At 45.8% G+C, this 288,358-nt stretch overlaps 2 protein-coding genes and 1 long non-coding RNA gene across 11 annotated transcripts; 1 reads left to right on the forward strand and 2 right to left on the reverse strand.

Annotated features, from left to right (window-relative positions):
- Positions 1–4,563: 4,563 nt before the first annotated feature.
- On the forward strand, positions 4,564–122,509 carry ARID5B (AT-rich interaction domain 5B). 4 transcript variants are annotated; one of them, XM_051801031.1, is made up of 10 exons: positions 4,564–4,685; positions 4,874–5,134; positions 17,433–17,658; positions 51,141–51,371; positions 83,958–84,070; positions 90,010–90,220; positions 92,540–92,592; positions 99,674–99,771; positions 112,084–112,282; positions 116,210–122,507. In XM_051801031.1, exons 1-10 carry the CDS (start codon positions 4,665–4,667, stop codon positions 118,358–118,360), a joined length of 3,564 nt encoding a protein of 1,187 aa, XP_051656991.1. In that variant the 5' UTR covers positions 4,564–4,664; the 3' UTR covers positions 118,361–122,507. The 4 variants fall into 4 exon arrangements, with proteins under 4 accessions (XP_051656991.1, XP_051656992.1, XP_051656990.1 ...); XM_051801032.1 differs by lacking the exon at positions 4,874–5,134 and having other exon boundaries at positions 4,602–4,685; XM_051801030.1 differs by lacking the exon at positions 4,564–4,685 and having other exon boundaries at positions 4,740–5,134.
- LOC127477137 (uncharacterized) lies at positions 92,539–112,075 on the reverse strand. The gene is made up of 3 exons (XR_007906867.1): positions 109,735–112,075; positions 96,143–98,925; positions 92,539–93,441 (listed from the first exon to the last, which is right to left on the reverse strand). It is a non-coding gene; the product is annotated as an uncharacterized LOC127477137 (long non-coding RNA).
- A 19,738-nt stretch (positions 122,510–142,247) lies between the features above and the next one.
- RTKN2 (rhotekin 2) lies at positions 142,248–187,501 on the reverse strand. 6 transcript variants are annotated; one of them, XM_051801040.1, is made up of 14 exons: positions 187,024–187,501; positions 178,313–178,377; positions 177,966–178,141; positions 171,387–171,586; positions 169,342–169,400; positions 166,023–166,076; positions 164,985–165,102; positions 163,363–163,563; positions 158,620–158,714; positions 157,031–157,137; positions 155,886–156,017; positions 149,371–149,536; positions 146,991–147,098; positions 142,248–145,235 (listed from the first exon to the last, which is right to left on the reverse strand). In XM_051801040.1, exons 4-14 carry the CDS (start codon positions 171,545–171,547, stop codon positions 144,685–144,687), a joined length of 1,752 nt encoding a protein of 583 aa, XP_051657000.1. In that variant the 5' UTR covers positions 171,548–171,586; positions 177,966–178,141; positions 178,313–178,377; positions 187,024–187,501; the 3' UTR covers positions 142,248–144,684. The 6 variants fall into 6 exon arrangements, with proteins under 6 accessions (XP_051657000.1, XP_051656999.1, XP_051656998.1 ...); XM_051801039.1 differs by having other exon boundaries at positions 187,010–187,501; XM_051801038.1 differs by lacking the exon at positions 187,024–187,501 and adding an exon at positions 178,477–179,662.
- Positions 187,502–288,358: the final 100,857 nt, after the last annotated feature.

Consider the following 288,358-nt stretch of genomic DNA (forward strand, 5'->3'; position numbering starts at 1 on the left):
GGGTTAAGCAAATATTTTTGGGGCTACCAAAGCATTGGCTCTTCCCATCCCATGGCTTCACTCCTTGTTATGGGTCTCGTAATACTCTACAACCATTTGGGCATCTTCCTAGTTTCTGCATGTGGAGGTGATCTGTCCTAACACAGTCACTTTTTGATCTCTTGATATTCAGTGATGATAATTTTCCTTAAGCAGCCTGATCCAGGAGCCCTAGGGCAGTGGGGTGCTTATTCCAGGCGAGCTCCTAGCAGTGCTACAGGGGAGTTAAAAACACGATGCCAGGGTGACAAAAAGAAGTGCAAGGTAAATAAAAATAACTCCAAATGCACATAGGAATTGAAGGCTGGGTTTTGAAAGCTGATCTTGTGTAGGGTTTTCTGCTCAGTTCGGTCACTGATTTGGGCTGGTGGATCTTCTGACGGGAAGATAAACGCTCTGACTCCTGGTATTATTAATCCTTTGAACTGGTGATTCACACATCTGATCTAAAGGGCTTCCAAAGTGAGAGACTGATCCCAAAACCTGCTAGAGTGAACGCAAGGCCTCATGGCAGTTTCACAGGGCTGTGCATCCCATCCCATGTGCTGAGTGGGAGCAGGGGCTGGCGTCACCCTCACAGCCTCACTGTGACTCCATCTCCCACCCTGGACACTCCCTGTAAAACTCCTCTGTGTCTTAAAAGGCTGGAAGGGAAAAGCTCTGAGTAGAAAATCACCAAGTGAAGTGGAGCACCCCCCAGCACTGCTGGCTGCCCACCCCCCCCCCCCTCCCCCGTGCAAGCACAGCCCCCTCGCAGCGTGGGTCAGGCTGCATTCCCTTCTAAGCACAAAGCCGGGCTTGAAGACTCCAATTGCTTCCTGTCTCCCAACATGCCTGACCACAACTATTTTTAATTGTAAGGCACAAAAATAAAGTTATTTAATAAATTAACGCTTCAAATGCTTTTTTGATTTCAACTTTGGTTGTTTATTAGGACCAGTCTTATTTTGGCTTCTATGCAGTCATTTCCAGCTACCACTCTGTTTGATCCCCCTCTTATTTCCTTTGTAATCTACTGATCTTCTGTTGTTATCATTGCTGTGTTTTATGGTTTTACATTACTTTATTGACTCAGTATACTGTAGGCTGCCTTTTTTTTTTTCCTCCCTCCACTGAAAATAGCCTTTTATGAGAAGCTTAAGCAAAAGCCTGGAATGTCCAAAGGAAAGCGCAGAAACATTACAACATTTTGCACATTTCTTTTGGCCAGAGAAAGTTAGAAAATATTCATATGAAGAAACCTATCCAGTGCCTGCAGGAAAAAATCCAGCATTTGATAATATGTGGAATTTCAATTTCTGCTATAAACAGGCTCTGTATTATTTTTATTTATTATTTTGAAGTATAAAGAGTTTTTCAGGGGGAGAAGGCTCCTCTACAGTTGATGTCAGAGCAACGATGAGTACACATACCCTCACTGCTGGGAATATGTACTCTTCCATGCTGCCACAACCTCTGTTGCTATCCCATTCCAAATGCTACCAATTAGAAAGCAGGATGCTGATGGTCCTGCCATCCAGCAGCACTGGATGAAGCGACACCAAGGGCTGGAGCTGTGGGGACAGAGGGTAAACTCTCCTTTTGCTCATGCTGTGCCCCCTCCCCTGCCCCACAGATACTGAGCTCCTCTAGAACTGGCAGTTAGGTGGCGTCCTGGAGGAGCTCAATGCATGGACTGGTGGCTTGGGTCATCCTGCATAACCCCTGCCTCCCAGTGTCCTTCATGGATAAGCGATCCCTGCTGAGAGGACCAAAACATGCCCTTGCCTGGTTATTCAGCCTCACCACCTTCTTAATAGTGGTTATAACACCATGGCTTGGAGGGAGGCTTGGGGCAAGACTGTGGCTGGTGGGAAGAATTGGGCTCTGCAACTCTAAGAGCCACGAGTGATTCTCTGTGCAGTGGGTGGGAGCTCAGGGTCAGCACCGAAGCTGCCAGCAATGCCTGGGCCCCAGCTGCTGGCATAGAAGCAGAGGGATTTGGGCACAGAGGTGGGTAGTTCTCTTTGATTTGATTATATATTGTGAGAAAGGAGCAGCCCTACCTGCCTGAGACAAAGAAAACGAATTAACAAATAAAAACCTGTTTGTGCCCAATATATTGTCACAATCGTTTGAGGACGGTTTTATCTGTGTGAGAATATAACCCTGTTATATTCTGTTCTGCCAGTTTTGCCCATCCAAGCCGAGCTTATGCAAGGTGGAAGTCCAAGCACTGGTACCCACTGGCTCCGTGCCTGCCCCATCCAGCATCTCAGCTCTGGCCTTTTCACCCCTGTACAGCCAAGAGACTGTGAGGCCACAGACCAGACAGGCACTCGGCGTATTCCAGAAGGATACAGGACAGGAAAGATGAAACCTCCAAAAACTGGAAGGATTTGGTAATTCCTCCAGGGGAACCAGTAGAAAAGCAGCCTCCTTCTGGAGAAGCACCCAGCCTCCCAGTGGAGCCTGCAACAGCTGCCCAGCCAGACCCCAGCGCAGAGGCTGTCGGGATGAATTCCTCACCTGTGCGATGCCAGTGCAAACCTTGCCCAAATTCCTATGTTGCTCTGTTCCTGCTGCCCGGGGCCAAGTGACCCTTGGCCCACACCTCACACAGGTTGCTTCTTGTTCCTGGTCACCGAACATCACACCAGGGCTAACAGTGGGGTGGCCCCTCGTGCCCAGCAGGATTTGTGCACCAACCGTCCCCAACAGCCCTTCACTGTCCCACACCACTGCTCTGCTCTACTGGTCCCACTGTCCTGCACTGCTGTCCCCCTGTTACCCCACTGCTGTTCCCACTGTCCCTCTGTCCCACTGTTCTGGCTGTGCTGCTGTTCCCACACCGGTATTCCCACTGTCCTGCTGTACGCACTATTCCTACTGTTCTGCTATTCCCGCTGTCCCGCTGTCCCCGCACCTCTGTCCCCACTTTCTCGTCATCCTCACTATTCCCGCACCGCTGTTCCCGCTGTCCCGCTATCCCCGCTGTTCCCGTACCGCCGCCCGCCTCACAGCCGCCCGCCAGGGGGCGCCCCCGCGGCGCCGCCGCCCGCACTTGTTGCTGCCCCCCGCGGCGCGCGCTGTGTCGTGATGCACGCGGCGCTGACGTCACCGCCGGCGTCATTATTAACGATCTCATTCATCTGTTTATTTATTTGCTCGTCTGTTTATTTGCCTGATTAATTATTTGTTTGCTTCCCTTTCACTGCGCCCCGCTGGGGCTGCTCCGAGCGTGTGCCGGCCCTCCCTCTTCCCCCCCCCCCGCGGTACCCTCCCGGGATCAGCGCTCGCGGAGGGAGCTCCGGACGGGAACGAGCCAAAAAAATGGGGAGAAAGTGCCACTGCTGAGGCACGAGGCGTGGGGAGGGGGGGATCGGTCCCCGCTTCGCAGCGCTTTCCTCCAGCCCCAGGGTGCCGAGGTTGGCTGCCGGGGGAAAACGGCGATTAGGACAAGGTTCCCCCCGAGTCCGGGAATGGGCGGAGGGTGCTCCGCGGGGGCGGAGGGGCCGCGCAGCCCTGCGGCCGCAGCGGCATCTACCTGCGAGGCTGCGGCTCCCTGGGCCCCGATGGGAACTTTCCGCGCCCGACGCTGCGGGCGGACCTTGCGCCGGTGCGGAGTCCGGAGCGGAGCCTGCCCCGCTCCCCGCGGCTGATGCTCCTGGCGGCGGCCGGAGCTGCCCGCGCAGGGACCGCGGAGGCTGCGCGAGATGCGCAAAGCCCGCGGCTCTCCCGACGTGCGGTGTGGCCGCGGGGGGCGGGCGGGGCGCAGGTAAAGGGGCCGCCCTGCCCGCTGCCCCGGCCCCTCCGCGTCCGCCCCGGCACGTCCCGCTGCGCGCCCACCCATCGCAGCCGCCGCGCTCCCCCTCCCCCGGCTGCACTGCCTGTTCCGGCCGAGCCGCGTCCCTCCGCGCAGCGCCATGAATATTGATGTGTTTATATAATCGATAACCCACTTTCCATCCTTTCCCGGGGAAACAGCGATAAATAAATTAGGGACGCGCGCCGCCCGCCCGCCCCTCAGCGGGCAGCCGCCGGGAGGAGGGGGGGGGGGCGGGAGGGGTGGCAGCCCCCGCTGTCCGCCCTGCGGTGCCGGGCGGTGGGATCGGGTCGGGGCTCGGAGCGGGCGGTGGGAGCGCAGCGGGCCCCGCCGGGCGCGCGCGGACGAGCAGCGCCCCTCGCGCCGCAGGAAATGGTCTTTATATTAGACATATACGGGCAGGTCCTGTCAGATCCGCAGCGCGCCCGACCGCCCTTTCGGCCCCCCAAAAATCGCCGGGCTCCCGTAGCGCCCCCGCCGCCGTCCCGCCGCCTCCGCGCCACCCCCCCGGGGCCCGCCGCCGCCCCGCGGCATTTTTGCCGGGCCGTGCCGGGCGTCGGGGGGCCGGCCGGCGTCAGGTGGCGCCGGTGGCGGGACGCGGCGGGGCGTCGGCGGGGCGGTGGGGCGGCGGGCAGGCGGGGGGGGAGGCGTCGCCGCGCGCGGTGGGGCGGGGGGCGGTGGCGGCGGCGGGGCGGCGCGGGGGCGGCGGCGGCGGGGGGCGGCGGGCGGCGGGGCCGGCTTCGCCCTGCCAGGACCTGCCGGGCTCCATTCACGCCAACAAGTTTGGGAGAATGTTGAGTTCAATCGCGCCGGAGCCGCGATGGAGCGCAGCGCACTGCAGGTACCGCGCCGCCCCGCGCCCCCGCCCCGCCCCGCGCCCCCCGCCGCCGCGGAGCCCCCTCCCTCCCTCCCGCGCTCCCCTCCCGCCGCCCTCCTCCTCCTCCTCCTCCTGCCCCTGCGCGGCGCGGCGCGGCGCGGCGCGGCGCGGAGCCGGCGCTGATGCCGCTGCCGTGTTGTTGTTCCCCGCAGTGGGTCGGCGCCCCGTGCGGCTCGCACGGCCCCTACGTCTTCTACAGGGCGTTCCGCTTCCAGCGCCGCGGCGGCGGCCGGGCGCGGGTCCTCTCCCTCGGCGACTTCTTCTTCGTGCGGTGCCGCGCGGAGGAGCCCGCCTGCATCGCGGAGCTGCAGCTGCTCTGGGAGGAGCGCACCAGCCGGCAACTTCTCTCCAGCGCCAAACTTTATTTTCTCCCCGAGGACACCCCCCAGGGCAGGACCAGTGACCATGGCGAGGTGGTAAACGCGGCGCCGGCCCCCTCCCCTTTCACCCCCCCGCGCACGTCCCCACCTGCATGTCCGGGCTTAGCTCCCCCCTTCCCTCCCGTTTGCTCCCCCCACCCGCGCCCCCCTCCCCGCCGTGCGTGGCGGGGCAGCGCGGAGGGGCCGCGCCGTCGGGGCGCACCGGTGCGCGCTGCCCGGGAACTTGTGCGGGCGGAGGGAAGGCGGGAGGGGGTCGCGGTGCGGGGCGCCCCCGGCCCGACGGGCAGTGGAGGGTGTGCGGGGCTCGCCTTGTCCTTCTCCCGCATCGTTAACCAAAAAAAAAACAAAAAAAAATCCGAAAAATCCAAAAGACGCAGAAAAGCGGGGAGAAAAACACGTCGGGGTGATTTCGATATTGTTCGAGGCTTTTTTTAAGTATTCGATATGTTTAAGAGGGCGGAAATTACGAAATGGAGGCAGGGGGAGATCAAACGCTCTCGAGCTGGCAGGGACGTGTTGAATAAAGTGATAAATGACAGGTATGGGAATAATGCATTCAAATAACTTGCAGATATGCCTGGGTGTATTTCGGAGCCGCCGCGCTCCCGGCGCAAACGCGCTGCGCGCCGGCACCTCCGCCCGCGGCCGCGCAACCCGGGATGGGGCCGCGCAGCCCCGCACCGCCCCGCCCCAGCCCCGAACCCTTCCGTTATCTGCTTCTTTAATTCATTGCTTCGGCGGTCCCCGGTCTGGGGCGGGGGATGGAGAGGGTCCCCGAGAGGGGCTGGAGATCAGGCAGGAGGGGGATGAGATGTTTTGGGGTAACTTGTGTTGTGGATGCCGGGGGAGTGTGGGTTCGAAGGGGGGCTCTCCGCAGGAGCTGTTTTCGGAGGCACGCGTGGCTGTAGGTGTCGGCGTAGCCCTGTCCCCGCACACATGCGTACGCGGCTGAAACGCGTTTCAGAGCCACCTTCACTTGCTACCACCTCTTCACTTTAATTTTCTGTGCGTGCCGCTGAGATAAGGGAGCCTTTTCCTAAGAATCAGGGAGATGACAGTGAGCAATGGATGCTCTGAAATTGCCCGTGGTGACTATTTAAAACTGTGCCTCTGTGTGTCTCGTGTGTGTGTAAAATGAAAGATATTTGGAAGGGGGGGTGGGGAAAGGGACACAAATCATTTTAATACGCCTTAATGATCAGCTCATGTTACTGTGGTAGGAACATCAGAGAAAATTAATCCTACCATTACGAGTAAAACACTGCTCTGGTACGAGAGTTCTCAGCTGCATGTACCCTCCTAATAATACGCACAATTTTATTTATTTTTACATGCAAACACGGCTAGTAATTAGCCGTGTGATTATACTTGTGCATTTCATTGGGGCTTTAACTGATGTCATTCTGCATTATTCAACCATATGAAAACAATTTTCAATTAAGATAATGGCACACCTTGAAATTATGCAAATGCCAGCCGTATTGTGTAGAATAATTATGACAAATGCAAAGCAGGTAAAAAGTTTCCTAATGCAGTTGTGTTTTACACCCTGGTGATGTCATTTCCCCTCTGGCCTAAGTTAGTCATTCATTAGCAGAGTAGCAGCAGCAGCAGCAACAGCAACAGCTCTGAGTGATACTTCTCTGGCAGGGAGCCTACAGAAACCGGCACTGAGAGCCAGGGCCTAGAGAGGGCAACATAACACTCCCATTAAGAAATGTACTTTGTTTTCACTTACTCCATTAACTTGTTTATAGACATCAGAATGGTTTTTTATGATCGATTTTTAATAGTTTGGAACGATCCGAGCTGTGCTTGGGGATGTGTGGGTGGACAGGAGACAAAAGGCTGGGTGCTGGCTGGGGCTGTGCAGGGTCCTGGCTGGGGGTGACCAGCCTCATCAGGGCACAGGGTGGCTGTTCCCCCTGACCACCCCAAGGTCCTGATCCCTTAGGTAAATGACACCCACATCTGTCCCCAAAGGGGCGTCAGGGCCACTCTGGGGTCGCAAGGCTTCCTAACTCCAGGCTGAGCTCTGTCTGCGGGAGGAGATGCAGTTGGTGGGTCAGAGGCGGCTTGTAGCCATCAGGGTAGACTTTATTCGTGGTGTGGGACTGCTGATGGGGTAAAACACCTTATCTTGCATTCAAGGAACGAAGTGAGACGGTGCTTATACGTGCATTGCAAATCTGCAGTGTCCGAGGCAAAGGGTGAGAGGGGCGCTCGCTGTCCGTGGATTTGTCGGCGAGGGGAACGAGAGGTTGAATCGCGGGCTTGCGATGGAGCCCACAGGAGGTTTAGGCACAGTCACTGGCAGCTACCTGCGCTAGAGGCATGATTAATAGAAGCAGCTGGCTGCCTGCTCTCTGTAATAGCAGCACTGACACTATGACAGTATTCAGCTAGTGGCTGTGAGGAGGGAGGAGAAGCGAGGAGGTATGTAATGCTTCTGTTAGTCAGAAATTTCTGATGGCGTGTTTTATCTGATTGCCAAATGTTTGAGCTAATCAGCAATAAGCGTAAATATAAGTCTTTTTATAGCTAGCTGAATTCATCATCCAGATTTAAATATAACCCTGACTGCTGCTAAAACCGGATGTTTCCACGCACTGAGGCCCAGACCCAGGGAAGGTTCAAGCCCAGATGTGCCTCTGCTGCAGTACCTCTCCCTACACCTGAGGCTCAGCATCCCCATCACCTCCGTGGAGAAACTCCTGTTCACCCCCAGGAGCTGGCCAGAGGTTGCTTCCCAGGGAGTCTCAGTGGATGGTGAATGTGGGATGGGGCTGGTCACATGCAGCAGTAGAAGTGCTCCTGGCCCTGATGCTCATCACATCCCAAAGATATGCCTGCTCCCAGGCATGGAGAGCCTGGCAGCAGCTCTGGCATCATGCTTGGGCCAGGGGTCTTGCTGCGCAGGAGCAGCGGAGACATCTTTGTAAGAGCAACGGTGCCTTTGGGAGCACTGTTAGGTGAGGTAGAAGAGGTTTGTGCTGCTTCGGTGAAAACTTCATTGCTGCTTTTAAGACACAGGGGCCTGAGTGTGCTGCCTCCCACCTTGCCATCCAGCCCAAACACTTCAGCACTCTGGTCAAAGAGGTGAGGAAGAAGTGGCTCTCCTCTGTTCCTGGAAAGCCATTGCCAAACTGGAGAAAAGTATCTTTTTCTGGAGGAAATCACCACCTTGCCCCTATTTTCTTGTCCACTCCTGGTCCAGCACAGTTCCCTGTGTCACCTCCAGCATAGGCTGGGAAAACCTGTGTGATGGAAGGTGTCTCACACAGGGTTCGAAGGAGAATGCTTGGGGGGATGTGAAGATCCTGAGGGAGTTGGCCCTAAGAGCACACTGTTGCACTTGACCAGTTTTGCAGGGTGAGTGTGGAAAGCAGCCCCCCAGCTCTTTTGGCACCTGACTGGGAGAAGTACGTGCCGGCCGAGAAAACCCTTGTCTGGTCCCCTTGCTCAGTGCCCTGGTCCTGTGGCAGTCAGGGAGCACAAGGTGGGCTCAGCCCCCAAGTCCTCCAGCCCACAGGGTCTTGACCAAACCCTCCTCCAGCTCATTTATTCCTCTGTGCTCCAAGGGGTAGCGTGGAGCTGTGGAATGACTGACCTTTGCAGAAGCAGTTCTAGAGCAGAATGCTTGTTAGTGCCATGTGTTTTCATGTTTTTAAAGGTGTTGGCATTAATTAGACTAGGCTTAAAAATATATCTCAAAACTGGTACTCATTAAATCCAGAGATGGTATTTGATGTGATGCATACAATTCCTAAAGAAACCCAAACAACCAACTAATTCACTTTGCATGGTCTGACATTCCCTACATTGCCCTGCATTGTGGTGAATGGTGCTTCCACTGAGGCTGGACTGTCAGTGGGGATCTGCCTTTGGTTCATTCATCAACAGTGAAGTTTACTACGAACTCATGTTGATTTCGTCTCTTCTCCCGAACTGGGGATCTGATGCAATGCTTTTCGCCTTGCAAATAATCCTTACTCATGCAAGTAATTTACATGAGTAAGCGTTGCTCATACGGAGGAGAGGAGAGAGCTAGTTTCCTGTAATTATTTCCCTAGCAGTATTTTGCATTTTCAGACTAATTGGGGGAAAGGGAAAAAAAAGAAGTCACTCCATAAATGTACGTCACTTTATAATTTCAGGAGAGATTCTTCAAGAAAGTTAAGGGAGGCAGTGGTTTTTTTCTCCCTTCATTTCGGGACAGATGTTCACAGCATCCCTCGAAAGCCTGATTTGTTTTGGAGGGGTTCTCCACGTGCAGAGGTCCTGCCCCAGTGCAGAAATGTAGCATAGGCTGACCTGAGCGTGGTGTCTTACACCCGCAGTGCTTTATTGCCACCCCCCTTCAAAAATGTGCTACTCCCTTTGCGCAGTAATAGATCTATTTTTATTTTTTTAAAAGACGTAGGAATCTGTACGCTCTTATTTGAAATGAGAACAGTCCTGTTTTAGTCTCCACAGTGTGTGCCTTATGCTCGTATCTGTCAACACTGGTAATGGCAACACGTTTCAAACATGCAGATTATGATTATTAAAGGGTGCTTTAAAAATCATGCTAATAGCATCAATCTCCAATGTACACTTGCTCAAATTAATTCAGCTTTGTAAATCAGGCGCACTGTAATAGCAGTGTTAGAGGAATGGCATTTGTCATAAAATATCATGGTTTTGGTAATTGCATATCCACTCTGTATATTTTTATCTCTCTTGCCACCAGTAGCATATGCTGGCAAAGGAAGGAGAGGGCAATGATATTACTCAGAGAAGCCACATGTTGCTAGCCATTAGCCAGCAATCTGGCATATCTGGTCATTTAAGGCAGATTTCCTTTTTTAAAATCTTTTTTTTTTTTTCCTATTCCCTCCCCTTCCCAGTGCATTCAGACTGTAAAATACACCCACTGCTCTCCAGAGTTGCTTTTCCCAGTCTGATCAGTGGCACTAAACATTAAACTCTTGTCTTTGGAGAAGAATGGGCCTCACATGGTACACCCTCAAGCATGTTGAGATACTGTGCAGGCTGGAAAATAAAAATGTTCTAATTGTGTCTTTTAAATAAGCATAGGAGTGAATTAATTAGACTATATTTTGTCTTTAGTTGCTTAGTTACACAATAGTATTCCTAAGCGCAAGTAAGATAAATTGGCTCTTTTTGTGCTGCTTGTCCCTTAATCATAATTACTGTATTGCTCAGGAGAGTAACGCATACATAGATTTTGCATTTTTAATAATATTCAAACAATATGCGAATGATATAGAAAGTATGTTCTGATTCAAGCTCTCGCATGCTTTTATTCGGGAAGAAGTTCTACTGCTATGGGAGCAGTATTTGCATTAGTTGCTCAGAGATGTAGTTCTGGGAAATACATAATTGAAATATTCTTGCAATGCTTGTTCTGGCCCTTTCATTCGCATTCAAAATAACAATGCCTTAAGTCTCTGAACAGTCATCCACTCTTGATTTAAGAGCGTTTTTCTTTGTGTGTGTGTGTGTGTGTGCATATGCAGTGTGGGTTCACACCCAGCGTTAACCCTGCAGAGCCAAGGCACTCGTGTGATTCATGGTGTCGTATCAAGTTGAGCTTTTTATTTGTAGCTAAAATGCAGTCAGAAGGTCAGATGAACATCGGCATTTTATGGCATTAATCCAGTGACCTTAATGCTTGGCAGGCGTCCATGTTTCTGTGCAAAGGTGCCAGGGTTATAGATAATAAAAGAGTTTGTTTTCATTTTCTGGGTATTTTAATCTTTCTTTGCAGAGCGTAGCCTCGGGTTTGGGGGGCTTGGGGCTACTCCCGGGGGCCAAAACTTTAATGTCTTGCTGGGTTGTTGAACGTTTGCTGCTAATGATGGGCAGATTGATACAGATACTGAACAATGGAAGGTTCTGGCAAGAAACCCCCTAGACATGCTCAGTGGATGTATGTGAAAATTGGCTCCATTGTTCTGCTGTATGAAAAGCAAGTAAATTATTTACAGATATTTGCTAATTAAAGCACATATTGTTTTACCAGCACAATAGAACACAATATAACTAAAGACAAAAGAATAAGCTTGCATAATTTAAACCTGCTAATGCCATGTACTCCTTGTTAAGAAAAATATAATTATGTAATCTACGAGGAAAGCTTTTCGTACTGTAACTGTAGTAGGCAAAATTAGGAATGAATTGCTTGTCAACTTGCCTAAACTAAAACAGCTCCTCAAGATCTGTGAGCTATCTGATGGGGAAACATTTTGACTGAAGCCTATTTTCTCTTTGGTCAGGACTTCTATCTACAATGACAGATATAAATTCAATTTGAACCTCTGCTTGGGAGTGGGAGGAGGGAGAAAAAAACCCACCCCAGACAAAAAGGAGGAGGCTCACAGTAGAAATGTCATGTCTGGCTGCTCACAGCCATCCCTCTGTGCACTCCATCTCCACCCCACTTCTGGCCCAGATGTACCAGTGTCCCACAGAGCATCCTATAAAGACATGGTGCTGCTCTGCCCGAGGTCATTTGGCATGTCTCGCTTTGGAATTACGGAATCACATGGAAAAAGCTGCTTGCTAGTACAAGAGAAAGTGAAAACCATAGGATTTCTCATGCTTCATTCATGTCCTTTATCTTGGTCTCTTCTCTTGGTTTTGGACCCTGGCAGAAGGGATGAACACATCAGTGTGAGTTTCAGACAGCTCTGTGCAGCTGTGCTTAGGCTGGGGAAATACCTGTCACCTGAATTTAACAAGATTATTATAGCCCTTTAAAGTAATTAGCAGAGGATTAACAGATGAAAGGTTCTGCCTTGGCCTCTTTAAAATTCTCCCGTGTGCCAGGTAAATTCCTGATCTGTGCCTGTTTCCGTTCTCAAAGCTTTCCCCATAGGTGGAGAGTAGTGGTCTCTGTAGGTCTCTGCACACAGCCACCCCAGCAGTCAGGTGCACTCCACAGATCCTTTGGGATCCTTGCTTCCAGCAAAACCTTTCTTAGGGTGCTGCAGATGTGGGGACTGGGGCACAGCTCTGCCAGACAGGAACCTGGTTCAGTGATCCTGTTCTGCAGGTGGGACCACAGGGAAACCTCATAAGAGTCTCCAGTGCTTGGCACAGGCAGGGGCAGCTTGCTTTCCCCCCAACCCTGCTTTGAGTGCCTCATTTGGTTGCCATCTCCTTGTGCATCCCCTAGCCCAGGGCAGACAGAGGTGTCCCAAAGGATCTGTGAAGTGCACCTGACTGCTGGGATCTGGGCTTGCCATGTAATAGGGGACTGTATGGCAGTGTTCCTTGCAGGGAGGCTGAACAGGGAACATCCCAGAGCCAGACCTTTTTTACAACACAGCCACAGTTTTTCTGCTAGTTTGTGATCCTGCAGTCTTAAAGCCCCCCATGTGTATTCCCAGTACACAGCAGGCAGCAGGGAGACAGGACCTTCTTATGCTAGAGAAAGTCTCTGAGAGCAAAGCAGTCCTGTACAAATGCCCTTTTAGGGCTGGCTATGGTAACTGAAGGAAGTGCTGCTTGTAGGGGATGACTGGAGACTTGAGTTCAGGTTCCTGAGTGACTTCTGGTGAGTGGGCTAGGGCTGAATTGACATGACCTGGTTTCTCCTGCTGTCCCAGAGCCCTGGTAGCATCTGTATGGCAGAGAAAAGCTCTGGACTAAAGGCTTTGCAGTCAGGGCTTTTTGGTTTTACTGTGCTTTCAAGTAAGGGTTGTGGTACTTCCCTCAAACCCCCAGGTAAATGCGTTGCTGTGGGAGAGGTGCTTACTGGCAACAAGCCCCCTCCTTCCCTTCTCCATGCCTGCAACATGACCTTCCACTCCTCAAAGGGATCTAGAGCAGGAAACCAGATTCCTGAGGTGAGAACTGCGTTGTTACACAAAGTATGGGAAGGTCCGTTTCACCTAAATCGCAAAAAACTAAAAAATCCATGGGATGTAAAAAGACCCCCTAGAATAAGACAGGCCTTTATGGCCAAATGAAATATGCAGTTCTATTATCCCTGGTGAATGCAGTCCGTAAGAGTCACACTGTATTTTTTACTCCTGTGGATGAATGTGTTTTCATCAGCAATGTACTCGGTTGTAAAATATGCATCCCCAACTATCTACTGTGCTAAAGATTTCATGAAAAAGGCTTGAAGATGTTTTCTAATGCAAATCATACTGATCAGATAAATGACACGCAGTGTCTCCTGTAATTATCAGCAAGAGTTTTTACAGTACGTCTCCTGTTTTTCTCTAGGCCACGTATTTGATGTTAGGAGACAGCCAAGCAGGTGTTCGACTCGCTCGTGCCCTCCAGAATTCCTTAAATGACCTCTGGAAGCACTGGAGTGAAAACAGTCTCAGCATGTCAAAATTTTGAGATATCTCAGTTGCTGTAATTCTTTTAAGGCTGCCTGGACGTCTCTAAAATATAAATCTTTCCTAGTTATTGGCAATGAGTGAGGAGTTGTGACGTACCATATGCGAGCGTGCAGTCAAGATGTACGACCTCCCTGTGCTGCCCTGTGACTCCCGGCCTCGTAAGAGTTAATATTTCTTCTAAAAAATAATTATCTGTTTTAAACTATTATAACTACCTGACCTCTTTCCCTGAATGTAAGTATTTCAACCATCTGCTGAGTCAGGCAATATAGCATTCTGTGCTTTTGGGAGGCTGTGATGGTTGCTTAGACAACAGTGACATAATATTTAAGCATAATGGCTCTCGAGAAGATGCTGTCCCCTTCTCCCTGGATGAACTTCTCTGGAAATGCAAATCCAATATGCTCTTAAAAAAAAACAAGAGAGGGATGAAAAGGGTTTGTGTCACCATCTTTCTTAACCATCTCCCCACATCCCACTTGAGAGGTGAAAGTATTGTACTTCTCTTAGAATCTTGTAAGATGTGCTAAAATTACAGGCTGAGTAGATACCCGTTTTAGAGAAGCAGAAAAAAAATGCCTCTTTCAGTAGTCAGTGCTTATTTCAAGACTTATACAACATTGTGTCTGGGAACGTTGGTCCATTGGACCACTGACCGTTGATTGGTCAGTGTCCATTAAGGTCCATCCGAGATAGATCTGATTCCTGAGCTGGGCTGAAATCTGTGCCAGTTGTTTTCTCATCCTGCTGTAGCAGGAAAAAACGGTAATTAAAGACTTAACCGTGCAATGGAGATCTTATAAACATATCACTTCAGAGCATAGCTAATACACGATGAGTTGATTTTTGTATATATATATATATATATATATATATATATATATATGTGCTCTCTAAGCCATGTGGGTGGTTTTTCATGTTTACACAGAGATATAATTATGAATGACATGAAGGTTATACAGCAGATTTCTTTAATCTTCTAAAGGTTTGTTAGTCATGTGTCACCGTGTACCTGGTTTTTATTTATTCAACATCTGTATTCTCTGGAAGGGCTGTGGCAGTAGGTGCACAGTGGTTGATACAGAATGGCTGCGGGGGCTCCTCTGGCTGGCAGAGCCCTGCAAGGTTCCAGAGCAGCTTTTGTTGTGACACAGGGCTTAACCAAAAAGGAGAGGAACCCTTTTGTCACCTGCTGCTCAAAAAATACGTAATGAAAATAAAAACCACAGTAGTTTAGGTCTGAGTGCTTGGAAAGGTTGCTTAGGAATGTGCGAAAGCTTGACAAGGCACATTGAAATTCCAGAGCTGGTGAAGTAGCTGGGTGACCTCTTGTTTGGGTGGCAGAGGGACAGGTGACCTCTTGTGTTAGCAGACTACCAAGATAAGGGGAAGACAGCCCCTCTGGAGCTACCTGGGGCTTGGGCTCCTCAGAAAGCAGGAGCTGTGGCCACCTACCATGCCTTGCTGGGTGGCAGTGTTTGTATGATGAGGTGTCAAGGTGGAATTGTCTCTGGAGATGCGGCTCCTCACTGGTGAGATCCGTATTGGCAGCGGCGCTCGGAGGAGGACTGCGGTCTGACTTGTGACCTCTGTGGTGTTTGAGGAGTTGGGAAGGACAACTCTTGTTCTCTCTGAATTGGGCCAAAAATGAGCAGAGAGAGGGAGAGAGCAGGTGTGTTCAGTCCCGCTGTAGGACGGACGGGGAGACCCAAGGCAGGCCCTGAAATGCACTGGGTAATTTTTCCATTTCCTGGGTAAAAGTGAACTTGGCTGTGTTTCCCTGGTGCAGCCGGGGTGATCCCTGGTGGTACAAGGGGTGAACAGGGATTTGGGGACCAGCTGGTTCCCCCTCCATGGCAGCCCGGGCAGAGCCAGTGAGTGCACCAACATCGCTTCACCCTTGTTACAGTAGGGTGTTGTCTTGTTTTTTTTTTAATTCCTTTTTTTTCTTCCTGTGTACACATCATGTGCATGTGTGCGAAGGTTGTATTCTCGAAAACAAGTTTATTCATTGATGATGTAACAGTGATTGTACTTTTCTTTTGGTTAATAAATTGTCTGCTCAACTTACTTTGTATGCCAGCCAAAATTAGTCATACCAGTTCTTGGAAAGGATATGAAGAAACTAGTAATTGAAATCATAATCATTTGATCATGAGAGCTATTTGGAAAATAATATTTTAACTAAAAACATGTCTGATCTCCAAGTCAGGATTTTTTTTTAAACTGCTGCTAAATAGATTTCTCTAGTGTGGAGTATTAGAAATTGTGTAGTAGCTGGTGATGGTATTCAACACCCTAAAAGAGGACTTCATCCAGAAATTGCCGAGACTGTCTGCAGGCAGTCTGATATTTATATATATGTATTATTTTTTTCCATCCTGACATTTAATAATCACCATGTAATAGCTATAAAATGCATAGCAACTACAGCTTTTTTATTTCAAGTGGATGGTGTAATGAAATTGGGTGAAACCATCCATTGAAATTGTGCTTTGTAGTACCCAGTGCTTGTTTACAAAGTATTGACGTTTGTCATAAACAGAGATTTAAAGCATCACTGTTATTGTTTGTTGTTTGGTGGAAGCTGTGCAGCGATAAAGGAAAAGATTTTATTACAAGCTTGCTTAGCATAGAAGCATGCTGTTCATTTCTGACCAAATATTTGTTATTGCACTAAATGTAATGAAGGTGCCTGCTTATAAAACAGTTTTGTATTATATAAGGGAGAGTGGAATATCAGATCTGGTTTTTTTACTAGAGATATTTCAGTATTGTGTGCAACTTGTCACAATAAAGCTTTTTTTTTTTTTCTTTTCCATTGAGCAGTATTTTATTTCCTGAGGAATGTGTTCAGTGGACAAAAAAAACACACAGAGAGAATCAATCATGCTTTCCTCTTTGTTTAATAACGCAAAGAATTTCTCTCCCCTTTGCAAATACTTTTGTTTATTTGAGAGAAGAATTGGATTCTGGTTTATTTATTTCAAGAACCTGTAACCTTATTCAGTGCTAGAAATGCGTGGTGTGCAAGGTGTAGTGTGCAGCCAGCTCCTGTTACAACATAAATTATTTCTGCTGTTTTAACCAAAAAATCTGGAGTGTATCTTGCTGGGTATGTATGTTTGTTTGGTTTTTTTGTGAGGCTTTCTTGATCCCTTGCTCACTGGAGTCAGCTGTAAAACATCCTGCTTATTCATCATGACTGAGAGGAGTTGATTGTTTCCTGGAAGGTTAAAATCCAGCAATTAGGGCTGTTTTATTTGAGTATATGTTCTGGAGGCTAAACTAAGTTTAAGTGCTTTTCTTAGACTGTATGTTTTAGACGGGAAAAAAATTACGGTTCTGATCTTGAAAAAGGTTTTAAGAAACATGAGAATGTGCAAGTTTCTTTTGGTGGGAAGCACATAACATTTATGTAGTATTTCTTTTGGGATTACATCACAGTTTTATTTAATTTTAAGGACAAAAGTTAAATTCAATATTTGTATTTAAGCCAAGGGAAAATGTACCATAAACACAGGAATTTTCTGGTGAGTCAGAGTTCCAAGAATCTGAGATTTACTTAGTCCATTTATTTCAGGACTAGCTATAACCATTAGTCATCCAGCCATGAATTTTTACATTTGCAGCTAATTGCACCTAAAAAACAAACTTTCCCTCAGGGCTTTGGGTTATACAGGATGTGATTTGGCAACCTGCATTCCAAATGCCTTTTAGGATCATTGCCCTGGTCCTCGAAATTGTCTTTAGATCATGTATATTTGCTTCCAGTAAACAACTAATATTTCCACTTTAGATGGCAAGAGGAATAAATTAAGTACTAGCTATTCTGTAACACAGAAAAATTACTCAGCAGCAAGATATGCTTTTCCAGGAGTCAGTGTGGGGCGGTGTTACGGGTTTGTCAGTCCTCGTGGAGCCCAGAGTGACATGTTGTGTTCTCATTTCACTGCCTCTTGCAGGATGAAGTTATTGCTGTTTCAGAAAAAGTTACTGTGAAACTTGAGGATTTGGCAAAATGGGCACAGTCCGATTTCTCCAAGTGGAAGTGTGGTTTCCGGGCTGAGCCGGTCCAGCCGATGGATGTGGGGAAGAATGGGCAGAAAGAGGCCTTGACAAGATACAGACAATCCACACTCAACAGCGGCTTGAACTTCAAAGACATCCTGAAGGAGAAGGCTGACCTCGGTGAGTATCCCTTACTTTCTCCTGTGGGGAGGGGCCTGTGGGTGAAAGTCTTTTGAAGACAGATGAGCCGATCCTGCCATGCCATCCCCGATTCCCAAGGTACGTCAGAGCCTGGGGCGGAGGTGTGGCGATGGGATACCTGTGTGGGATGGGTGGTGGTGGTGAGCTCATCGCAGACTCCTTCGAGACTGGCATGGGGTAACTCTGTGATACCTGTCTGCTCCCTAGACATGTCCCCAAGCACTATGGCTCAGACCCTGAAGATGTGCACACAAATAATTGTCACAGGCTCTCCCCGAGGCTCTGAAGTCTGGGGATCAGATCAGAGCCGTGCACTGTGGAGAGAGGAGGCTGGTACGTCTTCTCAAGGCCTCCTACAACAGGCAGGGGCGAGCAAAGGCCTTTTACTTTTCCTGTCCCATCTTCTGGAAGCTCAGAGATGCTCCTGATGCTTGCCCTGCTCCTGTACGGTTGGCTCTGTGTCTTGTTCAGTAGGGAGGTGGCCCTTCTATGGCGTTTCCTTGTCAGCTTTATCTTACTACACAACATAGGGCTCTGCAAGCACCCCACTGTTGTCTCCTGTAGTTTCTTTCCCTGTCTGTTTTTTTGGGATGGGAAACAGTAGCTCTGCTACTTTGGATGGTTGCAGACAGGCTTGCAGCTCTGGGGCTCCTTTGGTGCGCAGACACTCATACCTCTAAAATCTGTGGTGGGATCCAAGGTCCAAGGGAGATGGATCGATCCTTTGTTGGTAAAAATGCCTGTTTGTGGTATTAGGCCCCTGGATGCATAACAGCTGCCAGAGATGGCACTTCGAAGTGCGTACCAGGGACATTTCTTTCTTGTGCCAAGCTTTTAACAAATGTTCCATGTTTGAAACAAGTTTAGGCTGTAATTTGTGGAAAGGTAAGAAATTAAAAGCTAAGGCTGATGCATTTGAGGAAATGGTTTTGTACCTTCATGAACAGGAGGTGCAGAGCCAAGTTCAGTTTTGTAGTGTCACGACTGTGTTGGCATTGAGACCCAAGTTACATGAAGCTGAAGATCTGTCTTGGAGGATTTATCTTCTGCATCTCATTTTTCTGATCTTATCAAATGGTGAAGTGATTTTGTCAATGTCACGTTTCACCATTAGATATGTAGGTTGGGAGATTAAAGTACAATTGAAAGTTGATCTTATTTTTCATTACATGTCCAGGAATCAAAAAATAATCCATGCAATTCTTTATCTTTTCCTTTGCTTTTCTGTGTGGTTTCTTCTGGTTCATAATTACGTGCAGTAATTTTCTCTTGCTATTGCCCTGGTATGTTCTTTACACACTACATTTATTTGCATTTGTTTGTTGTGTCAGAAGAATCTTAATGTTTTTCAGACAGAACTTTTGTGTGCTAGTGTTTTCTTGTTTTTGTTTTCAACAAACAAAAAAACCCTTGTGGTAAGTTACGAAATTGCTATTATCTACTCTAGGAGCCAAAGAAAATTATCTTTAAGCCTAAAGCTTATAGTTGCATGTTAAGCCTTTCAAAGTATGGGTTATACTGAAAATGTTTATGGAATGTGAACTGTACGGTATAATTTTGATAACCCCACATTCTGATGTTGCTCATTTTCAGTTGGTGGCTCTGGCTTTATTGTTGGGTTGTGCTTTTTCAGTAGAAAACAGAATTTTGGCTAATGTTTGATTATGATTGCCTTTATCTTTATAATGACCGGTTGATGAGAAGTGAAGCCAAAGGTTCAAGGAGACATAAAGCTGACCAGATATGTTGATATAGACAATTGATCTAGCCTTTTAAAGGCAGTAAAAGAAATTTCTTAAATTTAGTAGTGAGATGATTTTTTAACTATTTGAAAGACCCAAGAATTTAAGCGTATTTTGCTTCCTGGATCTGACAAGAATTCAAAAGAATGGTGATCTTCAAAGCTTGTGAAGCAGCTTGGTTTGGTTGTGTCCTGTAGGCAACCCATGAGCTCTGGTGTTTGTCTCAACTGTGAGACGGAGGTTTAACACCCACCAGATGAAGATTTACTTCTCTCATTCTGGTTGGTCAAGGTTGACATTGTGCTTTGGGAATCGTCATCTCCCAAGCTGTAGGCATGGGCAGCAGCACAATGTGCAGTGTCCAAGGCACAGGGATTTGGGCTGCTGGTGTTGTCTCTTCCCTGCTGTCAGAAAGGCAGGTTTACTGCGCGTTACGACGTGTGCCCGCAGACCTTTTCCAGTACTCAGCATCTTGCCAGTGGAGCAGCACTCAGCTGCAGTGTGATCAAAAGATTTATTAGCAATAACTTTTGCAGCAGGTCTCCAGCACAATCAGATGGGGTAGTTTTTCTCATACTGTGAGGGAGCACAGTGCACTGTCGTGCAAAGGTCCCTCTGGTGATGCTCATGTTTAACCCTGGCTGTAGATGAGGAAGTTGCTGAACCAGGTGTTGAAAAGGCCTAGAAAAACAACGTGATCTCCTGGACCCATTTTTTCCTATGAAACGACATGTTTCCATTACAGAAAAATCCCATAGAAGTGAGTAGATTCTGCAGTTTTTCCTGCTAGATGTTTTTGAATCGAGCTCTAGAAGGTAGTAGGAAATTATATCCCTACCGAAGAGCTCAAAAAAACTTTACAGAAGAAACAAAATTATTTTTCACACACTGTCCAGGAGTGGGGAATAGTGAAATAACTCGGATGAAATGAAAACATGGCCAATGCAGAACCAGAAAAGTGTCACTGTGCAAACATACTTAATTAAACACGCTGCTGGGAGCAGGGCAGCTCCAAACAATAACCAGGCAAAGTGAGGCATCGTGAGCAGTGTATGCCCTGTGCCATGCGCTCTGTGGCACTTGCTGAGCCAAAACTAAGGCAGCCCTTGGTTAATCCACAACCTGGAGAAACCATGCACCTATAATTGAAAGTTGACCCTAATTCAAATGAGGTAGTTCTGTCCCCTTTTTTGTTCTCTCTTTTATCTCTTTTTCTTTTCTCTTTTGTTTCTCTTTCTCACTCTTTTCTCTTTTTTTCCCTTCTTTCTTCTTTTCTCTTTGCCTCTCTTTTCTTCAGAAACTGTGGAGTTTTTTTCTGTAAAATGCCATTGTTTTTATCCCTAGTGAATTATGCAGAACTTTTCCTTAGGACTGTATTAAATAAAAGATCTTGCAATGGCATTTTTTTGTATGAGCTTCAAGATTTCAACCTGAAAAATGATTTTTGAGAATTATTTCTTTCTGCCTGTTGAGATATTTATGTTATACATTCTATCCCTTTCTACAAATATGTCAATATTGAATGCTAGCAGTTTATGTCTTAAGACTATAGCTTTCTGAATATTTCTTTCAAATGTTGAGAAAAATAAAGAGTAACAACAATGCAGCATATAAAAATAGAGTTGCTCAGGAATGTATTATTCATAATGAACATGAGAACCTGTTTTTCCAGAAGAATTGGTCTGATAAAATCATTCAGTACTAAGGCCGCTAGTTATTTATTTTTGTCTTTAGAATTATTTAGGGGATTTTTCTTTGTAATAAATGGACTTGTATATCCATATTTGGTAAACCAGTGGGAAAGCACCAAATGAGGAATTATTTCATTTTACAAAATTTCTAGCAACTAAGCAATGTAAACACTATCGGTTAAATATGGCAAAGTTGCATATTTGTATTCCTTGGGCTATAGTTAAAAAAAAAAATTCAAATTATTTTATATAACACTACTTCTTACAGACTTCCTTTAAGTGAAGTATGAAAGCTGCAGTGTAAGCTTTATTGGCCTATAAATATGTCATTATAGTTGGACTACATTTATATGCTTTGGATTGTTGTTTAAGCCAAGAAAATATGTCTCTACAGGTTGACTTTTTATTGAAACCCTTTGAGGCATACAACAGAATGTATTTTAGGCCAAGGTTATTAAAACAGCATTTTCATTTTTGCAGCAGACTCATTGTCAATTATGCTGCCACAAACTGTCTGTGGATAGGCAGTTATGAATGGTTTCATCTCTAAATGTGTCTTTAGAAAAAGAAATAAAAGATAGAAAAGTCAGAGCTGAAATTGAGAGAAGAGACTGAGAGAAAAATGACTGAATTTAGTGCTCACCAGCTCTGGTGGTTTGGGTTAGGCTGGGCTGCGGTGCTGCCTGGGCGTAGCCAAGGAACAAGTGGTCCCTGTGCCTGAGGTGGGAGCTGCTGCCCTGGCTAGGAGTCTGCATCCGTCTGGTTCTGTCCTGACAGGAGTCTAGATTTGGTTCCCAAGCTGGCATTGACACTCTTTTCACCCATTTTTTATGGCTGTCATGCCAAAATGGACAGTTTGAGGTTGCTGTGCATCAGGCACTCCTGTTCCTGCACTGGCAGTGTTAGTAATGGGGATAAGCAAGTTCTGGTGCTTACTGAAGGGGTTTTGCTGCAGTTATTTCTTGTTTGTTTGTGTCCACTGGGGGGAAACATCAATAAAATTTAGCAGCCAGTCCTGTCCTGTCTTTCATTTCCCACAGTCGTGTGTTTGAGGGTATAGAATCTGGATCTTTGTTCCCTGTGAAATCCATGGAAATCAACTACTGCTTCTAGCTGAGGTGTATATTCTAGCAGTCACCTTTTTCTAGTCCCTAGGTGGCTTTCCAGCAGTTGTTTCCTGCTTCTCTTGAAGTAGCTCTTTTGTACTCTCCAGCAGAGCTTGCTGGGCAGGGCTGGATGCTGCAGGACTGGGTCACCCTCCCATTTCCTTCTCCATACCAGTCTTACAATTTGCATATCATCACTTGGAAGATCACAGCTCCTCGTTGGATCTTGTGTTGCTGTAGAAATGGTCTGATCCACGGCAGATTGCAGTGAGTTTGGAAGGACCAGCAGAGCAGGGATGAGCTGTCCTGCAGGAAGGTGCCAACCCCATGGCTGCCAGCAAGCACTGGGCTGCTGGATAGCCCTTCTGACTTCACTTGCCAGTGGCCTTGAAGCAGGCATGGCTTCTCCAGATGAAGGTTCCCCAGTCATAATGTAGTTAAACTGTGATATTATCGAAACTGATAATCTGCAGCTGTAGTGTGCTCAGACACTTGCGGTGACTTCTGGTCTGACGCCGACTCTCCTTTCACATTGTTTGTCGCGTGCTGCTCAGTTCAGGCTCGCCTGGCTTAACTTGATGCAATAATTTTCTGACCAACTGATTGTTAGCTATTCAGCGTACAGCCCACTTTGGATACTTTGTGCCTAAGTCATGCCTCTACCTCTTCCCCTCCCCTTCTCCCCTGTCTGTACTCTTTGCCTCTTCCTTGTGCCTTCCTGTCCCCATTGCCCTAGCTGAATGCCATTTTGATCTTGATAAAGCTTCTTTAAGTGTCCCATTATCCCATTTTCCCTTCTCTGCCCTTTGTTCACCATATGTTGTTTTTTGTCTTGTGGGTCAGAGTGACCTCTCTAACTCATTTTAACCAGCCCAGTTGATACAGTTCTTTTGCCATAGATGAGGCTATTACATGATTTGTCTGTTGTGCTCTATGGAGCCTGAATGGAGAAGGATGGCTCCCTTGGGAAAAAAAGACTGTGGCCTGGCTCTTTCTTCTGTGTTTGTGCAGCTTCTGGCACATGCCAGCACTGTTGCAGCAGGACGAGAGCACCAGCAGGCTGTGGAGCAGGGAGGTCTGTTGGGATGGCTGTTCAGAGAGGTCATGGAGCAGGAAGACTTCATTTGGTTCAATATCTTCTTTTGATTTAATTACTGCTTACCTTTGGTGTTAACATGTTTGGGATCAGAGATAACCTGAGGTGCTGAGCAGACAGACAATTTTGTCTGGCCTTGCCTAAAGAGGGCAAGATAAATATTTGTTTTAATATCTGTCAGCCAGTTGGTTTAACAAATACTTGTTGGCTTGTTGGCTTCAGTTGCTGTCTGCCTTTTAAATGGTTAAAGGGGATGCTGTTGTTAAGTCCAGTGTACCCCCAGTAATTTGGTCCTGGAGGTGAGCCTTTCTCCAGTAGCATTTTGGGGCTCCCCCTCCTCACTTACCCTTCTCTCCTGAGCCACTGCTGCTCTCCTTTGCACCTTCCTCCACCTACTTGGGAGGAGATTGGTGGGGTCCTTCCAAGGTTGTCTGTAAGACACCTGGTCCTTCCTGAGGCCACATGTTTGCTTGAGCAATGCTGAGATGATTTAAGTGCTGTTAATTTCTTCCTTTCCCTGGGGAGAGCCTACTTCATTACAAAGGAAGCATATGGGGGTGACAAAACATTTTAATATGCAGCACTGACTATGGAAGCCTTTCATTCACCACTGGATTGTGTTGAACCTCATCTATTTGTGGCTCTTGAAAGGAGTTTTAACACCACACATCTCAAACTTCAAGCGTGCCTTATCAAAGAGATAAAATTTGGATTTCTTATCAAACTTTGACCTGCCTTTGAGCCTTTGTAAAAGAAGATGGAAGTATCACCCCTGGAAATTGAAGATGTGGGTATTTTGTTCTTTGAAATATAGAAGGTATACCAAGAAATGTAAACAAAATCCTAGGTAACTTTTCTCTAGGTAACCCCTAAATCACAGTACCTGTTCCCCACCCCCATGGTTCCTGCAGCAGGAACAAGCTTATATGATTATCAGAATTGTGCTGATAGTAGTTGTCACTGTGTCAGCATTTTCAATTATGTATTGGTATGACAGGGCACTTTGTCGTTGGTGTAGAGCACAGCCATTTGCAATTGCAGTTCTGGTCTATTCAGAAACATCGGAGAAGGAATCACTACTGCACAACTAGAGGAGGAAGAGTTAAATTTTATTGCCGGTGAAACTGGAGGGAACTGCCCCATGTTCTCTTAAAGCAGAAGTTGCAGCAGTTTGCGCCATCAATAAGAGTTTTGTTACAGCCTCTGGCTGAAACAGGGTAGCCTACATAATTACAAAATAAGTAGATAAAAAATAAGGACCATTCACAGACAGTGTCAAAGCAGCCAGTGTGGGACAGTGTCCCTTTAAAAATGTTTGATGGCTTTTTTTATTTTTGTCTGTTTTTAGCACCGAGATTGACCTTGCCAGGCTGTGTAATAACCCACATGTGTCTGCTCTCCAGGATTTTTTCCCTTCTAGTCACTGTTGGATCTTGCATTTAATTCTTACTGACCATGAGTTTTTGTTCCAGTAACTGGAAACGTGTGCCTTCTGCTGCAGCGCTGCTGTGCTCTGAGCCTGACTTTATCTCAAGGGCTGCCTTCTTTTTTTTTTTTTTTTCTTTTTTTAATTTTTGGGTTTAGAGGGTGCTGTTTTCCTCTCCAGCCTTCCCTCTAGTTTCCGTCCCTGCCCATATTGTTTCTGGGTCCCAGGGGGATCCAGTTTGGGACTTCTATTGTTTTGTGTCCCTGCACTTCCCTTGCCCAGTGCCATGGAGGGAGGTGATCAGTGGTCTCCTCTGTGTGACGTGGTTGCTGGTTAGAGCTGTTGATCCTCTTAGATTATCAATGCCTTTTTCCTGCATTGTATCCTTTCCACACAAGCAGCCAGAAATTGTCTGAATACCGAGATCTGTAAACCAAGCACCTATATAACATTTTGGTATAGTTGGGTGGGCCCCAAGGACATCCTCTTTTTCCTGCTTGGCTGCTTTCCTGTGTTGTAATTCTGCTGGAGCCCAGGACTTGGAGTCCTGCAGTCATCTTTGACTCCAAATGCTCTGTTAATCAAGTCTTCACAGCAGCCCATGAATCAGGCAGAATTGTGACCTGTGCTGCCGTGCTGAGATGCTCAGCTGTGGGTGCTGTTGATACTATGGCCAGATCTGGGTGTCATTTCCCTTCTGGGGGGGGGAAGGAGAAAAGCCAGACTCAATTTATTCACCACCTCCCTTCCAAGTTGCTCTTCTTGAGTTGCTCTTTGTTACTCCCATGCCCAGAAAGATGACTTGCCTTTTGTTTACAGGCAGAGTATGATGTGCTTGGCCTGTCATTGTCTGTTTTCCTAAGTATTTTAGTTCACTTCTGGCTGGTGTGTTGCAGAAAGGCCAGTACTTGTTCTCTGAGATACAATATTCATCTTCTTATAGATGACTCGTCTTGTGCCATGGGAGCTTGCCAGAGGGAGCATCCTTTGTGCATCTGAAATTGAAGGAGGAGACTCGCTTTTTCTTCCCTTTCTCTTCTTTTTGCAAAATTGTTTGGTAGGACAGAGGCACACAGGAGCAAAAGCTGGGCTACCCCCAAGATGTTTGGGGCTGTAATGCCAGTGAAGGGCCATGTCAGCATTTCTGGGCACCTCAGAAACAGGAGGTGGTGGGCCCTCAGCTTGCCAAGGTGGAATTTTGCTGGGCAAGCAAGGGAAGGTGGGAGATGAAACACTAGAAAGAAAAGGAAGGTGCTGGGCAAGATTGTGGAGAGAGGCTTGGCTCCAGCAGCTGAGTGGACAGTAGCAAATCTGCCTTCCCCGCATGGGCAGCCCAGGGATCTCCCCTAGCGTTGCATGTCACCTTCGTGAGCACCAAGAGCTGCTGTGTGGGTAACCAGGAGAAGACTGTGGTTCTGGAATCCTTCCTTTGTTTTCTGAGTTTTAGGACTCTTGGTGTCAATATTCTGACTGCTTAATCTCTTTTGGTTAATATGGGTCATGCTTGCCTTTTCTGGCATGGTGGTCCTTGTGTGATGAGAACACTGGGAGATGAGGGTGTTTGGGAAGGGTTAAACTTAGTGTGTGTATAAATTGGATTGCAGTTTGTGGGAGTGGGTGATAGAGAAAGCGTATATTTAAAAGCTGTAACAGCATGAATTGTAACTTGCTGGGTAGGTTTTGTATTGGAGAACATAGTGGCATAACCTTTATTTACTTCATTTAGTAAAATCTGTACCATGTAAAATAAGTTCCTCCTAAATTTTACTGCCAATAATTATTTGCTTGTAAAAATGAATCCTCAGCACTGTAAACCTTCAGGTTGGATCTGTCTTGCTCTGATACATTGTGAAGGGCAAATAGTTAATGGCATAAAGAAGCTTTTGTTAGTGATAGATGATGTGTATGATTTTAGCAGGAGTATATTTTAGCAGCTTGTGAAAAATCAAGGTGAATTTTTACATCTATGCACTGCTGCATAATTGATATATGTAGAAGCTGAAATTCAAAATAAGCTTCTAGAAGAGCACACATATGATTTTCCTAAACATTTAAATATATGTATCACACCCTCATTTTAAGATGCCGGTTAATGACTTTATGAGCCTGTTGGCAGCCAGAGCATTACATGTGGTTTGAGAAATGTGTTTGGATATGCTTGGTAAGCAGTATTGTTCTGACAGTGTACTAAAGGCCATCTTCAATTTGACTGTGCTCTACTTTGTTATGCTGTGAAAGAAAAAGATAATTCAGCAGAGCATTGTGCTGTCGGCTGGAGACGCCACACTTCAGAATACAAATATTACTAGGGATAAATGAATCATTAAAAGAACAGTAGCATAAAATATCTGATGAATGAACTCCAGGAGTCTGTGCTGGAATAAATTTAGCATTCATGGACGGTACCATAATATGTGAAATAATAGTATCAGTTCTACATTCAGATGCCAAAAACATTTATGGACCCAGAATAATTGTGAATTACAAGGCTATAAATACATAGAGGGGATTTGGTGATATCATAATAAACCATGAGAAATTCGCTAGACTGGTTTCTAATGTTACCAGAACCTTGAGATATATTTACAACCTTGTTCACACTCCTGCAGTTTTAGGGGGCAATTCTCCTCTCACAACATGGTTGTCATTCCCATTAGTGCCAAGGGGAGTTATGCATGTGTGTCATGAGTGGAATAGATCCCCACACAATTCAAGGATCCTATAGCAAACTGAATATCTAATTTAAGAAAAAGGTGGGAAACATTCCCTCTCGTCCTCCTTCAAGTTCCCTCACGTCCTGTTCTGCTCCTATGAACGAGGCTAGCAAAGGGAAAATAGGTAAAGGATGACAAGGTAGCTGCTGTGTTCCTGAACATTTTATCCACAGCTGCATCATTTTTTTCACTTTTTATTACTGAGAAACAAAACAACCAAAGCCCAGATGTTCTGGTCCCATGTTTCTTTAAAGTGCAGGCTAATGCATTTTAAAAGCCTGTTGTAAATACCCGGGAAACGCTGGGATCGCCAACCTGTCCTCCAAAAGGAGGCTTCACTGTTGTGATACCAGATCCATGCCTGATAAGAACCGTTAATTAGGAACTGGGGCTGAACCTGACAGGATATCCAAGAGCATGTTCAGCTTTCAGCATGTCCCACATCACCTGTTTGTAATTAATTCTGGTGTCCCCTGCCTTCCTGAGCTGGGGTGGTGACAGAGCCTCTGCAGGTACTTTGCGTCGTTTCACACATCTCAATATTAGATATTAGGGTTAGATGGGTTACAAGCCCCAGTACTGCAGGACCCCTTCCCCTCCCAGCATCTCCCCCAGCCAGCTGTGTGGTGTTACTGGCCTCATCCTTCTTGTAAGTCATTGGCAAAATATGCATGTTCAGTGTGGTGCGCAGAGCAAGTCAGCTCAGTAATTCCACATTCCTCAGTGTTGCAGGAGGTCTCTTGACTGAGCAAGCTTCAGTCTTTCTGCTCATCCCTCTCCTGACTGTACATCCAGGCCTGCCAGGGGGGCATTTGTGGTATTTACAGTGGGAAGGGTCTGTGGCTTGGTTGACGTCCCTCCACGTGATTGCAGTTTTAGTTCTTGTGTCTTGGTGGACTAACATTCTGATATCAGCAGATAAATCACATCCTTGAGATACATCTTGGGCCTTCCATCCTTGTCAGCTGATGAAGCAAAGAGAAGATAGTTACAGGACCAAAAAAATAACAACAGTGAAGTGGTCATCAGCAAGAGGGGGGTCCTTGGCAGCCTTGTAGGTGATTTGTAGGCTTTAGTGTGTGTCAGTGATAGGTCCTCACCCATTTAGTCACTGAGCCTCAATTTGCTTTGATCACTGCCTGTTTATGTTATTGTCTTTCTCTCTTGAATCCATGCATGTTTTTGCTATGGCAAGGTCATGGGATTATTGATTATTTGTTTTAGTTAATTACTAGTGGCTTGATATTCTTAGCAATATCTATGTGAGGTCTCGTGGCAAACCCAGCAGACAAGGTATAATGTAATCTTAATGCATGTTTTTCTCTTTAATTATTTTCAAACCACTGTCTCCACTTTTCTTTCACACTGAGTATTTGCAAATTAAAAGCTTTGTGGGCTGAAAATTAAATGATAAGTTACTATAAAAATCTATTTCAAGAATCTCGAATGTTTTGGCTCCGTCTTTAGTTTTTTTACTCCCTGAATGACCCTTAGTTGTGACAGTGTTTGTCACTATAGATTTCTAGTTTTGTTGCCCAGAGAAAATAGCTGAAAAAGTCCTTTTACAATTGTGTTTTTAATCCTCTGTTCATAAAATTCCTCTGATACATAAAAATGTGGCCCTGTAAGTTCTGTGGTACAGTAAAAAAAACCCCAACCCAAATAATTTTGGCAGTTCAAACACAGAAACTAAAAATAATGTAATCTGCAGTGTGAACATAGTTTCATATTTATACTAGCATCTGGCCTCAGGAATTGAATACTCCATTCTTTAAATAGCTTCACTCTGGCTCTTGAATGCTTTGTGACTAGAGCATTACCCTACAGTCATACACCTTGTTTACATATTTCTGTTAAAAGGCAAAAGAACTTACAGTACTTCAAAACATCGGTACAAGCTCCCTCCTCCCCTCTCACCCTGGAAAAGAGAAGTTAAAAAATAAAAAATGAAAGAGTAGTCTGAAAGTGCATTTTAAATTTAGTTCTCTGTTTGCTGCTGGGTACGTATTTTACTGTCATTTGTATGAAAAACTGGGAGAAAAATTTTCCAAAGAAAATGTGTGCCATTCCAGATGCCTAACAGTAGTCAAACACAAATTTATGTACACTTCAGTTGTGTGTTTGTTTTTAATCTGGCAAATGTCTTTGTCTTTAAAAACACTTTGCCTAGAGACAGTGGGTCTTTTTTTGTTACCCATATAGAAATAAGGAGGAGGTCCCCGCGAAGGAAAAATATCAGAATAATGTAATAAAAAGGTCACCACTATAAACAGGTGGCTAATGATTAGCTTCTTGCAATCTTTAGGGACAAAGTATCTTTTTATAGTTTTATGGTCCTTGCCCAGCCCGACTTCAGGAGGAGTTGCATTTTCAGAATTATATATTTGAAACTTCAGCTAAGCTTCACAAATTTAGTAGATCCCTATTTAGTGTCTGTTGGTGAACATAAGTCCAACCTAATATTCTTACCTGCTATTTCTTCATTCACATGTCTTGAGGTGAACCTAGGAGCAGAAGAGAAAATATCCCGTTTTTAAACCTTAATCCAGAATCCATTCGTATGAGTCACTAAAACAAAATCATAGTGGTTTGGCTAAAAAAGGCTTCGTGTCCGAAGGGAACGTTCCTTAAAGTGCTGGCGCATTTCCCACAGTGTTTCTTGAATGTGTTTTATATGTTGTCTTTGTGCTATTGTAAAACATCAAAGATTAGATGCTGCAGTTTTGTGTGTGGGAGGCTGCTGGTGTGTCAGTGGACTGGTCAGCTTGAACGAGGGCAGGGGGCTTCTCCCCTGAGAGGAGCTCAGCCCCCTCGGCTGCCTGTGCTGCTCCTCCCATGGAGCAGCCTTCCAGCTCAGGTAGGGAGAGCGTTCCCCTTTCTTGTGGTAACTCTTCAGTGCTGTACCACGGGCTTAGGCTTGCTGCTGTGGAGCTCAGCAACAAACCCTGCAGCAGTGTGAGTGCCAGGGAAATAAGGCCCCGTCTGCCTCGGTGAAAAACTTACAGAATGAGTTGTTTTGTTTTTCCTACCCAGCTATTACAGCCTTCAACAGGAAAGAGCCTCTGGGATAATCATCCCACTTGGGTTTTGGGTGGTCAGTGCTTATTTCTGTAGACTTCAGACTGGCCTGGTACGTGTGAGAAGGTCAGTGCAGAGGCCATACTCCACCATGACCTCCAGCTTTGATCTCCTTGTGATGGAGAGAGAAAGAGGTGGTACGAAACTGGATAGGAGCAGGTGTGAGGATGGCTGGAGATAGCATTAAGGTCTGCTTCTTTACCTTACCACTTTGCTTTTTTTGGTGGGTGGCTCAAGTTTTTTTGTTAGCCTTCCCTGCAGGGAAGGTTGGTGTTCACTTTTTACTTTATTTTTCAGACCTGGGCCTTCCAACTCATAATGAATGTGAATAGTGCAGGATTTAGCCTTTGGTGATTTCAGATACCATGTGATTCCAAGGCACAAAACATGTGATTTATTGGGTAAAGCCTGTTTAATATCTTAAAAGCATAGAGTAGGAGATCAGATGTGAGCATAGCAGCCTTAAAGTATATTCCCTGACAACATCCTTAGGAATGTTTGGGTCTATATGAAATATACAGGAAATGAGGCCAATTTTGTCCCTGCTATTTTGATGGCAGGGCATGCAGGAGAGACGGAGAAAGTGTGGTCAGGAATTCATATGTTTGATAACATGAGCCCAGCATATTTGCTGAAATGGAATATGAGCATTTTTCACCCTCTGCAGCAGAAACTATTGGCAGTTTCTTTGCCTCTCAGAGAGACTTTTAAGGGATCAGACATATCGGCAAATCCGTGTAAGTTAACATGAAAAGTCATTCCCTTGTCTCTGGCCAGTTGTGTATAGTGTTTGCACAAAGCAGCACCTCTTTGCCATTTCTGGTGTCTTGGGGAAGCACACACAGCTGATTCTTAAGAACCAGAGATTAAGAAAGGCTACTATCCTCCATCAGACCCTTTTTCCTTCGTCACCTTGTAGCCAAAGTCAGTCTAACAGTAAGAAAAGGCTTATATACATTTACTATGAGAGTACTTGTTAAGTGTTGTTTCTAGAACAGGAGGCTTTCATGAACAGTGAAGCAGGAAAGCAGTTGCCAGAAGGACCTGTAATTATTTCTGATCATGCTAATGTCTGACCACTGTCTTCTGCCACACAAATAAAATTTTCTTTTTTCCCAAGAATGTCAGACTGCTTAATATATGACTGGTTTTCTTAAAGAAGCACTTAACTTTCTACTTTTTAGGAAAACAATGCAATTAAAGTTCTTATTTGAAGAATAAGAATTTGAAGAATAATTGTTCTTATTCCAACAGTAGTTGGAAATTTTTATTGTCCAGGCTGTAAAAATCCATATTGAGTGTGTTTGTCTGAAAGAATCATTTATACCTTCCTGGGCATGTGGCAAATTTCCTACTTAAAGTCATGTAACATTTCTTGAGCAACAGGTATTTTTAGTGGGGCATGTAACAAAAGTTTTGTAAATGTTTGGTTGAGAGAAACTCAGAAAATGTGCGGTGGTTGAGTTTTCTCTTGTTTTTCCATTGGTTTCATCACTTATGTTTCTTATGGTTGTAGCATCTCCAGCTGGAGCACAAGCTCTCAGGAAACAGGAGCCCTTGGGCCCAGTCCCACAATGTACTGAGTGTCACAAGTGGTACAAGGAATGCCCTAAGCTCAGTGTGGCTGGCAGGGCACTTCATCACTGAAGGTTATCAAGACATGACAGAATGGGATGGTGATCATAGATAAAATGGGACTGCAGTTTCCATCTGGGTGCTCCTTTTCCTTCAGAGTGTGTCTGTGTGGACTGCATGTAGGACAGTTTTGTGCGTGCCTCCTTTGCCCCAGCTATCCATAAGAATTTCTTGCCATCTCCATTTCTCAGTCAGTTCACTAGCCAGGTTGCCCAAGCCAAAATAGGACAAGGCTCCTAGGAGGTGTAGCTGTGTACTGTGCATTCTTCTTTACCTGATAAAGTGACTCCAGTTTCATACCAATGACTGATGACTCCAAAGCCAGGAAGCCCTCTTTGAACGGAGAGACCAGATTTATACCAGAGTGGATCCTCAGTTTCATTTGATGCTATAACTTCAGCCAAAATCTGTCTTCAGGGTGGCTTCAAGCTTTCCCTTTTTAATTAGTTTACCTACATAGAAGAAATGCAGTTGCACATAGTAGACTTGACTTTTCCTTTCACGGATCAAAATGTTGAGGTGACAATCACTGCTAGGCACTCTGAAGCTCAGGCCATCCTGCCACAGTGTCTCGAAGTTAATGTACTGGTGTATCATTCTGTGTTGCTGCCTGAGTGCTGTGTAAGTCCCATGGAGCTTATAGACCCAGTGCAGCATTGCTCTGGGGATGTGCTCTTCCAGTGTCAGGAATCCACAGAGCAGCAAAGAAGAGCAGCTTCTCCAGTACTGTTGCTAGACTTGACTGCGAGGTTGGGAGTTTGGGAGAGCATTATTTCAGTCACTGTTTAACTGACAAAGTCACACTGAAGACTTTACTGTGGTGCATGCTGGCTTTAGTGAGAAAAGATTGGTTATTTGCCCTTCTCCTTCTCCAGATTTTACCATTCCTTCCTGTTTTTCAAACGCTCTGATACTGCAGGCTTGAATTGCGGGAGGGCTGTGGTGTCCCCCAGGCTTGTCCTCATGCTGGTGCAGGAGGAGGCAGCCCATGGACCAGGAACAAAATGCTTGGCGTCTCTCAGAAATTCCCATCTCACTTGCATCTGGTATAAATGCACCCTGCGGTTTATTGAGTTGCTTGTCATGAACGCTGTGGTTACTGTGCAGTAACTATACTTTTGCATATTCTGTTCTTCCTGGGCATTGTAGGAATTAGTGCATCAGTTGAGTACTGATGAGACTGATTAGATGAGAGTGAAATGGTATGGGTCATTAAACAAACAAACAACTCCACTTTCATTTTACTGAAAGTACCTATAAATCTCATCAATTTTCTTCTTTACAGCTAGATGACCGAGGATCTGTGTGAAAGAGCAAGCTGTTAGCTTAGGCAACTCAGATTGCTTTAAGCGGCTGTGAACTAGTTTTATTGTGCTACCAGTCTATTTCATTTCCAGAAAGTGAAAGTTTGAAGTAGGTCCCGAATCTGATTTCTCACATGTGAGATCATTTTGCTACCCATGACCTAGAAACCAACAATGAATGTGTAAATTACAGACAAGAAGAAAATTCTGAATTGACTGTAAGGTGAATAGAAGTTGAATAATTCCCTGAACTTCAACAGTGAAAAGAAGAAAAGATCACTGAATTCTAAAACAGACTTCAATATAGACAAAGAAAATGTTATTTTAGTATAGATTAAACTTATGACTAAGATATAGAGGGATTATTGTGTCTGTTTCAAATGTAATTTCATGCCTGAGAATTTACATTGAAGGCAAACTGGTCTGGATCACATTAGCAAAGGCCCTGTTTTGCTGTCAGTTTAATTAAATGGAAACTGCTGGCAAGGAGACCTGGGTAGGTTTATAGAAGCAATACTATTTTGTATGTTGGAGCAGGAAACTGTTAGGTCTTCCAGTTTGAAAGGGACACAGAAATGAAACCTGTGATTCATTCTTTACAAACTCCTAGCTAGTATACAATGACCTTAGCGATAAATTCGCTGCAATTACATGTTATATGAGGTGGGCTTTACAATAGCTGCAGACTTCATGGTTATGAAAACCATGACCTTTGACAGGGAGGTTAGAACATGAAGTTTTTCCAAACAGTGCCTAGGTCTTCAAAAGTATTTGCATTTCCTTCCCCGTTTCAGGCGAGTCAATTGACAAGATGTGTGGTGGGTGTTCTGTTTGCTCGACGCGAGATTGTTGTCAGGCAGGAACCCCCCAACACAAAAAAGCCCGCCCTTCAGGAACATTGATTTATCTGTTAACTGTGGCTGGCATGCTGCCTTTTGGCTTTGATTTCAGAGAGAAGCATATTTGGTTACTTTAATAGGCAAAAGCACTGAACCTGACTTGTAGGGGAAAAAATTGTTTTCTTTCCCTTTTTCAGTTCTGTTTATCGTATCCTGACGTTCTGTATCGTAATCATGCAACAGTTCCAAGTTGAAGTAAAGAAAAGTAGAACTGGATGTCAGGCTCCATCAACCTCATTATTTCAGAGCCAGCTTTTCTGGGTGACTCAGTGGGACTGCAAATGCATGTTTATGCCAGTTAATAGCCACCCTGTGACACCAACTCAGGTGATATCAAATGCCTTTTTGTTCTTGAGAATTGTTCACATCACCTATTTATATCTCTTCTTTTTATTTATATTTGTTTTTGTCTTAAAAATTTTTGCTGAGCTGGAGTTGACTTGCCTCTTCCCCCCAGATCTGTTTGTTCATCTTTTTTGCTTCTTTCAGATATACTGAAATGGAAGGGGTTTTTTTTAACTTTATTCTTTGACAAAAGAAAGTCAGGTCTTACCTATTTTCAGCTACTTCTCCAGTTTATGATGTCACAGTGTGCGAGAGTAAAACTTGGGAATTTGAGAAAGTAAGGTTTTAAGTGGTGTTACAATAATTTATTCTGTATGTATATACAAACAGATGATTACATAGACATGTGTAGATGACTATATAGTCATCTCAGGTGAAACTACACATATCTGTGTGTGTATACATGCAACTGTATGTGCTGCTGAGCTCTGGTACCCATAAAGCATTTGGCCAAAGGAGTGTATTTATGAAAGTCTTAACATTCTTCACATAAGTATCAAAAGTAATAAAATACTTTGTTTGAGACCTACAAAGATCAGAAGAGAAAGAAGGGAGAAAAAGAGCTTTAAAAAAACCCCTGTAATAGCAGCAAGAAAAACAGAACAAGGAGATTATCAGGAGACCTCTGTCCCTGTGAATGCAGTGGTTTTTTTGAGTGAAGCTATAGGAGGAGGAATCCATGTTTTAATATTAACTTCAGTCGTGCTGTAGCCCAGTGCCTCCAGTGAGCACGAAGCTCTGCATGACTGGAAGGTAGGTGGAGATGAGATTTGGAGAACAGTTGTGTGTAACTGCAGGTAAGGGGAGGGAAGAAACTCTTGAGCCACCACCAGTGCTTTTACCTCTCCCAGTAACACAATGCAGCCCATCCCAAAGCACTTTGTGGTGTTTTCCTGCGCTGTGAGGAGGCCACATGTGCTCATCTCTGCTCTGTCCTCTGCCTCAGCTGGGTGACGATCTGCCAGGGCTCAGCTCCCAATGGCAGTTGCTTGGCAGTAATTAAAACTAAACCAACAAGCAGCAAACTCTCTTCACATCCAGGGTCTGTCCATCAAAGCTGACCCCCAGCTCTCATTTATAGGTCCTGGGGGTAGAAAAACAGCAAGAAATGATCAGTTAGTTTTGGTCCTGGCTGTGATGAGGTAAGAAGTGCAGAGAGATAGGGGAGGAGCTAGAAAATTATTTTGTGTGAATAAGCAGCAAAATATCCAACAGGCTGCAACAAAAAGTGCTCAGTTGGCTTTGCTTCCACAGCAGGGAGGGACTTCAGTTGTCTCTTCCAGCCTGACTCCCTGTTACCCTAGTCTCAATGGCTGCAGTGGAGACCCATCCTTTGCACTACGGAGTTGCAGGATTCCTCAGTGGAGCCCTGCCAGTTGTGTTGGAAAGCTGTAAGGAAGCAGAATCTTTCTGAAGGAGGTGCCTTTCAAGGCAACCAGGAAGGAGAAAAGGCTTTCCCAGTTGTGGTGGTGGTAAGGCTCAAAGCTGGTAAAAAATTTCAGTCTTGAGAAAGCAAAATGAAATTCTTTAGCAGCTAGTTTATTTTAGTTTCTCTTTTCTTGTTCTGCTTCGTGACAGAACTTCAAATAATTATGTTGATTTATGATTACAGGTATTTTAAAGCTGTAGTATGCTGAAACAAGGCAATGCCAGCTTATTGTTTCTGGCCCTATCCAATTATACAATTGAGTTTAGGCATGTAATAATGTTACAACAGAAATATCCATCATGATGGATTGAATTTCATGAAGTACAACATGAGAATATTTATAGCTCCATTCTTAAAGCCACTTTTGAGTCAGAATATGCCTCCCTCGCATTTAAAAAAAAGGAGAAAATCTGGAACTTTTTTCAGTCCAGCCCCAAACCCACCACAACCCATTGCCTATGTGGGAAGATTGATAGTAAGCAGAAAATGATAGAATACCATAATTATTTCTGCTAGAAAATGAGGATCCAGCATTTTTTGTACAGTAACACAAAAGTCATTATTTGGCTATGCCACTGTAATGAAACAATAAAGATCATACTTAATTTAAGTATCATCTCCAAAGAGACTTCTTGCTTTCCCTCTACCATTTTAACTGTTAAAACTAAATTGCTGGTCTAGTTTCCCGGTGTTTTTTAGGGAGCGGAATGGGCAAAGCCTCCCCTCCTCCCAGCTCTGTTTAAGTGTAGACCTTTGGCATTCCAGAAATCTGACCTTGTTTGTAGGGAATGGCTCATTTTTCTATAATGTAATATGAAGCACTCTTGTGTTTTGATTCCATGAACTAGAGAGTTTAATGTTCCAGCTTGCCATGATAAGGATACGATCTGGTTGAGATAGAAACACTAAAGGAAATTAGCTATTGTACTATTCTTTAACATATTGTTTGCCTAGCAGTTTCATTTAGAATCATTTGGAATAATCTTGGAGTACCTTTTTTAAAGGATTCTTTTTTTTTTCTTTTTTTTTTTTTTGTTGTTGTTGTTGTTGGCCCGGATAAAAAGTGGGGCTTTAAGATATTTCTCCTAAAATAAATGTGAGGCCGCCTCATTTATAGTCAGCATGCCTTGATTACTTGCAGACATGCTGGAAATTTACATGCGCTTTTCTCCATTATAAAACACTGATCTGTTCAGATCATTAGCTCCCTCGTGACTAGAGTTTGGCAGCAAGCCAAGGCAGGCTAAATCTGTAGCTGTAAATCGTGAGTTGAAATAGCAGAAAGTGGATTTGTAACTTAAAAAGTGTAAACAGTTTGGAAAATGAAGTAATTTTAGAGTATGATTGATTGCCTTAAAATTGCACTTTAAATTAGCCCAGGGTCTCCGCTGCAGATATAGGCACTAACTGCTCATTATATATTTTCACTTTTCTTTGGAACAATAGCATTGTTGGTAGGCTTTGAAACAATGTATGCTTCTCCTGGAGTGACCTTTGAGGAAATGAATAGTTTTATTGTGTGTCCATTACTTTGCCTGAAACAACATTTTTGAGTTATTAATTTGCTGTGGTCTATAAATAAAAGAATCAAAATGCAAAGCAGCTGTATTATGTTGCATATAGTTCATCAAACTCGTGCTTAAACACCACCGTTTGAGATTGATAATGCACTGTATAAATAATTTTTTTCCCCTCTGAAAAATAAGTAATGTTTTTTGTAGCCTGTAATTCCTGGAGATCGGTCCTTGAATTCCATACAAGCAAAAATTATTATTATTAGCACAAACAATTGTTGAATGTTCTGGGGGACTGGAACAGTGCATTCACCTTTTCAAGGACCCTTTTTCACTTAATTGTGTAGTTGAGAGTTAGAAATGCTGACAGGGTATCTGGAATAAGAAAAGTGGGAGCTGTGTGATCAGTACTGTTATTCTCTCATCTCCATGTGGATCCCATGTGTGTTGGTGCTCTCAGCACCTCTCTGGAATAGGAGCAATCCCTGCAGCACCCTGGTTGAGAGGAATAAGTGGAGGGTAATCCATAAGGCTTTTGAAGGAAGAAGCATGTGCCAGGTAATATCTGGTGTCTTGTAAGCTCTGGCTCTTTGCAGATGGTGGCTGAAACCATTTGCTGCCCTTTCCCAAAGAGATATAAAACCCATCGATAATGTTCCTGCCTGCCCGGGCAGTGTGATATCTGAAGTCACAAAGGTCTCTGGTGGAACAGCACCACCTCAGTGTAACTTCGTGGGTGTAGGCACGTAACTTACATGTATGTACTAAGCATATTCATTGTGTGCAGCCAGGACTACTGCCTGCTGCCCTCGCATGCTCCGACCGTGCTAGAAATTTGGAATGTAAAGCTATTAAACTGACATTAGCAGTGGTTACTAGTCACAGTAAACAGTTGTGACTGCTTGAAGAGAATATATAATAAAAACCCTTGCAGTTTTGTATCAGAGTGTGTTTCTCATCTCTCTCCTTGTCCTAGATTTGGTGTCTACCATTCGGTAGAAACGTGGCTCTGTTTCGTCATTATTCTGGAAACTCCTTTCCCAGAGAGTATTTTTTCCCAGTGTTATCACCCCTCCTTGATATTCTTTCCTTTCTCCCTCGACGTTTGAAATGAAGATTTTGTACTTCTGAAAGAGGTATGGCTGAGAGGTCTGAGCACAGGCCTGGGAGCCAGGACCTGCTGAGTCCTGAGCTCAGTGACTCATTCAGTGGCCTTAAGCAAGTCAGAACATCTCCTATGAGATTATTTCGTATGTAAAACAAGGGAAATAATACTTATCTATCTACCTGCCTCATAGGAATACCCTGAGGACTAATTAGCGGCCATTAAGTGCTTTGAAATAGACAGTGCTATCTATTATTAGAGCAGGTTCCAGACTAGTAGATAGTGTGTTAGGATTGTTTTCTACTTGGGAGCCTTCCTCTCTGCTGGGTGTGGGACTGAAGCCTATCGGGAGCAGAGCATGAGCCGCCTGGTGTTTTCTGGCTCTGGTGGGCCCTTCCTGTTCAGATTTGCTGGAGTCTTGTCGCTCTCACTCAAAACTTGGAAAGAGAGTTTGCCTAGAGAAAAGAGTGGGAGGATACTTGCTTGTTCTCCTCAGCTCATAGGCATAGCTTGTCCTGAAATCCTTTCTCGCCCTGCCTCCACCTGAGGCCTTTTCAGATAATTCAGGTAGCCCAGCTTCTCTGCTTTTCCAGGAATGGATTCCTGGTCTTGCAGAGGAGGAAGAGAAATCCAGTGGTTCTCAGGAGGAGTGTGGGGCTGGGCTGGTAGGTTCCCATCGCAGGAAGCCCTTTCTTATTCAAAAGACCATTCCTCTTTCCTGAGGAGCAAATGCTTCTTTTCTTTCCCTTCACTGGATAACAGACTCCTCTGAAAGTCCTTAGAAGGCAAAATCTAATTTTGTGTATAGGATACTAAACTCTGCAGGTATGTGTCTGCTGAAGTCTGGGACTCTTTTCATCATCATAACAAGGAGGGTTTTCATCTGACCGGCAGCTCCTTTTGTTCTTGGTGCATCTTTTCTCACCATATACTTTTGTACCTCTCTTAGAGATGCCATAATAATCTAGTTCAAAGGACCCAGCCTTGTTCTCACTGAAGCCCACAAGGCTGGTCTTTCTACCAGTGAGACTAGGACTCAGTCCAAATTCACTGGAGAGAAGCTTTATTTCTCTCCATTTGCTCCTCACACGTCTCACAGGCCATGAGTAATTTGCAGCGAGACGGGAAAGCCTGTGTGAAATTTTCCAAGGGAATTTTCTCCATTTTAATAACGTTAATGAAATTGCTTAACACTTCATCGGCTTTTTCAGCGTATGTTGCTGGGATTTTGATGCATTCTGCTTTTTTCTTCAGTACCAGAAGATGCTTACCTTAGAAATTGGACTGGGGGCTCGTATGAGCATTTGGACCCACAATTGAACCTCAGTGCCACAGAAACCTTTTTGGCACAGGTATTGGTAGATACCATTTTGAGGAGGCTCTCTGCACCTCCTCTTGTGCCTGCAGGAAGGGGTAGGAATCAGGAGCGATTGTCCCACAAGCTTTCACATGCCTGTGACTAATTCTTTTTCCACAGAAATGAGGCTGTGCCACGGAAAGACCTGGCGATACAACCTTGGTCACACAGGGAGGCCCTGGCATTGCTGAACTTCAGCACAGTTGGTTTGTTCATCTTATCCTGCATATCACTCTGTTTTTGGTCCGTGTATCCTAGGCAGGGGAGTATGCTAGCTCCCTTTTCCTTTAGAGCTCCTTCCTATTCCTCCTTTTCAGTTTGAGTCTACTTTGTTGTGATGCAGGATAGGATTAAATGGGCAGCCACAGACTTACTCATATACCCGTAACAGCTTTTAAAGCTACATTTGGTTTGTTTTTCAGAGCAACAGTTTGGGGGTTATTTGGTGCAACATGAGAAGTTGAGTTAGGAGATGAGAGTTCCCAAGTGTCTGGAGGAGTGTGGTGCAGGGCAGGTGGGTCAGTGGCCTGGTTTTGGCAACTCCCATGTGGCCTTTCTTTGTGATAGTCTTCATACTGAGTTTCATCTTGGGAAGGAGGAGAACCTGAGTTAAGTTCTATTGGGGAACAACTGTGTGCTACATTGGGATGAGATAGAGGACAGCAAATTCTTGGAAAAATATATATGACACTGGCATTTTTGTTTGTGTTTTTTTTTTTTTAAGAAATGGCATCGTGCTAATTCTAATTCTTCACCACTCCAGGATTTAAGCGTTATTACACTGCAGATGATAGCACAAGTTTATCTGTAAAATTCTTTAACTGTGGTTTTTATTTCCCAGCTTGACTTCTTTTTCTCTTCTTGTCTTTGATTGGCTTCCAAAAAAGTTATTAACATGTTGCGAAACAAATACAAGGGGCCACTGAAGCTTATTAAAAATGGTTTCTTTTGTTCATATCTGGCAGTTGACAAATTGTCTTGTGCTCTATCTTATCTGCTCCCGTGTGAAAGGTTACATGAGAAAATGGCTGCAAATAAATTGCTATTGAATGTTGTTGAAGACTAAGCATACAAGCTTCTCTATTAAGGACCTCTTTTAAAGCTCTCTATTCAGACTCCCCCCTGCATGTCTCTCTAACACTTGTCTGTTATATTATGTTTGGCACAGAAGGAAACATTAAATAGAAAAGCAACGTCTGACTGTGTTTCTAGACCCTATTATCCCTCTGTCAAATGTCCACATGAGAAGGGTACAATTTTTGTCCATATTGATGATAATTTTTGAAGGTTTTACTAACTGTCTTCAGAGTGAAATGCTAGAAACAAGTGAAATTGAAAAGCATATTTTTGCAGCTTTGGAAATCTTAACTTAGTGTAATGAGGCACACTCAGTAAAATGTAATTATTCTCACTTCTCCATGTGTCAAAGAAATCAGCAGTATGGTTAGGGAGCACAGGGTTACAGTGAGCTTGTTATTTTTATACAGAGCCAGATACTGCTTGTGTGTAGTAAATTGTAAATAGTAGATAATGCAGTTTTTATGTGTACTAAATACCCTGCCAGAATTAACGGGGTTGTTACTTCATTAAGGGTTTCAAAGAGGGCATAAACGTCAAAAGCAGAGCTCAACTGTTTAAATCACTGGACCATTTCCACCCTCCACCCCTCGTGTCACAGCTCTGGGACCGGCAGCTTCTGCCGTTGCTATTTCAAGGAGGGCGCAGTTCCTCTGAATTTTCAGAATGATAGTGAAAGAGCTTCGTGTGAGACACCAAAATAAGGCTTTTGACTCATACTTTTGGGTGCAATGGAAAATGAAGACGGTTGATTCTGCTGCATGGAAGAGGTGGTGAAACAGTCCCTTATAAGTAAAGCTGCATTTGCTTCTCATTTGTCTTTGAATGGTGTGTGGAGCTGAAAGAGAAATGACAGAAGACCTAGTTACTCTGATATTAAGCCCAGAAGCTCAGTTTAACTCTCATTGACTTTCCACTTCTTTTCAGTTTTTCATGCCTTAGAATTTTCCCACACAAGTATGGATTTGTCATGGGCCTCTTCAGCACAGAAGGCAAATAACAAACCACAAATTTAAAATTCATCCATCCAGAGTATATCTTGAGAAAAAAACAGTTCCTGAGCGGTGGATTGGGGAAGCTGTTATGTCTTTGAGCTCGTTGTTCCAGCGGTTCATTATCATCGCTGTACAAATGTGTGCCCCTTTCTTACCAGGGGCTCTAGTTGCATGTTTCTCTGCAAGAGTGGAGTTTTTCATCGTCCAGTATTTTCTCTGTACAGTGCTACACTTCAGAAAGGGAGACCAAGACACATAATCATAGAAGTAGTAATAATGATACAGATAATGAGAAGGTGCTGTAGGGTAAGTTATTGGATGTGACCCCCCCCCACAAAGGTGCTGTAGAGAATGTGTAACTTCAGCCTCAGCAGCAGTGGAAGTACTTGTGTTTGTAGCATAACCCCCTTGCTCAAGTATCTGCAAGATCAGGCTTTATGTGTAAGTACTGAAGCGTAGTTCAGTGGTATGTTGGATGGTGTTCAGAGATTGCTGAAAACTGTGCATTAAATAGCACTTTGAATTGCAAAGTGCTGGTTCAGTTTTGTCTGTGAGAATGATAACACTTATTATCTGATTGTTCCCTGTGCAAATCTCACCTCAGGAAAAATTAAATTATGTTTGAATTCAGCTAAAGCAAAGTATATCATTATTTCCTTTCGTTATTAAAAGGGATTTTTACTGTTTGTTTGTTAAAACTGAAGCAGCTGCCATGTTAGAGCCTTAGATGATTTAAAAGCAAATACAGAGGCAGAGCCATTTACAGTACAATTGGCTTGTTTAATGTAATTTAATTCCTCTTCATGGCTTCGTCATATTACCAAATTATGTTTTCAGCTCCCCTCCCCTTTTTAATTCTTTCTTCTTTTTGTTATCAGCAGAATTGAAGCTGCTTATCAGTAACCACGACAACCAGGATAAATACTTGTTTTAAAGCTGATGCACATTCAACCTGAATGGTCCACATGACCCAGAACATTCAAGAGGACAGGCAGCATGTGCTCCCTTCTACAATCAATCTCCCCCTTCCCCCCATCTCCATCTGCTTTAGAAAGCTAATAGGGCAGTTTCAAAACCTTTTATATCAGAGTGGTTTTCTGTAGCCATCCGAGGCTGTTTGGACATGGGCTGGCCCACGCTTCTGACCTCAGGAGTAAGGAAAGAAGGAAATTTTGGGAGGCAGGGAGTCAATTTCACAGCCCAGCACTGAACTTGGCCACATCCCCGTCATCATCTTGCTTTCCTCGTGCTCCTCCAGCCATCATCACGGCAGTCACCTGCGTCTAGCAGGAGGATGCTGCTCTGAAAACCCTTCCTGAAGGGAAAGGATAATCCCAGCTGGGCAGCAGCTAAATAAAATGAAGGAGTGACTGGAATCGTGCAGGACAGGGGAAACGGTTGTGGTAGGAGAGAAGCCTCAACACGGACCAGCCTGGTCTGTCCCCTGTCTCTGGGGGAGGCAGGCAGGCTGGCTGGGGTGGCCAGAGACAGTCACTTCTCTTCCAGGGAAACTTAGGGATCTCTCACTTGCCCAGAAATCCCCCAACAAGAATTTCTGCTCTCTGCCTTGCTCTCTTAAGTTGCTTGATGCTGTAGAATAAATCCTTTAAGCTCTCTCTGTCTCAGTTTCTCTCTCTGTGTAATGGGGATAATAATTTTTACTCATCTCCATAAAGCAGTTTGAGGCCTGTGGATGGAAGGGTTATATAAAAGCTGGAAATGACGATTGTCAGTCACTCTTTTTTTGAGTCTAGAAACACCTCATAAGGTTTATGAGGCACTTCCTAAAGCACAGGAGGATCTTGGGAGCGCAGGGTTGGAGCTGCAGTTATGAGGAGCTGAATATAAGATTAGAGTTTGAAAAAGGATGTGGAATGCCTGGTTGGAAACTTTTTCAGTATTAAATTTCTTTCGTCTTTTTCAAAAATTGGATTTATGATTTGAATTTAAAGTGATTTAGTGAAATAAATATTATAGAAGTTTTGATTATGCAGACATACTTGTCAGTCATCTGTCAACATACCTGGTTCTGTCCCTGTTAAGTAGGAGTAGAACAACTCAGATCCAAATAACTGAGTGTAAAATGTTCTTCAACCATGTGCTTTAAGTACATTTTAGACTGTGCTGTCTTTTTTTTTTTAATGACTGTATTGCTGTTCGGTTGAACAGTAGTTTCAATCTCCAGTAGATTTGTAAGTATTCTCTTTCTTTCAAATGTTAAACTAATCTTAGGAATTCTTTGAACGGCTGATGCTCTGCTGGCACTGTGACAGAAAAAAGAGAGCTGGGGAAGTGGCACAAAATTCTGAGAATTAGCTCTGTCTCCTCCTTGAAAGGGGAGAAATATCTGACACATGCAGAAAGACTGCACATTTTATTCTCAGTATTGGCAGAAATGGCTTTTGCCTTTTGATCAATTTAAAAGCAAAATCAAGCAGGCAAATGTCCATGTCAGAATTACAGGCAACTTGTTAACATCATCATTATCTGGTAAACATAAATGTAATCACTGTGTTCCCTATCCTGCAACACGTTGCCTTTGTTCTTGATTGCATTAGCATTCAAATAGAGGGGGGTTCTCAAAGCAAGGATGAGTAGAACGGGTCCTAAGCGGTATCCCTGTTGTGTCAATAATTCACCCAAATTTATTTAAACCCAAACCCACAGATTTCCTGTCCCATCTCATGTGGTTAAATCATTACTGTATTTGCATTTATCTGTGAGAGAAATACAATTCTTAGATTAATATTTTTCGGTCTTGTGATTAATTAGCCAGCTGAGGCACATCAAGTGGCTTTACTAGAGTGAATAAACACCGTGGGAATGAAAAGGCATAGTGGATTGGAAGAGCTATGTCTGAGAAGTCTTCCCTAACCACTGGAGAAGAAAGTGGATTGGTGTGCTGAAGCATGCACTGTGATGATGATGCAGCTACCTGAGCTCCTCAGCCGTTGCTCCTCTTTCAGAGCAGCCTGGTGCAAAGGGACATGGATTCCTACTGCGGTTCTTAGCCTTGTGTCTGCACAAAGAATTGAGTGTGAGAAGTGGTCAAGCAGGGAGCCAGGCAGAATTCTCGAGACCATGAAGGTTATTTCACTGGGAGAGCTATGCTTTCTTGCGTGGGAGTACCCAGAAGTGTAGGTGATGATTGTTGTTGCTTCTTGGCCGGCTGCAGTTATCTGGGTGATTTGGAGGTGTTTGGCAGATTATAGCTGGATTGGGATATGGCAAGGTGTTCTCATTGCATAATTCCTCTTAAAGATTTTGAGGTCATAAAGACCCAGTTTCTTTTTCCTCCTTGTGGTTACTCTTTCATTGTTCTGCCATTTGCATTGCTTTTGGACTTTTTGAGAGGTTCAGGGTTTTTAGGTGGTTGTGTGGTAAGTTTGTTTCTGTCTGCTGGAAACTGGTATTTCCCTTTGGAATTGTATCAGAATGGGCAGCTCTGATCTGTGCAGAGCCTGTCTGACCTGCAGTCGTTGGTTTTGTAGGGTCTTTGCCTCATCTACACCTGTGTTTCTTTGCCAAAGGAGTAGAATGAGAGATCTTAAGAGCTGGAAGAGCCAAAGGCCGTTGTTACAGATGAGATCAACCTCTTTTATTTTGATGGCAAACGTATCAGCTGTGAGGAGATATTTTAGCACACATTTGGAGCACCATTTCAGCATAGAGCAGACTGCTTTGTCACTTAGGTGGAATTCATTTCACTCACTTAATTTGATCTTCAAATAAAGCTTTTAGACTAAACCAGTTGTCATTGATGGGGTAGTAGTAGCTCCAGAGAATGAGTTGATCCATGTCTTAGAAGACAGTGGGTTGAAAGGAGATCTCTGACTACAGAGGGATCTGCACAACTGTTGTAGATTAAAATTGTGTTATTAGATTAGATGAGTCCCATCTTGTGTGCTCCACTGGATTGCTGGGGCTCTTGTGAGGGCAGTGACACCTGAACAATGCACTGCAATAGTCAGGAGACGCTCCGTGTTGGGAGTCACAACCATATTCATTCAACACGGCTCACCTTGCCATTCCCAATCCCTCCAGACATCCAGATGTATCCTCCATTACCTCTGTGTCTGCGGCGTATTGATGGCGTGGTCAAAGCCATGCATACAAGCAATGATAAACTAATTATGATGTGTGAATCCTTTGGGAGACCCCCTTAGTAACTGAGGGCAATGGAAGGAGGCAGAGCAGTGAGGGCACTGTGCGGCAGAGGAGCCTGACAGACAGAGCCTGCAACTTCCTTCATTTTAGCTCTGTATTCCAAATAACTCCCTTGCTCGATTTGCTACCCACACACCAAAGCATTGTCCCATTTTATCTGGTTCCCCTGATACTTCCATTGCTTATCTTATGAAGATCTGTGTCAACATTTATCAAAACAAATGGCAAGCCTGGGACCTTTTAAGTAGTTTTTTTAGTTAATAAAACCAATCTTCTACTTCTGTTATGTTAAAAGTACATTATCTTTTTATTACAAACTCTCTACAGCTCTGTCTGTTTTCCTTCTTGGCAATTTCATGACTGCTCCAGTTGATTGCTGTATGGAGAGTTACAAAATCATTAAGGGTGGGGTTTTACCAGCTGACTTACAGTACAAGCCATTTCTCAAAATAACCACAACAGTGCAATACTGATGTGTAATTTACGTCACAGTATGTTTTTATGAAATAGTTTGTGGCTTATTCATTTAGATTTAGAACTGAATATCTCTTCTCTCGCTTTTTAATCAAGCTTGCTTTTTTTTTTTTTTTTTTTAACTTTTTAATATTTTCCACTCCAAGGCTTGGCTTGCCTCCAACTTACCAGCTACAGTGAGGAGGAAAAAATGATTTTTTTTTCTCTTTTCCCTGCAGTTTAACTGCAAGTGTGTTTTCCCCTTTGATGTATACATTTGTGTTAACTGCCTCAGAAGAGATGGTAGATTTGTGGTAGAATATATTGCACAAAGGTAGAGCAGAGAATTGATAAAAGAGATGCAAAAGTTTGGAATTTCAAACCATACCAAGCAAGTGAGGCTCCTGCTCTAGTACATTTCCTGTATAATGTCTTGCAATTAGAACAGGAAATCATTGAATTACTGTAAAAAGAAAAAGAACACTTTAACTGAAATATACCTTCCAAGAAATTATATGTACAATTTTTTTTTCTTGAATTTTTTTTTCCTTTCCAATTACCAGGTTGGTAATGACAGTAACAGATGTACAGACCCTTATCTGTATCCTTGTTCTGCTTGTGTTTTCTGGGGGTGGGGAAATCGTTTTTACAAATACAAAAAATGAATGGACAGAAAATGGGAAAAGCCTAATTGCAAAAAATATTCTGTGTCACAACAGAGTAGCAATTAAATTGAAACTTCAATATAATTATCAATAACAGTCGAGCCTGGAAGGGTGCCAGGCGCATAAAGTTGGTGCTCAGCCTTTATGTGGTTGCTAGGAGCACAGTGAAAAGTATAAAGCTTAGAGAAAGGAATGTCTAATATAATAAAGTAACAGAAGGTAGCATAAATCATTGTGAGAGCAGTTCATATTGACATTATTTTACTTAAATTGGGTCGAAACTAGACATTTAGTCTTACAAGAGGCACAAATTCATATTTCTTCTGCAGGAATAACTCTGTGCTTTCTGGGAAGAAGTGGAGTGTGCTTTCCTAGCACCAGCCTCGTACATATTTGGAATCTTTTAAGCAAAAATCTTTAAATGTTTGTTTCTGTTGGCATCCAAATGCATTTGCACTAATACGATTAAAAGAACTAAAGGGCAAAATACTTGGCAGCTTTTGCAGTTGAGGTAATTAGGTACAGGAAGGAACATGCATAGTTTTTCCATCAAGCTCTATAAAATCCTGGTGTGAAGGTCTTTTTAAAGAAAAAAATGCTTACTGATGTTGAGGGTAGATTATAGCAGTTAGCAATAACATTATAGGCTGATGTTTCTGAAACGAACAAAAAGAGTGTTACAGTTTTGTATTTCTCTTGTCTCTCCATAAATATTTCTGGCTCTAGATGGATTTGTTAGGAATTCATGCTCTTAGCAGGCTTTATTTTTTTTTTCTTTTGGGGCATTTAATTGTCTTACCTTACATATTAAAAATGGTTGTGCTGATTTGAAAAGTCAGTTCTTGCATAGATTCATTGTGTTTGGCATTTCATGCGTCTCTTACTTACAAAGACAACTTGAAGAACATGTAATCCAACATAAATGCCAGGCTGTGCCAAATCCCAGCTCTCTTTACCCCTCACAAAGGGAACTGTTGGATTACATCTATGCATATATAGGCAGTGCTCGGAAGGCAGGGTTGGAACCTTGCTTCCTAATTACAGTTTCTCTGTTTTCAGCCTGAAATATAAAAATAAATGAAAAATTGACATTGGAGGGGGTTATTAAACCACACAATTATGCCATAAGCATGGGATTAGAGTAATTTCAGTTGAGCTTTACAAGCAGCATACTGTAGGTATTATCTTTTACCGTGTTCTGTCTGTTGAAGCTAAAATGAGATTCAGAAATACAGCATCTCCATTCCCTAATATCTCAGTTAAATATTTTTAGAAATTACGTTGTTTTTCCTAATTTTATAGGAATGTGATCCACATTTTGAGCTCTGCTTCTCCTAAGAGTTTACTAAACTCTTTCTGATCATATCTATGAAAAATACTCGGCAATGTTCACTAAGCCCACCATTAAATGGCACGTGTTAGGTTTTGCTGGAAGGAAAAAATAGTTCTTCTTTGGGCTTTTATTTTATTAGGGATTGGTCTACTTTGATTTCTCTTTTTTCATGTGGGCGTGGTTGAGGAATAAAGTCTTTGTTCCAGGAACACTCTATTTGCCTTTCACTAAACAAATCTTCGGTTTATTCAGCCTTTGTTCATTCTTAGATGTATTTATTGAACTGGAGTGAAAAAAAAGAAAAAAACTGCATCATAAAGTACTCATTGGAGTTGCACAAGCATGTATAAAAGTGATCCTGTAAAAAATTACTTGATTTTAATTTATGCCAGGGGTTTGAGTTAAGTCGTCAGTTGTCAGGGGTACAAAGTTTGTGTGATTCTGTGCAGGGACTTACAGCACATTTGTCTAGAAACTAATGGTTTACTACAAAGGCACGTGGGACATACATTTATATACACCCTGTTTAAAAAGCTGACCACATCCTGGCATAAGAAAAGTGCTGTCAGATCAACAGATTCAGCTCACTGCTATCTACACAAAGGTATAAAGTAGTAATAACTGTCAGGCAGGCGTACGTGAAACTCTCGAAGGAGCTGAGGGACGGAACATGAGCTTGTTAATTCCTAGAACAGTTTTCCTGATCTGATTTTTAGAGTTTCCTAATAAAGAAGAGACAGCCTTATTCCCAGGAGCAGTGGGAATCATGCCGTTGTGTAGGCTTATGGGATACTTGTTGAAACGAAGAAAAGCATGACCACATCCTTATTGACCAGAAGAGGGTTTAGGACCATAAATTTTATTTTCCTAGAAAAGTAATCTCAGTGCTGTTTACCAAAATGTATTACTCATACTCTTTTTTTCTTTTTTTTTTTACACGAATTGTTTTATCTCCCCACCTACATCAGAATGGTGGGGAGAGTTCTGAGTTTTTAAAAGTGATGACTTTCAGGAGCTGTGCTTGTAAAAACAGTACTTCGCAAGTGCGTCTGCCGTGTTGATTTTTTTTTTTTTGGTCATTGCATTTGTCTGCAGTGATGACATTCTAGGTGATATATCTGCTTCCAGAGACTTCTTAAAATTTAGCCTTTTATGTGTCAACATTTCCATTGCCTCACACGAATCTAGATGAGTTGTGCCATCGTATTTAGTTGGGGAGAACTGATCTGACATTTCTCTCAGTGTCTGAAGTGATTTTTACTTTAAGGGTAAGAATGATGATTTCAGGATTGGTAATGGGATTAAATAGTAGACCTTTTGTCTCTGGAAGAAGAAATAGCTTAGTTATTCAGTTATCAGAGTACAGCAGAAAAGGTAAAGTGAATGCTCTTACTTTGTCTTTATTGGCATACTTAGAAAGACATGCTCTGAGGAGATAAATGAACATAAAAAGAAGTGCTGTTAAATACTGGCTTGCATACCTGCAAATGAGAAATTTCTCATGTTTACATCTGTGGTTGGGTTTTTTTGCTCTTGAGTTTCCTGCTGGTTATCGTATGATGACACTTGATTGCGATATTACAAAATCTGCTGCCTTTACCCATAATGTCATCTAAAACCTGGAGGAATGGAAAGGTCTGAGCTCTAGATTGCTTTACATTTTGAGCCCACATTTCAGCAGTACCAGCTGTTCTAAAATTCATTTGCTCGTTATGCTCTGTAGGTGTTTTATTGAGTCCTGCTGCATTTGCAGTTAATGCGAGGAAAGTTACTTCCACCTGTTACCGTTTAGCAACAATGACCAGGTCAGACCAGCCCACCTCCCTGGCCAAGGGGCCCCTTGGTAGTACCAGTGCCAGGTACTTCAAAGCAGAGTTAATAGCTGTATGCTCTGGGGCTTGTATATTATTATTTTTAAAAGATGTTAGCTGCTGTAAACATGAGTGCAGTAAAGCTGTGTGGGGAACCAAGTGAAAATGACAGATAATATTTCTATCGAAGCAGCCAAGTTGGCAAAGTATGGAGAATGCTTTCATTCAGGCCCTTGGCCAGCTTTGGCAGAGCAGTGTTTTCTTGCTCATCCAGGTAGTCCTTGTGAGTAAGCATGGGAGAACTGAACAGAAAGCTAGAAATTAAGCTGTTTTAATAAACTTTCTTTAAGCTTCTATTTTTAACCTTTAAATTTCTATATTTAACCTTTCTTTCCAAACTGTACTATAAAAGATAGGCCTTGAGAAAAGACTGAACTGTGGGCTGTGCATTTTCTGAGATACTTGAGGTTTTTATTTTTCTGACATACTAAGAGGTTTTTCTTTTTCCTGTTTTTCCAGGTGAGGATGACGAAGATTCAAACCTGCTGATTCTCAGCTACCCCCAGTACTGTCGATACCGTTCCATGTTAAAGCGCATTCAGGACAAACCCTCCTCAATACTAACAGACCAGTTTGTTTTAGCCCTTGGAGGCATTGCAGTAACAAGCAAGAACCCCCAAATCTTCTATTGTCGGGATACATTTGATCACCCCACCCTAATAGAAAATGAAAGTATATGTGATGAGTTTGGTAAGTCATGTTACAACTATTTTCTACGTCTCTCGAGTAAAGACGTGTCTTTTTAAGTGTCCACTGGTTTCCAGAGGGAAGATGTGATTCCTTTGAAGTGAACCAATGCTATTTGTGATTGAAATGTTAAATACCAAATGTGCTCTTTCCTCTTTGAGACTTAAGGCTTCTAGCCACCGGTGATCTCAGTATTGCAACTTCAGTTTATCACAAACAAAGATATGTTACGTAAGTAGAGGATGTAGCACAGTTACTTGGTATGAGTGAAAGGATACCTTGTCTGGGTTTGAAATTCACCTACCTTAACAATTCACCTATAGCCTATGTCTTTCCAGAAGCTTTACAAAGTGTGTTGGGGTTTTTTAAAAGTCATTATTGGTGCAATATGTTAAAAAATGCAAAATAGGAGAGAGTCCCTGTGCATCCAGTCGCTGTTGCAGAGCACTCACTAGCCGTGCTTACGCTCCCAGGGCCCTGCACAAATATCGGCTGTAGCTGGTGTGTTTCAGAGAGAACTGCAAGATTTGACACCTCATAGCAGCCAGGTGATTTCACACGTTTTGTTTTTGGTGTCAGATTGACCCAAGGACAGCGGATGTGCTGCGAATGTGTGGCAGAATGCACCTCGTGTAGACAGCCCAGGTAACTCCAGTGATGGATGCAGGGTAGTTTCGTTAGCAGTGTACCCAGGCTGGGAAATGAAGTTTTATTACCCATATCACCAGATGGATGAGCACTGCAGCTAGTGCTAGAAAAGTCTGTGTGCACAATGATGGGTACACCACTATGTGAGACCCCTACATCTCTGCAAGGAAGCTCTTGTGGTCTCTTAGAGGGCAAATTTCTGGTTATGCGTTTATGATGAGAATGAGAGGGAAGGGCTTCAGTGATTCCTGTGATGGGAGAGTCCTCTCTCTGTTTTTCCAAACTCAAGCATGCTGGCTATGAGCTTGGTACCCAGTTCAGGCCTTGTTGTCTTGGCAGAGAAGAACTGACCCAACCTGTGGCATTGGGGCATTTTGTACGATGGTGCTCCTGTGCTGCTCTACTACTCCATTCCCAACAGGCAGATGAGAACCTTCCTCACATGGTGTTGCCACTGGAGCACATGACTGTTGGGAGTAGTTTTAGTTTTGTGCTGTCAAGCTTTTTCAGGATCAGGCCCAAACTGTCAAGTCTGCTCACACTCACACAAAACATTACAGGCTTTGAATGAACTATGAATAAAAGTGTTGGTTGCTCTTAGGGGGTGGGGGCGGTGAAAAAAATGAATGAAATGCCCTGGAAGTTTGGTCCAATAAACACAATAGTATCATGTTGATTTTTATTTACTCTGAGCTCCAGCTTAGAATATAAAGTTCAGTTTTAATTGACTCTCCTTTTTATATGGGAAAGGTTATTTTAGGCTTGAAGGCGTTTGATGAGTCTACCATCTGCTTTCTGTGGAGTATTTTATTCAGGGTCATTCCTTGATTACAGGTTTGTTGAAATAGTTGGATCCATAATGTAAGTGTATCATGGATTATTAGTAATAGATGAATCAAAGAGATGTGGAGTGATGCAGAAACTATGCTTAGTGAACCATAGCAAGTGCTTTGTTCAGTGTCTGAAAGCAAACTATGCCATTCTCTTGACCTTTGCAAGGCAATTATCTCATTATCAAACCAGAGCTACAGACACCTTAGCCATAGAAATGAATAATATGTATTTAAAATTTAGTTTGGTTTAAGAAGCAGATTTTTTTAAATCCCTATTAAAAACAAAAAACAAAACCAAACCAAAAAAAACCCACAAAACTACTGTTTCAAAGTATTTGTTGTGAAAATAATGATGTGGTAAAACTTGTAAACCCTGCTGTGTTAGGAAGAAAAAACTGACCAATGTGTGGTTCCCTATCTATATAGCAAAATGTACGGTGTCAATTATACTACCTTTGTTGAAGACAACAGGCAAAATACTATTTTATCCATTTCATTGCTGGCAGGACAATAAAATGTACCACACTTTGTTATACAAACAGTTTACATTGATACCATGTAGATTGATGTCACGTGTGGAAAGCGATGACTGGTAAGGCTAAACAGAGGCAGGGTGGGACAGTAGATAAATGGATTGCTCTAAGGCACTGGTATTTATCAGTCAAATCTGAGGGGATACCAGATTACAGAAGTGTGACTAAAATTCTGAAAAGGTATCTGTAAGGAGTTCCAGTACACATTTAATTTGAAGGTTATTTTTTACCTTAGAGATGAAAGAAGGCTGCAGAAGGAACAAGATAGGAGTGTGTGTTTCATCATTACCTGAAATTTTCCCAACTCTAAAGTGAATACAGAATTTAGGAAGTACAGTCTATTGATGTCTTTATGTGGGAAGCACTGGTTTCTGATATGGATGCCAGGTCTTCTTCAGAAACCTTGCTGCTGGGGAAAGTGTTACACGTTCTCTGGATGTTGGAGTACTGTGCAATAGATACAGCATGTCACAAGTGAGATACCAGAAACACCTTTACAGAGAGCCCCAGCTGTTGTCCTTGTTAGGCAGTTTTCATAGAGAGAAATACTTTTCCAGGAAATAGTCTCTTTACTTTCATTATAGATTTATAACAAAAACCATTTTGTTCTGACTTCTTCTCATACTTCCCTGCCTATTTTTCCCTCTTCTGTAGGGTTTAACAAAAAAAAAAAAGGGCAGGAAATGAGGAAGAAAAATTAAGTTTTGTTGACAATAAATAATGCTGTTTTGGTGTGGGACTTTTTAAAGTAGAAGGTGTATGTAGATGCTGTCTGTAAACTCCCACAGATACGGCTGGAAGAGATGCTACGATGCTTTGGGCATTCCCAGGTGGATGTTCTCTGTGTTTCCATAGAACTTCCATAAGGCTCAAGCTGTGCTAAGCTTCCCCTCCAGCTTCAGCTTGGGCTACCACAGCCAGTGCTGCTGCTGGCACCACATCTGCCTGTGCCAACCTGTGTCCTGCCTGTGCACTGCTGTATGGCACATGCCCAAGGGGTTTGGCCAGGAATATTCAGGACCAATTTTCTTGCACAGTCCTTTTCTGATTCTCCTTTGCCTTGCTTCAGAGTGCCACCATTTCCCATCTAGGGGGCTGCTGGAGCTGAGGAAACAGCTCAGCAGCTGGAAGGCTCAAACATTTGCATCCATCTCATTGTAGCCTGCCAGGGAAGGACTTGCTTTCCATTTACAGAGGAAAGACTGCTGTGAGTGGGAAGCCTCTTGCTCCCATTCTTGTTAATACAACTACTGATTAATCTAACTGCCTTGGAGGGTTTCCCTCCAGAATGCAAATAGGCTCAAAGGCTTGCTTCTGTTCAGAAAGCAGAAGACATAAACCATGCTTGGATGTCTCGATGGCCCAAGTTCCTGGCTATGACCGCAGTCAGAGTGTACATGTGTTCCCCTCCTGAAAGAAGAGCAATTAGAGGTCCTCACTAGCATGAAGCAGTCCAGGTGGATAATGAAATGAACATGAACAATGAAAACAAATAATTTATTTCTCTTCAGCTCAAGACATTTTTCAAAATCCTTTGCATTTATCAGCTGCTTGGGTTACTGTTACTGAATAACTTTTGTAAATGCATATAATTTACTGGCATCTGCTGTGTGGTCATACATGCTGCAAGAGAGAAGGAATGAAAAAACAAGGTTCCTAATAATTTTCATTACAGACCAAAGAGCTCTAGCTGGAGGCAAAGCTGCCTGTGAGTGTTCAGAAGGTCTGTCTGAAGGTCACTGGGCATTAAATCAGTGTGCACTTGTTGCTAGAGCAGCACATTAGAAAGTGCTTTATGTTTGCTTGTCTGAGGAAGGTGACTTGTCCTACCTGGCTTGTGCCAGCTCCGTGGTATGGAGTGGCTTCCAGGGCACATTGACGAGTGTGGATCCTTCGTGATCCAGCTGTGGGCTGTGTTGCCAAATGCATGTGGGCCCTACAAAAACACAGATGTGTCTGTCAGCCCAACCTCCACTTCCTTCAGGCCTGGGGACTCACAGGGCAGCGGGAACAGGCGTGCAGCTTAGAATCAGGAAGTTCAGGTGCTTGGGTGATGATGGATTTCTATGGCTCCATCAGCTTCACCAGGTGCAAATCTCTCACAGAGGGATTTATCATGGGGCTTTGCTAGATAAATATTATAAATCCTACCTGCTAAAGATGAACCAGAAGTCTGTCTTTCGTTTTGTGAGCATGGGGTTGCTTTTTCTATAAACAGGAGTGTGAGAGAAAACTAAATACAATCGTTTCCTCTCGATTTTTAAAATCTATGTGATAAGTTTTGAATCATTATTTTTACAGCATACTGGGTCCAGTATGCCATTAAACAAGCTGTTTGGTCTCTGGGGTACTGTAAACATATGCTCACCCCCCAAAGAAGGTTAAAAGTTTTGATTTTACATATAAAGGCCAATTTTTTATAAAAAAATTCATACCAAAAAGGTGAGAGAATGAGAGAACTACATCCTGCTGTGGTATTAATATATTTTTTTTCCTCTGAAAAATTAAACCTTCATTTTACCATATCACGAGCAATGCAACAGGAATTTCTCATTGAAAAAAAACTGTGTGTAAAAGGGCATTGCAGTCCCCACTTACCTCCTCTCCCTAGCCCAAACTCAATGATATATTACTTGCTAGGGGAAAATTAATCTACATTAAAAACAAAGCAAACCTCCAAACCTTCAATAAGTCATCTGTCCCTGTAAAACAATGAAGAAAGCAGTTTCTCTCACTTCCAGAACTGGCAAGGAGTGGTTAGGAATGAGGGGTGACTTACCAGTTCTCCCATGCACTGGTGTTTCTGAGCCAACGATTTCAGAAGGACTTACTTCTGTCTTGTCACTGACCAGGGAAGCCATGGCAGGACAGCGCCATGAAGGAGAAAGGACTCTTTAGGGATAGGTCATGTACCAGAAAAATTGTGTGGGATGAAAGCTGATGACTTCAGGGTATAGAATGGTACCATTAGTCCTGGTATAGCTGAAATTTGGTCTGTCTTCTCATTATGCATCTCAGTTTACAGAAGTTTGTGACTCACAGATAAAATCAGTTGTTTAGGGGAAAAACAGAACAAAATAAAACCTTGGCAGGGAATGAGACTTAAAAAAAAAAAAGACAAAAGAATGTTTCCAGTCTAAATAAAATACAGTTTTCTTGTTGGTGACTTTATTTGTGTGAGTCAAAGACTCAAAGTTGGCTTTTCTTTTTAAACTAGCTCTAGTACAAAATTTGTACTTACGCTTGTATGGGTGTTTTTTTAATGCTTTTCAGCTGATATGAAGTATCACCACTATTGCTATTGACTGTTTTGGCTACCTGCAGGATAATTTATATCAGTGAAATTCAGAAAAACAGAAGTTTCCATATAGATGCTTCGGGCTTCTTTGTTTTAATACAGATGTGATGTTAGAGTGGGATTGATGTTAGTGCTTCTCTGCACAGACTGTAATGTTTAAAGCATTTAGAAATGCAATAGGAAGAGTAAGGAGACTTTTTATTAGCGTGGATACTGGGACCTCCTTAGATGGAGCTTTACGGTGGCATCTCCAGCAGTCTGAAAAATATGCAAATCTTTTCCAAGGTCCTGGGCAGGGTGGCTTAGCTAAATATTTCAAATTTTAGGTCTCTCAAAACAAAAACAGGACATAGCTGAAGGGGAAGTAATGATTAATGCATAATAGTGCTATATACAATATAGATAAATGTACATTTCCTCTTGCCTCCCAAATCACCTCTGCAAATGTGCAAACATAAGCTTTTAGCTTGAAAAAGCAAATCTGAAATGTTCTGGATTCTGGTCAGACCTCTTTCTTATTTTGATAATTCAACTGTGAAGCAAGATATTAATGATCCCCAGATGTTGTTTATAATGATTGATTTTTCAGTTATGAAAAAATACTTGCAGTTTTTTTAAACAATAGATATTTTCTAATGTGCTCTGCAGCATTTGAATAAAATGTCTGAAGGCAGAACTGTTTATATGCCCAACATAATTGCTTCTGTTAAGTGATTTCTTCATTCTTAACATTTTTAGCTCTAATTGCTTTTTCCCCATACATCTAAAAATAAATATTTGCAAGTTTTGCATTCTGTCACTCATTGAAATGCATAAAATATTTGTATACTCAAAGCAAAAAGGCACTGATAAGGGGTCACATTCTGCCTTACTTAGTGGCGTAAATGCAACATAACTCAATCCACTTCTGTGGCTGTTACTCAAGATTTTCACCAGTTAACCAAAGACAGAATCTCACCCAATGTTAACAGCAAGCTAAGTGAACATGAGTAAAGTGTAGTAAAGTAAGATAAAATACCTTCCTGTCTGCAAGAACTTCAATAGAAACAAATGCTGTTAGCTTCTACTCTTTTTTTTAAGTGCATTTTCACTAGCAACCACAGTTGTAACCAGGATAAATATTAAGATAGATTATTTTTCACTTTATAATCAGAACTCCTTTATGAAGGACACTGATTAATTTGTGTTGCATGTTCCTGCTGCCCTGAGGAAGGCAGCAGATGCTGAGTGGAGGACCAGGCGCTGCGTGTGGCTGTGACCCGGCTGCTTGAGGAGGCATCAGGGCTGTGAACCGTGGGGTGTCCAGGATGGCCTGGGCGGGGACAGCTTTAGGGTTCTCACGGGAGGGGAGGTGAGATGTCCTCACTGTTACGAGGGCCCATGGCACTGCTGAGAGCCTGGGTGTGCCCACTTCTCGCTGGCACTTTTAACTGCTTTTTAATTTTTAACTTGTTGACTGTGTGATGGTGTTGTGGGGTTTACGTGTTTTACCAGCCAGAGTTTGGCAGAGAATCGAATATACAGTTCCAGCAAACAAAGGGTTTGCAAGTGAGCTGCTCTTCTGTGCCTGATAAATGTAACTCATCGCGTGTCTTTTGTCATCTCTTACGCACACATCTGTTTTATGGGTGTCCATGCAATAAATGATTGTAGATATAAATTACTAACTCCTCCTGTATAAGATTTCCACTCGATGGTTAGTTTTGCAATTCAGCTGTCAGAATCACTTGTGATTATAGAGAAAAGTAACCTAAGCTACGTTCATGGTGCACGTGAGCCATGACCATCATAGATGTTCTCATGTCTGGAGCCATCGATTTTACAGTATGTGTTCCCCTGGTTTTGGTGCTTCCCTTGGACCACCAGGCCTGCCCAGACTCCTGAGCTGTCTCAGAATTTTCAGTCCACCAGCATCCCAAACCTGGCAAGCAGCATCCTTGAGGTTCCAGGGCTCAGCAGTGGCAGCAAGCATGGGAGACCTTCGTGTCCAGGGAAGGGCCCCCATTCCCGTATAATGGAAAAGTGGTTTATGTCAGAATATGGTCACATTCTTCTGATTAAACCCACTCAAAAAAGACAACATTGTAATATTTTCCAATGACTGTTTATCACGAATTACGTCAGCCTTAGTTTAAATTGCTATTATTTCTCCTTAATGCTTCTTGGTGCCTGCATAATTTACAGCATTGGCATCTGCGGGACTATGAAATAACCTTTCACAACCACCATACAATAGTAAAGAACATGAAGTTTTTGTTGTTAATTATTATGGGACTCCTTTAACTTTTTTACAAAGTGACATAAAATATTGTTGAGGTATTTATGGTTAAAGCTACTTTTACGTGGATCTATTTTGCTTCTGGCTAGTTCTTAACTAAAGCAGTCATTTGTGGTTATTATGCCTAGGGAGATATTATGTCAGAACTGGTTTAAGAGTATTATTATGTATCACATGTCATATATTACATGTCAGCACTTGAGGCTGTCTTTCAATAAAAACAAATGTAATTTTAGTTAATGGTCTTTTAGGTATAGGCCATTTGTAAACTTACCTGAATTCATTTGAAGGTACACTAAAAAGCTTTGTTCTCTGGGAGCGCACTTGGGTAATTTCATTTTGGCTTCAGAAGGAATTTCCAAAATATTAATCATTATTTCAATCAGAGGGTTCTGCCTCTAAAAAGCAAATAGTTTCCCAATAGCGAGGTTAATGTACACATTTTAAGGAGCTGTAACTGTTACTCATTACTTTGTTTACTTTTCCCCCTTCGGAGCTCACGAGTGGGAGGTTCCCCACTGGTCAGGCTGATAGGAGTATCCCAGGCAACTAAGGCACCTAATGATGATACTTCACTGTGCCGCTTAAATGAATAGTTTATACCTTCTAGATAATCCGTGGGTGAAGTGGAGGCAGGTTGGGGGGAGAAATTAAAGGTTGCAGGAGAGTTTTAGGTTTCCTTGAAGTTTCATTTCAAACTTGGAAAATGCAAACAAAGCAAACTTCAAATTAATGTGTCATTCCCCTTGGTTCCAAATTCTGTGCATATTTTCCAGCACTTACTTATTTAAAGCAAGAAATGAAGCATATAGGATGTGCCAGAAAGTTTACACAAAGAATGAAAACACATAAATGACTCACGTGAACTTTTTCTGTTGTTTCTTTTTTTTCTTAATGCATAATTATTTCACTACTAGTAGGAAAAGAAAAAAAAAGACATGATTACATGATTTCTCTCTCTTCCCCCCACCCCCAAATCTGTGTTTGAGCACCATAAAAATGATCAAAGCCTCTATTTGTCTCTAGTTGCATTTTTCTCCATGGGACTGCTGGTTTTGGTGACTTTATTGTAAGGAACTGAAACCCTGCTGGGCAAAAAAAAATCAGTTTCTGTCCCCCTGTAAATGCACAGACTGAAGATGTGAAGGTGCAAACATGAAACTAAAATAGCAAGCAAAGAGCAGGGTGAGCATTTCGTATGTTGCTAGGGTGAAATTTAATAAGGGGAACATAAAATGGAGTTAAACTTGCCTGGATGCCGTGAGATTTTTTAATATTAGGCAGCATGCTTGATTTCCCTGGAAATGAGTGAGCAATCTGAATTTAGAGTTGTTTGGCAGGGGGAGGGGGTGTTTCGTTCTCTTTTTCAATCAAAGGCATTTCACAACCCGATTGCATGTGAAAGGGGAATCTATCCTTACGTAAGAATGTAACAAACTTTTCCGTTTAATGAATGAATATTCGGTATTTCGGGAGCCCATAAAAGATGGTAAAAGAGGGAGACAGAGCTGACCTCGTAGAGATTTTAATGAAGATTGAAGTTAGTAGTGAAAAGGTCAAAGTGCCATTTGTTGAGCCCCTGCTCCTGGCATGGTTTCAAAGCTCGCAGTGCTGACTGGGGGGCTGTGATGTGTGTTAATGAACAGTTGTGGCACTTAACTGAGATCATGGGTTGGTCACATGAATATATATAAAAGATATGAGTGAACATTTTTCCCCCTTTTTGTGGCTGTTGGAAGGACTAAACAATTAAAAGAAATGTTTGAAATGTTTGAACACCACATTAAGTCCCCTAGTCTGTAAGGAAAATGAGCTGTGAATAATAGAATACTGCTCTAGTTAAATATAGTTATTCAAAATTGTTTTTAGCTACAGATGTTATGCCATTTTAGAAACTTAGACTAAATAATGTCAGCTCTTGTTTGCTTTTTTAGTACGTTATTCATTTATTGGGAGATTCAAAATTTAAAACAGCTGGGAAAGGGTTTGGTGTTCACTAAGAAATCTTTAAAATGTGTACATTTCAGACTTACTCTTACAGTGCCGTTTAGACATGACTGAATTGTATATTATAGTTATAAAGTTCTGTAAACATGCTCTGCCATGTAGATGACAGGAAAACGTGAAATGGGAAAATGAGATAATTGTGGAGCCAAATTTCATGTATTACAGACTTGATAAAACAGCAAATGGCTTTCTCAATTTAAATAATTTGTAACTTTCCAGGAACGTGCATGGATGTTATGAACAGTATGTCTAAAATAGCAGCAGAAAATAATGTTCATTCTCCTTTAATTCCCCCTTTGATGTTTATGTCAAAACGAAGGAGTTAATTTATCTAAGAGTTTCACTGCATGAGTTGGACTGTACAAAACCAATCATGTAGAAATAATAGACTACCATTGGAAGTGCTGTACTATTGCAGTTTTAATAGCTCTTCAGTTCTGCTCAACAATTAGTCCATACATTTTATAGCTGTGTCTTTAAGAAACTGGCACACTCAGCAAAATCACAGTAATTGGGAGATGATGCAATGTGGAGAGAAATCAGAGTAAGAAAATTAATTGAAAATAGTGTTTTGTTCAGGTTTGGGTTTGTTTTAAAATTTTAAACACTGCAGTAGTAATTGCTGATGGGTGAGACTTCTGCAGAATTTAAATTCCACGTGGCCAGATTTTTGTGAATTTGCTTTTAAATCAAATTGCGAAAGAGGCAAAATAGGTCATTAAAATTCTTGCTATAGTTTTCTCTCTCTGAAATCAAGTGAGGTTGTTAAGGGGGATCCAGAGGAGGGCTTTTTCTCTTTATTGACATGAGTTCTGTTTAACTAAGTTCTCATTGCCTGTCAGCATCTTCATAAACCTAATCAGACAGATCACAGACAATATGTGAATTAGTTTGTCATTTACACAAACAGCTTAAAAGACCTCAGCAATCCCTTTTTGCTTGTACCCACTGGAGATAGTACCGAGGCTTTACAGTGTGAACATCCATCTTCCCAGTGATAGCCAGTGGTGCTGGTAGTTTCTTGCTAGGACTTTGTTTTTATACATAAGTACTGAAATTAAGGCAAATTAAAAAAAAAAAAAGTGGTGGTTTGTTGGTTTTTTGGGGTTTTTTTGTAGGTTTATCATTGGCAATTACAACCTCGCAGTGGTTTTTTAATTGCTCTATTGTCCATTATGGGCCAAAGGTGAGTGAAGCGGTGATAATTTACATTTCAGCTGAAGTTTGGGCCTTGTTATTAGATACAGGTGTATCTTGGGCTTTTAGTGATCAGACAAGCATTTCTGTGTGCCTCAGGGCAGCTGTGTTGGTCTTAATGCCATAAATTACTTGAAGGTAATGATAGATGACCAATTGACTAGAGTAGGAGAGCAAACCTGATTCTTGGACTAATAAATAGGGGAATAGAGAGAAGTAGTAGAGAGGTGTTACTGCTGCTGCATCTAATGCTAGAGGAAATCATTATCAACCCCCTAAGAGCTAACGTTTTTGGTAAGTCAGTCAAATGATGATGGCTTTCTGCAAAAAGGGCTTCATGGAATTTCATGGAATAACTGCACTGCTAATACTCAAATGTATTATTCTGAACTATGAGGTACAGAGGAACATGGAAGAGCAGGAAGAGTTTATTAGAGAGATTTTTCCCCTGCTTTCAACTTCGTGCCCCATTCTGATGTCTGTGCTTTGCACATTGTATTGAAATACTGGAGAGGGTTAAGGAAGGACCCAGAAAGCAATTCGTGGTACAGAAAACCTGCTTTTAAGTGGAAGACTAAAGAATGTCAATCTGTTTAGTGCAGAGAGGGGAAGACTGAGAAGGGGCCCAGTCACAGTCTGTTAGTACTTCCATAAGGAGAAGACCTATGACAGTAGAGGTCTCTGTAATTTGGCAGACAGACACATAGCAGGACCCTGTGCTTCAAAGTGGAGGCAGATAAATTAATGCTGAAACTAAGGCACAATTATCTAGCAGCGAGGGTTAATTAACCATGGGAACAACTTAGCTAGGAGCATAGGTTCTTTTTTGCTTGAATCCTTTAAATCAAGAGTGATTTCCAAAAGACATGATCCTTACTCAAGGAAGTCTTCATCTAGTAGTCATTCTGTTGTATAGGTAGTATCTGCAGAAGGTAAACAAGACACTAATATCCTACTAATTCCTTCTGGCCTTAAAAACTGTTAACTGTGTTAATATATGTAATTTGTTGCATCTGGGCCAGTAAAGGCTACTTCGTGCTTGGATATTGTGTCCATTATACAATAAAAGAAACCCTCCAGAAAACTTGCTTGCAGTCTTACTTAGACAAGGCAGAGCTTTGCATCTGCTCTGTGGACTGGAGACTGAGGAACTGGAGTGCTAGGAGGAAGCTGGTGTGCTAGGAGCTAAATATCATTGTCTTCACTGATACAAGGTGGTGTCTGTTGATGCCCCACGTCCCCTTGGTTCTCCTTACCCGTCTCCATCCACCATGAGCACTTCCCTGTCTCAGAGCACTGACTGGGCAGCGCGTTCCTCTGCTCTGGTCTCTTGAGGGCTGGTCAGTCCCTTGCCCATTCTCTGTTGGGAAGATCAGCTCAGGGAGAATTTTAGGTCAATTTTAGGCCATTTTCAGTAACTTCTACGAAGGGCTGTGTGCTCAGGTGAAGTATGGAAAATGTAACTGAGTAGCATCTCATTTAAAAGCGCAACAGCATAATGCAGGATCATCTACAGATTTACATTACCGACTCCATGAGTCTTCCCTGATGTCCTTCACAGACATCTCCAGTCACCTTACCTTTCTGTGTAATAGCTTTAAAGAGCATGTTAATTTAAAAGCAGGTGTTAGCAACAAGTGAATAGTAGAAGAGAATGAATTTACTTGAAATCAGCAGTTTCAGGCCACAGAAAGAGTAAGAGAATATGTGAAAAGGCTAATGGTGATCATCCTGCTAACACGGGTGACATTCACAGACACTGCTGCTGCTTCAGCAGAGATCCTGTGCGACCTTCCAGCTCTGTCATCTCCCTCCCGTGTTTCACTCTGGGTTTGCAACTGTAGTAGAAGTTAAACTCCCAGTGGAAAAACAGCTCTTTGGTGTGGGGTGGCACGTTCACTTTAAGTAGGTGCTGATGATTCTACTTTTCACTTCGTTGATTAAATAAGTCCCTTCATCTTCAAATCTTACAAACCTCAGCCGAACTTTGCTGAGTTGGGCCTGTGTCCCATTACATGCTTTCACAGAGGTAGAGCACAAGGTTGAAAAATGGAAAGGATTATTCCCAGGATCTTGAGCAGCTCTTAGCTCAGAATACCAGGTACAAAATTAGCATTATAGATGTCCTCATTCTTTTATAGAATCCCGATTTTGCAATGAACCATAATTGTTCAACTGATTTACCAAAAAATTATGATTCTTCAGGGGATTTTTTTGTGCTGGTTGTTTTGAAAGGCAGCCTGTAATTAAGATGAATACATGTACATTGTGAATGTTTAGTTATGGTAGAGATAGGTTTACTATAAAACAAACCCCCCCCTAAAAATTATCTAGCTGCAAATCCTTGCAGTTGCTTAGTTTAGAAGTTTAAGTCAATTTATGGAAGTCTGTGTTTACTGTCTTTAGAGCTTGATCATGACATTGGAATGTATTTTGGAAAAAAAGACCCTATAAAATGAAATCCACATTTATGGGTAAGGAGCACAGAGCACTTAGGATCAGCAGTGAGACTACAGTATCTCTTTGAAGTGTAGCGAAGAGGAGTATTTGCTGCTGCCATGTTGGGTTTAGAAGGTAGTGAATTGATACGCTTGGTATGTTCTAACACTGTAACAGCAGCTGGACCCAATGCCATAAATTTCATGAAAATGTGGACTGTGATATCCTAATGACAGCAGTCAAAAGATAAAACTAGATCTGAAGTACTTAATTTAAAATAAAACTTTATTATGAAGTCAGGTCTCCTAAGGTGCTGCTTTTTGCTGCGCTGCATGTGAGTAATCTGGGTGACTCATCTAGCCTCTGACATACTGCAGCCATCAACATTCCCAGCCACGAGTGTTGCCCTTCATAAAGGAAATATCCTATTTTTGGTATGACAATGTCCTCAGTTTTAAAGAATTTTCCTCTTTTAAAGTGCTCAGACAATTAATGCCTCATGCATGTATTCAACAATAGTTGCCTAGCAACCATCAGAAATATTCGGGAGAGCAAAGGAAGCCGAGATGAATGAGCAGTAACATCAGCTCCCATTTCAGGTGAGCTGGAGAAGGCATCAGGACTGCGCTGCCTGGGTCCAAGCACGTAGATCCGTGAAAATCAAACGGTCCCTAAGTAGCAAAAACGAGCTCCAACTGGCACATCAGCCACACGCAGAGATGAGTTGGGTTGTGCAGCCAGAAGCGCTTGCAGGAGGCTGCAGCTGGTTGGGCTTTTGCAGTTTCAGAAGCCTAGACCAAAACAATGTAACAATGGTTAAAGTAAATTATAGAAGGTCAACAAACACTTCTTGATGGCTGAGGGAAGTTTTGCCACCTTGTTGTATGTTCCACCTGCAGTTAGAGAATAAATGACGTTCCTGTTTCCTTTGATAGAAGTGTTTGGGCAGGATCTGAGCTCCAGGAAAACCCCTTACACGGGGCTTGGCTCCAGTCCTTCTCTTGGCATTGCCACCTGGTTCCCACTTATTCTCATATTGCATTTTAATTCTAGTATAACTTTTACCTCAGAGGAGATTTTTCTCACTCTAGAGAGTCAAGTTCTTGATGCCTTTTTTAGCACTGGAAGATGCTAATGAATGGAATGGAAATCTTTTCCACAATAACAGCCCACAGCCACTATATGCCTGTTTGGATTTTGGTCTTTTATCCTTTTTTTTTTAAATTCTTTTTTCATCAGAAAGGTTGAAATGAAATGCTCAGTCTAGGATTGGAAGGACTGAATTTTATCATCTCTGTCACATCAGAGCTAGTGTGGCCATGTCCTGTGCCTGTCCTTCTCTCTGGATGAGGTTTGGTGCTGCTCCACAGTCTCCCCAGTGGCTATCCCATTGCAGCAGCTCAGGACTTTGGGACCCACAGTTCAGTGGGACACACTGTCTTGTCGAAACCATTTGAGATGGTTATATATACTTCTGCAGTTTTAATCTGTAGAAGTATAGTCAGTTGGTTTCTTTTCATTAGACACATAAAAATTAAAGTGCCTGATAGTTGCCTGTTAGTGCTGCTCAGAACATTTTTGACTGCCTGCCCGTTTTTGAAGAAAGTTATGAAATTCTGACATTCTCCTGTTGGATAGAAAAACCAGATTTATAATCATCTCTACTTCAAAGGTAAAGGTTAAGAACAAGATTAGGATCTCCTTTCCACTCATGTAAATCCACAGGAGTCAATTACTTTGAATTGACAGTGATGTGATTTAGATCAGAATCTGGCATTAAAGCCTTTTGGGGTTTGCTCTTATACCCATCGACTTTCAGTGCCACTTGACTGCTGACTCTTTGCTTTTGGTATGTGGTGGTGGTATTTGCATGTGGAAGTACCTCAGGGGGCCCCACATAAAATATTGGTTCACTAACTTTAGTGGGATTTTTTAGATTAGATGTTAAAATGTTGAAATCAAAATATGTAGGGGGTGGTCGGTAAGTATCAGTCACACAATGGTAATCAGAATAATGCGATTTTTGAGGTCGATATCTCATGACTTAGCTGAAAAAAAAATCCCTTATGTATCTTGGAGGTCTGAGGCTTTTACTCTTTTTGATTATAACAGGCATTTATTTCTGGCCTTGATGGCTGATGAGATATCAAACTTAAAATATGCCATGATCCTATAGTCTGGTAGTGCTTTCTGGCACTGGTCAGTGACTAAATATAGCTAGTTTTGAACCGCTGTGATAAACCTGGAAGTAATGTTCAGCAGAAAATTCTCAGACAATTCCATAGACAAATGTGGAATATGAAATTACTTTTCTGGATCGCATCTGGTTTGTACTGTATATGTTTTTTTGCCCCATCTCTCTCATTCCCAAGTTTTCCAACTGCTATCCTACAAATGTTTTGTGGTACAAATAAATCTTAACTAAGGCATGTCAGTGGTTCATGTTGGTTCATGCTAAAGCAACAAATAACGTAAAGGGGTTTTAAACCCCAGCTATTTCATGCATTCCTTTTGGCTTTGTAAACCATTTTGCTTTGTTTTTATGAAAAGAAGGTGTATTTAAAAAAAAAAAAAAGCATGCATTTCTAAAAATCACTGATTGTCTTCTAACTGGCATAGTCCAGAAACATGCAGATTCTTGCATTGTATTATGGGATTAGTGGTATTCATCTGTCATGCATAATGTGACGGTGATAGTCAGGGAAGGAAAAGAACCTTTTTGAAAGGATTGTGATTTTTTGTTTGGGTTTTTTTTTAATGATTTATCCACATACTTGGGGTTTTTTTCTCTTTTTTTTTTTTCCTATTTTAAACTTCTACCAGGCTATCTTTAATTTCAAGATGGTGTCTTTGCTAGAAAGATAATCAAATGTAATGTCTTCCACAACCTCTTCATATGCATGACTGCATAAAGCTTGTGTAACAGTTTATTATTATAAAATTAGTATAGCATAGCATAGAGCAAACTGGGCCCCTGGCCAGATGAACTAGACAATGAATAGTTATATAAGGTTTTGAAGCACATGTATTAGAACACAAGCACCCTGTATTTTCTTCTCAATTGTCTGCTGTTTGTTAATGTTTCCCTTTCAATGTGATTGCATCTCAATTTAATACCACTTGCCATTTCAGGGTTTACTGTGCCAGCGCTCACATAGTTACATCCCCTCTGTGCTGCAAAGCCTGCATGTATATTAAAACTGAACTAGGCATGGTCGGCTAATGGGTACTTTGAGAGATATGCACTTATAGAATTAAGTGATGTATGTAATTGTTAATTTTGTGTTAACAAGTTTGAAAAATGTGTTTCACCAATAATTGTAATGCTCCATTCTTTGCAAAGTGTGACATTTTAATTCTTGTTGAACAGTTTCCTACCTCTGCTCTATGTTTCATGGCAGGGTATTATTTTGCAATCAGGATAAAAGCATTATTTATTAAAGTTCTAAAATATTACATTACTGGAAGTTTTAAACTGCAGATCAATCTTCTCTTTCATAAAAGCATTTCATTGATTTTATTTTTTTTAATTGGTCTTTGAGTTTAAACTGAAGTTCCGCATTATGGATTGCATATGATTCCAGAAGCAGAGGGATGTTTTAGTGGAGACTTGATGCTGCTTTAAGAGCAACGAGACGTACCTGTCACAGAACTGTGGGAAAGGCTTGCGTTTGGCATATGCAGCTTTGGGACTGTCAGATCCCAGCCTACTGCATTTTTGGCACAGGGAGGCCATTGACTTGGGCTGTGGGAAACCTACATTCAGCACTATCGGTCCTTGTGTCTTTTTCTGCGCCTCCAAAGGAACTTCTGTTAGAGACTTCATGTCTTTGGGAGTCAATTAACAACTCCTCCTTGCTTTCAGTGGGGTGGGACAGCCTTTCCGTGGGGAGAGGCTGCTCAGTAGCTACTGGCTGTAGTAGCCTAGGTGTCCCTTGGTGGAAGAGTGACACTTTCACCTGCCTTGGGGATGCTGGATTTATTTGCTTTCTATGTGTCTTCCAAACAGCCCAGAAGTCTGAATTCCCCTACTACCTCTTGCTTCAGTCCTCCTATTTTTCAGTTCCTCGCCTTTTGCCCCCTCCTCGCCACACGGTCCCATCCCCATCCTGGTTCCTCTTTGTTATACCAGGGTGATGCCAGTTCTCCCGTGGCAGCTCTTGGTGGTTCACTCAGGCTGTTGCAGTTGTGAGACCAAAGCCTGCCTATTATTCCCTTTTGTGGTAAATAAATTAATTCTTCGATCCCTCATAGGCCTAACTACAGAACTGCACAAAGTAAGGCTCACATTCCTCTTCCAGCTAACAGGGGTTTATGTCATTTGGATGTTCTGTGTCATCCCATCAGTGGAATCTGACCTCATGCAGCCTTACTGGTTGCCAGCCAGTGAGGGAAGGCAGTTGAGAAGGGAGGACCATTGCCATCCCCCACTGGACAGGAGCGCCTCTGTCTAGCATTTGCATTCCCAGTAAAGCAAGATTTTCTTATTTCCTGGTAAGGGCAGGATGGGAGGAGCATAATAGGCTCAAAACACAATAAAAATAGCAAAGGAAACAAACAGTTTGTGCCTAATTTGAAACCAACTGATCTCCATGGTGATTGCAACAAATCTGCTGTGTTCGACTGTTTAGTGAAGACAAAGGTTAGAAATAAGACTTCACCAGCCATGCTGGACTGTTTGAATGAACACTAGAGTAGGAGTGTTGGTACCTTCCCAATGATGGAGTGAAGGTGCCAAGGGGAATTCCACAAATAACCTTATTGAAACTCCAGGGGTTTCAAGTGTCTTCCTTCATCATGCATCTTCAGAAAAATCAGCTCGTACAAATTTTCTAGGATTTTTACTTTCAACAGTACTGTTCTGTGGAAAAGAGTCCATAGCACTGTGGCTTCAGACAAAAATAGCGTGGCAGAAGACCTTTAAAAACCAGGCACTAAGCTGGAAACCTTAGGTAAATAATAGGACTAATATAGTTGTCACAGTAAATAATAGGACCATAGCTCCTCTAAAACTCTTGATTGGCATTGTTTCAGAGTAAATCCTTATGTGAAATAGAAGCCAGAGATAAAATTTCAGTCTCAATTTGAGACAGAGGAAGAGGAGACTGCATTAATCCTTACTAAAGAAGAAATTCCTGTTCATGGTAGTCTGAGATACTGTCGTGTGATGAGTCAGAAAGTTTTTATTGTTCACATCTTCAGGGTTCAGGGCTGCTGAGTTTTGGCATGTGGAATGGGCGAAAAGCATTTGTGGATCAACCCATCTCCTTTTGCTGAGGCCATTGGCAACAGAAAGCTTCCTATTTGCAGTAAGGGTGTTTGAGTTTCTATTTTTAAAAAAGAATTTTAGAGGGGAGATTATACTTTTGAAATCCTTAGTCGTAATGAAAAGATCTTGAGAGGCAGCTGATGAAGACATTCAGAGTGTTACACTACATCAAGATTTAGAGTTTCTTGAGTAAATATTGACCAATTTGACCTTTGCTTTTCCTCAGTCAATATTTATCTCTTGGGACAATGAATCTTCATATTCACCTTAGATGAAGTCCAAATCTACTTAATAGTATACTTGGAAATCCAGGAGAGGTGATGATTTATCTTGGTACTACTTTTATCTGTTTAAAATTACATATACAGAGGGTTTGGCCACTCATGTCACTTTGTCAGGTTTCCTAAACAAGGCAGCTGCAGGTCATGGCTGATGGGGAGGCTTCTAGGAAAAACTTAAATCCATCAGCAGGCAGAGTGGGTCAGTCTGGGAGTGGAACAATCTCTTTATTGGAAATGAGGATGAGGATTCCTGTACAGTGTCAGAGCCCTTCCAAATACTGTCAGGAGGAGGGGACTCATCACGATTAGTCAATAAAATTCTTTCTGTGTATTTTATGAAGTAAAGAAAAGAAGTTTTTGAGGTTTCTGACCCTACCACAGTCTTCCAGCAGCCTAAACCCGAAGAGCACAACATCAGGTGTTGTGCAGAAGGCACTGCCCAAGAGACCTGTCTGCAGACAAAGGGGACAGTGGCTTGCCAGGGGTCCCACGCTGCCCCTGAGATATGGATTTGGGAGCAGGTGAGCCCTGACACAGCTCTGTGATGCTGGGCACAGTGGCCAGTTGCGTCCCTAATGTAGTTTGCTTTAGTAGGTCAATATAAAGTTATTCCCCAGCCCCTGCCCCCAGCCACTTGCCTTGTTATGTCCCTCTGGCAGGGGAGCCAGGGTTGGAAACCCCGTAGGCTTCCTGTGGCTTGAGAGCCAGGATTCAGAGCAAATAGTGTGGCCCCGACCAAGCCCTGTCAAAGAGGACCGTACTCCCCCCTTTATTATTTCAGGACTGTATTACCCCCTTTATTATTTCAGTAGCAATTGCAGTATTTGGAGGCCCTGGCTTAGGTGGAAGCTGAGACACAGCCTTCCCCTGGAGAGCAGGGTTGCTGGGGCAGCACGTGTGGCTGGAGCTACTGGGTTATGATTCCTGCACAGGCAGTCCTGGCACCTCCCTGCTGCATCCTTGCCTGGATGCACCATGTCACCCTTCAGTGTCCCACAGCATCCCTGCCTGCTGCTGTCAGAAGCCTCTTCTTACCAATAGGGGCAACACTTTGGGGTAGAAAGTGCAGTTACTGTGCTTGTGAGAGTTACTACTCTCGTGAGAGTGAGAGCAACTGGAAAGTGCTGCTCAGGCGGTGGAGAAAGGTGGAGCCTTACAAATATCTGCTTATGCAAATCAAATCATTTGTCTTCTGAAATGTTCATTTTGCCTTCTCCCTGATTATATTTTCTGAATTGCCATATGTACTTCTTGTGATATTTCAGTCTTGTCAAATTAAGAAGTGAAAGCCTTATAATTAACATATATACCAAATAAAGTTATGTTTATCATTTTTACAGTTTAATCAGTCAATAATATCATATGTGGCCTGTGAGATTTTAAAAAAAAAACAGTCTAACCTGTTTTTGTAACCCTATAACTATCAAAGGTATTTGTCTGGGGAGAAGGCATTGAGAAAGAAGAGAATTTTAAAATTGCACAATTACAGTTAAAAAAACAGGGCAGGCAACGTCATGCATTTCTGAAGAGCACACTGTTTAATTTTATAGTATAACAGTATTTTAAGAATGCTGACGGTACACAGGAAAGCAGTGAATAATTCTCAAACCCTGATGTGTTCAAAATGCTAAGACTTAATTAGCTACGGATTTCTCTTAGGAAGAACAAGACATTTGGAAAAAAAAAAATAGCCAGCTGAAGCAGTAGTGATTTATCAAAGCAGTATTCAAATATAATAAAGATTTGGCATCCTTACTTAGGATGGGCTGGAAAATATATTTGTTTTCATGTACCTTTTCTTTTTTTTCCTGATGTGCCTGATTGACTTGTTTTAATACCGGTGTTATTTACATTTCAGGGATGGGCCTCTATTATGCAGGAAATTGTCCAAACCCCTACAGCTGTATTTTAAATTGAAATGATATTTTTTTATGAAGTGATTGTGCAGACTTAATTTAGTAATCTATTATTAAATATATAGTTTCAGGCTGTATAAAGTCTTTATATAGAATGAAAATGGGCACATATGAAGATCTAGGCTATATATACACCTGGTTCTGTATATTAAATCTTTTACATATGTTGTCCATTTTCAGGAACAAATAAACTGCTGCTTTTGAAAACTCAGCTTCTCTTCCATATTAGGGAATACTGCAGACTCCCTATGTTCCTTAGCTTCAGTATAATGCTAAATCAGTTTGTACATTAGTCTATTTTTAGTTATGAATGAACTTTATGGAGTGCAGCGCGCAGAGTGATTTCAGAGATTCTCGCTCATAAAACCCGTGTGTCATGCGCCGCAATTACAGCTGTAAACATTATGCAAGCTCTGGGCTTCCAGGGGCCCGAGCCCTGAAATTTCCAGGAGGGAAAAGCACACACCCCTCTCACCCTTCTCTACAAAATATTGACACGAATAGTAAATCTCGTGGCATGAAATCGGGTTAAATTGTGTGACCTTGGCTGCGGCGGGTGGGCTGCCTGGCGTGGCAGCAGGGGGACACTAGAGGGCAACTGAGAGTTTGCTTTAAACCAGCCAAGCTGGAGATGGTTTTAATATCAACTAAGTGTTTAAACTCGGTGAGGATTTATTTTCCTGTCTGCAGATTTCACATATGTAACCTCGGAGTTTCCATTGACAGCAAATAATAATCCGACTGAAGTTCTTCTAGGGGGAGAATGCAGCGGGAGCAGGTCCGAAGCCTGCTTTTGCCCAAATAAGGCTTTTTTTGCAGACCCCATGTGTTAGATAATGATCAACTGACAGTCGGTCATGAGTTAATAATGCTGGATGCTGAAATATGCATACCATGTGGTATACAACAGTTCTGCGGGGAGAGACAAACACGGCTATAATTAGACATCTGAAACACAAGGAAGTGTGTAAATTGTTTAATAGTCCTCCACTTAATTCACTCAGATAATTTCCTAAGAACCAGTATTGACTACGAAAGAATATTGCACAACTGACTGCATATTTAGTGTAAACCCTGCCCTGCTCAGATAAATTTATGGATGCAGCTCGGTTTTATTTGGATTTTTCTGAGTGCTAGAGATTTACTGGGGCTGTAATGCAGAGATGGGCTCAGTTTTGTTTGTGTTGATGTTTGGGAAGATTACACTGAGTCCATGGGGTTTGGACTCATTTAAACTGGGCACATGATCTTACAATCAGGGCTTTTAAACCACCATTTTTTTGGTGTGTTTTGGGAGCTATACAGATTCCCTTTCTACTTGTACACAACCTGACAGAATTACCACAGTTCCACCGCTGGTTTTCACTGGTGAATAAGTGCAGATCCCTCAGCAGTACTGGGCAGTGTCACCTCTGCACCCCAGCATTAAAGCCCCGTGCCAGGTGTATGCAGGTCTCCCAGGGTACAGAGGCTTCGTGCCAAGCTATCTGTGGAAGAAGAGTTATTCTTGAACCTCTGAACTATTCCTGTGTGCACTGTGATGGGGGGCCTGGCAAGCCAAGTGCTGTTGGTGAAGTTGGTGATGACCCAGAGATTTGAATGAAGCGGGGCTTAGCTTGTGGCTGCTGTTCCTGCCTCCACCTAATGCCTTGTGTAGTCCTCGTTGTGGTGGAAGCTGAATGTAGGCATCAAAGGGGGGAGCTTACTCTGTAGTTTCTGCTTGTCACTTTACTAATATCTTCATGCAGGTTGATTATGCCTAACAAATTTTGATTACTTCACAGTGCAATGATCAAGTGCAAAGGGAAAAAAGTGAAAAAAAATTCTTATATAATCAGTTACAAATCAGAAATGCAAGAGATTATTTAAAGAATATATTTGTAGTTTTCACATTGTGCACAACTCAATGATCGTTCCTTCTTACCTGCCGTTGTCATTCTTGAAAGCAAGGTCTTGGAAAGCTGTCCATTTTATCCTTCTGGCATGAATTTCTGCCTGTTTGTATTCATGCACGATGTCCATCAGTCAATTAGCTCATCTCATCCGTCTATCTGTGTGGATACCACTGGTTGCATATCTATTGTATTTCCGAGGTATGTAGGTCACGTCTCCATTGGGTACTGCTGACTCTGCTAGACAGCAATTACACAAACGCTGGCTTTTACTGGAGAGAAAAAGAAACATTACTAGGAAAGTCGCCTTAAGATTTGCCTTTTATTTTCTAAAGCCCTCTAATGGGAAGTCTACCTTGAGTGTTCTGATGAGTTTTGATCAGACAGGCTGACTTCCATGGGTTTGCTGTGCATTTTCATTTCTTGCTACCCTGCTTGCACTGCTTTTGTCTTGGCTATTACATAATCTATTAGAGCCTGTTCACTTTCCTTTCGTTGCTTGCTTGCCTTTTTTTTTTTTTTTTAACCCTGACTATTCTGAGAAGTCAGTCCCGCACTTCTTGAGTATTTCTGTGACCTTCCTACAGAAACTGAAGCCTCTGTCTGCTGGGTGCCGCTTTCCAGGAGGTGACCTTTGGGGATGGAGGGCTTCGAGGCTGGAGATTGACTGCAGATTTCTGAGGGAGAGGGAAATTTGACGAACCTCTGTCTGATCCTGTGATTCTGCCCAAGCACATGGTGTTTCATGATGAGATAGGACGATTTCTTTGTTCGGGGCTTGAATGCTTCTTTCCCACTAGTGACAGAGAGAGCCATGCTGGCTTGGTTGTGTGGCTCCATGCTTAACAGGCTTAGCCTCAAAGGTGTGAATAGCCCCAGTGAGGTCATCAGAGGTCTTTCCATGTTCCGGGTCTTTACGAGTTAGGCATGTACTTTGCTCAATCAAGGCTGCAGCTCTTCATGTTCCTTGTCCTGCATAGCTCAGTATTTCACTGTATTTGATCCTATACTCACGCAGTTTCTCACCAGAAGAACCATGGAGTCATCTAATCTGGTATGAACCCCAAGCAGTGGCTCATCAGCCAAAATTGCTGGCCAATGCTTTCATCCAATTCACCACCTTTTTTTCTGAAGGAGAAGGGAAACAGCTGTTTGAGTGAGGAGCACAGCCAGACAGCTGGACGCCTGGTCCGTGCATCCCGCCAGGCTGCTGAGCCCCCCACAGCGCCTGGGCTCTCCTGGCAGTAGCACGGGACACCCAGCCCCACTCTGATAACTTGACCTTCAAGACCCTCGAATTGCATGTGTTTCTTCCTGCCCTGTGCACACCAGCTTGTGTCTGGCTCAGGCTTTTCCTGAAGGGTCTTGAGAAAGCTGGTCATAGGCACGCCTCCATATTCTGCCGTGAGACCACCTATGGGGACTGCAGTGCCTAGGCACGCCTGGTTATGCCTCCTCCCTTCTGAGTGCCAGCTTTTTCTTACCTTTGAGGCACTCATATTACTTAGTGAAGTCACTTCTCAGTCATTTTTGCTCAAACCCAGCACAGCTTAAGTTGTTCAGACCTCCTTGAAGGCAGACACCCCATTGGCAATGGCATCTTCCTATCAGGGTGTGTTGAATTTCCAGTGGGGAGTGGCCTGTGAAGTGTCACTCTTGGCTTGGACAGTGGCACCTGTAATCCTTGCTCGCAGGTTTCATGCTGGAGCAGTACTGAGGAGCATTGTGTGTTTCTGGTCCGTTTTTCTTTCTGACTCATTTGTATGAGTCAGTCTTAGCATTGTGCCAGTCCTTGTGTCAGTGTGAATGTTACTGTCAGGGACTTTATATTTATTTCACTGATAAAAATTTGTAATACTAGCAAGGCCAGGAGCGACCCCTGTGGAATCCCACCAGAAGTCTTTTCATTTGATAGAAATTCCCCACTGATGCCTGCTTTTAGCTCTGTCATTTAGCCAGCTATTAATCCATTCAATATATGCTTGAATAAAATCATGTAGCGCTGTTTTTTAATCAAAGAGTTATTTAGTATTAAATCAGCTGTCATACTGAATGAAGGTATGTTCCATGTGTGCAGCTAGTTTCTCTAACCAAGCTTGTAGTTTCAAAGTGTAAAATAAGGTGCTTTGTTTGTTTTTCTTTTCTGTTGTTTTAAGATCTGGTTTCTGTAAAACCAAGTGAATTGACTGGCTTTAATTATATTCTTTTGCAAGCATATCATCTGGCTTCTTTGCAAATATGGAACAAATATTTACCAAACACCTCTGCCTCTTTTTGAATCATTAGTAACAATCCTGTCATCTGTAGCCAGTAATAGGCCTACACTGGATTTTTTTATTATTATTATTTTAATTTGCTCTAAGGTCTACTTGCATGTCACATATTTGTCAAGCATAGATTTTTCTCTGAAGTCTTCAACTTCCCTTTTCAATTTACCGCACTTCATAATTTCCAACACATGTATAGATTTTGTCCAAAAAAAAAAAAAATAAAACGCAGCAACTTCTTTCCATTTTCTTTTAAAACCCACATTAGTCAGCAGGACATAACAAAGCCCAGATCAAGAAAAAGTCTTAACTTCCAGTCATGCTGAAATGAAGAAAAAGAAACTTCCAGCCTCCTCCTGAATCTTGTCCCCATCTTCCAAAAAGAAACATTCAGGTTTTTTGCAAAATTGGCCAACCTGATATTTGCAGTTCCTCTAACTTTTCTATTAAAAGCAATGCTAGTCTGAACTGTAATCCATGAAAAATACTACCATTTTGCTTTTTTTCAGAGATTGTCTGGTCAGGAGGGGGGTCAAAACAACAGTCTGCAGCAAGTCATGTGTCTCCACATTAATCCACACAAGGAAGTGTCTGTTTCACTTATTTCCAAATGAGGAATGTTTTCCTTAGAGAGGTAGCAAATTGATTTTCCCCACATGGAGCATGGGATATCTCATTTCCAAAACAAAACTTTCAGAAATGGCTACACAAGTCCGCTCTTTCTCCATGTGTGTTAGAAAGCAGCATGGTTCCTTAATGTTCCCTGTAAGATTGTTCACTGCTGTGCTCTGGGGTTTCCAGGTCAGGTCTGGCAAGTTCAGTTACAGAGAAGGGAATAAACAAATGTTTACATTTAGAAAAAATGAGTAAAAATAATTTTAATATTGAGATTGTTCTATGTGCAGCTTGAGTAAGCAAGAGGTGTGTGTGTTTGCAGAGAGGCTGTGTGACGTCCACAGCTCAATGAGAGCTTGAGCTGTTGGTAGATGCTCATCACTGACTTCTGTAGGTGTACTTAGGATCTTAATGAGAGCTTCCCCAAATTCAGTTGATATTGTTGTTTCCTAAACAAAGGTCTGGGGTTTTTTTTAGTGTAGTCTGATCTTTTGCTTTATTTTTCAGCCACTTCAATTTCTGACCCTTGGATGCAGTATTAGGTTAGTTACAACTCACTTCTCTTCACCAGCTCAGCTCAGCATGCCTGGGTGATAAATGCCCCAGGCTCTCCTTCTCGGACCCTGTTACCAGGAGGCAAAAGTTTTTAAATAAACTTTGAGGGGTGGAAGGAAAATAAATGAAATGTAAGATCCTGAACTCAGAATGCAGAAAAGGGTATGAGGTGAAGGAGAGAAAATAAAGAGATGGAGGTGACAAGGAAATCAAGGAAGCAGCTGGGACTCCAGAAAGTATGCGAGATTAAGTAATCTTTGAACAGTTTTTGAGACAGAGCTTAAATATAGCAATATACTTTCCTTAACTTTCAGATATTGCAGAATACCAGAAGCCCCCTAGAGGGGTGAGTGTTAAAGCCATTAAACCTGTTAACTTTCTATTCATTACATTTTAAAAGGTGTAACATGTAACCATGATTTTCAGCCAAGAGCTAACTTTTGCCAGGCTGCTTTAGGGATGTCCTCAGCAACCAGCTATTTGCCACCTGCTAGCAGGCATGGTCAGTTCATGGATTTTGTGGAGATCTGGAACCATTCTTCTCACCTTGACTTTGATGGCCAGGCACCTCTGTATGCCACTTCCAGCTTCTATTTGGCACCTGCATTGTGAATAGCTCTGTGATCTGACACATCCTGCCATTTCCACCTGCCTAAGAGGGAAGGTCTCCTAGTCTGTTCTGTATGTACTAATGGTTTTGCAGCTTAGGGCCAAGGATTCTGGTGTCACAGCTTTTGTGCATGTGTGTGAAAGCTGGAAGGCATATGAAGGACTGGCACAGTGCAAAAAGATTCTATGAGGAGACATTCTGCAAGGTGTTCTTCAGGGAGGAGAGGCTGTTGATGCATTTAGCAGGTGTGCTGCAGCTTTGCCTCATGCGAGCGCACGTCTCCTCTGAACCCAGCACCACAGCACATCCCTGTTTATCAACTCCTTGCAACTTCCAGTGCTCCACCTTAATCCTGGTTTGTGATTGCTTCCCTCTGGTACACTCCCACCTCTGTGTTTAGAGCTCACCTGACTCTGTGAGCCCACCCTCAGTGTAGACCCAGATCTTCTGCTGGCTCTTCTTTGTTGATGGCCCTGGACATTTTTACAAGCTCGGTTGATTTTTTTTTTTCTTGTATTGGTTTTTGCAGTTGGCAGAAATGCTGTTGTTCTTCCTTCAGCTTTCCACAGGACAGAAACATGATCACAGAAAACAACAGGCAGCCAGAATCTGGTTGGCACTGCAAGTTGTAAGTGCATTAGCAATGCTTAGCAGCTATCCTGGTACAGTCCTCAGCAAAACACAGCAATGGTCTTCCTTTCCTTTTTTTTTTTCTCTTTCTCTCTCTCTTTTTTTCTTCTCCTACTTTTGAAGTGTTTCTGAGAAACTGGAATATCAGCAAGACAAAATCAAAAGTCATATCAGGAAATGGTCACACAGGTCAGAGAGGCTTGAAACGGAAAGAACTTTGATCATGAGCATCACAGTTGCTTAGATGTGCTTTAGAGTAAGAAATGTGGAGCAGGCAATTAAAAGGTACATGTTTTAGGCATGAGTACAGTACTGTTTACTTACATGGTTTGTTGAGCAGCCAACAAGGTCCAAGGTTATTTTGGGCTCAGCATGAGTAAGTGATCCAGGTATGACAAATGAGGTAATGCATTCCAGGCTCATTAAAAACTCTTGGCTACACCACTGATTTTGACAGAGTGCCAACATAGCTTGACCTCAGCTGTGTGAAGGCCACTATTTTTTTTAACACCCTCCCTATAACAACACATCTTTTGCATTAGCCAAAATATATGCTCCAGTGTTATTGTGAGGGTTGAACTCACTGGAGTTCCAGTGATAATCAGACTCCTAAAAAATAGATAGTTTTACTGTAACTGACCTGCTAAAGTCAGGTACCCCAAACCCACAGTCATTGTCTCTTGACTTATTTGTGCCTCTAGTACGTGGCATTCTTGGCATGGATGTGGCTCAAGGGAGGTTGACTTGATAACAGGGTAAGCCCAGTAATCACTTCCCCACCCTGGGGATGCAGGAAAAGAAGGTGGCAGGTGGAGGTGCTCTCTTCTTCTGGCAGCCTATGCTTTTCCACCATAGGTAGTGTTTAATCATGGCTGACCTTGGCAGCTCACATTTTTGGGTACTTCTCTTTCACCTGCGTAGGACTTGACTTCCTTGGGTTAGACCCAGAGCCAGGAGTTGTTGTAGGTGGTGAGATTTAGAAATGCTCCTCTTTCCCATGTGAGAGTTGAATAACTGAGGGTGGTAGTGACAGGAGAGCAGTGGCCACAACCTTATAAGTTTTCAGAGTAAGTGGGCAGGGTGGTTGCTGCCTTCTGCTCTTTCTGGCCTGTCCTGATCACCTAAAATATCCTGATGTTTGCACAGAGTGATGTGAGTGTTGGAGGGGAAGATGTAATTTTTGAGCAATGATGCTGTTTCGTGGCTTCATGAACAGAGAGGACATCTAGCTTTGAGGAAACATCTAGCTAGTTTGAGCAGATTAACCATGAGCTCCTCTCTTTTCTGTGTGCCTCTCTTACTCTGGGAGTCAGAGCTGCTGAGCTGAGCTTCTCTGCGATTCCTGGTCTTTATTTCTGTGCAGAGATGCCTCTGGACTGTCCTTGTTTGATTGCTGTAGTCTGTAGGCAGCTCACAAGAACAGGCTTTGGGAGCACCAGGACAGCTTCTTACTAGAGTACGTTTTAGTCAGCAAAGATATGCCAATCTACGTGTACAGATAATCTAACTCCTTGTGCTGTGCATGACATGGGCTTTGCATTAACCTCTCAGGAGTGACAGTTTGTAGTAAAAACACGTAGAGTATTGCTGGTGCTTTGGCACTACGGGGTTGTAGCCATGATCTGTGGACTCCTGGACTCAAGTAGAGTTACCTTGTACTGTGTATTTTGCAGTAGCTGTGTTTTACCTGGTCGTACCTGAAATGTTTGCCAGGACTCAGCAGGTGAAATGGCTTTCCCGGCTGGGCTCTAGATTGCTGTAGCACAGGGAAGGCAATGTCTTATGCTTTGCTTGGTTCTAAGTGAACATGCCCTTTGTGGTGACTAGCAAATTTGGGATGAGCTGTGATCCCGAGAAGAGGCTCCTTGAGTCAGCAAAACTTCAGTGTACAGGACAGCTCTGCTATGCTAGTACTGATCCTTTTAATCACACCTGAGTAGAGGCAAAACAAGTTCCCAGCAGCCCATCAGGGGTCCCAGTAGATGTTTCAGTGGCTGAGTTTTCCCCTCTTTCAGATACAATAGGAAGCAAAAAGAAGGAAACAAGGGTGGAAAACACCACACCTTGGCAAAAGGCAAACATGTTGTCAAATGCACAGGAAAGGAAGTTTTTTAACTGGTACTGTCCTGTGTCTCTCATACTCCTGTTACAGGCACTCAGACTGAAGAGGTGGCAAATAAATGCAAACTTTCTTCTGTACTTATGTATTCATTTTGTACTTTAATTTGCTTTGCTTATGTTCTCACCTTCTGGAAATGTGCAAGTTATCAGGTCTCACTGCCACAAATGCTTTCAGAAAATGATTTTGAAAACCATATGCACAAACATGTGAAGAAATTGAATCGTTTCAGATATTCTCAGGTAGTCATGCCAGAAGTCTTTCTCCACCAGAAAACAGAAAAATAACATAGGATACTCACTTAGCAGTCTAGTAAATACTAAGCATACAATGTCATCATGAAAACTGACTGAGACTAAGCCACAACATGTGTGTAAAATTGCTTCAAAATAATTATGAATAACAAATTCAAGACATTTGCAGTGTGCTCATGAATATGTCAGAAATTAAACAAAAAAAATGACAAAATTGAAACACGTATGTGACTTGTAAATGATTTCTTCAGTCCTAGTCATATTTTCTAGAGAACAAAATGGATGTCACTGAAATGCAATAATCTTCAAATAATGCATTTATTTATAATGATTTAGGGAGCAAATATTAATAGCTTAGTTTCAAGTGTGACTGGAACTATGTCAAATGTTTTCTTCTACAGAGTAGATACTAGATGCAAGGACCTTCTCTTCTGGTATTAATTCCTATTGCTGCTTTCTTGTTAATTGTGTGTCAGATCTGGAAGGGCTTCAGGTGATTTAAAGTCATACCATGGGGCATGTGGGATGGTCCTCGTGTGTGCTGCGCAGACCTTCCCTACTGCAGCTCCTGAGCCATGGGGAGAATGCAAATACCCCATTTCATAGTGGGTTTGTGCCAGTTCTGCTGTAGAAGGCTCCAATTCAAACAGTGTTTATATGCAAGCTCAATATACCTGGAATTTAGAAACAAATGCCTTCTTGCTTTTAAAGCTGTTAGCAAAACATTAGCAGTGCTTTATAGTGTGATACAGAGTAGAGTGCCAAAACTCAGGATAACAGGTATGTTTGGAAAACATTGAGCCTTGAACTAGTTTCTTTATTCATTAAAGAGAAAGAAAAGAAAGAAAGAAAGAAAGGACAAGTAATTGATATGCAAGTATATTTGATGTTTGCTCAGCCACATCCCGCTTCTGCCATGTGTTGGGCCAGACCTGGGGATCCATTCATTCGAAGGTCGATCTTTCAACATTGTGGGCCGGGGTGTAGGAAACTCAGGGAACGTTACTGTTCTCTTCAGTATCTGCTTAAAGAAGATGCAACTGCTGGCACAGACGGTGGTTCGGGATCTGTCCATCCCATCCAGGTCATGTGCCAAAAAACAAACAGGCACCAGGAATACACCAAAGGCTGAGCGGGGTTTATGAATAAGGCTGGGTGGCGTGGCCGGGGCTGGCAGTCTGGCAGCTGACGCTGGATCCTCGGAGCTCATCCCACGCTCCCGCAGAGCCGCTCATCTCTGTTTATATGAGTAATAGAGTGGCTGGGGGAGGGGACTTGGAAGCACAGAGCAAATACTCTGAGTGTTCATTTTGTGTAAGGCTGACATCCACACCAAGTCGAGACTCCCAGCGACGTAGTGTGCAGTCACATGCTGTAGCATTCATGAGTACAGATATAAATCAGGCAGATGTTTGTCGACTGGAATGGGTAATAATTTCTTTCTCTCTTTGTTTGATTTTGCATGTTAGCCTCAGATGACAATTTCAGAATTGCTTTCTGCAGTACTTTTCAATAAGCAGAATGTGCTTCGCTGGAGATAGATGGAGATATTTCTAAAGGGAGATAAACTTATTTTTAGATAGACACAAATATGGACTTACACCCATATGCACTTACATATATATATATATATATATACACACACACACACACATATATATATTATTTTTTTTTACTATGTGCCTGTGTTGGAGGAAGAAAAAGGATGTGACTTTTGATTTTAAACCTGCAGCTTTTCTCTTTCTCTGAACAGACCAAATATGAGAGTGTTACTCAAACTATAAAATCAAATTAGCACCCTGTATTGTGTTTGCAAACTAATTAAAATGTAAAATGTCCCGAAACCACTGGCTTGCTGTGTGACAAATGTAAGATTAAAAACAATTAGAAGACACTCAAGAGGTTTGTGATGTTTAGATTTCTGACATTGTTCTAATCATCCCTTTAAGTAATGAAAACAATGGTTACCTAGAAATTAAAGGTTTAAAGAAAATTATCTTATTCAGTACAGTCATTAGTTAATGATTGTTTATCATTTTAAATGTTGCCATAGTAGTCAGAGGCTGATTTTTAAATCTGAAAGCAGAGAGGACACATAATAATGAGCAAACATCTGCTTCATCTCTTATTTCTATATATGATCATAATTTATATTGTAATACTACTATTGAAAGATGAGTGTGATATTTTTTATGATGATCCATATCCCATTCTTTATATGTCTCAGCACAGTTAGGATTTAGTCACTGTGTTATTTCAGAGCTGTTTTATCTTAAGAATTGGACAAAACTGAAAGTGATTCATGTTAATTTGTATGTGTGGTATGTAACCCTTATGAAACAATCAATCACTTATTTCAGTACTTGTCAACTTCCAGAACTAGTTGTTAAGGGGTTTTTTGATCCATTTCAGGACTCAGGAGTAATTTTTTTTTTTTCTTAAACTTTTTCAGAAGAACTTTGACAAGAATGACAGGATATATAAACATTTCTTGGAGCTGTGAGGAATTTCAATATTTCAGAACGTTTCCAAAGCCAGATGTTTCCCAAAGTTGGAAATAGTAGTTAGTACTCTTGCTTGAAGATTAGAGATAATAAAGGCAGCAGGGTGATTAATGCAAGGTTACCCATTAATATTCAATTTTGTTCTTTTTTGTACCATGGAGGAATATTTGTGCTTTCTCTCCGAGTCCTTCGGAGACCAGTGTTTGACTTTATATTAATTAGCTATGTGAAAGTAGAATAGATTAGCTTTGGGGGATATTCTATAGAAATGTATAGTGTGTCAAGATGTAACCCATGGAGGATGGGAATCTTGTAATAAGCATTTACTGTAGACAGATGTATACATTTCTGTGACTGATTGTAGTGGAATTATTTATTATGCTTTCAGCTGTTAAGAATCCAGGATAAGACAATGTGCTCAAATTGTTCTCCATTAATTTTCAGCGCCAAATCTTAAAGGCAGACCGCGCAAAAAGAAGCCATGCCCACAGAGAAGAGATTCATTAAATGGCATTAAGGATTCCAACAATAATTCTGAAAGCAAAGCTGTTGCCAAGGTAAATCACTTAATAATACTCTTTTCAGTGCACTCTCCTTTTTTAGGTACAACCCTGCCTTTGTTTCCCAGCGTGCTGTTTCAAATTTAGAGTGTCACTTATTTTCTTGGGGATGATAAATGTAATTTTTTCAATAGTTTTATTTTTCACTTAATCATGCCTGTGTTCAAAATTACCAACAACTATAGTCACCTAACAACCTAATGCTATCAGCTTGTTGGTAACTGGTAATGCTTAAGCTTTCTTGGCATCTAGTGTTAGTTTTCACATTCTGTGACACACAAACATAGTTTGTGACATTATCTTTGAATTAAAAATAAACCTGGGAGCAGCTCACTGTGTTACAATGTACTTCTAAATATAAGTTTGAAGATAAACAGACTATGAAACAAGAGCTGCTTCGGTAATGGTTTCTAAGAAGCACACACAAGCGACATTACCCTGATGTTGAGATCTTGACATTTTTAAATTGGAAAAAAAAAATAAAAAAGATAAAGGCAGAAACTCAGTACAAAAGCTTAAAAAAAAAATCTGGGCTGTTTCCTTAGTACTTAGTGCTGAGCTGCGTGTTCCAGGGTTTGTTGAATAGTGCATGCTCTTACAGAGTCTTCTGTATGTGCTTAGCTCATACTGCAAGTAAAAATTGGATCATTGATTTGTGTTTATACACTTAATCTTTTAGATATTTATGGTTTTGTGTCTTTTCCTTAAAATATTTTAAAATGAAGCTTCTGTAGTGTAAATTGCATCCTATTTTCTATGTTGTCTGAGTGGTTTTAAATAGGAATTTGGTTTTCTCTTAAAAAAAAAGGCAACACAAATGGCTCCTTTCAAGATGATTTAATTTGAAACTCTGAGATGCAAAGATGGAAAATTACTTAGAGCACTACTTGATTTTTATCTGAGGCAGAACTTTGTCACTCTGAGCTAGACAGCTGCAGAGGTTTGCATATACTGAATTTTTACGCCAACTCCTGCCAAATCTGTTTCAATAAATTAGATGGATGTGTATCTGAAAAACGTTTCCATTGTTGTGACCATCTCTTTAGGAAATACAGTGAATGTATAGACCCATTTGCGTTGGTATTGTTGTACACAGTGAATGTCCTGGGAGATTAGGAGGTTAAAGAGGTCAAGTGGAAGTGTTCTGCTCTCAGTTTCTCATAGGAAGGCAAATTAAATTCCACCTCCTCCTCCCCCCTAGGAGTTCAGTTAAAATTGTGCTTTCTGTTGATGACGATAAAAGAGGCTGAAGTTCATGATGAAGCTCTGCCCTTAAGTCACTGTTTCTCTTCCTGTTGTGCCCTATTGTGCTCAGTTGGAGTCTGTACTATCGTATTAGACAGGCATGGTAAGAGATGATGGAGCCTGGTGTGTTGAGTTGCGGGGTCCTGCCAGATACTATAGTTTGTCTGAATGTTTTCTCTGTGAAAGAACATGTAAAATTGGCAGTGTGAAAATGTCTCAATTTGCCTCAAGTCCCCTTCCCCCAAGACATTTTTCATGTTGAAATATTACCAGTGAACTGCGGCGTGGACCGTCTTGTCAAAGCACCCTGGACTGTAGCACAAGTAGTTCTGCCTCTTCAGCACCTGATATATAGGTACTAGATAATTAAAAACTACAGTAACACTTCATACCAAATTGTTTATCCTCTCTGTTTATATTTGGGTTCACCCGACTAGTCAGATGGGAGGATATTTCAGATCAGAAGTAATTCCGCCTATTTATCTAGTCATACTGTGCTCATCATTGTGCAGATATTAATAACATTAATTATCTTGGCCAGCTTAATTTCATTATAAATAACAGACATGCTCATGATATAATGTTCTTGCATGTAGTCACGCTGACTTCACTGTGGCTCTTCACATCCATCTGTGTCTCAGGGCTGTGGATATACTTTTATAAGAGGAGGACAGCGAATCAAACCCTCTACAGCAGTTGTACTGCACTTCACACAGACCCTGCCTCTGGGTTACTGGGGAAGGAGGGGAAGTGTATTTGGGGAAGGGGGGTGAACAGAGACCCACCTACTGTCTTCTCATTGTTGGGAACAGTTGGGATGTTAAGTCATCATCTGAAGCTCCATGTTGGACTCTTCTGTTTATTATCCTCCTGTCAGTGCTCCATCTCCAACTAATGCTGACAATGGGTCCGTGGAGAGCAGGGTTGGACACTGCTGGTGTAAACAGGACAAATCCGCTTGTGTCAGACGCTGAAGCGTTTTGGCCGTGGTCCTGGCCATACTCCTGTTCCAGCTGAAATCCCTTTAGAGCAGAAGTTGTGCTGCTTGCATTCTCAGATCATGTCCCTCAGTGTCTGACAGCAGCCTCACTTCCCAGTGGCAGGGCAACATCTCTGACAGAGTCGCAGTGGCTCTATGGTTTGAGTCAGGAAACAACGGAAGTGGCATTCTGAATTCTGTGGATTTAAGCCTGTCAAGACCAATTCAAGCTGCACGGTTGTAATGACTTGCTGAATTTCACGTTCTCAGCTGCCAGTGACTAGAAAGCTTTGTACATCCTTACAACATAGTTCTCATTAGGCGTGTTTGCCCTGAACCATCAGCAGATTGTTTTGTAGGATTTTACAGTTACCTGACATGGAAAAGCATCTGGTTGGGTAGGAGCAGCTCTGAGTTAGTTCCACTGTAGGTGGCTTGTTAAAAATAGAGTGATAGCGGGACAGTCAATGTGGTCCTGGACCTGCAGGTGCTGCCAGGGAAAGCGGGTCTTTCATGTACCACTTCTTGTTAGTCACTGCATCCATTTCAGTACTTCTGGGGAAGATCCCAGGGGAGTGTCCTCCTAGGCTGGGAAGAGAATACAAGACCGTCTACTCAGGCAGGATCAGCTCTCCTGGAGAAGGATATATCAAGCTCTTCTCACAAAACATTCCCAGGACTTTGGAGGCTTTTGTACTTCACTCCTTCACGTGTCATCAGTGCTGGACAGGCTTTTGGGACTTGCAGACTCCAACGTGACCCTCATTGTGCCTCCCAAAGAGTGTTCCCATTCAAAGTGTGCAGAAATGCATTCTAAGGCTTTTTAAAACTGGCTGATCTGACCATTTTGAAGAACTGAAAGGATTAACTTGTTAAACATGGAAGTTTTCCCCAAATGAATCTACTCATTTCGTCTCCTAGTGCAAATGCTGAAGTAAATCTCTCGCTTCATTTGGACAGCAAGATCTAGGAGATTAGTTTAAAAGTCGCCAGGATATGCTTTTCCTGTGGCCATAGGTGGCCTGGAATGCTCTCAGACGTGGAGATTTATTCTGAGCGCCTCAGCCATTATCTGATTGAAACTGTAAAATGCAGGTAGTGGTCTGTGTTGTGTGTGACCTCTGGCAGGAGAAGACAAACACACAGGTGTACCCTTGAGTGTTCACTGGTCATTTAGTCATGGATGATCCGCCTCTGAGGGAACACATGGCCGGAGGTGGTCACATGTTCCAGAGCCCATCTCTGGACACCCCCAGAGATGCAGCACTGGGCCTCAAACACCAAGTGGATGAAGCACTGCAGCCTTCATCAACGCTTCATTGAACCTGACACTGCTTGGAGTCCATCCATTGCATTTTGGCACCTCTGACTTCCACAGGTGCTTTGACCTCACTTCTCTGTAGACAGGAGAGAGGGAGTTTGTGTGTACCAGAGGTTTTTCTCACTACTGGTGGGTTTCTTAATATTATTTAATTTGTTTCCCTTCATCCCTTGTCATTAGTTTGCTTGCACAGCAGTGAGCTTGGATTTCAGTTTGTGTTCGTGCCCAGGTTGTCTTTGCAAACGTAGTTCTGAGTTGTCCAGTTTGAAGAAGAAAATCCAAGCAAGCAGGTAACAAAACTGAATAAATGTTCCCAGGTCCAGTGAATTTGTTCCAAATTTACAGCTCAAGTTGAAAATCCTAGAGTTGTTGAAGTCATGAGTTCATATTGGGAGTGCTAACCAGTCTTTGGAGAAGCATTGAAACTTATGACAATGTAATCTAAACTTTATAAGAGGAAGCTGTTAAATAATTTTTGTGAGGAGCCAAAGTAAAAAAGTCAAGGGATTACAACTCTGACCTGAACAGTGGATGAGGAAATCCAAAGTTCATTTAAAAGGATAAAAATCCCGTTAGCTCCATTGAGTTTTGGATGAAACCCAGGGTCTTTACAGAAGTTTAATCAACAAGCATATCTATTGCTAAAAGGCAAAGCATGGTGTCTCGTACCATAGGAAGACAGTATCTTTTTTAACCATGCTGCTGGAGAATATCAAGCAGTACAGTGGACATATTGCAGCAGCAAGTGATCAGGAAAAATCCCATAAGAAGTCCATTTCCCAGTCCCTGCTGCATTGCCTGGGAGGAGTGAGCCTGTACCCTGCAGTGACCAACATAGAGGTTTTTCAGCAGCATCAACTACCATGGAAGACTGTGACCACTTGTCCTGTCTGGTTGGGAGCTACCACTGCTTTGTCCACCATCTGCGGAAAACTATGGAGGTGGATAACCTCAAGTCAGAGCTTTCTGCAAAGTTAATGTCTAGTGGAGTATAAAGATGTTGCTTTCCCTGAACCTGAAATGCAGGGTAGCTTTATTAAGATGAAATGAGTGTATCATGGTCTTTCCAATGATATGTTTGTTGTTTGTTTACAAGCACATATGTAATGCTTTACACAGCAGTTGCTTCCAAAATGTCAAAAGTGCCTAGGAAGCACCTGATTTAGAACTGACAGTTCTGAAGGAGAGTCCATTGGTTGCTTGAGCGAGAACTCCTGCTTTCCTGTGCAGCAAGACACCCTGCTGTCCTCAGCTGTCCTCCTAAAATACGAAATACTGGCTCTTACAGTCTCCCTGCTCCCTCTGGGAGCACAAAGGATGTGTCTTGGATGGGGTATGGAACTGCCAGAAGGCCCCTGACAGTGCTCAAAAGCCTTGAAGGGGCAGTGCAAATCCACTATCTTGTATTAGAGGACTTCCAGTATTTCACTGGAAATGTATTGATTGCATGGTCCCAATGTCTTGATCACGCAGAGCTTTTACACATCAGTTTGCAAGATTGCTCTTTTTATTTTTTTTGTATACACACATCAAGTGAATGCTTGACTTATAATTTGCTTGATTCAGTGAGAGGATTATCTTCAGGAGGGACTGCAGGATTAAGGCAGTCTCACTGGATATTTTTCTCCATATTTGAATACTGATAAGAGGTAAAGTGGTTCCAATTTGTTGATTTCCTGACTGGCATACATCTGCTGGGCAGGCCAGTGGGAAACCTGAAGCTCTGGGACTCGTGTGCTTTGGGGCTCCCGGTGTCTACCAGGACAGGCTCCAGCTATCAGCCTTTCCCTTCTGCTAAAGACTTAGGGCTGTGCTCAAGTTTAAGCTGATGCCCCAATCCACGTGACTTGAGTCCATGCTACAGCAGAACCTCCGCTCGTGTGCTGAGAGCTCTGCCTGGGTAAGGCTTGCTAAGGTTTGCATCTGTTTTGGTGGGCCAAAGGAGAGAAAAATGTGTCGTTTCAGAGCTGGCTGCTGAGCATTCCTGGAAGGGGCTGAGCACCCTCAGCTCCAAGGGTTGTCTATGGGAGTTGACGATACTCAGTGTCAATCCTGGAACGAAGTTTATTATTAGACTTGCTAATGGCAAGTGTATGTGAGAGATGGAAGCTGTCTGTGACATAGCAATGTATAGTCATAAAAATGCAGATCTGGAGAGCATTACCAATGAGTTATAATGATTTAAAGATGTGGCTATTTAAAAATGTTGTGACTAAGATTCAGAACAAGACATTTAGCTCTATAAATAGCTTCCTTTGTTTCCCCTCAAAGACAGTCACATGGTTTGGCCTTCATTTTTTCAACAATTCATTCTGCTAGGAGAGGGTATTTATTCCTTAAGTGAAAATTAAAGTTTACCCAGATCTGATATGACATCTTTTCTTTTCCCAGGTAAAATGTGAGGCTAAGTCAGCTTTGCCCAAACCCAAGAGTAACAACAGCAACAACAACTGTAAGAAAGGCTCAAGTGAGGATAAATCAAAGATTGCCGTAGGTGAAGAATGCAGAGCTGATGAGCAGGCTTTCCTTGTGGCTCTTTATAAATACATGAAAGAAAGGAAAACACCAATTGAACGAATACCCTATTTAGGTTTTAAGCAGAGTAAGTATCCTTTTTCTCACTTTCTTGTTGACATTTTAGAATGGTTTGGCTTCTCTGGAGAAAGTATTTGCACACGTCGCCTATTTTAAAGCCTTACGGTTGGGGGGGACCATATTTATATCTACACGTTTTCCAGTCCAGGCATTTCACTGTCTTATGCCTAGATTTGCATCTCTTCCTTCTGGGGTAGTTGCTGCCGGATATTTATAGGTTTAAATCCGCTGATTATGACTAGAAATAGGCATGTTGAAAACTCTATAGTTTTCTGTTTTGTAAATCTGCAGCGTCTGTAATGCCTTTCTTCTGAGTTAATAATATGACGTATCTTTATTGTGCCCAGATGTTCTTTATGAAAGGACAAATATTAAAGGAAGATATTTAAAGGTGGTCAAGAAAGGCACAAAAGGGATCATATTCTTAAACCCCAGAATGTGTTTATAGTTAATAAATTACTGACTTTGGAGAATATAAAACCAGACTGTATCTGTTTAATACAGAATGCAGTGTTTAGAATTGCTTTGACGTGTACAGTTTGTAGTGCCACAATCTGTAAAACAATTGTAGGTGGAGAAGATACAGTTGTAACCCAATTTTGCATAAATATTGCGGCACAATGTAGATCTTTCACAGTTTCCAACAAAAGCTGTAAATGGGGGTATTTTTCCTCCTTATCTATAGATTGAATGGTACTTTATTTCCTTAAAGGGAAAACGCCATGGATTGAAATATTATTTACTCTAATTTATCTCCAGATTAAAACCATGTGTTATTTTGATGAAGAATGTCAAACCTGTATGTTTTACATAACAATTTACATACCTAATAGCAATTGGCACTGATTGCAACAGGCCTCCAGCAGCCATTATAAACTTATATAACTCCAAATGATTACAGTGTTTGTCTGAAAACTGGCTGCTTGAAATGGAAGTAAAATTAATGTACTATGAACAACCTCGTTGCATTATGCATTGATTCAGATTAAATCAAGGCCTAAGCAAAGCTCTCAATAGCTTTGAAACAGTACAAGGTTCAATGAGGCTTTCAGAACGTTTTGTGTTGAAGAAATGATTTCTTTCCCCCCCCTCCCCATTTTATTCTGCACTCCCTCAAGAATGGAGACAGGGTGAGCTTGAAAGACAAGCTAAAGTATTATTTCTAAAATTCCCCACCGAGGTTAGGACCCTCTGCTAACATTTAGCTGAAATATACTGAGACTTGCCTGACATTCATTATAAATTAGGGGCCTGATCCAGCAAATACTTAAATACCAAGAGTAAGTATACTGAGAAGAGCAGAAATGTTTGCAGGATGGGGCTCTGTATTTGTCCAGCAAGACTTGTGCAAACATTGCCAATATAAATAGCTTAGTGGAAAGAGACAGTGTGTACTCTGCAACAGAGCATCCCCCCGTGGAGAAAGAGATCCCATCCTCCGTGGTCCACAGCATTATTGCTGACCTGGAGTATTTGCGGCGTGTCCGTGGGGAATCAGTGTTTGTTGGTGGAATCACGCATACACCTTTCATAGGGCTGACATCAATTTTTCTTGTAACAATTAAAAAAAATAAAAATAAAAATAAAATAAAATAAAAGTGAGACACCAGCAGCAAGCAGTGACCCCACAGACAGGATGAAAAGCACACTGGGGGAGGGGAGTTCTGCAGGAAGTAACAACTGTCTCCCAACACATCTTTTGAACTGAGTTGCCTCTGTGCCTCCGACCCCACAGCCATGGGCAAGGCACAACAAGCCACAGCATAATTATTATGGTAATGCTCATTTGTGCTCCATCTGGGTTCATTCACACGGGACCCGTTAGAACGCAGCTTATTGTTCATTGATTATGGAGACCATTATCTGGAGCCGCAGTAAATATTGGATATTGTTGTCTAATCGATAGGCTTTCTCTGTGAGCCAGTGTGTGGCTCATGCTTCCTTGCTAATGAAATCAGTATTAAACAAATAATTAAAAGCAACATTCTTCCCAATGAGTAACTTTTATTAGCAAGGTTGTGGAAACATGCTACAGTCATTATACTGTGCCTCTTATCAGCAAAGTCAAATGAGCCCATTACCTTTGTCTTAGTGTATTTTTCCAGTCCTGTTAAGGAATCTATAAGTGTGTTCTCTTATATGTAATTAAAAATATATATAGTATGGGCTAATATTTACTCTTCAGATTATGTAAATACCTCTTTTGAAAATGTTTCACGGGAGCTTTTTTTTTTTCTCTATTTTTTTTTAACTGTTTAATTTACATTTCTTTGAAATATGTTGGCTAATGCAATGCTTATCTAAATACTTATTGTCCCTCTAACAGTTAACCTTTGGACTATGTTTCAAGCTGCTCAAAAACTGGGAGGATATGAAACAGTAAGTGTTTAAGTAACTTAAATGAAATAATTGTGCAATCTAACTTTTCCCTGTTAGAAAAAAAAATGTAAAAGCAAACAATCATTTGCTGCATTTTAGGCTAGCTGTACACATTGTGGGTTTACTGGACCATTTTTGGAAACAGTCCCAATTAGTTCCAGGTTTGGCAAAATTGTAAACTTGTCGTAAAAACTACAAGTGGAAAACATATGTAACTCTTCCCTGTCAAGGAAATTAGTTAGGTCTGTAATTTTTTCCCATGTTGAGAAAGGGCTATTATTGTACAACAAGCCAAGATTGCATAAAAGAAATTTCACTTGGCAACATCCCTGACATCTGTTCATGTCTAATATGGGAAATGTATTAAAGGCTTTCAAAAGTAATCAGCATTGTCCATTTAGGAAGAGTATGCTGCAGAATCTCCTCTTATTCCAAGTGTAAAAGATCTTTATTAGACTAGGACCAGTACTACATAAACAGGAAGTTATCAAAGAAATTCAGAAAAGTCTCTGACACTTTTTATCAGTTAACCATATCTGACAAGAGCAGTTTATTTTTAGCTTACAGGAAAATTTGATGGCCACGGATTTTACAGCATGTATTTTGAACCAATAAAATATTAGAGCAACAAACTTAGATTAAAATCTTGAAATGAGAAGAAAGAGGTGCATTAATGTGGCATATCGAGATGACATCTGTAATGAAAAAACAATTGACATAGGAAGATGTCGTCATTGGAAATATTTTCTTTGCACGCAATGATCAGATTAAGTTGTTCAGTTCCTGCCGCAGTTGGATGAAAGAAATTATTTTTGCTTTGTTTACGAAGTAATCTGGGACATATCAGTGCTGTAGAGAAATGACAAGAAGAAATGCACTGTCAAGAAACTGAAAGTCATTAGAACCAAAATGCAAAACTCACTGTTTTCCTTCCATACAATAAAGCACATTGTTCCGTACATCAGCAGCCCGGGCCGGTTAGCATGGGTGTGCCTGGGATTTTGTGAAACATGAAATATAACATTCTTAAAAAAAATATATGCTTGATTTGGCTTTTATTGTTCTTCTTCTGTCTTTCATTAATCAGCACATACCATGCTGATGTACAGGGGTGTGTGTAGGTGTGCTCATGGGTATGTATGAATGAATAGCTGCCATAGATAGATCGTTACAGCAATTAGCAGAATTGCCATGAGTTGTAAAGTGCAAGGAAAATGAGGGCTAAAATCTTGAATTTGATGCAGAGCACTAGGGAAGGCCAGGAGGGAGATTAAAAGGCAAGTGGTGTGACCGGGGTGCTCGTCCAGAGAGACGAGCGATTTTCACAGCAATGTTTCGGGTCTGCATGAAGGGATGAAGTATAGAAGCAGGGATGCCAAAGTAGTGGCTTGCTGGAGAGACCTGAGTTTTAGTGGCAGCAGGAGAGGGATGAATTTAGGGATGCGGGAGCAGGTGAACCCCTGTGCCTGGGGAAGAGCAGGAATAGGATGGAGAGTTTGTGAACACAAGGCCAGGGCCAGAGAACCGGGTCTGCCAACGAAAGCAGAAATGTGTGATAATATCATCCAGAGTAGCTTCAGTCTATCCTTGTCTCAGACCTTCTGTCCTTTTCTCAGAGACAGATATTCTCTGTTGTTTAGGGACATTTGTCACCTTTGATGAAAATGTACCAGTGGTGCTTATTCTTCAGAGTAAACTAAGCAATTGCTTGCTGGTCAGTAAAGGCAAGGCAAGCATAGCTCATGCCCTCTGACATATCTGTGAGCCCAGCCTTGTTTGGAGAGTGACTCTGGCTGAAAGGATGGGCCCGATCCTGTTTTTATGATGTGAGTGGCATCTGTGCTCTTGGCGGGTGAGCTGAAGTTGGGAGGACTGCTGTGATGCAATTTTAAGTTGTGAATGGAGCATGAGGTTTCCTGACCTCATTCTCATCTGTTAACAGTCTCATCCTCAATATGGATCTGCCTTTGCTTTGAATTTCCTATTAAATTGATAGCTGTTGCAATACTTTGACCTGTGCACAGTCTTTTTTTTATTATATTATGGCCAGTTGATATTCATTGAGTTTGCCAAGCTGCATTCATTTGTATATATTTTATCATGGTGAGCACTGCTGAGAGGCTTTTGTGTTTGATTTGTGTTTCATTTTTCACAATGGCTGGGGTGACATGTACCTCAGTATCAGTTCTAGCATCTTAGGCAGGTCTACTTAGATGCAGAAATTTCAAGTGAGTGCTGTAATTCAGTAATGACCAGAATCCACTGCTCACACACAGTACTACTATCTGTCAGTGAGGAGAAGTCATGTGCAGAGCAAAGGCTTTCTGAAACCTGCCCTGATTAATGCACATTTATCTCTATGGACCCTTCCATCTGGCTTGAACAAACCCTTTGTCCGTTATAAGGGCTTCACCATCTTTAACTTGTTTTAAAATGTCACAGGTTTCTGGTTTGTGCATCGAGATAGAAATAGGTCTTTTCTCTTAGAAGTATTGTAAAGAAAAGAATATTTAGAAGTAGATATTTGACTTTGGCATGTGACAGTCATTTTGTGAACAGGAAACAGATAAAACATGGGTTAAAATGACATACGGAAACTTAGAGTGGTTAGATGACTAGTTTTTTACTAGTAAGAGTAGAAACCTTCCCAGTTAAAGCAGTTGCAAACTTTATATCCTTGTGTTTGACAGAACAATGATAGTCTGCCCATTTTAAGTTTTATCCATTGCCCTGTCCACCTTGTCCATATATAGATGTTTCAGTGGGGTTTAAAAAACATTTTTGAGAAACAAGCAGAGGTGATGCGCGGTGTTTTCCAGCTTCTGCACAGATTCACAGAACAGTGCGAGACCTTTGAGTCCAGTCCTGTTTCGATAAGGATCTAACAGTGACTGAGAACAGCCAGGACCTGGTTTTGAGATGTGGAGATGTAACAACTTTCTTAGCCATCTGTCTGACTTTCCTTTATTGTCCTGTGTCAGGGGCCTGAACGGATCCAGTGAGACTTGACAGAGAGCATTACCTTTGCATATGGGATATACATGCAGGATATCTAATAGTGTCAACTCATGATTGTGTGCCATAAAGGGTTCTCCAGTCAGAGTACTCATAAGAGTAATTTCTCCCCCTTTTGATTACTAATTCTTAGTTAGTTGTCATCTTTAACTGTGTAATACCACACTCCCTTGTACTTCTTGTTGGACATAATACAGGCTTAATAAAAATAGCAACCTGTACAAATTAGTTTAAGTCCTTAAGAGATGAAACTGTCTCTTCGGAGTAGGTGGAATCATGTTTCTCTTAAACAAAGATATGTGAAACGAACATCTTTGTTACTAATAATAGGAGAGTGCATTGGAAAGCTCTCTCTATAGCAGATCTTCACAGTAGGAATGGTTTAAAATGTCTCCAGATCACTGGGTGAAATACAAAACGTTCAAAGGGGCTCAGCTGCAGTGGCATTTAACAGCCATTGCCTGGAATTCTGTCATCCTAAGTGAAGTGAGTGAAAGGTGCAGATATTCATAGATGGGAAACTTCCAGGACTTACCTGAAGAGTTGTCCTTGGCAAGTCATGAAGTAGCATTTTTTCTTTTGAGCCAACATAAAAGAAGTGCCTTGGCATGTTTGCAGAAGGCTGTGCTACTGAATGGACTCTACCTGGAGATGTCTTAGAAAGATAAAGGGTAGAAAGAAAATTAGGTGGAGCTTAACCTTTAGTGTGTAGCAGCTTAGATTTTGCCAAAGGTCAGTGGGATCCCATTTAGCTGCTGCCTCCTGGAAGCAACAATAAAGTGCTTTAGTTTTTAAAAATTAATGATTGACACACACCACAGTCCTGTGTCTGGGCAGACCGAAGAAACTGATATATCAGTGGAATGCAAAGCTACCTGAGTTTGTTTCATACAGAGCTAATACCCAGAGCTCTGTTTCGAAGAGAACTGTGAAGATCACGTACCATGACCAGAAAATTCCTTATTGTGTTTGCAGTGGGAAAAGCAAGAATCCTTTCAGGGGGAAGGGATCTGGGAACAGTGCTGAAGACCTTAAGCCTCCAGTTTTTGCTGGTTGGGAAAGATGTCACAGGAGTTTTCAAAGATGCTGACTTCCACTGGGCCCAACTCTAGGATTGTGAAGCCGTAGGTTGGAGCAAATTGCAGGAGGGCTCTGCAAAGCAGACTACTTTAAAACTAAAGCCAGCATTGGAATAGGAAGCTGTCAGAGATGGCAATTGCACTGGCCTGTGCAATTGCCTTGATTAATAGGTCAGCTTGGAGCATCCTGCACTTCTAGAAACATGGCAGGCACTGGGAGGGATGTATATACTGGTTAGGAGTAGGGAAGAACAAATTGGAAAACTAATACAGCAAAGGCAGAGAATTTTGGTAGGAACCAGAACTGTAACCAAAGCATTGCAGAGCATTACCCTCCTCAAAAAGTTCTTGGTCACTGAGGTGTCTGGGAGGAACTGGTATGAGAAAGGAAAGCAGTCCTCAATTTGGATGTGGTCAGTATGGGCATCCAGCTTGAGCAGAGCTGCCCTGTATGACAGCAGTGAAGTTTCCTCAGTGCAGCATTTTGTTCAGATTAAGGGTGTAATTAATCAGTTCCTTTAGTCCTTTGAAGTTTATTAAGCATAAAAAATAAACTTTCCAGAGCAGGAGAAAATTCAACCCCAGGCGTTGTTAGAATAACAATTGTTTCAGGAAATGTCAAATTTAAACTTAGCTCTGTATGTAGGAGGGCACAGCTCTGCTAATTGCCAAGCAGCTCTAGTCCATTGGAGAGGTAGAATTGGATAAAGCTGGGCAAATGTTTGTGAAAATACTGTTATTCTAAGCAGCACAGAGGAAAGAGGCACCAAAAATGATCATGGGATTTCAAAGAGATTCCCTTTTCCCCTTAAAGTCGGTTATGTTTACTGGTGTTCCAGTGTGAGTATCGCCTCTTGAGTCAGCTCATGGTAAACGAGACCAAGGCTCTAAAGTTAACATTTTCCTTTTGAAAATGGAGACCATGCTTCTTAGTCACATTGGGATGTTTAAAAAGGGGACTTGCAGTAGTCCTCTTGCTAACTAATCCTTGGCTTTCATTTAAAGCTCCTGCACAGCAATCACTGTTCTTAGCCAAGGCATCGGGTCCTGGCCCACAGCCTTGCAAACCAGCCAGGCTGTGCTGGTCACAGGGCCAGAGCACAGACCCCAGATTGGCTTTGTGCACCTTTGTTCCCCTCGTCTGTGAGCCTGCCAGAGACTTGATTTAGTATAAAGCCACTTAGAGCAATCCTCAGGAGATCTCTGGTTTTTTGGGAGCTACAAGAAGGCAGTGTAGGTGGTTGTCTGGCTGTGCCTCTGTCCTCTGCCTGTCCTGAGGCGACTGGTGGAATGTGGGAGGCAGAACCAGAGGTAGCTTCCCATCCACGCATTCCTCCACAGCAGGGTACTTGGTCCAACTCTCACTTGACCTCTTGGGTTGCATAAAGAGCATCCATTCATATTCTCAGGATGTGACGTTCTTTATGGCTCATTAGGACTCCAGTTCTTCAAACCCTTTAGTAGTAATAATAAGTAGAAGTGTGGGTAGCCTGGGGAAGGAGACAGTGTAGGAACTTAAACCAAATAGACTTAGCATGAACCTTATCTTCAGATGAGTGTTTGATTTGTATTTAAATAATTTATTTGTGCAGATTTTATCCCTGAATTGCTTGAATCCTTGTGCCTGTGGTGTCTGGGTTTGCTACAAAAGACAGAAGATAAAATTAGTGAATGAAGTCAGTTCATGTAGCTTTAAATAAGGTTTAAGATAAAATACTTTTTTTTTTCAAGTATCTATAGATGCAAACTGTGCTCAGGTGCTAATAGTGACTTGACAGTGCTGCTGTTTTCTGGAGAACTCTGCAGACAGTAAATTTGAAGAAATTGTAACATTATCAAATGATAAGTCTCCAGCCATGCTTTTGATTCTGGAGAATAATTTCTGCAAAGGAAGGATTTTCCTTTTGTATTGAGCAAAAAAGAAACACCTCTTACCCTGTACTGTCTGATGATAGTAGGTATCTCCTCTTGTTTAGATTAAAATTACAGGCCTCAGATTGCAAGTTGTAATATTTGTTTTCTTCTGATTGCTGCCTTTAGCTTCTCAGTAAACACCATTGACTGCTCTGTGGGTAACTCCGAAGAAACCTCCAGGGCTGAATATATTAAATCCACAGCATTCCGCAGAAAATGACAAAATTCTCCCCAAATTGCCCCTACAGTTTTCCACTGGCCTTCTTTATGAGCTGCAGGCAAAAGAGGGTGATCTGTTGTGCTTGTCCTATTCCTGTTTTTCTTCCTGTTTTAAATATAGTGGAATATATAAAATAATGAAGTGGTATTCAGAAACAATCCTTTTGCCAGGTCTTCCATCTGTTATTCTGTATAATCCTAATTTCTGTACAAAAAACCAGAACCATGGTATGCAACTCAATATGTTACGAGATGTTTATTTTCATCAGCACGGTCCAATAAAGTACATAGCTCAAATATTAACATTGGAGTATGTTAAGATTTCATTAGTATTTGATCTGTATATTTTACTGACATAAATGGATAAAAATAAACAACTTGTAACATACAGAGTTACGGACTATGCTTTTGTGGATTTTTGGAATTCTGTGGTGGATTTGGGTTTTGCAGCAGATTTATTTTCTCTAATTCAGTTAAAAAAAACTATGTAATCGTTATTTGTGCTGAGTATGGTTTGAGATTCATTTTCATAATTCACCGTGGGATTTGTCTGCATAACTTCTGATGGTTAATGACCCCGTATTGATTGAAATTCTTTTGTGAGTCCGTATTGCTTGTGACTTGATAATGAATCAGTCAGATCACTCCATTTTAGAAAGAAAATAGATATAGTGCTAACTTACAGAAAAAAAAAGACACCCAAAGCTCTGTGCACTCTGTATATTCTGTAGGGGCTTTTATAGTGCTTGTAGTACATGCTGTTCTGAAAGTGTCATACGTGCATTTGTTGTGAACTCAAACACTGTAGAATCTATAAAGATGCAAGATTAAATTTTCCATTGCCATTTTTACAGATAACAGCCCGTCGACAATGGAAACATATTTATGATGAATTAGGTGGTAACCCTGGAAGCACAAGTGCTGCTACATGTACTCGCAGACATTATGAAAGGTAAGATAACAAATCCGAAATGCTTGTTTAATAATGAAAAAATTAATTTGGAAAGCCTTCAAAGCATTTTATAAAGAATTAGAGAAAAAGAGAGAGAGGCTTCTTGAAGATATAGTAAATATTCCCCCAACGGTTTAGTCAGATTGTAATTTAAACCAGAGTGTCTGTCTCCAGTGACTAAATAAATAAAACAAGCATCTGATTCTTCTTTGGTATATATCTTAATTTTTGCAACAGCTTTACAGTTAAAGAAGCTGAAAAAATGAGCAAAACATATTCAAGAAAAAATAAGAAATGACAGCTAATTGATGCAAACACTTGTCATCTGTCATTTTTTAGGAATACCAATTAAGCAAATTGTGGTTGTGATCAAAATAATGGGGTGACCCACAATGCAGGGTGCTGTTAATATTGTAGGTCATGCCGAGCGTTGCATTCCTCTTCTTCATTGCATTCCTTCCCTCCTCCCTGCCTGCGAGCTGCTGCCAAACACTCTTTCTCTGCAGCCATTGTAGCTGGTCAGAACTGTTGATTTCTTATTCTTCCCATGTAGATAATAACTTCCAGGGCTTGTGAAGCCAGCACGCATTGAATAAAGTACTGGAGCTGGAATGTTGTTTTGGTTTGGTATGGTTTTTAGAAACAACTCTCTCTTTTTTTTTCTTTTTCTTTTATCTTTATTCTTTCTTTTTCTTTCTTCTGTTTTTGATTTTTTTCCTTAGACAAGCAAATGCGAATAAAAGCTCAGCAATTTCAGGCTCAGATAAGGAAAGTCCAGTCTCTTGTTCCTGGGCATAAACAAGTTACTTTGCTGGGGTCAGGAAGAGACTGTACTTGCCTGTGCAGAAAGCAGCATGGCTGAGCTGTACTCAGTGGGCAGTTTTGCTCCTTATTTTAGTGCCTTCCATGTTGGCCTCTCCAAGGGACGTACTGCCATCCTCATGGAGGGAGGGGGAATTGATCATGCCCATTTACAGGAGACACCTCCAACAGAAGGGCCCAAAGGAGTTGCATGTAATGAATGCCACTATAAAAGTTAGAAGCTTTCTGGAGATTGAGCCAAACAGCAGAGCAAGCTGAGTGAGTTGCTGCACGTGTCAGGAGGGGCTTTTCCCTGCCCTCGCGCTGCAGACAAATGTTATAGATTGTTTTATTGACTCATCAGATGGTGGGTATTCAACTCTTCCCCTCCATCATTACAGCCCCGAGAGTCTCAGGGCTTCCTCTTGCACCCAAGCCAGCTGATGAGTTTCCAACTGGCAGTCTGGCTCTTCCCTCGCCAGATGTGCTTTGGAGGATGTTATTTGACAGAGGAGACCCAGGCACATATAAGCATTAGGTCTCTGCCGGTTTAGGTCGCAGAGGGAGCGAGCATTGCTGAGCTCTGTGTTGAAATCCTGGAGTCACCGAGAGCATGCATGTCTTGTAGTTGTGGAAAAATAAATGAACCATTCCAAATACTTCATGAACCCCTGTCTCTCTCTTCTGCTTTCCTGTCAGTGTTTCATGCTAGTGTTTTATTTTTTTACGTGCAAACGCCCTGAATTGCATTCCCCTTCCATGCATAGAGACTCATCTTTGTGACTGACTCAGCAGTTACTCGAGGTGTGCCGCAAACCCCACTGTGCTCACTAGAAAACCTGAGCAGACTCACGATACCTTCAAGATTGAAACCCCTTTCCAGGCTATCCAAAAGCAGTTCCGCTTGCCTCCAGCCAGTCTGAGGAAAGAGTCTTTTAGTTTATGGTTAGGTTGGTCTTGGTAAACCAGGGAGCTCAAATCTGAGTTCTTGGATGGCAGCCTATCGTGTAGTTCTGGGTTATGTCTGATATGATGCAGCACCTATTTTCCAGGACTCTGGGAGGCTGTCAGAAGATGGCATTTGGAGAAAAAGTCTTGCAGGATTTTTAGGTTAGCCTTGAGCTTACCTAAAATGTGCTTTACCAAATTTGGTCTGAAAAACCAAAACACGTATACAAAAACCTCAGTGACTCATCCAGTCTCTAATTTTCTACTGTTAGATGCTTTTTTTCCACCACAGGAAAGCTGTATTAAGCCTCAGACTTGGAGAAAAGTAAATGAAATTGTCATGGTTTGTTTCAGCTGGTAATTCTAACTACAGCACCTGTAAATTTAATGCTCATTTATAGCCAAAGTGCTCAGATGACATTTAATCTAAAACTAGAACTGCAGTGCAGGAACACACACTCATGATTCAGGACACACATATATTTTCAAACTTGATTGTGAACTGTAAAGCTAAACTGGAAATTGAATTAAGCTGGAAAGTAAATGCTGAATAAACCTCATGATTTTTCCTTTTTGAATCCCACTGGCCTTTCCTTGCTTACTGGAGGCAGAATAGGCAGTTTCCTGACTTCACTGACCCTGGTGCTGTTTGACTTAGCCTTGCCATTCATCTCTACAACCACATCTCAAGGGTGTCCATGTTGTGTTAGCCAGCTCTTTTCCAAGGTGACAGAGGAACTCCTGTTTGTACTGGCTTTAGCATACCAAGGCTGTTTAGGTGGCAACCACTTCCAGTGACATCCTTAGGATGCTCAGGAGTGGAATGGCATGTATGTCCCAATTCAAGCACTGCATCCCACCTTCCTGGCCTCTCCAGGTTTCCCTTTGAAAGGTGGAATTTTACACACGACTTCAAAGGGCAAAAAGAGGGAGAAAAAACAAACGGCAACACCAACCAACCAACCAACCAAAAAAACCAAACACAAGCCACAACAATTGGAGAGGCAGAATTGTCTCTCTGTCTAGCAAATCCCATGAAGAGATACTAGTTTTGTCTGAAGGTGTTTATAACCTCTACAAAGCCGCCATGTTGCTGCAGACTCATGATAGCAAGGATGCCAAAAGCTAAAACAAAGCCAGATTTAAAGGCTGTGGGGAATGTATTGCTCTGCATCCCCCTATTTGGAGCAGAACTTGTGGTGGTAGCTGCTGGTGTGCTGTAAGCAGGCAGAATGCTTCAGTTGGGGCAGTGTTTGCTTTGTTTCCCTGGTTAAAGGGAAAGAAAGGTTTTTGTGTGCATTTTCAGCCGATTCATTTATCATATGATATGGTTTGTGTTTCCAGTAACTGGTTTCATTTTAAAACAAGGCAAGGCTGCCAGTGTTTCAGTAAGTGTTATTTGTATATTAGTTAGACAACTTTTGTTTTATTAATGAGTATAATAATGAAAGTGCAGGTTTCTGAGTAGAAGCAATGGGTGTTTTTGTTTAAAACATAGCAGGCATCACATAATGCCAGTGAATGCATTATTGTCACTGTAGGCATGGCTGGTCTGGACCTGCCTCTGATTGGGTTATTCCAAATAGGCCCAAGCACTTCATAAAACTGTCTTTGTCAGCCTAGTTTTCCTTCCAAACCTATTCATCTCTGTCAGTTTTTAATATTAGTACCAGGCTCTTGGCTATAGTCCATTAGTACTGCACTTAATTGCTCATGTTACAGATGATTACCAATATAAAAAGCATTAATGTTTTCCCATCATGGGGCTGTGCTCTGTGCACGACTTGGACTGTACAGAGCTTATGTGTTGTTTTTGTTGTTGTTGTTGTTGTTGTTTTGGTTGTTACTTTCTTCCTTTGTGCTCCTTTGATGCACTTACTTTGCACAGTCACAGAAAGCCAGAGGTGTGTGTGGTTGGTATGAGCTGATTCAGCCTGCACCGTTCCTGTGAAACTCTTACAGCCTTTGTCAGTACCCTACATCTCTCTCTCCTATTGAGAAACCCTCAGAAACGGCTACTTTTCTGCGAAGCACTCTTCTCTGTGCCATCTTCCCCTAAAAACCACCAGATGTGGTTTTCACATGCAGGGTTTGAGGTCTCTTTTCACTTTTACACAAAACACATGATCAGCAGCTTTAATTTGCTGGCATGAGCAATAGGCTGTGTTTCTGCAGTGCTGCTGATGTTGTTGTTAGGGATTTTTCATAAATATTACACCACCACCCCCCCCCAAAAAAAAAAAAAAAAAAAAAACCAAAAAACAAAAAACCCAACCTGCTATTTTGCAAGGTATGTAAAGTACCCAATAAAACGAATTGAACAAAACAAAAATCCTAGCAATTGCCTGTTGGGGCTTTTTTCTGTCTCCAGGTCTGGCTGTGATTCATCTTGGTTTCCTCCAGAGCAAACCCTGTGCACAAGCTTTGCACATACACGCATGGGCTGGGGAATTGTGGTGTGCAATGGCATACAGTGACTCTCCTCAGCCTCTTTGGTAGACAGACATGCCTGTGTTGGAAGGTGTCATGGCAAGCAACTGGACCAGTAACCTTCTGACCTCTTTGGGTGCTGCAGGAAGCTGGGCTTCCTCGGGATCTCCAGCAGGGATGGACCTAGAGACTCCCACAGGCCGTGTCCTGCTCTTCAGCAGTGTGTCATATCCTGACCCTCACGAGTCGCACTTGTAAAGCCACTGTGTCCTGGTCAAACCTAGCTGGAGAGGGATTTATTAGGCCTTGTGCTCTCGCCAAATTCAGGCAGCTGCGTGGGAGAGCTTTCTGCAGAGCCACAACCACTGGGAACTTGAGGAGAAGCAGATAGGTGAGATGGGTTGTGGTTCTTCACAGTGGGGCAGGGTGGCCGTGCCCGTGCTTTGGACACTGACTTGTGCAGGGTTTTATTCTGACTGTGAGTGTGGCCCCTGGGTACTTGCAGAGCACCCTGCACATCTGTCCCTTACCAGGGGACTAAACCCCAGGAGATAAAGTGTCTTGTGCAATTCAGAGCCCAATCTGCCATTTTTCTTTCTAAATCGCTCACATAAATATTATATATTATCAGAAACACAAGGTAGGTCAAAATAAGTCCTTTACATGGTTTCCCTTTAACAACTGTAAAATCTGTCTACCCTAAGGATATTGTGCAGTAATTCAATATGCAAGAGAGCCCTGTGTTCCATGCAAATGCTGTTTGGTTTTGTTAAAGCGTTTGGATAACTTTGGTAAACATGTAAGAATTTCAGTGGAGTTTTGTAAGAAATAGCAGCCAATTTTTAGAGAGAAAAAAAAGCAGGAGGCTAGTATGGCATCTACATGAAATTACTTATGGTTATCTTTTAATACACGTTGTAATTAATAGAAGGTTTTGATTTACACTGTTAAGTGTGAAAACATCCTCAGGCAAAAATTAATCAAATGTTATGTCATGCTGTAAACTACAACTAGCTCTTTGTTTGACCCAAAAAAGACTTGCCAAGCAACAGTTTTTTCTGGTTGTTTTATTTTTGTCTTCACCCCACTTCCCTGCCCCCCTCACACTTCAGCTAGTCCCAGACTCCCAGAAAACTTCACAAGTTGCAAATTGTCTCAGTAGTTTTCCATCAAGCATGAATTTAAGCCTGAAGATAGATGAGGTGTCTCAGTTCTCTCTTTTTTTTCCTGGGTTTTTAGTTTGGAGGTTTTTTTCTTTTTGATAAATAACAAGAGGTTTCTACTTATGATTTTCTGCCCTCAGGGCTTTATCATTAAGATTAAATAACTGTACTCTCAAGCATACCACTGAACAAACATCTTTTCAATTATGTGAGTAACAGATGCTTTAACAAAGGAACTATTGAAAATTCAGAAAGCTTCCCCCCTCCCCAAAATTTAGAAAGTATCAGATGACAGAGGAATGTAATTGTTTACCATTAAAATAGATCCTTAGCTGTCCATTCAAAACAACTGAGAACACACATATTTTTCAAAATTTCTGGGGTTTCAACCTCAGAGACTTGCTGGCCAGCACTGGAGTCAGCGGGAATCCTTGGGTGCAAAGTTCTGGACAGTAGGGCGCTGCCTTTTAGTACCTGGAAACAGATGATCTCTCTCCTGGTGGGGAGTTGTTTTCCCAGCTACATCCTGCCTTCCACCCAGGAGTTTGTCCTAGCAGAATAGTGGCATACCATGTGCCACCCACTGCTTTTGGGGTCCCAGCACACCCAGTCACCAAGCTGAGTGCTTGGAGTTGGTCAGTGTCACACCTGGTAACCACCTCTTGACATCCAGGAGTAGGGACAGGCTTGACACAAGTGGACAAGCCCCTTTTCCTTGCTGGGAGCTGAGTTGCCCCAGGAGGGTGCTGCACAGTGGGAAACATGCCATTCTCCTTTGCAGGAGCAGCACCAGTGATGAAGAGTAAGATCTTTCCCCTCAGGTTCCCCAGGGCTGCTGGGAATCTCCACCTTGTACTTCAGGATTTTGCTAACATGGCGTGGATTGGCCTGGTTTGTTTGGCTTTGAGCAATGGAGATGTGACTCAGAGTTCCCAAGGGAGAGTCAACAGGATTTTGGGGTCTCTCCAGGAGACCTGCACCCCACAAGCAGTGCAAAATGGCATCTGTGAACTTGTCCTGAGCATAGGGACCGAGCATTGCAGGGACTCTATGAACCTACCAAACAAAATGCATGTCTTTAGATGCAGAAATGGTGACTGGACAAACAGAGGCTTGTAGCAGTTTTGGTAGAGTCACCTGGGGAAGCCGCTCTGTGCCCATCACCTTTCCTTAGAGTCTTTCACATGCAGTAAATCTGCACCAAAGGCAAAAGGCTGGGGTTGTTCATCTCTCCCTGCTGAGCCCTAGGATCGGAAGTGCCTGAGCTTCCCTAGCCTGGCTGTGCAACTAAATCAACAGCTGTGTTTGTAATGTCACTAATTTCCAGTTTACTTAAAACAAAGTGTCTTTGAATTCTCTTACATTAGCGCAGTTCCCACCTTTCAGCAGTGAGCCATTCTCATTACCCACCAGCACTCCCAGTGGGCTGTGAGGAAAGTTGTTGATGAAAGGATGAAAGAACCATTTCTTTAAGGAAGGAAAGTTCTTTGGAAAGAAAATTGAACTCAAACATATTTTGTCTTTGCTGATAAAATACATACCAGTTTTGTACTTCAGACAAATGCAAATCAAGCCATTGCTATTGTGTTCTGCACAAAAGCATGTGAGGCTTGCTTTCGTAACCCCTCCATTGTACAATGCAGTCCAGGGAAATCAGACTTGAGGAACACTCTGCTTCATTTCCTCAATGTATTTTATATTTCCATTTTGGAAAACAGACTGAGACCTTTAAGTTTCCCTTCTTTGCTGGGAACGTGTCAGTGGTGTCCAGGAGAGCTGCCTCCTACTCCTGGCTATCCCCACCAACTGATTGCTGTTGAAGGTACCTTGTTTCTCTTGCCTACACCGACACCAGTGCTCCGAGATTTATCCTTTTGAAAAGCATCACAGTAAAAAAGACAAGGCTTCTCTTGGGATCAGAGCTCAGGTGTTCCTGCTGGTCCCTTAAAACAGCTGAATTTTTGCCACTCAGTTTTGCCCCTGAGTTTCTAGGGGACAAGACTCCGGTTTCTCTCACCAGGGTTACTGATGGGGGCCCCTTTGCCCCACAGGGGCTGTTGCCAGAGCTGCCCCAAGCTGCTCTGGCTCAGTGACCACTCCTCCCAGCCCTGTGCTTGGACCCTCTGGCTGCAGGGGCTGTGGGCAGCTCTACCCGGCTGTTGTGGGGACCTCTTGAACCAGATGGTTGCCCTCTGGAGCCAGGCAAACCAGCTGTCTTGTCCCCCAACTCCAGAGGAGGGAGTTGGAGCCACTGTGGCCTAAGGTGCTCAGGAGGAAAACCTTTCCCAAATTCCTACCTGTAAAGAGTCCTATTGCCTGTCCGTTTTCAGCATTTTGAAGCTCTAACAGCTTAATGTTCTCATGATTTACATTAGCATCTAATCCTTGCATAATCTCACTAATCCCTTGGCCCCAAGATATCCATTGGCAGTGAGTTCCATGGGTTAACTGGTTGCTGGATTCATTTGGTGGAGCAAATTTAAATCTTTTTCCATTCCAGTTGCAATTAGCCTCCTTAACCTGGCCAAGCATGCGAATGGGGCAACATCTCCCAAGGAATGGCCTTCGGTACTTTGTCTTTCCAAAATTATTCTTGTGGCTGAGAGGCTCCATTGCATGCTATTTGGTGTTGGACTTGAAGCCCTTGAGAAAGTACAATGATGTCGATGGGAGACATGCTGGAATATTTTATTCTGCCAAAAACAAAACAAAACTAAATACTGAAACAGAGATATAAAAAAATATTGTAGGGGTTGTGCTGAGCTGCCTCCTTCCCTCCTTCACCCTGTGTGTCCTGGGCATATGGTTCCTCCCTGGCCCCAGAGCCCCGTCATATCCATACACAGTAGGGAGAATTAAAGAGGAAACTGGCAGCCTTAACATTTAATTTCCTTCCTCTTTCTGGGCTGGTCAGATCCTTTGCATTATTGTAACTACTTTTTTTATCATGCCTATAAATAGATGTGCTCTCATGTGTCCTGTGAAGCAAAGTCGGGCCAAAAAAGTCATTCATTCTGCATAATCAATACATGTAGTGGTTGTTGGCTCAGATGAGATCTTGTATTGTTAGTTCTGTAGCTGGGAAAAAAAAATGTTGACTAATAAAGATTAAGGGCTTTTTTTTTTCCTTTTATGAAATGCTAATGATGAAGACATGTTTGATATACTGTGAAATACATTTCTCTAATGTGAAGTTTCTGCTTTTTGTTGGGGAAGAGATTCAGTCCCTAGAGGATTTTAGAATTTGTAAATATAAAATTATCTGCTTCAGTGTTTTTTAAAAAAACCTTGGCAGAAAGCCAGATTACTTACATTACTGTAATAGATTTGCTGACCTCTGACATCTGCTGCAGAGAAGTACATTGAATTTTTCATAATATCAGATGATGCAGATCTAAAAACTCAGTACACTGCACCATTATTTAATTCAGGACTTACTAAAAGAAAATCTTTTTTTGAGTAGCAGTTTATACATGATTAAACTTAATATTGCCGATTGTAATAAATCAGGATTAGTATAGTACTGATTTGTTAATCTAACTTGTATTGATTTTAAGTTGTCTTTATTTAAAAAAAAAAAAAGAAAAGAAAAAGACTGGCTTTTCACAGTGACTGAATTTAATAAGAAGCCCTGTGATAGCAAAGACTCCCCTACTGTTTCTGCTCTTGGCTGGAAAATGTTATTCTTGTATTATTCCAGGAAAAAAAAAAAACCTCATGCTGCTAAAAATCTGCTGCCTGTGGAAAGATTTTTTTAATACACTAGTGCTTACATATTCTATTTATGTTAATTGATTTATAAATAATACATTTTATTAATCTTAATATCAGAATCTTGATCACTATAAAGACCCTTTTTTTTGGTCTTCTCCTAGGCTTTACAAGTAAATATTCTTTGGACCATGAAATATTCCCCCTCTTTTCCTTTTTTATGAATACTTTGATACTTCCCTCCCTGTTGTGAAATACAACCACAGTTCAAAGCAATGGAAAACACAGTTGTTGTTTCCAACGTACGATCCATTTGAAGTACCTTGATCCAGTTTTTTGGACATTATCTTTACCTCTCCTTGCGCAAAGATTGATTAAATCTTACCTGCACTGCAAATATTTGACCAAAAAAAAAAAAATATCTTGTGCTGGTTTCAGACATGTCACATTCTGCTAAACTATTTGGCTAACAGCAGATCGCATTCTTCTGGTGTTGGGCAATATTGACCTTAAATTGGTTAAACCGGCTGCTTTCATGGCATGTGAGCCGGCTGCTTACATGTTCCAAGAGCTGTATTAGCTTTATTACTCCTGCGCTATAAAAACTTCTAATAATCAAATGATAAGATCATATCCTGTGGGTAATTGTGTTGTACCATGACAGGATAACTGAAAAAACATTCGGTGAAAATTGCAACCAACGGAAATCTCTATGTGAAGCGGCAATTGCTGGCGTTGCTGGGCTCTGCTGCTCCCCGGGGTCTCGCAGCCCTCGTTCCTGCCCGGCTCCTCGCCAGCCGCCCCCAAAAGCCACCTTGACCACAGGGTCCGGCAGCCCGCCGGCCCTCCTTTCAGACGAGGAGGGGAAAATCCTAGAACAAACCATCCTTGTGTTTTGACTCAGTTTTACCTTAGTCATGCCGCCTCCCCGATACACGAAACATTTAATTCCAGATTTCCTGCCGCTGGCTCCAGGCCACTGACCGGCGATGTGAAATGTATTTTTACTGCTGTCGGCCTGCCAACTGCTGAGCTCAGTGAAAAATAACTAAAATGAAAACCTTGTACTCCCACATGAACCCTTAAGATCAGAAAAGGAAATTTAAGCCACGGTAACTAATTAGCGCCCAAGCTAATGAGTTCTGATGAGGTGCAGAAGCAGGAGGAGGAGGAGTTTGTGTCCCGCGTTACCCTACAAGGCTCGACGGAGAGCACGCGAGCGGTGATTAATCGTGTCGACCCAGGCCTTGCTCCCGTCCTGGCCGGAGCCACGGGGTTAATCACTTGGCGCCTTTCAGGGAAAGGCCCGCTCCATGGGTTGGGAGCATCTCCGTGTCCCATGGGGTACCGGACAGCGTCTTAAACCTTCCTGGATGGAATATGTAGAGTTTTAATGGGCAACATGTTCCCATGGAAACAAAACAAAGTCAAACACTCCCCTCGCAGTGTTAACAATTATTGTAATAAAATGTGTTTTTATTAAAAGCGATTTTAAATATTTAACACATGGCAAAGCAGCCTGGACGCTGCCCTGTGTGAAACCCAGCCTTGCCTCGAGTGAAGTCCAAAGTGCTTTGGGCAGTGCAGGGAGGAATTTGGTGTTTTCACCAATATTTGCACTTTGCGAATGAAATGTAGCAGCCTCAAGTATGAACAAGGTTATTTTTTTCTTCTTCTGCTTAGTTATGCTTTTTATTATATAAACATTAACTGTAATATTACAGTGGGAAGCAGGTATTTGGCAACTATGTATTATTTTGCTAAGTTTGCATAGAGGGAGCAGTTTCCAGTTTTAGCAGCTGTAACATGTTTAAACTCAGTTTGTAATGGGATCTGAAGATGAATATTCCCCGTGGGCTCTGCTTAGCTTCATTACTGGAGCCCTGCCAAATTCAGGGCTAGAAAGTATTATTCACGCCTCTTTGCACATACCATGTCAGAGCATGCTCAGTTAATGAATTTTGTTTCTAATATAGCATAAATTAGGTTTATATTTTAACATAATTTATGTTGTATTTTATTAAAATGTAAAATATTATGATCACGAGCAATCTAATTTCTGCTCTCTTAAGCCCAAACTGTGTTTGAACATCTAAGTATGTAAATCAAAATTGCATGCTTAGAAACTGATTCTAGGATAACAAACGAATATCTGAACCAAAGAGGTTTCTGCCTTGGAGTCTTAGATTAAAGATAATTAAGGATTCCTGGTATTTGAGTAGATTTATGTTGTTTATAAGCAAAGTACATTTTCTTCATAAAGTCGACTTGTCTTTTTTTTTTTTTTAACAAATTATGTTTTCTGTATTAAAGTTCATATTTTTAAAGTCTGAGTCTTGTATTAATCCCACAGTGAGTCATTAATCATACCAAAATGCATTATAAAAACTTTAATCACTGAAGTTGAAACTGAGATTGTAATGCAATCCATCCCTTTTAATTATATCAGTTATTTTTCCTTTCAGATCAAAAATTGCAAAGGGAAAACAGATAAATTAAAACTTGGTGTGTTTGATGCTTTCAAGGGGAGGATATTTTTTGTTTGTGTTTCTTCCTTGGTTTTTTAGAGTGATTTCGTGCACTTTGTGGCAGACAGTTCCACAGTGAAAAATTCCTTTGCTTTTAACTCTTTTCCTCTCCCTTTCTTCCTTAAAATAAGACTCCTGGCGAAGGCAGGGAGCATGGTGGCTGTCACTACATGGGTGCCTTGCACGGGTGGCAGCATGGCTGGTGCTGTGCCCACCCCTGTAGGGTTCCCACAGCCCAACTCTCCCATCTTCTGCCACATTCCTGGCACTCACCCTTGCACTCGAGGGAACCACCAGCCTGGAAATTGTGTAGCTGTTATCAAGTTGGCTGTGGCTTTGTAGGTGTTTTCCTGGGGTTTGCTGCGTGCTGTTAGGGGCAAGGAGGGAAAACAAAAATAAATGGTGGATATTTTTTTATTTTTTTTAAATTAGTCTTGAACATAGTGGCTCATATCCTCATCTGGTACAAATTGGTGTACCCACACAAACCACTGCGGCGTTACTGACAACTGATCCACACCAACTCCAACTCCACTGAATTTATGCCACATGATAATCTTGCCAACTAAATTGATTTCTTATACTTGGATTTATAGATGTAGGGTTTAAACTGTTGCTTTTATGGCATGGAAGAAAATGGATTTATTAAGTAAACTGCTCATAGTAGATACATTTTTTTTCTTTGCTAGAATGGCAAAACCTGATCAATTATTTGTTCCTTAATCCCCTAGATTAATCCTGCCATATGAAAGATTTATTAAAGGAGAGGAAGATAAGCCACTGCCTCCAGTGAAACCTCGAAAACAGGATAACAGTTCCCAGGAGGGTGAAGCGAAAACAAAAGTGTCTGGATCAAAACGCATCAAAAATGAAAACCAAAAGAGCAAGAAGGAAAAAGATAATGCACAGAAACCCCAAGATGCATCTGAGGTCGGTTGCTTCCCTGCTTTTCAGTTTTTCAATTAAAAATGCACAGCTTTAATCACATGAAATCCAATGATAAAATACATAATTTAAACTGGAGAATTCCAACCAGTTGGCCTGTTAGTTTGCTCAGCAATGGAAATTCAGTTCTTGTGCTGGGAAATTCACTTCTGTCTGTGCTGCGATTTTGCTGGACTACGAATGGCAGCCAGTGAGCTCCATATTGCACAGCAGTGATGGCAGAAGACCAAGAGCTGGATCTAACAAGTACCATTTCTGCTCATTGTGTTATACAGTGGCCACCACTAAAAGATCAGCAGCTGCCAAAGGGAAACCACACAACTACCACAGTTATTTCCTAATCTAAGTACAGGGTGCAGGAACCTCTAATACTGTTGATAATACTGCGGTAACTGTTGGACACAGCTGATTTTTATAATGGTGACCTCTGGATCAGCCCTTCTGTGCTCACAGATGTGTGCACGGCTGTCAAAAAACATATCACTCCCAAGGATTTTTATTATGTTATACTAAAATTCTTTTTGGACTTGAAAGGTCACATTTTGAGGGAACCACCTTCCAAGCCCTAACTGAGACCAACTTCCCTCATGGTTTTCAGCCAAGGTTCGTATTCAGACATAATGGGTTCCTGTTCTGTCACCTGCTTCACATGGTCAGGCCCCAATTTCCACATAGAGCTGTGTTACTTGCAGGCACAGGACAGTCCTCATGGAAGAGATTGTACATTCACAGCACAGGGTAGGATGGATGGTAGAATTCATACTTGTCTGCAAATAAGGGTAAACTTCAAGTGTTGTTAAGTGATATAAAATCAATGGGGTTTTTGCTCCGGTGTTACTTAAGCACTTTCCTTTGCACATCCTGCCCGCTCTCTCCTGTGCCCTGTCTGCACCCCCTGTGAAGGAGGTGGTGAAGCTCCTCACACACAACCCCTGCAAAACATGTTGCTTTTCTTGTCTCAGTCTACCAGATGACAGCAGCCTTCAAGGCGTTGCAGTGAAAGTAAGTATTTAAAGAATGTCAAAACCCATGACGCGCCCGGCAGACTATGGCTGCTCCTTTGGCTTCATTGCCGTCTGGCAGGTACAGAAGTCCTATTTCTAAACCTCTGTGGAAGTTGGTATTGAGTCAACTACCAACAATCCTCCTCTTCGTTGCTTTAAAAAAACAATGCAGGACTGGCAAACATGGATGCCTCTGAGACTTCATGTACCCAGTTCTGAGAACAGGAAATTTTGGTTTTCATGTCCCACTGTGTCTTTAAGTTGTGCTTACAAGGGCAGTTGCATCTCCTATCCAAAGCAGAATTTCTGTTTTAGATGACCTTGATCAACAGTACCTTTAATATCTAATGTAAGAGCACTCCACAGAGAGACTTTTTGTTTTCTCTTGCATTGTAATTTTAAAACAGGGAGCCCTGTTGGGGTAAAATCCCCAAAAACGCATCGAGAGGAGACTGCGCACAAAACTGCTTCAGACACTGGAAGGTTGCAACACAAATTGCCCAAAGCAACGAGGAGAGAAGTGAAGTGAAGGCTTGCACTCCCTTCCCCTGTCATTCCTTCATTCCTGGTTATTTATTGAGGGGTCTTGGATCAGCAAGATGCATTACACATTATCTCTACTGCCACTGCTAAGCCCAGCATAACAAGTCAGCAACAGAGCAACAGCCTTAACTTTAAATTTCCTTGCTTTTGTTGTTCCCTATCTCAAACTTCCTGCTGCTTAAACTGCAGTTATTTTTGTGTGGTTTGCAGGAAGAGTTCCTAAGCTGCGCTTATCGGAAATGTAGGGAACCTAGACGAGACAATAAAAATGTACAGTTATGGCAGTTTCCTATTGTAAAATGGTACCTTTTATGGCAGAATTAATGTCTCCTCCCTGACTGGGGTGGAAGACGTGTTCTGCCCATATTTAATCAGGGTGAACCATTAAGGACCTCAACCTCCATGTCAGTCACTGTACAGGTTGGTGGTCACACACCGCCCGCGCACTGAAGGGGTCTGCAGGGTGGATGCTTCAACTTGGGGTGGGTGTAGGGCTGCAGAGCTCATCTGTGCTCTGCCATAGGGAGGTCTCTGTGCCCAGGATGTGGCACTTCACAGGGCTAGCAGAAAGGAGACATTCAGCTCCTTTGGGTGGAGCGGAATCCAAGTCTGCTGGAGCCCTGCAGAAGGTCGTATGTCTCTCTCACCTCAGCCATCCCCTGGCAGTGGAGCCCTGTTCCTGAGCCCTCATTCAGGTGCAACAGTAATGACGTGTTGCTCGGAGGGACCCTCTGTAGCCACCATGAAGATATGTAGGCACATCCCCAACCAAGCCACTACTGAAACCATTTCTGCATGTGGCCTGGAAGCTGGTCTTAGCTGTGAGCTGGAAAAGGGTAATCCAGTTACAAGTGTGCAGTCTTCTCGATTGCATGTTCAACTCTCACCATGAGAAGTGTATATTGGGAGAAAATATAACTTTAATTTATTAGGGTTGCATTTGCCTTTGTGCTCTTCACTGTTTTCCTGCCCTCACAATGACATTGTCAGTGTAACAAGACACCAGACAAAATGCTATTAGCCTTAAACTGCACATTTCCTCACAATAGCTGAAACTTCAATCAAGGTGTTGCTTAACAGAAACAAAGAGCAGAATGTACAGTTATTAAATATGGTTCTCTCTTTTTTTTTCCCTCCTCCTTGCTTTACTCATCTGTCTGGTATTTTCCTGTAATTTTATAAGCTCAAGAGACTAGCGATGGTACTTTGTAAAGGACCTAATGATGGTATTTGGCTGCAAAAGGCAGCTATGAGTTTAAGAAGAAGTTACGATGACTAACAGACACTGTAACTAATAGGCCAACCAAACAGACAGGAATATTTAAAAGCAACTGTGAAGAAATAAATCTCTGAGAGGGTTGGATTCGTTAGGACCGTCTCTGATTCCCCGCTCCTGTGACAGACCATAAAGCAACATTTAGATGATAACTTTCTCAATGCATCTTATCTTTACAATGAAGGAAGAAAGAAAACAATAATAATAAAGGGCTTGCACAATGCTGCTGTTTTATGACTGTCTTCCACCACAACATGTCAGAGGAGAGTGACAGCAGTTTTGAAAAGGGCTGTCAGTCAGCTGGATCACAGATGGGACGCTCTGGTGACCTCTGTGGGTCACAGTTCAGCCAGCTACATAATGGGATGAATAGTGTGAATTGTGCACACAAGCTGTATTAATGGGGGAGCAGAACGAGCTGCGGTCCCATTGACGATAATGCATAAAAACCATGTTTGTAATAGCAGGCACACACACTTACTGAATGTTGACAACTTCATTTTAATCCGTTAATAAAAAAATGTGTGTCCTAGTTAAGCTGTGGCAGTGATTTGCTGCCTACAATAGGGATTCCTAGTATGCCATTTCTATCATTTTCACACTTTAATGCAGAAGTGGGTGTGAATGATCTCCTCTGTGATCACTGAATTTTTAAGATAGCTATGCTAGAGAGACTTTAAGTAAGAAAAAACATGGGAATTGTGTCATTTTCTTAGATGAAGTTGGCTACCAGGAGAAATTTCTATAGCCTTATCATTTGTGTTATGAAATCTGCTCTCCTGCATTTGCCTAATTAATTTTAAAAGTGTATAACCTCAGCATTTAGCTATCTGGTCAAACCACCAGTGCCTCTCGTCAGGTTACAAATATCTGCTGTTTTGAAATGCTTTATTGTAACCCTGGCAAGGATGGTGTATTTCCTAATATTTCCAGGGGATTCTTCTCTTTGTTTGATCCAACACGTGAATGTTCCAGAAAGGTGATTGGCACATCCTTCTCTAGAAATAGCCAACAGTATACTGTGTATAATCTTACAGTCTGCTGAAATGTACTGCATTCTTATTACTGTCTGTTGAATCATTTTATTAGGTTTCATCAGAACAAGAGAAGGATCAAGAATCAACAGACCAGAAAAACTTCCCCGAACACACTGCAGTGGGAGAGACAAAACAACCCATGCAAGGCCCTCCACCTCTTTTACCAGAAACAGCTCGAACACTGCCTCTGGAAAAGACAGACCTGGCAGAAAACAGCACCAACAGTGAGAAAGCCAAGGAGGAGGCTCAGCACTCCTCCTCTTTCTCAAGTATATCTGTGCCCCCAGAAGAAGACACCGTGCTGGATGCCACTGTCACAAAGCAATTGCACCCCCCAGCAGATGCCCCGGAAGACACAAAGCCTGAACAAAGACTACACAAAGCTTTTACTGACAGCTTGGAAAGCGAACCTCCAGAAATGCCCTTCACAGCTTTCCCAGTCCACCTGCCCACTCAGAGTGACATGGAAGACGAGAAATTGCCAGAGATGGCCGATTACATCGCAAACTGCACGGTGAAAGTGGACCAGCTGGGAAACGAGGATATCCACAATGCACTAAAGCAAACGCCCAAAGTACTGGTGGTGCAGAACTTCGACATGTTCAAGGAAAAGGAACTGCCTGGGTCCATGAATGATGACTCCACTTTCGGTTACACACCACTGCTGTACTCCAAGGGTAATCCAGGCATCATGTCACCCCTGGCAAAGAAGAAGCTGCTGTCACAGGTCAGCGGGGCAGCGCTGTCATGTAGTTATCCTTACGGTTCTCCTCCGCCTTTGATCAGCAAAAAGAAACTCAACAGCAGAGATGAACTGTCCTCAGGCATATCACAAGGTCCCCGTACCCCTAATTCTGATCCTGTAGCAATTAATAGGCCTTCAGTCATACAACATGTACAGAGTTTTAAAACCAAGGAGGAAAGGAAATCAATTAATGATGTTTTTAAACATGACATGCTAAGTAAACCAGATCCTCAGCGCTGTGATTTTTCAAAACATCACCTCAGTTCTCTTGCCGAGTCATACGTACCGAAGTCAGATATCCAGGACTGCAAAGATAAAATGAGTGAGAAAAGGGCACTGCAGCACTCCCATGTGCCCACTTTCTTGGCAGATTTTTATTCATCACCTCATCTACACAGCCTTTATAGGCACACAGAACACCACCTTAATAATGAACAGACATCAAAGTACCTCCCCCGGGACATGTTCAGAGAGTCTGAAAATATTTCTACTTTTACTCAACACAAACACCAGGAAAAACTAAATTTAAATTATCGCCCATCTTTGCATCAGCAAGAAAAAAAGGCAGCGGTGGAGGCCTCTTCAGATGATCAGCCAACAGATTTGAGTCTTCCAAAGAGCATACACAAACAGACTGCAAAGGCTCCAGGCTCCAGCCTCCCTCATTCATCCATGGCCCAGCAAGAGTGCAAAGGTATCTCCGGGTTCCAGGCTGCGAGCAGCCAGGCAGTGAGCCTAGACTGTAACCCCAAAGCTTGCCGCGTGTCCCCCATGGCCATGACAGTCCCAAAAAAACACAGCGAGTTGCTCCATAGGTCTGGGAAGCAGCAGGCCCAGAGGCTGGAGAACTTGAGGAAGATGGAGGGGATGGTACATCCTATCATCAGCCGCAGAACGAGCCCACAAAACATGGGGGCTGCCCGGCCTTTGAAACGGAGCCTGGAGGATTTGGACAAAGTCATTTCTGAAAAAAAAATCCGAGCTGTCTCTCCTCTGCACTTACCAAAGGAGACCCCAGTGAAAGACAAGGTTCCTGACCCAGAGGGGGAAGGCAGCAAGCCAGTGCATGGCCTCCATTCTGGCAACATGCTGGAAAGCCACAAATTTCCCCTCTCAGCCCCCATCTTCCCAGGTTTGTATCCAGGAAGCCTGTGCACAGGGCTCAACAATCGCCTCCCACCCGGGTATTCTCATCCCCTGCAGTACTTGAAAAACCAGACCGTGCTCTCCCCACTAATGCAGCCTTTGGCTCTTCACTCCTTCATGGTGCAGAGACAATTCCTCACATCCCCAGCAAACTCCCAGCAACTGTACAGACACTTAACTGCAGCAACACCTGTAGGAAGTTCCTATGGTGACCTTTTGCATAACAGCATTTATCCTTTAGCTGCTATAAACCCTCAAGCTGCGTTCCCACCTTCCCAACTATCCTCTGTACATCCCAGCACAAAACTGTAAACCCCCTCACTCACAAGAAGAGGTCTGAGGAGAAAAGTTCAGTTAGAGACATTCCTCCCCCTGTGACGATGATGTCTCACAGATTTAGCGATCTGTATTTTTGTCAACCAGGATGCAGTCATATCCCACCAAGAGGAGCACTTCGGAGTTTTGATGGAGACAGGACTGCTTCTTTAATTCTGGCTCCCACATCAGCCCCCCCACCCCTTATCCCTGCCCCCACAAAAAAGAAAACCAAACAGAAAAAAAAAAAAAAAAAAAAAAGAAAAACAGGAAAAAAAAAAAAGAAAGAAAAAAATCATTTAATTTTGCGTATATGTTTTCTGAAAGGACTTGAACATGGTAAGAGCAGATGTTCAAAGGGAGCCGTGGAAACACATGCCCAGTCCTGAGCTCACTGAAACCCTGGTGAGGGCTGCATTTGCCTTTCACTGAGCCAAGGACCAGAGGCTGTGCATTGTTGCCAATGAGTCAAGGACTTGAGATGAACCTGGAAAGGAGAAACGGGCCGAGAATCTGTACAATCAGTGGATGTGCTTTTTGGGGTAACTTTTTCCTGACTTTTAAAGATTCAATCAATGCAATGTATAGTAAAATGGCAATAGATTTTTTCATTTTAACACTATTAGAACAGAAGGGTAAACACTGTTTTATTTGACTGTACATATCCACTTCGTAAACTACCAGTGTCACATTTGGTCACAATAATTTATATAGTTTCGTTTGTCCAGTATATTCTGTACTCTTTATGTTTGTTTTTTTGTTTTGGGTTCTTTTTTTTTTTTAAATTAAACAGTATCATTTTATCTACAACTTTTTTAAAGGCTGTGGCTGTCCTAATTTTTTTTTTTTTTATTATGTGTTTGTAATTTTTCCAGTTTCTTTATACTTTTGAGCAGCGTTTTTGTTTCGTTTTTGTGGTAACATTTACTGTTTACAAACTGAAGCAACTGGCTCAGATTAATCTTAATGGTTATAAACATACTGTAGGTGATGTTATGGTGCAAGGATGAGAAAAAGGTTCCTTTCCCCACAGCCCACCCCTGCGAGGTGCTGAGCACCTCTCGCCCTCCTCCCGTTGTTGCGATGGCTCCCACGCCATTCCTCACCTCCCACTGAGCTTTGCTTTCCTGTATCGTGGTCCGTGAATTTGTCAAGCATTGTACTTAACCTTACCTAGGCTGTGAAACCTTCCTGCCTACCAGAGAAACAAAACCTCCCTGGCACAAGCTTCTGGATGACAAAGGAGTGCAGAAAACGGATTTGTGATTTGCGAGAATGTCGAGAATTTCAGAAATTGTGAGAGGAGCCAGTGCGGATTCGAATCAGAGGCTTACGGGTTGGGTCCTGTGCCTCACAAGCAGGCTGGGCTTGGTAGGATGGGTAGGGGGTTCCATGCAGTGGTCAGGGTGGTCCTTCCACACTCCCACAAGGATCTCGGCCTCTCCCTGGGCATCCTTTCACAGGGGGAAAGCCTGGGCATGGAGGAGCTGGGTTTTCCTGATGAAAGAGCTTCCTATGGATGTATATTCACTCTGCGGGACGTCACCACCACGCAGCTGAGCACAGACATCAGTAAAGTGAAGTGTGACTTGGAGGCTTTATACAATGTGAAAATTGGTTGTGATTCAAACCATCTCAGTTACTGTTCAAAGACAGCGTAATCAATACGAAAAGAAAAATGGGAACTACTAAGAAACGCTTTGCATGCTAGGCATGTCGTTAAATTTTCCCTTGATATGAAGCCAAATACAATATATAATGTATCATACATAATATCCAAAGGTGGAAACCAGAATAATATACTAATCTACTGTTAAAAATCCAGCTTCTTCAATTAAATACTTTATATTCCTGTGGTAAAACTATATTTGATTGATAAACAGACTAGTAGAACTTAGAACATGGATGTGCCAGTGTAGAGCATCCTGCTGCTCCAGAAGTCGTACAGGAAACAGAACTGCAGGCTCATCCAGGCAGAGGCCACAGTGTGGAGGACATCTCTAGTAAAGTTGCACTAGATCTGAATCACGTAAGAATCAGGGGTTTGGGGATGGGGGGGAGGAGGGCGGGGGGAAAGGGGAGAGAATATAAAAATCTACAGCAAATGCAAACAGAACCTTGTCGTGTGTTTGGCAAAGCAAATGCTTCTCCTTGTTTTGGTTAAGTTGTGTGTCCTGGAGTTGTGCATTTGTTTATGCAAAGTGTCCAGTGTCCCTTTTGGTTATGTCCCATTGGAGTTTGCTGGTAGCCTTTTTGGAGCCGTGCTGAGGCAACGCAGAGCTGGGGGACAGGGAGAGGGGAGGAAGGCTCCTCGCTTGCCCCACGAGGAGACTGGCCACTGTTGGCTGGGGAAGCTCATAATATACTGGGCAAAACGTCAGGGCAAAGAAAAAGAAATGGTAGCATAAACCCCCAACAGAAGCGGTGCATTATTTGTTTAAGAACTCTTAACAGAAATCTTGGAAATCTTTCAACAGACTGTTGAATTCTCTATTGGCTGAAAAGTCTTTTTTTTTTTCCTTGATGTCTTAAATGGGGCTTTGTTTGCATTGTTTGAGTTCAAGGGGCCTTATTATTGAATGAAATTGCACAAGCCTTTCTTTGTGCAATCAGACCATTGTTATTGGTAGGTTTGTAAAGGAAACTGCCGAACCTAATTGGCAATAGAGTCATAAATCTATTTACTAGTACCCAGTTCCAAGAAATGTTGCAATTCAAACGCACTATGTCCAGGATGCATTAGGGATGCTGAAGGTTGTGAGATCCAAAGGAAAAGGCCCAGCAACAAACAGCTTGTGTGTAGCTTCTGGCCATGCTGTAAGCCGAGCTTCATGAAGCGTGTGCAAAGTAGGGCCCAATTCCTGGTGCAATCCGTACCCCTGGCCAGGCTGAGTGGGAGCAGGCTGGCGGTTTGCAGCAGTTCCATCGCAGCTGTGAGCTGGCCTGGTGTGAGAAGCTCACTGGGTGGGTCCGTGCCTGGGGAGTCATTTGTCTCAGCTGCAGAGAATTGGCTTGGCAGCTACTGGAGCAGGAGGCAAGTGCTATGCTGCCTCTGCCAGCAGGTTTGCCCCGTTTGGGGGGACGTGGGGCTGCCACCTCCAGAGACACCTCTGGGGTCCCTCACCCTCCTCGCCTGCTCTCTCACTTTGCAGCGGTCAGTGAGGTCACACCTGGTATTTGGTGATTTTGGTGAGCAGTGGGACTGCCTGCGCTGGTGTGAGGCGGGCAGCATTGGCAGCGCTGCCGTGGGTGCTGCCGGCGGTGTTTGCTGTACACGTGGTTGATATTTCACTCGTTCTCTTCCTCCTCCTTCTCCCCTCTCCCCCCAGCCCCGCAGTTTTAAATATGTTCTAACAATGGCAGCATAATCTACTAGCTGTTTATACTTTTTTAACTTTCTTTTGTTGTAAATATTGTATACTTTTTGTGATTCAAGTTATGTAGCCTATATGCTCTGTAAGGTGATGATTTGTATATACAAAAATGGCCCAGTAATATTATATAGTTTCCCATTTAAAAGGTTATTGAGTAACCTTTGCGTTAGTTTAAACACTACCAGAAATAAAGCTGAGCCAACTATAAACACTCAATTTTTGTATGTTTTCCAAATTGTACTTATTAATGCTTTTGATACTGTATTATGTGCCAATAGTTTCCCAATCACATAGCAGGCAAAAGATATTTTGTACTTTTTGATCCACTGTAATATTTAATAAAAAATGTTACTATCTGTTCCCTTTTGTGTTTGATTAATAATTCTGTAAACAGCCCTTATCGCGATGGATTACATATTATCCCATCTGACCTTTCAGCCCTCTTATATTGGCTTTACTAGAGAAGGTATCTCCTCCTGCAAATGATTAGATTAAAGAAATGGAAGTTTGCAATTTCCCAAAAGAGGAAGAGACAAGATCTTCAGTCAGTGCCCCTCTATTTTTGCAATGTGCTTACATTAAAGTGTGGCTGTGATCAGGCTGACTGTAGGAATAGCTTTTGAGGGCTTAACATCCATGCTTAGCCAGTAGCTCCACTACCAAATTTGCTGTGTTTGCATCTCAGAGCAGGATTTTTTCCACCAATACTGGAGGCCTGGGAGCTGGGACCTGAAAATTGCCCCCACGTCTTCCCAGCTCAACCATGGGTAAGATATTGGAGTCTGATGCTAACTAGTAATTTTGCTGATGACGCTAAACAACCACCAAATAAACTTAATTTTTACTGTATTCCTTCACAGGTCCAAAAAGCCCCCATAAACCTGGCGGCCTTTTGTATTAGCACAGCGAATGCTGTTAAACTCCTGGTTTCCGCAGATGGGAAAATCGTTTGGGTGGGTGTGGGTCAGGATTGGGTACTGCCCTTGCTCAGTGCGGTTTCGCAGTGGGACAGGCGAATCCCCCATTAAGTTAAGTGGGTTAAGTTTGTGGTTCTGGAGCAGGTGTGCAGCAGAGAAGCCTCCCCCACCCCTGGGGTTCGAGAAGCTGAGGCCATGGGTGGCCCTGGGGGCTGTACAGTATGCACTGTGTATGAGCAGGCAGAATAAACCTTCTGGTTTAACCTGCTGCATTTTCGTTTCCATTGATCGTGTTTATTCTTGTATTGTGAGAAACAGTAAATAATTATGCCACATATGAAGCTATGGGAGAAGATGGGACCATCTCGCAAACCTTTTGCCCCATCCACTTCTCTCTTTGCCAAGCTGAGGTGTTTTCTTCTTTTCATGTTGAAAACGCTGTCAGCTGGTGATCACCTGAAGGCAGTGGATGCCAGCTTTTACAGGAGATGCAGAGATGGCCAAAGTAACTTGGTTTTCAATGCTGCTTGCTTCCTTGCTTCTTAGCCCTTCCTAATCTGTGGATTAATGTAAACTAACGCTGCCTGTTCCTGCTGTGCTGGGGGTGCCCATTGAGCTGCCCTACCCACACCACAGAGTGTGACTAGGAAAATGACCCCAGGAGCTTTTTATACCCAGATGAGCCTGGCCTGTGAGTGGCACTGAGGGGGTCACAGCATCATCCCTTGGCTGGGCTGGGCACATCCCAATGAGTTTGTTGGGGTTACTTGGGTGTCAGTGCACCCACACACATGTGCAAGCATTGGAGTGAAGTAGTCTATGTTAACAACACCCTCTGTGCTTGCAGGGCAACAGGGGCACCTCCTCAGGGCTCAGCACACCCCACTATGGGCTGGTGGGGTCTGCAGAGGGCGGAACTACACTCAAGAAGAGTTTGCCACTATATTAGGGACTTGAGACCGCTTTGGGGTTTGAGAGGGAAATGTCCAGTGACCTGAGAGAGGACAACGGATGCTGTGCTGCTGGCTTGCTGTGGACAAGGGGTTTGTCACCTGGTGACACCAATTTTTCAATTCATCTGCCAGCAGCAGTTTCAGGGGAGCTGAAGCAAAGCAGAAGTGCACAATGTGGTGTTGCTGGCTGCAGTTTAGTTCTCCTGGCTGAGAGCTCTTAGTTCTGTCCCTTGCTGTCTCACCTTTCTGTAACTGCAGAGCAGTGCCCTGTGCCGGGCTACTTGCAGGAGGAATAGGAGCAGTGATTCTGGATTCCTCTGGTTTCTGGGCTATGGTAGCTGTGTGCCTGCTGCACACACTCTTTGAGGACCTTGCAGGACCTTCACAAGTCTGGCACAAGCAGGCAGGGCACAGAGGGCTGAAAGTGGATGGAGGTCCTGGAGCAGGATCCCCCTGCCCTGGATGGCTCTTGTGGGGTGTGGCTCAGCAGTAGCTGCATCGCCTGGCAGCATTTTGGGGCCAATTGTAACCCCCTGGTGATGCCAACCTGTTGGGAATGGGGCCCTTCCTCTCCATCTCTGCCTCACCAGAGATCTCTCTGCTCCAGAATATTTCAGGAACATTTTCTAGGAAAGTTGCTGGTGCTAGGAGGAGCTGATCACGCACAGACATCACTGGTAATCCTCACTGGCACAGTAATTGCTCTGGGAAATGCAGTGCTCGCCCACAGGCTTTCCAGGAATATCAGTCAGACACCTTTTGCTCTTCTCAAAGCAAAACCAACAGAGCCTGTATGTTTGCCATCCCCAATTTGAGCACGCTCACAACTGAGATGCTATGGGTACATATTGCCTCTACAGATTAAGAGAAACATGGCAGGGCTGGATGGCCTTGAGAAAAGCAGTGTTCCCCAAAGCATCCTCAACCTCCCTCATGTGTGCCTGGACCTGTGGGTGCTGTAGGTTTGCATTCCTGCCGGAGAAAGCTATTGCCGTGGCCAGGCAGTGTCCCCTCCTGCCCCCTGCACAGGCAGCACGTGTCCAGCGAGCAGGCAGGGATGCGAAGGCTGCTGGATACAGCTTAATCTGTGCTTTCATTTAGCTTTTCAATTTATCCTTTATGATTAAAAAAAGAGTATTCGCGATGTCAGATGCTCCATCTAGTGCTCACCTGGGGAATGAACCCCCAGGGTCACAGGCCAAGCCTTGAGTGGGGGGATCCCCTGTCCTGGTGGATGGGTCACTGGGGATGGGACCCTCCACAAGGGCCATCAGGCTGGGGTGCAGAGGACAAACATGCCCAAAACTGGGTTGGACAAATTCATGAACACTTTCATGGCTGCTGAAAAACCAATGTTTCAGGTACAAATGCCTCATGCAGATGACCCACAAGTCCTGTGTGGTGGCAGCTGTGAAGATCTCCCCCTGCTCATCGGAGTGAGGGGTGGCCAGGGGCCAGCACATGTGCCTTGTCCTTGGGTGCTGCACCGTGCTCCCTGGCTCTCACACCATGGCACCGGCAGGAAAATCCTGGTAACTCCCTCCTCCTCCTCTTGCTGCTCCTGGGAACAGAGCTGCTTGGCAGAGCTTGACAGAGCTGCTTGGTGTTGGTGATGAGCATCAAAGCATTTAACAAACTGTCCTGGGTGTGGGGGCTGCTCTCCTGGGAAAGGAGGTGGCTGAGGGTGCCCAGCCCATAGGGGGCTACTTTAAGAAAGGAAGAAAGAGGGGCAAAAAATCACAGAACTTGCAAACATTCCTCAGTTTGCTCTGAAATTTAGTCGGGAAAGGAAAAATATCCCCCACCCCACCCATTGCTGAGGCTGTCCCATGCCCTCCTCTGCCACAGGCCCTGCCACAAGGCAGCACCATGTGTGAAGTGACAGTGTGAGGTGACATGAAGCCGTCAGTCAGTGCTGTGCCATGAGGCGATGCCATGCTGAGGCCTTGCCATGAGAAAATGCTGTGAGACGACGCCATGCAGTGAGGGGCTGCCATGCCATAAGGGGATGATGTGAGGGTCTGCCATGCTGTGATGCCATGCCATGCCGTGAGGGGCTGCCTTGCTGTGAGGTGATCCTGTGAGGGGCTGCCATGCTATGACACAATGCCATGCCATGAGGAACTGCCCTGCCATGAAGTGATCCTGTGAGGGGCTGCCACGCCGTGAGGGGTTGCTGTGAGGCAATGCCAGGCTGTGATGCAATGCTACAAAACTTCCCACCTTGCACAAGCCGGTAAGAGCTGCTCTTCAGCCATTTTGGTGCCAAAACTGTTTGTTTGTTGATACAGGCATCTCCTGACGCCCAGGGGCTTGGGCACACCACAAATGCTGCCTCATGATGGGAAACACCAGAGGGGTGAGCAACAGCCCCAGTTTATTTTGGGGCCACCATACAGGGGCGTGGGAGCCTCAGTGCCAGTAGGCAATGCCATATCCCTTCCATGAGGCAGGCGCTGTGATGGGGCTGAGCTGTATAAGTGGGAACAGGAAGCAAAGGTGGAGGGCAGCCATGCTGTGCTCCCAGCACACACCCCAGGTCCTAAAGGGTATTTGAAGGACACAGTGGGATCCCATGCCATGAAGATGAAACTATTGCACCTCTCTTGTTCTATGGATGGTTCATGGATACACCTAAACACAATTTCATTGAATTTACAGGCAGCCAGGTGTGTGGAAGCAGGGGTGCAGGGGATATCTGCAGTGAGAGGTGCTGGATGGTGTTGCTCAGAGCAGAATTTGGCTCTTGTAACCTATACATCATGTGTGCACCCAGTTTGGTTTAGCCACTGCTGGTCTGGGATGGAAAGCCCAGGGAGTGCTAAATCCCTCGATTACCCTGCACGTCGGTGTCTACACACCACTCAACTCCCACTGGGATGGCTGGGCCCTTGGCATGAGCAGAATGTGTGGTCACACAAGGTGATGGCCATGTGGCTTTTCTGGACTGGCACCCTACGCTGGCCCCTCCACTCTTCAGTACCAATGGGGGGAATTATTTAGCTTCTGGCAAAGGAGGCATGCACAAGTGCCTTGTCTCCCCAGCACTGTCTCCCACACCTCTGCTCAAACCCTCCATCTTCTGCAGGGACCACAGGGCACTCCTCTCCTCTCACAGTGCTCCCTTATGTTTTCTGGCAATGCTTTTGTCTACAAGCTCCCCAAAAAACAGCCAGGCAAAGCAAGCTTTCCCCCTCTGCCCCCTGCCAGTGTCTGTGGAGCTCTCAAATGAGGAATAAAGCCATTTGTTTCTAATTACATTTGGCAGCCACTCAGAGAATTTGGGACTAAAGCACGCAATTTTTTTTTTGCTCCTGATTAAAGCACTTGACCTCATAAGCAAAAAGCAAAGATTTCAACACACCCCTACAAGTAGGCTAGGAACAAACTGCAGAGAAAAGACCAAAAAAAAAAACCCCTTTGCTCTAGATACACAAAATAATTCATTATGAAACAAAAGGCAGAATATTTAGTGCATCGCCCAAGCTCACCTAGGGCTCAGCTAACTGCCCAATTACTGCTTTTAGAACTCTAACTCTGAGCACAGGCACACACAGTGAAGGCCCACATGCCCCATTGAGCCCACAGCATGCACGTGGCCAAGACCCATTTGCTACCTGTGGGAAGAAAGCATCTTTCATGGGACAGCGCCAGCCTGCTGGGCCCCCATGCCTGGCTGACGGGATGGCTGGGATGAGGACCGGTGACAGTGGATATGTGAGTTGTTGTCATCTTCTTTTTTCCCCCCGTATTCCCAAGATGAAATAGATTTTACCCACCAGCTGCAGCATCCTTGGTGCCTAATTTCAAGGAGCGGATGTCCTGGGGTGCCCTGGGCAGGCTGGAGGCTGCAGACCTTCCTTCCTGCCTTCAACCCAGCAGCATCCAGCTCCCGTGTTTGCTATTTTCCCTGTCTTTAATGCAGTGCAAGGATGTGTCGCAACTGCAGAAGAGTCAGTTGGCTCCCAACCAAGAGAAATAGCAATGATCTTGATGGCATCCTTTAAAATAGCAGAGAAACCAGCTCAAACAGAAATTAACTACCCTGTGAGGTTCCGTGGTCCATAAAATACTTCCCTCATCTCCATGGTTTTAAAATAACATGAAAGAAATACTTTCCATAAAAAGTACTTAACTAGCATACAGATTTTTTTTTTTAGTCATAATTCTGAGAGTCATACCCAAACAAAATAGTTATACAAGCATTAAATTATACATTAAAGAAGGCTGATAAAGAGAGTGGATTACAGAGCTACCATATAAGATTTCAGATATACAGATAACAGCATTATTAACATTTCTATTAAAGGTGACCTACAAAAAAGGGACAAAAATAATCTCTGATGCTTCTGATTTCTTGTGATGCAGGAGAAATGGCTCCAGCCCAAGTGCCACCTAGTCCCTATTATCATCCCTGTCTGCTTCCCTGCCCCATCCTCTTCCCCCAAAATTGAGAGAAGAGGGTTGCTTTTTTTCTGGGACAGAAAATATCCAGGCTAATGTTCTCTGTTTTACCTGTGAAACTTCCTTGGAGGGCATAAAATGGATGTTTTTCTCAGTGCTTACGTGAAACATTGAGATGGTGAATTTTTAGAGGAGATATTTTTTTCTCTCTGCTTGACAGGTACCAGGGGTTCAACCACGTGAGCAAAGGTAGCAATGGGCAGAGGTGGATGCAGTGGGGCTTGGGCTTTTTATGCCCAGCGGGGTTTGGGCTTTTTATGGAGGGCTTATGTTGCATCTTCCCTCCAGTGGTTCTTCCCCTGGGGGTTCCCCAGTGCCTCTGAGGTTGTTCCTGTGCTTCAGCTTTCCCTGGGGTGGGGGCATCACCTGCCTCACCTCTCCATCCCCCTGCAGGGTTTCATAATGCCTGTGGGCAATAAGAAATATATAGTTATAAACATATATAATGAAGTGTTAAATACATTTTAATATAGATAAACATATAAATACAAGCAATAAATATATCAGAATAATTTATGTAGAAGTATGTATTTGTTTGGATACTATATTTTTTCTCTATAGGTTTACATACTTATGTTTATGTAAATATATATGTGCACTTTCATTGTATAAATAGATAATGTAAATATATAATTACCTCTGAGACTGCTGCTCCTCTGTCCCTGGTGGCTGGGATTGTTTATCAGGTTTTTTGGTTGCTGTTAGTTTCAAAATTTATGTGGAAGAAACCAACAAACAAATTGCCATACACAGGCACACACAGAAACACACTGCTCCCGCGTAAGCAGCTCCTGCTCTTGCCATGCCCTGGGATTGAACACAGGCACTTTGGAGTCACATACCCATCTATGAGAGGTGTCCATCCCACTCTGTCCCTGCAAACAGAACACCTCTTCCAGGTTGAAGCTGGAATCTCATCCTAGTGCTTGATCTGCAGCAGCAAGGATCCTGCTCGTATAACCCATCCATATCCAGGGTTAGAGTGGCTTGGAGGAGGGTGAGGGCTGGGTGATTTTATACCAGCTTCTCCGTGCATTTGGGCTTTAACTTTAGGTTATTAATATACAATGACTCCAGATATCCAGCTGTAGCCTGTTATCCTATACCATTAGTATCTGCTTTGTCGTAAGCAATGGGTGACCTGGGAGCCAGGTGTGGCTGTGTCGCCCATCCAGCAGCCTGCCTTCAACAATCATGAAAGGCCCTTTGGAGAAAGACCCTGTGAAGTGTTTTGTCCAACAGTTCATCTTATAATACTTACAAAATGTGTCCCCCATCAGCAAAACCAGAAAAGGCTGCCGACACATGCTGTGGCTGGGCAGCCATCTGCTTTGCCACCATGGACATCTTGTCTCAGGACGTGACAATCACACAATAAAATCCTAGTCCTTGCTGAAGGGCAGGAGTGGGGGGTGTACAGTAAAAACTGCTGAATGGTTCTCTTTTCATTTACTGTAGTTTTTGAATTAGACAAAACCCCATTTCATGTGATGTGAAAATGAGAAGCTGGCACTACTCCATCAAGAGACGAACAAGAGTGGATTACATTTTCCCATCTGGAATTATATTGCAGCCCCACCAAACACTACCCATATGATATAAAATAAACTTGAAATAAATAAAGCCTGACAACAACCCACTACATTATGAGTTTACCTGGGTGACATCAACTGAATCTCTTTTGGTGTGGACAGGTTTCTGATCCAAACCAGATCTCCGACAAGGCAGCTGCAGATGCTACTCTTTTCCAAACTAGTAAAAAACACATAAAAATGGTACACAAGAAGAGTCTGAACTGCAGCAAAGGGCCTCTGAAGCAGGAATGAGAAGACAGGGAATTCACTACGTTGTTATGTATATCAACGGGAAAGGGATTTTCCTCCCAGGAACTTAAAATGTGATGTGAAAGGCATTCAGGTTTCACCCCTTAGAGTACCTGTGTCCTGTGCTGCAGCAGACCCTGACACCCCCTTAGTCTCCACCCACCATGCCCTGAGCCACTGGCTGCCCAGGTCCTGGAGGTTCTCTGAGAAAGCAGTCATTATTCTCACAGTCCCTCTGTCTTCCCCTGCATATTCTGCTTTCAGCTGCTAATGGAGATGGAGGAACAACTCCAAGAGTGGAACCACCAATTGTATTTTCCACTGGCTGCTTTGGAGGATGTGTTTGTTTATCCCCCTCCTCACTGGTGTGTGATAGCCGTGCTCGGAAGGAGCATCTGTTCTTCATTTAGAGCCAGCGCTAAGCTACTTTTGCTATGGGATTGATGGAGGCAGAAGGAGATCAAATGATTTATCCAATTTCAGATGGAGTCCCACTAAATAGCTTGTCTGTAGCACCTATCGATTATTGGCCCTCCTCTGTTCAGAGGAATTACATGGATCAAAGAACTGAAATCAGCATGGAAGTAATAGGGGTTCCCAACTCAGTACAAATTCGGCTTTTCAGACAGGCCCTTATAAGGTTGTGTATGGAAAATCCCAGAGAAGGCCGAGGGAGTTATGCACTATTAGAATTAGGATACATCTCCATATGGATCAGGCACAAAGGAATTACAACTGCATGCTGGATACTTCAAACAAAGAAACAAGGTTACTTGGACTAGAAATCCACTGGCCCCTCCATCTCTGGAGGGGATGGCTATGGGCCTTGTGCTCTGCTGCTGCCACCACTCCCCTCGGTGCCACCCCCACACTTCAGTGCTGCTCTCTCTCTCTGGCATTGCAGAGTTTGGATATGTTATTAATTTTCATTTTTATTATTTTTTCTGAAACCAACTTTTTAAAGAAGAAGCTATGCCTGGGCTAATTTGGCCTCCCGAAAGCAAACTGTACTTGCTGGAACAATGCAATAGAATACATGATGCCATGATGGCTGCAGGGCCTCAGCTATCGCCACATGCCAGATCATCCAGAATGGGACAGAACACCACTGGACATCTCCCTGCTGTGCAGCGCAAGGACCAGCACAGAAGATGCACCTCACAAATTAGCACCAGTGTCCCTTGGCTGAGTGAGGATTGCTCCATCAACACAGCCGTCCTCACCAGGCGAGCAGCCCCCAGCCTAGACACTGGTATAGATACCCATAGAAATTGGAAAAGTTGTGCTCGTGACATTTTGTTTTATTTTCCTTGCCCAGTTGAGAAGGTAGGAAGAGGGGAAAGGATGAACATATAATTTGTTGGGTGCACCTGGAGCAGAAGGAACAGGTGGAGAAGTTGGGTGTTGTGTTTTACAAGCCCAGCTGTCTGGAGTCCCACTGTGTGAGCCTTAAAAGGCTGCTGGCAGCGTTAAAACTTATGCATATGCATGTGTGCACACAATAGACAGGACAAATACCTTAAAATTTCAGCCTCAAGTTAGTGGTTAATTATTATCTGAAGTGAGTATGGATGCAATATCTGTTCCTCCACTGTTCCTCTTCACAGCCCCTGAATTATATTCTGTAACTGGAATGGCAGCTTCTTAAACACTCTGTTTCAGATCATACTAACTTGTAACATTTTGATTTGGCTTTTGAACCTATTCAGAAAGGTTTGAAACCAGTAGTTACACCGAGGAGGAGATCAGGTGTGACCTCTGTCTGCAAGCTGAGACCTTCAGTGTGCAGATATCATCTGAGCCTGTCTCTTCCAATTACAACCAACTCTTCTATCAGTTATCCTGCAATATGTCACACAGGAGAGCTTCTGTGATCCACCCTGAGCAAATATGAGCTCGAGCTGCCCACAAACATGATTATGTAAGAGCCATGCTTTGCAGTGATTGGGCTTCTCCCAGCTTGTACCATCCAAGTCATCCTGGTGTTTAACCCCCTTGTGTTAGAGAGAGCTCAGTGGTGAAGAGACTACTTGGTGGAGAGTGGAGGGATATTACTCACATTCAGTATTTCATATGGGGACAATTCATTGCAAATGTCTTACCACTGATATTCTTCTCTGCCGGGCTCTCTCCAGAAAAAAAGACCTGCGAGGGAATATGTACTCCAATGCTTTCTAATTTCAGGTAGCTTGGAGGCACCCTCACTGCAATTTGGCTTGTGTTCACTGCTGCAGGAGCAAGGGAAGGCCACCTGTCCCCAGCCACAGTGAGAAACCTGACCAGCAACATTTAAGGTTTCCATCAAAACTGGGAAGGGGATGGAACAAAAACTAGTGCCTGACAAACCTCTCCAGGGTGAGAAGTTTGCTGAACATTGCTGACTGCAAGTTGGTTAACCTTCCCAGGAAAACTTGGATTTATCCAAATACCATGCTCCTGGAGCTGTGAAAAAAACCAGATTTCTCTGTAGTGCCTGGTACGTGTTCCCCCTCCCTGGCTGTCCACGCGCCGGGCGCTGCTGCCCTGGGCGGCCTCTCCAAGCTGTGCTGCCGGCAGGACCCACCCTTCGCAGCCAAAAACCTTCCAGCTGGTCCCGAGTTACGCAGGCCTGGCTTTCTGTTTTCTCCTTACGTGTGTGAACAAGCCTTGCTTGGAGCCTGCGGGCATGGAGGCGATGTAAATGAAAGCATAAACACGGCCATTCTCTTTAATGGATGTGCCGAGTGCGGTGTGCTTCGGCTTACGCAACCCTGCTTTGAACAGTCTGCGAGGAATTCATAGAATTCTCATAAATCTTGATCGTTTCACTTTCATTGAGGGGTTTTATTATTCCTTTTTTAATTTTGTTTGCTTTTTTTTCCTTCTCCCCCCATTAATCATTCTCTCGTTCAGAAGTTCCTCTCTCCAGCGAGAGAGAATTAAAAAGCTCTGCTTGGCAGAGCCAGTGAACCGCACCAGCTGCATACTAACAAGGATGAGGATGGCTCTCGAGCAACGTGTGGGCAAAGAAGGGATGCAGCCACTCAATTCAGCATGTAGCCTTCCAGGAAAGCTTGCTCTTTGTGAGCAATGCTTGCTCTTTGTGAGCAGTGCGGCTATCCAAAGAAGTAATCTGGTCCTAACCCTGGTCTCACCAGCTTGGGGGATACCATTGTGAGCTTCATGCATGACATTTGGCCATCTGTGTCACGCTCCAGCTGCTGCAGTCCTGCAGTCAACCACTGCTTTGTGTGTATGATCTACCCTTTGGCTCCTTGATCACTTCTAGAAGGTCCAGTACCTTAAAACACTCGCTTAGAAAACCACTGTCCTTAGTTACTACACCAGAAAAAGCAGAGGTGTAAGGGGGAGGAAGGGGGAATCAGAGGAGCCTACTGTGACACCAGGAGCCATCCAAGAGGGAGAAGAAGAGTGGAACAGCCCCTGAAGTAACCTACAGAGAAAATGAGGCTGGAGGGATGTTGGAGAAAAATGATAGGGTAAAGTTGCAACTGTGCCAACACTGAAGCACAGCAGGTTTGCATTAAACAGGTAACTTGTGGAGTTGTGTCTAAAACCACCTTATTCATAGGTCTCAACTTTCATGGCAAGAGAGCCTTGGAGGAGAAAAGCTTCTGAAGTGTGAGCTACTGGACTGAATAGCCAAAATGTCAAAATTCAAAAAATATTGCATTAATGTTTTTTAAGTCAGCTGCCCTCAGTATAAGGATTTTGGGTTGGCAAAGAGGAATATTCTTAGCAAATAGTTTTGCTTATAAACCTGCTTTACTAGCATATACCAGGGTAGTCCTGGTCAAATGCTCATCTTGTGAAAAACATCGAGGAAGGAGGGAGAAGCTGGAGCCCTGCAGAGGGACTTACCCCTTAAATCTCCATTATCCCTTATGCTGGTGAGGTATCCCCCAAAGGTGGGAGTAAGGCTGCAAGGGAGCCCAGGGACCACAGACAGTCCTGGGATGAGGACCCCGGTGCCCTTCCCAGTGCAGCTCCTGGGACCAGGGGAGTGTCAGCCCCCTCCTGAATTACTGCCCTCAGGGTACGTGTGCCTCAGGGGTGTGAGGCCTGGCAGCGTGCAGGGGTCTCATCCTGGCAGGCATCAGAGGAGATGCTCCTTGCTGAGCTCACCAAAGCTTTGCCTCTCTTGTCCTCCAAAAAGCAAACAAAAACCCAACAGGTTTGAACCACAAGCAGCAATGGCCCTACAGCTTCTGGCCATGCAGCACATCCCCAGTGCAGTGGCCTTAACAGGTCCACTGGTCCAGCATTATGTGCCCTGATTATTTTCTATTTAATAGTAGTTAGGTGGTTAATTACCTGAAGGTTGCAAGCTGAAGTCTTATTTTTCATACATGACTTAGTAATTAAATTACCCCAGTTGCTATTACATAATGTAAGTAACAGCTACTTGATTTTAAAAGAATAGTCAAATTTGGCAGACAGTTCAGAGTAATTTCATTTTATATTGGAGCCTAATGCTAAGAGATTGCACAGAAAGCAGAAGGCAGCTGCCTGCAATAGTCTGAAATTAGCGTGTGGTAACCAACAACTATTATTTTTGTATTACTGTTTGTAATTCCTAAATGGAGAATTAAATTTCTATAATAGATACAGCTTCTAACAAAAACAAAAAATAGAAGTGTTTGCTTTTTCTGTCAAGGAAAACTCTTTTAGGAAATGTTACCACTGAATGTACATTTCCCAAGGGAGGGTGGAAGGAAAAACCCTCAGCCTTGCAAAATTCCTTTGCACCAGGCTTTGGCTTTCCACAGATACCACTGCAGGATTGTCTCAAGTTTCTTCTAAAGGGCTAGCAAAAAGGTAGATTTATCATTTAGAGATGAAAATGAGGTAATTAGATTTTTGAGCTATAATACACATTTGCTGTAACTGCATTTAGGTTGGAATGAGCATTCACTTGCCAAAAAATGATGTTCCCTCTTCCCCATGAAACAACGAGCCCAGGTGCTCCATTTCTGCTTCTTAACATGTGTCTGACCAAGCCTGACAAATTACAGGGGTAGTGACTAGGAACAGAGGATCACATTTCAGGGTCTTGGAGCTTATATTGGGCAGTAAATTTTTGACCTTAATTTTAAAAGGCTTTTAATTCTGCATATCAGTTTTTATATGAGAAGGCCAGCTGAGGCATGGGGACTTGGGCGCTAACCTGATCTCCCACCCAGACCTAAAAGTACCTCAAACAATCAATGTGTCTTTAATTTGAAATGCTTGATGACTAATCTCGTTTTCTTTAATAATGATCTACAGTTAATCATTATGAGTGGTAAATAGTCTATTGCAGCATCGATAGAAAGAGTTCCTATGGGAAAATTTTCCCCTATACCTTTAATTTAAATATGCATTTTCACATCACACTTACCAAATCCTTACCTTTATGCTATCGCATGATTACAGGTCCATTAACTAATCACATTTGACAACTTGTTTATTGAGGGGAGCAACTATTTTACATCTCTTGCCTGGGAAAGAAAACACTCTAACAAACAATTATTCAGCAGCTGCAATCATGGAGCACTGAATTAATTGGTTTGAAGATCTCAGTCAAGAAGATCTTGATAAAAAAAATCAAAGAAAATGTTGTTTGATAGAATGCATGAATGAGAATGCCAGGAGGGACTGCAGCTCTGTAAGCTGGAGCCCTGCTCCAGGGAGCTATGGATGAGGACTTGGAAACACTGCACTCAGCAGAGGAGGAGGCCGTGGAAAAGCTCATTTGCTTGTTTGTTCTTCTAAGTTTTAGTTTATTAAACCCAGAACTTATACATACAATTTGATTATAGGATCAGGATGCTGCTAAAAGGGCAAACAAACCTGAGCATGATCAGGTCTATAAGGGCTGATACATGGATATTTCATACATGTAACCTCTGTGGATGACTTCTCCTGCCATACAAATAATTAACCCAAAGGGTTAATCATTATAAAGCACTTTAAAACTTTCTCCCTGTGAGAACTGCACTGGAGTGGGATAAAAAGCATGTTGGGATTTCAGCTCTGGACCTGGCTGGGCAGAAGTGTCTTGGTGTGCTGTGGCACTGGGGAAAGGCAGCAGTGCCAGTGCCATTTGCTCCCTGACACGTGTTCAGGGCAGCATCAGCAGAGTTTGCATCTCAAGTGTGCAAACTGGTGCTTTGTTGGGACTAGAGCCTTGTAGAAAATGGTGGGATCAGTGCTGAAGCTTGAGGCAGGTACTGAACATGTCAGTTGGAAAGGGGTTTCTGATCTCTCCAGTTTCTTTGTCCGTGACTGCTGCTCCTTCAACAGCATGAGGAGGACCAGAGTGTCTCAAAGGAGACAGTCCTAAACTCTGCTTCCCCAAACTCTGCTCCATGGACAAGTCCCAGCCTGCAATGCTCTGGCCAAACCCAAGCCACACTTTCAGCTGCTGTAACCCCATGTGTCTTGCAAGTCAGTCGAGATTAAATATGTTCCTGACAGACAAGGCTAATTCCTACAGTGACACTGAAAAGGGTTCAAAGGTTTCAAAGCTCTCTGTAGTAAGGGGCTTCAAAAGTGTAGTATGAGGACTAAACAATATCATCTCTGAATATTATGTCACTATAGAAAGCTGAAGAGGTTGCCCAGTAAGCTGAAGGCCAGCAATAACATCAGGTGGCTTCTCCCCCTAATTGAGATTCTGGGGGTCACATCACACTTGTAACAGTCAACTTTTCAAAACTGCCCAGTTCTTACATTAAAAGTAGCTTTGCTAGCATCACCTCTCTAGAAACAGGGAGAAATAGAATTCTTTTTCCTTTCCGGCATGCCCCCAGTTCAGAAGGTCTGTGAGGATAGCAGTATTTAGGTCACAGTCATGAACTGTTCTGCCAAATCCAGCACCACTAAGGACTAACGTCTCAAAAAGTGTGATGGAAACTCCTGTCACAACTGTTCCTATCTATAAAGGAGGAGCAGAGAAGCCATGGCCCCTGCATTGACTCTTGTTTAATATCAGCAAGAGCCCAAACTGAATTTATACACTTGCAGCTATGTACCCTGATTCAAATAATTGTTTTGCAGGTATGGTTCACAGAATTTGCCCTGGTGAAGGAAATGTAGAAAAATGCAAGTAAACAAATTGTTGCTAAAATTTATATTAATCACTCAAGCAAGTTGTAGACTAGCAGGAGACCAATATGTTTTGGTTTATCCTTATGAAAAATGTAAATAGCAGGTTACACATTAATGCTTGGAAATCACTAACTTTACTTGCCAAGGAATTATACAATTATTTTAAATGAATGAATGGAAAAGTGTGCATCAGTCTATAGGCTCAAGTGGCTATTGCATGAGCTGGGATAAATCTGAGGTGTTCCCAAGACAGCAGACCTTTATCCTTCTTTACTGTAGGGTAATGATCAAGCAAATATTTAAGAAACTTTCTAAAGAGGTCATGAGTAAAATGTGATGTATTATTAGACACACAAATGAACTCTTATTAAAATAATAGAAAAATCCTGATATATTAGGGCATGGTATAATAAATCCAATTTAACCTGGAACTGTGCATGGAATACCATTATTAGGATTTGTCCTTAATAAAAGGCTTCCATTTAGTTAATAAAATTTGAGACTCTACTAACCTTAGAGCAGAGTTTCTTCCACGTCAAATGGTCCATGCTGTGTGACAAAGCTATGGTGGTGAAAAGAGCAGCCTCATCCTCTGGGTCCAGTCACTAAGTTGGGGTTCAGAGGAAAGGCAAAGTTGCCACAGGCCCTCAGTTTTCCCAAAAGCCAAATATGTGGGCTAAGAATCTGTCAGCTCAGTGCTTCGGCAACTGGCACCGCAGCTGATCCATCCACATCATGGGAAGGTCAGTTAAATTGCTCACAGTTTATTTCAAAAGCTCTCAACCCTCGTGTACAGACATGAGGGACTGAAGAGTAATGATCACTCAAAACCGGAGGAAGTAAAGCAGCTGCTGCCATCTGAAAAACAAATGCTGTGAGGACAAAGGAGCTCACTCGTGCCAGCCATGCAGCCAGAACAATTTTTCCTGCTATTGAGAAATTTGTAAGGGAGATGTTAAGCTCACCATAACAGCACTAAGATCTTCTTCTCTTTCCCAAGTTACATCTTTATTTAAGCACAGACCATTCCGGCCACAGAGCGACGGAAACATTTTTGTTTAGTTTTCGCTAATGCAGAATGAGCAGCTAAAACACAGACAATATTAATGAACTTATTCTGTTCTTGTAAATCAAGGGTTCCCCTGAGCGAGCAGTGTGTGTTCAGATCTGGGCACCCGATTCAAGAAAGATATTGTCAAAATACATGTGGGATTTTGAAACAGACGCTAATTAGAAAATGGAAAATATAATCAAAAAAAAAGATGGAAGAGACTGGGATGGTGCCTTCAGGGTGAAAAAACTTAAGTAGGTGTTTGTGTTTTGGAACCACCTTTATAGCCAGTGACAAAAAAAAAAAAGGAATGTGATGACAACTGCTGACTCTTTCCCTCTCAGCAAAAGAAAATATACAAATTTTAAAGTTTGGAAAGAAAACTGTTGTGGCATATCATCAAACTGCAAGTGCTATGAGGCAACAGTGATGCCAAAATTTCAGTAAATTAAAAAATACAATTTTTTACTTTCAACTGCCACTATGAATTCATGTCCAGACAGAGACATACAGTGAAACTTTGACAGACTAAAAGGCTTCCCACGTCTGCATATAAAACAGCCTGTAATTACTAAGGGCTGGGAAGAAGCTCTCTTTGTATGAAACAACTCCACAACTTCCTTCTGCAGGTATTCCTGTGTCACCTTCTGACACTGGACAAGAGCAGAAAAAAACCCTACAGATGAGAGAATGTATACAATAAATAATATTGTTTTGTAACTATTTTGCAAGAAGTTTATAGAACTGTGAAGAAAAGCCTTAACAGAATAAAAGACACTTCACTAGTTATTATAATTTTTCTCCCTTTGGGGAGGTACATAAAGAACATTTAAAAAGCTATCTTGATATAAAATCATGAAAGATTGTTCTTTCCTCATGAAAAGTAATTTATTTTGATGTCTCACAAACTCTTTTTTCTGTGAGTATTTAATACATATATGGAACAATTACAGTTTAACCATTTGCTAATGGTTATATGAAATGATCACCATATCTTACATTACCATGATCCCTTAAAGCAAACTGCAGCAGCTTTAGCTGCAGCAAGACTTTCATTAAATCACTCATCTGCATTGCCTTGCCTTGCAATTATGAATCCCACTTTGTTTTTTTATGGACTCTTAAAATCAGTCAAATATCCCAAAATTAAAATATCTAGCAATTCCCTCTACATTTATTACAGTTATTTTATAACTGGGCCAAAAGTTATAAAACTTTTGCGGCACAGTTGGCTTTGAATTAGCAAAGCCACACTGAGCTCCAGCCAGTGAGGCAAACAGGAGCTCCCCTTCAGCACAAGGCTGCCTGTGAAAGGAAAAACAATTAATGGATGGGATCAGTAGTGCCAGTGGTTCATTTATAAAGCCACCTTACAAAGCAGACAGAAATGACGTAAATCTGCTTCATGGCGTGTTTTCCTGAAAGTCCATGAGAGAAGTAAGATAGCACCTGAACTAAAATGTTGTGGAAACAAGGTGCTTCTCGGGTAACATTTCTGACTTTACCTATACACACAGCGACCCATCTGCTGAGTAAATGCATGGCAGCCAGCACTGACTGCTCGGCCAGTTAAATGGTTTTTCCTCCCTTCCTCTAGTTCAGAAAACTGAGGCTGATACTGTTTGCTGTTGCCAGTTCAAGCCTAGAGGGGCACAGTAACAACAGGCCCAGGGCAAAAGTAGCTATCCCTGAGCTCTCTGATTTTACAGTAGCCATCACCCAGGGTTTATACACGGGAGCAAAGCTTAATGTAGTTACAGATTGAAGAAAACTACAGCAAACCCCTTTCATTCTAGAAACGTTTTTAATTTCACTTGCATATTTTAAAAGAACGACAATATGCTAGCAGCAAAAAATAAAAAGGAAGATTTCTGTTCTAACATTTCACAATACGTTAGTGTCCAAATCTGCATTTTTCTATTAAGGCAATCTGCATTAATTACCTATCACCTGTGAATACTAGGACAGCATTTCCAAATATGTACAAACCTCTATAAAATGTTAGTTTTATTATCATAGGAAAAAAAATCACAATACTAGTAAAAATGTAAACATTTGAAGCTAATGCCTTTAAAATCAAAAAAGGTACCGTCTACCATTCCAAGACCAAGTAAACAGTTGAAAACATTAGCTAAATATAAGAAGTTACCACATTAAGGCTTTGTTCAGTCAATATTTCAAAAGTTGTTCATGTTCCATGAAATTTATATTCAAGTTTGGACTAGCAATTACTTTCAAGTTGTATTTCCTAAAAAAACAGTTCAGGCTGACTCCTATCTCTGCCCGACTTCAAGACAGTAATTCAAGTACTTAATTTTGCTTTTAAGCAGCATTAACTCGTTCCACCAGCGAACAAGAAGGTACAGTTTTCAGAGCAGGCCTGACATGTTCCTCAGAGAAGTACCTCTTCACATGTAGTTCAGCAGATGCCACCAGTGTTTTCCCTGTGGTATACTGCGTCTCTTGAGCCATTTGTTCCGGGCTCAGGGTCTCTGAACAAATACCATTTTTCCATGGAATTCCTTGTCAGGCAGCAGCACTCCAGCTTGCCTGCACAAATGTGGGGAATAGGATGCAAGGGCTGGGAGAAGCCACAGGCCACAGGCCTCCTGCCCTCCTCCAAGCCTCATCCCAGTAGGAGGCTGGCTAATGCCTCCTGCGCCTTTGTGAAGTATTTCCTATTTCATCATCATTTACATGCGTTATCAAGTGACTTTTGGGTTTTGATCCCTGATATTTTGAGTCATGCAGTCTAAGCACCCTCATGATTGAGTGCAGCTGATAAGATGGTATAATGGTTACATTCTCTTTCACTGCCCAGAAGTAGCATTTCCCCTATGGAACAGGTACCTTCTGCCTCTTGACTCCCCTCACCTCCCCTTGGAAGGACAAAAGTCAAGAGTTCCCTAGCTCCATGTGCTGCCAATAGATGGGATTCAATGACCATCACCCTTCAAACCTCACAGCCTGGGACCTGAATCAGCACCAAATCTAAAACATTACGATGTTTTACTGGTCTTAATTCCTGTTTTGAATATTCATCCTGACTATGGTCAGGAAAACTTGTGAAAGAACCTAATTGATAGTTCTAATTTCTGAAGAAGTCTATGCAATGAAAAGGGACCAGTACCAGTAATAAAGTACTACAATTTGAAACTATATGGAAAAGACAAAACCCATCAATTTTCCTCACAGATGTATCTTCTAATTATATTCCTAAAATTGTGCTCTGCTTTTATTACTAATATCTATGTTCTCTTGCATAGACAAAAGCTGAGTACAAATGTATTTCCTAAAACTGACTTTACTGTACAGCTAAGACCAGTGTTGGCTGGTAGCCTGCAGGTTTTATTAGTTAAACCATCTTGCTTAACAGAAAATGCAAAGGCAATAATGGCAATACAGAATAGGGGGAAAAAAAAGGAAGACTAAGTCAGCAACAATAAATACTAAAACCTGAAGTCAACTGTTGCTTCATAATAGGGATTTTATAGTTCTGAAGCAGGATGATTAGGGTAATTAATGGCCTAGTTTGTTTAGTGGTGATCACAGCAATATCATGAACTGGCCCACATGAGTCTAATTTAAGGATAGATATAAAATATAAATAAACATATCTTCATGGAGAACTGGTCTTGAACAACAGGTTGCATTTCACTCTCTGATGTAGTAAGCTTGGCTTGCAAAGACACCTGCACTGAGGTGTTACCCACAAGAACCCTAAGTCACCTACTGCAAACCAGTGAACATGTAATTTCCCTAAAAATATCAGTACTAGATCAAATAAATATAGAATGTTTTGCTGAAGACAGAAAACTAATTTCAAAATACAGTATTAATAGGAATTCAGCAACAAGTATAGCTGTTTTCCATCTTACTCAATTTTCTAAAGGCTCTGGGATGAAAGCAACTCAGTGGCCTGTCTGTTTCCTTTTCCCCAACCTCCTACCCATGTCACTAATGTAATAAAAACTTACCACCTCTCTCTATAAACCTTGCCTTGCATTCAATTTTAAAAATCAATGATCTGGAAGAAACTGTAAAAATCACTTGCAATAAATTTGCAAAGGACATGCAGACTGCTGTAGTAGTAAAGAATGAGGACAGGTCACTTATACAGAGCAATCTGGATCACTTCATGAGCAGTATTTTAGTGCTGGTAAAATACAGTGTGTATATCTAAGAAAATATAAGGTAGGATAATAAGACTCCGAAGAAGCCTTGAGCCATAAAAGTCAGCATCCAAGGTAATGCTTCCACAAAAAAAAGCATAATGCAATTTTTGAAGAAAGAGGAGAGGGAGATATTCATCAGAGTAAGAGGATCACGTTGTGTCTCTATACAGTCCTGATGGATCACTATTGACATCTCATTCAGATGTCAGCCTTAAAAATATTTCTATACGTGAGAAGTACAGAGAAGAACGTGAAGATTAATTAGTCTTGGATAACATTCACTGCAACAAGAAAGTTAAGGAATTCAGTACGTCTCATCAGAGAAAAGGTTAAAAGGGACATAATCATGATTTACAGCTACACACAAGCAATTAGAAAAGCTGATACTACAGAGATCAATATAAGCAATCAAATGCATAAAAAGACCAAAATAACTTAAGGTGGAGCTAGAAATGCAAATAGAAAATCAAGTGAAAAATGTACCTGGGGTAATTAACTATTGCAACAGGAGGCATAACTGAATTCTCATCACTTGAAGACTTCAAATTAATATTAAATGCCTTGCTAAAATATGTATGTTCAGTTCAAAACAAAGCCACCGAATTTAATAGAGAAACTGCTCATTGAAATTCAATGGCCTGTTGAATTTTAAAATAAATCCTCATTATGGTGCCTTCTTGCCTTATATATTTATGAGATTTATTTTTAAATATAACCACTAAATGGAAGGGGGTTACCAAGAAAAAGGTATTTTTTTCTTTCAGAGCACAGCAGCGTTTAAGACTAGATTTAAAGCTAAATAAGCTGCATTTTGGAAAATATGCTTCCCCCCCCTTTATTTTTCCTATTTCTTGTTCAGAGTTGTGCAGTCCACTTAGTCGACTGCCTGATTTACATAATCATGTAGTTATTCTTCAGTTTTTCTGTTCCTATTTATAAACCATTCACAAACCATCCACTTAAGTAACAGCATGATTTATTGTAAGAATGATTATGGTTGTTTCGGAGGGAAAATGGAATGTGATTAAACGAAGAATGAACAAGGACATTCTAGAAACAAAGGGCTTTAATCCCGTGGAAGGATCTGTAAATGAAACCTGCCTCTCAAGCCCTATCCCATATAGCCAATGAACTACTGAGGGAATTCAGCAGATACCTTTACAGCTGTGCAGCCAAGAGCTTAGCAGAAGACAAAAAAATAGATAAACCAAACCAACCCACACTACCTTCTGGAGAAACGGTAAAGCTCCCAAAGCCATCCACACTTAGGAAAAAAAAAATAAATAAAGAACTGTATGTATACAGCTGCTGATATGATCCTCTCAAGACAGGTCTGAGTACCAAGGCTCTAGAGAGAGAACTGCAGGCAGACCTTTGCTGGTGGATGAATTCCAGCATCTTAGATAAACGCATCAGCCAAGAAAAGGGTTGGGTATTTAAGCTGTGGATCCAGAAGAACACAGATTTTCTGTATGCAATAGATGTTTTGCAGGTGCCACAGGAACCCTGACAACCCATGCTTCTTGCAGAAACTGTGAACAGTCTGAGGGAAGAATATCAAAGTTCAGTATTTTCACCTGAAGTATTTATTCCCTGCAATTGCAGAAAGAACAAGTGGTGAAAATCCCTGTTTGTTTACCAGTAACATTGCCATGTTTACAAACCAGCTCCCTACCAGGAGCAGCTGAGGGGCTCCACAAAGGAGAAGCTGTGCTACAGAGCCACACTGATCAGGAAAAACAACCATGAGATGAAATCCTGAGTGCTCATACACAGCACTGCTTCTGAACAGTGTTAGTCCAAAATAAGCAGCAGTGATGGATCATATCCTTGCTCATAGACAGATAACCCTGGCCCATTCGGACAGCACATGAACCAGCAAGAACTTGGGAAATCCCACAATACTTGATAGAACTGCCTCAGAAATTCGTACGGAGTGTTCAGAACGGCGCAGTAACTTTTCATGGTAGATTACCATATAAGCAGTGGTTCCCAAACAATGAGGGAGAGATAAGGATATTTTAGGTTAAGCCAAGCGTGAAGCCCAAGAAAATTGGTTTTGCAAGATCTGTGCTGAAGGTGTGTGAACTCCCAATTGAAGTAGTCTCAGGAGCTGTGGATGGGCTAAGCTGTGGGACTGATAGAAGGCGTCAGTAACACCTGGGCTGTGGGGACACTGAAGTTACCCTGAACACTGCTGGTTTTTCAAGAGGAAAGTACCAAACCACTGTTTTCCTAAATAGCTCCGTTATTCCAGATAGAGAGAACTTCCCCTGTTCTAGTGCTATTATTTAGATGTGAGTGCTAATGAGCACAGCTGAGACTGCAGCTACCAGTAATGCCCTGGCAAACAGAAAAACACTGTAGCCTCAATTCAGAAAAGTTATATGCTAAAATCTATTTTTACCAAGAGTATTAGTAGAAGGCTGAGAAACTTTAAATTCCAGGGACTCTGTAAGTTAATTATGTCATCTATGGCTGCAACCAAGACCTAGGGTCTAGCAGTTCTGTGATGCCTTTCTGTCTAGGGGTTGGTACTGGTTTGGTTTCAGACCTGCTCTTGTTAACCAGAGAAATGGGATTCCCCTGACCAGCTAAACTGCTTTTTCTACAAGGACCGATTTTGCGAGGAGCAGCAACAGGTGTCTGCAGCTGCTGCATTTTTGTAGCCAACACTGACTCAAGGGAAGAACCACTGGTAGATGTGTGGTCAGGCTTCCCCCATTTTTCTTTGCCCAGTTGTTCTGTGTTCACCTGTGCTTTTGCACTGTATGGTGACTTATGGGAGGGTGGAGGTGGAGCTCTTCTTTTCTTTCCTCTGCTGTCATTAGGACTTGTATCTCCTTTTGGGTCCAGAGGCATGTTCTTCTGAACAGTCATCTCATGAGATCCATCGAAGAGTGAAGCCCATAGGGCAGATGCAGACTCTTTTTGCTGGTCAAGAAGGAACTCACCATCACTCTCTTCAATTTTCCTTTGTATGATATCAGCTAAGCCCTCAAGTTTCACTGGAGAATCAATGCCTGTAATTTTAAGGGACAGCAATTAACTCAGATTAAAGCACTACCAATGATTTTACTGCTACCTATTTTGTTATTAGTACTTAGAACACAAAACTGTATTAATTATGTCTTATGAAGTCTGGACTATTTTTAGGAGTATTAATGGATGAAAAGGAAAAGACGACACATGCTTTCACAGAGAGAACTGAGGTGACAGGAGGGAACTGTTTCTGTGACAACTGGCATTTAGGCAACAGGGTGGGCACTGATATTTCTTTCCAAGTAAAAGTAGAAAAAATAATGTACTGGGAAACCTGTACATATCAGACATTAAACACATTTTGTTGTATAGTACTTTGAAAATTTCGTTTCACAGGAGGCTCATGAAAAAGTTTATGACTAAATATTCTTGTGCTGCTAGCCTGCTGAAAATGGGACATCTTTACATATATCATTTTTCTCTATGTGGTTTAAGACTGCCTTGCTCCATTTCTTATTCCTCTTTCTGAGTTTTCTATGTATACTGAAGTAATACCAGCCTCAAACAGCAGTAGTACCATCTCTGTTGGAGGCCACACATTAATGATTTTCAACACATTTTTAACACAGTGTTTTACTTATAGAATCACTTGGCTACAACCTCCTTTCATGTAGTGCTAGAGAGCAATAAGGTCTCTCTTGAGCCTCCTTTTCTCCAGGCTAAACACCCTCAGCTCCCTCAGCTGCTCCTCATCAGACTTGCGCTCCAGACCCTTCCCCAGCCCTGTTGCCCTTCTCTGTACATGCTCCAGCCCTGTTAGTCTTTCTTGTAGTGAGGGGCCCAAAACTGAACACAAGATTTGAGGCATGGCCTCACCAGTGCCAAGTACGGGGGACTACAAATACTATAAATAAGCAGGAAAGAAAATGGAGTATTAAGAGTGAAGCAGAGTTTGTGTTCTGCTCCTCACTGATGTACTGGTCTATCAGTGGGATTATGCTACCATGGTACCTTTGTAAAACTTCCATGTGGTTCATTTACTGCATTTCTGCCCTGCATTCATAGCTTAGATAAGACTCTTTTGACTGTTCAGTGCTCTGATGCACAGTAACTCAATGACACACACAGAATTTTGAGCATCTTCACAGTTCCCATCCCAAGTAGGAAGCAGTCAGGCATTTACAGTTGTACAGGGTTTCTCAGTCAATACTGCATTGGATCCATTAAAACAAAGTGACCTACTTTTTCTAGTCTGTAAATATTATTTCTGTAATGAAACTATTAAAATAATCCTGCTGCATACCATTTTGCTCTGTGAAAATACAAGTCTTGAATACACTCTAGCTAGGTTTTTCTAGCATATTTTTCAGTATCAAAGACCAAATAATTATGATAAGTTATGCTAGGTAAGCCTTTAAATAGCTTTAATATCAGCAGATTAATTTCATGCAATTGGTTTGCAGGTTGGACTATTTTACCTTTACATTTCCTGAGCTTTGTGCTACTCTTACCATGAATGTTTATTTCTAGTGACAGCTTTTTTGAGTGTGTTCAGGGCTCTCTAGTTACAGTTCAGATTGCAGAATTTTTAGCTCAAGGTATAAAAATGTATTCATTATTTGTGCTATTACAAATTCAGATTTAATATGAACTCCTTGGTATGCAATTATGTGCTCTTTCATTGTCTGAATTGTCCTTGAAAAACTCGATATTTCAACATCAACACCAGAAGCCATTTGAACACAAAGAATGTTGTTTCTGTTACCCTGCAACATGAAAAGGCAAATCCCACTTACTCATATCATGGTAGACGGAGGTCGCTTCCTTTGTCAAGAACAAAGGTGGTTTCCGTGGTGACATAATCTCAATTTTCATAAGTTCCTCACAACAATGTTTCCACTGGCCTGAGAGAGAAAAGAGAACAATGACTGGAACTTAAACACTTCAGCCTGGAAAAAAAATGGAAGTTATTAGATTGTGTTAGGAAACTATCTCCAAAGCAATACTAAACAGTGAGCACTTATTTCTGTTTAGCAGGAACGCTCAGGATGCATTTGTATTTTCACCTCTGTACTCATTCTCTTAGCACAAAGATCATGAGTTACTGTAACTTAAGCATCCCAGCACTATTGTTATGCTATGAAGGGAATGGTCATAATTTGCCTGTGAAACTCCAAACAAAGTATAAATCCATCAGAAAAAAAAAAAACACCACCAAAAAAATTTTAAGGTTCAGGAAGTTTCATGAAGTTATGAGGGACAATATCAAATATCCTGCAAGCTGGATGTTATACAGCTGTGTAACAACGTTATGGCAAAGGAACATTCTGTCTTTAATAGAGGATAACTTGCCTTTTATCCATTAGCAGACAAGGAAACCTCTTTTTCTATTAATAGATTTTGACCTTAAGGAAAACAAGACACAGTAAAATTACTTTGTTCATACCAATCATTCCAAGTTTTCTGAGCACATTAATTTTAAGAGAATTTTAGAACCAGGGAAGAAAAAAGGCATTTAAATGCCAAGTGACCCATTTTTTCTGAATCTAAGGAAAATGTCTCAAAAAATCCATGGGTATTCTATCTATAATGAATAAGAAGTAGTTCTTTTACCCCACTCTACAGATAATTTAAAGAGGATGCCCTAGATTTTGCTTGGTGTGTTTCTCTAATTGATAGTTCCCTTTCTCATTGTAAATCAGAGCTAGAAATAACTAGAACTACAACTACAATACTGAGTTTCCACAATCTCAATTCACTTATTTTATTGGTGTTGCCTCAGACTAAAGACTGGTATTTCATTAATTGACCTGGTTCTGTTTTCTGGCCTGATAAAAATAACTATCAGGAATCTACTCTACCTTGTCAATGGCAGCACAACAGCTGACAGTCTCTACTTTCAATAACTCTATGGGTCAAACTACTAAAGCAGAGGAAAAAGACACAGGCAAATGAATCTGTGTAGTTTTTACAATGAATATTTGGTGTTAAACAAGCAACACACTATACTATTTTAATAACGTTTCACTGTTTCACACCAATAAATTAGTTTCTTCTCTCATGTAAGATCAGTGTTGTTCCAGAGGTTTGCCAAAGCATCAGGGTAACAATTTAAAATCTGTTACAAAGCCTCAGGTACAGCTTTTGCCAGGTTCAAGTAAGCAGCCTGTATTTGCATGACTGGACTGGAGTGTGGCTCGGTGAGCATATTCCTGTGTGACAAGGGGTACTGAAACCTTTGAATTACCAACAGAATCATCTCATCTCATCTCATGGCTGGGCTTCGCGAACGAAGATTTGGGAAGGCTCTATCCACATTTGCTACAGGCACGCTGGTGGCTTATGAGGCCAATACATGACAGACATGTCCGATTGCAAAAGGTACAGCAGAAAGACTCCTTAGATGGTGTATTCTGCAATACACGGTTCTTTCTGCGTTGCCTTTTCTCCTTGAGAGTGATCCTGCGTGTGTTCTCAAAGGAGACAGCAGTGTTATAGATGGTGTGTCTCCAGGCCTCCCGATTGGAGGCCAGAGTAGACCAGTTATGGTGATCAATATGGCCAAGGCTGAGATGTTGTTTCAGGGAGAACCAACAGAATCAAGTAATCCCTATTATAACAAATTGCAATTTAATTCATCCATAACACTGCTGAGCAAGGAAATCCCAAGGACACACGCCTACTTGAAAGAGTTGGCTGAATCCACAACCTAGATGATTCCAGCATCCTCACCACTTCCCACTAAGGCTTCCATACTAAGGTTTCATGCTTGCAGAATCTCACAAAACCAACACACCACTGGTAGGATGCCCAGGCAGAAGTGGACTCCTCCCACCACAGTGAAGGAAGGAGATGGTGAGAATTGAGCAGTCCTTAAAAAAGAATTATCTAGAAAACTTCCAAAAGAGACCAAATCCTTTTGAGATTGATGAGCCCATTCTGCCTCTGGTTTCCTGCAAAAAAACCAGACTGAACACACGGACTTTGGTTTAGTCAAATATTTGCCTTCCAACGGCTTAGACCACCACCCACTATTATCCCAGAGAACATTTTTCTTCTCATCATTGCAAACAAAGGCTTATGAGGCAATTCCAATTCCAACTGCTCAAAGATCCCTTTGATGTTACATAATGCCCCACTTGGAGGGCACACTGCCAGCACTGCCTGCTTACTTACTCAGATCATAAAAGTGCTGCCAGAAAGCCTCCATCCACTTGTGAAGTTCATCCCTATTGTCAGTAGCAAAGCGTTGCATCACAGCCTCTCCAGACACGGGGTTGATAACAGAGAAGTTATTAGTTCTCCTCCTGGAGTCCTTATCCACGACTCGAATTCTGGTTTCCTAGGAAAGACAAACTGTGGTAATGAGTTATTGCTTCAGCTCCACGCTAGCATCACCTTATGGCCAATGACAGTGTAAGGAAGGTATCATTTGGCTTTGTATCTAATCCAGATTAATTTCCAATTAAAAAAAAAAATGAACTAATGATAAAAATGTTTTCTCATAAAACTATTCAAATGGCACAAAATATGTGAATAGTAATGGAATGGAGTGCAATTATTGCAGTTTAGTTCTGAATTACAGGATGTACGTTCTGTGTTTCCCCTCCCTCTGCCTTCACCTGCTCATCTCACACTGCTCCCTTTTCTCCACAGCAGTTTAGCAAATAATCTAAAATAACAGCAAGCAGCTCCTTTTCTCCATATGATTCAGATGGACAACTATGTTGTTACAGCTACTACTCAGGTCTCCTACTGCATTTCTGTGGGATACTGTTTACCCAATTCTAAACTTTTATTCATTTTATGTTCACCTTAGTGAATCAGAACATTCAGGGCTGAAAAAAACAGTGACAGAAATTTAAAAAGAAACTTACCTAGTCCATTTCAAAATGGACATTTGAGTTTTACCTTAATTAGGGAGAGCTATATAGAAAGAATTAAATACATATAAAGAAGTATATGACAAGTCTATAAATTTCTTTAGCTAGAGTTAGAAAGGCTCTCAGATTACACAACACTGTTATAGCCAAGGTTTTCCATTCTGTTCAAGGATGTAGTTCAATTGATTTTTACCATCCAGATTAGATCCAGTGGTATTTTCAGAGTATCTAGTTGCTTTGTTATGGTATTACTACGATTAAAAAAAAAAGGCACTTATCCCCAACTGAGTGATTTATCTTTTTGTGTGTAAAATGCTGAAAGACTTAAGAAAAAGTCTGATACAAAATGCAACTAAAAAAATTCCAGAACGCAACTGGTCAACATTGCTGCTCATCACAAACATGATGAGCAAATTAAAGTAACTAACACCACTTTACTTACAAAAGTAAAGTAGAAAAACTGGGAATATCTTTGCACGTACAGTTCAACCTGACTGAACAAGCAATGGTCCATTACAACACAGCTCTTCAGAGGAGTTTGACCAAAAGGTGGCTTCGGGGCATTCCTCAAAATACAGTGGGGACAGAACAATCAGTTCCGTTTTACACAGCTCAACCAGATGTCAAACATCTGCTAAAGATGTTAAACATATACCTACAGAAATTAAGTTTACGCATGGGATCCCACGGGGATAAGCCTAGTTCCGATACTCAGAAAAACAAAAATTATTCTACAGAACATTCCCCAGATTTTAAATGCATTACTGAAGTAACCATTTGAAATACCAACAGCTGCTTGTAGCATATCTGATGGATATGCTCATTTAAATTCTTCTGTCTAAAAATAGGAGATGAAGTAATTCATCCATAAGTGATCTATATCCCATTAACTCAGGTAACCATAGATACCAGCAAAAAAATGAAATCAAATTGATTAACATTTGACAGGTAAGAACTTCAAGCATACCATACATACAAGTTTATTTAATGATGTTTGCTGCAGGTTTTATCCCACAACTGTGGGATTATTCAGAGGAGATAAATCCTCAAGCAACAATCTATATCTGATGCTTGGATATTTCAGCAGTGATACAAGATGCCATTACAGTAATGGGCTGATGAATTTACCAAGCTTGGGTGAATTACACTACATGCCCAGTTCCACCTAACAACAAAAAAAACCAAAACAACAACAAAAAGCCATTAAACAAACAAACAAAAACACCCACCCCACCCCTAAACAACAACAAAAAGTGCTTTAAGTTACCGTGTTCTAATAATGATCAATCTCTCCCAGTCTTATAAGACAACTGAACCAACTCTGCTATAGCAAGTGTAGAGATCAGAAGAATCAGTGCATCAGAACAGGAAAAACAGCTGAATCTTGAACTCAAGCGACTGTTCTGGGAAAGCTGAAGCCAATTTTATGTTCTATATGCAAATGATTATTCCTGTGAAGATGGGGAAAGACTTAAAGGGAAAATAATATGATTTTTGTAAAATAAGAACCTTCCTTTATACTTTTCCCCCCAAATAAAAAAATCTCTTTGCCTGATAATACCTCTCTGAAAAGCTCATATTTTAAGCTAAAAAGAAAACAAAAACAAGAGAGAGGTTGCTGAGGTGCAACACTTTCCTGCTAAGCCAGTCCTGACACAGTAAGAAGCACTGGTTATAAAGACCATTTGAAGACATCAAAACAAAATTACAGTTCTTGAGAAAAATATTGAATAACCTAAGACCCAGTTCCATGTATCTATTTTAAGATTAAAACAAATCAAATAATATCTAACAAAATCCCTTCATGTTTTTAGTATCAAAAAAACCCCCCAAAACCAACCAAGAAATAACAGTACAGCAATGGAAACCCAATATAACCTGTGCACACATTGGTTCCTGTTGTAATGTTAATAATTTCCATTTGTTTGGGGCAAGTAGGGAACTACTGTTAAATTTAAAATTGTGTTCTTCAAAACACATTAATGCACAAGACCAAAATCACTCTATCAGGTAATATTTTCTCCCTTCATTATTTTGTAAACTTGTATTAATGTAACATCCTCATGGCCACTGGACGGCAAGTACAACATTTAAGTATAACATGGAAAAGCAACCTTAGGATATCTGTGCCATTTTAGCCATCTGTGGAGCACCACAGCGGCTGAAAACACAGAGAAGGAGATGGCAGGCAATACATGACCTGGCAATGTTCTGTGGAGCACCAGGGAGCCATAAAGCAGCTTCCAAACTCCTCGATCTGAGCACACATGTGGGATGTGGGTATTCTCTCTGCTTCCCCTGCCCACATCCACTATCTCTTTCAAGCAACTGCAAGGCTAAACTGAGCAATGGGACACAAGATACCAGACATTTGGAGGTACCTAACTAGTCTGTGCTTTTCCAAAATATTTTCACGTGTATGAAGCAGTGGGACAAAGTCCTCACTATCAAGAATATCGATATTTTCAGGGCTGATCTCGTTCCCCCGTGTTGGAGTTCCCCACGCATACAGAGAACATTGCTCACGTTGCTGGGTCCCTAAAAGCTTATATGGCCAAGAACTCATATACATATTCCCCTGCTCCAGCCCAAGGATGAACTCCCTTGGTTCCCTAGAAACACTGCATGGTTCCCTCCAAGTTATGCTGCTGCAACCATCGCCACATTTTCCAGCGAATTTCTTTACCTGACCTAGTCCAGAACAGATGTTCCAACAGGAACTGTCACTCAAGGCAAGGTCAGCTTGATTCTGTCCTTTCCCTCCTGCTGCACAGTTTATCAACTGGTCGATGAACCCCTCAGTCACCAGCATGGACATGGAGACAGTTCTAGGCCTGCATGGCACCAGGACTAAGACTGCACCAGCAAAATATGCCAGGAAGGAAATCATGGGACTACAGCAATTTGAATCAACACCCCAGAATACTTCAAGCTTCAGGCATCCATGGCACAAAAAGAAAATTACAATTTATGAACAGAACACAATAGATTATGTATTCCAAACACTGAGAAATCATGTGAACTGTTGGCACAGGTACCAATTTGCTAAGATATCAGGCATAGGCAAGGTCCTTTAGTTTTCATTAGAAACTAAAGAAAACTTGAAAAAAAAATCAGGAACTGGCCCATAAGGAATATTTCTTCAAACTGGATTCCAGTAAATTTTCTTTGCTACAGAAAATATAATTTCTCTTTTCCTATTTAGTTGTGCAATATAATATGTTATAATCACATTTAGCTGGAACAATAATAGTAGCACTTGCATAATAGGAACTGCAGAACCATTCTTGCTCAACAGCAGTAGCAGTGAAGTCATCTGAAGCTGAAGTAATGACTTTGCTGGTCTTAATAGCTTCTTCAAGTCTCCATTCAAAGGGAATGGGAAATAAGACTATCAGTGTGAATATTTTCCAGAGAGTTTCTCATAAATCCAGATTTCATTACTTTTCAGAAAGTATCATTCAATTACATGTAAAGGATCAGCTTCACATTACAAGTGAAAATGCCACATATGCAACCAGAAGAAATTTTAGTTAGAACGTCTGGAATTGGTGTTCAATCTCAACTTTCATTTCGAAATTGCTGTTTCTATAACAACATGAAGCAGACAAGCCCTTATGATTAGTCTGCTTTCATTTAATCCATAAGAGAAATTTCATAACAAAGGAATCAAAAAATATCTGCAGGCATTACGTTATTTTCAAGAGAAACTGTTTAAGTAGTAAAGTATCCAAATATGTTTTCAACTGTGATTTCTTTTTTTCTAGTTTTAATTTAAATTGAAGAAAAATTCACAGACAGTGAATAGCAGCCTGACACTTGTAAAATGGTATAAGATATATGATTTATGTACCTTCTGCATGCTAGCTTTAAGGATACTCTGCAAACGAAAGGACAGTCTCTCAGGAAAGGCTTATTAAGATGGATTTTAGGTTCTAAGTGTATTGGTAACTTGGAGGAGCGAAATATCTTAGCAGATATGGTTATTTTGTAAGGAAAAACAAAACTAGGATATAGACTCAAACAGAGACCTCCAAGGAAAAATATGAAGCAGTCTGATAGATAATTTTAAAAAATATTACTGTCACAATTTGGAACATGGATTTAGTCATCCTATAATTTACAGAAGTTTGCCATTTCTTAAGTGATATTGTGAAGAGCTGGAAAACAGAATTATGGCAGAGGCTGACTAGTGCAATTAGAAGTGACTGAAGAGCTAAGCAAGTAACCTACTTAAATATATATCACAATCTAAATATTTATTTTATCTAAATGTATGAATAGTTGGAAGAAAAAATGGCTCTGTTAAAAAATATAGCACTAGAAAAAAAGGTATTTTCATTTAAGGAATAAATTTAAATCTTAGCTTGTTAAAAAATAAGTCCTAACACAAACAAGTCACATTATTATACGCTGTTTAAACATTTGGGTTATATACCAGTCTCACTCTGGGTGAGATTGCAGCTGGCTTTTCCAGAAACATTAAAGCCACCAAAAGTTGATATTGCTGTTGTAAGAAGCAGTCCTTTATTACTCCGTGTCCCTACATATTCCCAATCACTGCTGAGCCCCTTCCCTGTACCACACCAGCACTTGTGTAGCCATGTAATGAACTGGGTAAGAGAACTTATTAAAGGGAACCACAGTCAAAGCCACCTCTCCTCGTGCCCCCCCCGATGAACTAACTTTAACCCACATCAGTTCCCTTGTCCAATTCATCAGTCAGCTGCCCCAGTGCCTGCCCTGGTACGGAGCAGCACAGCAGCTGAACAAGCGACTGGACGGCAGGAATGCTTCCCTCAGAATTAGTGTTGGCACCAGGTGCTCGCAGCAGCACTGCAGCGGAATCCAGATCGAAACAGCTTCCAAACGTGTCTGTTTAGTTATGTAAGATGAACCCAGCTATGTTGATTGCAAACAACATTAAATACCTCTGCCCATCCTTATGGGAAATTAACCCTTGATGACTACACCAGAACCAGTTTTTGAGAGCATCTATTCCCTCTAATGCTCACCATTCTAGAAGGTCCCTCCAATAACACTCCTAAAGTGAACATTTAAATATTATTTCAGATTAAATACTTTCTGCTTCTTTAGCCAAATACTAAATAACACTTAACTTCATGTTTTAACACTTTAACTTTTAAGTTTTAAACTCAGTCTTTCCAATCAGGGTATATAAAAACAGCAGTAATGTCATCCTGAAGAACAGAACTTCCAAAGTTATTGTGCCCTGAACAAAACCAGTATTAAGAAAAGTAGCTTATTTTAAGGCACTAAAATATTTTGAACAATTTTCCAGTTCTCCTTCTAATTAAGACTGTGGCCAAATAACAAACCACAACAAAAAAACTTTTGTTAAAAACTCCAACTTGCTGAGGACAAAAGTCCCTAGCATTGCTAGGGGACTGCAAGCAGGGCTGTCTTACGGAACTGTCATATAAGAAGTTATTGCTTGTCCTAAATAAAAACATCCTCCTTTTTGCCTCTATGCTAACCAGTCTAATGCAATGGAAGGAGCTTACATCCACAGCTAAGAAATGTAACGTCCCTGATAAAAAATTCAGTGACTGAAAATTTCACTGAAGCACATTCCACCCACGTGCTACCTATAAAGCATTCTGCATACGAGCTGCTTAGAGCCCAAATGACTCTATGTACGCCTTAAACCAGAAAGAACCTCCACCAAAATAAAAAAAAGAAGACCCAAACAAAAAAAAAACAAAACAAAAGACCAAAACAAAAAACAAATGAGCAAAAAAAACCCCAAAAAACCCCAAACCAAAAACTCCATACAACCAAATTTACCTTGTTGATGGAAACTGTCAATGTTGGCTCCAGCTTGGCCTCAATTTCTTCTGGTGAGTAATAACACAAGAGTTTGCCACCTCTTAGTACACAATACAGCCTCTGCCAGCTCGTTAGACTTCCTACTGTTTGCTGAAGGGAAGAAGTCGCCAGAAATTGCCAAACAAACATAAAACAAGACCATATTACAAGGTATACACATATCAGACCTGATGATCAAAAGTTAGCCAGACCAAATTCATTCCTAAAACAAAGACTCTCTGTTGCAGAACACTTCAGTCACTGATTTCTGAAATGTTAGCAGTACTTTATATGTCTCCTGGTGTTTTACAGTTTTTGGAGATTTATTGCCATGTGACACTAACAGTACAGAGTCTGCTGGTTCACACAGAATGAAATCTATATCTAGTGTCTCTTGTAAGAAAGAAACTACCTTTATTAGCTACAATAATTGCACAATAAGAGAAATAAAAAGAGTACTTCACTTTGGAAATACACAGTACATTCAACAAATGTTAAGCAAAGACATGTGTCTAGAATTTCCACTTTCTCAAATGAATTTTCTGAACAGCTTTCATAAATGCATTACAGTTTCACAACCAGCTTAAAGCCTGTAATTCAGCACTCCTGATAATGACCCAGACCCTCTGGCCCTCCACTATCACCTTCTCGTATGCCTAGTTGTGCAACGAACCAAAATAGAGAAGTGAGTTCACATGAATCATTTCTGAAGGGATGAGTTTAAATACGGCTCAGTTCCCCAGCCCAACTCACCATGCTGTGATATGAACTCTTGTGCCAGCAGAGAGGTGTGCACAAGGATGAGAGCTGCAGGATTATTAGAACTGCTGCCATCAAGTACCAGCCTAAACCAATTCTGAAACAACAATTATACTTGATCTTTGACTAGCAGCCTAAATCATTTTATTGATAAGCACACCAAAGAAACATTTACTTCTCTATGCTTAGCCGCTGAAGGTACTGTTTGTGAACGCAGCTGTGAGAGTTTTCTTGCTCTAGGTAGAATGGGTGAAAAACAACAGTTCTCAATAAACCACTCTAGGTAAAAGCAAATGTTTTAGCAATTGACTCTTAGTGACAGCTATTAACAGAAGAGGATGTAAACACAAGCAAGGTCTTCTTACCTGCTGATTTAGAAATCCTGCCATCACATCCCTGGCCATGCAGGAGGGCTGAGCAACTAAACGGCAACACATGTTTCCATACAAGGGGAGCCAAAAAGAGGATTCCTCTGGGGGAAAAAAACACAGGAAAAAGATAGGCAAACACTAAATCTGAATACTCGCCCTAAATACATTGTTTAGCTTGCTACCTCCATTTTTACATTAAGATTATGAATCTAAATAAGCATTTTCTCATATTTTAAGGAAAAGATTTCATCCTGTAGTATTTGACTCAAACTGATGTTTAGCCCTCAGTAAGATTTTTTAATAAAAAAAAAAATTCCAAACTAACTTCAAGTAAAAATGGAAATATCATTCTTCAAGAACAAGTCGTTGTTACATAAAATATAGCTTTAAATCTCATTTCACAGCTAGAAACATTTTGAAAGATAAATACCCTGGCCCTCTCATCTAGGAGGATCCCAGAGCGTGTCCCATTGTGGCCCACAGCTACATTTACACTTGAGCACTTTGCTTCAGATTGTTACAGCTCAGAATTTGTATCTAGTTCTGTCTTTAGCACTAGAAGAGCATTTAGGATTCCAAGAAGTTTCTAATGAATTGGAATATCCCTCCTCGTTGCTAGTCATAGGCTCTCTCTCTGTAATTAGAAGTAGGTAATGCAATGTTCCATTGACGTAACTCTATCTCTGTTCATGGTTTAGAACTGCTTGTAATGAACCAAAATATCCACGTATGTCCTTTCTCACCAGACTAAATTAAGTAAATTAATGACAGAAAAAGGAACGTGAAGAAGAGAGAGTTTAAAGTACTAATGAAGAAATGCTTACAAATATCAAAGATACTCAAAATTATTCATCCAACCTTTCAAGAAACAAATGCCCCATAAATCTTCAAATCTGTACATATTCAGAATTACTGAAATGTAAAGTAGGAAATTCCCTCTGAAGTCAAGTTTATCCAAGTAAAAGAAAGTTCCCCGAAGCAACAGTGAAAGTCCCATGCCTTAAACTAACAGTTAGAGGGTGGATTATGGGAGGGGCTATCCTTGCAGAAAACAACAGACAAAGTACCAAAAACTGTAACTTAAAACACCACTATCAGTTGCACCATAATCACAGTCCCTGTAGTGGCAGTATCTCCCAATTTGAGCTGCCCTAGAGCTTAAGTACAGCTTATGCCCTGTGTTAAATCTGGGTCTCAACCAACCTCGTTGAACTGAAGATATTTTTCTTCTTTCCTTCTGACTGCAGAGGAAAAAAAGCTGTTCTTCAATCTGATACCCTTCCTTGGTTGTGAGGAAGGTGAAATAATTTGTATATAGCTACAACTCACGTAAGACTGAGATGCAAATGACAGAAGAAACTCCCAAAAGAATTAAATTTTCATCTGGACTTGAAATTTTACTCAACTTGTAGTTTATTCAGCTGTGTACAGATGCCTGTTTTAGAGCCGTTAAGTATTTTATTAAAGTTGTTCTATATTAAGTATCAAGAAAAATAATCTCTTTAAGCTCCTTAGTTTACAAGAGCTTAATGCAAAATGTTACTGGTTTTTTATTTCCTTAAATTGGTACCATATGTACTTACCATTTCCTGTAATGGTAAGGTTGTGGGTCCTGAAATTGTCCTCGGCACTCTCCAGCCCCAAAGTGGTATATGCCAGCAAACTGTACTTTGCTTCACTAAATGTGAACAAAAAGGCACGTTTAAGACATTTCTGCTTCATGTTGTTCAGGCAGTAATTAAAGGGAGTCTAGACAGGCCTGAGATATCATATTTGGGTACAAGGGAACTCCAAGGTGCAAGGCAGCACCTCTCAGTGACCACAGATTGCTACCCCCCAACCTCTTTCCATACAACTCCCATGTCTCTGGTTTTCCTTGTGAACAAACTCTGTTCCATAATCCATTCATCTCCTTGCTATATCCTTATCTCCTGCCTCCATGCTGTGTGTACCTCCAGTTCCCTTCCACCCCATAACTTCCAGGCCCATGCCAAGAGGCCCCATCAAGTGGTTCCTTCCATTGTCTCCTCTCTGAGACTTGTTGGCCAGGAGAATTCCCTTGAGGCCACTGCCTCCGAGCTGGGCTCGTGCTTCCTGGGGAGCCAGCAGCTGCCAAACCCAGGGATAAAGGCTGTGCCATCCAAACCCTCTGCACCCTGAAGATGTTCAAAGCATCTCCCTCCTCTAGGCAGACATCAATTAATTTTTAATAGTTTTTCAGCTCTTATTGCTAGGTCTAAAGCAATTAGATTTGGTAATAGGTTCAAAAATTCCTACAGTTAATAGAACAACCGATGAAATAAACTTTATCTGAAAATACAGGTTAAAAATTAAAAGGCATTAACTGCTTCTCCATGTTGCTCTGCTCTTTTACTTTGCCTGTGCAGACTACACTTTATAAAAGAGTTGTTGACAAATGTATTTTTAATAGTATCTAATAGATGGATTCTTCCCATGCAGAAATCTGTGCAGAAATCCTACAGTCAGTTTTGTAGCATAAAGGATTTTTTCCCTTATTGTGTTTATAGGTTTCAGAATGTTTTATCTTTGTTTTATGTTTTGCCTGGCGGGAGGGGGAGGAGGAATCACTCTTACAGTCCAGCACAGGGCATGTGGAATGGAATTCTTGGAATAAACTGGTATAAATTTGGTATGTTTCACCTTTTCCCTAAAATACTCATCAGACCAAGTAACAGATTTACAGCCCAACAATGCAGTAAGAATTTCACCTGGTTAATGGCAGCTTGAAGAGAGTTCATAGGAAAACAAACCCCTCAAAAAACACTAACTACTCTCCCTTACAGGATCTAGCACAAGATCCTTACGATATCTTTAGTAGTGCATAAGAAAGTCTAGTGGTGTAAAAGATCAGAAGACACTACTGAACCAAATCACTAAAAAATAGTTTTCTATCATAATATTTTTCAAATCTTGTTTTTCCTAACAGCACAGTGGGAACATACAGCTTTAAAATCTTTGTCTCTGCCAATGAACAAGGCAGATGTCTGCCTACTCCTAACCCTAATGGAAGAGGAGGAGGAAAAGGAGCAAGTTTGTTAGCAGGGAGGTCTGATACACATCTGTCTCAAGGGAATAAGAGAAAATTAAATATGTTATAACATTCTGGGTGAAAAAACACTGCTGTGAAGCATTTCAAGAGGGCAATCTGAACAAAAACTCATCAGCATTTGTATATATTCTCTGCTTGACTGTTCCCTAACAAAAGATTCTCCAGTGATTATGTTTGGGCATGCAGTTGAGCAATGCATTACCATTCTATCTAAACCGTACCAAAAAGTTCAGTTTCTTCTCACAGATAAAACTGCTGTGCTAATTTTAAAGTTGCTTTTTTTTCTAAAGCATGACTAATTACAACAACAACCTTGCCAAAATAAATAGCTACTTCACTTTTAAAATATGCTTCACAGTAACATTTCCATTCTAAAATACAAGTCATTCCTTTCAGGCAGCTGCAATATAATCTAGAAAAGTTTTATCTACAAGTATTTTTCAAATTTAACTGGCTAATCAGGATTGTTGACTATGTTTTTCCTCGGTGTTTCACAGAATTAGCTAACTGCCTTAAATGGCAGTTTCTTTGTATAACAAAGAGTAATCCGCCTGCTGCATCTCATTCAGTATTTTGCATATCTATAGTATTTTTCCATGCAATAATTTCATTTGGAAAAAAAAAGAAGTCAGCTCATCTCCACAACATGCCTGTGGCAAAGGCTCGTTGTTTACTGATCAAGAGACACAGGCACTGAATTTGCCACACAGACACTGGTGTGGGAAGGTGTAACTATACCACCCTTTCTATAAATGCATGTTAATCAATGTATTTCCAATTTCAGAATCTGTTCCTGAATATTAAACCCAATGTTAGAAATCCCAGTCTTAGTTCACTCACTCAAATAGATCAAGTGGAAGATCAGGGAGTCAAAGAAAAAAAAAATCCAACATGTTCATTTTTCAATCAGATCTTAAATAATAGAAAGTAAAACCAAATACAACCTTCAGGTATTAACAAGAACCCAACGATAAAAGTGAGGCCACTAGATTAGACTATGTACTTCCTGCAAAATATCACCAGGGATTTGCCAATTCAAACATAGAACATGGAAGCAGAGCTGTGCCTTCAGCCCAGTGGGGGACAATACATCAAACCCAACAGCAAGTGCCTGTGATGCCAGTTCTGCAAGTGAATAAACATGCACTTCTGGGAAACTCTCCAATAATTTATCCAGAGAGCAACGTGGTTACTCTGAAATTCAATAGTATAACTGCACTGAAGATTTTTCTTCTATGATAAATGTGAAAAGAAAAAAACCAATGTTTAAAATACAACAGAAAAATTAAGCAGGCAAAAGACTGTCTACAAATTAAAAGAGAGATAATTGAGATAATATAACTCAAGATAACCAACCTAAGCAACCATGCAAAGCACTTTTTCACTAAGCTTTTGCAAGAAGTTACAAGTCTGACTGTTTCCTCACTAACCAGAGAGATTTCTAAGCCAAGGAGTTTGACAAAGAGGGATCACAGAGTTTTTGGAAAATGGAGAATTTCACTCATGTGTGCTCTGAAATGAAAAAGGTTTGTACAAATGAAATCTACAGAGAAAAGGTGTTCACATAATACAGAAAGTTCACCTTTTTGTTGTGGTTTAATTTCCCCTGTTGGACTGGTAAAACTCTCTGGGAATACTTGAAAGATCTCTTGTAATCTTGCAATCTCTTCCCCTTTATAAGGGCTACATACCAAGGTCTTACTAATATAAATCCTAAGGGGAGCCTATAAAAAAATTGACAACTTATTTTCTGCCTATAATAACCCATTTCTTTCCAAGGAACTTTTTTAATCACCCAGCAAAGCCATCATTAAACACTTCACTGTTCATTTAACTCTGTTAAGAAAGTAACAGTCACTGCGAGACGATTATCCACAGCAGAAACAACAAACTTCCAAGGTAGAAGAAAGGAAAATTCAACTGAGAAACCAAAAGCAAAACCCAAGGGAGGAGGCAGCTGTTTAAATTGTCTGATGGTGCCTCTTCCTTAAAAGACAGGCAATCTATATTCAAGCAAATAAGCCAGTGGTTATATCTGATTCAAACTGTGTCTAATGATAGCGTGTCATGGCCCAGCTGAAGCTGGTGGAAAGCACAGCCACCTGACATGATGCAGATTGAAAAATACCTTGTCATTAGGTGGAACCCACTGGAAAGTTAGTGATAAAATTCCCTTTGCTCTGGTGGATAAGATCTCTTGGATGTCTATTTTTGAGTCAAACAGTAATATCAGTATACAGTAGTATCAGTTTGACAAAGACAGAATATGCTTGAATATTTCCTTTCAAAAATCACAGGAAATAGATGTATGAAGCTAGACTAAGACTACACTCAACACCTGGCAAGCATTAAACATTGATTCTTTACTTCTCAGCTGCCAAAAAAAGTAATTCCTTGAAAAAATTGCTTTCTAAAAAAGAAAAAAAAAACAAACACCAAAAAAACACCAGTATTATTAGCATTTGCAAATTAGGTATTTGGCCTTCTTAAATCTCAATGAAATTAAAGTAGCTGGAAAATATTAGAAGGCAGTTAATTTCATTAGAAAATGTATGCAAGACTAAAGATCATTTTTAAAAGGAAACAGGTAAATTATTGGGAACAGCACTTATATCTATGAACACTGAAAACCAGTAAGTCATTCTAAAACATTCTGTGCTAAAGGTAATTAAGAAATCTCCTGTTAAGCAGCTTGTAACTGTAAAGTGCCTTCAGCAGTCCAGAGTTTTACTGACAAGCCGGAAGGGGAATTAGAGGAGAGGGTACAAGAGTGGTTTCTCCTGCCTACATACACACCTTTTATTTCACACAACTTGTAACTTTTAGACACGTCTACCTGTCAACTGTCAAGTATGAGCAAAACCAGCCAGGTGCAAAAATAGAATGAGGGAAAGAGTAAATAGGAAAGGTGGATGGACAGAGGGACACAGACAGACTGACTGTACAAGCTTGACTTCTTCTAGAGATCAAACCAAAAATATTATAGAGTTTGCAAAGAACAGTGGATTTACCAGCTGCAGAGCAGAAAGATAAAGCCTACTCCCGTGTTTCAAGACCAGAACCAGGTCCCAAGGCTCAGTGACATGGTTGGAATTCACACCTACTTTCTCATTTCCTATTTAAAATGTAAATTTTTTTCACTTGGGCAAATACACAGAGAATCAGTTTCTTGGCAGTTTTCCAAAAATTTACAATATATTTGGCTTATTTCTATTTTAAAAGGTATAAAACCAGAATATCAATATATAGGGCTTACAGGATGACTGGGTCAGCAGGCAAAAGGGATTCAGTGCTGTCTTCTTCCAGGGCAGCTTTGAGTTTCTTCCCTGTAACTTTGCTGAGGGACGTTTTAAGCTTCTTTGCTAGTTTCTTAGGAGTGTTTGTTATACATAAAGACTCCTCTGTGCAGCAACTATACACTTCAACCTTCACCTGGAAATCTGGTCTTGCTTCATCGCTGAAGGCGGGGGAGGAGAAAATTTCAGAACATTTGTTAATAAACTGTGCATGCAGCCAAGGAATGCTGCTGCTACTTTATGTATTAAATAACATATTTACAATCAAGGGGAGGAATGCCATGAGATTCAGGCACAGACATACATTAATATGGAATTAAGGACTAGAGTACACAGCAGTAACTTAGCGTTGAAGTCATGAGATGAATGTTATAATTGAACCATAAACAATTACAAACAGGAAATTCAACGTTTAGGTTAAAAACTGAAAAAACCAGCCCATGTTATGGAAATACACAGGCAAGACATTCAAACACACTTAAATCTGCCCTCTACTGTTACACAAAAATCACATGATTGAAAACCTATCCGTATCTATGGTCCTAAATCATATTGAACTGTTTTAAAGATATCTTAGTTGCACCCCACACCCTTCACATTACTGAAAAAGATCCTATCTTGCTTAGATCTAATGAAATCTGTCGTTCATAACGCAACTACCCACTGCTGCATCCTCCTGTCCACAGCCTTTCGCTGTTTTCAGTTCTACTGATTCTTTTGTTCTCAACCTTAGTCATCAAACCAGAAGCCCAGCCTCATCTTTCAGGTACAAATCATGTCATGACACAGATGCCCATAACAAAAGCATGCCAAAAGCTTTTATAACAAGTCTTTCTTTATCCTGGGGGATACAAGGCGAGTCAGAGTGCCTTTTCTACTTTTGTTGCAGTATTTCACAGAAACTCATAATGGTAAGTCTCATATCTTTGAAGAAGCTGATTTAAATCTTTGTCCCCACTCTTAACTGGAACAGATGTTTAAGAGAGTTTAAAATCTGATTTAAACTCAGGATCTTGATTTAAAGTTTGTGGTAGTTCTGGCTTTCATGTTCAGTCTTCCTCAGGAGATTGAATCTAAATTGTTGATATAAAAAATAAAGGGGGGGAGGGGAGTTAAGCACATGCTCAGATAGGTGTGACAGAACATGAGGTGTTACAGAACATGAGGTGTTACATGAGGAATGAGATTGTAGCCTGCTGTATAGAATAACACTTAAAACACTGGGTGCGATGTTGATGCCTATACTTTCATAATGCTTTCAGGTTTTAGCATCAATTTAATTCAGTCCTTGAGATATAAGTTTATCTCTTTATACGAAGAAAAAGGCTTCAGCATGGCAAAAATGAAAATAAAGAGAAGGAATGAAAACACTGAGTGGCACATCTAGAACCAGCATCATCCTGTACACAAAACCCAGCCTTCCAGAGGTGGGGATGCACCACCCACTAAAATGAACAGAATCTCTACCGATTCCTTGGCCCACAGCAAAACCTAGTGGACCTCAGCCAATCTTATTCACAGGCACTTTCAAAAGAAAACAGCAATATTTGTGCTTCATTCAACAGAAGTAAATTATACTCACAATATGGTTACATTTTCAAAACAGATGTCTGTTATTGCTTTATCCACAATGATCACCTCAGTATCAAAAACCTCAGCTCCCATTCTGAACAAACAAAAAACTGCATAGCGCTGTGATTCTGGAGAGAGCCAAAGAAAGGTTTTATTAGCCCTATTGCACAACACAGTGCTGAACACTTCCAGTAAACAAAAGTATACTAAATGGTAATCCACACCTCTAAGGAATTGCCCCCAAGTTCTTCTCACCATAAATTTTCATCATAGGATTTTATGATAATTGACCTATCAAAGCTGCTGTATAGGTAAAACAACATTCACAGAGGGAAAAAATACCTACCCCTATGAATAAAGAAAAAAAACCAGTTGAGTAATCAGGTGTAGTTTGTGCTAGCAACTTCAAAAATGTTAGTAAAAATGTAATTTTGTTTAATAAAACTAATTGTACCAAAAAAAAAACCCAACGACCTAACATTTGATCCAAAGTCTGTATCATTTTATGAATGTGCTATGTAGGATTAGACTATTTTGCCATGCTTTGCCCCTCTGACCCTATTGAAAATCAAAGTGAAATCAATGCCAGGTGACAGCTGGAACAGATTTCAGGTTAATCTCCATGACACAGCAAAATGAATGTACTTGAAGACTACCCGATAATACACTCAACACCAACAGACAACTTTCATTTAAATTTCTCACTGGAAACAGGCTGCAATATACTCTCCCAAGTGTAGAAAAGACATAGAACAATGTGTTTAATCAGAAGTTTCTCAGTTAACCATTTAATAACATTTTTTTATTGCTTCCTCTGCAATTAGTCTCTTCAGAGACTAGAGTTTAAACATAGAGAAGCACAGGACTGAACTAACTCAGCTTGCTACAACCAACTTCAAGTTATGAGCATTTACACAACAAAGAGCAAAATATGGACCTAATGAAAGGTCAAAGAAGGGGTTGAAATGAGTATGGACCTCCCCATTCAGGTCAAATTTACAGGCATAAGCAATTGCTTATCAGAGTAATTAATAATGATCTTACATACTTTCTTTATTGCTGAAGTGATCAGAGCCTTTCCACATTAATGGTATCCGAATATCTAAAGGGGGAAAAAAAAAAAGATGGGGAAATTAAGTTACAGTCAATACTGTAGATCTGTGATCAAAACAAGTTACAAAAAGTTTCTTGTTTCTTTTTCTGATGTTCTGGTGGTAACAGGACCTTCCACCCAAAGAACAGCGTAATTATTTTAAGTCTATTAGTCATTTCAAAAGAAAATTCATCGATTTGAAGTGTCATTTTTGTTTAGAAATTAAGCTAGAATAAAGAATATTTTAAATCTCATTTGAAAGTACCTAAAATAACATTTCAGAGTGGCTGTGCAACATAGTTCTGAGACGTATTCTCTGAGGCCATTATTATGCATACATGTAAACTGAAACTCTGCTTGCCTTGTGCTGGAAACTACTCATCCCACTGCAAGAGGAAAGCCTTCCTGTTTTAATGAAAAGACTGGGATACTTATATTGCAAACACCTAAGTCTTGCTTTGCTAACCACAGAGAAAATGCCACTTGTAATCACAGTCCCAGTTAGAATTGTCTTAGTCGGCATAAAAAGAGTTTGAAAATCTTTTTTTTTTTTTTACCTCAAAAACATTGTTCTACTTCAGAACCATAGCAGAGAGGCAATTACAGAACCATTATTTTAAATCATGCCTGTCATTTTAATATTAGGAAAGTATTTTCTACAATAAATTTTCCAGTTTATCTGCTCAATCCAACACAGCACTGAGTGACATTTTCCTCCAGTTCTGAGGAATCAAGTTTAGACAATGTTTCTTATTAGTCCCTTGTCAAAAGACAAATGCAGCGGTGGGGGCTTTATAAACCCAAAGTTGGATTCTGAAGTACAATGGTGCTGTTTAGAAGTACGTGCAATATATTAAGTGACACATGATGGCAGCAGTGAACAGCACAAGCTCAGTTGTCTTTTGATAAAACCCTTAAATAGTGTTATAAAGGAGCATTGCTGGCTCCAGAGTTGATCTTCATATGAGGCTGATGGAAAAATCCACATACAGTATGCTAAGATGTAAAACAGTGGTGGCATTTTGGCAACACGTTGTCATGTATTCCTACAGGGGTTTGCCCACAAAACTTCCTGTTGATTTAAGTGAAACCGCATAGTCACTCTGTCCCAGAAATTAAATGAAAAATTCAAATTTAAGTTAATTTTGATTATGAGACGTATTATTGTAAATGCTATGTCAATTCTGAAAACCTGAAATTCAGTTGTTTCTAACCATTCATGAAAACTAATGAATTTTCCAATGAACTGCCAGCAGGCAGCTTTAAACTGTCACAACTTCCTAAAAATCAATACATCACCATGTTCCGAAACTGCCTTTCACTTCTAAAGATGCATTTGCATTGTAACCATTTCTAATTATTTTTTTAATAAAGAGAATTAGTTTCATTAAAACCATTACAGAAGCCTCTCTCAAACTTTTAAAATACATATATTTATGTCTGTCATTGATAAAGCACAGAATGTCTCTTTCTAAAAAGACGGTCTTAAATTTACATAAACACATGAAAATAGTTAAAAATAAAAGCCTTTTTTCCTCTTTAATCATAGCAAACTCTGAATGACAATTTCAATGCACTCAATAGGCCTTGTTAGCAATTAGAGTACTAGATTAAAGATTACTTCTGTATGCCACTTTCAGTATCTTGTTGCTGAAAATTTTATATCTTAGTGAGAAAATCATCAGGACATAGATAGTCTATCACTTGGACAAGTTTAACACAATAATTGTACATCAGTTTTCAATTCATTCTTGGATTGAAAGAACTGTCATTTATCAAAAACAAAGATCAATTTTCACACACCTTAATTTCAGTTACCATTAGCTGTAAATCCATGTGGATGCAAATTGGATACATTCAAGCATCACATTTAATCAAATTTAAAGCCAATGATTCCTTTCTGAAATGACTGTAAACCATGATCATGTTTTTTGATCAACATTTAATATACTGTCTTGTGACAAACAAAATCGATTGATACGATAACATAAATTATGTCATTTATTCACAAGTGTGGGGGATAAGTAAAAATGATACAAGTGTGAAAATCTGGATTAAAGAACACACTCCCCACACAGTATCCAACATACTTTCTGTAGGAGCACTTTCCTCAGTAGTCCTGTAGAGCTATGCCAGAATTTTTGGTGCTGGTCACATGACTCACCTTTTTTTGGTAATAGTCTTAAGCTTCAGGCATGTACTAACCGTATATGATGTGCTAATGGATTTATAAGTGGGTGGACTACTTGATGGTGGAAATTGAGGGTTTAATAACAGGTGATCTATAGAAAAAACCTTATTTCTCATACTAAAAATAGAGTCCTTAAAAAATCTGATTTTCTAAAGATAGCAGAAGTGTATTATTATGACCACCCTAAAGTCTTCACTGCAGATAACTCTGCAAATCCAAAGGAAGGTGCAACCACAGCACAGACAAACAGATGCTTTCATCCAACTACCATAAGGAGGAAAGACAGATACACATTCTGCAAACAGCTGTGCTGGCAGAAAACATTATTGAACCATGTGCTCATCACTCTTCTTCTACTAGAAGTTACCTTGCTTAAAGATATGACAAAATATTCAGAATTAACTGAAACAGTTTCAGTAGTCAGCCCTTCTACACTATTTTATTCTTAATGAGGCAGGTCAGAGAGCACAAACAGATCTGTTAGTAAAGCTGGCAGCACAGCCACAGGAATGCTGAATGTGGTAACATCCACTACTGGCACAGGCAAACAAACTGATAAATCCACAGCACTGAAGTTTGAGAACAGGCTAGGAAACAGTGTACCAGCCCACTAGAAATCACTGTTAAATATTCTTGTCACTAGCCTGCATTGAAGCCATACCACTATACCTTTGCTATAGTCATGTAACCTGCATTACCTGAGTAACATTTGCATACTATAGTTCTGCCCTCAATTTCTTGGACATATCCTGTACTATCACTTCAAAGTCCGTGGTTGTGGGGAGAAAGAAGTTTTCAGCACACTCACACTTATTTAGCTTTGAAATGCATTCAGTGTTTAGTGGTAAACAGAAAAAAAGTCTTTCCCTCTGCGGAAGGTCCTGTAAGTAAAACAGAAATACAAGGTATGTATTTCACACACATGTGTGTGACTTTAGCACAAGTTCCCTTGAAGCACTAGGGGATTTATACCTCTGAACCACAGACGCACTTTAAAAATCCCATATTGTTTGTATAGTTTGTATTACAAGCCACTGCCCAGCCAATTAGCTCCTATAATAGAGTGACTACTCAGCCACTTACCTGATATGGCAACCTTTGCTCTGCATGCCACCCGGTCTTTTGTCCCATTTTCTGAAGACCTGGCAAAAAAGAAGAAAAGAAAAACATGATTTGAGATCTGTGCATTTAGATATCTAAAACACAACTCTTTAAACACCAAAAAGTGTCAGTCTTCATATCACAGCTCATTTCAAGTGCTTTTTTTTAAAGTTAATTTTGGTATCTCTGGTCTAAGACATGAGTCATTAGTTTCCTAAGGATAATCTAGAAGGAAGGTACACCATCAATTTTCTTAATTCCCTAGAAGATTTTACTCCAAAGTTTATATAACCTGAGTATTAAAAGACAAGTAGATTCATCTTCCGTGTCTTTTCCAGCTCCAACAGGACCAAATATCAGTTTTTCCCTTCTGTACGCATCAGCGGAGATGCAACTTAATTAATCAGTTCTATTATTGTTTAGAGAATTGCCTCCTCCTCTATTAATAGAGACTTATTATAAAACGTTGCATTTTAATTTTCCATGCAGGCAGTTTGCTGTAGACCTCAAAGTCAACCTTAAATTGAATAAAAAAAATATCTGTGGATAATGAGTAACAAGAGCGCTCTCCTCACCTCTGCCACTGCTCCTAACACCTAACCAGATAAGGAGAAATGAAAATTTCTAGCTGCTACCAGTATCATGACTTCTAGAGGCAGTTAGAACATCTTTGCAACTCACTGATTACAGACCCACACAAGAAGTAACAGGAACAACATCCATTTGAAAACCCTAGAGTGAGAAAACTCAGTCACGATTAAGCTATAACCAAATTCCAGTCTTGAACAAACACCAAAAGAAAGAACTGCAGATGGACTATCAACTATCAAAGATACAATTTAAATGATAGAGAAATAACACCATAGGATGCACCTCTTCTAACGATCTCCACTGAAAACTCCAGGGATTTCTGAAGCCCGAACTTTAAGCAGTGCATGACAGTCACAAATCAAGCAAACAATACAGTTGTTCACATACATCTCCAAATATCTCAGCCCTGTTCCAGATATATGCCATCACCATTCTGTGGTCACTGACATCAAAGACAAGGAGTTGAGTAAATCAGCATATATCCATAGTTGATATTATTCCATCACTAAAAACATAAATAGTGAACCACTATAAAGATCTTCACCTTAGTAGGCAAAAGCAATACATCCACAATAATTACAGAATACCACATGTATTACGTGCTAGTTTTCAAAATCAACTTTAAGATAGAAAGTTCTTTCCTTCAACAAATTTCTCCTATAAAACCACATTTCTGAAAGCAAAAAGTAGCAGAACTGTTCCCACAGATACAATTAACTGGAGCCAAGTGTGTATCAAAGATTTTCTATGTTAAACTGCAATATAATATTCCATTAAATTAATAACCTGAGAGCAATAGTGTCTCTGTACCATGATTCTCAACATTGCATCCAAAATATTCGATTAGGCAAAAGAATTATAACATTAATCATATAAAACACGTATACTTTAGCTCCTTCAAGAGTTATAATGTGAAAATATTTTCAACTAATTTTTCTTCCTATTCAGTGTTGTTTTTATCAGTTCGCTGTAGTTAACACAAGTGGCCAGCAGAGGGTACCAATTAACCATGATAGTTCCCTCATTAAAGGGCCCTTAGTAGCAATAAAAGGAAAAGTAGAAATACTTCTATTCTGACCTGGATAGCTTTGTTTTGTTCCTTCAGACTTGGACAGGTACCTTTCTGTATGCTAAAGGTAATCAAGAAAATATGACTATTGTATTACTTGATACTGAATTACAGTTTAGTGTCAATAATCTACCCAGAAAAATATGACTAGTATTTAATTTTCTAAAGTAAAAAGAAGATTATGGAATGGTCTTATAAAGTAACGTTTTGAGGCAGCTGTAATTTATGGTTATGTGGGGGAAAAAGAAAGAAAGAGTTTAAAGGAAGGATTTAAATCCACTTTTCTTAAACAGGCTGCTAAAAATTCACATTAAAAAAATGCCTGCTTCACACTGCTGCCTTTGCATTTGAGCTGTCATTAACTCACTGCTCTCCAGCTCTGCACGGGTCTGGCTCTCCTGCATGGCTCTGTAGCTGTGTCCTGTACGCCCGTATCCGAGCATTGCAGACCATCAGGCTCTTGACCGCACGCAGGAGCTGGTCCTTCTGGGTGCTCACTGCCAGCAGTTTGCAGATGCCCTCACGCATCCGGATCTCAAAGTCAATCTTCTCCTGGATGTCACGTTCCTAGAGGTGCAAAAAATAACAAGAGGTTAAACAAAACAACAACTAACAATATCCCTGAATTTTTAAAGGCTCTTTTTATTTCACAGTTGGGATAGAAAACTCTAGGTTTTAATTATGAGCAGCTATTGCAATGATTAGTGAATGTAACAATGACAGTTCTCTCTTCGGGGACAAAAGAGTAAAACAAGGGATGCAACAGATTCACTATATCCATTATACATGAAAATTCCAAACCAGGCAGTAAGATGAATTCACTGTAGCATCTGAAAGTTACTCGTGTCATTCACAGAAAAATAACATGGTCTTTGAGAGGCCTAACTGAACCAAACTTATAAATTAACACCCCACTTTTTGCAGTTATCCCTATTAAATAAACTTTAAACTGAGAAAAATGTCTTAAATATTTTAAATCAGAAATTCAATCTCATTACCTCTTTGGCCATCTGAAAAAGAGTGAAGAAATATGAGGGTTTTTCACTTCCGGTTGATATAAAATTCAGGCAAGAGAAGAAGCAAAAATAAAGGAGACTATTCCAATATTTGACTGTTTCAGGTCATGAACATGTTTCAGGTCAGACAACTGTGGTAGCTTCAACCCTATACAGGGATCATGACATGCACAGTTTTCATTCAAAGTATGAAATAAGCTATACTTGCCTGAAAGTCATTAGAATTCTGCATCACTGTTTTTTGAAGGAGTAGGATGTTTTTAAAGGTATTATAAAAACTTCAGGAAAGTTAGCTTTTTCCTGCCTACTTTCAGAGAAAACAAACATTTATAAATTACTTGCTACTTCAAAGAGGTCAGTCCACACCGATCCAGAAGATAATTAACGTGAAGGATCACACACAGTTTACTGTCTCCCAATGGTGTGCTTACATGCCACTGATGACTGATACAAATTTCCCTGTTATGTGGCCATTCCTGGCCAAACCAAATATTACTAGCACATGAAGAACAATGTTATCACTGTATTGCAGGGTAGCATTGCAAATAAATTGCAAGTCAGTGACTAGTGAAGCTTTGTCAACACTAAGCAAGTGTCCCAGCTACATCTGGAATTGCCAGGATCGTGTCAGTTTTCAAGTTTACAGTCTGAACCCAAAACAAGCACTTGGGCAGTGGATCTATAAGCAGTTGTCTGAAACTTGCGGTACAGTTTCTCATTTTCCTCAGGTAATAAAGGAGGTGGGTTCCTCTCACCCATGATGATAAAGACCCCAGGTTTATGCAGCCAGGCAAAGCAGGACAAATATATGTCCTATGAATCTGCCAGCATTTAAGGCAATTTAGTCACACAGTGAGAACGCAGATGATGAGTAGACACCACTATGACAGAGGAAGCTAAGGTGTACAGAACTCTCCAGAAAATAACAACTCTCAGTCAGAGACCCCATGAGAAATGCCTGGAACGCACACGGGTTACCATGACACAGGCTCTCTGGCACCCGTGGGTTGTTTTGTGGTGAATAGCTCCCAAATGTCTTATCAGAGGTGTTTTCCATAGAAGTTTTGCTAGTATTCCCTACAGTTGATATATGAAGGCCTGGAACCAGTACGGCACCATAGGCTATCCAAGTTTTCTCCCTCAGGGATTTGCTTTTTAAAGTTTCAGTCACAATCAGAGTAGTATAAAGCAGGGCACCAACACCTCTGCATCCCTAGCATCTGCTTCTCTAGCCACATTTTTTTTTCAGGACTCTTCCCAGGAAAAAAAAAAAAAAAAGAGAGCAATAAATAGCTTTTGTCAATCTTCTCTTATTCTGATTCAAATTTTACACAGTTATGAAAACCTAAGCCAGGCCTACACCTGGCCCTAAGAAATAATTACTTATTCTTTAAGCCTATGCTTATAAATCAGCTGCTACAAAGCACAGAAGAAGAAAATAGTACTCCCTCCTAATATTTCCCAGGACAGTAGCCCCTGCTCCTCTCCACATCTATCACCTGGTACATAAATATGGTGAGGAAATAAACACTCCTAGTTTGGGGCATCTGCATGTATCCATACTGGGACTTTCAGAACCATGCAAAGCATTAGTCCACGTTACATCTCACATAAAAAAATTCCAGACTAGCAGTAAATGGCTGTTGGGCCACAGCTTAAATAACCACACCATATAAATCTCATCTGAAGGAAGAACTTAGCAGCCTGATTTGGAATATATAAAGTTCTTTGTGCCTAGCAAAAATGATTGGTCAGCTTTTCTTTCTTTTCCCATTCCTTCTAAAAATACGAGCACACCATCTGGACTTGGAGGAACAACTCAGCACTGTTTTGCCATATGCTGTCTACTAATGCACTGTTTCCCTCGTGGTCTCCATCCTTCCCTACCAGCAGCAGCACAACACAGACAAGATTACTAACAGCTGCTGAAATTTTCAGCCCCATACTCAGGAACTGCCTCAGTAATACTTCCAGAAAGTGTCTTTATATTTCCCACCTAACTATACCAAGTATAAGAAATTTCAAAGGATTTCTAGTTTTACATAGGTAATTGCAGTCACAAAACAACCAAAGAATTCCAACAAGAGCTAAGAAAAATTATATGGATACTGCTGAAGGCAGGACAAATTGAAATTTTAGTTCATTTAATTGGTAACTTAATCACAGGCTTTCAGAATCTTATTCCAAGGTACACTTCTGATTTACCACCACAGTGGCTTACATCTAAACCCTGTAAGCAAGTAGCCAGGCAGTGAGTATTCTTCTAAAACAGGGGCTGTGAAGTCAAGACATCAGCTTGTGCACTTTGCAGCTCAACACCGGAATGAGCGCTTGCTGCAATTGGCAGCCACAGCTTTACAGGCGCTGCCGAGTTCAACCAATTCAGATTTGTAACTGATTCCAGGTTTAAAAAGACACAGCTCATTGACCGGAAAACCAGCGGCTGAAAGACCCAAGAGGTGGAAGGACCAGCTCCGAGCACGGGCGGAGGGTGAGCGGGGAGCTCAGCCCTGCTGTGCCGGGGCAGCCCGCGGCCGCCACGGACCCGCCCAGCTCGGGGGCAGCGCAGCTCCCGTGCCCCGAGCACCGCCCGCCACACCGACACCGACATCGACATCGTCACTACTCCCGCGGGCATCGCGGTGCGGGGTTGCGTTGCGTTGCGTTGCCCTGCCCTGCCCTGCCCTGCCCTGCCCTGCCGCTCACCAGCCCGCCCGGCCGCTCCATCCTCATCAATGTGCTCAGTCTCGTTCTCCGCCGCGCCGCCGTTCAAACCTCCCGCCCCCGGCAACGGCCGCGGCTGGACCGCCCCCGCACCGCACCGCACCGCCCCTCCCCCCGCCCCGCCCTGCCTCGCACCGCCCCTCGCACCGCCCTCCGCACCGCCCTGCCCCGCACCTCCCCGGGCAGACCCTGACCGGGACACCGCTCACGGCCCTGAGCACCCGTGTGGCTCTGCAGGGACACCCGCAGCACTGCCATTAGCGCTACGGACTGCTACTGACCGCGGCATTAACCCCGGGGTGCTGAAATGAGTGAGATATACAGTGTTGCTAACAGCTTTCTACAGAAGACAGAAGTCTCCAGGCTAACATATGCTTATTTAAAATATAAGAAAATGCAGTTAGAAGGGAAAAATTTAAAAACCTCATTGCTTGATCAGGATTTCACATAGCTGCTCTGCAGCTCTGCTTGCCCCTTGACATTTACAACTGGGGCTTAAATGCAGGAGGTTAGCCTTGATGGAAAAACAGGAACTTCTGGACCAAAGGTATGTATTCCTTGTTGCAAGGCAGAGGACAGGGAGCTCTGCTTCCCTCCAACTTGCTCAAGTGTCACCTGGAGGCAGAAGTGGCAGCAGCAGCTGTTCAGCAGTTCCTGTCTCCATCTTGGGCCACATTTCTTAGTGTAAGGAGGCATTCAGAGCTTCATTAAATACCTTCATCCTGTCCTGAGGTCCTCTGTGTACCACTGGCAAGATGCATGCCCCAGCTGGGAAGCACTACCCTAGGTTATTTATTTATAGGCACTACCTTTTTTTCCCATGTTTAGATACTCCCTTCTGTTCTTTAGGTACTGTGACTTTCCCAAAATTAGTCTTTCTGCAGTACATCCAGTGGAGAAATCCCATCAGGGAGCCAAAAGGCTTTTGCTTAATCGAAGTATGATACTTAGAGTTGTATATAAACAGCCAAGATATCTAGAAGTGAGTTTGAGGGAGACTGGAAGGAAAGTCTCCATCTAATCTTGGTGCTTCCTGTGTCCCAGCATGAACCTTGGGTTTCCATCTCTGCTGCAAAGTTCAAGATTTCAGATACATCAAGAGAAATCCATCACACAAGGGGAGAACATGAGATGCCAAATCAGAATGCCCTTTTGAATCACAGTAAGGCTTATCTCTTAAGATGTGGTCTGGTCTCCCCTGAATCAGTCAGGGATGGGATTTGAGGCTCAAAAATCTCCAAGTGATTTTCTAGGCTACAGAAAAAACTAGAAACAAGAGCACGTCATGTAGTGGAATTGAACAAAACAAGTGAAAGTCTCAAGTTAACTGAACTGCATCATCCTTGAAACAATGTTTGACCAAAGTAAGTGAGGGTACAGACTCAACAAATATCGATGGCTGAAACCCTTTGATGAGTTTGATGTAAAATCTGGGAGCAGCTGGAAATGATAACCTTACTGTAGAGATAAACAAATAAGGAAAGAATTACTGTAACTCTACCTTGCCAAAACTCACTCACCAACTCATAAGATGGTGCACTACCTCAGAAAACTAATGCAACCTGTGAAAAAGACACATCAGAACACTTCCCACACAGCACTATCTCAAGCAGTTCAGGTTAGACTCCTGGTTCAAGCCTGAAACCCACTGGTTCAATCTTTCCAGAAACACTCCCTGCCAAACTCCTGAGAACAGCACCGAAAGGGTTTTGTCAAAAACCAGAGTGGCTACACGGATGCAACAAAAATCACTGCAAAAGGACAAGTAATGCCCAAAATTATTCCAGGCAATCAGCATCTTTAAAGCCGTTTTCGCTGGTGGTGTAGATGGTTCCCAGGAATCTGTGGCAGCAGTTCAAGAATTTTAGGAGCTAATTAGCATGGTTTTGCAGTACAGTCTGCTCAGTGAATACTAACCTTAATAAAGCCCAAAAATGTGACTGCTAGCAGCATAAAGAGCCCATGCCTGCAGCCCTTACACGTTCCTGCTGACATTGACTTGAATTGGAACCCTTAAGAAAGCAGTGGGAGCTAAATGTGTAGGACTCAGCCCTAAGCAACACAAATAGTGTCTTCCCAAGCTCAGTGCATACCTGCTCTTCAGCTGCTTCAAATGTCCAGTTTTCCACTACATTAGGAAAATGTTACTGCAAAGTCTGGCTTTTCACACTCTTGTACCTGCTTCTGCTTTGGTCCCCCTTTGTATTCACTTTCTGGAGACATTCAGGTTTTTTGTTATAAAATTCAGCGGATCAGAGGCTTAATTAAAAAATTAAACGTTTCACCAGACTTCTAGCTCTGTCTTTTAAGGGAACATGAGACTGAGGCTTTAAAAGGCATTTCTGCAGGTTTTGGATGAGGCGAGATGTTCTCTCCGCACTGCAAGTCTGACTCCAACAACACTCTCCTGCTGCTGCAGCAGCACACAAAGTAACTTAAAAATGAAGAAGGCTTTGTGCCATCTATGTTATGCAGAGATCTGGGATTCAGCTAGCAACTATTATGCTCCCTAATTGAAGAGTAATTCCAGCAGACAGCAACAATCAAAAAGGAAGCATTGTAACCATGTTTTTTTTATCTCCAGAGAAGCCTCCACTGAAGGGCAAAGAAACCCAAGGCACAACCTACAAAACAAGGAAAATCCTGCACAGTCACTGCTGCTAGAGCAGAGAAGTCGTAATGGGGGCATAGGGTGAATTAAATAGGGGATCTGTATCCTGCCTTCTGGGGTTTTTAAGTGAAACATTTTTTTCAGATGAATCACACCATCTTTTCATTTGCCACTCGATTTGCATTGCAAAGCATTTGGCTTCCTTCTAGTATTAGGGAAACTGGATAGCAGAGGAAAGATCACTGTCTATCTAAATCACTGTTCTGCTCAAGTGTTAGATCAGCATATTATTTTAAATGTTAGGCCCATCATTTTGGTTTAGCAGGTACAAAATATCTACACCTACTCTTGACAGCACTGCAGTATTTTTCTTAATTTCTTAGTTCCCACAGCTTGCTACACCTACTCCTTGAATATCATCAGTGTGCCAGTAGAAATCTATTCAATTCCTCTTCAGATTTATCCTCTTCAGATTTAGCCTAAATGGAGATATATGAAGATTTGTACTGGACACATGGGAAAGAATTTGCAAAGGCTTTTTATAATTGACTTATTTAAACCGAAAAGCGAACTGTTGCCATTGATTGCCACTTACTTTGATTACTATGGTATGTGACCATTGTAGATTGCTCCAATGGGCAGAGACTGGAATTTAGGGTGTTTACCTCAATGCTTACTGGAGCCTCAGTAACTCATTTCTCCATTGCAGCCTGCTGAGGTCAGTTGAAGCCTTTCCATTCTCGTAGCTGGGCAGAAAGGCAACATGTAGACCTACAAAACAAATTAAGTATGGGTAATACCTTACTGTAATGAACTTCAGTTTCAGTTTTGATTAGATAAGGTGAACATTAATCACCTGGCCAATGACAGTGAGCTAAAGCCCAACCCCATCAAGGTGAAAGCAATGATAAGAGAAAACTTCGTGAGCTCCATCTTACCTACCTGAGCAGTGTGAAGAAGGTATCTTCTCTAGGGTAGTCATGGAGCCAGTCGTTGAAGGCATCATCCTGTAACATACAGGTGTCTAAATCAGCTAGGATGCATCATCCTTACCTTTCCTGGATAAATAGACACAGAGGCCAGAACATACTAGAATAAACTCTTACTATTTCTGGTGTTCTCAGATTAATTTTACACCGAGAGCTTTCTCATCTTCTGCTCAAGGTTTTTTAGTGTTCTGCAGTCCTCCATCCAGTGCTCCCAATGGCATGGGGGTCGCATCTCTCTATGATGCCACCAGCAAAACTTCGATGCCAGGTGCTTCAATGAACTATTTTTCAATCATTTTATGTTCCCATAGGATTTCTAAAAGAAACTGTAGAAGGCTAAAAAAGTATGAGGAATTATTTTTCCTTTTTCCAGATAAGATTCCAGAAACTGACTCCTCAAAGTATTCCTGACATCAACCAGATCTTGAAATGCCTCCAGATCGAATTACTGTAGCCTTTTTAAGTCACCATGTATGAGATAAATGCAATCAAAATACTTTTCATAACAGAAATTGTAAGTTACAAAAAATCCACCCCCATATGAATTTGGAAAACAGTTTCTGAGATCAAACCTGAAAACCTTAAAAATCAAATTAAACACTGCATGACTTTGAACTGCAATTTGATCATCCTCTAGGTCTTAAAGTTGCTCCTGCACAAGACAGGTGATGAAGGGTGGTTGACTGAGGTAGACCAGTCACATGTGTTCCTGTGTCTCTGCTTGAGAGAACTGGGGCACTGGTTTTGAAGCCAATTCACGTGATTCCCACACAGGTACAGAATCAACCCCATCAGAAGTATCCTGTTGGACAAGGATCCTCACTGGTGACTGACAGCTTCACTAGAAACCTTTCTCCAGCTGAGAAGACAATGTACACGCACAGTGTCTAACAAAGCATGAGTTTTTGCAGCCTTTCCCTAAGCTTAGAAATTTATATGGTCTCTCTTTTCAATTCTACTTCGTATCTCAACAGCTGTTGAATGAATGAAATTATCTTTAGTTCCTTTCAAAATCAAAGCTGGTTGAAATTGGCTGCTTGGATCCACTGCTAATAGGAGGACATTTATACAGACAAAGAAATTATGGTCATGCAAAGATGATACTGCTATGGAAACGCAGAGAGGTCCTTTCAGCTGCTCCATATTAAGGGGATGTTCAGTACAAGAAGATTCTCCTAGAGATTCTACAGCGTCACTCCCATGGCATGCTTTTGACTAGGATTCCTCTGTTGAGTGAAGACTCCTGCTTTGGTTTCTTGTGCATTACTGCAGGTGGTGTTTGCTGTCTCTATCTGAGACAGCTGCATCCAGCTGTCTCTATCTGAGACAGCTGCATCCAGCTGTTTGCTGGGCAGCGAGCTGCTGGAGTCACCAGTTTGTGTCATGGGAGAATCTAACTGGGCATTCTTTATTTTCCAGTTTCAGGATCAGGTCTGTTATGATTTTCCCCAATTGATATTGCACAGGCAAGTTAAAAGTCACTGGGTCATTTAAATGGATTTCCATTTTGAATTTGAAAGGGGGAATAAGTGCACTGAGGATATCATAGATCTAAAGATAGACTCCCATATGGGAAAATAATGACAGAAAATCACCTTCCTTTTGATAGGCAGAGGACTACCGTGTATTGCTTGGAGAGCAGATGCAGGCCCACTTCTTGCAACAATCTCCCAGGAAAAAGGAGTAATTCTCCAAGTTGGCTCTGGGATTGACTTTTTTATTGTTTTTATTTTTTTTTTTTGTCTGGAGGTAGATACAGGTTGAGTATCTGCAGATTGTCTCTGTTTTTCCCACACAATTTAGAATATCTCTGCAGAAAACAATACTTGGCAAACAGACTCTGCCTGAAGTGAGTTTGTAGTCTGGTCTGATTTTTTCCAAGTACTGGAATGTAGGTGTCTAGGGAGAGAAACATGGCACTGCAACGTGCTCTGAAGGCCAAGCAACATAAGCTGCCCTCTGTGCAGCCACAGGCACTCAAGCTCCCCCTGCACTGCAGCATTGATGAGGAAGAAAATTGTGATTGTCCCTTACCAAGGCACATCTTGGGGTGACAGCTGTTGTCCCAGGTAACTGAGGCACAATAGCCCAGTGGACTAGTGAATCCATTTCTTTGCATTTCACACACTTTTTGGATTGTTTTGTTCCTGCCTCAGGGAGGATTTTCGAAGGGGCACGGGTAGAGATCTATACTTCACTGCAAAATCTCACTTTGCCCCAAGAAATGTTCCTCGTCAGTAAGAGATTGGCTTGTCTCAATAGTTTTCCCCGTTACACTTGGGGCTATAACCATCTGCAGCTCTGCAGTTTTTCCTGCCTTGCCACAGAGCTGCAGTTTTTCTGCATTTTTCTAAGTCCTGAGTTGGGTTCCTCTGGATCCCTTTGCCCACCCACGGCGTGGGGCAGCCCAGTTCTAGTTCCGTCTCCATCTGAGGAACCATTCCAACGTCTTGAAGGATAGGGAAAGGGAACTCCAGCATCAGGGGTTTCTTCAGGCCCTGAGCTTGGAGGGGAGAGGTGCCCTCCCCTCCCCCCACGCACGTGGTTCCATGGCCAGCATGGAGACAGCACACGGGGTGTGGAGAGGAGGCAAGAGAGAGTTTATTGTTGGGGGGGTTACATTTATAGGGTTTAGGAGGATTCACAAAGTAACCAATTAGAAGTCTCAAGGGGCTTACAGGAACACCCAATCACAGGAAGGGGTTATCAAGGTCCAATGAGAACACCTCAGGACACCTTCGCAGGACATTCCTGAGATAACACTACCGTGGGGGGTCTTCAGAAGAAGAAACACGTGTTTGCAAAGAGACCACAAAAAACCATTTTAAGACATGTTTAAACAACAGTTTTCCCATATAATGCAGGTTTAGTGCCACAGGTTCCAACTGCATAAACAGACATTTGTCGTATGGATCAGGCCAAGGAAGAGCAAGCCAAAGAAAGAAGGCAAATGTTATTTCATGAAAATATAACAGTAAAAACCAAATAACATCTCAATACTATCAATATAGTTATTGATATGTGCAACATAATAACCATTTGTGGTTGGAAATTTCTATCCGAGGTTTTAAAACCTCTGGCCCGTAAGGGAAATCTGGCTTGCAAATTATGTCCTGTTTCTTACAGATATAGATACTGAAAAAATAGTGAGCAGTTTATCCACTCAAGTGCTTGAATAAATACATCCACAGGGATAAGAGGATTTAAATTTTTTAGATCTGACAGTTAATTTTCCATTCTGAGCATCCCTAGTCCCTGTGTCTCCACCAAACTTCTCCCTAAATCCAATCTCTGCCCCTGTGTGGAGTGCAATACCTCTGTGAAATAACTTGCTTCCATGAAACCTCAGAAGAGCCATATTGTAACAAAAACTATTTGCCACGGCACAGCAGATTCTGGGACCCCATTAGAGTGGTAAGGCTGTTCCTAGGAATAACCTCAGTGTCACAGACAACAGTTTTTATACAGGTGATGATTTTTTGCTGAATCATTGCAGAGTTGGATTGAAGTTGTCCACATGTACGAGGAACTAAAATATTGTTTTATAAGGTGGAAAGATCTAAGGAGAGAAACTTACTGCAAAAGACACTATGTCCTGGGAACGCCCCCCAGCTGAGGTGATGGGCCACACACCTTCTCTTCAAGCTCACCATGGCTTCACAGAGGAAAACCAATCCAGCTACTTCTTCCCTTGCTCCAGTTCCCCTTGAAGTCAAACCATGGGAGAGGATGGAATTGGGTTGTACCTGTGCTCTCCTCAATGTGAGACGGAAACATTTCTTGCAAATGATAGTATTTTTTCACCTAATAATATGACCCATTTTTACTCACCATTATGAAAAATCAGGGGTTGAGTAGCAAATATAAGTAACTGTATTTTACCTGAAGTTGGTTTGTCAGAGATTTCTGTCATTCTTCTAATCATCTTACAGCTTGTAATGAGCTGAGACAACACTTCATGTCATCATTAGCATTTTAAATAATGAATTATGGTAACAACAAATAGCACCTCATGTTTTACAGACAATTTTATCTAGAAGAATAAAAATAACTAGTTCTGCCTGGGTGCATGCATGACTTACACACGAGTACATATTTATTTTCTTATTCTAAAAATCAAATTCAGTTCTAGGAAGTAATTTTTAGCACTTGACTCTAACGATGTGTTTGTCATGGCTAGGCTTCACGAACGAAGATTTGGGAAGGCTCTATCCACATTTGCTACAGGCACGCTGGTGGCTTATGAGGCCAATACGTGACAGACATGTCCGATTGCAAAAGGCACAGCAGAAAGACTCCTTAGATGGTGTATTCTGCAATACACGGTTCTTTCTGCGTTGCCTTTTCTCCTCGAGAGTGATCCTGCGTGTGTTCTCAAAGGAGACAGCAGCATTATAGATGGTGTGTCTCCAGGCCTCCCGATTTGAGGCCAGAGTAGACCAGTTATGGTGATCAATATGGCCAAGGCTGAGATGTTGTTTCAGGGAGTCCTTGTATCTTTTCTTCGGGGCTCCTCTCATGCGGCAGCCAGTGGCAAGTTCACCATAGAGCAGGAGGCGGTGGTCCTTCATCCTTGAGACGTGCCCTGCCCAACGCAGCTGTGTTCTCAACAACATGGCCTTTATACTTGCAACAGCTGCTTGCTCTAGAACAGATGTATTGGTCACATAATCTGACCAGTGGATGTTTAGGACTGTACAGAGGCAGCGTTGATGGAAGCATTCTAGGAGACGCAGGTGGTGGCGGTAGATGACCCATGATTCAGAACCATACAAGAGAGTAGACAACACTATGGCTCTGTAAACACTTATCTTGGTACTTTTCTTCAAGTGTTTATTACGCCATACTCTTTTGTGGAGTTTTCCAAAAGCACTATATGCCTTTGCTAACCTGTTGTCTATCTCTCCGTCAATCTTGCCATCTGAGGAGATGAGGCTACCAAGGTAATTAAACTGTTGGACTGATTTGAGCTCTGATTGGACAATGGTGATGTGGGGATGATGGGGAACTTCCTGAGGTGCAGGTTGATGGAGGACCTCTGTCTTCTTTAAGCTGACTTCCAGCCCAAAGAGCTCAGCAGCATCTGCAAAGCAGGATGTTAAATGCTGCAGGGCTGCTTCTGTGTGGGCAACAAGGGCGGCGTCTTCAGCATAAAGCAGCTCCCGGACAAGATGGTTTAAGGTCTTGGTGTGGCCTTCAGTCGCCTTAGACTGAATAGACTTCCATCAGTACGGTACCGAATGTAAATACCGTCCTGATCATTGACATCTGCTGTGGCCCTTTGGAGCATCATGCTAAAGAAGACTGTGAATAGGGTAGGAGCGAGAACGCAGCCTTGTTTCACACCATTCTTAATTAAAAAGGGCTCAGAAAGTGTGTTGCCATATCTGACTTGGCCGTGCTGATCCTCATGGAGTGAGATGATCATTTTAAGGAATTTGGAGGGACAACCTAAACGTTCCAAAATCTGCCACAGACCTTTTCTGCTCACAGTATCAAAAGCCTTGTTGAGGTTGACAAAGGTTACATAGAGACCTTTGTTCTGTTCCCTACACTTCTCTTGCAGTTGTCTGAGGACAAATACCATGTCTGTGGTGCTCCTGTTGGCTCTGAAACCACACTGGCTTTCAGGTAGGATTCCTTCTGCTATAGTGGGTATTAGTCTGTTCAAGAGTATTCTTGCCAGGATTTTGCCAGCAATGGAGAGCAGAGTAATACCACGATAGTTTGAGCAATCTGATTTAATTCCTTTCTTCTTATACAAAGTGATGATGACTGCATCACGTAGGTCTGATGGTAGTTCACCGAGCTCCCAACAGCGCACCACAAACTCGTGAAATTTGGTGTGGAGCGCAAGGCCCCCATGTTTCCAGACTTCAGGTGGAATTCCATCGACCCCAGCTGCCTTGCCAATTTTCACCTGCTGTATGGCCTTGAGGGTTTCTCCTAAAGTGAGGGCAGTATTCAATTCATACTTTACTGGTTGTTGTGTGATGGACTGAATTGCTGAGTCTTGGACTACATGGTTGGTACTGAAAAGAGTCTGAAAGTGTTCAGACCATCCATTCAGAATGGAGGTTTTATCTGTTAGAAGGGTTTGACCATCAGCGCTGAGGGCTTTGAACCTGGTATGTAGGCCCGTATGCTGTTTTCAAGGCCTCATAGAAACCTTTGTGATCACCTGTATCTGCGCATAATTGAGTTTTTTCAGCTAGATCGATCCACCACTTGTTCTGGATGTCACGGAGTTTCTGTTGGAGCTTGCTGCATGCAAGACGAAAGGCTGTTTTTCTTGCGTGACAGGTTGGCAGTGCAAGGTGTGCTTGGTGGGCAGTTCTCTTCTTCCTCAACAAGTCTTGGATTTCTTGGTTGTTTTCGTCAAACCAGTCCTTGTTCTTCTTGAGGGAGAACCCTAAGGATTCTTCGGAGGATTGCAGGATGCTGTTTTTAATATGGTGCCAAATTGTTTCAGGAGAGGAGTCTGCAGAATCTGTGGGATGGTTTTCAAGCCAAGTTTGAAGGTTTGCCAGGAATCTGTCTCTAACTGTGGCTGATTGGAGATTGTTAACTTGGAGTCTTCTCCTTGGGATATTGCTCCTTTTAGGTTTGAATTTGAGATTGAAGTTGAGTTTGCAGCGCACAAGCCGATGGTCTGTTTGGCATTCTGCACTAGGCATCACGCGGGTGTGGTGGACATCGCGAACATCTCTCCATCGCACCAGGATATAATCGATGAGGTGCCAATGCTTAGATCTGGGGTGCATCCAGGTTGTCTTCAGGCTATCTTTCTGCTGAAAGATAGTATTCGTGATGGTGAGCTGTTGCTCTGCACAGAATTCTAGCAGAAGGTGACCATTATCGTTGCAGTTTCCAACACCGTGCTTGCCTAATATTCCTTTCCAGGTTTCAAAATTTTTACCTACTCTGGCATTGAAATCACCAAGGATAATGATCTTATCATCTGCAGGCACCTTTTGGGTAAGGCGGCGCAGGTCAGCGTAAAATTTATCTTTTTCGGCAGGGTCAGCTTGGAGAGTTGGGGCATATATACTAAAGACGACAAGGTGTTGTTTGTTGTGGAGTGGAAGGCGTAGGGAGATAATGCGGTCAGAGTGACCTGTCGGCAGACTTTCAAGTTTGGGAAGAATAGAGTTTTTGATCATGAAGCCGACACCTGAGGGATGTTTTTCGGTTCTGGGCTTACCTGACCAAAAGAGGGTGTAACCGGCACCATGTTCTCTGAGACTGCCTTCCTCGTGAAGGCAAATTTCACTGAGAACAGCTATGTCGATGTTAAGACGAACCAGTTCATGGGCAATTAGGGCAGAACATCGCTCAGGACGTCCGCCATCCGCAGAATCGAGCATGGTTCTGATGTTCCAACATGCTAGAGTTAATTTAGGTACACCTTTGGAGGCAGGTGCATGCCTTTGTCTTTTGATCTTTGTGCAACCGCATTGGAAGAAGATGCCCGTTGGCCTGCGGTTAACCAACTGGGTGAAAGTGGAGATGAGCTTTGTTTAGGCCACCTTTTCTAGGCCCCTCTCCGAGTGGAGCAAGCAGTGCTGTCCTTGGAAAGGCTGCTTGGTCGTTCAGGGCACTGCCCCAAGAGACTGTCATCTCCGGTCAGTCTCAAATGACCAATATCCTGAACCGCCTGCATGCAGGGTTGGGTCTGCGGCTGCCAGTGCACCTTTCACCTACCGTTTTGACCCTTGCCCATCGCTACAGGACTTTTTGCATGTGGGTAAAGCCTTCAAGCCTGCACAATGGATTTTTTAGGTGAGATGCAGTATGGGCGGAACTGAACCCACCCTTTAATCCTGAGGTTCATCTGCCAGGGCCGAGTGAGCTTGGACAGTGGCAGTGAGGCCCTCAGGACGTAGGTTTGATTAGAGTGACCTCTTAGATGGATGGCCTTACAGGGTTAAACAAGCTCCATCTGCCCGGGTTTGGGATTAGAGTTGTCCTTCTCCTAGGATGACTGCCAGAAGGCTAACGAGCTCATCCTGCCCACGGATGTATTGTACCTGACCCTGCTGTTTTGACCTGTCTGGCATGGGCGACCCTACCGAAGGCATGTACCATCGCCAGCATAGCTCGTAACCACACAGGGGCACACAGGCTATGTTCCTGTTGGAAGGGTTTGGGAAGTCTTTCATTTCCTACTTTATTGTCACCTATTTATATGCAAACATAAGAAGATCCCCAGGAACAACCCTTTGTCCTGCCTGCCCGATCAGGATGTAACAGAGCAAAGCAAATATATCCAGAACATGCCGAACCTGGGCAGTAGTCACAGGTGAGCCAAAAACAAGTAGACAAACAAACTGACCAACCGTTCTGGCCTCCGTACTAATGCAAGGCTAGGGTGCCTTTCAAGGCCCCAGCTTGTCTGGGACCCCCATCACTCTAAAGGAACGCCACTATCCACTCTGACCATATCCTTCCTCCACTGAGTTACCACGTATCTACAGGTGCACTGCACACCTGTGACACTTTCTAGAGGAGTACCCCGCTCTCCCTCCTGCCAATCAGAGGACCCCATGGCCCACACTATACCTCTCCCTTCTCTTCCCCCATCCCCATTCCCCTGTACCTCCCTTCCAATCCCCTTAACTCCCCTCCCCCTTCCCTGTCCCCCCCAAACCTGGAACGGCAAACCTCTGCAGGCTCCGAAGCTGCTCTCTCCTCCTCCATGGGTGTGCAGCAACTGCTGGCAGGCTCCTGCACTCTCTATCTCCCCTCTCCTGTTGTGGCCATCCCTGGGTCCTGAATCGTGCGTGCAGGCGCCGGTGGGGGCTCCCGGGGGACTCCCAAACGACCCAGGACCCCACCACACACACGCAGCCAGACTGGGACACACCACTCACAAGCAGCGTGCGGGGAGGGCACCCGAAAATCCGGGACCCCACCACTCCCCTCTGCCGCCGGGGGGGAGCTCCCGGGGGACTGCCAACCAACCCTAGATCCCACCACACATACCCAGCCAGCCTGGGACAAACCACTTACAAGCAGCGTGGGGTGGGAGCACCCAGAAATCTGGGACCCCACCACTCCCCCCGCTGCCGGGGGGGGGGGTCTCCCGGGGGACCACACACACAGGACCCCACCACACACATGCAGCCAGCCTGGGACACACCACTCACAAGCAGCGGGGGGGGGGGGGGCACCTGGAAACCTGGGACCCCACCACTCACCCCAGACACCGGGGGGGGGCTCTCGGAGGACTCCCAACCGACCCAGGACCCCCCCCAAACACCCGCAGCCAGCCTGGGACACACCACTCACAAGCAGCGGGGGGGGGAGGGGAACCGGAAATCCGGGACCCAACCACTCCCCCCCGCCGCCGGGGGTGGGCTCCCGGGAGACTCCCAACCGACCCAGGACCACACCACGCACACGCAGCAAGCTTGGGACACACCACTCACAAGGAGTATGGGGGAAGTCACCCGGAAATCTGGGACCCCACCACTCACGGCCACTGCCGGGGGCAGGCTTTTGGAGGACTTCCAACCGACCCAGGACCCCACCACACACATGCAGCCAGCCTGGGACACACCACTCACAAGCAGTGGGGGGGGGGGGGGGGGGCACCACTACTCACCCGCGCTGACGGTGGGGGCTCCTGGGGGACCCCAACTGACCAAGGACCCTCACACACACCCGCAGCCAGCCTGGGACACACCGCTCAGAAGCAGCATGGGCGGGGGGGCACTCGGAAATCTGGGACCCCACCACTCCCCGCTGCCCACAAGGGGGAGGTTCCAAGGGACTCCCAACCGACCCAGGACCCTACCACACACACGCAGCCAGCCTGGGACACACCAATCACAAGCAGCGGGGGGGGGGGGGGGCACCTGGAAATCCAAGACACCACCATTCACCCCCGCCGCTGGGAGGGGTCTTCCAGGGGACTCCCAACCGACCCAGGACCACACCACACACACGCAGCAAGCCTGGGACACACCACTCACAAGCAGCGGGGGGAGGGGGGCACCCGGAAATCCGGGACCACACCACTAACCCCCACCGCCAGGGGGGGTCTCCTGGGGGACTCCCAACTGACCCAGGACTACGCCACACACACGCAGCCAGCCTGGGACACACCACTCACAAGCAGCGGGGGGGGGGAGCACCCGGAAATCCAAGACACCACCATTCACCCCCGCCGCTGGGAGGGGTCTTCCGGGGGACTCCCAACCGACCCAGGACCACACCCCACACACCCAGCAAGCCTGGGACACACCACTCACAAGCACCGTGGGGGGAGAGCATCCGGAAATCCGGGACGCCACCACTCCCCCTTGCCGCCAGGGGCTGGGCTCCCGGGGGACTCCCAACCAACCCAGGACCCCACCACACACACACAGCCAACCTGGGACACACCATTCACAAGCAGCGTAAGGGGGGGAACCCGAAAATCCAAGACCCCACCACTCACCTCCGCCGCCGGGGGGGGCTCCTGGGGGACTGCCAACAGACCCAGGATCCCACCACACACACGCAGCCAGCCTGGGACAAACCACTCACAAGCCGCGTGGGGTGGGAGCACCCAGAAATCTGGGACCCCAACACTCCACCCCGCTGCCAAGGGGAGGGCTCCCGGGGGACTCCCACCGACCCAGGACCCCACCACACACACGCTGCCAACCTGGGACACACCACTCACAAGCAGCGTGGGGAGGGGCACCGGGAAATCCGGGACCCCACCACTCCCCCCCGCCGCCGGGGGGGGCTCCAGGGGGACTATGTGTTTTTACGGTATCATTAAAAAAAAAAATCAGGCTGTTTAAAGAAAGACCAACAAAGAGCAAGTAAATTTTTAATAACAGTTTCTTTCAACAGGTAAGGTAGACCCAGAGGGGAAGTTATCCAAGTGTGATCTGGGACAGAGAGGATCAGCTGTTTAAGATAATTCTCAAATACTCTTGGGCCAACTCTGTTTGCGCACTTAGGTAGTTTTACCAAACAACTTACAATCTCCGCTTTCTTTTATTCTTTCCCTACTGGGAAATGTCTTTCATATCCCTGTCCATCAACAATCTCTGCAACATTGAGTCATCCTACTTACAGAGATAAGGCATTAGGTAGTGCCTTGCTTTTTTGCTAAAGCTTTCTCTCACCAAATCTAACTTCATTTATCTCATAGTGTGGACACTCACTACAGGGAACAGCAGCCCTTTGCCCAAGGACAGAAAGCCTGTAACCTTTGGCTTTCAGGTGCAGTTGGTAGCACAGCCTGGACACCCCGTGGGCAGCCAGAGCTTTCTCTGCTGGCACGTTTTCCGTGGGAGGAATCCTCATTTGTATCGGTTTTGGGGGCGGGGGAGCCAGCAATGAGAGAGCACAGCTAACCAAAGGGGACAGCAGCCCTTTGCCCCAGGACAGAAAGCCTGTGAGCTTTGGCTTTCAGGTGCAGTTGGTGGGGCAGCCTGGGCACTACATGAGCAGCCAGAGCTTTCTGTGGTGGCACCTTTTCCCTGGGAGGAATCTTCATTTGTATTGGTTTTGGGGAGGGGGTGGCCGGCAATTGCTGCACAGGGCTGAACGAAGGGTACAGCAACCCTTCACCTCAGGACAGAAAGCCTGTGAACTCTAGTCTTAAGGTGCAGTTGGTGGCGCAGCCTGGACACCCCGTGGGCAGCCAGAGCTTTCTGTACTGGCACCTTTTCCCTGGGAGGAATCCTCATTTGTATCGGTTTTGGGGGCGGGGGAGCCAGCAATGAGAGAGCACAGCTAACCAAAGGGGACAGCAGCCCTTTGCCCCAGGACAGAAAGCCTGTGAGCTTTGGCTTTCAGGTGCAGTTGGTGGGGCAGCCTGGGCACTACATGAGCAGCCAGAGCTTTCTGTGGTGGCACCTTTTCCCTGGGAGGAATCTTCATTTGTATTGGTTTTGGGGAGGGGGTGGCCGGCAATTGCTGCACAGGGCTGAACGAAGGGTACAGCAACCCTTCACCTCAGGACAGAAAGCCTGTGAACTCTAGTCTTAAGGTGCAGTTGGTGGCGCAGCCTGGGCACTCTGTGGGCAGCCAGAGCTTTCTGTACTGGCACCTTTTCCCTGGGAGGAATCCTCATTTGTATCAGTTTTGGGGGGAGGGGGGCGGCGGCAATTGCAGCGCAGGGCCGAACCAAGGGTGCAGCAGCTCTTCACCCCAGGACAGAAAGCCTGTGAACTCTAGTCTTAAGGTGCAGTTGGTGGCGCAGTTTGGGCACTCCGTGGGCAATCAGAGCTTTCTGTGCTGGCACCTTTTTAGTGGGAGGAATCCTCATTTTTATGAGTTTTTGGGGCGCGGGGGCTGGCAATGACAGCACAGGGCTGACCAAAGGGGACAGCAGCCCTTTGCCCCAGGACAGAAAGCCTGTGAGCTTTGGTTTTCAGGTGCAGTTGGTGGCACAGCCTGGGCACTCCCTGGGCAGCCAGAGCTTTCTGTGGTGGCACCTTTTCCCTGGGAGGAATCTTCATTTGTATCAGTTTTGGGAAGGGGGGTTGGCAGTTTCAGCGCAGTGCTGAAAAAGGGTACAGCAGCCCTTTGCCCCAGGACAGAAAGCCTGTGAGCTTTGGCTTTCAGGTGCAGTTGGTGGCACAGCCTGGGCACTCTCTGGGCAGCCAGAGTTTTCTGTGCTGGCACCTTTAGTTAGGAAGGAATCTTCATCTGTATCGGTTTTGGGGCAGGGGGGCCGGCAACGGCAGCGCAGGGGCTGACCAAAAGGGACAGCAGCCCTTTGCCCCAGGACAGAAAGCCTGTGAGCTTTGGCTTTTCATCCCTGCACTGCAACTGCCTGCCCGACTTCCAAAAATGCATACGGACAAAGATTCCTCCCACACCAAAGGTACCACAATAGAAAGCTCTTGCTGCCCATGGAGTGCCCAGGCTGACCCACCAATTGCAACACAAAGTCAAAACTTCCAGGCTTTCTTTCCCGAGGATAAGAGCTTTTGTTTCCTGTTTTCATCCCTGCCCTGAAACTGCCAGCCCGACTCCCAAAATTGCTTACAGATAAAGATTCCTCCCACACCAAAGGTACCACGACAGAAAGCTCTTGCTGCCCATGGAGTGCCCAGGCTGACCCACCAATTGCACCACAAAGCCAAAGCTTCCAGGCTTCCTTTCCTGGCCAGAAGGGCTGTTATTTCCTATTCTCAGCCTTGAGCTGAAACTGCCAGCCTGACATCCAAAATTGCCTACGGATGAAGATTCCTCCCAAATCAACGGTGCCACAACAGAAAGCTCTTGCTGTCCATGGAGTGCCCCGGGTGGCCTACCAAATGCAACCAAGATTGCTCTCAGAAAGAATAGGCTAGTCTACAAAGCTCTTGCTGGGCTGGAAGCTTTGGCTTTCTTGGGCAGTTGGTGGGCCAGCCTGGGCACTCCATGGGCAGCAAGAGCTTTGTAGACTGGTCTATTCTGTCTGGGAGGAATCTTGGTTCGTGTGGAATTTTTGAGGGAGGAATGGCAGTTTGAGTGCAGGGCTAATAACAGGAAACAATCGCCATTATGCCCAGCAAAGAAAGCCTGGAAGTTTTGACTTTGTGTTGCAGTTGGTGTTACACCCGGGTCACTCCATGGACAGCAAGAGCTTTCTGTCGTGGCACCTTTGATTTGGGAGGAATCTTCATCCGTAGGCAGTTTTGAGTGTCAGGCTGGCAGTTTCAGGGCAGGGATGAAAACAGGAAACAACAGCCCTTCTGGCCAAGAAAGGAAGCCTGGAAGCTTTGGCTTTGTGGTGCAATTGGTGGGTGAGCCTGGGCACTCCATGGGCAGCAAGAGCTTTCTGTCGTCGCACCTTATTGATGGAAGGGCATGGACAGATGCTCACAGGCCCTTAGGGTCGGCAAAATGTCGGCTTTATTAGAAGAAAGACAAAATAAATAGTGGTTATGACGCTTAGTTCTTGTTACACTGCATTGGTTACATAAGGAAATCATACTATGCTGTCCACTGCTAATTGGATCACAACAGGTGGTCATAGGAGATGAGAAAACTTTATTCACCTGCCAAAACTCCTCCTTGGCATCTGGCATAAATCCACCTTTGTTCTAACTTTAGCTCCTGTAGCCATCTTAATGGCGTAGTATTTTTTACTGTCTGCACCCAGCCATGCCAAGGCAATACACACAGAAATGCAAGGGAAATTGTTCACACAATTTCTATCCTGTGACAGCACCTTTGGTGTAAAACAAGAAGATGCAAAAAAGAGCTCCAGAGTCAAAGACACATCCTCGTGGAGGTACAGTTGATGCTCCATTTTATTCCAAAAATTACACACATTATCAAGGGTCCTACAGGGTTCACACACTCTAGCTATAACTTTATTGGCTCTACTAGCCAAGGCACGTGCTCTGACATTCCCAGGCCCTCCCATCTTCTTCTGGTTTCTCACACCCTGAATAACATCCGCTTCTCTTGTTTACCTCTATGCAGCTTTCTCATATCTGCTGTTCAAGGACACACATCTGCTGCTAGAGAATACAGGTCCCTGCCATCCGGCACGCAGGCTGGACTGTGCAAACAGGCCTGCAGCACTATATGTCCTACATCATCTAAGATTCTCTCAACATTGGTGTGGGAGGAATCTTTGTCCATATGCAATTTTAGAATTCGGGCTGGTAGTTTCAGTGCTGCTTTCTTTTTTCAATTCTGCTCTCAAACTGCCTGCCCAACTCCCAAAATTGCATATGGATGAAAATTCCTCCCAAATCAAAAGTGCCACGATAGAAAGCTCTTGCTGCCCATGAAGTGCCCAGGCTGGCCCACCAACTGCCCCAGAAAGCCAAAGTTTTCAGTCTTTCTTTTCTGAGAGTAAGGGCTGTTGTTTTCTTCTCTCAGACCTGCGTTCAAATTGGTAGCCTGACAAGAGGTGCCAGGAGAGAAACTCTTGATGCCCTTGGAGCGCCCAGGCTGGTCCACCAACTGCAACACAAAGTCAAAACTTCCAGGCTTTCTTTCCCAAGGATAAGGGCTCTTGTTTCCTGTTTTCATCCCTGCCCTGAAACTGCCAGCCCGACGCCCAAAATTGCTTACGGACAAAGATTCCTCCCACACCAAAGGTGCCATGACAGAAAGCTCTTGCTGCCCATGGAGTGCCCAGGTTGACCCACCAACTGCACCACAAAGCCAAAGCTTCTAGGCTTCCTTTCCTGGCCAGAAGGGCTGTTATTTCCTGTTTTCAGCCCTGAGTTGAAACTGCCAGCCTGACACCCAAAACTGCCTATGGATGAAGATTCCTCCCAAATCAAAGGTGCCACGACAGAAAGCTCTTGCTGCCCATGGAGTACCCAGGCTGGCCCATCAACTGCAACAGAAACTCTCATCAGAAGGAAAACAGATAAAGCATGCTGAAGAAATCTTTAAAGTCTGTTGAAATACCAAAAAGCTTGCCTTTATGCATTCCAAAGGACATCAAGAAGGTAATACGGACCAGGAAAAAAGCATTCGGTTAGCAGATCGTGTGGGAAAAAGGCAGCAGATACGGCCAGGTAGGATTTGCATCCTTAATCCCAGATGGCAAAATCATAGAGGTAAGCTCTAATGTATCGTATTCAAAAGAAAATTTAAAATTAAAAAATCAACAAAGTCAACTCAAAGGTAATATATACCACTTAAAAACAGGGTAAGTAGTAATACCTGAAAAGGTACTATAGAAAGTTGTACAAAGGGAAAAAAGAAACTCATTTGGGACAAATGCACTACATAAACACCTAGAGAATACACTACACAATAATCCTCACACAACCAATAAAATAGAAATAGGGACAGTTGTCAAGGGTAACCTCCCAAAGCAACACTGACAAATAGATTTTTCAGAATTACCTAAGAAAAAGAAGTACCAATAACTCTTGATTCTAAAAGATACCTTCTCAAGTTGGCTAAAAGCTTTCCTGACCCAAAGCAATAAGGCTTGACAAGTTCTCAAAGTACTACTTAATGAAATTATCCCCAAGTTCAAAGTACCCAACATCATCTCCTCAGACCGAGGACCACATTTTATAATTAAAGAATAAGCAGCATTCTGCAAATTGACTGGCAATTACATCCTCCATATCGACCACAGACAAGAGGTCAAGTGGAGAAAACGAATAAAAAATATGTCAAGAAGTAAACCTGCATGGGTACCAAGCCTTACCTCTAGCCTTATTGTGAATAAGGGTCAAACTTAAGACTAAAGAAGGACTAAGCCCTTTTGAAATGTTCCCAAATACACAGGCACAGCCTCAAGTATACTATGTAGGCAAAGGATGTGCATGCATCAGGACACCTTGCACAAATATAACTATTGATGATTGTAAAGAATTAACTAATGGTACTGACTTCTGTGTTTGCAATTTTACTAAAATAATAGGATGTGACTTTAGTTACACTAGTCCTGTGACCACCATGCAATTGATCTCAAAAAAATATATGTTATATCATGGAGTGCCTAAACTACAAATAGGTGTGGACATTAATATCCTCCAGAAAATGCTCTAGCATCCTGATGTGGACCGAATGATGGAAAAGGTAAAGGTTACTTCACGTCACATGCTGTAGCAAGTGAAACATGACACAGCAGAGATTAAAAACATCATTACCGAAGTGGCAAAGACTAGAGAATATCATTGGTATATATACAATATACAACCAGCCCAGTTGTTTAACTTCCTGATTCACCCGGTCTTGGTTTTGATGCTGACAGCTTTCCTCCTTACAGTCATCAATCCATGGATGTGGTGGGAAATTAAGACTATAGCACAACACGTACATGTGCTCTGGACTGTACAAAGGGCGATGATGCAAAAGCATTTGCATTAGTTAAAAGAAAAGGGGGGAGTTGAAATAAAGACAAGAAAAATAAAATAAAAATTTAACTATGTTAGTAAATGTAGCTATGTTAGTGTGACTCCGCAAATTGTAGCTGCTTGAAAGAAGATTGCTGCCTAAACTGTGGACAATTAAGATAAAGCTAGCTTATGTAAACAAAAGGACTGTCAGGAAAGAGAGAAAGACTTTTAGCACATAACTGTGCAAGAGAGACAGAAGGAGGGGTGGGGGGAACCTAAGCTCTTTGAAATGATAAAACTTTGTGTAACTACTCTATAATAGTAAGAATAGGAGTTAGGCAACCAAAAGTCTATTTAGATAAGAGAGACTTCATAAAGAGTGTATATGATAGGTAATTTCTGAAACCCACTGTATAAAAAGCTGTGTGTTTCTTTTCTCAGCGGACATGCACGGGGGGACGAAACCCCCGGCATTTCCCCAGCCGTAATAAAAGTGTGCTTTATATATATTGTTTAAGGATTTCTTTAAGTCGAAACTACATCTAGACAAAACAAAAGTGTTACCTGAAGAGAATAAAAGAAAGCCTTGTACCAACTCCCAAGTAATTTAATGTATTTGCATAAAAACCGATGTGTAATTTTAAGTCCAATTTCAAGACACATCGGCCCCTCTAACAGACACATTATTACAGAATCCCTCACACCTACTACTCGCGGGGTGGAGGCAATAGCTAAGGAAAATTAGATTTGTGTCAGGATTAAATCCTGATGTCTGTAACTTTGTTAATGTTAGGAAATTTGATTGTAGCTATTAAGATCCTGTTATATCCCATATGCTTACTATTTTACTATAAGGTGGTTTTTTTTGGGGGGGAAGGGAATTGCATTGCCTTGGGAAAAGGTTTGTGCTATGTCTTCCTTTTCTTTACTTTTCTCTCTGTCCACTGTACGAAAGGCACCTCCCACAAAGAAGATTCAGAGTGAATGACAAAAGAAATTATTGAATGCATAAATCACGGGGTGGTGTCAGGTTGATGATTTATGCATTCTAGGGTTGCCAGGAGATTTTGCAGGCTTTTGCAAGACTTTTGCACTATACCTCTGATGGGCAGCCGGGCCAATCGCTCCCTCCAGTGCTGCTGAAGATGTCAAGCCCTGAAAAGGCGAGAAGAGCTGAGTTTACCATGCCCTCCACATGAACTCTGCCCTGGGCTGTCCGAGACGTTGGGGGTTTGTGGTATGCCCATCCCCCACTCCGCCAATCTTGAAAGGCTGAAAAACCCCTTTTACCATGCCCCTCACAGGAACTCTTCGCAGGCCCAGGAGATGCTGGGGGTTCGTGGCATGCCCGGCTCCAGGGCTGGGGGTTCGTGTCAATGTTGAGCTCCCCGATACCAACCCGCTCCCCTGCCACCCAGCTCGGCCTTGCCGCCTCCGCGGTGCGGAGCAACTCTCACCTCCCCTTCGCATCCAGCCCGCACCCGGCGACAGCCCGAGCGGGGCCGGCTCAGGGCTCGGCCCCGGGGCGGATTTGGCGGAGGAGGGCGGGGGAGGGAGAGGAAGGTAGAGGAGGCGGAGAGGAGGCGGCCCGTCTGGAGCAGAGCCGGGACTGGTGGCGGCAGAGACACGTGGCCGTCGGAGCGCCGGGATGCGCGCTGGCGGGGGGCGGGGCTGGTGGCGCTGACGGCAGTGCAGCTCGGTGCGCGGGACCGTGGGGGCCAGGGGCTTTGTGGGACGGGGGCTGGGCACAGGACTGGCCTCTGACACTGCCGCACTTCCCCGGTTCTAATTTACCCTATGTCCCCTCCTTTGCCATCATACTTTTTTCCCTTCATGAAGCCATTCCCTCCCAGCTCTCCCATCTTTTTTACTCTATTTCTTAATCCATCTATTCATCCTTCCCTCCCTCCATTCCTACCAGCCAAGCTCTTTTCCTCCTTCCCTTCTCGTCTTATTAACTCAGACTTTCCTTCAAAGCATGCCTCATATTCTTGTCAACAACCAACCTCTCTTTGTGAGATAGTCTGGCCAAACTTTATTCTCAGCACATATCCCCATCAGCACTGTCATCCTCTGCCCCTGCACGGCACTTTCCACTGCAGAAATCTAATTCTTCTGTTCTCCCCGGCAGTGGCTGCAGGCAGAGCCCGGGTGCAGCAGGAACCGTTGGTCGAGACCACCGAGGGCACCGAAATAAACAGCAACTGCTCACACCCCGACATCCAGTCAAAAGAATTGATCTACTGGTACAGTCAGCTGCCGGGCCGAGGGCCCGAACTCCTCGTGAGCATTCACAAAGGCTCCAAAGATCCACCGGACAAGGCGGGACAGGTGTCGGTGTCGCCAGACCGTCGCCGGAACTCCCTGTGCCTCTCCCGGTCCCATGTTGGGGATGCGGTTATGTATTCCTGCGCCCTGGCAGACATGGCCAGAGGAGCCGAGGCTGCAGCCGGGCAGGAACCGCCGCAGGCGGGGCCAGGGGCACAGCGTCAGCCGGGGCCAGCAGGGGCCGCTCCTGCACCTCCAAGATTTCTTCCATACCCGTGCCCCAGTGAAGTCTTCTTCTGGTTTTGGGATGAAATATTCCAGGATTTCCAGGGCAAGGACTCAGTAATGTCAGGAGCAGACTCAGCTCCAGGGCTGGATGCATCCAGAGCAGGCAAATGATGCATCAGTCTGGATCACTCCGGTGGGCTCGTTTGAAGTGCTGTTCTCAGGAAGAAGCTGCAGCAATCACCTGTGGCTACCCAAGGACTCCTGGGCATGAGGATGGGCCATGTCATTCTCTTTCCCTCCCTCCTCAGCTCACCCCAATGGTCAGCAGTTGTTGCCTCTCTACATGTGTGCTTTGGGCAGCTGCTTTGACCCTGTCCTGCCCTCAGGAAAGTATTCGGGCCTCTTCTGACTTCTCCCACACTGGTCAGTCTCTGAGCACACAAACAGTGTCACGGGCTTGCCTAGAGCCTTGTCCTTCCCAGCCCTGCGGTCTTGTCCCCAGGTGTCCTCAGCAGAGTCCATGGTTGGTTGTTTTCCTACATGGCTTCCTGGTTTGTGTGCACTTGTGTGCAGCTGGGTTCCACATGAAACGCTGTGGGAGCACAGATTTGTGCATGAGTCACATCAACGTGCCTGAGCCTCTCCCTGTGTGTGTCCTTGTGTGTTACTCACCAAGTGAAATGTGCTGGGGACACTCCACTGCTCTGTTTGTGAGCAACACAGAGGAGCATTTTCCCAGATTCAGGAGGAGTCTGAGTGCATGTTGCTGGTTTTGGCCTGGGTAGAGTGAACTTTCTTCACAGTGGTTGCTATTGGGGCTGGTTTTATGGATTCGTGCTGAACCCAGGGTTGATAATACAGAAGCATCTTTGATATTGCTGAGCTTACGCAGAGCAAAGGCTTTTTCTGCTTTTTCTGCTGCCACGCCGGCAAGGAAATTGGTGGTGAATTGGATGTTAGGAGGATACACAGCCAGGACAGGTGACTCACACTGAGCAAAGGGATATGCCAGACCTTATGACATCACGCTCAGTATTTAAACCTTGGGGGGAAGAAGGAGGAAGGAGGGGAGGTTTGTTGTGATGGTGTTTGTTTTCCAAAGTACCCATCATGCGTGATGGGGCCTTGCTCTGCTGAAGGCAGCTGAACACCTGCCTGCCCATGGGAAGCAGGGAATTAATTTTTTGCATTGTTTTGCTTCTGTGCATGCCTTCTATTTTCCCAATTAAGTTGTCTTTTTCTGACCCTGTGAGTTTCCTTGCTTTTACCCATCCGGTTGTCTCCTGGATGCTACTGAGGGGGGAGTGAGTGAGCAGCTGTGTGGACCTTGGTTGCTGGCCAGGGTTGAAAGCAGGACGGTGCAGTTGAACAGTTATGTACCAACCTGCAACAGACCTGCTCAAGAAAGAAGCATTGACCTGCCCCCTGTGCCGTCCTTTCCTGCTGCTCTACAGATCACACTCTCGCTCTGCTGCTGCCAATTCCAGGGCCCAACAAGGACGGAATCACCAAAATTTGCGTCTTCAGTTCAATTCTAATGCTGGCAGTGCCTCAGCATGGCTGGCAGCCCCTCCACCCTCACCACACCCACACACTGCTCCACGCCAGCACACACCTGCTCTCCCCAGTGCTGGAGACCTCAAAAGGATGACGTTGGTTTCATGGACAGGCAGAAAGACTGAGGGATCCTGTCCCACTCATGTGTCCACCTGCATGGATCAGCTTCCAGTGCAGTGGTGGGGGTGCAGGTGGGACACAGCTCCCTCTCTTGTCCAAGCCCCTGCCAAATGTACCTGTGCAGCCCATTGACCAGGTGCCGATTGAGAGCCGCAGAGACGTTGTCCCAAAGGGGGACAGAAGGAAAGGGACACAGCCCTGAGGTTGATGCATTGTGAGAGGAAGAACAGCCCTTGTGGCTTGCAGAGGGAAAGCCAGAGTTCTGGCAACAGTTTTGGACTTCAGCCTACAAGGACCTTTATCCCCCACATTGGAATTGCAGTCTGAGAGCCAAGGAACTGTCACTGGGACTGAAGGGTCAAGTGCATTCCAGACCACATACTTCTCTCCCACAGGGATGAAGAAAACAAATCCTATTTCGACCAGAGACTGTGCAGAGTGGGTAAGGCTCACGAGCCCATCTCCCTGCCTGGATGCCTGACAGACTGGCCATTTCCAGCTTGGAGACAGAGAAGCTGAGGGCGTCCTCTCTTCCCTCTAGTGAGCTCCATGTGATCATTTCCAGGGAGCTCTGCTGGGAGAGCTCAGCCAGGCCAAACTCCCCCTCAATAGAGATACTCTTGGGCTGAGGTACTAGTGGAAGAGAGAACAAAGCTCAATGATTTCTCCCCATGTTACACCTCTGCGGAGATGGGAGGGTAGCACAGGTGTATACCTAGAGGTTCACCAAACCCTTGACGCCCTCTACCCATACAGCCTTTGCAGGATGGGAGCCTTCTGTCTAGGAAGCAGATGTATGGAACGCGATGCGATATTTTCGGAGACATGGGACAAAAGAGCAATGTTCATTTTCCAGGGCCTTTATCCTCTCCCGGAGGGCACGGTTGCTCCATGAATCCAGACTGCATCTCCATGACTCCAAAGCAGGTGGGAGATGCCATGCCACCTCCGAGCTTTCCCTGGGAAAGGTGCTTGTCCCATGCAATGCCTCACCATAGCAGTGGTGTTACAGCCCTACCAAAACCCTAACCGGAATGTGTCACCCAGAAGAAGTGCTCCTGCTGCAGGCGGCGAAGCTCCCTGTGGATGGGCTGGGCTGCTGCCCAGCAAGGCTCATCTCCCGTTCCTGGGCAACTGGGAGAGAGGCGTTTGTTCAAGAATCCACACGTGCCAGCAAAGGAGGGATGTGGGGGAAGAGATGATGACTATGAAAGGAGTTCATGGCCTGTCAATGTTGAGCTCCTTGATACCACGCCGCTCCTCGACCACCCAGTCCGGCCCCACTGCCTCTGCGGTGCAGAGCCCTGACCACCGCTGCTCTGCCGCCGCCACATCCAGCCCACACCGGGCCCGTGTGCTCCCTGCTTGTGAGTGGGTGTCACCTACTGAGTCCGCATCCTGTTCCCTGCTCATCCCTCAGCCTTTTCCCTCGGCAAATTGCAGTCCTTGCCACCGCTGGGACTCGGACGTCCAGCAGCCTGCTGGAGCCGCGTTCCTCTCTCACACTGTGCATTTTCCCAGCAGAGCATGACACAGCCAGAGACCCTGGGCTCCTGCCCAGCAAGGTTCATCTCCCGTTCCTGAGCAGCTGGGAGAGAGGAGTTTTTCCCAGGCGGACGAAGAAGGATAGGGATGAAAGTCCAGAGGTGAAGGAGACACGTCTTCCCCAAGGAAGCTGCAACCAGCCCAGAGAGCTGAGGACAGCACGGGAAGATGTGAAACCTGAGTGGGGAAGAAGCCTCGGCACTCCCACAGGCCCGACAGTGGGTGCACTGCAGAGCAGGCAATTGCAACTGTGGAGGGGAGGACTGCAGTGCGAGCTGACCAGGAACAGCCCCTGCCCGTGAGTGAGGTCCCAGAGCCAGGCAATGCTCAGAAAGCCGTCGGCTGAGATAGCCACAGGGGCTGCTGCTGTGGGATCGAGAAACACAAAGAGTGCATTTCAGGCACTGAAAGAACAGTTCGTTTCGCTGCCCTCCTTCTACCGTTGCTCCCCCAAGAGAGTCGTTTGTGGCAGCTCTGTTATCTCGGGGCTCGGAGGTGGTTTCTGACTCCCTCAGCAAACAGGCAGGTTGGTGTGAGCATAAACCTCGGCTCTCTCGTCCTCACCTCTCTGCCTGCGCCACCTGGTGACTAAGTTCTGGCTTTTCATCAGCGCACCCTTCTTCTTCCTAACAGGAAACATTCAACAGCCTTTTCAGACTCGTGTGTGGAAATACCATCGAAGAAAGAAAAATCCTTGCAAGGTATCTTCTCATCTTTGCTGTCTTGCATGTGTTCACTCCAGACGATCTTACTTGGCTAAGGAAATGAGGAGAGAAAGAAGAGACACCTCAGACCCCTTCTCTGTCTCTGCTCTTCCCTTCAGCCTCTTCTCCTTTTCCCTCTGTCCTCTCATCGCACTGCTGCCACAACAGCACCACCCGACTCTCTCCACAGTCCCACATTTCTCCCTTTCTAGAGAAAAACAGCAGATGCTTTTAAAGCTGTCCCAGTCACTATCAAGCTCTCATCTTGCTAACTTTAATAGTGCGTCCCATTCTGCCTCCAGGCTCCCTCTGGCATGACTTCCAGTTTCCCCCAGGCTGGCAACACATTCAGGGTTCGCTGTTTGCACGATCAGCATTGCGTGTTCTCGGGCAGTGAGGAACTCGGGGAGTGAAGGACCCTCAGACTTTACGGGGGTGGCAGGGATGGGAAAGAGAATGACTCTTTTTGCTGAGTGCCCCTCAACCTGCTGGAGATGTGCTGGTTCCGGCACACAAAATTGCGGTGTACCAGGCTTGGTCCTCTGAGCAGGAGGAGCAGGAGGAGGGACAGGGCACAGCTGTCCTCATGGAGACTGCATCTCCATGATTCCAAAGCAGGTGGGAGATGCCATACCACGTCCGAGTTTTCCCTGGGGAAGGTGCTTTTCGCTGTAGCACTGGTAGCACAGCCAACGACAAAAGCCCAACAGGGCTGTGTCCCCAGACCAAGTGCTTCTGCTGCCAGCAGGGCAGCTCGCCGTGACAGGCCAGGAGAGGCTGAGCCCGGAAGGATGTTCTGCCTCTCGTGCTCCTCGACCATTCTTAAAAGTGCCTGCCCTGGAGGACAATTGAGGAGTCCCCACGTGCCAGCGAAGGAGGGATGTGAGGGAAGAGATGATGACGGTGAAAGGAGCTCATGGCCTGTCAATGTTGAGCTCCTCGATACCACGCCGCTCCTCGACCACCCAGCCCGACCTCGCCACCTCCGCGGTGCAGAGCCCCGACCGCCGCCACTCTGCCGCCGCTCTCGCCTGCCCTCCGCATCCAGCCCGCACCAGGCGAGAACCCGAGCGGCGCCGGCGCAGGACTCAGCCCTGGGCCGGGGTTGGCGAAGGAGGGCAAGGGAGGGAAAGCAAGGCAGGGGAGGCGGCCCGTACGGAGCAGAGAGCCGGGACTGGCGGGGACAGCGAGACGCCGGGTGGCGGAGAGGTGGATACGGCCCTGGCGGAGCGCGGAGCTGGCGGCGCTGACCGCAGTTCTGCCCGATGCGCAGGTCTGGCTGCCGGCAACCGTGGGGGCCGGGACTGGGGCTGGGGCTGGGGTGGCCATGCAGGTCCCTCGAGGCTGCCGTCCTGCCTGGCTTCTTCCCAGACCTCTGCCCCCGAAAAATCCTCCTGTCCCTTCCTCCCTCTACTCCGTATAGCATTCTCTCGGAACACTCGTCACTCTTTTCTTTGTTGAGTCGTTCCCGTTTCCTTGCTTTACTCTCTTCATAGAACTCATGCAGTCCGTCCTTCTCCTTTTCTTTCTCTCTTGCTTTGCTTTGTCCCACAGCCTTCCATTTTTCAGTGATTCCACCAATCCGCCTCTCGTTCCCGCATTCATCTCTCTACCAAATACTAATGGACACTTTCCAATACTGCACACTTTGATATCCTCTTAAAATTCTACTCCGTGTGGTCCTGACTGCCTCTGGGCGATTTGTTCTGGGGAACAACATCCGGTACCTAAAGCAATTCTCATGGCTTTTCTTCTTTATCTCCCCACCGGTGTCTGCAGGAAGAGTCCAGGTGCAGCAGGACCCATTGGTAGAGACAACCGAGGGCAGCGAAATCCCCATCAAGTGCTCACAGCCCAACTTACGGGTCGGCGATTTTATCCATTTCTACCGGCAGCTCCTGGGTCACAACCCCGAACTCCTCGCACGCCCCGCTAAAGGCTCGGCCCAGAGAGCTGTGGGCGCCAGCGGGGCGGCTGTCGGTGTCGGGAGATCGTCGCTGCGACCTCCTCTGACTCTCCGGGTCCCGTGTTGCGGACGCGGCGTTGCACACCTTGCACCCTGGCAGACATGGCCAGAGGAGCCGTGGCTGCGGCCGGGCACGAACCGCCGCGGGCGGGGCCGGGGCCACAGCACCGGCCGTGGGCAGTAGGGCTTTGTCACCTGCTGCCAATCCCACCTGAGCTCAGAGTCACTGACACCGTCGTCTTTGGAGTTTTCGCGGATTCTCTTAGACATACAAAACTCGGGTAATTGTTTCTACAGCGCCCCTATGAAAACACGGCGTTTCACTCCTACACAAAGCACGGACTTGTGACAGAACCTCTGGGTGCCAAGTGACATACACAACACAGCGCAGCGCAAGCCTGGGCAGACGCCAGTCAGCTGCAGTGCGTGTCCCTAACTTCTCCTGAGCCATCGTCACCTGGATACTCTGATCCACTCCAGGCAGGCACCGAGATTCTCTGGTTCATGATGATCTTTCTCTGCGGATAAGAGGCAGATTCCGACCTTGCCTTGAGCGTGGAAAAGACACAGTAAGGCTCTGCAGGGCTTTGAGTGTCACCCATCAACGGCCTGAGCACTACATCTCAGAGGCGCGCTGAAGAAGTTGAGAAGGCAGACCCTGCGACGGAGCGAGGTGCAGCCAAGCCAGACCAAGTGTTAGAGGTGGTGAGAGAGGAGAGACAAAAGAGGTAAGAAAGGCGAGACTTCCAGTCATGTGGCCTCGGGCTCAGGAAGGAGGATAGCCGGACCGTCTTTCATTATGCTCTCAGGGCAAATGCAAACTTCTCACCTTCTCGCAAATGTGTTATATCTCTGCTCTGATGCCTAAGAGGGCAGAACCATATCAGGAGCCCATAGGCATAGGAGACTGAGCTTGATGCTGCTCTTCCACCTGGGGAAGACTGTGAAAATCTCAGGACCCTCTGCGTCCCTAGAAATTCTCTGCTACACCTTGAGAAGGTGCAACATTTCCCCTGGAATGCTCTCACTTACCCTTATCATCATTCTATCATTTTTCACCCCATAATAAATAAAGTAAACGCCATTTTAGGGGTAACCTAAGAGAACAGTATGTTTTCTGCAGAGTGACATGTGCCAGGGATCGTCCTGGAGTTGGTCTAGAAAAGGGACTGGGAGTAAGGGTCTCCACGTGCCAAGCTCCCAAGCCCTTCACCTGTCCTTTCCGATGAGTGGTGCACAGCTCTCTCAGCCCCAGCCATCGCAGGTGACGCTCTGGGGGGTGCCCCGTGTGCTCCCTGCTTGTGAGTGGGTGTCACTTACTGAGTCCTCATCCTGTTCCCTACTCATCCCTCAGCCTTTTCCCTCGGCAAATTGCAGTCCTTGCCACCGCTGGGACTCGGACGTCCAGCAGCCCTGCTGGAACCGCGTTCCTCTCTCACACTGTGCATTTTCCCAGCAGAGCATGACACAGCCAGAGACCCTGGGCTCCTGCCCAGCAAGGCTCATCTCCTGTTCCTGGGCAGCTGGGAGAGAGGCGTTTGTCCCAGGCAGATGAAGAAGGACAGGGATGAAGCTCCAGAGGCGGAGGAGACACGTCTTTCCCGAGGAAGCTGCAACCAGCCCAGAGAGCTGAGGACAGCACAGGAAGATGTGAAACCTGAGTGGGGAAGAAGCCTCGGCACTCCCACAGGCCCGACAGTGGGTGCACTGCAGAGCAGGCAATTGCAACTGTGGAGGGGAGGACTGCAGTGCGAGCTGACCGGGAACAGCCCCTGCCCATGAGTGAGGTCCCAGAGCCAGGCAATGCTCAGAAAGCCGTCGGCTGAGATAGCCACAGGGGCTGCTGCTGTGGGATCGAGAAACACAAAGAGTGCATTTCAGGCACTGAAAGAACAGTTCGTTTCGCTGCCCTCCTTCTACCGTTGCTCCCCCAAGAGAGTAGTTTGTAGCAGTTCTGCTATCTCGGGGCTCGGAGGTGATTTCTGACTCCCTCAGCATAAACCTCGGCTCTCTCGTCGTCGCTCTCTGCCTGTGTCACCTGGTGACTAAGTTCTGGCTTTTCATCAACGCACCCTTCTTCTTCCTACCAGGAAACATTCAACAGCCTTTTCAGACTCGTGTGTGGAAATACCATTGAAGAAAGAAAATCCTTGCAAAGTATCTTCTCGTCTTTGCTGTCTTGCATGTGTTCACTCCAGACGATCTTACTTGGCTAAGGAAATGAGGAGAGAAAGAAGAGACACCTCAGACCCCTTCTCTGTCTCTGCTCTTCCCTTCAGCCTCTTCTCCTTTTCCCTCTGTCCTCTCATCGCACTGCTGCCACAACAGCACCACTCGACTCTCTCCACAGTCCCACATTTCTCCCTTTCTAGAGAAAAGCAACAGATGCTTTTAAAGCTGTCCCATAATTAATAAAACAAACCCCATTTTAGGGGTAACCTAAGAGAACTGTATATTTTCTGCGGAGTGACATATGCCAGGGATCGCTCTGCAGTTGGTATAGAAAAGGGACTGGGATTAAGGGTCTCCACATTCCAAGCTCCCAAGCCCTTCACCTGCCCTTTCCTATGAGTGGTGCACAGCTCTCTCAGCCCCAACCATCGCAGGCGGTGCTCTGGTGGGTGCCCCATGTGCTCCCTGCTTGTGCGTGGGTGTTATGGGTTATAAATTGAAAGAGGAATTTTCCCTTCCCCTGCTTTCCTTGTAAGAGAAACAGAGTTTGAAGGGGGAAGGGAGTCAAATAGCCTTACAAAAGAACTGGCTGCCTAGGTTAATTGTCTGCCTTGCTTTTCGTCCCCACGGAGGCGAGGATCCCCCCATCTCCTTCTCGGCTTCCCCACGCGGTCCGGGACCACTCTCTCCAGGACACTTCTCCCGCAGGTGACTGACGGAGCCCACAGCGCCCCCTGCCGCCCACAGGGTACTGCAGGCCCTACAGCTTCAGCGATCCAACAGCGCCCCCTGAAGGTCACAACCAGGTACTGCAGGTCCTACACCTTCCAGCAGTCCCACAGCGCCCCCTGCAGGCCACAACCAGGTAGTGCAGGCCCTGCAGCTTCAGCGATCCAACAGCGCCCCCTGCTGACCACGACCAGGTACTGCAGGTCCTACAGCTTCAGAGATCCAACAGCGCCCCCTGCCGACCACGACCAGGTACTGCAGGTCCTACACCTTCCAGCAGTCCCACAGTGCCCCCTGCCGACCACAACCAGGCACTGCAGACCCTGCAGCTTCAGCGATCCAACAGCGCCCCCTGAAGGCGCTGTAGGTCCTACAACTTCAGATATCCAACAGCGCCCCCTGCAGCCTGCAGTTAGGACTGTGCTAAAGGACAGGGAAGTATTCTTTTAGACTTGTTGTTGTGGTTTTGTTTTGTATTACTGTTTTTGCCAACATACATATATCTTTTAATAAAGGGTTGTTATTTCCTCTGGTTTTCCAGATTTTCCTCGAGTAAAGCCCCTTAATTTGACATTACAATTGCAGAGAGAGAGGAGTTTGGTCTACCTCATAACTCATCCTCTTTAGCAAACAGTCTAGTCTCTTCAGACTGAGACATTTTTGGCGCCCAACGTGGGACCTCGAAAGAGTAAAGGTGGAAAAAGAATAACTACCCTTTGTGTGAGTTACACGCATTTTGAAACCCTTGTGTGATTGACACACGTTTTGAACTTGTAGGCACCATGATGTTAGGGGTTATTGCTTTCCTCTGGTACATAACCATGCCAAGATACCTGTCCCACCTGTCAGCGTGTTTCAGTTCAGATACTAGTACTCTCATTGCAATAAGTACCTTTGAGTTTGTGCATTGGGTATATGACATGGCAAACTCAGCACCTGTGATTTTCATCCGGAATATGTCCTCAAGGATGCACTACTGCTCTAGCCTAAACTGTTTCCTCTGGGGTTTAGAGGATAATAGCACCCATTCTTATGGAGACACACAGGGGAATGCGTGCGCCCAACCCTTTATTCAGTTCCCTTTTGGATACAATACAATGGCCTCTGGGAAGTTTAAATCCTTTTTAGATGTCAGAGACATTTCAATTGTTGGGCTTTTCATCCTAGTTTGTGCCATTATAGTGTACCTGATATACCAAACCAAGGCCAAGAATTACCGAGAAGGCGTTCAGGAGCCTGGTCCGGGGGTGGAAAACCTCAAGTGGCATGGGTTATGGGAGGACATGGGTAAATTCCTAGAAAGCTGCTCAGCTCCCATAACATGGAAACTCACCCTTGAACAACTCCTGAACCCTACAAAAATAATGAAAGCCGTGAGGGAGAGAGGTTGTGATGGGTCCATGGAGAGGCAGTTGGCAGCTGAATGTGGGGCCTTGACCATTGCCTACAGGAAGTTGCTTGTTATGGTGCAGCACTTCCAGGGGAAAGGAAAAAAAGAGAACAAGATGCCTAATAGCAAGGTGACTCAGGATAAGGCCAAAACTAAGGGGCAGACTAAGCCAAAGGAGGTTGCCCCTATCCACAGGAAGAAATATAAAGCCAAATCAGTTCGCCCAGTTGACGACGATGGAGAGGCAGGGTCCTCACAAGCGGCTGCTCCAGAGCCAGAAATCATCACTGAGTCTTTATCATACAATAACCTCCGGAATTTAAGGACAGACGTTGCTCGTCGTCCGAGTGAACCCGTTCTGGCCTGGATGATCCGAGTTTTCGACTCTACAGGTGATGCAGTAAACTTTGATGGCAGTGAAGCGAGGTTCCTGAGATCTATCGCCCAAGATGTGGGTATTGAGGAGGTGTTTGTGAGGGAATCGAAGTCCCTGTCTCTCTGGACACGGCTCCTGGATGGTGTGAGAGAGAGGTTCATTTACAGAGATTCCTTGCAGGCAGATCATTACACAAAGAGCTGGAAGACCATAGAAGAAGGAATCCTAGGGCCGAGAGAAATGGCATTGCTGGAAGTACTGTTTGGAGGGGATGGGCAACCTACCAAGGATCCTGACAAGGTTAAGTGTACACCACAGATGTGCTGGAGCTTCACATGTATGGGGCTGTCCCCACATAAAGGTTACCTGACATCATTGGAGGCTGGGGAGAAGCGGGATCCAGTGATGTCTGTAATAAAAAAACTTCGGTTGTATGACAGCGTGATTGAAGGACCACTACAGGCCCGCATCTCCTCTGTAGAGACAATGATTAATGAGCTCAAGGAATTAACTACAGGGTTGAAAGAGAGGATTGAGGGAAACAATGTCCATATGGCCCCAGTGAAAACCAGATGCCCCCCAGCTAGAGAGAGCGGACAGACCTCACGAACTGAGTTGTGGTTCTTCCTAACTGACCATGGAGAAGACATGAGACGGTGGGACAGGAAATCTACCCGTGCCCTAGCAGCCCGAGTACAAGAGTTGAAGGAGAAAGAAAAGAGGAAGTCTCCGAAAGCGAGTGCCGCACCAGTATCCTGTGGGCAGGGATCTGACCTGCTAGAGGGCACCTCCTGTCGACATTCGCAAGAGGAAAACGGTGACTGGCAGGATGAAGACAAATGTTAGAGGGGCCCTGCCTCTAGCCAGGTAGAGGCACGGGACAACCGTGTCTACTGGACTGTGTGGGTCAGATGTCCTGGCACATCAGACCCACAGAAATATCAGGCTTTGGTTGATACTGGCGCTCAGTGCACGTCAATGCCCTCCAGGACATGTGGGACCAGAGACTCTTTCCATTTCTGGGGTGACTGGAGGGTCTCAAGAGTTGACCATGGTGGAAGCTGAGGTGAACTTGACCGGGAAAGAGTGGCAGAAACACCCCATTGTGACTGGTCCAGATGCCCCATGTATTCTGGGCATTGACTACCTCAAGAACAGGTACTTCAAGGACCCCAAGGGACATAGATGGGCTTTTGGAATAGCTGCTGTGGAGACAGAGGCGGCTAAACAGTTGAACTCATTACCCGGCCTCACAGAGAACCCTTCAGTCGTAGGGTTGTGAAAGTTGAGGAACAGCAAGTGCCAATCGCCACCACAATAGTGCATCGCCGGCAGTACCGGACGAACCGAGACTCTGTGATCCCCATCCATAAGATGATCCGTGAGCTGGAGAGCCAAGGGGTGATCAGCAAGATCCATTCACCCTTCAACAGTCCCATCTGACCTTTGCGTAAGTCTAATGGAGAATGGAGACTGACTGTGGACTATCGTGGCCTGAATGAAGTCACCCCATCGTTGAGTGCTGCTGTTCCAGACATGTTGGGGCTCCAGTATGAACTGGAGTCCAAGACAGCAAAGTGGTATGCCACTGTTGACATGGCAAACGCATTCTTCTCCATTCCCTTAGCAGCAGAGTGTAGGCCGCAGTTCGCTTTCACCTGGAGGGGCGTGCAGTACACTTGGAACCGACTGCCCCAGGGGTGGAAACACAGTCCCACCATCTGCCACGGACTGATCCAGGCCACAATAGAGAAGGGTGAGGCTCCAGAGCACCTGCAATACATTGATGACATCATCATATGGGGGGACACAGCAGAGGAGGTTTCCAAAAAAGGAAAGGAAATCATCCAGATCCTCCTGGGAGCCGGTTTTGCCATAAAGAAGAGTAAGGTTAAGGGACCTGCCTGAGAAATCCAGTTCCTGGGGGTGAAATGGCAAGATGGGCGTCGTCAGATCCCGGCAGAAGTCATCGATAAGATCACAACAGTGGCCCCACCGACCAGCAAGAAGGAAACGCAAGCTTTTCTGGGTGGTATAGGTTTCTGGAGGATGCATATCCCGGAGTACAGTCGAATCGTAAGCCCTCTCTACCTGGTTACCCGCAAAAAGAATGATTTCCAGTGGGGCCCTGAACAGCAACAGGCATTCGAACAGATTAAACGAGAGATTGCACACGCTGTAGTCCTTGGGCCAGTCAGGACGGGGACAGATGTGAAAAATGTACTCTATTCTGCAGCTGGGAATAAAGGTCTCTCCTGGAGCCTCTGGCAAAAGGTGCCTGGTGAGACTCGAGTTCGCCCACTTGGATTCTGGAGTCGAAGCTACAGGGGATCTGAAGCCAACTACACGCCAACAGAGAAGGAGATCCTAGCGGCTTATGAAGGAGTACAAGCTGCCTCCGAGGTGATTGGCACAGAAGAACAGCTACTCCTGGCACCTCGACTACCAGTGCTGAACTGGATGTTTAAGGGAAAGGCGCCCTCTACACATCATGCCACTGATGCTACATGGAGTAAGTGGATCGCTCTGCTCACACAGCGTGCCCGTATTGGAAATCTGAATTGCCCTGGGATCCTAGAAGTCATCACAAATTGGCCTGAAGGTGAGAGTTTTGGTCTAGCGGATGAGGAAGAAGAAGAGCAGGTGGTACGGGCTGAGGAAGCCCCAGAATTCGATAAGCTACCGAAAGAAGAAGCACGCTATGCCCTCTTCACTGACGGTGCCTGTCGCCTTGTAGGAATGAAGCGCAAATGGAAAGCAGTTGTATGGAGCCCCGCCCGACAAGTTTCAGAAGCTACTGAAGGGGAAGGAGAATCGAGCCAATTCGCAGAGCTCAAAGCGGTCCAGCTGGCATTGGACATTGTTGAACGGGAGAAGTGGCCAAAGCTTTACATCTACACTGGCTCGTGGATGGTAGCCAATGCTCTGTGGGGATGGTTGGACAGATGGAAGAAGGCCAATTGGAAACGCGGGGGAAAACCCATCTGGGCCGCTGATATGTGGCAAGACATCGCTACCCGAACAGAGAAGCTCGCTGTGAGGGTCCGTCACGTAGACGCCCATGTGCGCAAAGGTCGAACCAATGAGGAGCATCGCAACAATGAACAGGTAGACCGAGCTGCACGAGTCGAGGTGTCACAGGTGGACCTGGACTGGCAGCACAAAGGAGAGTTGTTCCTAGCACAGTGGGCCCATGATGCCTCAGACCATCAGGGCAGAGATGCCACCCATAGATGGGCACGAGACCGAGGGGTGGACTTAACCAAGGACATTATTTCCCAGATTATCCATGACTGTGAGACCTGCGTTGCCATTAAACAGGCTAAGAGACTGAAGCCCCTATGGTATGGTGGACGTTGGAGTAAGTATAGGTATGGGGAGGCCTGGCAAGTCGATTACATCACACTGTCATGAACCCGCCAAGGTAAGCGCTATGTGCTTACCATGGTGGAAGCCACCACTGGATGGCTGGAGACGTACCCGGTGCCTCACGCTACTGCCCAAAATACCATCCTGGGCCTTGAAAAGCAAGTCCTGTGGCGACATGGCACCCCAGAGCGCATTGAATCAGATAACGGAACTCATTTCAAAAACAGCTTAGTTGCCACCTGGGCAGAGGAGCATGGCATCAAATCCACATCCCATACCATGCAGCAGCCGCAGGGAAAGTTGAACGACATAATGGAGTGTTGAAAATCACCCTGAAGGCGTTGGGTGGAGGGACAGACAAGCACTGGGATCAGCATCTACCAAAGGCTACATGGTTAGTTAACACCAGAGGTTCCATCAACCGAACCGGTCCTGCCCAGTCAGAGTCCCTCCACACCATGGATGGAGACAATGTCCCAGTGATTCACACGAGAGGTGTGTTAGGGAAAAAGGTTTGGGTTAACCCTGCCTCGAGCAAAGACAAACCCATTTGTGGGATTGTTTTTGCCCAAGGGCCCAGCTGCACCTGGTGGGTAATGCAGGAAGATGGAGAAACTCGGTGCATACCCCAAGGAGACCTTATTCTTGGATAAACTGGTTGAAACTGTATACTTGTATCTGTATGTAACTCTGTATCTATCTATTAGTGGATGCGTACATAGTTAGGATGAATGCATGTACGTATGAAGTTCAAAGATTTAATCTGATAACGTGTGAAAGCATGGGACAGAAAATTAGGGGTGGATAATGTTATGGGTTATAAATTGAAAGAGGAATTTTCCCTTCCCCTGCTTTCCCTGTAAGAGAAACAGAGTTCGAAGGGGGAAGGGAGTCAATTAGCCTTACAAAAGAACTGGCTGCCTAGGTTAATGCCCCATTTGGAGAGAGGAGAGAGGGAGGCGGGGGGCTGGTTCTGTTTGGGAGGTGAGGGGCAGACGGCGTGGCTGGCTCCCTGGGTGCAGACAGGCATTTTTGGGGAGGGGGGACTGGAGGTCTAGTTTTCTTTTGGCTGTTAATCGTGGTGAGCTGGACCTCTCCTCCTGCTGGCTTCGACCTGCCTGACTGTCCCGCTCCCCGGAGCTGCTGTGCTTCATCGGAGAGTTTGCTTGCCCGTGGGAGAGGAGGAGGAGTTTTGAGACACCACCACCTGAGACTGCAGTGAGTCCTCGCCACTTGAGACAGAGGTGAGTTCCCGTGGGAGTGTACTGCCTGCCTTCCTTATCGTCCCCACGGAGGCGAGGACCCCCCAGTCTCCTTCTTGGCTTCCCCACGTGGTCCGGGACGACTCTCTCCAGGCCCCTCTTCCCGCGGGTGACTGACGCCCACAGCGCCCCCTGCCGACCACAGGGTACTGCAGGCCCTACAGCCTCAGCGATCCAACAGCGCCCCCTGCCGACCACGACCAGGTACTGCAGGCCCTGCAGCCTCAGCGATGCAACAACGCCCCCTGCCGACCACGACCAGGTACTGCAGGTCCTACAGCTTCAGTGATCCAACAGCGTCCCCTGCCGACCACAACCAGGCACTGCAGGTCCTACACCTTCCAGCGGTCCAACAGCGCTCCCTGCAGACCGCAGTTAGGACTGTGCTAAAGGACAGAGAAGTATTCTTTTAGACTTGTGGTTGTTGTTGTTGTTGTTTTGTTTTGTGTTACTGTTTTTGCCAACATACATATATCTTTTAATAAAGGGTTGTTATTTCTTCTGTTTGAATTGGACATAACAATTGCAGAGAGAGAGGAGTTTGGTCTACCTCATAACTCATCCTCTAGCAAACAGTTCAGTTTCTTCAGACTGAGACAGTGGGTGTCACCTACTGAGTCCTCACCCTGTTCCCTGCTCATCCCTCAGCCTTTTCCCTCGGCAATATGCAGACCTTGCCACCGCTGGGACTCGGACGTCCAGCAGCCCTGCTGGAACCGCGTTCCTCTCTCACACTGTGCATTTTCCCAGCAGAGCATGACACAGCCAGAGACCCTGGGCTCCTGCCCAGCAAGGCTCATCTCCTGTTCCTGGGCAGCTGGGAGAGAGGCGTTTGTCCCAGGCAGACGAAGAAGGACAGGGATGAAGCTCCAGAGGCGGAGGAGACACGTCTTTCCCGAGGAAGCTGCAACCAGCCCAGAGAGCTGAGGACAACACGGGAAGATGTGAAACCTGAGTGGGAAAGAAGCCTCGGAGCTCCCACAGGCCCGTCAGTGGGTGCGCCGCAGAGCAGGCAATTGCAGCTGTGGAGGGGAGGACTGCAGTGCGAGCTGACTGGGAACAACCCCTGCCTGTGAGTTAGGCCCCAGAGCCAGGCAATGCTCAGAAAGCCATCGGTTGAGATGGCCACAGGGGCTGCTGCTGTGGGATCGTAAAACACAAAGAGTGCATTTCAGGCACTGAAAGAACAGTTCGTTTCACTGCCCTCCTTCTACTGTTACTCCCCCAAGAGAGTCGTTTGTGGCAGCTCTGTTATCTCAGGGTTCGGAGGTGGTTTCTGACTCCCTCAGCAAACAGGCAGGTTGGTGTGAGCATAAACCTCTGTTCTCTGGTCCTCGCCTCTCTGCCTGCGCCCCCTGGTAACTAAGTTCTGGCTTTTCATCAACGCACCCTTCTTCTTCCTAACAGGAAACATTCAACAGCCTTTTCAGACTCGTGTGTGGAAATACCATTGAAGAAAGAAAATCCTTGCAAAGTATCTTCTCGTCTTTGCTGTCTTGCATGTGTTCACTCCAGACGATCTTACTTGGCTAAGGAAATGAGGAGAGAAAGAAGAGACACCTTAGACCCCTTCTCTGTCTCTGCTCTTCCCTTCAGCCTCTTCTCCTTTTCCCTCTGTCCTCTCATCGCACTGCTGCCACAAGAGCACCACCCGACTCTCTCCACAGTCCCACATTTCTCCCTTTCTAGAGAAAAGCAGCAGATGCTTTTCAAGCTGTCCCAAACACTATCAAGCTCTCATCTCACTATCTTTATTAGTGCGTCCCATTCTGCCTCCAGGCTCCCTCTGGCATGACTTCCAATTTCCCCCAGGCTGGCAACACATTCAGGGTTCGCTGTTTGCACGGTCAGCATTGCGTGTTCTCGGGCAGTGAGGAACTCGGGGAGTGAAGGACCCTCAGACTTTACGGGGGTGGCGGGATGGGAAAGAGAATGACTCTGTTTGCTGAGTGCCCCTCAAACTGCTGGAGATGTGCTGGTTCGGCACACAAAATTCCGGTGGGACAGGCTTGGTCCTCTGAGCAGTAGGAGCAGGAGGAGGGACAGGGCACAGCTTTCCTCATGGAGACTGCATCTCCATGATTCCAAAGCAGGTGGGAGATGCCATGCCACGTCCGAGTTTTCCCTGGGGAAGGTGCTTTTCGCCGTAGCACTGGTAGCACAGTCATCGAAAAAGCCCAACGGGGCCGTGTCCCCAGACGAAGTGCTTCTGCTGCCAGCGGGGCAGCTCAACGGGACAGACAAGGAGAGACTGAGCCCGGAAGGATGTTCTGCCTCTCGTGCTCCTCGACCATTCTTATTAGTGCCTGACCTCGAGGACAATTGAGGAGTTCCCACGCGCCAGCGAAGGAGGGATGTGAGGGACGAGATGATGACGGTGAAAGGAGCTCATGGTCGGTCAATGTTGAGCTCCTCGATACCACGCCGCTCCTCGACCACCCAGCCCGGTCTCACCGCCTCCGCGGTGCAGAACCCCGACCGTCGCCACTCTGCCGCCGCTCTCGCCTGCCTTCCGCATCCAGCCCGCACCAGGCGAGAGTTCGAGCGCAGCCGGCGCAGGACTCAGCCCTGGACCGGGGTTGGCGAAGGAGGGCAGGGGAGGGAAAGCAAGGCAGGGGAGGCGGCCCGTACGGAGCAGAGAGCCGGGACTGGCGGGGACAGCGAGACACCGGGTGGCGGAGAGGCGGATACGGCCCTGGCGGGGCGTGGAGCTGGCGGCGCTGACCGTGGTTCTGCCCGATGCGCAGGTCTGGCTGCCGGCGACCGTGGGGACCGGGACTGGGGCTGGGGCTGGGGTGGTCATGCAGGTCCCTCGAGGCTGCCGTCCTACCTGACTTCTTCCCAGACCTCTGCCCCCGAAAAATCCTCCTGTCCCTTCCTCCCTCTACTCCGTATAGCATTTTCTCGGAACACTCGTCGCTCTTTTCTTTGATGAGCCGTTCCCGTTTCCTTGCTTTACTCTCTTCATAGAACTCATGCAGTCCGTCCTTCTCCTTTTCTTTCTCTCTTGCTTTACTTTGTCCCACAGCCTTCCATTTTTCAGTGATTCCACCAATCCACCTCTCTCCCGCATTCATCTCTCCACCAAATACTAATGGACACTTTCCAATACTGTACACTTTGATATCCTCTTAAAATTCTACTCCGTGTGGTCCTGACTGCCTCTGGGCGATTTGTTGTGGGGAACAACATCCGGTACCTAAAGCAATTCTCACGGCTTTTCTTCTTTATCTCCCACCGGTGTCTGCAGGAAGAGTCCAGGTGTAGCAGGACCCATTGGTAGAGACAACCGAGGGCAGCGAAATCCCCATCAAGTGCTCACAGCCCAACTTATGTGTTGGCGATTTTATCCATTTCTGCCGGCAGCTCCCGGGTCACAACCCCGAACTCCTCACACGCCCCGCTAAAGGCTCGGACCAGAGAGCTGTGTTATATCTCTGCTCTGATGCCTAAGAGGGCAGAACCATATCAGGAGCCCATAGGCATAGGAGACTGAGCTTGATGCTGCGCTTCCACCTGGGGAAGACTGTGAACGTCTCAGGACCCTCCACGTCCATAGAAATCCCCTGCTACATCTTGAGAAGGTGCAACATTTCCCCTGGAATGCTCTTACTTACCCTTATCATCATTCTATCATTTTTCACCGCATAATAAATAAAGCAAATGCCATTTTAGGGGTAACCTAAGAGAACAGTATGTTTTCTGCATTGTGACATGTGCCTGGGATCGTTCTGGAGTTGGTCTAGAGAAGGGACTGGGAGTAAGGGTCTCCACGTGCCAAGCTCCCAAGCCCTTCACCTGCCCTTTCAGATGAGTGGTGCACAGCTCTCTCAGCCCCAGCCATTGCAGGTGGCGCTCTGGTGGGTGCCTCGTGTGCTCCCCGTGTGCATGGGTGTCACCTACTGAGTCCTCATCCTGTTCCCTACTCATCCCTCATCCTTTTCCCTCGGCAATATGCAGTCCTTGCCACCACTGGGACTCGTGTGGCAATGGATTTGCCATATGTGGGATGGAAGAAGTCCTTTCAGAGATACACTAGTGAAGAAAAAGAAGAAAACAGTTCAAATGTTATAGAAACAGAAGTTTTTTATGTGGTTTAAACAGGTTTTAAAATGCCTTATGCTTTTTCTGCAAGTCATTGCCCCTTCTTCCCGAGACCCCCTTTGAAGGACTATTGTCTCCCATACAGGAGTTTCCTGAGAAGATGTCCTGAGGTGTTTCTCCTTGGTCCTTGTTAACCCCTTCTTATTGGCTGTTAACCTTTTACCTGATTGGTTTTTTCTGTGCCCCTGAACTTGTAATTGGTTCCCCTTTTACCCTCCTAAAAGCCTTATAAACCCTTACCCCACAATAAACCCTGGTGGTTTGTGTGGGCTCCTTGCGGGGTCGCCGGACACATGGGTGGGCGGGGGGAAGGGCATTCACCTCGCAGGTATTGGGGCTGGCACCCTAAGACCTGGAGGTCTCTCCCTTCCCACTAATCCGTCGTGGACTCGGACATCCAGCAGCCCTGTCGGAGCCACGTTCCTCTCTCACACTGTGCATTTTCCCAGCAAAGCATGACACAGCCAGAGACACTGGGCTCCTGCCCAGCAAGGCTCATCTCCCGTTCCTGGGCAACTGGGAGAGAGGTGTTTGTCCCAGGTGGACGAAGAAGGACAGGGATGAAACTCCAGAGGCGGAGGAGACACATCTTCTGCGAGGAAGCTGCAACCAGCCCAGAGAGAAAAGGAGAAGAGACTGAAGGGAAGAGCAGAGACAGAGAAGGGGTCTGAGGTGTCTCTTCTTTCTCTCCTCATTTCCTTAGCCAAGTAAGATCGTCTGGAGTGAACACATGCAAGACAGCAAAGATGAGAAGATACCTTGCAAGGATTTTTCTTTCTTCGATGGTATTTCCACACACGAGTCTGAAAAGGCTGTTGAATGTTTCCTGGTAGGAAGAAGGGTGCGTTGATGAAAAGCCAGAACTTAGTCACCAGGTGGTGCAGGCAGAGAGGCGAGGACCAGAGAGCCGAGGTTTATGCTCACACCAACCTGCCTGTTTGCTGAGGGAGTCAAAAACCACCTCCGAGCCCTGAGATAACAGAGTTGCCACAAACGACTCTCTTGGGGGAGCAACGGTAGAAGGAGGGTAGTGAAATGAACTGTTCTTTCAGTGCCTGAAATGCACTCTTTGTGTTTCTCGATCCCACAGCAGCAGCCCCTGTGACTATCTCAGCCGATGGCTTTCTGAGCATTGCCTGGTTCTGGGACCTCACTCATGGTCAGGGGTTGTTCCCGGTCAGCTCGCACTTCAGTCCTCCCCTCCACAGTTGCAATTGCCTGCTCTGCGGCGCACCCACTGTCGGGCCTGTGGGAGTGCCGAGGCTTCTTCCCCACTCAAGTTTCACATCTTCCTGTGTTGTCCTCAGCTCTCTGGGCTGGTTGCAGCTTCCTCGGGAAAGACGTGTCTCCTCCGCCTCTGGAGCTTCATCCCTGTCCTTCTTCGTCTGCCTGGGACAAACGCCTCTCTCCCAGCTGCCCAGGAACAGGAGATGAGCCTTGCTGGGCAGGAGCCCAGGGTCTCTGGCTGTGTCATGCTCTGCTGGGAAAATGCACAGTGTGAGAGAGGAACGCGGTTCCAGCAGGGCTGCTGGACACCGAGTCCCAGCGGTGGTAAGGACTGCAATTTGACGAGGGAAAAGGCTGAGGGATGAGCAGGGAACAGGATGAGGACTCAGTAAGTGACACCCACTGTCTCAGTCTGAAGAGACTGAACTGTTTGCTAGAGGATGAGTTATGAGGTAGACCAAACTCCTCTCTCTCTGCAATTGTTATGTCCAATTCAAACAGAAGAAATAACAACCCTTTATTAAAAGATATATGTATGTTGGCAAAAACAGTAACACAAAACAAAACAACAACAACAACCACAACAACAAGTCGAAAAGAATACTTCGCTGTCCTTTAGCACAGTCCTAACTGCGGTCTGGAGGGAGCGCTGTTGGACCGCTGGAAGGTGTATGACCTGCAGTGCCTGGTCATGGTCGACAGGGGGCGCTGTGGGACCGCTGAAGCTGCAGGACCTGCAGTGCCTGGTTGTGGTCATCAGGGGGCGCTGTGGGAACGCTGTAAGGTGTAGGACCTGCAGTGCCTAGTTGTGGCCTGCAGGGGGCGCTGTGGGACCGCTGTAAGGTGTAGGACCTGCAGTACCTGGTTGTGGTCAGCAGGGGGCACTGTTGGATCACTGAATCTCCAGGACCTGCAGTGCCTAGTTGTGACCTGCAGTGTGAGAGAGGAACGCGGCTGCAGCCGAGGTTCTGTCACAAGCCCGTGCTTTGTGTAGGAGTGAAACGCCGTGTTTTCATAGGGGCGCTGTAGAAACAATTACCCGAGTTTTGTATGTCTAAGAAAATCCACGAAAACTCCAAAGACGACGGTGTCAGTGACTCTGAGTTCAGGTGGGATTGGCAGCAAGTGACAAAGCCCTACTGCCCACGACCGGCGCTGTGCCCCCGGCCCCGACCGCGGCGGTCCGTGCCCGGCCGCAGGCACGGCTCCTCTGGCCATGTCTGCCCGGGCGCAAGGTGTGCAACGCCGCGTCCGCAACACGGGACCCGGAGAGTCAGAGGAGGTCGCAGCGACGATCTCCCGACACCGACAGCCGCCCCGCTGGCGCCCACAGCTCTCTGGTCCGAGCCTTTAGCGGGGGCGTGTGAGGAGTTCGGGGTTGTGACCCGGGAGCTGCCGGCAGAAATGGATAAAATCGCCGACACGTAAGTTGGGCTGTGAGCACTTGATGGGGATTTCGCTGCCCTCGGTGGTCTCTACCAATGGGTCCTGCTACACCTGGACTCTTCCTGCAGACACCGGTGGGAGATAAAGAAGAAAAGCCGTGAGAATTGCTTTAGGTACCGGATGTTGTTCCCCAGAACAAATCACCCAGAGGCAGTCAGGACCACACGGAGTAGAATTTTAAGAGGATATCAAAGTGTGCAGTATTGGAAAATGTCCATTAGTATTTGGTGGAGAGATGAATGCGGGAGAGAGGTGGATTGGTGGAATCACTGAAAAATGGAAGGCTGTGGGACAAAGCAAAGCAAGAGAGAAAGAAAAGGAGAAGGACGGACTGCATGAGTTCTATGAAGAGAGTAAAGCAAGGAAACGGGAACGGCTCATCAAAGAAAAGAGCGACGAGTGTTCCGGGAGAATGCTATACGGAGTAGAGGGAGGAAGGGAGAGGAGGATTTTTCGGGGGCAGAGGTCTGGGAAGAAACCAGGCAGGACGGCAGCCTCGAGGGACCTGCATGGCCACCCCAGCCCCAGCCCCAGTCCCGGTCCCCAAGGTCGCCGGCAGCCAGACCTGCGCATCGGGCAGAACCGCGGTCAGCGCCGCCAGCTCCACGCCCCGCCAGGGCCGTATCCACCTCTCCGCCACCCGGCGTCTCGCTGTCCCCGCCAGTCCCGGCTCTCTGCTCCGAACGGGCCGCCTCACCTGCCTTGCTTTCCCTCCCCTGCCCTCCTTGGCCAACCCCGGCCCAGGGCTGAGTCCTGCGCCGGCTGCGCTCGAACTCTCGCCTGGTGCGGGCTGGATGCGGAAGGCAGGCGAGAGTGGCGGCAGAACGGCGGCGGTCGGGGTTCTGCACCGCGGAGGCGGTGAGACCGGGCTGGGTGGTCGAGGAGCGGCGTGGTATCGAGGAGCTCAACATTGACCGACCATGAACTCCTTTCACCGTCATCATCTCGTCCCTCACATCCCTCCTTCGCTGACGCGTGGGAACTCCTCAACTGTCCTCGAGGTCAGGCACTAATAAGAATGGTCGAGGAGCACGAGAGGCAGAACATCCTTCCGGGCTCAGTCTCTCCTTGTCTGTCCCGTTGAGCTGCCCCGCTGGCAGCAGAAGCACTTCGTCTGGGGACACGGCCCCGTTGGGCTTTTTCGATGACTGTGCTACCAGTGCTACGAAGAAAAGCTCCTTCCCCAGGGAAAACTCGGACGTGGCATGGCATCTCCCACCTGCTTTGGAATCATGGAGATGCAGTCTCCATGAGGACAGCTGTGCCCTGTCCCTCCTCCTGCTCCTACTGCTCAGAGGACCAAGCCTGTCCCACCGGAATTTTGTGTGCCGAACCAGCACATCTCCAGCAGTTTGAGGGGCACTCAGCAAACAGAGTCATTCTCTTTCCCATCCCACCACCCCCGTAAAGTCTGAGGGTCCTTCACTCCCCGAGTTCCTCACTACCCGAGAACAAGCAATGCTGACCGTGCAAACAGCGAACCCTGAATGTGTTGCCAGCCTGGGGGAAACTGGAAGTCATGCCAGAGGGAACCTGGAGGCAGAATGGGACGCACTAATAAAGATAGTGAGATGAGAGCTTGATAGTGCTTGGGACAGTTTTAAAAGCATCTGCTGCTTTTCTCTAGAAAGGGAGAAATGTGGGACTGTGGAGAGAGTCGGGTGGTGCTCTTGTGGCAGCAGTGCGATGAGAGGACAGAGGGAAAAGGAGAAGAGGCTGAAGGGAAGAGCAGAGACAGAGAAGGGGTCTAAGGTGTCTCTTCTTTCTCTCCTCATTTCCTTAGCCAAGTAAGATCGTCTGGAGTGAACACATGCAAGAGAGCAAAGACGAGAAGATACTTTGCAAGGATTTTTCTTTCTTCGATGGTATTTCCACACACGAGTCTGAAAAGGCTGTTGAATGTTTCCTGGTAGGAAGAAGAAGGGTGCGTTGATGAAAAGCCAGAACTTAGTCACCAGGTGGCGCAGGCAGAGAGGCGAGGACGAGAGAACCGAAGTTTATGCTGAAGGAGTCAGAAACCACCTCCGAGCACCAGATAACAGAACTGCTACAATCGACTCTCATGGGGGAGCAACGGTAGAAGGAGGGCAGCGAAACGAACTGTTCTTTCAGTGCCTGAAATGCACTCTTTTTGTTTCTCCCTCGCTCAGTAGCAGCCCCTGTGGCTCCCTCAGCCGACGGCTTTCTGAGCATTGCCTGGCTCTGGGGCCTCACTCACGGGCAGGGGCTGTTCCCGGTCAGCTCGCACTGCAGTCCTCCCCTCCACAGTTGCAATTGCCTGTTCTGCGGCACACCATCTGTCGGGTGTGTGGGAGTGCCGAGGCTTCTTCCCCACTCAAGTTTCACATCTTCCCGTGTTGTCCTCAGCTCTCTGGGCTGGTTGCAGCTTTCTCGGGAAAGACGTGTCTCCTCCACCTCTGGAGCTTCATCCCTGTCCTTCTTCGTCTGCCTGGGACAAACGCCTCTCTCCCAACTGCCCAGGAACAGGAGATGAGCCTTGCTGGGCAGGAGCCCAGGGTCTCTGGCTGTGTCATACTCTGCTGGGAAAATGCACAGTGTGAGAAATGAACGCGGCTCCAGGAGGGCTGCTGGACGCCGAGTCCCAGTGATGGCAAGGACTGCATATTGCCGAGGGAAAAGGCTGAGGGATGAGCAGGGAACCGGATGGGGACTCAGTAGGTGACACCCACTCACAAGCAGGGAGCACAATGGGGCGCCCCCCAGAGCGTCACCTGCGATGGCTGGGGCTGAGAGAGCCGTGCACCACTCATCGGAAAAGGCAGGTGAAGGGCTTGGGAGCTTGGCACGTGGAGACCCTTACTCCCAGTCCCTTCTCTAGACCAACTCCAGAACGATCCCTGGCACATGTCACTCTGCTAAAAAACATACTGTTCTCTTAGGTTACCCCTAAAATGGCATTTGCTTTATTTATTATGCGGTGAAAAATGATAGGGTAAATTCCAGGGGAAATGTTGCATCTTCTCAAGGTGTAGCGGGGATTTCTATGGACGGGGAGGGTCCTGAGACGTTCACAGTCTTCCCCAGGTGGAAGAGCAGCATCAAGTTCAGTCTCCTATGCCTACGGGCTCCTGATATGGTTCTGCCCTCTTGGGCATCAGAGCAGAGATATAACACATTTGCGAGAAGGTGAGAAGTTTGCATTTGCCCTGAGAGCATAATGAAAGACGGTCCGGTTATCCTCCTTCCTGAACCCGAGACCACATGGCTGTTAGCCTCACCTTTCTTACCTCTTTTGTCTCTCCTCCCTCACCACCTCTAACACTTGGTCTGGCTTGGCTGCACCTCGCTCCGTCGCAGGGTCTGCCTTCTCAACTTCTGCAGCGCGCCTCTGAGATGTAGTGCTCAGGTCGTTGATGGGTGACACTCAAAGCCCTGCAGAGACTTACTGTGTCTTTTCCACACTCAAGGCAAGGTCGGCATCCTCCTCTTGTCCGCAGAGAAAGATCATCATGAACCAGAGAATCTCGGTGCCTGCCTGGAGTGGATCAGAGTATCCAGGTGAGGATGGCTCAGGAGAAGTTTGGGACAGGCATTGCAGCTGACTGGCGCCTGCCCAGGCTTGCGCTGCGCTGTGTTGTGTATGTCACTTGGCACCCAGAGGTTCTGTCACAAGCCCGTGCTTTGTGTAGGAGTGAAACGCCGTGTTTTCATAGGGGCGCTGTAGAAACAATTACCCGAGTTTTGTATGTCTAAGAAAATCCGCGAAAACTCCAAAGACGACGGTGTCAGTGACTCTGAGCTCAGGTGGGATTGGCAGCAGGTGACAAAGCCCTACTGCCCACGGCCGGCGCTGTGCCCCCGGACACGCCCGCGGCGGTCCGTGCCCGGCCGCAGGCACGGCTCCTCTGGCCATGTCTGCCCGGGCGCAAGGTGTGCAACGCCGCGTCCGCAACACGGGACCCGGAGAGTCAGAGGAGGTCGCAGCGACGATCTCCCGACACCGACAGCCGCCCCGCTGGCGCCCACAGCTCTCTGGTCCGAGCCTTTAGCGGGGGCGTGTGAGGAGTTCGTGGTTGTGACTCGGGAGCTGCCGGCAGAAATGGATAAAATCGCCGACACGTAAGTTGGGCTGTGAGCACTTGATGGGAATTTCGCTGCCCTCGGTGGTCTCTACCAATGGGTCCTGCTACACCTGGACTCTTCCTGCAGACACCGGTGGGAGATAAAGAAGAAAAGCCGTGAGAATTGCTTTAGGTACCGGATGTTGTTCCCCAGAACAAATCGCCCAGAGGCAGTCAGGACCACACGGAGTAGAATTTTAAGAGGATATCAAAGTGTGCAGTATTGGAAAATGTCCATTAGTATTTGGTGGAGAGATGAATGCGGGAGAGAGGTGGATTGGTGGAATCACTGAAAGATGGAAGGCTGTGGGACAAAGCAAAGCAAGAGAGAAAGAAAAGGAGAAGGACGGACTGCATGAGTTCTATGAAGAGAGTAAAGCAAGGAAACGGGAACGGCTCATCAAAGAAAAGAGCGACGAGTGTTCCGGGAGAATGCTATACGGAGTAGAGGGAGGAAGGGAGAGGAGGATTTTTCGGGGGCAGAGGTCTGGGAAGAAACCAGGCAGGACGGCAGCCTCGAGGGACCTGCATGGCCACCCCAGCCCCAGCCCCAGTCCCGGTCCCCAAGGTCGCCGGCAGCCAGACCTGCGCATCGGGCAGAACCGCGGTCAGCGCCGCCAGCTCCACGCCCCGCCAGGGCCGTATCCGCCTCTCCGCCACCCGGCGTCTCGCTGTCCCCACCAGTCCCGGCTCTCTGCTCCGAACGGGCCGCCTCCCTTGCCTTGCTTTCCCTCCCCTGCCCTCCTTGGCCAACCCCGGCCCAGGGCTGAGTCCTGCGCCGGCTGCGCTCGAACTCTCGCCTGGTGCGGGCTGGATGCGGAAGGCAGGCGAGAGTGGCGGCAGAGCGGCGGCGGTCGGGGTTCTGCACAGCGGAGGCGGTGAGACCGGGCTGGGTGGTCGAGGAGCGGCGTGGTATCGAGGAGCTCAACATTGACCGACCATGAACTCCTTTCACCGTCATCATCTCGTCCCTCACATCCCTCCTTCGCTGACGCGTGGGAACTCCTCAATTGTCCTCGAGGTCAGGCACTAATAAGAATGGTCGAGGAGCACGAGAGGCAGAACATCCTTCCGGGCTCAGTCTCTCCTTGTCTGTCCCGTTGAGCTGCCCCGCTGGCAGCAGAAGCACTTCGTCTGGGGACACGGCCCCGTTGGGTTTTTTCGATGACTGTGCTACCAGTGCTACGGCGAAAAGCACCTTCCCCAGGGAAAACTCGGACGTGGCATGGCATCTCCCACCTGCTTTGGAATCATGGAGATGCAGTCTCCATGAGGACAGCTGTGCCCTGTCCCTCCTCCTGCTCCTACTGCTCAGAGGACCAAGCCTGTCCCACCGGAATTTTGTGTGCCGAACCAGCACATCTCCAGCAGTTTGAGGGGCACTCAGCAAACAGAGTCATTCTCTTTCCCATCCCACCACCCCCGTAAAGTCTGAGGGTCCTTCACTCCCCGAGTTCCTCACTGCCCGAGAACACGCAATGCTGACCGTGCAAACAGCGAACCCTGAATGTGTTGCCAACCTGGGGGAAACTGGAAGTCATGCCAGAGGGAACCTGGAGGCAGAATGGGACGCACTAATAAAGATAGTGAGATGAGAGCTTGATAGTGCTTGGGACAGTTTTAAAAGCATCTGCTGCTTTTCTCTAGAAAGGGAGAAATGTGGGACTGTGGAGAGAGTCGGGTGGTGCTCTTGTGGCAGCAGTGCGATGAGAGGACAGAGGGAAAAGGAGAAGAGGCTGAAGGGAAGAGCAGAGACAGAGAAGGGGTCTAAGGTGTCTCTTCTTTCTCTCCTCATTTCCTTAGCCAAGTAAGATCGTCTGGAGTGAACACATGCAAGAGAGCAAAGACGAGAAGATACTTTGCAAGGATTTTTCTTTCTTCGATGGTATTTCCACACACGAGTCTGAAAAGGCTGTTGAATGTTTCCTGGTAGGAAGAAGAAGGGTGCGTTGATGAAAAGCCAGAACTTAGTCACCAGGTGGCGCAGGCAGAGAGGCGAGGACGAGAGAACCGAAGTTTATGCTGAAGGAGTCAGAAACCACCTCCGAGCACCAGATAACAGAACTGCTACAATCGACTCTCATGGGGGAGCAACGGTAGAAGGAGGGCAGCGAAACGAACTGTTCTTTCAGTGCCTGAAATGCACTCTTTTTGTTTCTCCCTCGCTCAGTAGCAGCCCCTGTGGCTCCCTCAGCCGACGGCTTTCTGAGCATTGCCTGGCTCTGGGGCCTCACTCACGGGCAGGGGCTGTTCCCGGTCTGCTAGCACTGCAGTCCTCCCCTCCACAGTTGCAATTGCCTGTTCTGCGGCACACCATCTGTCGGGTGTGTGGGAGTGCCGAGGCTTCTTCCCCACTCAAGTTTCACATCTTCCCGTGTTGTCCTCAGCTCTCTGGGCTGGTTGCAGCTTTCTCGGGAAAGACGTGTCTCCTCCACCTCTGGAGCTTCATCTCTGTCCTTCTTCGTCTGCCTGGGACAAACGCCTCTCTCCCAACTGCCCAGGAACAGGAGATGAGCCTTGCTGGGCAGGATCCCAGGGTCTCTGGCTGTGTCATACTCTGCTGGGAAAATGCACAGTGTGAGAAATGAACGCGGCTCCAGGAGGGCTGCTGGACGCCGAGTCCCAGTGATGGCAAGGACTGCATATTGCCGAGGGAAAAGGCTGAGGGATGAGCAGGGAACCGGATGGGGACTCAGTAGGTGACACCCACTCACAAGCAGGGAGCACAATGGGGCGCCCCCCAGAGCGTCACCTGCGATGGCTGGGGCTGAGAGAGCCGTGCACCACTCATCGGAAAAGGCAGGTGAAGGGCTTGGGAGCTTGGCACGTGGAGACCCTTACTCCCAGTCCCTTCTCTAGACCAACTCCAGAACGATCCCTGGCACATGTCACTCTGCTAAAAAACATACTGTTCTCTTAGGTTACCCCTAAAATGGCATTTGCTTTATTTATTATGCGGTGAAAAATGATAGGGTAAATTCCAGGGGAAATGTTGCATCTTCTCAAGGTGTAGCGGGGATTTCTATGGACGGGGAGGGTCCTGAGACGTTCACAGTCTTCCCCAGGTGGAAGAGCAGCATCAAGCTCAGTCTCCTATGCCTACGGGCTCCTGATATGGTTCTGCCCTCTTGGGCATCAGAGCAGAGATATAACACATTTGCGAGAAGGTGAGAAGTTTGCATTTGCCCTGAGAGCATAATGAAAGACGGTCCGGCTATCCTCCTTCCTGAGCCCGAGACCACATGGCTGTTAGCCTCACCTTTCTTATCTCTTTTGTCTCTCCTCTCTCACCACCTCTAACACTTGGTCTGGCTTGGCTGCACCTCGCACCGTCGCAGGGTCTGCCTTCTCAACTTCTGCAGCGCGCCTCTGAGATGTAGTGCTCAGGCCGTTGATGGGTGACACTCAAAGCCCTGCAGAGACTTACTGTGTCTTTTCCACACTCAAGGCAAGGTCGGTATCCTCCTGTTGTCCGCAGAGAAAGATCATCATGAACCAGAGAATCTCGGTGCCTGCCTGGAGTGGATCAGAGTATCCAGGTGAGGATGGCTCAGGAGAAGTTTGGGACAGGCATTGCAGCTGACTGGCGCCTGCCCAGGCTTGCACTGCTCTGTGTTGTGTATGTCACTTGACACCCAGAGGTTCTGTCACATGCCCGTGCTTTGTGTAGGAGTGAAACGCCGTGTTTTCATAGGGGCGCTGTAGAAACAATTACCCGAGTTTTGTATGTCTAAGAAAATCCGCGAAAACTCCAAAGACGACGGTGTCAGTGACTCTGAGCTCAGGTGGGATTGGCAGCAGGTGACAAAGCCCTACTGCCAACGGCCGGCGCTGTGCCCCCGGACACGCCCGCGGCGGTCCGTGCCCGGCCGCAGGCACGGCTCCTCTGGCCATGTCTGCCCGGGCGCAAGGTGTGCAACGCCGCGTCCGCAACACGGGACCCGGAGAGTCAGAGGAGGTCGCAGCGACGATCTCCCGACACCGACAGCCGCCCCGTTGGCGCCCACAGCTCTCTGGTCCGAGCCTTTAGCGGGGGCGTGTGAGGAGTTCGTGGTTGTGACTCGGGAGCTGCCGGCAGAAATGGATAAAATCGCCGACACGTAAGTTGGGCTGTGAGCACTTGATGGGAATTTCGCTGCCCTCGGTGGTCTCTACCAATGGGTCCTGCTACACCTGGACTCTTCCTGCAGACACCGGTGGGAGATAAAGAAGAAAAGCCGTGAGAATTGCTTTAGGTACCGGATGTTGTTCCCCAGAACAAATCGCCCAGAGGCAGTCAGGACCACACGGAGTAGAATTTTAAGAGGATATCAAAGTGTGCAGTATTGGAAAATGTCCATTAGTATTTGGTGGAGAGATGAATGCGGGAGAGAGGTGGATTGGTGGAATCACTGAAAAATGGAAGGCTGTGGGACAAAGTAAAGCAAGAGAGAAAGAAAAGGAGAAGGACGGACTGCATGAGTTCTATGAAGAGAGTAAAGCAAGGAAACGGGAACGGCTCATCAAAGAAAAGAGCGACGAGTGTTCCGAGAAAATGTTATACGGAGTAGAGGGAGGAAGGGACAGGAGGATTTTTCGGGGGCAGAGGTCTGGGAAGAAGCCAGGCAGGACGGCAGCCTCGAGGGACCTGCATGGCCACCCCAGCCCCAGCCCCAGTCCCGGTCCCCACTGTCGCCGGCAGCCAGACCTGCGCATCGGGCAGAACCGCGGTCAGCGCCGCCAGCTCCACGCCCCGCCAGGGCCGTATCCACCTCTCCGCCACCCGGCGTCTCGCTGTCCCCGCCAGTCCCGGCTCTCTGCTCCGAACGGGCGGCCTCCCCTGCCTTGCTTTCCCTCCCCTGCCCTCCTTGGCCAACCCCGGCCCAGGGCTGAGTCCTGCACCGGCTGCGCTCGAACTCTCGCCTGGTGCGGGCTGGATGCGGAAGGCAGGCGAGAGCGGCGGTAGAGCGGCGGCGGTCGGGGTTCTGCACAGCGGAGGCGGTGAGGCCGGGTTGGGTGGTCGAGGAGCGGCGTGGTATCGAGGAGCTCAACATTGACCGACCATGAGCTCCTTTCACCGTCATCATCTCGTCCCTCACATCCCTCCTTCGCTGACGCGTGGGAACTCCTCAATTTTCCTCGAGGTCAGGCACTAATAAGAATGGTCGAGGAGCACGAGAGGCAGAACATCCTTCCGGGCTCAGTCTCTCCTGGCCTGTCACGTCGAGCTGCCCCGCTGGCAGCAGAAGCACTTCGTCTGGGGACACAACCCTGTTGGGCTTTTGTCGATGGCTGTGCTACCAGTGCTACGGCGAAAAGCACCTTCCCCAGGGAAAACTCGGACGTGGCATGGCATCTCCCACCTGCTTTGGAATCATGGAGATGCAGTCTCCATGAGGACAGCTGTGCCCTGTCCCTCCTCCTGCTCCTACTGCTCAGAGGACCAAGCCTGTCCCACCGGAATTTTGTGTGCCGAACCAGCACATCTCCAGCAGTTTGAGGGGCACTCAGCAAACAGAGTCATTCTCTTTCCCATCCCACCACCCCCATAAAGTCTGAGGGTCCTTCACTCCCCGAGTTCCTCACTGCCCGAGAACACGCAATGCTGACCGTGCAAACAGCAAACCCTGAATGTGTTGCCAGCCTGGGGGAAACTGGAAGTCATACTAGAGGGAACCTGGAGGCAGAATGGGACGCACTAATAAAGATAGTGAGATGAGAGCTTGATAGTGCTTGGGACAGCTTTAAAAGCATCTGCTGCTTTTCTCTAGAAAGGGAGAAATGTGGGACTGTGGAGAGAGTCGGGTGGTGCTCTTGTGGCAGCAGTGCGATGAGAGGACAGAGGGAAAAGGAGAAGAGGCTGAAGGGAAGAGCAGAGACAGAGAAGGGGTTTAAGGTGTCTCTTCTTTCTCTCCTCATTTCCTTAGCCAAGTAAGATCGTCTGGAGTGAACACATGCAAGAGAGCAAAGACGAGAAGATACTTTGCAAGGATTTTTCTTTCTTCAATGGTATTTCCACACACGAGTCTGAAAAGGCTGTTGAATGTTTCCTGGTAGGAAGAAGAAGGGTGCGTTGATGAAAAGCCAGAACTTAGTCACCAGGTGGCGCAGGCAGAGAGGCGAGGACGAGAGAACCGAAGTTTATGCTGAAGGAGTCAGAAACCACCTCCGAGCACCAGATAACAGAACTGCTACAATCGACTCTCATGGGGGAGCAACGGTAGAAGGAGGGCAGCGAAACGAACTGTTCTTTCAGTGCCTGAAATGCACTCATTTTGTTTCTCCCTCGCTCAGTAGCAGCCCCTGTGGCTCCCTCAGCCGACGGCTTTCTGAGCATTGCCTGGCTCTGGGGCCTCACTCACGGGCAGGGGCTGTTCCCGGTCTGCTCGCACTGCAGTCCTCCCCTCCACAGTTGCAATTGCCTGTTCTGCGGCACACCATCTGTCGGGTGTGTGGGAGTGCCGAGGCTTCTTCCCCACTCAAGTTTCACATCTTCCCGTGTTGTCCTCAGCTCTCTGGGCTGGTTGCAGCTTTCTCGGGAAAGACGTGTCTCCTCCACCTCTGGAGCTTCATCCCTGTCCTTCTTCGTCTGCCTGGGACAAACGCCTCTCTCCCAACTGCCCAGGAACAGGAGATGAGCCTTGCTGGGCAGGATCCCAGGGTCTCTGGCTGTGTCATACTCTACTGGGAAAATGCACAGTGTGAGAAATGAACGCGGCTCCAGGAGGGCTGCTGGACGCCGAGTCCCAGTTATGGCAAGGACTGCATATTGCCGAGGGAAAAGACTTAAGGATGAGCAGGGAACCGGATGGGGACTCAGAAGGTGACACCCACTCACAAGCAGGGAGCACAATGGGGCGCCCCTCAGAGCGTCACCTGCGATGGCTGGGGCTGAGAGAGCCGTGCACCACTCATCGGAAAAGGCAGGTGAAGGGCTTGGGAGCTTGGCACGTGGAGACCCTTACTCCCAGTCCCTTCTCTAGACCAACTCCAGAACGATCCCTGGCACATGTCACTCTGCTAAAAAACATACTGTTCTCTTAGGTTACCCCTAAAATGGCATTTGCTTTATTTATTATGCGGTGAAAAATGATAGAATGATGATAAGGGTAAATTCCAGGGGAAATGTTGCATCTTCTCAAGGTGTAGCGGGGATTTCTATGGACGGGGAGGGTCCTGAGACGTTCACAGTCTTCCCAAGGTGGAAGAGCAGCATCAAACTCAGTCTCCTATGCCTACGTGCTCCTGATATGGTTCTGCCCTCTTGGGCATCAGAGCAGAGATATAACACATTTGCGAGAAGGTGAGAAGTTTGCATTTGCCCTGAGAGCATAATGAAAGACGGTCCGGCTATCCTCCTTCCTGAGCCCGAGACCACATGGCTGTTAGCCTCACCTTTCTTATCTCTTTTGTCTCTCCTCTCTCACCACCTCTAACACTTGGTCTGGCTTGGCTGCACCTCGTTCCGTCGCAGGGTCTGCCTTCTCAACTTCTGCAGCGCGCCTCTGAGATGTAGTGCTCAGGCCGTTGATGGGTGACACTCAAAGCCCTGCAGAGACTTACTGTGTCTTTTCCACACTCAAGGCAAGGTCGGCATCCTCCTCTTGTCCGCAGAGAAAGATCATCATGAACCAGAGAATCTCGGTGCCTGCCTGGAGTGGATCAGAGTGTCCAGGTGAGGATGGCTCAGGAGAAGTTAGGGACAGGCATTGCAGCTGACTGGCGCCTGCCCAGGCTTGCACTGCTCTGTGTTGTGTATGTCACTTGGCACCCAGAGGTTCTGTCACAAGCCCGTGCTTTGTGTAGGAGTGAAACGCCGTGTTTTCATAGGGGCGCTGTAGAAACAATTACCCGAGTTTTGTATGTCTAAGAAAATCCGCGAAAACTCCAAAGACGACGGTGTCAGTGACTCTGAGCTCAGGTGGGATTGGCAGCAGGTGACAAAGCCCTACTGCCCACGGCCGGCGCTGTGCCCCCGGACACGCCCGCGGCGGTCCGTGCCCGGCCGCAGGCACGGCTCCTCTGGCCATGTCTGCCCGGGCGCAAGGTGTGCAACGCCGCGTCCGCAACACGGGACCCGGAGAGTCAGAGGAGGTCGCAGCGACGATCTCCCGACACCGACAGCCGCCCCGCTGGCGCCCACAGCTCTCTGGTCCGAGCCTTTAGCGGGGCGTGTGAGGAGTTCGGGGTTGTGACCCGGGAGCTGCCGGTAGAAATGGATAAAATCGCCGACCCGTAAGTTGGGCTGTGAGCACTTGATGGGGATTTCGCTGCCCTCGGTGGTCTCTACCAATGGGTCCTGCTACACCTGGACTCTTCCTGCAGACACCGGTGGGAGATAAAGAAGAAAAGCCATGAGAATTGCTTTAGGTACCGGATGTTGTTCCCCACAACAAATCGCCCAGAGGCAGTCAGGACCACACGGAGTAGAATTTTAAGAGGATATCAAAGTGTGCAGTATTGGAAAGTGTCCATTAGTATTTGGTGGAGAGATGAATGCGGGAGAGAGGTGGATTGGTGGAATCACTGAAAAATGGAAGGTTGTGGGACAAAGTAAAGCAAGAGAGAAAGAAAGGGAGAAGGACGGACTGCATGAGTTCTATGAAGAGAGTAAAGCAAGGAAACGGGAACGGCTCACCAAAGAAAAGAGCGACGAGTGTTCCGGGAGAATGCTATACGGAGTAGAGGGAGGAAGGGACAGGAGGATTTTTCGGGGGCAGAGGTCTGGGAAGAAGCCAGGCAGGACGGCAGCCTCGAGGGACCTGCATGGCCACCCCAGCCCCAGCCCCAGTCCCGGTCCCCACTGTCGCCGGCAGCCAGACCTGCGCATCGGGCAGAACCGCGGTCAGCGCCGCCAGCTCCACGCCCCGCCAGGGCCGTATCCGCCTCTCCGCCACCCGGCGTCTCGCTGTCCCCGCCAGTCCCGGTTCTCTGCTAGGAACGTGCCGCCTCCCTTGCCTTACTTTCCCTCCCCTGCCCTCCTTGACCAACCCCGGCCCAGGGCTGAGTCCTGCGCCGGCTGCGCTCGAACTCTCGCCTGGTGCGGGCTGGATGCGGAAGGCAGGCGAGAGTGGCGGCAGAGCGGCGGCGGTCGGGGTTCTGCACCGCGGAGGCGGTGAGACCGGCCTGGGTGATCGAGGAGCGGCGTGGTATCGGGGAGCTCAACATTGACCGACCATGAGCTCCTTTCACCGTCATCATCTCGTCCCTCACATCCCTCCTTCGCTGGCGCGTGGGAACTCCTCAATTGTCCTCGAGGTCAGGCACTAATAAGAATGGTCGAGGAACACGAGAGGCAGAACATCCTTCCGGGCTCAGTCTCTTCTTGTCTGTCCCGTTGAGCTGCCCCGCTGGCAGCAGAAGCACTTCGTCTGGGGACACAGCCCCGTTGGGCTTTTTCGATGACTGTGCTACCAGTGCTACGGCGAAAAGCACCTTCCCCAGGGAAAACTCGGACGTGGCATGGCATCTCCCACCTGCTTTGGAATCATGGAGATGCAGTCTCCATGAGGACAGCTGTGCCCTGTCCCTCCTCCTGCTCCTACTGCTCAGAGGACCAAGCCTGTCCCACCGGAATTTTGTGTGCCGAACCAGCACATCTCCAGCAGTTTGAGGGGCACTCAGCAAACAGAGTCATTCTCTTTCCCATCCCGCCACCCCCGTAAAGTCTGAGGGTCCTTCACTCCCCGAGTTCCTCACTGCCCGAGAACACGCAATGCTGACCGTGCAAACAGCGAACCCTGAATGTGTTGCCAGCCTGGGGGAAACTGGAAGTCATGCCAGAGGGAGCCTGGAGGCAGAATGGGACGCACTAATAAAGATAGTGAGATGAGAGCTTGATAGTGTTTGGGACAGCTTTAAAAGCATCTGCTGCTTTTCTCTAGAAAGGGAGAAATGTGGGACTGTGGAGAGAGTCGGGTGGTGCTCTTGTGGCAGCAGTGCGATGAGAGGACAGAGGGAAAAGGAGAAGAGGCTGAAGGGAAGAGCAGAGACAGAGAAGGGGTCTGAGGTGTCTCTTCTTTCTCTCCTCATTTCCTTAGCCAAGTAAGATCGTCTGGAGTGAACACATGCAAGACAGCAAAGATGAGAAGATACCTTGCAAGGATTTTTCTTTCTTCGATGGTATTTCCACACACGAGTCTGAAAAGGCTGGTGACTGTTTCCTGGGAGGAAGAAGAAGGGTTCGTTGATGAAAAGTCGGAACTTAGTCATCAGGTGGCGCAGGCAGAGAGGCTCGGACGAGAGAGCCGAGGTTTATGCTCACACCAACCTGCCTGTTTGCTGAGAGAGTCAGAAACCACCTCCGAGCTGCAGATAACAGAACTACCACAAACGACTCTCTTGGGGGAGCAACAGCAGAAGGAGGGCAGCGAAACGAACTGTTCTTTCAGTGCCTGAAATGCACTCTTTTTGTTTCTCCCTCGCTCAGTAGCAGCCCCTGTGGCTCCCTCAGCCGATAGCTTTCTGAGCATTGCCTGGCTCTGGGGCCTCACTCACGGGCAGGGGCTGTTCCCGGTCAGCTCGCACTGCAGTCCTACCCTTCACAGTTGCAATTGCCTGCTCTGCGGTACACCCATTGTCGGGCCTGTGGGAGCACCGAGGCTTCTTACCCGCTCAGGTTTCACATCTTCTCGTGTTGTCCTCAGCTCTCTGGGCTGGTTGCAGCTTCCTCGGGAAAGATGTGTCTCCTCCGCCTCTGGAGCTTCATCCCTGTCCTTCTTCGTCTGCCTGGGACAAACGCCTCTCTCCCAGCTGCCCTGGAATGGGAGATGAACCTTTCTGGACAGGAGCCCAGGGTCTCTGGCTGTACCATTCTCTGCTGAGAAAATGCATAGTGTGAGAGAGGAAAGCGGCTCCAGGAGGGCTACTGGACGTCCAAGTCCCAGCGGTGGCAAAGTCTGCATATTGCCGAGGGAAAAGGCTTAAGGATGAGCAGGGAACAGTATGATGACGCAGTAGGTGACACCCACTCTCTCAGTCTGAAGATGAGTTATGAGGTAGACCAAACTCCTCTCTCTCTGCAATTGTTATGTCAAATTCAAACAGAAGAAATAACAACCCTTTATTAAAAGATATATGTATGTTGGCAAAAACAGTAACACAAAACAAAACAAAACAACAACAACAACCACAACAACAAGTCTAAAAGAATACTTCTCTGTCTTTTAGCACAGTCTTAACTGCGGTCTGCAGGGAGAGCTGTTGGACCGCTGGAAGGTGTAGGACCTGCAGTTGCCTGGTCGTGGACGGCAGGGGGCACTGTGGGACCGCTGAAGCTGCAGGTCCTGCAGTGTCTGGTTGTGGTTGGCAGGGGCGCTGTGGGACCGCTGTAAGGTGTAGGACCTGCAGTGCCTAGTTGTGGCCTGCAGGGGGCGCTGTGGGACTGCTGGAAAGTGTAGGACCTGCAGTACCTGGTCGTGGTCGGCAGGGGGCGCTGTTGGATCGCTGAAGCTGCAGGGTCTGCAGTGCCTGGTTGTGGCCTGCAGAGGGCACTGTGGGACTGCTGGAAGGTGTAGGACCTGCAGTACCTGGTTGTGACCTTGAGGGGGCGCTGTTGGATCGCTGAAGCTGTAGGGTCTGCAGTACCCTGTGGGCGGCAGGGGGCGCTGTGGGCTCCGTCAGTCACCTGCGGGAGAAGTGTCCTGGAGAGAGTGGTCCCAGACCGCGTGGGGAAGCCGAGAAGGAGATGGGGGGATCCTCGCCTCCGTGGGGACGAAAAGCAAGGCCGACAATTAACCTTGGCAGCCAGTTCTTTTGTAAGGCTAATTGACTCCCTTCCCCCTTCGAACTCTGTTTCTCTTACAGGGAAAGCAGGGGAAGGGAAAATTCCTCTTTCAATTTATAACCCATAACATTATCCACCCCTAATTTTCTTTCCCATGCTTTCACACGTTATCAGATTAAATCTTTGAACTTCATACGTACATGCATTCATCCTAACTATGTACGCATCCACTAATAGATAGATACAGAGTTACATACAGATACAAGTATACAGTTTCAGCCAGTTTATCCGAGACTAAGGTCTCCTTGGGGTATGCACCGAGTTTCTCCATCTTCCTGCATTACCCACCAGGTGCAGCCGGGCCCTTGGGCAAAAACAATCCCACGAATGGGTTTGTCTTTGCTCGAGGCAGGGTTAACCCAAACCTTTTTCCCTAACACACCTCTCGCGTGAATCACTGGGACCTTGTCTCCATCCATGGTGTGGAGGGACTCTGACTGGGCAGGACCGGCTCGGTTGATGGACCCTCTGGTGTTAACTAACCATGTAGCCTTTGGCAGATGCTGATCCCAGTGCTTGTCTGTCCCTCCACCCAAGGCCTTCAGGGTGGTTTTCAACAGTCCATTATGTCGTTCAACTTTCCCTGCGGCTGCTGCATGGTATGGGATGTGGATTTGATGCCATGCTCCTCTGCCCAGGTGGCAACTAAGCTGTTTTTGAAATGAGTTCCGTTATCTGATTCAATGCGCTCTGGGGTGCCATGTCGCCACAGGACTTGCTTTTCAAGGCCCAGGATGGTATTTTGGGCAGTAGTGTGAGGCACCGGGTACGTCTCCAACCATCCAGTGGTGACTTCCACCATGGTAAGCACATAGCGCTTACCTTGACGGGTTCATGACAGTGTGATGTAATCGACTTGTCAGGCCTCCCCATACCTATACTTACTCCAACGTCCACCATACCATAGGGGCTTCAGTCTCTTAGCCTGTTTAATGGCAACGCAGGTCTCACAGTCCTGGATAACCTGGGAAATAATGTCCTTGGTTAAGTCCACCCCTCGGTCTCGTGCCCATCTATGGGTGGCATCTCTGCCCTGATGGTCTGAGGCATCATGGGCCCACTGTGCTAGGAACAACTCTCCTTTGTGCTGCCAGTCCAGGTCCACCTGTGACACCTCGACTCGTGCAGCTCGGTCTGCCTGTTCATTGTTGCGATGCTCCTCATTGGCTCGACCTTTGCGCACATGGGCGTCTACGTGACGGACCCTCACAGCGAGCTTCTCTGTTCGGGTAGCGATGTCTTGCCACATATCAGCGGCCCAGATGGGTTTTCCCCCGCGTTTCCAATTGGCCTTCTTCCATCTGTCCAACCATCCCCACAGAGCATTGGCTACCATCCACGAGCCAGTGTAGATGTAAAGCTTTGGCCACTTCTCCCGTTCAACAATGTCCAATGCCAGCTGGACCGCTTTGAGCTCTGCGAATTGGCTCGATTCTCCTTCCCCTTCAGTAGCTTCTGAAACTTGTCGGGCGGGGCTCCATACAGCTGCTTTCCATTTGCGCTTCATTCCTACAAGGCGACAGGCACCGCCAGTGAAGAGGGCGTAGCGTGCTTCTTCTTTCGGTAGCTTATCGAATTCTGGGGCTTCCTCAGCCCGTACCACCTGCTCTTCTTCTTCCTCATCCGCTAGACCAAAACTCTCACCTTCAGGCCAATTTGTGATGACTTCTAGGATCCCAGGGCAATTCAGATTTCCAATACGGGCACGCTGTGTGAGCAGAGCGATCCACTTACTCCATGTAGCATCAGTGGCATGATGTGTAGAGGGCGCCTTTCCCTTAAACATCCCGTTCAGCACTGGTAGTCGAGGTGCCAGGAGTAGCTGTTCTTCTGTGCCAATCACCTCGGAGGCAGCTTGTACTCCTTCATAAGCCGCTAGGATCTCCTTCTCTGTTGGCGTGTAGTTGGCTTCAGATCCCCTGTAGCTTCGACTCCAGAACCCAAGTGGGCGAACTCGAGTCTCACCAGGCACCTTTTGCCAGAGGCTCCAGGAGAGACCTTTATTCCCAGCTGCAGAATAGAGTACATTTTTCACATCTGTCCCCGTCCTGACTGGCCCAAGGACTACAGCGTGTGCAATCTCTCGTTTAATCTGTTCGAATGCCTGTTGCTGTTCAGGGCCCCACTGGAAATCATTCTTTTTGCGGGTAACCAGGTAGAGAGGGCTTACGATTCGACTGTACTCCGGGATATGCATCCTCCAGAAACCTATACCACCCAGAAAAGCTTGCGTTTCCTTCTTGCTGGTTGGTGGGGCCACTGTTGTGATCTTATCGATGACTTCTGTCGGGATCTGACGACGCCCATCTTGCCATTTCACCCCCAGGAACTGGATTTCTCAGGCAGGTCCCTTAACCTTACTCTTCTCTATGGCAAAACCGGCTCCCAGGAGGATCTGGATGATTTCCTTTCCTTTTTTGGAAACCTCCTCTGCTGTGTCCCCCCATATGATGATGTCATCAATGTATTGCAGGTGTTCTGGAGCCTCACCCTTCTCTATTGTGACCTGGATCAGTCCGTGGCAGATGGTGGGACTGTGTTTCCACCCCTGGGGCAGTCGGTTCCAAGTGTACTGCACGCCCCTCCAGGTGAAAGCGAACTGCGGCCTATACTCTGCGGCTAAGGGAATGGAGAAGAATGCGTTTGCCATGTCAACAGTGGCATACCACTTTGCTGTCTTGGACTCCAGCTCATACTGGAGCCCCAACATGTCTGGAACAGCAGCACTCAACGGTGGGGTGACTTCATTCAGGCCACGATAGTCCACAGTCAGTCTCCATTCTCCATTAGACTTACGCAAAGGTCAGATGGGACTGTTGAAGGGTGAATGGGTCTTGCTGATCACCCCTTGGCTCTCCAGCTCACGGATCATCTTATGGATGGGGATCACAGAGTCTCGGTTCGTCCGGTACTGCCGGCGATGCACTATTGTGGTGGCGATTGGCACTTGCTGTTCCTCGACTTTCAGCAACCCTACGACTGAAGGGCTCTCCGAGAGGCCGGGTAATGAGTTCAACTGTTTAGCCGCCTCTGTCTCCACAGCAGCTATTCCAAAAGCCCATCTATGTCCCTTGGGGTCCTTGAAGTACCTGTTCTTGAGGTAGTCAATGCCCAGAATACATGGGGCATCTGGACCAGTCACAATGGGGTGTTTCTGCCACTCTTTCCCGGTCAAGCTCACCTCAGCTTCCACCATGGTCAACTCTTGAGACCCTCCAGTCACCCCAGAAATGGAAAGAGTCTCTGGTCCCACATGTCCTGGAGGGCATTAACGTACACTGAGCGCCAGTATCAACCAAAACCTGATATTTCTGTGGGTCTGATGTGCCAGGCCATCTGACCCACACAGTCCAGTAGACACGGTTGTCCCGTGCCTCTACCTGGCTAGAGGCAGGGCCCCTCTAACATTCGTCTTCATCCTGCCAGTCACCGTTTTCCTCTTGCGAATGTCGACAGGAGGTGCCCTCTAGCAGGTCAGATCCCTGCCCACAGGATACTGGTGCGGCACTCGCTTTCGGAGACTTCCTCTTTTCTTTCTCCTTCAACTCTTGTACTCGGGCTGCTAGGGCACGGGCAGATTTCCTGTCCCACCGTCTCATGTCTTCTCCATGGTCAGTTAGGAAGAACCACAACTCAGTTCGTGAGGTCTGTCCGCTCTCTCTAGCTGGGGGGCGTCTGGTTTTCACTGGGGCCATATGGACATTGTTTCCCTCAATCCTCTCTTTCAACCCTGTAGTTAATTCCTTGAGCTCATTAATCATTGTCTCTACAGAGGAGATGCGGGCCTGTAGCGGTCCTTCAATCATGCTGTCATACAACCGAAGTTTATTTATTACAGACATCACTGGATCCCGCTTCTCCCCAGCCTCCAATGATGTCAGGTAACCTTTATGTGGGGACAGCCCCATACGTGTGAAGCTCCAGCACATCTGTGGTGTACACTTAACCTTGTCAGGATCCTTGGTAGGTTGCCCATCCCCTCCAAACAGTACTTCCAGCAATGCCATTTCTCTCGGCCCTAGGATTCCTTCTTCTATGGTCTTCCAGCTCTTTGTGTAATGATCTGCCTGCAAGGAATCTCTGTAAATGAACCTCTCTCTCACACCATCCAGGAGCCGTGTCCAGAGAGACAGGGACTTCGATTCCCTCACAAACACCTCCTCAATACCCACATCTTGGGCGATAGATCTCAGGAACCTCGCTTCACTGCCATCAAAGTTTACTGCATCACCTGTAGAGTCGAAAACTCAGATCATCCAGGCCAGAACGGGTTCACTCGGACGACGAGCAACGTCTGTCCTTAAATTCCGGAGGTTATTGTATGATAAAGACTCAGTGATGATTTCTGGCTCTGGAGCAGCCGCTTGTGAGGACCCTGCCTCTCCATCGTCGTCAACTGGGCGAACTGATTTGGCTTTATATTTCTTCCTGTGGATAGGGGCAACCTCCTTTGGCTTAGTCTGCCCCTTAGTTTTGGCCTTATCCTGAGTCACCTTGCTATTAGGCATCTTGTTCTCTTTTTTTCCTTTCCCCTGGAAGTGCTGCACCATAACAAGCAACTTCCTGTAGGCAATGGCCAAGGCCCCACATTCAGCTGCCAACTGCCTCTCCATGGACCCATCACAACCTCTCTCCCTCACGGCTTTCATTATTTTTGTAGGGTTCAGGAGTTGTTCAAGGGTGAGTTTCCATGTTATGGGAGCTGAGCAGCTTTCTAGGAATTTACCCATGTCCTCCCATAACCCATGCCACTCGAGGTTTTCCACCCCTGGGCCAGGCTCCTGAACGCCTTCTCGGTAATTCTTGGCCTTGGTTTGGTATATCAGGTACACTATAATGGCACAAACTAGGATGAAAAGCCCAACAATTGAAATGTCTCTGACATCTAAAAAGGATTTAAACTTCCCAGAGGCCATTGTATTGTATCCAAAAGGGAACTGAATAAAGGGTTGGGCGCACGCATTCCCCTGTGTGTCTCCATAAGAATGGGTGCTATTATCCTCTAAACCCCAGAGGAAACAGCTTAGGCTAGAGCAGTAGTGCATCCTTGAGGACATATTCCGGATGAAAATCACAGGTGCTGAGTTTGCCATGTCATATACCCAATGCACAAACTCAAAGGTACTTATTGCAATGAGAGTACTAGTATCTGAACTGAAACACGCTGACAGGTGGGACAGGTATCTTGGCATGGTTATGTACCAGAGGAAAGCAATAACCCCTAACATCATGGTGCCTACAAGTTCAAAACGTGTGTCAATCACACAAGGGTTTCAAAATGCGTGTAACTCACACAAAGGGTAGTTATTCTTTTTCCACCTTTCCTCTTTCCAGGCCCCACGTTGGGCGATAAAATGTCTCAGTCTGAAGAGACTAGACTGTTTGCTAAAGAGGATGAGTTATGAGGTAGACCAAACTCCTCTCTCTCTGCAATTGTAATGTCAAATTAAGGGGCTTTACTTGAGGAAAATCTGGAAAACCAGAGGAAATAACAACCCTTTATTAAAAGATATATGTATGTTGGCAAAAACAGTAATACAAAACAAAACAACAACAACAAGTCTAAAAGAATACTTCCCTGTCCTTTAGTACAGTCCTAACTGCAGGCTGCAGGGGGCGCTGTTGGATCTCTGAAGCTGTAGGACCTGCAGTACCTGGTTGTGGTCGGCAGGGGGCACTGTGGGACTGCTGGAAGGTGTAGGACCTGCAGTACCTGGTTGTGACCTTCAGGGGGCGCTGTTGGATCGCTGAAGCTGTAGGGCCTGCAGTACCCTGTGGGCGGCAGGGGGCGCTGTGGGCTCCGTCAGTCACCTGCGGGAGAAGTGTCCTGGAGAGAGTGGTCCCAGACCGCGTGGGGAAGCCGAGAAGGAGATGGGGGGATCCTCGCCTCCGTGGGGACGAAAAGCAAGGCCGACAATTAACCTTGGCAGCCAGTTCTTTTGTAAGGCTAATTGACTCCCTTCCCCCTTCGAACTCTGTTTCTCTTACAGGGAAAGCAGGGGAAGGGAAAATTCCTCTTTCAATTTATAACCCATAACATTATCCACCCCTAATTTTCTTTCCCATGCTTTCACACGTTATCAGATTAAATCTTTGAACTTCATACGTACATGCATTCATCCTAACTATGTACGCATCCACTAATAGATAGATACAGAGTTACATACAGATACAAGTATACAGTTTCAGCCAGTTTATCCGAGACTAAGGTCTCCTTGGGGTATGCACCGAGTTTCTCCATCTTCCTGCATTACCCACCAGGTGCAGCCGGGCCCTTGGGCAAAAACAATCCCACGAATGGGTTTGTCTTTGCTCGAGGCAGGGTTAACCCAAACCTTTTTCCCTAACACACCTCTCGCGTGAATCACTGGGACCTTGTCTCCATCCATGGTGTGGAGGGACTCTGACTGGGCAGGACCGGCTCGGTTGATGGACTCTCTGGTGTTAACTAACCATGTAGCCTTTGGCAGATGCTGATCCCAGTGCTTGTCTGTCCCTCCACCCAAGGCCTTCAGGGTGGTTTTCAACAGTCCATTATGTCGTTCAACTTTCCCTGCGGCTGCTGCATGGTATGGGATGTGGATTTGATGCCATGCTCCTCTGCCCAGGTGGCAACTAAGCTGTTTTTGAAATGAGTTCCGTTATCTGATTCAATGCGCTCTGGGGTGCCATGTCGCCACAGGACTTGCTTTTCAAGGCCCAGGATGGTATTTTGGGCAGTAGTGTGAGGCACCGGGTACGTCTCCAACCATCCAGTGGTGACTTCCACCATGGTAAGCACATAGCGCTTACCTTGGCGGGTTCATGACAGTGTGATGTAATCGACTTGTCAGGCCTCCCCATACCTATACTTACTCCAACGTCCACCATACCATAGGGGCTTCAGTCTCTTAGCCTGTTTAATGGCAACGCAGGTCTCACAGTCCTGGATAACCTGGGAAATAATGTCCTTGGTTAAGTCCACCCCTCGGTCTCGTGCCCATCTATGGGTGGCATCTCTGCCCTGATGGTCTGAGGCATCATGGGCCCACTGTGCTAGGAACAACTCTCCTTTGTGCTGCCAGTCCAGGTCCACCTGTGACACCTCGACTCGTGCAGCTCGGTCTGCCTGTTCATTGTTGCGATGCTCCTCATTGGCTCGACCTTTGCGCACATGGGCGTCTACGTGACGGACCCTCACAGCGAGCTTCTCTGTTCGGGTAGCGATGTCTTGCCACATATCAGCGGCCCAGATGGGTTTTCCCCCGCGTTTCCAATTGGCCTTCTTCCATCTGTCCAACCATCCCCACAGAGCATTGGCTACCATCCACGAGCCAGTGTAGATGTAAAGCTTTGGCCACTTCTCCCGTTCAACAATGTCCAATGCCAGCTGGACCGCTTTGAGCTCTGCGAATTGGCTCGATTCTCCTTCCCCTTCAGTAGCTTCTGAAACTTGTCGGGCGGGGCTCCATACAGCTGCTTTCCATTTGCGCTTCATTCCTACAAGGCGACAGGCACCGCCAGTGAAGAGGGCGTAGCGTGCTTCTTCTTTCGGTAGCTTATCGAATTCTGGGGCTTCCTCAGCCCGTACCACCTGCTCTTCTTCTTCCTCATCCGCTAGACCAAAACTCTCACCTTCAGGCCAATTTGTGATGACTTCTAGGATCCCAGGGCAATTCAGATTTCCAATACGGGCACGCTGTGTGAGCAGAGCGATCCACTTACTCCATGTAGCATCAGTGGCATGATGTGTAGAGGGCGCCTTTCCCTTAAACATCCCGTTCAGCACTGGTAGTCGAGGTGCCAGGAGTAGCTGTTCTTCTGTGCCAATCACCTCGGAGGCAGCTTGTACTCCTTCATAAGCCGCTAGGATCTCCTTCTCTGTTGGCGTGTAGTTGGCTTCAGATCCCCTGTAGCTTCGACTCCAGAACCCAAGTGGGCGAACTCGAGTCTCACCAGGCACCTTTTGCCAGAGGCTCCAGGAGAGACCTTTATTCCCAGCTGCAGAATAGAGTACATTTTTCACATCTGTCCCCGTCCTGACTGGCCCAAGGACTACAGCGTGTGCAATCTCTCGTTTAATCTGTTCGAATGCCTGTTGCTGTTCAGGGCCCCACTGGAAATCATTCTTTTTGCGGGTAACCAGGTAGAGAGGGCTTACGATTCGACTGTACTCCGGGATATGCATCCTCCAGAAACCTATACCACCCAGAAAAGCTTGCGTTTCCTTCTTGCTGGTTGGTGGGGCCACTGTTGTGATCTTATCGATGACTTCTGTCGGGATCTGACGACGCCCATCTTGCCATTTCACCCCCAGGAACTGGATTTCTCAGGCAGGTCGCTTAACCTTACTCTTCTCTATGGCAAAACCGGCTCCCAGGAGGATCTGGATGATTTCCTTTCCTTTTTTGGAAACCTCCTCTGCTGTGTCCCCCCATATGATGATGTCATCAATGTATTGCAGGTGTTCTGGAGCCTCACCCTTCTCTATTGTGACCTGGATCAGTCCGTGGCAGATGGTGGGACTGTGTTTCCACCCCTGGGGCAGTCGGTTCCAAGTGTACTGCACGCCCCTCCAGGTGAAAGCGAACTGCGGCCTACACTCTGCGGCTAAGGGAATGGAGAAGAATGCGTTTGCCATGTCAACAGTGGCATACCACTTTGCTGTCTTGGACTCCAGCTCATACTGGAGCCCCAACATGTCTGGAACAGCAGCACTCAACGGTGGGGTGACTTCATTCAGGCCACGATAGTCCACAGTCAGTCTCCATTCTCCATTAGACTTACGCAAAGGTCAGATGGGACTGTTGAAGGGTGAATGGGTCTTGCTGATCACCCCTTGGCTCTCCAGCTCACGGATCATCTTATGGATGGGGATCACAGAGTCTCGGTTCGTCCGGTACTGCCGGCGATGCACTATTGTGGTGGCGATTGGCACTTGCTGTTCCTCGACTTTCAGCAACCCTACGACTGAAGGGCTCTCCGAGAGGCCGGGTAATGAGTTCAACTGTTTAGCCGCCTCTGTCTCCACAGCAGCTATTCCAAAAGCCCATCTATGTCCCTTGGGGTCCTTGAAGTACCTGTTCTTGAGGTAGTCAATGCCCAGAATACATGGGGCATCTGGACCAGTCACAATGGGGTGTTTCTGCCACTCTTTCCCGGTCAAGCTCACCTCAGCTTCCACCATGGTCAACTCTTGAGACCCTCCAGTCACCCCAGAAATGGAAAGAGTCTCTGGTCCCACATGTCCTGGAGGGCATTAACGTACACTGAGCGCCAGTATCAACCAAAACCTGATATTTCTGTGGGTCTGATGTGCCAGGCCATCTGACCCACACAGTCCAGTAGACACGGTTGTCCCGTGCCTCTACCTGGCTAGAGGCAGGGCCCCTCTAACATTCGTCTTCATCCTGCCAGTCACCGTTTTCCTCTTGCGAATGTCGACAGGAGGTGCCCTCTAGCAGGTCAGATCCCTGCCCACAGGATACTGGTGCGGCACTCGCTTTCGGAGACTTCCTCTTTTCTTTCTCCTTCAACTCTTGTACTCGGGCTGCTAGGGCACGGGCAGATTTCCTGTCCCACCGTCTCATGTCTTCTCCATGGTCAGTTAGGAAGAACCACAACTCAGTTCGTGAGGTCTGTCCGCTCTCTCTAGCTGGGGGGCGTCTGGTTTTCACTGGGGCCATATGGACATTGTTTCCCTCAATCCTCTCTTTCAACCCTGTAGTTAATTCCTTGAGCTCATTAATCATTGTCTCTACAGAGGAGATGCGGGCCTGTAGCGGTCCTTCAATCATGCTGTCATACAACCGAAGTTTATTTATTACAGACATCACTGGATCCCGCTTCTCCCCAGCCTCCAATGATGTCAGGTAACCTTTATGTGGGGACAGCCCCATACGTGTGAAGCTCCAGCACATCTGTGGTGTACACTTAACCTTGTCAGGATCCTTGGTAGGTTGCCCATCCCCTCCAAACAGTACTTCCAGCAATGCCATTTCTCTCGGCCCTAGGATTCCTTCTTCTATGGTCTTCCAGCTCTTTGTGTAATGATCTGCCTGCAAGGAATCTCTGTAAATGAACCTCTCTCTCACACCATCCAGGAGCCGTGTCCAGAGAGACAGGGACTTCGATTCCCTCACAAACACCTCCTCAATACCCACATCTTGGGCGATAGATCTCAGGAACCTCGCTTCACTGCCATCAAAGTTTACTGCATCACCTGTAGAGTCGAAAACTCAGATCATCCAGGCCAGAACGGGTTCACTCGGACGACGAGCAACGTCTGTCCTTAAATTCCGGAGGTTATTGTATGATAAACACTCAGTGATGATTTCTGGCTCTGGAGCAGCCGCTTGTGAGGACCCTGCCTCTCCATCGTCGTCAACTGGGCGAACTGATTTGGCTTTATATTTCTTCCTGTGGATAGGGGCAACCTCCTTTGGCTTAGTCTGCCCCTTAGTTTTGGCCTTATCCTGAGTCACCTTGCTATTAGGCATCTTGTTCTCTTTTTTTCCTTTCCCCTGGAAGTGCTGCACCATAACAAGCAACTTCCTGTAGGCAATGGCCAAGGCCCCACATTCAGCTGCCAACTGCCTCTCCATGGACCCATCACAACCTCTCTCCCTCACGGCTTTCATTATTTTTGTAGGGTTCAGGAGTTGTTCAAGGGTGAGTTTCCATGTTATGGGAGCTGAGCAGCTTTCTAGGAATTTACCCATGTCCTCCCATAACCCATGCCACTCGAGGTTTTCCACCCCTGGGCCAGGCTCCTGAACGCCTTCTCGGTAATTCTTGGCCTTGGTTTGGTATATCAGGTACACTATAATGGCACAAACTAGGATGAAAAGCCCAACAATTGAAATGTCTCTGACATCTAAAAAGGATTTAAACTTCCCAGAGGCCATTGTATTGTATCCAAAAGGGAACTGAATAAAGGGTTGGGCGCACGCATTCCCCTGTGTGTCTCCATAAGAATGGGTGCTATTATCCTCTAAACCCCAGAGGAAACAGCTTAGGCTAGAGCAGTAGTGCATCCTTGAGGACATATTCCGGATGAAAATCACAGGTGCTGAGTTTGCCATGTCATATACCCAATGCACAAACTCAAAGGTACTTATTGCAATGAGAGTACTAGTATCTGAACTGAAACACGCTGACAGGTGGGACAGGTATCTTGGCATGGTTATGTACCAGAGGAAAGCAATAACCCCTAACATCATGGTGCCTACAAGTTCAAAACGTGTGTCAATCACACAAGGGTTTCAAAATGCGTGTAACTCACACAAAGGGTAGTTATTCTTTTTCCACCTTTCCTCTTTCCAGGCCCCACGTTGGGCGATAAAATGTCTCAGTCTGAAGAGACTAGACTGTTTGCTAAAGAGGATGAGTTATGAGGTAGACCAAACTCCTCTCTCTCTGCAATTGTAATGTCAAATTAAGGGGCTTTACTTGAGGAAAATCTGGAAAACCAGAGGAAATAACAACCCTTTATTAAAAGATATATGTATGTTGGCAAAAACAGTAATACAAAACAAAACAACAACAACAAGTCTAAAAGAATACTTCCCTGTCCTTTAGTACAGTCCTAACTGCAGGCTGCAGGGGGCGCTGTTGGATCTCTGAAGCTGTAGGACCTGCAGTACCTGGTTGTGGTCGGCAGGGGGCACTGTGGGACTGCTGGAAGGTGTAGGACCTGCAGTACCTGGTTGTGACCTTCAGGGGACGCTGTTGGATCGCTGAAGCTGTAGGGCCTGCAGTACCCTGTGGGCGGCAGGGGGCGCTGTGGGCTCCGTCAGTCACCTGCGGGAGAAGTGTCCTGGAGAGAGTGGTCCCAGACCGCGTGGGGAAGCCGAGAAGGAGATGGGGGGATCCTCGCCTCCGTGGGGACGAAAAGCAAGGCCGACAATTAACCTTGGCAGCCAGTTCTTTTGTAAGGCTAATTGACTCCCTTCCCCCTTCGAACTCTGTTTCTCTTACAGGGAAAGCAGGGGAAGGGAAAATTCCTCTTTCAATTTATAACCCATAACATTATCCACCCCTAATTTTCTTTCCCATGCTTTCACACGTTATCAGATTAAATCTTTGAACTTCATACGTACATGCATTCATCCTAACTATGTACGCATCCACTAATAGATAGATACAGAGTTACATACAGATACAAGTATACAGTTTCAGCCAGTTTATCCGAGACTAAGGTCTCCTTGGGGTATGCACCGAGTTTCTCCATCTTCCTGCATTACCCACCAGGTGCAGCCGGGCCCTTGGGCAAAAACAATCCCACGAATGGGTTTGTCTTTGCTCGAGGCAGGGTTAACCCAAACCTTTTTCCCTAACACACCTCTCGCGTGAATCACTGGGACCTTGTCTCCATCCATGGTGTGGAGGGACTCTGACTGGGCAGGACCGGCTCGGTTGATGGACTCTCTGGTGTTAACTAACCATGTAGCCTTTGGCAGATGCTGATCCCAGTGCTTGTCTGTCCCTCCACCCAAGGCCTTCAGGGTGGTTTTCAACAGTCCATTATGTCGTTCAACTTTCCCTGCGGCTGCTGCATGGTATGGGATGTGGATTTGATGCCATGCTCCTCTGCCCAGGTGGCAACTAAGCTGTTTTTGAAATGAGTTCCGTTATCTGATTCAATGCGCTCTGGGGTGCCATGTCGCCACAGGACTTGCTTTTCAAGGCCCAGGATGGTATTTTGGGCAGTAGTGTGAGGCACCGGGTACGTCTCCAACCATCCAGTGGTGACTTCCACCATGGTAAGCACATAGCGCTTACCTTGGCGGGTTCATGACAGTGTGATGTAATCGACTTGTCAGGCCTCCCCATACCTATACTTACTCCAACGTCCACCATACCATAGGGGCTTCAGTCTCTTAGCCTGTTTAATGGCAACGCAGGTCTCACAGTCCTGGATAACCTGGGAAATAATGTCCTTGGTTAAGTCCACCCCTCGGTCTCGTGCCCATCTATGGGTGGCATCTCTGCCCTGATGGTCTGAGGCATCATGGGCCCACTGTGCTAGGAACAACTCTCCTTTGTGCTGCCAGTCCAGGTCCACCTGTGACACCTCGACTCGTGCAGCTCGGTCTGCCTGTTCATTGTTGCGATGCTCCTCATTGGCTCGACCTTTGCGCACATGGGCGTCTACGTGACGGACCCTCACAGCGAGCTTCTCTGTTCGGGTAGCGATGTCTTGCCACATATCAGCGGCCCAGATGGGTTTTCCCCCGCGTTTCCAATTGGCCTTCTTCCATCTGTCCAACCATCCCCACAGAGCATTGGCTACCATCCACGAGCCAGTGTAGATGTAAAGCTTTGGCCACTTCTCCCGTTCAACAATGTCCAATGCCAGCTGGACCGCTTTGAGCTCTGCGAATTGGCTCGATTCTCCTTCCCCTTCAGTAGCTTCTGAAACTTGTCGGGCGGGGCTCCATACAGCTGCTTTCCATTTGCGCTTCATTCCTACAAGGCGACAGGCACCGCCAGTGAAGAGGGCGTAGCGTGCTTCTTCTTTCGGTAGCTTATCGAATTCTGGGGCTTCCTCAGCCCGTACCACCTGCTCTTCTTCTTCCTCATCCGCTAGACCAAAACTCTCACCTTCAGGCCAATTTGTGATGACTTCTAGGATCCCAGGGCAATTCAGATTTCCAATACGGGCACGCTGTGTGAGCAGAGCGATCCACTTACTCCATGTAGCATCAGTGGCATGATGTGTAGAGGGCGCCTTTCCCTTAAACATCCCGTTCAGCACTGGTAGTCGAGGTGCCAGGAGTAGCTGTTCTTCTGTGCCAATCACCTCGGAGGCAGCTTGTACTCCTTCATAAGCCGCTAGGATCTCCTTCTCTGTTGGCGTGTAGTTGGCTTCAGATCCCCTGTAGCTTCGACTCCAGAACCCAAGTGGGCGAACTCGAGTCTCACCAGGCACCTTTTGCCAGAGGCTCCAGGAGAGACCTTTATTCCCAGCTGCAGAATAGAGTACATTTTTCACATCTGTCCCCGTCCTGACTGGCCCAAGGACTACAGCGTGTGCAATCTCTCGTTTAATCTGTTCGAATGCCTGTTGCTGTTCAGGGCCCCACTGGAAATCATTCTTTTTGCGGGTAACCAGGTAGAGAGGGCTTACGATTCGACTGTACTCCGGGATATGCATCCTCCAGAAACCTATACCACCCAGAAAAGCTTGCGTTTCCTTCTTGCTGGTTGGTGGGGCCACTGTTGTGATCTTATCGATGACTTCTGTCGGGATCTGACGACGCCCATCTTGCCATTTCACCCCCAGGAACTGGATTTCTCAGGCAGGTCCCTTAACCTTACTCTTCTCTATGGCAAAACCGGCTCCCAGGAGGATCTGGATGATTTCCTTTCCTTTTTTGGAAACCTCCTCTGCTGTGTCCCCCCATATGATGATGTCATCAATGTATTGCAGGTGTTCTGGAGCCTCACCCTTCTCTATTGTGACCTGGATCAGTCCGTGGCAGATGGTGGGACTGTGTTTCCACCCCTGGGGCAGTCGGTTCCAAGTGTACTGCACGCCCCTCCAGGTGAAAGCGAACTGCAGCCTACACTCTGCGGCTAAGGGAATGGAGAAGAATGCGTTTGCCATGTCAACAGTGGCATACCACTTTGCTGTCTTGGACTCCAGCTCATACTGGAGCCCCAACATGTCTGGAACAGCAGCACTCAACGGTGGGGTGACTTCATTCAGGCCACGATAGTCCACAGTCAGTCTCCATTCTCCATTAGACTTACGCAAAGGTCAGATGGGACTGTTGAAGGGTGAATGGGTCTTGCTGATCACCCCTTGGCTCTCCAGCTCACGGATCATCTTATGGATGGGGATCACAGAGTCTCGGTTCGTCCGGTACTGCCGGCGATGCACTATTGTGGTGGCGATTGGCACTTGCTGTTCCTCGACTTTCAGCAACCCTACGACTGAAGGGCTCTCCGAGAGGCCGGGTAATGAGTTCAACTGTTTAGCCGCCTCTGTCTCCACAGCAGCTATTCCAAAAGCCCATCTATGTCCCTTGGGGTCCTTGAAGTACCTGTTCTTGAGGTAGTCAATGCCCAGAATACATGGGGCATCTGGACCAGTCACAATGGGGTGTTTCTGCCACTCTTTCCCGGTCAAGCTCACCTCAGCTTCCACCATGGTCAACTCTTGAGACCCTCCAGTCACCCCAGAAATGGAAAGAGTCTCTGGTCCCACATGTCCTGGAGGGCATTAACGTACACTGAGCGCCAGTATCAACCAAAACCTGATATTTCTGTGGGTCTGATGTGCCAGGCCATCTGACCCACACAGTCCAGTAGACACGGTTGTCCCGTGCCTCTACCTGGCTAGAGGCAGGGCCCCTCTAACATTCGTCTTCATCCTGCCAGTCACCGTTTTCCTCTTGCGAATGTCGACAGGAGGTGCCCTCTAGCAGGTCAGATCCCTGCCCACAGGATACTGGTGCGGCACTCGCTTTCGGAGACTTCCTCTTTTCTTTCTCCTTCAACTCTTGTACTCGGGCTGCTAGGGCACGGGCAGATTTCCTGTCCCACCGTCTCATGTCTTCTCCATGGTCAGTTAGGAAGAACCACAACTCAGTTCGTGAGGTCTGTCCGCTCTCTCTAGCTGGGGGGCGTCGGGTTTTCACTGGGGCCATATGGACATTGTTTCCCTCAATCCTCTCTTTCAACCCTGTAGTTAATTCCTTGAGCTCATTAATCATTGTCTCTACAGAGGAGATGCGGGCCTGTAGCGGTCCTTCAATCATGCTGTCATACAACCGAAGTTTATTTATTACAGACATCACTGGATCCCGCTTCTCCCCAGCCTCCAATGATGTCAGGTAACCTTTATGTGGGGACAGCCCCATACGTGTGAAGCTCCAGCACATCTGTGGTGTACACTTAACCTTGTCAGGATCCTTGGTAGGTTGCCCATCCCCTCCAAACAGTACTTCCAGCAATGCCATTTCTCTCGGCCCTAGGATTCCTTCTTCTATGGTCTTCCAACTCTTTGTGTAATGATCTGCCTGCAAGGAATCTCTGTAAATGAACCTCTCTCTCACACCATCCAGGAGCCGTGTCCAGAGAGACAGGGACTTCGATTCCCTCACAAACACCTCCTCAATACCCACATCTTGGGCGATAGATCTCAGGAACCTCGCTTCACTGCCATCAAAGTTTACTGCATCACCTGTAGAGTCGAAAACTCGGATCATCCAGGCCAGAACGGGTTCACTCGGACGACGAGCAACGTCTGTCCTTAAATTCCGGAGGTTATTGTATGATAAAGACTCAGTGATGATTTCTGGCTCTGGAGCAGCCGCTTGTGAGGACCCTGCCTCTCCATCGTCGTCAACTGGGCGAACTGATTTGGCTTTATATTTCTTCCTGTGGATAGGGGCAACCTCCTTTGGCTTAGTCTGCCCCTTAGTTTTGGCCTTATCCTGAGTCACCTTGCTATTAGGCATCTTGTTCTCTTTTTTTCCTTTCCCCTGGAAGTGCTGCACCATAACAAGCAACTTCCTGTAGGCAATGGCCAAGGCCCCACATTCAGCTGCCAACTGCCTCTCCATGGACCCATCACAACCTCTCTCCCTCACGGTTTTCATTATTTTTGTAGGGTTCAGGAGTTGTTCAAGGGTGAGTTTCCATGTTATGGGAGCTGAGCAGCTTTCTAGGAATTTACCCATGTCCTCCCATAACCCATGCCACTCGAGGTTTTCCACCCCTGGGCCAGGCTCCTGAACGCCTTCTCGGTAATTCTTGGCCTTGGTTTGGTATATCAGGTACACTATAATGGCACAAACTAGGATGAAAAGCCCAACAATTGAAATGTCTCTGACATCTAAAAAGGATTTAAACTTCCCAGAGGCCATTGTATTGTATCCAAAAGGGAACTGAATAAAGGGTTGGGCGCACGCATTCCCCTGTGTGTCTCCATAAGAATGGGTGCTATTATCCTCTAAACCCCAGAGGAAACAGCTTAGGCTAGAGCAGTAGTGCATCCTTGAGGACATATTCCGGATGAAAATCACAGGTGCTGAGTTTGCCATGTCATATACCCAATGCACAAACTCAAAGGTACTTATTGCAATGAGAGTACTAGTATCTGAACTGAAACACGCTGACAGGTGGGACAGGTATCTTGGCATGGTTATGTACCAGAGGAAAGCAATAACCCCTAACATCATGGTGCCTACAAGTTCAAAACGTGTGTCAATCACACAAGGGTTTCAAAATGCGTGTAACTCACACAAAGGGTAGTTATTCTTTTTCCACCTTTCCTCTTTCCAGGCCCCACGTTGGGCGATAAAATGTCTCAGTCTGAAGAGACTAGACTGTTTGCTAAAGAGGATGAGTTATGAGGTAGACCAAACTCCTCTCTCTCTGCAATTGTAATGTCAAATTAAGGGGCTTTACTTGAGGAAAATCTGGAAAACCAGAGGAAATAACAACCCTTTATTAAAAGATATATGTATGTTGGCAAAAACAGTAATACAAAACAAAACAACAACAACAAGTCTAAAAGAATACTTCCCTGTCCTTTAGCACAGTCCTAACTGCAGGCTGCAGGGGGCGCTGTTGGATCTCTGAAGCTGTAGGACCTGCAGTACCTGGTCGTGGTCGGCAGGGGGCGCTGTTGGATCGCTGAAGCTGCAGGGTCTGCAGTGCCTGGTTGTGGCCTGCAGGGGGCACTGTGGGACTGCTGGAAGGTGTAGGACCTGCAGTACCTGGTCGTGGTCGGCAGGGGGCGCTGTTGGATCGCTGAAGCTGCAGGGCCTGCACTACCTGGTTGTGGCCTGCAGAGGGCGCTGTGGGACTGCTGGAAGGTGTAGGACCTGCAGTACCTGGTTGTGACCTTCAGGGGACGCTGTTGGATCGCTGAAGCTGTAGGGCCTGCAGTACCCTGTGGGCGGCAGGGGGCGCTGTGGGCTCCGTCAGTCACCTGCGGGAGAAGTGTCCTGGAGAGAGTGGTCCCAGACCGCGTGGGGAAGCCGAGAAGGAGATGGGGGGATCCTCGCCTCCGTGGGGACGAAAAGCAAGGCCGACAATTAACCTTGGCAACCAGTTCTTTTGTAAGGCTAATTGACTCCCTTCCCCCTTCGAACTCTGTTTCTCTTACAGGGAAAGCAGGGGAAGGGAAAATTCCTCTTTCAATTTATAACCCATAACATTATCCACCCCTAATTTTCTTTCCCATGCTTTCACACGTTATCAGATTAAATCTTTGAACTTCATACGTACATGCATTCATCCTAACTATGTACGCATCCACTAATAGATAGATACAGAGTTACATACAGATACAAGTATACAGTTTCAGCCAGTTTATCCGAGACTAAGGTCTCCTTGGGGTATGCACCGAGTTTCTCCATCTTCCTGCATTACCCACCAGGTGCAGCCGGGCCCTTGGGCAAAAACAATCCCACGAATGGGTTTGTCTTTGCTCGAGGCAGGGTTAACCCAAACCTTTTTCCCTAACACACCTCTCGCGTGAATCACTGGGACCTTGTCTCCATCCATGGTGTGGAGGGACTCTGACTGGGCAGGACCGGCTCGGTTGATGGACCCTCTGGTGTTAACTAACCATGTAGCCTTTGGCAGATGCTGATCCCAGTGCTTGTCTGTCCCTCCACCCAAGGCCTTCAGGGTGGTTTTCAACAGTCCATTATGTCGTTCAACTTTCCCTGCGGCTGCTGCATGGTATGGGATGTGGATTTGATGCCATGCTCCTCTGCCCAGGTGGCAACTAAGCTGTTTTTGAAATGAGTTCCGTTATCTGATTCAATGCGCTCTGGGGTGCCATGTCGCCACAGGACTTGCTTTTCAAGGCCCAGGATGGTATTTTGGGCAGTAGTGTGAGGCACCGGGTACGTCTCCAACCATCCAGTGGTGACTTCCACCATGGTAAGCACATAGCGCTTACCTTGGTGGGTTCATGACAGTGTGATGTAATCGACTTGTCAGGCCTCCCCATACCTATACTTACTCCAACGTCCACCATACCATAGGGGCTTCAGTCTCTTAGCCTGTTTAATGGCAACGCAGGTCTCACAGTCCTGGATAACCTGGGAAATAATGTCCTTGGTTAAGTCCACCCCTCGGTCTCGTGCCCATCTATGGGTGGCATCTCTGCCCTGATGGTCTGAGGCATCATGGGCCCACTGTGCTAGGAACAACTCTCCTTTGTGCTGCCAGTCCAGGTCCACCTGTGACACCTCGACTCGTGCAGCTCGGTCTGCCTGTTCATTGTTGCGATGCTCCTCATTGGCTCGACCTTTGCGCACATGGGCGTCTACGTGACGGACCCTCACAGCGAGCTTCTCTGTTCGGGTAGCGATGTCTTGCCACATATCAGCGGCCCAGATGGGTTTTCCCCCGCGTTTCCAATTGGCCTTCTTCCATCTGTCCAACCATCCCCACAGAGCATTGGCTACCATCCACGAGCCAGTGTAGATGTAAAGCTTTGGCCACTTCTCCCGTTCAACAATGTCCAATGCCAGCTGGACCGCTTTGAGCTCTGCGAATTGGCTCGATTCTCCTTCCCCTTCAGTAGCTTCTGAAACTTGTCGGGCGGGGCTCCATACAGCTGCTTTCCATTTGCGCTTCATTCCTACAAGGCGACAGGCACCGTCAGTGAAGAGGGCGTAGCGTGCTTCTTCTTTCGGTAGCTTATCGAATTCTGGGGCTTCCTCAGCCCGTACCACCTGCTCTTCTTCTTCCTCATCCGCTAGACCAAAACTCTCACCTTCAGGCCAATTTGTGATGACTTCTAGGATCCCAGGGCAATTCAGATTTCCAATACGGGCACGCTGTGTGAGCAGAGCGATCCACTTACTCCATGTAGCATCAGTGGCATGATGTGTAGAGGGCGCCTTTCCCTTAAACATCCAGTTCAGCACTGGTAGTCGAGGTGCCAGGAGTAGCTGTTCTTCTGTGCCAATCACCTCGGAGGCAGCTTGTACTCCTTCATAAGCCGCTAGGATCTCCTTCTCTGTTGGCGTGTAGTTGGTTTCAGATCCCCTGTAGCTTCGACTCCAGAACCCAAGTGGGCGAACTCGAGTCTCACCAGGCACCTTTTGCCAGAGGCTCCAGGAGAGACCTTTATTCCCAGCTGCAGAATAGAGTACATTTTTCACATCTGTCCCCGTCCTGACTGGCCCAAGGACTACAGCGTGTGCAATCTCTCGTTTAATCTGTTCGAATGCCTGTTGCTGTTCAGGGCCCCACTGGAAATCATTCTTTTTGCGGGTAACCAGGTAGAGAGGGCTTACGATTCGACTGTACTCCGGGATATGCATCCTCCAGAAACCTATACCACCCAGAAAAGCTTGCGTTTCCTTCTTGCTGGTTGGTGGGGCCACTGTTGTGATCTTATCGATGACTTCTGTCGGGATCTGACGACGCCCATCTTGCCATTTCACCCCCAGGAACTGGATTTCTCAGGCAGGTCCCTTAACCTTACTCTTCTCTATGGCAAAACCGGCTCCCAGGAGGATCTGGATGATTTCCTTTCCTTTTTTGGAAACCTCCTCTGCTGTGTCCCCCCATATGATGATGTCATCAATGTATTGCAGGTGTTCTGGAGCCTCACCCTTCTCTATTGTGACCTGGATCAGTCCGTGGCAGATGGTGGGACTGTGTTTCCACCCCTGGGGCAGTCGGTTCCAAGTGTACTGCACGCCCCTCCAGGTGAAAGCGAACTGCGGCCTACACTCTGCGGCTAAGGGAATGGAGAAGAATGCGTTTGCCATGTCAACAGTGGCATACCACTTTGCTGTCTTGGACTCCAGCTCATACTGGAGCCCCAACATGTCTGGAACAGCAGCACTCAACGGTGGGGTGACTTCATTCAGGCCACGATAGTCCACAGTCAGTCTCCATTCTCCATTAGACTTACGCAAAGGTCAGATGGGACTGTTGAAGGGTGAATGGGTCTTGCTGATCACCCCTTGGCTCTCCAGCTCACGGATCATCTTATGGATGGGGATCACAGAGTCTCGGTTCGTCCGGTACTGCCGGCGATGCACTATTGTGGTGGCGATTGGCACTTGCTGTTCCTCGACTTTCAGCAACCCTACGACTGAAGGGCTCTCCGAGAGGCCGGGTAATGAGTTCAACTGTTTAGCCGCCTCTGTCTCCACAGCAGCTATTCCAAAAGCCCATCTATGTCCCTTGGGGTCCTTGAAGTACCTGTTCTTGAGGTAGTCAATGCCCAGAATACATGGGGCATCTGGACCAGTCACAATGGGGTGTTTCTGCCACTCTTTCCCGGTCAAGCTCACCTCAGCTTCCACCATGGTCAACTCTTGAGACCCTCCAGTCACCCCAGAAATGGAAAGAGTCTCTGGTCCCACATGTCCTGGAGGGCATTAACGTACACTGAGCGCCAGTATCAACCAAAACCTGATATTTCTGTGGGTCTGATGTGCCAGGCCATCTGACCCACACAGTCCAGTAGACACGGTTGTCCCGTGCCTCTACCTGGCTAGAGGCAGGGCCCCTCTAACATTCGTCTTCATCCTGCCAGTCACCGTTTTCCTCTTGCGAATGTCGACAGGAGGTGCCCTCTAGCAGGTCAGATCCCTGCCCACAGGATACTGGTGCGGCACTCGCTTTCGGAGACTTCCTCTTTTCTTTCTCCTTCAACTCTTGTACTCGGGCTGCTAGGGCACGGGCAGATTTCCTGTCCCACCGTCTCATGTCTTCTCCATGGTCAGTTAGGAAGAACCACAACTCAGTTCGTGAGGTCTGTCCGCTCTCTCTAGCTGGGGGGCGTCGGGTTTTCACTGGGGCCATATGGACATTGTTTCCCTCAATCCTCTCTTTCAACCCTGTAGTTAATTCCTTGAGCTCATTAATCATTGTCTCTACAGAGGAGATGCGGGCCTGTAGCGGTCCTTCAATCATGCTGTCATACAACCGAAGTTTATTTATTACAGACATCACTGGATCCCGCTTCTCCCCAGCCTCCAATGATGTCAGGTAACCTTTATGTGGGGACAGCCCCATACGTGTGAAGCTCCAGCACATCTGTGGTGTACACTTAACCTTGTCAGGATCCTTGGTAGGTTGCCCATCCCCTCCAAACAGTACTTCCAGCAATGCCATTTCTCTCGGCCCTAGGATTCCTTCTTCTATGGTCTTCCAGCTCTTTGTGTAATGATCTGCCTGCAAGGAATCTCTGTAAATGAACCTCTCTCTCACACCATCCAGGAGCCGTGTCCAGAGAGACAGGGACTTCGATTCCCTCACAAACACCTCCTCAATACCCACATCTTGGGCGATAGATCTCAGGAACCTCGCTTCACTGCCATCAAAGTTTACTGCATCACCTGTAGAGTCGAAAACTCAGATCATCCAGGCCAGAACGGGTTCACTCGGACGACGAGCAACGTCTGTCCTTAAATTCCGGAGGTTATTGTATGATAAAGACTCAGTGATGATTTCTGGCTCTGGAGCAGCCGCTTGTGAGGACCCTGCCTCTCCATCGTCGTCAACTGGGCGAACTGATTTGGCTTTATATTTCTTCCTGTGGATAGGGGCAACCTCCTTTGGCTTAGTCTGCCCCTTAGTTTTGGCCTTATCCTGAGTCACCTTGCTATTAGGCATCTTGTTCTCTTTTTTTCCTTTCCCCTGGAAGTGCTGCACCATAACAAGCAACTTCCTGTAGGCAATGGCCAAGGCCCCACATTCAGCTGCCAACTGCCTCTCCATGGACCCATCACAACCTCTCTCCCTCACGGCTTTCATTATTTTTGTAGGGTTCAGGAGTTGTTCAAGGGTGAGTTTCCATGTTATGGGAGCTGAGCAGCTTTCTAGGAATTTACCCATGTCCTCCCATAACCCATGCCACTCGAGGTTTTCCACCCCTGGACCAGGCTCCTGAACGCCTTCTCGGTAATTCTTGGCCTTGGTTTGGTATATCAGGTACACTATAATGGCACAAACTAGGATGAAAAGCCCAACAATTGAAATGTCTCTGACATCTAAAAAGGATTTAAACTTCCCAGAGGCCATTGTATTGTATCCAAAAGGGAACTGAATAAAGGGTTGGGCGCACGCATTCCCCTGTGTGTCTCCATAAGAATGGGTGCTATTATCCTCTAAACCCCAGAGGAAACAGCTTAGGCTAGAGCAGTAGTGCATCCTTGAGGACATATTCCGGATGAAAATCACAGGTGCTGAGTTTGCCATGTCATATACCCAATGCACAAACTCAAAGGTACTTATTGCAATGAGAGTACTAGTATCTGAACTGAAACACGCTGACAGGTGGGACAGGTATCTTGGCATGGTTATGTACCAGAGGAAAGCAATAACCCCTAACATCATGGTGCCTACAAGTTCAAAACGTGTGTCAATCACACAAGGGTTTCAAAATGCGTGTAACTCACACAAAGGGTAGTTATTCTTTTTCCACCTTTCCTCTTTCCAGGCCCCACGTTGGGCGATAAAATGTCTCAGTCTGAAGAGACTAGACTGTTTGCTAAAGAGGATGAGTTATGAGGTAGACCAAACTCCTCTCTCTCTGCAATTGTAATGTCAAATTAAGGGGCTTTACTTGAGGAAAATCTGGAAAACCAGAGGAAATAACAACCCTTTATTAAAAGATATATGTATGTTGGCAAAAACAGTAATACAAAACAAAACAACAACAACAAGTCTAAAAGAATACTTCCCTGTCCTTTAGTACAGTCCTAACTGCAGGCTGCAGGGGGCGCTGTTGGATCTCTGAAGCTGTAGGACCTGCAGTACCTGGTTGTGGTCGGCAGGGGGCACTGTGGGACTGCTGGAAGGTGTAGGACCTGCAGTACCTGGTTGTGACCTTCAGGGGACGCTGTTGGATCGCTGAAGCTGTAGGGCCTGCAGTACCCTGTGGGCGGCAGGGGGCGCTGTGGGCTCCGTCAGTCACCTGCGGGAGAAGTGTCCTGGAGAGAGTGGTCCCAGACCGCGTGGGGAAGCCGAGAAGGAGATGGGGGGATCCTCGCCTCCGTGGGGACGAAAAGCAAGGCCGACAATTAACCTTGGCAGCCAGTTCTTTTGTAAGGCTAATTGACTCCCTTCCCCCTTCGAACTCTGTTTCTCTTACAGGGAAAGCAGGGGAAGGGAAAATTCCTCTTTCAATTTATAACCCATAACATTATCCACCCCTAATTTTCTTTCCCATGCTTTCACACGTTATCAGATTAAATCTTTGAACTTCATACGTACATGCATTCATCCTAACTATGTACGCATCCACTAATAGATAGATACAGAGTTACATACAGATACAAGTATACAGTTTCAGCCAGTTTATCCGAGACTAAGGTCTCCTTGGGGTATGCACCGAGTTTCTCCATCTTCCTGCATTACCCACCAGGTGCAGCCGGGCCCTTGGGCAAAAACAATCCCACGAATGGGTTTGTCTTTGCTCGAGGCAGGGTTAACCCAAACCTTTTTCCCTAACACACCTCTCGCGTGAATCACTGGGACCTTGTCTCCATCCATGGTGTGGAGGGACTCTGACTGGGCAGGACCGGCTCGGTTGATGGACTCTCTGGTGTTAACTAACCATGTAGCCTTTGGCAGATGCTGATCCCAGTGCTTGTCTGTCCCTCCACCCAAGGCCTTCAGGGTGGTTTTCAACAGTCCATTATGTCGTTCAACTTTCCCTGCGGCTGCTGCATGGTATGGGATGTGGATTTGATGCCATGCTCCTCTGCCCAGGTGGCAACTAAGCTGTTTTTGAAATGAGTTCCGTTATCTGATTCAATGCGCTCTGGGGTGCCATGTCGCCACAGGACTTGCTTTTCAAGGCCCAGGATGGTATTTTGGGCAGTAGTGTGAGGCACCGGGTACGTCTCCAACCATCCAGTGGTGACTTCCACCATGGTAAGCACATAGCGCTTACCTTGGCGGGTTCATGACAGTGTGATGTAATCGACTTGTCAGGCCTCCCCATACCTATACTTACTCCAACGTCCACCATACCATAGGGGCTTCAGTCTCTTAGCCTGTTTAATGGCAACGCAGGTCTCACAGTCCTGGATAACCTGGGAAATAATGTCCTTGGTTAAGTCCACCCCTCGGTCTCGTGCCCATCTATGGGTGGCATCTCTGCCCTGATGGTCTGAGGCATCATGGGTCCACTGTGCTAGGAACAACTCTCCTTTGTGCTGCCAGTCCAGGTCCACCTGTGACACCTCGACTCGTGCAGCTCGGTCTGCCTGTTCATTGTTGCGATGCTCCTCATTGGCTCGACCTTTGCGCACATGGGCGTCTACGTGACGGACCCTCACAGCGAGCTTCTCTGTTCGGGTAGCGATGTCTTGCCACATATCAGCGGCCCAGATGGGTTTTCCCCCGCGTTTCCAATTGGCCTTCTTCCATCTGTCCAACCATCCCCACAGAGCATTGGCTACCATCCACGAGCCAGTGTAGATGTAAAGCTTTGGCCACTTCTCCCGTTCAACAATGTCCAATGCCAGCTGGACCGCTTTGAGCTCTGCGAATTGGCTCGATTCTCCTTCCCCTTCAGTAGCTTCTGAAACTTGTCGGGCGGGGCTCCATACAGCTGCTTTCCATTTGCGCTTCATTCCTACAAGGCGACAGGCACCGCCAGTGAAGAGGGCGTAGCGTGCTTCTTCTTTCGGTAGCTTATCGAATTCTGGGGCTTCCTCAGCCCGTACCACCTGCTCTTCTTCTTCCTCATCCGCTAGACCAAAACTCTCACCTTCAGGCCAATTTGTGATGACTTCTAGGATCCCAGGGCAATTCAGATTTCCAATACGGGCACGCTGTGTGAGCAGAGCGATCCACTTACTCCATGTAGCATCAGTGGCATGATGTGTAGAGGGCGCCTTTCCCTTAAACATCCCGTTCAGCACTGGTAGTCGAGGTGCCAGGAGTAGCTGTTCTTCTGTGCCAATCACCTCGGAGGCAGCTTGTACTCCTTCATAAGCCGCTAGGATCTCCTTCTCTGTTGGCGTGTAGTTGGCTTCAGATCCCCTGTAGCTTCGACTCCAGAACCCAAGTGGGCGAACTCGAGTCTCACCAGGCACCTTTTGCCAGAGGCTCCAGGAGAGACCTTTATTCCCAGCTGCAGAATAGAGTACATTTTTCACATCTGTCCCCGTCCTGACTGGCCCAAGGACTACAGCGTGTGCAATCTCTCGTTTAATCTGTTCGAATGCCTGTTGCTGTTCAGGGCCCCACTGGAAATCATTCTTTTTGCGGGTAACCAGGTAGAGAGGGCTTACGATTCGACTGTACTCCGGGATATGCATCCTCCAGAAACCTATACCACCCAGAAAAGCTTGCGTTTCCTTCTTGCTGGTTGGTGGGGCCACTGTTGTGATCTTATCGATGACTTCTGTCGGGATCTGACGACGCCCATCTTGCCATTTCACCCCCAGGAACTGGATTTCTCAGGCAGGTCGCTTAACCTTACTCTTCTCTATGGCAAAACCGGCTCCCAGGAGGATCTGGATGATTTCCTTTCCTTTTTTGGAAACCTCCTCTGCTGTGTCCCCCCATATGATGATGTCATCAATGTATTGCAGGTGTTCTGGAGCCTCACCCTTCTCTATTGTGACCTGGATCAGTCCGTGGCAGATGGTGGGACTGTGTTTCCACCCCTGGGGCAGTCGGTTCCAAGTGTACTGCACGCCCCTCCAGGTGAAAGCGAACTGCGGCCTACACTCTGCGGCTAAGGGAATGGAGAAGAATGCGTTTGCCATGTCAACAGTGGCATACCACTTTGCTGTCTTGGACTCCAGCTCATACTGGAGCCCCAACATGTCTGGAACAGCAGCACTCAACGGTGGGGTGACTTCATTCAGGCCACGATAGTCCACAGTCAGTCTCCATTCTCCATTAGACTTACGCAAAGGTCAGATGGGACTGTTGAAGGGTGAATGGGTCTTGCTGATCACCCCTTGGCTCTCCAGCTCACGGATCATCTTATGGATGGGGATCACAGAGTCTCGGTTCGTCCGGTACTGCCGGCGATGCACTATTGTGGTGGCGATTGGCACTTGCTGTTCCTCGACTTTCAGCAACCCTACGACTGAAGGGCTCTCCGAGAGGCCGGGTAATGAGTTCAACTGTTTAGCCGCCTCTGTCTCCACAGCAGCTATTCCAAAAGCCCATCTATGTCCCTTGGGGTCCTTGAAGTACCTGTTCTTGAGGTAGTCAATGCCCAGAATACATGGGGCATCTGGACCAGTCACAATGGGGTGTTTCTGCCACTCTTTCCCGGTCAAGCTCACCTCAGCTTCCACCATGGTCAACTCTTGAGACCCTCCAGTCACCCCAGAAATGGAAAGAGTCTCTGGTCCCACATGTCCTGGAGGGCATTAACGTACACTGAGCGCCAGTATCAACCAAAACCTGATATTTCTGTGGGTCTGATGTGCCAGGCCATCTGACCCACACAGTCCAGTAGACACGGTTGTCCCGTGCCTCTACCTGGCTAGAGGCAGGGCCCCTCTAACATTCGTCTTCATCCTGCCAGTCACCGTTTTCCTCTTGCGAATGTCGACAGGAGGTGCCCTCTAGCAGGTCAGATCCCTGCCCACAGGATACTGGTGCGGCACTCGCTTTCGGAGACTTCCTCTTTTCTTTCTCCTTCAACTCTTGTACTCGGGCTGCTAGGGCACGGGCAGATTTCCTGTCCCACCGTCTCATGTCTTCTCCATGGTCAGTTAGGAAGAACCACAACTCAGTTCGTGAGGTCTGTCCGCTCTCTCTAGCTGGGGGGCGTCGGGTTTTCACTGGGGCCATATGGACATTGTTTCCCTCAATCCTCTCTTTCAACCCTGTAGTTAATTCCTTGAGCTCATTAATCATTGTCTCTACAGAGGAGATGCGGGCCTGTAGCGGTCCTTCAATCATGCTGTCATACAACCGAAGTTTATTTATTACAGACATCACTGGATCCCGCTTCTCCCCAGCCTCCAATGATGTCAGGTAACCTTTATGTGGGGACAGCCCCATACGTGTGAAGCTCCAGCACATCTGTGGTGTACACTTAACCTTGTCAGGATCCTTGGTAGGTTGCCCATCCCCTCCAAACAGTACTTCCAGCAATGCCATTTCTCTCGGCCCTAGGATTCCTTCTTCTATGGTCTTCCAACTCTTTGTGTAATGATCTGCCTGCAAGGAATCTCTGTAAATGAACCTCTCTCTCACACCATCCAGGAGCCGTGTCCAGAGAGACAGGGACTTCGATTCCCTCACAAACACCTCCTCAATACCCACATCTTGGGCGATAGATCTCAGGAACCTCGCTTCACTGCCATCAAAGTTTACTGCATCACCTGTAGAGTCGAAAACTCGGATCATCCAGGCCAGAACGGGTTCACTCGGACGACGAGCAACGTCTGTCCTTAAATTCCGGAGGTTATTGTATGATAAAGACTCAGTGATGATTTCTGGCTCTGGAGCAGCCGCTTGTGAGGACCCTGCCTCTCCATCGTCGTCAACTGGGCGAACTGATTTGGCTTTATATTTCTTCCTGTGGATAGGGGCAACCTCCTTTGGCTTAGTCTGCCCCTTAGTTTTGGCCTTATCCTGAGTCACCTTGCTATTAGGCATCTTGTTCTCTTTTTTTCCTTTCCCCTGGAAGTGCTGCACCATAACAAGCAACTTCCTGTAGGCAATGGCCAAGGCCCCACATTCAGCTGCCAACTGCCTCTCCATGGACCCATCACAACCTCTCTCCCTCACGGTTTTCATTATTTTTGTAGGGTTCAGGAGTTGTTCAAGGGTGAGTTTCCATGTTATGGGAGCTGAGCAGCTTTCTAGGAATTTACCCATGTCCTCCCATAACCCATGCCACTCGAGGTTTTCCACCCCTGGGCCAGGCTCCTGAACGCCTTCTCGGTAATTCTTGGCCTTGGTTTGGTATATCAGGTACACTATAATGGCACAAACTAGGATGAAAAGCCCAACAATTGAAATGTCTCTGACATCTAAAAAGGATTTAAACTTCCCAGAGGCCATTGTATTGTATCCAAAAGGGAACTGAATAAAGGGTTGGGCGCACGCATTCCCCTGTGTGTCTCCATAAGAATGGGTGCTATTATCCTCTAAACCCCAGAGGAAACAGCTTAGGCTAGAGCAGTAGTGCATCCTTGAGGACATATTCCGGATGAAAATCACAGGTGCTGAGTTTGCCATGTCATATACCCAATGCACAAACTCAAAGGTACTTATTGCAATGAGAGTACTAGTATCTGAACTGAAACACGCTGACAGGTGGGACAGGTATCTTGGCATGGTTATGTACCAGAGGAAAGCAATAACCCCTAACATCATGGTGCCTACAAGTTCAAAACGTGTGTCAATCACACAAGGGTTTCAAAATGCGTGTAACTCACACAAAGGGTAGTTATTCTTTTTCCACCTTTCCTCTTTCCAGGCCCCACGTTGGGCGATAAAATGTCTCAGTCTGAAGAGACTAGACTGTTTGCTAAAGAGGATGAGTTATGAGGTAGACCAAACTCCTCTCTCTCTGCAATTGTAATGTCAAATTAAGGGGCTTTACTTGAGGAAAATCTGGAAAACCAGAGGAAATAACAACCCTTTATTAAAAGATATATGTATGTTGGCAAAAACAGTAATACAAAACAAAACAACAACAACAAGTCTAAAAGAATACTTCCCTGTCCTTTAGCACAGTCCTAACTGCAGGCTGCAGGGGGCGCTGTTGGATCTCTGAAGCTGTAGGACCTGCAGTACCTGGTCGTGGTCGGCAGGGGGCGCTGTTGGATCGCTGAAGTTGCAGGGTCTGCAGTGCCTGGTTGTGGTCGGCAGGGGGCACTGTGGGACTGCTGGAAGGTGTAGGACCTGCAGTACCTGGTTGTGACCTTCAGGGGGCGCTGTTGGATCGCTGAAGCTGTAGGGTCTGCAGTACCCTGTGGGCGGCAGGGGGCGCTGTGGGTTCCGTCAGTCACCTGCGGGAGAAGTGTCCTGGAGAGAGTGGTCCCAGACCGCGTGGGGAAGCCGAGAAGGAGATGGGGGGATCCTCGCCTCCGTGGGGACGAAAAGCAAGGCCGACAATTAACCTTGGCAGCCAGTTCTTTTGTAAGGCTAATTGACTCCCTTCCCCCTTCGAACTCTGTTTCTCTTACAGGGAAAGCAGGGGAAGGGAAAATTCCTCTTTCAATTTATAACCCATAACATTATCCACCCCTAATTTTCTTTCCCATGCTTTCACACGTTATCAGATTAAATCTTTGAACTTCATACGTACATGCATTCATCCTAACTATGTACGCATCCACTAATAGATAGATACAGAGTTACATACAGATACAAGTATACAGTTTCAGCCAGTTTATCCGAGACTAAGGTCTCCTTGGGGTATGCACCGAGTTTCTCCATCTTCCTGCATTACCCACCAGGTGCAGCCGGGCCCTTGGGCAAAAACAATCCCACAAATGGGTTTATCTTTGCTCGAGGCAGGGTTAACCCAAACCTTTTTCCCTAACACACCTCTCGCGTGAATCACTGGGACCTTGTCTCCATCCATGGTGTGGAGGGACTCTGACTGGGCAGGACCGGCTCGGTTGATGGACCCTCTGGTGTTAACTAACCATGTAGCCTTTGGCAGATGCTGATCCCAGTGCTTGTCTGTCCCTCCACCCAAGGCCTTCAGGGTGGTTTTCAACAGTCCATTATGTCGTTCAACTTTCCCTGCGGCTGCTGCATGGTATGGGATGTGGATTTGATGCCATGCTCCTCTGCCCAGGTGGCAACTAAGCTGTTTTTGAAATGAGTTCCGTTATCTGATTCAATGCGCTCTGGGGTGCCATGTCGCCACAGGACTTGCTTTTCAAGGCCCAGGATGGTATTTTGGGCAGTAGTGTGAGGCACCGGGTACGTCTCCAACCATCCAGTGGTGACTTCCACCATGGTAAGCACATAGCGCTTACCTTGGCGGGTTCATGACAGTGTGATGTAATCGACTTGTCAGGCCTCCCCATACCTATACTTACTCCAACGTCCACCATACCATAGGGGCTTCAGTCTCTTAGCCTGTTTAATGGCAACGCAGGTCTCACAGTCCTGGATAACCTGGGAAATAATGTCCTTGGTTAAGTCCACCCCTCGGTCTCGTGCCCATCTATGGGTGGCATCTCTGCCCTGATGGTCTGAGGCATCATGGGCCCACTGTGCTAGGAACAACTCTCCTTTGTGCTGCCAGTCCAGGTCCACCTGTGACACCTCGACTCGTGCAGCTCGGTCTGCCTGTTCATTGTTGCGATGCTCCTCATTGGCTCGACCTTTGCGCACATGGGCGTCTACGTGACGGACCCTCACAGCGAGCTTCTCTGTTCGGGTAGCGATGTCTTGCCACATATCAGCGGCCCAGATGGGTTTTCCCCCGCGTTTCCAATTGACCTTCTTCCATCTGTCCAACCATCCCCACAGAGCATTGGCTACCATCCACGAGCCAGTGTAGATGTAAAGCTTTGGCCACTTCTCCCGTTCAACAATGTCCAATGCCAGCTGGACCGCTTTGAGCTCTGCGAATTGGCTCGATTCTCCTTCCCCTTCAGTAGCTTCTGAAACTTGTCGGGCGGGGCTCCATACAGCTGCTTTCCATTTGCACTTCATTCCTACAAGGCGACAGGCACCGTCAGTGAAGAGGGCGTAGCGTGCTTCTTCTTTCGGTAGCTTATCGAATTCTGGGGCTTCCTCAGCCCGTACCACCTGCTCTTCTTCTTCCTCATCCGCTAGACCAAAACTCTCACCTTCAGGCCAATTTGTGATGACTTCTAGGATCCCAGGGCAATTCAGATTTCCAATACGGGCACGCTGTGTGAGCAGAGCGATCCACTTACTCCATGTAGCATCAGTGGCATGATGTGTAGAGGGCGCCTTTCCCTTAAACATCCAGTTCAGCACTGGTAGTCGAGGTGCCAGGAGTAGCTGTTCTTCTGTGCCAATCACCTCGGAGGCAGCTTGTACTCCTTCATAAGCCGCTAGGATCTCCTTCTCTGTTGGCGTGTAGTTGGCTTCAGATCCCCTGTAGCTTCGACTCCAGAACCCAAGTGGGCGAACTCGAGTCTCACCAGGCACCTTTTGCCAGAGGCTCCAGGAGAGACCTTTATTCCCAGCTGCAGAATAGAGTACATTTTTCACATCTGTCCCCGTCCTGACTGGCCCAAGGACTACAGCGTGTGCAATCTCTCGTTTAATCTGTTCGAATGCCTGTTGCTGTTCAGGGCCCCACTGGAAATCATTCTTTTTGCGGGTAACCAGGTAGAGAGGGCTTACGATTCGACTGTACTCCGGGATATGCATCCTCCAGAAACCTATACCACCCAGAAAAGCTTGCGTTTCCTTCTTGCTGGTTGGTGGGGCCACTGTTGTGATCTTATCGATGACTTCTGTCGGGATCTGACGACGCCCATCTTGCCATTTCACCCCAGGAACTGGATTTCTCAGGCAGGTCCCTTAACCTTACTCTTCTCTATGGCAAAACCGGCTCCCAGGAGGATCTGGATGATTTCCTTTCCTTTTTTGGAAACCTCCTCTGCTGTGTCCCCCCATATGATGATGTCATCAATGTATTGCAGGTGTTCTGGAGCCTCACCCTTCTCTATTGTGACCTGGATCAGTCCGTGGCAGATGGTGGGACTGTGTTTCCACCCCTGGGGCAGTCGGTTCCAAGTGTACTGCACGCCCCTCCAGGTGAAAGCGAACTGCGGCCTACACTCTGCGGCTAAGGGAATGGAGAAGAATGCGTTTGCCATGTCAACAGTGGCATACCACTTTGCTGTCTTGGACTCCAGCTCATACTGGAGCCCCAACATGTCTGGAACAGCAGCACTCAACGGTGGGGTGACTTCATTCAGGCCACGATAGTCCACAGTCAGTCTCCATTCTCCATTAGACTTACGCAAAGGTCAGATGGGACTGTTGAAGGGTGAATGGGTCTTGCTGATCACCCCTTGGCTCTCCAGCTCACGGATCATCTTATGGATGGGGATCACAGAGTCTCGGTTCGTCCGGTACTGCCGGCGATGCACTATTGTGGTGGCGATTGGCACTTGCTGTTCCTCGACTTTCAGCAACCCTACGACTGAAGGGCTCTCCGAGAGGCCGGGTAATGAGTTCAACTGTTTAGCCGCCTCTGTCTCCACAGCAGCTATTCCAAAAGCCCATCTATGTCCCTTGGGGTCCTTGAAGTACCTGTTCTTGAGGTAGTCAATGCCCAGAATACATGGGGCATCTGGACCAGTCACAATGGGGTGTTTCTGCCACTCTTTCCCGGTCAAGCTCACCTCAGCTTCCACCATGGTCAACTCTTGAGACCCTCCAGTCACCCCAGAAATGGAAAGAGTCTCTGGTCCCACATGTCCTGGAGGGCATTAACGTACACTGAGCGCCAGTATCAACCAAAACCTGATATTTCTGTGGGTCTGATGTGCCAGGCCATCTGACCCACACAGTCCAGTAGACACGGTTGTCCCGTGCCTCTACCTGGCTAGAGGCAGGGCCCCTCTAACATTCGTCTTCATCCTGCCAGTCACCGTTTTCCTCTTGCGAATGTCGACAGGAGGTGCCCTCTAGCAGGTCAGATCCCTGCCCACAGGATACTGGTGCGGCACTCGCTTTCGGAGACTTCCTCTTTTCTTTCTCCTTCAACTCTTGTACTCGGGTTGCTAGGGCACGGGTAGATTTCCTGTCCCACCGTCTCATGTCTTCTCCATGGTCAGTTAGGAAGAACCACAACTCAGTTCGTGAGGTCTGTCCGCTCTCTCTAGCTGGGGGGCGTCGGGTTTTCACTGGGGCCATATGGACATTGTTTCCCTCAATCCTCTCTTTCAACCCTGTAGTTAATTCCTTGAGCTCATTAATCATTGTCTCTACAGAGGAGATGCGGGCCTGTAGCGGTCCTTCAATCATGCTGTCATACAACCGAAGTTTATTTATTACAGACATCACTGGATCCCGCTTCTCCCCAGCCTCCAATGATGTCAGGTAACCTTTATGTGGGGACAGCCCCATACGTGTGAAGCTCCAGCACATCTGTGGTGTACACTTAACCTTGTCAGGATCCTTGGTAGGTTGCCCATCCCCTCCAAACAGTACTTCCAGCAATGCCATTTCTCTCGGCCCTAGGATTCCTTCTTCTATGGTCTTCCAACTCTTTGTGTAATGATCTGCCTGCAAGGAATCTCTGTAAATGAACCTCTCTCTCACACCATCCAGGAGCCGTGTCCAGAGAGACAGGGACTTCGATTCCCTCACAAACACCTCCTCAATACCCACATCTTGGGCGATAGATCTCAGGAACCTCGCTTCACTGCCATCAAAGTTTACTGCATCACCTGTAGAGTCGAAAACTCGGATCATCCAGGCCAGAACGGGTTCACTCGGACGACGAGCAACGTCTGTCCTTAAATTCTGGAGGTTATTGTATGATAAAGACTCAGTGATGATTTCTGGCTCTGGAGCAGCCGCTTGTGAGGACCCTGCCTCTCCATCGTCGTCAACTGGGCGAACTGATTTGGCTTTATATTTCTTCCTGTGGATAGGGGCAACCTCCTTTGGCTTAGTCTGCCCCTTAGTTTTGGCCTTATCCTGAGTCACCTTGCTATTAGGCATCTTGTTCTCTTTTTTTCCTTTCCCCTGGAAGTGCTGCACCATAACAAGCAACTTCCTGTAGGCAATGGCCAAGGCCCCACATTCAGCTGCCAACTGCCTCTCCATGGACCCATCACAACCTCTCTCCCTCACGGCTTTCATTATTTTTGTAGGGTTCAGGAGTTGTTCAAGGGTGAGTTTCCATGTTATGGGAGCTGAGCAGCTTTCTAGGAATTTACCCATGTCCTCCCATAACCCATGCCACTCGAGGTTTTCCACCCCTGGGCCAGGCTCCTGAACGCCTTCTCGGTAATTCTTGGCCTTGGTTTGGTATATCAGGTACACTATAATGGCACAAACTAGGATGAAAAGCCCAACAATTGAAATGTCTCTGACATCTAAAAAGGATTTAAACTTCCCAGAGGCCATTGTATTGTATCCAAAAGGGAACTGAATAAAGGGTTGGGCGCACGCATTCCCCTGTGTGTCTCCATAAGAATGGGTGCTATTATCCTCTAAACCCCAGAGGAAACAGCTTAGGCTAGAGCAGTAGTGCATCCTTGAGGACATATTCCGGATGAAAATCACAGGTGCTGAGTTTGCCATGTCATATACCCAATGCACAAACTCAAAGGTACTTATTGCAATGAGAGTACTAGTATCTGAACTGAAACACGCTGACAGGTGGGACAGGTATCTTGGCATGGTTATGTACCAGAGGAAAGCAATAACCCCTAACATCATGGTGCCTACAAGTTCAAAACGTGTGTCAATCACACAAGGGTTTCAAAATGCGTGTAACTCACACAAAGGGTAGTTATTCTTTTTCCACCTTTCCTCTTTCCAGGCCCCACGTTGGGCGATAAAATGTCTCAGTCTGAAGAGACTAGACTGTTTGCTAAAGAGGATGAGTTATGAGGTAGACCAAACTCCTCTCTCTCTGCAATTGTAATGTCAAATTAAGGGGCTTTACTTGAGGAAAATCTGGAAAACCAGAGGAAATAACAACCCTTTATTAAAAGATATATGTATGTTGGCAAAAACAGTAATACAAAACAAAACAACAACAACAAGTCTAAAAGAATACTTCCCTGTCCTTTAGCACAGTCCTAACTGCAGGCTGCAGGGGGCGCTGTTGGATCTCTGAAGCTGTAGGACCTGCAGTACCTGGTCGTGGTCGGCAGGGGGCGCTGTTGGATCGCTGAAGTTGCAGGGTCTGCAGTGCCTGGTTGTGGTCGGCAGGGGGCACTGTGGGACTGCTGGAAGGTGTAGGACCTGCAGTACCTGGTTGTGACCTTCAGGGGGCGCTGTTGGATCGCTGAAGCTGTAGGGTCTGCAGTACCCTGTGGGCGGCAGGGGGCGCTGTGGGTTCCGTCAGTCACCTGCGGGAGAAGTGTCCTGGAGAGAGTGGTCCCAGACCGCGTGGGGAAGCCGAGAAGGAGATGGGGGGATCCTCGCCTCCGTGGGGACGAAAAGCAAGGCCGACAATTAACCTTGGCAGCCAGTTCTTTTGTAAGGCTAATTGACTCCCTTCCCCCTTCGAACTCTGTTTCTCTTACAGGGAAAGCAGGGGAAGGGAAAATTCCTCTTTCAATTTATAACCCATAACATTATCCACCCCTAATTTTCTTTCCCATGCTTTCACACGTTATCAGATTAAATCTTTGAACTTCATACGTACATGCATTCATCCTAACTATGTACGCATCCACTAATAGATAGATACAGAGTTACATACAGATACAAGTATACAGTTTCAGCCAGTTTATCCGAGACTAAGGTCTCCTTGGGGTATGCACCGAGTTTCTCCATCTTCCTGCATTACCCACCAGGTGCAGCCGGGCCCTTGGGCAAAAACAATCCCACAAATGGGTTTATCTTTGCTCGAGGCAGGGTTAACCCAAACCTTTTTCCCTAACACACCTCTCGCGTGAATCACTGGGACCTTGTCTCCATCCATGGTGTGGAGGGACTCTGACTGGGCAGGACCGGCTCGGTTGATGGACCCTCTGGTGTTAACTAACCATGTAGCCTTTGGCAGATGCTGATCCCAGTGCTTGTCTGTCCCTCCACCCAAGGCCTTCAGGGTGGTTTTCAACAGTCCATTATGTCGTTCAACTTTCCCTGCGGCTGCTGCATGGTATGGGATGTGGATTTGATGCCATGCTCCTCTGCCCAGGTGGCAACTAAGCTGTTTTTGAAATGAGTTCCGTTATCTGATTCAATGCGCTCTGGGGTGCCATGTCGCCACAGGACTTGCTTTTCAAGGCCCAGGATGGTATTTTGGGCAGTAGTGTGAGGCACCGGGTACGTCTCCAACCATCCAGTGGTGACTTCCACCATGGTAAGCACATAGCGCTTACCTTGGCGGGTTCATGACAGTGTGATGTAATCGACTTGTCAGGCCTCCCCATACCTATACTTACTCCAACGTCCACCATACCATAGGGGCTTCAGTCTCTTAGCCTGTTTAATGGCAACGCAGGTCTCACAGTCCTGGATAACCTGGGAAATAATGTCCTTGGTTAAGTCCACCCCTCGGTCTCGTGCCCATCTATGGGTGGCATCTCTGCCCTGATGGTCTGAGGCATCATGGGCCCACTGTGCTAGGAACAACTCTCCTTTGTGCTGCCAGTCCAGGTCCACCTGTGACACCTCGACTCGTGCAGCTCGGTCTGCCTGTTCATTGTTGCGATGCTCCTCATTGGCTCGACCTTTGCGCACATGGGCGTCTACGTGACGGACCCTCACAGCGAGCTTCTCTGTTCGGGTAGCGATGTCTTGCCACATATCAGCGGCCCAGATGGGTTTTCCCCCGCGTTTCCAATTGACCTTCTTCCATCTGTCCAACCATCCCCACAGAGCATTGGCTACCATCCACGAGCCAGTGTAGATGTAAAGCTTTGGCCACTTCTCCCGTTCAACAATGTCCAATGCCAGCTGGACCGCTTTGAGCTCTGCGAATTGGCTCGATTCTCCTTCCCCTTCAGTAGCTTCTGAAACTTGTCGGGCGGGGCTCCATACAGCTGCTTTCCATTTGCACTTCATTCCTACAAGGCTACAGGCACCGTCCGTGAAGAGGGCGTAGCGTGCTTCTTCTTTCGGTAGCTTATCGAATTCTGGGGCTTCCTCAGCCCGTACCACCTGCTCTTCTTCTTCCTCATCCGCTAGACCAAAACTCTCACCTTCAGGCCAATTTGTGATGACTTCTAGGATCCCAGGGCAATTCAGATTTCCAATACGGGCACGCTGTGTGAGCAGAGCGATCCACTTACTCCATGTAGCATCAGTGGCATGATGTGTAGAGGGCGCCTTTCCCTTAAACATCCAGTTCAGCACTGGTAGTCGAGGTGCCAGGAGTAGCTGTTCTTCTGTGCCAATCACCTCGGAGGCAGCTTGTACTCCTTCATAAGCCGCTAGGATCTCCTTCTCTGTTGGCGTGTAGTTGGCTTCAGATCCCCTGTAGCTTCGACTCCAGAACCCAAGTGGGCGAACTCGAGTCTCACCAGGCACCTTTTGCCAGAGGCTCCAGGAGAGACCTTTATTCCCAGCTGCAGAATAGAGTACATTTTTCACATCTGTCCCCGTCCTGACTGGCCCAAGGACTACAGCGTGTGCAATCTCTCGTTTAATCTGTTCGAATGCCTGTTGCTGTTCAGGGCCCCACTGGAAATCATTCTTTTTGCGGGTAACCAGGTAGAGAGGGCTTACGATTCGACTGTACTCCGGGATATGCATCCTCCAGAAACCTATACCACCCAGAAAAGCTTGCGTTTCCTTCTTGCTGGTTGGTGGGGCCACTGTTGTGATCTTATCGATGACTTCTGTCGGGATCTGACGACGCCCATCTTGCCATTTCACCCCAGGAACTGGATTTCTCAGGCAGGTCCCTTAACCTTACTCTTCTCTATGGCAAAACCGGCTCCCAGGAGGATCTGGATGATTTCCTTTCCTTTTTTGGAAACCTCCTCTGCTGTGTCCCCCCATATGATGATGTCATCAATGTATTGCAGGTGTTCTGGAGCCTCACCCTTCTCTATTGTGACCTGGATCAGTCCGTGGCAGATGGTGGGACTGTGTTTCCACCCCTGGGGCAGTCGGTTCCAAGTGTACTGCACGCCCCTCCAGGTGAAAGCGAACTGCGGCCTACACTCTGCGGCTAAGGGAATGGAGAAGAATGCGTTTGCCATGTCAACAGTGGCATACCACTTTGCTGTCTTGGACTCCAGCTCATACTGGAGCCCCAACATGTCTGGAACAGCAGCACTCAACGGTGGGGTGACTTCATTCAGGCCACGATAGTCCACAGTCAGTCTCCATTCTCCATTAGACTTACGCAAAGGTCAGATGGGACTGTTGAAGGGTGAATGGGTCTTGCTGATCACCCCTTGGCTCTCCAGCTCACGGATCATCTTATGGATGGGGATCACAGAGTCTCGGTTCGTCCGGTACTGCCGGCGATGCACTATTGTGGTGGCGATTGGCACTTGCTGTTCCTCGACTTTCAGCAACCCTACGACTGAAGGGCTCTCCGAGAGGCCGGGTAATGAGTTCAACTGTTTAGCCGCCTCTGTCTCCACAGCAGCTATTCCAAAAGCCCATCTATGTCCCTTGGGGTCCTTGAAGTACCTGTTCTTGAGGTAGTCAATGCCCAGAATACATGGGGCATCTGGACCAGTCACAATGGGGTGTTTCTGCCACTCTTTCCCGGTCAAGCTCACCTCAGCTTCCACCATGGTCAACTCTTGAGACCCTCCAGTCACCCCAGAAATGGAAAGAGTCTCTGGTCCCACATGTCCTGGAGGGCATTAACGTACACTGAGCGCCAGTATCAACCAAAACCTGATATTTCTGTGGGTCTGATGTGCCAGGCCATCTGACCCACACAGTCCAGTAGACACGGTTGTCCCGTGCCTCTACCTGGCTAGAGGCAGGGCCCCTCTAACATTCGTCTTCATCCTGCCAGTCACCGTTTTCCTCTTGCGAATGTCGACAGGAGGTGCCCTCTAGCAGGTCAGATCCCTGCCCACAGGATACTGGTGCGGCACTCGCTTTCGGAGACTTCCTCTTTTCTTTCTCCTTCAACTCTTGTACTCGGGTTGCTAGGGCACGGGTAGATTTCCTGTCCCACCGTCTCATGTCTTCTCCATGGTCAGTTAGGAAGAACCACAACTCAGTTCGTGAGGTCTGTCCGCTCTCTCTAGCTGGGGGGCGTCGGGTTTTCACTGGGGCCATATGGACATTGTTTCCCTCAATCCTCTCTTTCAACCCTGTAGTTAATTCCTTGAGCTCATTAATCATTGTCTCTACAGAGGAGATGCGGGCCTGTAGCGGTCCTTCAATCATGCTGTCATACAACCGAAGTTTATTTATTACAGACATCACTGGATCCCGCTTCTCCCCAGCCTCCAATGATGTCAGGTAACCTTTATGTGGGGACAGCCCCATACGTGTGAAGCTCCAGCACATCTGTGGTGTACACTTAACCTTGTCAGGATCCTTGGTAGGTTGCCCATCCCCTCCAAACAGTACTTCCAGCAATGCCATTTCTCTCGGCCCTAGGATTCCTTCTTCTATGGTCTTCCAACTCTTTGTGTAATGATCTGCCTGCAAGGAATCTCTGTAAATGAACCTCTCTCTCACACCATCCAGGAGCCGTGTCCAGAGAGACAGGGACTTCGATTCCCTCACAAACACCTCCTCAATACCCACATCTTGGGCGATAGATCTCAGGAACCTCGCTTCACTGCCATCAAAGTTTACTGCATCACCTGTAGAGTCGAAAACTCGGATCATCCAGGCCAGAACGGGTTCACTCGGACGACGAGCAACGTCTGTCCTTAAATTCTGGAGGTTATTGTATGATAAAGACTCAGTGATGATTTCTGGCTCTGGAGCAGCCGCTTGTGAGGACCCTGCCTCTCCATCGTCGTCAACTGGGCGAACTGATTTGGCTTTATATTTCTTCCTGTGGATAGGGGCAACCTCCTTTGGCTTAGTCTGCCCCTTAGTTTTGGCCTTATCCTGAGTCACCTTGCTATTAGGCATCTTGTTCTCTTTTTTTCCTTTCCCCTGGAAGTGCTGCACCATAACAAGCAACTTCCTGTAGGCAATGGCCAAGGCCCCACATTCAGCTGCCAACTGCCTCTCCATGGACCCATCACAACCTCTCTCCCTCACGGCTTTCATTATTTTTGTAGGGTTCAGGAGTTGTTCAAGGGTGAGTTTCCATGTTATGGGAGCTGAGCAGCTTTCTAGGAATTTACCCATGTCCTCCCATAACCCATGCCACTCGAGGTTTTCCACCCCTGGGCCAGGCTCCTGAACGCCTTCTCGGTAATTCTTGGCCTTGGTTTGGTATATCAGGTACACTATAATGGCACAAACTAGGATGAAAAGCCCAACAATTGAAATGTCTCTGACATCTAAAAAGGATTTAAACTTCCCAGAGGCCATTGTATTGTATCCAAAAGGGAACTGAATAAAGGGTTGGGCGCACGCATTCCCCTGTGTGTCTCCATAAGAATGGGTGCTATTATCCTCTAAACCCCAGAGGAAACAGCTTAGGCTAGAGCAGTAGTGCATCCTTGAGGACATATTCCGGATGAAAATCACAGGTGCTGAGTTTGCCATGTCATATACCCAATGCACAAACTCAAAGGTACTTATTGCAATGAGAGTACTAGTATCTGAACTGAAACACGCTGACAGGTGGGACAGGTATCTTGGCATGGTTATGTACCAGAGGAAAGCAATAACCCCTAACATCATGGTGCCTACAAGTTCAAAACGTGTGTCAATCACACAAGGGTTTCAAAATGCGTGTAACTCACACAAAGGGTAGTTATTCTTTTTCCACCTTTCCTCTTTCCAGGCCCCACGTTGGGCGATAAAATGTCTCAGTCTGAAGAGACTAGACTGTTTACTAAAGAGGATGAGTTATGAGGTAGACCAAACTCCTCTCTCTCTGCAATTGTAATGTCAAATTAAGGGGCTTTACTTGAGGAAAATCTGGAAAACCAGAGGAAATAACAACCCTTTATTAAAAGATATATGTATGTTGGCAAAAACAGTAATACAAAACAAAACAACAACAACAAGTCTAAAAGAATACTTCCCTGTCCTTTAGCACAGTCCTAACTGCAGGCTGCAGGGGGCGCTGTTGGATCTCTGAAGCTGTAGGACCTGCAGTACCTGGTCGTGGTCGGCAGGGGGCGCTGTTGGATCGCTGAAGCTGCAGGGTCTGCAGTGCCTGGTTGTGGCCTGCAGGGGGCACTGTGGGACTGCTGGAAGGTGTAGGACCTGCAGTACCTGGTCGTGGTCGGCAGGGGGCGCTGTTGGATCGCTGAAGCTGCAGGGCCTGCACTACCTGGTTGTGGCCTGCAGAGGGCGCTGTGGGACTGCTGGAAGGTGTAGGACCTGCAGTACCTGGTTGTGACCTTCAGGGGACGCTGTTGGATCGCTGAAGCTGTAGGGCCTGCAGTACCCTGTGGGCGGCAGGGGGCGCTGTGGGCTCCGTCAGTCACCTGCGGGAGAAGTGTCCTGGAGAGAGTGGTCCCAGACCGCGTGGGGAAGCCGAGAAGGAGATGGGGGGATCCTCGCCTCCGTGGGGACGAAAAGCAAGGCCGACAATTAACCTTGGCAACCAGTTCTTTTGTAAGGCTAATTGACTCCCTTCCCCCTTCGAACTCTGTTTCTCTTACAGGGAAAGCAGGGGAAGGGAAAATTCCTCTTTCAATTTATAACCCATAACATTATCCACCCCTAATTTTCTTTCCCATGCTTTCACACGTTATCAGATTAAATCTTTGAACTTCATACGTACATGCATTCATCCTAACTATGTACGCATCCACTAATAGATAGATACAGAGTTACATACAGATACAAGTATACAGTTTCAGCCAGTTTATCCGAGACTAAGGTCTCCTTGGGGTATGCACCGAGTTTCTCCATCTTCCTGCATTACCCACCAGGTGCAGCCGGGCCCTTGGGCAAAAACAATCCCACGAATGGGTTTGTCTTTGCTCGAGGCAGGGTTAACCCAAACCTTTTTCCCTAACACACCTCTCGCGTGAATCACTGGGACCTTGTCTCCATCCATGGTGTGGAGGGACTCTGACTGGGCAGGACCGGCTCGGTTGATGGACCCTCTGGTGTTAACTAACCATGTAGCCTTTGGCAGATGCTGATCCCAGTGCTTGTCTGTCCCTCCACCCAAGGCCTTCAGGGTGGTTTTCAACAGTCCATTATGTCGTTCAACTTTCCCTGCGGCTGCTGCATGGTATGGGATGTGGATTTGATGCCATGCTCCTCTGCCCAGGTGGCAACTAAGCTGTTTTTGAAATGAGTTCCGTTATCTGATTCAATGCGCTCTGGGGTGCCATGTCGCCACAGGACTTGCTTTTCAAGGCCCAGGATGGTATTTTGGGCAGTAGTGTGAGGCACCGGGTACGTCTCCAACCATCCAGTGGTGACTTCCACCATGGTAAGCACATAGCGCTTACCTTGGCGGGTTCATGACAGTGTGATGTAATCGACTTGTCAGGCCTCCCCATACCTATACTTACTCCAACGTCCACCATACCATAGGGGCTTCAGTCTCTTAGCCTGTTTAATGGCAACGCAGGTCTCACAGTCCTGGATAACCTGGGAAATAATGTCCTTGGTTAAGTCCACCCCTCGGTCTCGTGCCCATCTATGGGTGGCATCTCTGCCCTGATGGTCTGAGGCATCATGGGCCCACTGTGCTAGGAACAACTCTCCTTTGTGCTGCCAGTCCAGGTCCACCTGTGACACCTCGACTCGTGCAGCTCGGTCTGCCTGTTCATTGTTGCGATGCTCCTCATTGGCTCGACCTTTGCGCACATGGGCGTCTACGTGACGGACCCTCACAGCGAGCTTCTCTGTTCGGGTAGCGATGTCTTGCCACATATCAGCGGCCCAGATGGGTTTTCCCCCGCGTTTCCAATTGGCCTTCTTCCATCTGTCCAACCATCCCCACAGAGCATTGGCTACCATCCACGAGCCAGTGTAGATGTAAAGCTTTGGCCACTTCTCCCGTTCAACAATGTCCAATGCCAGCTGGACCGCTTTGAGCTCTGCGAATTGGCTCGATTCTCCTTCCCCTTCAGTAGCTTCTGAAACTTGTCGGGCGGGGCTCCATACAGCTGCTTTCCATTTGCGCTTCATTCCTACAAGGCGACAGGCACCGTCAGTGAAGAGGGCGTAGCGTGCTTCTTCTTTCGGTAGCTTATCGAATTCTGGGGCTTCCTCAGCCCGTACCACCTGCTCTTCTTCTTCCTCATCCGCTAGACCAAAACTCTCACCTTCAGGCCAATTTGTGATGACTTCTAGGATCCCAGGGCAATTCAGATTTCCAATACGGGCACGCTGTGTGAGCAGAGCGATCCACTTACTCCATGTAGCATCAGTGGCATGATGTGTAGAGGGCGCCTTTCCCTTAAACATCCAGTTCAGCACTGGTAGTCGAGGTGCCAGGAGTAGCTGTTCTTCTGTGCCAATCACCTCGGAGGCAGCTTGTACTCCTTCATAAGCCGCTAGGATCTCCTTCTCTGTTGGCGTGTAGTTGGTTTCAGATCCCCTGTAGCTTCGACTCCAGAACCCAAGTGGGCGAACTCGAGTCTCACCAGGCACCTTTTGCCAGAGGCTCCAGGAGAGACCTTTATTCCCAGCTGCAGAATAGAGTACATTTTTCACATCTGTCCCCGTCCTGACTGGCCCAAGGACTACAGCGTGTGCAATCTCTCGTTTAATCTGTTCGAATGCCTGTTGCTGTTCAGGGCCCCACTGGAAATCATTCTTTTTGCGGGTAACCAGGTAGAGAGGGCTTACGATTCGACTGTACTCCGGGATATGCATCCTCCAGAAACCTATACCACCCAGAAAAGCTTGCGTTTCCTTCTTGCTGGTTGGTGGGGCCACTGTTGTGATCTTATCGATGACTTCTGTCGGGATCTGACGACGCCCATCTTGCCATTTCACCCCCAGGAACTGGATTTCTCAGGCAGGTCCCTTAACCTTACTCTTCTCTATGGCAAAACCGGCTCCCAGGAGGATCTGGATGATTTCCTTTCCTTTTTTGGAAACCTCCTCTGCTGTGTCCCCCCATATGATGATGTCATCAATGTATTGCAGGTGTTCTGGAGCCTCACCCTTCTCTATTGTGACCTGGATCAGTCCGTGGCAGATGGTGGGACTGTGTTTCCACCCCTGGGGCAGTCGGTTCCAAGTGTACTGCACGCCCCTCCAGGTGAAAGCGAACTGCGGCCTACACTCTGCGGCTAAGGGAATGGAGAAGAATGCGTTTGCCATGTCAACAGTGGCATACCACTTTGCTGTCTTGGACTCCAGCTCATACTGGAGCCCCAACATGTCTGGAACAGCAGCACTCAACGGTGGGGTGACTTCATTCAGGCCACGATAGTCCACAGTCAGTCTCCATTCTCCATTAGACTTACGCAAAGGTCAGATGGGACTGTTGAAGGGTGAATGGGTCTTGCTGATCACCCCTTGGCTCTCCAGCTCACGGATCATCTTATGGATGGGGATCACAGAGTCTCGGTTCGTCCGGTACTGCCGGCGATGCACTATTGTGGTGGCGATTGGCACTTGCTGTTCCTCGACTTTCAGCAACCCTACGACTGAAGGGCTCTCCGAGAGGCCGGGTAATGAGTTCAACTGTTTAGCCGCCTCTGTCTCCACAGCAGCTATTCCAAAAGCCCATCTATGTCCCTTGGGGTCCTTGAAGTACCTGTTCTTGAGGTAGTCAATGCCCAGAATACATGGGGCATCTGGACCAGTCACAATGGGGTGTTTCTGCCACTCTTTCCCGGTCAAGCTCACCTCAGCTTCCACCATGGTCAACTCTTGAGACCCTCCAGTCACCCCAGAAATGGAAAGAGTCTCTGGTCCCACATGTCCTGGAGGGCATTAACGTACACTGAGCGCCAGTATCAACCAAAACCTGATATTTCTGTGGGTCTGATGTGCCAGGCCATCTGACCCACACAGTCCAGTAGACACGGTTGTCCCGTGCCTCTACCTGGCTAGAGGCAGGGCCCCTCTAACATTCGTCTTCATCCTGCCAGTCACCGTTTTCCTCTTGCGAATGTCGACAGGAGGTGCCCTCTAGCAGGTCAGATCCCTGCCCACAGGATACTGGTGCGGCACTCGCTTTCGGAGACTTCCTCTTTTCTTTCTCCTTCAACTCTTGTACTCGGGCTGCTAGGGCACGGGCAGATTTCCTGTCCCACCGTCTCATGTCTTCTCCATGGTCAGTTAGGAAGAACCACAACTCAGTTCGTGAGGTCTGTCCGCTCTCTCTAGCTGGGGGGCGTCTGGTTTTCACTGGGGCCATATGGACATTGTTTCCCTCAATCCTCTCTTTCAACCCTGTAGTTAATTCCTTGAGCTCATTAATCATTGTCTCTACAGAGGAGATGCGGGCCTGTAGCGGTCCTTCAATCATGCTGTCATACAACCGAAGTTTATTTATTACAGACATCACTGGATCCCGCTTCTCCCCAGCCTCCAATGATGTCAGGTAACCTTTATGTGGGGACAGCCCCATACGTGTGAAGCTCCAGCACATCTGTGGTGTACACTTAACCTTGTCAGGATCCTTGGTAGGTTGCCCATCCCCTCCAAACAGTACTTCCAGCAATGCCATTTCTCTCGGCCCTAGGATTCCTTCTTCTATGGTCTTCCAGCTCTTTGTGTAATGATCTGCCTGCAAGGAATCTCTGTAAATGAACCTCTCTCTCACACCATCCAGGAGCCGTGTCCAGAGAGACAGGGACTTCGATTCCCTCACAAACACCTCCTCAATACCCACATCTTGGGCGATAGATCTCAGGAACCTCGCTTCACTGCCATCAAAGTTTACTGCATCACCTGTAGAGTCGAAAACTCAGATCATCCAGGCCAGAACGGGTTCACTCGGACGACGAGCAACGTCTGTCCTTAAATTCCGGAGGTTATTGTATGATAAAGACTCAGTGATGATTTCTGGCTCTGGAGCAGCCGCTTGTGAGGACCCTGCCTCTCCATCGTCGTCAACTGGGCGAACTGATTTGGCTTTATATTTCTTCCTGTGGATAGGGGCAACCTCCTTTGGCTTAGTCTGCCCCTTAGTTTTGGCCTTATCCTGAGTCACCTTGCTATTAGGCATCTTGTTCTCTTTTTTTCCTTTCCCCTGGAAGTGCTGCACCATAACAAGCAACTTCCTGTAGGCAATGGCCAAGGCCCCACATTCAGCTGCCAACTGCCTCTCCATGGACCCATCACAACCTCTCTCCCTCACGGCTTTCATTATTTTTGTAGGGTTCAGGAGTTGTTCAAGGGTGAGTTTCCATGTTATGGGAGCTGAGCAGCTTTCTAGGAATTTACCCATGTCCTCCCATAACCCATGCCACTCGAGGTTTTCCACCCCTGGGCCAGGCTCCTGAACGCCTTCTCGGTAATTCTTGGCCTTGGTTTGGTATATCAGGTACACTATAATGGCACAAACTAGGATGAAAAGCCCAACAATTGAAATGTCTCTGACATCTAAAAAGGATTTAAACTTCCCAGAGGCCATTGTATTGTATCCAAAAGGGAACTGAATAAAGGGTTGGGCGCACGCATTCCCCTGTGTGTCTCCATAAGAATGGGTGCTATTATCCTCTAAACCCCAGAGGAAACAGCTTAGGCTAGAGCAGTAGTGCATCCTTGAGGACATATTCCGGATGAAAATCACAGGTGCTGAGTTTGCCATGTCATATACCCAATGCACAAACTCAAAGGTACTTATTGCAATGAGAGTACTAGTATCTGAACTGAAACACGCTGACAGGTGGGACAGGTATCTTGGCATGGTTATGTACCAGAGGAAAGCAATAACCCCTAACATCATGGTGCCTACAAGTTCAAAACGTGTGTCAATCACACAAGGGTTTCAAAATGCGTGTAACTCACACAAAGGGTAGTTATTCTTTTTCCATCTTTCCTCTTTCCAGGCCCCACGTTGGGCGATAAAATGTCTCAGTCTGAAGAGACTAGACTGTTTGCTAAAGAGGATGAGTTATGAGGTAGACCAAACTCCTCTCTCTCTGCAATTGTAATGTCAAATTAAGGGGCTTTACTTGAGGAAAATCTGGAAAACCAGAGGAAATAACAACCCTTTATTAAAAGATATATGTATGTTGGCAAAAACAGTAATACAAAACAAAACAACAACAACAAGTCTAAAAGAATACTTCCCTGTCCTTTAGTACAGTCCTAACTGCAGGCTGCAGGGGGCGCTGTTGGATCTCTGAAGCTGTAGGACCTGCAGTACCTGGTTGTGGTCGGCAGGGGGCACTGTGGGACTGCTGGAAGGTGTAGGACCTGCAGTACCTGGTTGTGACCTTCAGGGGACGCTGTTGGATCGCTGAAGCTGTAGGGCCTGCAGTACCCTGTGGGCGGCAGGGGGCGCTGTGGGCTCCGTCAGTCACCTGCGGGAGAAGTGTCCTGGAGAGAGTGGTCCCAGACCGCGTGGGGAAGCCGAGAAGGAGATGGGGGGATCCTCGCCTCCGTGGGGACGAAAAGCAAGGCCGACAATTAACCTTGGCAGCCAGTTCTTTTGTAAGGCTAATTGACTCCCTTCCCCCTTCGAACTCTGTTTCTCTTACAGGGAAAGCAGGGGAAGGGAAAATTCCTCTTTCAATTTATAACCCATAACATTATCCACCCCTAATTTTCTTTCCCATGCTTTCACACGTTATCAGATTAAATCTTTGAACTTCATACGTACATGCATTCATCCTAACTATGTACGCATCCACTAATAGATAGATACAGAGTTACATACAGATACAAGTATACAGTTTCAGCCAGTTTATCCGAGACTAAGGTCTCCTTGGGGTATGCACCGAGTTTCTCCATCTTCCTGCATTACCCACCAGGTGCAGCCGGGCCCTTGGGCAAAAACAATCCCACGAATGGGTTTGTCTTTGCTCGAGGCAGGGTTAACCCAAACCTTTTTCCCTAACACACCTCTCGCGTGAATCACTGGGACCTTGTCTCCATCCATGGTGTGGAGGGACTCTGACTGGGCAGGACCGGCTCGGTTGATGGACTCTCTGGTGTTAACTAACCATGTAGCCTTTGGCAGATGCTGATCCCAGTGCTTGTCTGTCCCTCCACCCAAGGCCTTCAGGGTGGTTTTCAACAGTCCATTATGTCGTTCAACTTTCCCTGCGGCTGCTGCATGGTATGGGATGTGGATTTGATGCCATGCTCCTCTGCCCAGGTGGCAACTAAGCTGTTTTTGAAATGAGTTCCGTTATCTGATTCAATGCGCTCTGGGGTGCCATGTCGCCACAGGACTTGCTTTTCAAGGCCCAGGATGGTATTTTGGGCAGTAGTGTGAGGCACCGGGTACGTCTCCAACCATCCAGTGGTGACTTCCACCATGGTAAGCACATAGCGCTTACCTTGGCGGGTTCATGACAGTGTGATGTAATCGACTTGTCAGGCCTCCCCATACCTATACTTACTCCAACGTCCACCATACCATAGGGGCTTCAGTCTCTTAGCCTGTTTAATGGCAACGCAGGTCTCACAGTCCTGGATAACCTGGGAAATAATGTCCTTGGTTAAGTCCACCCCTCGGTCTCGTGCCCATCTATGGGTGGCATCTCTGCCCTGATGGTCTGAGGCATCATGGGCCCACTGTGCTAGGAACAACTCTCCTTTGTGCTGCCAGTCCAGGTCCACCTGTGACACCTCGACTCGTGCAGCTCGGTCTGCCTGTTCATTGTTGCGATGCTCCTCATTGGCTCGACCTTTGCGCACATGGGCGTCTACGTGACGGACCCTCACAGCGAGCTTCTCTGTTCGGGTAGCGATGTCTTGCCACATATCAGCGGCCCAGATGGGTTTTCCCCCGCGTTTCCAATTGGCCTTCTTCCATCTGTCCAACCATCCCCACAGAGCATTGGCTACCATCCACGAGCCAGTGTAGATGTAAAGCTTTGGCCACTTCTCCCGTTCAACAATGTCCAATGCCAGCTGGACCGCTTTGAGCTCTGCGAATTGGCTCGATTCTCCTTCCCCTTCAGTAGCTTCTGAAACTTGTCGGGCGGGGCTCCATACAGCTGCTTTCCATTTGCGCTTCATTCCTACAAGGCGACAGGCACCGCCAGTGAAGAGGGCGTAGCGTGCTTCTTCTTTCGGTAGCTTATCGAATTCTGGGGCTTCCTCAGCCCGTACCACCTGCTCTTCTTCTTCCTCATCCGCTAGACCAAAACTCTCACCTTCAGGCCAATTTGTGATGACTTCTAGGATCCCAGGGCAATTCAGATTTCCAATACGGGCACGCTGTGTGAGCAGAGCGATCCACTTACTCCATGTAGCATCAGTGGCATGATGTGTAGAGGGCGCCTTTCCCTTAAACATCCCGTTCAGCACTGGTAGTCGAGGTGCCAGGAGTAGCTGTTCTTCTGTGCCAATCACCTCGGAGGCAGCTTGTACTCCTTCATAAGCCGCTAGGATCTCCTTCTCTGTTGGCGTGTAGTTGGCTTCAGATCCCCTGTAGCTTCGACTCCAGAACCCAAGTGGGCGAACTCGAGTCTCACCAGGCACCTTTTGCCAGAGGCTCCAGGAGAGACCTTTATTCCCAGCTGCAGAATAGAGTACATTTTTCACATCTGTCCCCGTCCTGACTGGCCCAAGGACTACAGCGTGTGCAATCTCTCGTTTAATCTGTTCGAATGCCTGTTGCTGTTCAGGGCCCCACTGGAAATCATTCTTTTTGCGGGTAACCAGGTAGAGAGGGCTTACGATTCGACTGTACTCCGGGATATGCATCCTCCAGAAACCTATACCACCCAGAAAAGCTTGCGTTTCCTTCTTGCTGGTTGGTGGGGCCACTGTTGTGATCTTATCGATGACTTCTGTCGGGATCTGACGACGCCCATCTTGCCATTTCACCCCCAGGAACTGGATTTCTCAGGCAGGTCGCTTAACCTTACTCTTCTCTATGGCAAAACCGGCTCCCAGGAGGATCTGGATGATTTCCTTTCCTTTTTTGGAAACCTCCTCTGCTGTGTCCCCCCATATGATGATGTCATCAATGTATTGCAGGTGTTCTGGAGCCTCACCCTTCTCTATTGTGACCTGGATCAGTCCGTGGCAGATGGTGGGACTGTGTTTCCACCCCTGGGGCAGTCGGTTCCAAGTGTACTGCACGCCCCTCCAGGTGAAAGCGAACTGCGGCCTACACTCTGCGGCTAAGGGAATGGAGAAGAATGCGTTTGCCATGTCAACAGTGGCATACCACTTTGCTGTCTTGGACTCCAGCTCATACTGGAGCCCCAACATGTCTGGAACAGCAGCACTCAACGGTGGGGTGACTTCATTCAGGCCACGATAGTCCACAGTCAGTCTCCATTCTCCATTAGACTTACGCAAAGGTCAGATGGGACTGTTGAAGGGTGAATGGGTCTTGCTGATCACCCCTTGGCTCTCCAGCTCACGGATCATCTTATGGATGGGGATCACAGAGTCTCGGTTCGTCCGGTACTGCCGGCGATGCACTATTGTGGTGGCGATTGGCACTTGCTGTTCCTCGACTTTCAGCAACCCTACGACTGAAGGGCTCTCCGAGAGGCCGGGTAATGAGTTCAACTGTTTAGCCGCCTCTGTCTCCACAGCAGCTATTCCAAAAGCCCATCTATGTCCCTTGGGGTCCTTGAAGTACCTGTTCTTGAGGTAGTCAATGCCCAGAATACATGGGGCATCTGGACCAGTCACAATGGGGTGTTTCTGCCACTCTTTCCCGGTCAAGCTCACCTCAGCTTCCACCATGGTCAACTCTTGAGACCCTCCAGTCACCCCAGAAATGGAAAGAGTCTCTGGTCCCACATGTCCTGGAGGGCATTAACGTACACTGAGCGCCAGTATCAACCAAAACCTGATATTTCTGTGGGTCTGATGTGCCAGGCCATCTGACCCACACAGTCCAGTAGACACGGTTGTCCCGTGCCTCTACCTGGCTAGAGGCAGGGCCCCTCTAACATTCGTCTTCATCCTGCCAGTCACCGTTTTCCTCTTGCGAATGTCGACAGGAGGTGCCCTCTAGCAGGTCAGATCCCTGCCCACAGGATACTGGTGCGGCACTCGCTTTCGGAGACTTCCTCTTTTCTTTCTCCTTCAACTCTTGTACTCGGGCTGCTAGGGCACGGGCAGATTTCCTGTCCCACCGTCTCATGTCTTCTCCATGGTCAGTTAGGAAGAACCACAACTCAGTTCGTGAGGTCTGTCCGCTCTCTCTAGCTGGGGGGCGTCGGGTTTTCACTGGGGCCATATGGACATTGTTTCCCTCAATCCTCTCTTTCAACCCTGTAGTTAATTCCTTGAGCTCATTAATCATTGTCTCTACAGAGGAGATGCGGGCCTGTAGCGGTCCTTCAATCATGCTGTCATACAACCGAAGTTTATTTATTACAGACATCACTGGATCCCGCTTCTCCCCAGCCTCCAATGATGTCAGGTAACCTTTATGTGGGGACAGCCCCATACGTGTGAAGCTCCAGCACATCTGTGGTGTACACTTAACCTTGTCAGGATCCTTGGTAGGTTGCCCATCCCCTCCAAACAGTACTTCCAGCAATGCCATTTCTCTCGGCCCTAGGATTCCTTCTTCTATGGTCTTCCAACTCTTTGTGTAATGATCTGCCTGCAAGGAATCTCTGTAAATGAACCTCTCTCTCACACCATCCAGGAGCCGTGTCCAGAGAGACAGGGACTTCGATTCCCTCACAAACACCTCCTCAATACCCACATCTTGGGCGATAGATCTCAGGAACCTCGCTTCACTGCCATCAAAGTTTACTGCATCACCTGTAGAGTCGAAAACTCGGATCATCCAGGCCAGAACGGGTTCACTCGGACGACGAGCAACGTCTGTCCTTAAATTCCGGAGGTTATTGTATGATAAAGACTCAGTGATGATTTCTGGCTCTGGAGCAGCCGCTTGTGAGGACCCTGCCTCTCCATCGTCGTCAACTGGGCGAACTGATTTGGCTTTATATTTCTTCCTGTGGATAGGGGCAACCTCCTTTGGCTTAGTCTGCCCCTTAGTTTTGGCCTTATCCTGAGTCACCTTGCTATTAGGCATCTTGTTCTCTTTTTTTCCTTTCCCCTGGAAGTGCTGCACCATAACAAGCAACTTCCTGTAGGCAATGGCCAAGGCCCCACATTCAGCTGCCAACTGCCTCTCCATGGACCCATCACAACCTCTCTCCCTCACGGTTTTCATTATTTTTGTAGGGTTCAGGAGTTGTTCAAGGGTGAGTTTCCATGTTATGGGAGC

Source organism: Manacus candei, unplaced genomic scaffold (genome assembly GCF_025592945.1).
Source record: "Manacus candei isolate 608988 ecotype Guabito, Panama unplaced genomic scaffold, ASM2559294v1 h1tg000050l, whole genome shotgun sequence".
Taxonomy (NCBI): domain Eukaryota; kingdom Metazoa; phylum Chordata; class Aves; order Passeriformes; family Pipridae; genus Manacus; species Manacus candei.

Excerpts from the sequence above, each read along its gene's own strand:
- RTKN2 (XM_051801034.1), bottom strand. The coding sequence starts at position 174,768 with ATGAGGATGGAGCGGCCGGGCGGGCTG. Across the intron at positions 165,103-166,022 it reads TCACTTCAGCAATAAAGAAA|AATCACAGCGCTATGCAGTT; the intron begins GTATGTAAGATC and ends GGCTCTCTCCAG. Across the intron at positions 163,564-164,984 it reads TTTGAAAATGTAACCATATT|CGATGAAGCAAGACCAGATT; the intron begins GTGAGTATAATT and ends CCCCGCCTTCAG.
- ARID5B (XM_051801030.1), top strand. The coding sequence starts at position 4,844 with ATGCCGCTGCCGTGTTGTTGTTCCCCGCAGTGGGTCGGCGCCCCGTGC. Across the intron at positions 84,071-90,009 it reads AAAGCAAAGCTGTTGCCAAG|GTAAAATGTGAGGCTAAGTC; the intron begins GTAAATCACTTA and ends TTCTTTTCCCAG. Across the intron at positions 99,772-112,083 it reads ACTCGCAGACATTATGAAAG|ATTAATCCTGCCATATGAAA; the intron begins GTAAGATAACAA and ends TTAATCCCCTAG.